General features: G+C 36.8%; 11 protein-coding genes across 19 annotated transcripts; 6 read left to right on the top strand and 5 right to left on the bottom strand.

Annotated features, from left to right (window-relative positions):
• The first annotated feature begins 9,208 nt into the window (after positions 1-9,208).
• fhl5 (four and a half LIM domains 5) lies at positions 9,209-14,792 on the top strand. The gene is made up of 6 exons (XM_026926059.3): positions 9,209-9,361; positions 9,542-9,702; positions 10,066-10,240; positions 10,953-11,122; positions 12,481-12,667; positions 13,407-14,792. Exons 2-6 carry the CDS (start codon positions 9,544-9,546, stop codon positions 13,556-13,558), a joined length of 843 nt encoding a protein of 280 aa, XP_026781860.1. The 5' UTR covers positions 9,209-9,361; positions 9,542-9,543; the 3' UTR covers positions 13,559-14,792.
• Positions 14,793-15,285: 493 nt separating this feature from the next.
• Positions 15,286-29,492, top strand: si:ch211-266g18.9 (transforming growth factor-beta receptor-associated protein 1). The gene is made up of 11 exons (XM_053237852.1): positions 15,286-16,479; positions 16,886-17,080; positions 18,058-18,212; positions 21,478-21,560; positions 21,654-21,998; positions 22,084-22,141; positions 23,409-23,547; positions 23,791-23,933; positions 26,127-26,286; positions 27,281-27,702; positions 28,545-29,492. Exons 1-11 carry the CDS (start codon positions 15,807-15,809, stop codon positions 28,689-28,691), a joined length of 2,520 nt encoding a protein of 839 aa, XP_053093827.1. The 5' UTR covers positions 15,286-15,806; the 3' UTR covers positions 28,692-29,492.
• Positions 29,493-56,565: 27,073 nt separating this feature from the next.
• Positions 56,566-61,813, top strand: col10a1a (collagen, type X, alpha 1a). The gene is made up of 3 exons (XM_026926529.3): positions 56,566-56,705; positions 57,018-57,147; positions 59,441-61,813. The coding sequence occupies exons 2-3, from the start codon at positions 57,033-57,035 to the stop codon at positions 61,279-61,281; spliced, it is 1,956 nt and encodes a 651-aa protein (XP_026782330.3). The 5' UTR covers positions 56,566-56,705; positions 57,018-57,032; the 3' UTR covers positions 61,282-61,813.
• Positions 61,814-66,817: 5,004 nt separating this feature from the next.
• On the bottom strand, positions 66,818-70,481 carry marcksb (myristoylated alanine-rich protein kinase C substrate b). Of its 2 annotated transcripts, XM_034307768.2 has the most exons (3): positions 70,102-70,481; positions 67,695-68,304; positions 66,818-67,298 (listed from the first exon to the last, which is right to left on the bottom strand). In XM_034307768.2, the coding sequence occupies exons 1-2, from the start codon at positions 70,165-70,167 to the stop codon at positions 67,708-67,710; spliced, it is 663 nt and encodes a 220-aa protein (XP_034163659.1). In that variant the 5' UTR covers positions 70,168-70,481; the 3' UTR covers positions 66,818-67,298; positions 67,695-67,707. The 2 variants fall into 2 exon arrangements, with proteins under 2 accessions (XP_034163659.1, XP_026781861.2); XM_026926060.3 differs by lacking the exon at positions 66,818-67,298 and having other exon boundaries at positions 67,607-68,304; positions 70,102-70,480.
• A 4,780-nt stretch (positions 70,482-75,261) lies between these two features.
• Positions 75,262-91,642, top strand: fyna (FYN proto-oncogene, Src family tyrosine kinase a). Its single transcript, XM_026926010.3, has 13 exons — positions 75,262-75,458; positions 80,011-80,107; positions 82,025-82,284; positions 83,040-83,136; positions 83,797-83,895; positions 84,212-84,315; positions 85,890-86,039; positions 86,206-86,370; positions 86,626-86,805; positions 87,789-87,865; positions 87,970-88,123; positions 89,943-90,074; positions 90,340-91,642. The coding sequence occupies exons 3-13, from the start codon at positions 82,035-82,037 to the stop codon at positions 90,546-90,548; spliced, it is 1,617 nt and encodes a 538-aa protein (XP_026781811.2). The 5' UTR covers positions 75,262-75,458; positions 80,011-80,107; positions 82,025-82,034; the 3' UTR covers positions 90,549-91,642.
• A 2,203-nt stretch (positions 91,643-93,845) lies between these two features.
• si:ch211-266g18.10 (titin) lies at positions 93,846-130,540 on the top strand. Of its 5 annotated transcripts, none has more exons than XM_053237347.1 (40): positions 93,846-94,184; positions 98,330-98,527; positions 98,623-98,727; positions 98,811-98,897; positions 99,061-99,165; positions 99,928-100,047; positions 101,063-101,182; positions 101,288-101,407; positions 101,511-101,540; positions 102,145-102,171; positions 104,512-105,921; positions 107,565-107,630; positions 107,741-107,890; positions 109,047-109,088; positions 109,217-109,264; positions 109,757-109,804; positions 109,920-109,967; positions 110,073-110,120; positions 110,988-111,032; positions 111,178-111,222; positions 111,828-111,875; positions 111,960-112,007; positions 112,105-112,152; positions 112,584-118,112; positions 119,581-119,619; positions 119,741-119,785; positions 120,068-120,115; positions 121,346-121,387; positions 121,495-121,536; positions 121,776-121,829; positions 122,152-122,304; positions 122,921-122,968; positions 123,741-123,788; positions 123,885-123,932; positions 124,014-124,058; positions 124,760-124,804; positions 124,960-125,007; positions 125,149-125,193; positions 125,304-125,345; positions 126,288-130,540. In XM_053237347.1, the coding sequence occupies exons 1-40, from the start codon at positions 94,166-94,168 to the stop codon at positions 126,371-126,373; spliced, it is 9,432 nt and encodes a 3,143-aa protein (XP_053093322.1). In that variant the 5' UTR covers positions 93,846-94,165; the 3' UTR covers positions 126,374-130,540. The 5 variants fall into 5 exon arrangements, with proteins under 5 accessions (XP_053093322.1, XP_053093321.1, XP_053093320.1 ...); XM_053237346.1 differs by having other exon boundaries at positions 93,847-94,184; positions 110,991-111,032; positions 121,343-121,387; XM_053237345.1 differs by having other exon boundaries at positions 93,847-94,184; positions 121,343-121,387.
• Positions 130,541-142,205: 11,665 nt separating this feature from the next.
• fabp7a (fatty acid binding protein 7, brain, a) lies at positions 142,206-144,236 on the bottom strand. Its single transcript, XM_026925940.3, has 4 exons — positions 144,082-144,236; positions 143,629-143,801; positions 143,253-143,354; positions 142,206-142,465 (listed from the first exon to the last, which is right to left on the bottom strand). Exons 1-4 carry the CDS (start codon positions 144,152-144,154, stop codon positions 142,415-142,417), a joined length of 399 nt encoding a protein of 132 aa, XP_026781741.1. The 5' UTR covers positions 144,155-144,236; the 3' UTR covers positions 142,206-142,414.
• A 5,999-nt stretch (positions 144,237-150,235) lies between these two features.
• gja1a (gap junction protein alpha 1a) lies at positions 150,236-158,457 on the bottom strand. Its single transcript, XM_026926904.3, has 2 exons — positions 158,226-158,457; positions 150,236-158,010 (listed from the first exon to the last, which is right to left on the bottom strand). Exon 2 carries the CDS (start codon positions 157,894-157,896, stop codon positions 156,820-156,822), a length of 1,077 nt encoding a protein of 358 aa, XP_026782705.3. The 5' UTR covers positions 157,897-158,010; positions 158,226-158,457; the 3' UTR covers positions 150,236-156,819.
• Positions 158,458-159,567: 1,110 nt separating this feature from the next.
• On the bottom strand, positions 159,568-179,264 carry si:ch211-266g18.6 (synaptotagmin-like protein 2). Of its 2 annotated transcripts, none has more exons than XM_026926856.3 (17): positions 178,910-179,264; positions 177,288-177,345; positions 174,996-175,341; positions 173,748-173,893; positions 172,991-173,063; positions 170,804-170,849; positions 170,672-170,711; positions 168,161-169,762; positions 167,730-167,803; positions 166,413-166,520; positions 165,338-165,510; positions 164,022-164,118; positions 163,713-163,874; positions 163,304-163,382; positions 162,544-162,649; positions 160,973-161,178; positions 159,568-160,176 (listed from the first exon to the last, which is right to left on the bottom strand). In XM_026926856.3, the coding sequence occupies exons 3-17, from the start codon at positions 175,121-175,123 to the stop codon at positions 160,037-160,039; spliced, it is 3,180 nt and encodes a 1,059-aa protein (XP_026782657.3). In that variant the 5' UTR covers positions 175,124-175,341; positions 177,288-177,345; positions 178,910-179,264; the 3' UTR covers positions 159,568-160,036. The 2 variants fall into 2 exon arrangements, with proteins under 2 accessions (XP_026782657.3, XP_053093761.1); XM_053237786.1 differs by lacking the exon at positions 178,910-179,264 and adding an exon at positions 177,794-177,812.
• An 897-nt stretch (positions 179,265-180,161) lies between these two features.
• On the top strand, positions 180,162-217,586 carry fam184aa (family with sequence similarity 184 member Aa). Of its 2 annotated transcripts, XM_034307815.2 has the most exons (18): positions 180,162-180,646; positions 181,979-182,812; positions 184,127-184,262; positions 185,245-185,426; positions 185,691-185,876; positions 186,859-186,981; positions 189,502-189,663; positions 190,881-191,002; positions 192,132-192,282; positions 198,931-199,143; positions 200,918-201,071; positions 202,190-202,317; positions 205,755-205,939; positions 209,971-210,117; positions 211,948-212,065; positions 212,141-212,245; positions 214,367-214,530; positions 216,703-217,586. In XM_034307815.2, the coding sequence occupies exons 1-18, from the start codon at positions 180,416-180,418 to the stop codon at positions 216,776-216,778; spliced, it is 3,417 nt and encodes a 1,138-aa protein (XP_034163706.2). In that variant the 5' UTR covers positions 180,162-180,415; the 3' UTR covers positions 216,779-217,586. The 2 variants fall into 2 exon arrangements, with proteins under 2 accessions (XP_034163706.2, XP_026781845.3); XM_026926044.3 differs by lacking the exon at positions 214,367-214,530.
• A 134-nt stretch (positions 217,587-217,720) lies between these two features.
• Positions 217,721-221,681, bottom strand: LOC113534148 (cardiac phospholamban-like). Of its 2 annotated transcripts, none has more exons than XM_026926767.3 (2): positions 221,571-221,681; positions 217,721-218,731 (listed from the first exon to the last, which is right to left on the bottom strand). In XM_026926767.3, the coding sequence occupies exon 2, from the start codon at positions 218,636-218,638 to the stop codon at positions 218,480-218,482; it is 159 nt and encodes a 52-aa protein (XP_026782568.1). In that variant the 5' UTR covers positions 218,639-218,731; positions 221,571-221,681; the 3' UTR covers positions 217,721-218,479. The 2 variants fall into 2 exon arrangements, with proteins under 2 accessions (XP_026782568.1, XP_026782569.1); XM_026926768.3 differs by having other exon boundaries at positions 217,721-218,727; positions 221,571-221,679.
• Between the last annotated feature and the right edge of the window lie 8,225 nt (positions 221,682-229,906).

The raw sequence follows: 229,906 nt of genomic DNA, 5'->3' as shown, positions 1-229,906 counted from the left end.
CCGACACTGAATACGCAGAACTTTCCCCATGTAATTACTGACGTAACTTTTGGACTCTCTGAATACCGTCTTATATGAATAGTACAACTAAGAGGATCCAAAAGCTGTTCAGAGGATACCTCTGACTGCTACAAAATCCTGACACTGGAGACTCCTTCCAAAAATGCAAAATAAACAAAAAACTTCACATGCTTTTAAAATCTGTTTATGTAGAGTATCCACCATATATGTTGTTACTATAGAAACAGTAACATATTAGAAACACAAATCTGTGATTTGGTACTACTCTCAGAGCTGCTGTTATAGAAAATGAATCAACACCTTCTGACCAGTCAGATTCGAGAATTCAGCAGCACTGTGGTATAAATTTAAAGTAATTGCCCACTTTACCCACTTTAGCCTACTGAAGTAGAACATAAGAATCAAAATTGATCTGAGCAATGCAGCCTCTGATGTGTTGCTTTCAGTGACCTACAGATGTCTAGAGAGGTTTAGCGCACCCTAAAAATAATTCTAAGGTTTTAATATGCAAGAGATCACAGGCGCTGAGCGTTAAACAGCACAGTCTAAAGCCTGCGATGAGCTGTGTGCTTTTTCAGCCACATTTCAGCTGGTATAAATAGCTCGACACATACACTGTAAGCTGACAAACTGCACCAAGGAGACAATATCGCCACGCTAACAGCCAAATTCTCCGGCTGTTGTTGGAGACCCGAGTAGCTGGTGATACTTTGGCATTTGAAGCTAACCAACCTCCTGCTGTTTGAACCTCTGAACCTCTTATTGAGTTTACAGAGTGAACTTTACGACCTCCATCACATCATCCAATCTGATCTTAGGATAAACTTGTAGAATTGAGTATGTTGGACACCATATAAAGTGCTAAGAACATTTGCATCACATTAACATCTAAAGTTTGGTTAAAAAAAAAAAAAAAGTACGTGTCAAATGCAGCTGTTCAGACAAGGCTTCTTTAATTTTGCACTGGATCTATGAGGTTAATGTCAGCTTCCAGTTTGTCATCATATTGTTACCCTGCAAGCATTGGCAGGCTGTAAGCCAATTAAAAGACAGTGTGCAAATTTTAAAAAATTAAAGCTAGACTAGCTAGCCAGATTTTATAATGATTTACAGTAGAGAAGTTCTGTATTAGACTCACTGTGATGTTCGGTAGCGATTAACTGTTGTGTTAAATATGTCTAAGTGCTGCTATAGCCTATACGTAACACTCAGGATAATGTGTAAGAAGCATTTTTTGCTAGATAGCCAAATACTGTATGTAGCTAGAAACATGTAAGAATTAACATGAGCTAGCTTGCTAGCTAACAAACATCCCAAGCTACTGAAACCCCAACAGCATTTAGCTAACTTAGCTAGCCAGATAACATTACCTTTCTTTAAATACTGTTGGTAATGGAGGCGGGGTTTACTTCAGTGTAGCTTACTAGGTTAGTTAATGTAAGAACAGAATAGGAAACATTTTTCTGATTACCTGTGTAGACTGTGGAAATGTCGGAAAAAAGTCATTTGTAAAATAATCACTCAAGCAGGTTTTCAGCAGACGACTTATTTACTCTTAAGTGTGTAATTTCCTTGATCACTACTTTTACTGAAGTGAATCATTACTACAGTAGCAGTACTTTTACTCAAGTCAGTGTTTTGTGTTTTCACCACCACTGGATATAGATACTACAGTTTAATTATGGTTCTGTGCTAGATAAATGTGCCTTGGGCCCTTAAACAAAACAGTTACCCCTCAACAACTCACTTGGTTTGGGTTTGGCCTCACTTTAAGGTCCAGAATTATTGGCACCCTTGATGAAAATGAGCGAAAATTAATATATATAAAACGAATGACGTGTATCATCCTGGTCAGGCTGTGAATAAATTCCTATTCCAGGAACACTGGGTGTGAGGCAGGAATACACCCTGGATAGAAAACCAGGGAACTGTAGATCACCGAGGACACACACATTTACACAATCATTCATATCTATGGGCAGTTTGGAATAGCCAATCTGCTATGTTTTTAGGAGGTGGGAGGAAACCAGAAAACCAGAAGGAAACCCATGCAGACCATGGGGAGAACATTGGTTCTGTTTTCAGTCTAGATGAATTCTCAATTGAATGTAAGTCCTTTTCATTGCAGTACTGGGTTTGATCTGTTTTTCAAGAGGTCAAAGAGATATAGAACTACACACTGTACATAAATAAAATCCTTGTTTGTGTTTGTTTTAAAGCTAGCCACCACATTACCAACCTAAACCTCTTTCCATTTGTTGGAGGTCACACACTCATCAAGGTTTATCATAGCTGTAGAAAGGAGTTGTTACCCTACGCTTGTTAATCTTCTCCTGTCACTGTCCCACAGTCTCTGTATGAGCAGCTCTGAGGGGGTCTGGATGTTTCTCTGGACTCTCTGAAGGGGTTTACAGTTCTGCAAGATCATAAGGTTTTGCGACTGTGCCTCCTTGTCTTCGTCTCTCCTGAGTGTATCCTGTTCCAGATGGCCGGCTAAAGCCATTACCTGACTCTGAGCGAGTGGATTGTGTTGGTACGGTCACCCGATCTCAAGCCAATGGCTCCACTTATGCTGTCAGCGCCTGCTTAAGCAGCTGTTGGGCATGTTAAACTGTGAAACCCCTCTCTTGTTGCACATAGTCAGTACGAAGAAGCTGATGCATTAGCGTCGCTCAATTGATTGTCATCAAAAAAAGAGGTTAATTCATCAGATTTCTTTATCCAGTCCAACGCACAGACACGTAACTCTCCGTGAAATGGAGACACAGGTAGTCATCTGACGTCTCTTGATAATTCAAATGATAATGGCCCAAGACACAAATCTTATTTTTTGAATCTCTTTTAAAACTGACCTCATTGGCACCGATTACCTCATACATTTTCTTTCAGCTAAGCCCCTAGCTGTTTAATACCGCAATCACGAAACGAGAGAACGTTAGAGAACATTTTTTTGCAACCGCTATCAGATAAGTAACTGAGCAGGAGCAGGGAGCAATTACTTATGAACAGCATTCTGTAATGTGTCACGTAATATGCATAAGGTAGTCAAAATATCTGTCTTTAAGTATTTATGAACAATCTGTATCCCAATGTATAACAAACAAAATAGAAATATAAAATAAAATGTTTTGTTTTATCATTTCTTATTATCAGTGAATATTTTCACAGTTTCACGCCATTATTAAAAGTAAAAAGACACGTTATATGTATTCGATATTCTGTGCATTCTGTTCCACTAATGAGCCAGTGTATTTTCAAATACACTCAAACATTTAAGGGTTAAAGAAGCGATTTGTATTTTTTTTATCTCCCTCTGCTGACTGTGAAAGGAATTACACCTGCAATGAAAACACTGACATTGACTCCTTCATTGAAACTACGTAGGCTTTGTGACTTTTAACACAAATTTATTGTTTTATTGTATGTATTGTATTACTGTTTTTTTTAAACGTGGGGGTGGAGCTAATTTCACACCAGAAAGAAGTAAACAACTTAAAATGAAGACACTAACAAGATCCACCACATGGCAATATTAACCTACATATAAATCTTTATTTGTTAAATAGAGGTTTTCTATATTGTAGCTATAGAATTCTTAATTCTGATTGGTCAGTTTTCTACAAGCGCAGCAATGACACTAGTTCAAATCGCAGGTTTATTCATATAAATGAATAAACTGAATAAAATTAATATTAGATTAAATCTAATCATCTAATATATTATTAGAATGATTAGAATAACAGCTTATTCACAGGGACTTGTATAAACAGATTAAAAACATGCTGCTATTTAACAGTCAAAACAATGTAATCAGTAATACAGTGAAGTTTTCTGTAAGATGTTTATTCAACTTTTATGAAAGGAGTCTCCAGTGTCAGAGCTTATAATAATCAATATGTTTTCCCGCCATGGGAAAGTCTTCAGGACAGAGGAAATGCAGTTTCTCTGTAACATGACAAGCTGCTTTTTTGGTCTTATTAATATATATATATTACATTACACTTTATCTCAATGTTTATTATGCATTATGATTCATTATAACTAGTGTTGGTAACACATTACAGCACTAATAACAAAGAAGCTTGGTTTCAGTTTGAATAGTCTATCATTCCTTTTTTATTACACTATGTCTATTAATAACTGCAGTATAGTTGTGTTTATAACCACAGTGGAATTACGGACTTGATCCAATTATAAGAAATGTAATCTTGTACATGCTCCAGGTTTAATAATCATTATTAAAATAGGTCTTACTTTACTTAGAGCTCACAAATATTACTTATAAATCATCGTACATATGTTATAGTATTCATAATAATTTATAACATTGTTGCAAATACACGCTACAATACAGTGTTTCTACAATTCAACATAATACAGTATGCAAGATGAGCACTTATAATACACTGCATATTAACCAGTGCATAATAGACACTGCTATAATGTGCAGTGCATTTTCACAAATAATTTTAAGAATATGTAAGGTACAATATTCTTATTAGCACATTCTAATATGTTATGAATGTATTTATAGACCATTATAGATACATACTGTATTTCTAACATTGTAAAGGAGGTTGTAAATCGTGAGAGAGAAAACAAGCAAGACGCAAGTAGTTTCGGCCTTTTGTTAAGAACTGGAGTTGTTGACCTGCTTGGAATCGCTGATATTTTTAGGCAGGCCGAAAGTGATATTCCCACACACACACACACACACACACACACACACACATACACAGAAGAGATACGCACAATGACACTGACAAGTACTACAGATCAGTATCAGAGATGCCTAGCAACTCTGATTGTGTACGTTTGTTTATTGTGACAGTAGCTATAATCCAGTGACACAGATTAATCAGATGACAACTGCATGACTGGCAGGAGCTAAAAGCCGCGTGATGATGGATGCAAGTGCATATACACTTTACAAACACAACAGGCCATGTTAACATTCGCGCATGCATGTGAAGATGAAAAGAAATGAGAAGCAGCCAGAAAGGGAAGAGTAGATCTAATATCTAATAGAGGCTCCTCTATCTAGAAAAATGACCTCCCCAAGTGCAGGCACGATAGATTAAGTTGTTGAATCGCTGCTCTCCCTGAGCTATTTTTGCCCCTTTCCTCATACAGATGAAAAATGATACAACTTCAAGCTCAATTATTTATATATTTTAATTAATCTTCTGAACCACATCGAAACAATGACGTGGTTCACAAAACAGCTTGTAAATGCCATAATTAGCAAAAAAAAAAAAGTCTTAATTACAGTGTAAAACGGCTCTTTTTCATGATGAATTCTTGTTTATTCAGCCCTTGCTGCAGAATCCCTGTCTCTCGGAAATCTGGCGATGGAGAATTAGTTCACAGCTCTGTTCAGCTGATGCTCAGCCAAGCTGAAGCAATGTCAGTGGATAGTAAGACGCCTGGCACGCAGTCAGCATTTGGCACCAGTTCATGCTAAGCCTTTAGTGACCGCCTACAGGCACAGACGGGCATCGAGTGTCTGAGGACACGGTGCAATCAAAATGTCAGATATTTGCAGCAAATAGAGCAGTAACTGATCGGGTTATATATTTATATGTTTACAAGCAAAAATATTGGCACGTATTGCAATACACGGGCAACATGTGTGGCACCCCGGCTGTCTCAGCAACAAGGGTGGCTGTTGTTCCAGCCACCCTGTTATCTAAGGAAAATGAAAAAATAAACATTGCAATGCTTAAAACATGGTCAGGGTGACAGCTGTGAAGCTTCTAAGCTTCTTCAGTGCCTTGTCTAAGTATTCAACCCCTTTTTGACTTTTCCACATTTTGTAATGTTCCAACCTGGAGCTGAAATGGACTTCATTAGGATTATTATATATAAAATCATAACTATAAAAATCATTATAGTTATAATAAAAAAGTAAAAGTTGTGTTGGCATGAATATTCGCATCAGTTGCTGTGAATTCCCTAAATTGGTTCTGGTGCAACCAGTTGCTAGCAGACGTCACATAATTTGTTGAATGGAGTCAATCTGTTTGCCATTAAAGTGTCACATGATCTCAATACATCTGTTCCTGGAAGGCCCCAGAGTTTGTTAGAGAACATACCTAAACACACAAAATCATTAAGACCAAGGCGTTAGCAAAAGAAGTCTGGAACAAAGTTCTGGAAAAGTGTCAATCAGCATTTGGTTATAAAAAATATTTTTAAAAAATCTATTAAAAAATCCCAAACTTTTTTTTTATTTTGATTTTTTAAAAAGAAAGACTCGGTCTAGAAGAGGCGGTCCACCAAATGGCAGTGACCAGATTAGGAGGGCATTAATCAGAGAAGCAACCACGAAGCCAGAGCTCAACTTGATGCTACCACCACCATGCTTCGGGTTATGAGTAGTGTTTGGTTTCCGCCAAACAGAGCGCATTGTGTCAAAGCCAAAATGTTGATCTTATCAGACCAAAGAATATTTTTCCATGTTGTTGACTCACCACATTTCCATAATCCCCGGTTGTCTGCTGTGTCCAGTCTATTGTTGTCCTCTGAACAGCATCTCCCATCTAAACTGTGGCTCTCTCTATCTCCTTTAGAAATATCCTTGGCCCCCTGGATGGTTCTCCATGCAGGAGAAATTGTGCATTAGAAGGTATTTGGGTGATAATATAGTTCATATTTAATTTGTGTATTCTGCTAAGGTATTAATATTTTTATATACAAAGACTGAGCCAAACGATGTACTTTGAGGTGAGAGTATTTGCGATTTAGCTAATTTATGCGAAACTGGAGGCTATAATCTTTCCTTACTATATTACCTATATTAGCCTTGTAGCTCTATTACAAATCTATATTACCTATATTAGCCTTGTAGCTCTATTACACATCTAAATAGCAAACATTGCCTATATTTTTAAGTAATATGGAAATTATGCACAGTTATTTTTGGTCTTACCATTCTTTTAAAAATACATCATAAAATGCAATGAGGTCACATGATATTCTTTGGAGCCTGGAAGTGTGAATTGGTGTGAAACTGCAGTACTTTGTATGCTAATAAGTGAAGCTGTATCAGCCATGGGAGAGTTTGTTCTCCTTCACATTCTCTGTCCAGATTTTGGACTTTGTTTTCTTTAAAGCAGTATCTCGAGTAGAGTGTTAATTTTCCTGTGTTCAGACATGTGTTTATCCCTCCTGAAAAAAAAGTCATGGAAACAACCGGAGGTTTCTATTGGATCCTGGTCGTTTTGTACTGGTTTGTAAAGGTGACTAATTGTATTTTGTGTATTCCATATTGAGATCAAAATGTAAAGGCTCCTAATCATTTTACAGCTCACCTGTGACAGACATTTTAATAGTTTTTCTAAAGGTTTTTCAAGTTCCTACAGGAGTCTGATGGTCTCTGATGGTGACCCTGAGGTAAAATTTATTTCCCTGATATCGATTGAGGCTCCCACCATAGGGATGATGATAAACTCAGCTTTCTCAGAGACCATATCTCAGAGCAAGTTAACAACTAGGCCACTATTGAAAACTGAAACACCAAAACTGAAACACCACACAAGCACAAGCACAAGCACACCACACAAGCACTCTGTTTTTGGTACAGATTTTAATGCCATTACAATTACAATTACAATTACAATTGGGCCAATTTTGGACTTACAATACACTTACTGTCGCTAAAATTACACCTAATATATGTGTAAACCTTTCCTTATTTGTCCCCAAATCCTCTGCTATCTGGGTAATTTCTTTAATAACATCTGGAACTGCAATCTGGTAATCTATATGCTGGAGCTGTATGTCTTGGAAACCATTAAATCCTGACTGAAAAATGTTTACTGGAAACCATTAGCCCACATATTGTTCTAACGTGAGCCTCATTTACTTATCTTTTAGTAAAGTCATGTGTAAATGTTTTTCAGCCAAACCAAACAAAAAAAAATTCCTGCCAGATTTACAAACGTTTCAGTAACGCTGATTTTCTTTGTACTCGTGTGCGTATGTTGATGAATGCCAATCATACGTAAATTACCACGCACATTCAAGGCAAAGCTAATTTATGTTTCGTGACGCCCACAAAACTCCATAAAAGGCAAAGCTCATACAGAGCTAAAATGGCAAAATGACAACTAAACGGTGAAAGAGCGCCTCCTAAATGTGGAATGTGTTAATCTTCCATGAATGCAGCTCAGCCATTTTAGCACTTCAGCTACCGTAGACACACACTTCCTCTTCCTTTATTTATGGGCAACCGTTACTTTTGTCCTAATATTTTTTAATTAACTGGATTTTTTTTAATGAATACAACATTTCTTGTGTAAATGCTCATTCGAACAATTTATGAAATTTTTTTCATAACCAGCTTGATAATAACAGCGTAGGTTTTCATTAAACCTTCTCTTACAAATCTGTGCATTGCTCGTTACACGACAGGACCTCATTATGCTCCTCCACTTGTTTTTTGGTGTCTCGGCTTCTGGGTGAACATGTTTTTGTCTGAAACCCACAGGAATACAGTCCAGCCTCATATGGCATGACCGTCTTGTTCCATCTGCTCTATTTCTTCCATTTCCTCTGCTTTTTGGTTTCGGTGTTCTTGGTGAAACTTTCTGTTTTGAAAAGCTTTTCTGAGATGTTTCTTTTCTGGATGGCACATTTGCAGCCCAGTGGTGTGGATTTCCACTAGAGGGTAAAAAATAAAACAAAGAAACCATATATGAAGATATGTACACATCCTACACTATTAATTTTGTGTTAAAAAAATCATAATGCATAATAATGATTGTTATAAAGTGTTGTGTATTTTCATAACCAATTATAACAATATATGTGTATATTTTGCCTCATGCTAATAACGTGATATGAATGTGTTATAGTTCATTATGGCCATCATAAAAATTGCAAATTAGCATATTTGTAATGATTTAATGCTTCATTTTCATATTGTATCAATGTTTTATTGATGAAACTTCCATTATTATATGGGTAAAGCAAGAAAACATGCTTATTAGCATGTGTTACCTGGCTCTTAATATTTAAAGCTGAATAATAAGCCATGACTGTTAATTCTACCCATCACTCCAGCCATAAACATTTGTTTTTAATAGTATTGATGATTTTGAAATGCACAGAAAGAGTCATGCATAGATGTAGGACACCCATAAAAGGGTGGGAGAACACCCATAAAAGGTGTAGACATGTGCAGCATGGTCATTCTCCCCAGAGATTTTAGCTAATAGAGGGACGGTATTTATAGAAGGTCTTTTCAATGCATCCTCTTAATCAGTTACTATCCAACCATACGCCTGGACACCACACACTCCACACAGTGCAAGAGCAACTCTGAACACTACCGAAGGTATGGTCCCATCAATATCCATTCTCTATTGTCAAATGTTTGGGGATTTCAGTGTGTTGCACTAGACAAGGCATCTACACCTAACTAACCTGCTTGCAATAGTAGGCAACTATTTAATTTCATGCACTTTGCTGAAATATTTAGTAGCAACGATTTTATTGTGCTTCTCTTCATAAACAGCAATGTCTACAGACCGATTTGACTGCCATTACTGCAAAGACTCACTGCTTGGAAAAAAATACATCCTAAAAGAAGACACGCAATACTGCACCAAGTGTTATGAGAACCTCTTTGCTAACTGTTGTGAGAGTTGCTCCTTACCAATCGGGTGCAACAACAAGGTGAGAACGGGATTTGCCGTTCTTGTTTCTTATTTCAGCTCTTTATATTTGTGAGCTAGTGCACTAGCAGTTAACTAGATTAACTAACTGCTGTGTGTTAACATTACCTAACACACAATACATTAGTTGTATAGTAACAATTAGCAGTATGAATAAATGTTGTAGTAACAATACTTCTGTAATAGCGTAACGAGAGTATAGTCGATGGAAGGGTGGGGTCAAGGCTAAAGCTGAAGGCTAAACATTCATCAATTTAGTAGCTTCTTATAAACTGAAATAAATAATTTCTGTGCAGGTGCACTGTGAGGTACATAAGACAGCACATTTCCAGTTAATCGCTAATCTTTTGTCTCTACATGGCAGGATCTCTCTTACAAGGATCGCCACTGGCATGAGAACTGTTTCAAGTGCGGAAAATGCAGCCGCTCCTTAGCGGAGAAAGCGTTTGCTGTTAAAGATGACCTTCTCCTCTGCAACGAGTGCTACTCCAACGAGTACTCAGCCAAATGCACTAACTGCAAAAAAACTATCCTGCCAGGTATGACATATAACATATATAAGTTTCCACAACATTAAATGTAACTATAAAAGGATAAAAAGTACGTCATTCTTTAATAAATGAATGATTGTGATTGTCGGCAAATTGTTGTGTTGTAAGAGGAAAAAAACACTTTTAGAAAATAATCAGTTTTATTCCTTGCTTATGAAAATGCCTTATTTATATAGTTCCATATTAAATGACATCATTCACTAAGTACGGACAATTACGTACATATTCAGGAAAATACCTTATCCAATATCTTATCCAAGCATTGCCGCATAGAGGGCATCTCCTGAAGTGGAAACGGACAAACATTTTGGATCCAAGTGGGTTAGAAAATCCTACTGAGTCAGTGGATTTTCAATGTCATGCCCACATTTGCACAGCTCATTAACTGATGCGAAAAAATTTGCAAGCCAAGATAGCACAAAGCTGACTTTACCCTGCAAATTACACTAATAGAGAATGACAATGCAAAGAATCCAATACACACAATTAAACAGATGGTATTGGTGTGAAAGGATAAATTCAATCACAATGCAGTAATCACTCGAGGCATTGTGGATAATGATACTAACTTTACAGAACAGCAGGAAGAGTATCAAAATAAACCAGAGAGCACAAAGAGAGCACAAATACTGCTGATTATAAGAAGCAAGAGTGTCCTATCTGCTGGTAAAAATATCTCTCCTGTTTGTCTTTGCATTAGGCTCGCGGAAAATGGAGCACAAGGGGAACAGCTGGCACGAGACCTGCTTTCTGTGTCAGCGCTGCCAGCAGCCGATAGGAACCAAGTCCTTTATCCCCAAAGATAACAGCTACTTCTGCGTCCCCTGTTTCGAGAAGCAGTTCGCCTATCAGTGCTGCTCCTGCAAGAAAGTGAGTGATGCAACTTTACAGATGCCGAGAGGATGAGGCTTCACTGGAATTAGATTTCAGTGGTTAAAATCAAATTACAAGACATTGTGAGGAGTGCACTTTAGATATTAGATATTCCTGGACACCACTTTCACACATTCTTCTGCTTGACAAATAATTACCTTAAAGTCCTCATTCACAACTCTAAAAAGAAAAGTTACTATTTAACAGATTATAAGCCAAAGTTCCATTGATTTTTCTTGCCTTCCCAGCGCATTCGTCACCCCATTTTGCCCCATAGAGTTATTATTGCGCCTAGGAGTCAAAAGTGGGAACTGCAGCACGCACTAATAGAGACCCATTTGGGCAGGAATCATGCTGCCCCAATGCTCACTCTATGAACATTTGCAGTAGAGGAGGATCAGCAGACAGGACAGTTGATAGCAGGGTTGCCAGGGTAACATTTTTTACACCAAATTGGGCTAGTTTAAAAGTACTACAGTGCCTTGATCTTGTTTTTCTAGCAAATAATTGGAATGAAATCTTATAAATTTCCATAAACAAAGGCAAAGTAAAGTACAGACAGTGCCCATGTCTATTGTAAGATAAGTAAGATTGGGAGAGGGAAAGGAGGATTATGGCGTGGATGATGTCCATACATCAGAAATGCATGTGCACCACCTTGTTTCCAATGCGAAGGCTGACGAAAAGGAGAAAAAAATTGTTTCCATTTTCCAATCCCCTGTTCCAAATTTTTGGGCTAGTTTCAGGTGTTTTGTGTGGTTTTTTGAGATGTAGCTGGGATGGAAATTGTGCTGAAACCTGGCAACCCCGGTTAATGATCTTACCTCGAATACAGTTGAACAAAGGTACATCTAAACGAGCCGCTACACTGTATGTTGGATGACCGTATGATCTCGACTCTCACCTGGGTTATACTAAAATAAACTAGTAGTCTACAGCATAAGTCATGTGATCTATAGTGAGGGTCTTCAATCTTATCCACACAGGGCTGGCATGGCTGCAGACTTTCATTCCCACCAAGTAGCAATCTTAAATCAGGATTGATTCCACTTGTTTAATCAGTTCATCTTGGTCTCCAATCAACTACCAAGTGTGCCTCCTGTTTGGCCAGAATGAAAGTCTGGAGCAACACTGGCCCTTTTGCAGATAAGACTGAAGACCCCTGGTCTATAGCATAAGTCATGTGCTTTATTATCAAATCCAGAAACATGACAGAATCCAAAAATGGTAACAAATGGCTCAGTATTGCAATGGTTAAAAGGGCAAGATGGTGATTCTGTGATGGTGACCTCTGCTGGTGGGGAAGTGGAAGTAATTTATGTCAAGGTAAGTTGTTTTTTTTCTGTTTTCTGAAGGCTATCACTACTGGTGGGGTGACCTACAACGAAAAGCCGTGGCACCGTGAATGTTTCACTTGCATCGGCTGTAAGAAACAGCTGGCAGGGCAACGCTTCACCTCCCGAGAGAACTACCCCTACTGTCTGGAGTGCTTCAGCAACCTGTACGCTAAGAAATGCGTCGGTTGCACCAAACCCATAACTAGTAAGTCTGAAAAATATAGTATGCATGTATGCATAGCCATCTCAGAACGGTTTATAGCTCTACAATTGTATTATTTATAGTAAAATACCTAATATATGTTTATTCTCATCTCTGTTATGAGAAAAAAAAATACAATATTGATGGAAATGGATCCGCAAAGCCCTCTTTATTTTCTATGTTCCATCATTTTTGTGTTTTCTACTTCCCATGATTTCTAGTTCCCATGTTCCTTATGTCCTACCTTCACTAGTCCCTGTGATACCTAGTTCCTGTTTCCTTATTTGTCGTTACCTAATAATTGGTTTTCTTCCCATGATCCCTAGTTTCTACCACCGTTCTTCTCAGGTTCTCTACTTCCTGTATTCCTAGCTCACAAGTTCCTAGACTCCTAGTTCCCACATTTCATGTGTTCATTTATTTCCATGTTTCCCAGGTCCCATGATTCTTCATTCTTTTCTTCTCCATAGTTCCATAGTTCCCAAGTTGTTTCGTGTTACCTCGATCCTGCGTCTCCTAGCAACCTAGTTTCCTAGGACCCATGTTTCATCATTCCTAGTTGCCAAAGTTCTGTTCTGCTCAATATAAATATCATATCAAAAGGATTTTTTTTCCACATTCTTAAGAAAGTAACCCACGAATAAGCATATAAGGGTTTATGTTGGAGAAAGCATTATGGTTAATGATGAGAGCATAGCTGTGTGTGAATTCTGTGAATAAACAGTGTGTTTATGTGTTTTAGGTTTGGCAGGAGCCAAGTATGTCTCGTTTGAGGAGCGTCAGTGGCACAGCGAGTGCTTCACATGCATGCAGTGCTCCGTGTCACTCGTGGGCCGCGGTTTCCTCACACAGCGTGACGACATTCTGTGCACCGACTGCGGACGTGAGAAGTGATGTCGTGAATGGCAAAAAAAAAAACCCAGCTTTTGATCAGTGATGTGTTCTCATATTATTCTTAACACACCTTTGTCTGCATGTCTTCATTATTTGCATAAAGTTGAATTCCATTGCCATTTTAAGCTTTAGAGAGGGTAATTAATTATTACCGGTGTATCTCCAGATATCTCATGTGGGTCATTTTTATGGACTGTGTGAAGTGACCTACAGAAATATCATGTCCTAATTTATGTTTATGTCTTTTATTCATCAACATTGACAAGTCATTTGGAAAAGATACCAAGGTTTCCAAAAATTAGGATTAGCGGAGAGAGAACGTGTTAGCATTCATACCTTTTCTCACAGTTTCTTTTGTGAAAACCAAGCACAGTAGAAATCACCCTTGCTCAATCTACTTCATAAAAATATGCATATAGTATAATGTGATCAATTCTATTACTTCATCATTTGAAGTGAAGTTCTTTAGAAAGATGTTGGATGAGAGATGAAATCAGCATCACCATCAAATCAGTGAGCGAAAAGTCCTCTGAGTCTTATACACATCTCTGAGCTCTTTTAAATTTCCTTAAATGGGAAGTAGAGCTGTTTTTAAATGTAAGCAAAGACAGTAAAATTAATGCATGTTCATATATGGCGAAGCAGAGACAGTAAATTTTTTTTAATGTTTGAGTCAGAGTGGTTATAAAGAGTGACTGCCTCAAAGCTGAACTTTGACCCTGAGCCTAAATAATGTCCGCAAATCAGTTTTAGTTTTAGTTAAAGTTCTAACAGAAATGGCTTAATAGGTTAAAAAACTTTAACGAATAGTGATATTTGATATTATTTGATAGTAAATGGAAACAGAATGTGAAAAATAGTTGACGTGTATGCCATGCACATAGAAATATTCATAGAAGCAGTTTTTTCGCTTGCATTTAGAAGGCACATAGTACTGCTCAGAAGCTTTTGGATATATTTCTACTATTGCATCATACATCACAAGTACAACCACTATGAGTATGTTCTGAAAGATCTGCGCAGTAAATAAAAATGCTTACTTGAATTGTGTGATTTCTTTGACCACTGTCAGAAACATCATTCTGGAGAAAAAAGATAAGCTATCTAAGAGAGGATGTGTTTACTGTATGTGACATTTAGAGTAATATTTAGCACTCGAAAGCAAATTTATTAATACACTGGAGTAAAGAATAAAACAGGATGAAGTGTGTTGTTATTGGCAACCGATCAATGACAGGATGGTGTGATGAGATTATTTTATTCCTCTTGAACCACAGCAAATTGCCAAAGATGTGTTTTTTTTAATTAAAGAATGAAACAACACAGAGTACATTTTTATTAATTTATAGTTAAAATTACATTCTTGCGAAAGAAATATATGAAGTAAGCAAAATGAAGTAATTCCAAGCTTGAAATTAGTCAAACTGTAAAGAATCATGCTTAATATTCTTATATTTCCTTTCTAACAATCTTCTAATGAAAAAATATTAGATAAATGTACATAAATGTCAAGATATTTTGACTTGCTAAGATCTTTTTGCAGGGTAGCTGTCGTGACACAAAGATGACAAGTAGATATGTGCAGTGATAGATAGATATTAAGATATATGTTTGAATGACAAGAGCGTTCTTTCTTTCTTTTTTTTGTCCCTCCTTTTTGGTGTAAGTGTAGAGATTTTTTTTTTTTTTGAAAAAAAGTAAAATTTGAAGAATATCATAATTAAGTACAGTAACAGAGCACCATAGTAGCTTGATGCATGCCAATGAAAATGAATCCAGCACCCAAATAATAGCTGCTCAGTGCTGGTCATATCCTTTCCACTGATGTACAAGGGTGCCAATATATTATTCTAACCAACAGACAACCGAAAATAAACTATCTTTCACTGACTGAAATCAGTGACATATAAGGACTTTTTGGTTAAACATTATATTATACAGAAGTGCAGCCTGACTTTAAAACCATTTCCTGGAGTTAATGTACACACAGTTGACTTTGGGCAGCGTTCTACTCTGAGAGCGAGTAAAGTGCTGACACTAGCTTCCTCTCAGGATGAGTCACATGGCAGGGTCAAACTACATTCACAGAAGAGTAGGACACTACTGCAGAAGTTTGAGAACTACTTATCAAATCATTCAAGCTGAAACTTTATATTTAGTGTGTTAGAAGGGATACACTGAAGAATTTTTTTTTTACTTCTGATTTCTGCATTTATCGTCTGATTTTTCTCTAAAACAATGCACAATTATGGACATCTTCAGTTCCTCACTAGTGTTTGAAAAGGTGCCAGTTGCTAAAGGCAAAGATAAATCTGTTATTCAGTGTATGGAGTGCTTCTGTGACAACTTCTACGTTGGAAGTAAAGATGGAGTCCTCCAGCATTTCACTACGAGCTCGAAGACTGGGATCGGAGAACGTCAGACACTACGAGAGATAACGAAAAGACAGATGGGCCGAGGTGGAGAAATCCGCCAGCTGAAGGCAGTCCCAGTCCTGAACCACCTTCTTGTGCTTTGGGACAACTCCATCACGGCGTTAAACATGTTTTCCCTGGAGCCCATAGCAGCCCTGAAGAAGATCCACAACGTTTCTTTGTTTCGCCTCGGCGAACCCGCAGCTCACACACAGCAGGTTTTCGTAGAGCTCTTCGTCGCCTCCACAAAACGGAGAGCAGTGAGCATATACAAGGTGTGTGTGGACAGATGGGAGTGTGTAGGGAACATGGCTCTGGCTCAGGATCCTGTGGCTTTGGCTGTGCATGAGACCTGCCTGTGCGTGGCTACAAGTGACAGATACATTCTCCATGATTACCAGACTCAGAGCGCTCTCGAGCTCTTCACACATAACCTGGGAAAGCAAAATGTTCTCGCAAAGGAAAGTGTGAAAGGAGAGTTTCTTCTAAATGGCCCAGGGAACTTGGGTGAGGCTCTGATTTCCCAGTATTCAAAATATAAATGACTAAATTTAAGTGGCCTTATTTAAAAGAAAATGCAGATTATTATTATTATTATTATTATTATTATTATTATTGTTGTTGTTGTTGTTGTTGTTGTAAATGATAATAATAATAATAATAATAATAATAATAATAATAATAATAATGAGTGAAGAAAATGAGAAGAATATTAATGAAACCTGCATCAAATCAAACTGAACCATTATGAATTAATGATATTTAATTAATTAGATGAATATTAAACACAAATTTATTTATTATAAAAAAAATCTAATATATATAATTTTAAAAAATATGAATGAATCTATTTAATTTATAATAAGTAAAATGAATTCTCTTTTCATGATTGTATGTATGTATGTGTGTGCAGGGATGTTTGTGATGAATAGTGGTATATCCCAGCGTCCTCCTGTGCCATGGCCTGATGGAGTGTTGGATGCAGTAGTGCACTTCCCCTATGTGTTGGTGCTGCAGAATAAAGCTCTCCACATCTACAGCATGTTGGACCAGCAGCTAAAACAGACCGTTCTCTTAAATAGCGGCAAATCACTCCTCTCAACCACAGGTTAAACTCTGACCTCTGACCTGATCAGATGATTAGCAACAATATAGTATAATATAATGTAATATAAGAGTTTCTGAAATCTTTCTTGGATGGTTAATGGTTCTAGCTTACTAAAGAGTTATACTATGAACATTTTGTGAAATGGAGACCCTCTAATATCAGACTCAACCTTTAAAGGTTCCACCAGAAGGACAAACCTAAGAACACTTTAAGGTGCTAAATTTAACAGGAAATAATTAAATATTAAGGAATAAAACAGTTGAAAGAGTGCTGGTGTAGGTAAATAATCGAGTGGCATGATGTGGTCTGACACATACACCACAAAGTTTAGATTAATGTGCTCGTTCAAATACATTATCATTTCTATAGTAACAGAACATCCACAGGGACTTGTATGGCAGACACTCCACATAATCTAAGTCTAATAATAAATAAATAAATACGTGTTGTTATTTAACAACAGAGTTTTCTGGAAACATTTATTTAACATTTTAGGAAGGAGTCTCCAGTGTCAGCGCTTTGTAACAGTCTAGTTTCTCTGTAACAGGACACTTTTTTGTATTAACTTTTGAAAAAAAAGGACAGTAATAGAGCAACTGTTTATAGCTGCTATAATGTAAGTGATAACATGAAGTTGTTTTGTGGACATTCCACAACATTAAATGTAACTAAAAACAGATAAAAAAAACAACAAAATCTATCATCTATCTAAACTTTATTGCAGACTTTACACTGACTATCCTTTGATCTGTTTTTCCCCCATAATTTAGTTTTTATTCTTCTAAATCTTCCAAATATCATATAATTCATTTTTACATACTATTATTTGGTTAACATGTCCTTACTTCTAGCAGTTTTTTGTTAAGCTACTGAAAATGAGATTTTCGTTTAAATATGCAATGGTGAAATGTTTCTAAATCCCTTTGTGATTTGTACAGCATGACATCTTTTCATCCTTTGCCTCTTTGTCTGTGTAGACAGCGTGTTTGTAGTCGCCGAGAGGGAGATTCACCGGCTGTCACAGAGTCCACTGGAGGCTCAAATCCGGAAGCTGCTCGGATGTGAGCGAGTGAACGAAGCGCTCACACTGCTGGATGGAGTTCAGTCTCTTCTGCCCGAAGACTCTTATAAGGTAAAAAAAAGTGATGACAGAGCCATGAACAGGGTGGCTTTAATCCTCATCCTCTTAGGATATGTAAGTCAGCTATAATCCACTGCAATGCTCATCTTCCCACATTTTCACCTGATATGACCGCAAAAGGTGTGCAGCTAAAATCTCAAATGACCAAAATCATGCAGAATATACTGTATGGTATGTTTACTGACTGACTGACTGACTAAATAAATAAATAAATAAATTTCCATCCTACAAAATGGTCACCTCGTATGACCCTAGGTGCAAGACCTTACATGACATCATCATCATCATCATCATCATCAGCAAGCAGCTAAAGCGAGGATTACCACAGACAGTCATGTAGAATATATGCTATATTTAATAGCGAACAACGTTATCCAGCTCGGCTTTTTGAGCTGCTTATAAATACTTTCTAGGAAATAGGAAATGCAGAGAATTAAGTCCCACCACGGATATGTCTTAAAGTAACAGAACAAATTTGGATTTCAGGATTACAGGACTTAGTAAATCAGCCTTCGCTTTTTGAAATCTTCTTTGACAACGTGTCACATGGACAAGGGAGCACAACGGTTAAGATCAGGGTAGGTGGCAGCTATAGCAGAATAATCAGTTGCTTAAGGCCCCCGTGTCATTGTTTCAACAAGTAAAAAGAGAGAAAGGATGAATGAATATTAATATTCTTATAGGAACATGGTTGTCAGTCATAAAACAGTCTTATAACCGTCTTTAATTAATGAAGGGATCAGATATACCTGCAGAACAAGTTACATTATTGGGTATATTATATGCCATCTCTAAAGCATAGCATTGCAAAACGGATTGTGAATGTGTTAAGTAAGGAATAAAACACTTGGGTGTGTGCTGTTACAGGACAATAATCAACGTTCGGGTGGTGTGGTGTGACCTGACGTGAAGTGGAGTCACTGTTACCCCCCGAACATTGATTATTTTCCCTTCCCATCACATCCTAAATGTTTTAATCCTCTTATAACACAGAAATTAGCCAACATTAACAATCTTTTACTTATTAAAGAAGTATACATCATACATTTTATCCATTTATAGCCTACTCTTGTATAATGTTGCAGAATGTCCTCAAAGCAAGTTAGTACCTTTTAACATGTATGTTATAGCAGCTATAAACAGTCATTCCTTCACCAGCCTCTTTTTTTTCTCTCTCTCTCTCTCTGTTTCTTGAGGACAAAAAGCCAAAGGAAATGCAGTTTAATATGTTAGCGAGAAACTGCAATGTGCTCTGAACTGAAGACTTTCCCATGTCTGAGAAATTAAAGTTACAGCTTCCATTCATCCGCTCATTAATGAAAGCCATCCATTCATTTTTGAAAGATATCTATACACTCTTTACTTGCCTGATGCAATATTGGTTGAAAGCTAGCTAGCTAGCCTTTCTGTTGCTTCTTTAAGCTAGCTAGCTACAGCACAATGCTAAATATGCCAGATTTGAAAGCTAATTTGACACACTTTACATTAATTTACACTGTATATGTGTAAGTTAATGTCTTAAACCACAAAGCATCCAATCAGCATCAATCACTGCTAACTTAAGGCTAGCTAGAAGTCAAGCTAGGCCTGAGCTATGGCCTGTGTGCTCTGGCTAAGAGACTAATGTATTAGCCACAGTTACTCTGTGTCATTTCGTTTTTCTGCAGTGTTTTAGATTAGCTGCCTCAGCAATAGCTTTCAGATAAACTTAAATTCTTTAAATCTTGTCTGTAATTTTTTTCCAAGATATAAATTAACTTATGAACTGACTGCATCAAAAGAGATGCATATTTGTTCACAACATGTAAGTGTAGCATTTTTTCCTGATATTGCTGACAATAATCCATAATTACTCCTGTCTTTTTCTGGCTCTCTCAGTGACCTGCAAAATATAATCTAGAGCAAGCCTCGATGAAGGTTCTGTGCTAGAAGGTTCAATTCACATCCCAGCAATGCTCGACCTTATTGGAATTGATTCTGACTCAGAATCTGGCAGGCATGGACTTGTTTGAGTCCAAGCGCAAGGTTTTATTGAATGGCATTGAATGGCAAATCCAAATTGGAAAACCAAAACTCAATGTATCAGGCAATTAGCAGACAGAGTTAACTAGGCTAACTCAATAAATGAAACATACCAGGTAAATAGAAATATCTGTTCACAAACAAAATGCGCAGTAACGTAATATTTTGTGCGAGATGTCACAAAGATGCCCTGAACATCCAGGCTATTTATGGGAAGTCTGAGAGAACAAGAACGAGGTAAAAGATCATGTGATGTGTTTGTGGTTAGTTGTTTGGCTGAATATTCTGAAAAATAATAGCAGTTGGTAGCTATTGTGTAATTAAGGAGGCATGAAAATGATGTTGTGTGACATTTTTGGTAACTGCTGTCCCCAAATTTGAGGGTCATATTGACACCAAGGGAGAAGCAATTATGCAACTTGATTATATTACTACAGTAGTGAACTACAGAAACATGAGCACTTAGAATAATGTGTAAAAATCTACAGTATAGTGCACATACATTTAATTTACACATGGAATGTGCAAACGTCCATTTGTAGTCTGCAAACATTTTGAAATGTCCATTTTAAAAATGAATGAAAGTTCAGTCTTCTAAGAAAATTTTTAAAAAGTCCCTAGTTTGAACACTGGATGTCGCTATCACATAAAACTGAATTAAAAAATGGACCAGCTTACGATCTTTCCATTCTTACAGTGTTAATGACTTTACTTCCATAGACCACCATTAATTTGATCAAGCTTTTAGGTAGACATTTCAGCACCAAAGAAATGGAAAAAACTGAAAATAATAAAAATCTTTGCTAAGTTAACATGTCATGGAGCAAGTTTTTATAAAAGAGAAATATTTCTGAAAGTGAAATCTGTAAAAATGTTATTTACTCAGCACTGTACATGTGTATAATAGGAAGTGCTTAAATGTACACATTTGGTCAGTTAAATTAAAAAGCAGTGTAATGGTGGCAATCAAGCAGCCTTATTATTTATTAGATTTTTTTCTTCATTTTAATCATTACAGATGTCCCAGTTTCCTCCCAGTTTGTGTAAACATGAGCCCTAAATCTGATGCATGCCTCCTTTCCAATACTTAATTATACAACCTTTTTTTAATTACATAAATGTTAAGTCTAATACAGAGAGATAACTTGAAATATTTAAATAATTAACTCAGATAATTAAATAATGAAATGTCAGAATATACTGTTTAATTTTCTTTCTAATATTTTACTTGTAGCATCTGCGTAGGTGTATTGTTTGTACCTCCGGATGGATTCATTTCTACAGAGAAGCTTTTCTCGATGCCAAAGAACTTTTCATGTAATATTGCTTTTCCCCCCCAATGATTATTTTCAGAGTTTGTAATTCATAATTTCTAAATTACTCTTAAACACGTTGCATTGTTTTTCTCAGTAAAGGTGACTTGGACCCAAGAGAACTCATTAGCCTTTACCCAGGCATGACTCTCATCAGTGAAGACTTTAAATCTCAGCCTCCTACCGTGAGCAATGCCAAAGACTTGAGGAAGCTAAATAATGAAGCCCAGCCAGAGTTTCATAAGTATCTGAGCTTCCTCTGCCTTTATTTAAGAGAGATCCGCAGGACTGATCTGGGCCAAATCTTCCTTCAGGACATCGATACTACCCTGCTTAAAGTGTACTTACGGCTTGGGTATTATGATAACCTGAACCAACTTGTGTCTTCTCGTAATGATTGTGTGCTGGATGTATGCGTGCCAGATCTGGAGCAGTATAAGAGGTCAGAATCTGAAAACGTTTCACTGGGTATAGCATCTCAGGACTAAACAAGTCTAATTAAGCGCCAGTGTGTTTTTGTGTTTCAGATTTTTCACAATCGGACTGCTCTATCAAAGCCATGGTCAACATTTCAATGCAATTCAGGTCTGTTGTTCAATAATCTGATGATTCTTAATACTGCCTTTTTGGAGTCCTAAAGAATATTTTGTATGGGTATCTCCTACCTGTGTAATTGTATTTGTATTAGCAAGGGTACACAGTGTACACCTTTTTTTGCACCCTTGCTAATATGAACATGCTTTGCAGAGGTGCGGTTTTGATTGTGAATTAGCAAGGAATGAGACGTAACTATGGCTGATTACACAGCATTCAGTATCTATTTCACAAATGATCTGAAACTACTATGTGATAATAGGTAACTTACTACTATTATTTATTAGCTAGCTAAGAACATGCAATCTCACCTTATCTAGCTCCACATCCTTACTGTTATGCTAGCTAGACCGAACATTTTGAACAAACAGCAAAATTTAACTGGAGAATTGAGGAAGAACAATGGTATACCCTTATTTCTTGACACCAGACAAAGAATAGTGCAGTGGGGGTTGGGCTAGAATAGTAGGGGTGGACCTGGCATGTGGGAAAGAGTGTAGTGGAGAAGAGTGGACCAGAGTAGGGGGGAATGGTGGGGCAGGGCAGTGGGGAAGAGTGGACCAGAGTAAGGGGGAATGGTGGGGCAGGGCAGTGGGGAAGTGTGGACCAGAGTAGGGGGGAATGGTGGGGCAGGGCAGTGGGGAAGAGTGGACCAGGATAACAGGGAAGGGGGGAACCAGGGAAGTGGGGAATGGTGAAGCAAGGCAGTGGGGAAGGTGTAACCAAAGCAGTAGGAAAATGCGGACCAGAGCAGTGGGCAAGGGTTGAACAGGGCAGTCGGCATGGGGTACAGGACCATGCAGAAGAGTGGACAAGGGTGGTGGGAAGAGGTGGGCCAGGGCAGTGGGGAGGGGTGACCATGGCAGTGGGCATGGTTGGGCCAGGGCAGTGAGGTAAGGTGGACCAGGGTAGTAAGGAAAGTTGCACTAGGGCAGTGGAAGGGGGTGGACCAAGGCAGAGCAGAGGGGTGGGCCAGGTCAGTGGTTGCATCAGCACAATGGTGTAGTGTTGAAGAGTGGATTAGGGTAGTGAAGGGGTGGACCAGGGCATTGAGGAAGAGTGGACCAGGGAAGTGGGGGTGGGCCAAGGTAGTGTGGAAGAGTAGATCAGGGCAGTGAGGGGATGGACCAGGGCAGTAGAGGAGTGGCATTTGCATAATTTACCTATAACAATGACTGGCACTGATACTACTATATCATACTAAATATAATGCAGAATATACTGAAACAAATAAAAAATAAGCCTGCCATTTTGCCAGACCTGGGTGTGGATGGTGGATGAGAGTGTGGACTCCTCCGAGCCAAATGTTCTGCTGCACATTGTAAAAACTCTCTCTCGGTTGAAAGAGAAATCTATCATCATGAAGTTTATAGACTGGGCTCTTCAAAAAGACCAAAAGGAAAGTATATTCTAACACACACAAACACATATATACAAGTTGCAATGCTGAGGGCAGTTTTAATCTGAGGTTGACTTTCATGTGCAGGCTTGACGCAAGAGAAGGATTTATATATATATATATATATATATATATATATATAAATAAGCAGTACTATAAAATTGCTGTGAAATTTTGTTAGTATAAACAAGATAAAGCACTTGTGTTGAGAATAATATTTTTATTTCTGTTTTTAATATACAGGTTGGCGTATTAATCTTTACTCAGAGAGATCCAGGAGACCAAAACACATTTGAACCACAAGAAGTGCTTTCCATTTTAACAAACTACCCAGTTGCTTTAGTTTCCTATTTGGAATTTTTGGTCAATGAACAGCAAAGTCAGGTTTGTGCATTATCTCATACACAAACTGTGAGACACATGAAGTAATACTGTGAATAGAAATTTAATGCTGCCTCAATTATTTGCATTTTTTGGGTGTGCGACGATATATTGTACTCCAATATAGATAATGACTTACCAAAAATTTGTATTAACACTACTTCTACACATATGCTACCTAAGGAATAAAACACTTAGTGGCATGCTGTTATAAGAAAATATCAACAACAGGTTGTTTTGATGCACCCTGATGCAAAATGGAATTGCTTTTACCACCCCGAAGTTGATTATTTTTTCTATAACATCATGCCTCAGAGTGGTTTATTCCTCTTATACCACAGCTGTTTGTCAATGAGTACATTCTTCTATTTATTAACGAATGCAGTGTCATGTCACATGGCAGAAAACTTAAAGTTACAGTTTTACCTCTGACTGTTACAAAGACACACAAAATAACAAAGAAAAACAAAAATAATAGCCTATTATTAGGCTTAGATTATGTATTACAATAAGTTTGCAGTAATATAAACCTGGGATTTGTCTCGAAGACGACCTACTGTCCAAGCTGCTGTTTTAGAAAATTAATCAACACCTTATGACCAATCAGAATCTATAATTCAACAGTGCTGTGGTATAAAATATTGTAGTGCTGCTTTTCTAAATAACATAGTGCTACTTTTTTTTACATAAGTGCAAATCAGCGAAAACTTTTACTACATTGTTTTGATAAAAACTGAAGGCTGTGCACAATCTTAACAATTCTTAATACCATGATGTAGCAGAAATTGTGAAGCTGAAGTGTGGTTATCACACCCTCATGTAATCATGTAAAGAATGTGCCTTTGTTTTCACTTAAGCTGTGATAGTTTCGAGCTACAGAAGGAGTTTTACACAATTATTTCTGTGCTTTGCGTGATTTCATTTAATTACACATTCAACAAACTTCCAAAGCAAAGATAAAGCCTCTCACATTATGGATTGTTACAGATTGTGTGTTACGGCAATATCTTTAATCTTACACCCAGCTGATGTGGAACATTCCTTTTCAAACAGGAAATATATCATCTAAGCACTTTGTAAAAAAAAAAAAATACACATTTTAATCTAGATTTGAAACATTATTTTTCATCTTGATTTTGTTGATTGTAGTCTTGAAGTCTAATTTCATACAATGTAATGAACTGGAGGAAGAAAACTTTGCCATTCCATATTAGACAAACAAACGTCCTGTAAATAATTATTAAATTATTAAAATATCAAGTTAATTTAACATTTTCATGCAGTTAAATAATTCCTTAAATCTTTGAACTGCTGCTAGAGTGTTACATGACAGTATTATTATTATTATTATTATTATTATTATTTCATGTTTCCTACTACAGCACATTAAGGAGCATTATTATTATTATTATTATTATTATTATTATTATTATTATTATTATTATTAATGATAATAATAATAATAATAATAATAATAACTCAATGTGCTGTAGTGTTAAAATTAAATGATTAAAAGCAATTTAGTAGAATATATAAATAAATTTAAATATAAAATTAAAAAAGAATAAAATAAATAAAATGAAATATTTTGAATAAAATAATTCAGAGATTTTAAAAATAATTAAATAAAAGTTAAATAAACTCTAGATGCCCCTGACCCAATACCCAGTATCCATATTGAGGTGATACCAGCAAAAAATGGTGGATCAGATATCGAAGAAAAAAAATATTGGCTCTTCTAACAATTGACAAAGATTGGAGTTGGATTTTATACTATTATTATATTTATTATATTTATTACATTTAAGTTGTGAGTGATTTTTTTTGTATGAATTTAACAGCTTACTAGATTTTAAAGAAAACAATAATGGATGGATATTGATATTGGCTGATACTTAAAGTTTCAGTATCGTTATCAGTATCCGAAAAGAAAAAGTGGTATTGTTCCATCCCTACAATGAACCTATGAATGCCAAAACAGAAGAAATACTTTCAATTAAATGCTGAAAATATGTTTTCAAATGCTTTTTAGCGAGTGTACGAAGCTTGACTGTATAATACAAAGTGGTATCATGTTCAAAATTGGCCTCTTTGATTTTTACAAAGACTATTTCTCTATACTTGTCTTTCTTTTTCAAAATGTAAAGTAAGCACATATTATTGCATGGTACAGCTGAAGAACTTCTCTTTGCGTAGATGGAGAAACACCACACCCTGCTGGCCAACACATACGCCACTCAGATCCTCCACACTGACCGAGAGATGCAGAATAATGATACACACATGGAGGAAATGAGGCAAAAACTGCAGCAGTTTCTGTGGCAATCCTCCATCTATGATGCTGATGCTGTATATGGTAAACAGACACCTCGAATGAACTCACCTCTGCTACACGAATGCTGAAGAAAGTCTGCTGTTCTGTTCATTATTTAGCAAGGGATGTCTCATTGAGCCAGACCATCTCTTTATATTTAAATTGTAAACGTATTTAAATGTAATTACCGATAATATACAAACAAAAATGAATAAAACACTTGGTGCATGCTGTTCTAGGAAAATAATCAGTGATGGGTTGGTGTGATGTGGCCCGATTAGAAATGGAGTGACTGTTACCACCCCAAGGTAGATTATTTTTCAGTAATGTCCAGAAGTGTTTTATTCCTCTTATACCACGGCTTTAAAGAACGAGTCAGTCAGTATGTTTTCCACCGCAGGAAAGTCTTCAGGACTGAGGACTTTCTGGTATCTTGGTAATATCACAAGCTGTGTTTTCTGTCCTACTAACATCAACAAAGATTAAAAAAAAGAGAAGCTGGTGAGGGAACAACTATTTACAGCTGCTATAATGTAAGTAAGAACAGGAACTAATGTCTCACAGACATTCCACAACATTAAACATAACTATAATTGATTAAAAAGCATGACATTTTGTTAATAATGAATTTTTAAAAATTCAATTGTGGCCCAAATGCTGTGGTATAAGAGGAATAAAACACTTCTGGACATGCTGTTATAGGAAAAGAAACAACTTTATGGTGGTAAGAGTAACTTTGCTTTGCGTCAGGCTGCACCACACTACCCCATTGTTGATTATTTTCCATATAATAGTATGCCATAAAGTATTTTATTCCTTACTTAATCAACACCTTTTGATCAATCATATTTAAGAATTCAACAACGCTAAACTAAAATAAATAGATTTTTTTTCTATGAAAAAAAAGTTTTTAGTAGAGCTCTGCTCCTAAAAAGGTAAAATGAGTCATCTAGAACTGGAACATAAAAGCTGAAAGCACATCCCTCTCCTTGCAGCTATTTACAATAAGTTATGCCTTGATGTATTAACACTGCAGCCAAAATACAGTCATCCGCTCTCCATGTTGAGAAAGCCATCCTGCTGGGGAGAGTCGGGGAACACAGAAAGGCCCTGCGGCTTCTCGTCGATGAAGAAAGAGATGAAAAAGCTGCAGAAGTCTACTGCTGGAGGACCTCTGCTGGACGAGACAGGGAATTCACGCAGCAGCTCTTCAGCTGGCTGCTCCAGTCTTACCTCGAGTCCAGGCCTCACGTGTCTGCGGCGGTGGATCTCCTGAACCAAAACGCCGTGGCTTTTAATCTGCTCAGGGTGCTGGAAGTGCTTCCTGGCTCCTGGTCCCTGCAGCTGGTGATGCGTTTCCTGTGCGAGTCACTGAGAGCGACGACGCACGACAGGAGGATGAGAGGCCTGGAGAAGAGCCTGGCCAGGATGGACAACCTCAGACAGAGACACGCCTGGGTGAGGAGAACATTAGTCCTCATTTTCTGCTCTCTATTTAGTAAGAGATGTGACACTGATTTACAGACAGTCTTTATAATTATCTCATAAATTCTGCACCTTTTTGCCTTTTATTCCTCTTATACTTCATTAATTTGCCAATGACTATAATTATTTATTAAATAACAACACTGTACTTTTTATCTGTTTATAGTTATGTTTAAAGTTGTGGGACGTCCGGAAAACAAGTTTCTGTTATCGCTTACGTTCACCGTTCCCTCACCAGCCTCATTTCTTTTTTTATCTGTCTTGAAGTAAAAAAAAAAAGAGTTCGTACTGTCACTGAACAAGCACAAAGTCTTTCCCATGTAGGAACACAAAGTTACAGCTGACTGTAGCTCTGACACTGAAGACTCCTTTCATAAAATGCTATATAAGTGACACTTCTATCTATCTATCTATCTATCTATCTACCTATCTATAGAAAGGATGAAATATTAGAAGTGCATTAATATAAACCCGTGATGCTCATTGCAGCCGGAACTACTTTCAGAGGTTTGACTACCCTAATGTGTTCACCTGTGGTGTGTTAAGCCTTGGTCTAGTTTGTCTATTTATGCGCCGTTGGTTCTGTCCCTCGCTATGAAGTCTTATCATGCACCTGTGTGTTTGAATCCAAGCCTTGTTTCCCTAGAGCACTAGTCTTCCTTGTCCCGTGTCTCTCGTTGTACTTCCTGGAATTGCAGAATTGCACATTCAACAGTTAATTATTTATTATAGCAAATCATTTTTATAAATGATTATTGTAGAACAATTTCCATCTGTTCCGCAGTCACCAACATTAATGCTTCTCACCCCTACAGATGGAAGCAACACAAGGAATGGTCAGAATGGACAGAAGCCAGGTGTGTCATTCTTGTCAGAGGCAGTTCATTGGGCCTGAATTTCTGCGCAGGTCTACGGGGGAGCTTCTTCACACACACTGCTACAGCACAAACAACAGCCAATAAACACTTTCAATTGTGTCAATTTTTATCCTTTACTAAATGTATACTGCAAATTTAGCAAAGTTCACCACATGCATATTAATGTGTACTTGGAAAAATAGTACTGTTCTTTTAAGGCTAACAAAAAAGCATTTCATAAGCAATGCATAAATCAGTTATGCTATACTGGAGGATTATGTCAAAGCAAGTATACTGTATTTCTTTGTCTTTATATGGAAGAGAGACGAAGTCCAGCAGCTAGCATTGCTGCCTCACAGCTCCAAAATCCTTGGTTTGATCCTGACCTGAGGTTTGCTCCAGGCTTTCTGTTTTTCTCCTCCCACCTCCCCAAAAACATGCTGATAGGTAAACTGGCTATGCTAAATTACCTCTAGGTGTGAATGAGTGTGTGAATTTGTTTGTCCATAGACTGGCACTCCATTCACACCCAGGGTTCCTGGGATAGGCTCCGGATCTACCGAGAACCTGGCCAGGATAAAGCGGTTACTGAAGATGAATGCGTGAATGAATGAATGACTTTTGTATCAGAAGTTATTATTTTGTCTGTACTAACAGCTCATTCCTGAAGTATTAAGAAGCCTTCTACCTGTCATCTGACCATTTGAGAGCTATAGTTACTGAATTTACTTCTTATTAGAGCATGAAATTTAATTATCTTCAACTGAATTGCTGGTGGTCCGTTCACTTTCAATACTACAACGAAGAATCATTCCAGTACTCTTTTAATTATTTATGAAGCCCATATACAGGCCAAATGAATCATTACAATGCATTTACATAGTAAAACACTATTATGAAGCTTTATGTGTACCTTCTATGTGTACTTTCTCAAAGTATCATGAATGTGCTGTAAGTAAAAATGAATGACTTGCAATATACAGTAAATCGTTGCAAATATTAAAATTCCTTCAAAGCATTATTATTAAAAGCAGTTTGAGGTTGGCACAGTGGTGAAACATCTGACCTGTGGTTGAGCGATCACATATTCGGATCTCTAATAATTCTTTCTCTGACCATTAATCCTAATAATGAAGTGACATGAGCAGGATTACTTATCACTCAATAATCATATATAATTATATGATTACATTCCAATATGGTTACCTAAATAATATGAGGTTCATTGATTTAAAACTGAGTAAAATTTTCGATTTACTTTAGAGGCACCCTGATGTAATGAATTAATGCCAAGCCAATCAGAAACAAATATTTTTCATGGTCATGGTATAAGATACAACAAATACACAGGGGATTATGGGTACCTACACAAGACACACTAATGGGATAACGTTTGATTTTAAACATTTTTAAACCCTTGATTCTTCACCGATAAATATTATTGGTGGTAGATACACATTTTTATTATTTAACCATTACATCCTGTTTGTGGCAAACTGTTCCAAAGCAGTGACACTGGAGACTCCTTCCATGAGTGCTCCTTACAGAAGACATCGCCATATCACCTTCTGACCAAAAGTATCCAGAATTTAAAAATTTGCAAGCCTAAGGCTAGGTTGGTTTGAACTGAGCATAGTAGTGTGAAGGAAACGTTCTGGAGAATACACAATACGGATGATAAACTGATGATTGTGTAGCTCTGGGCTATCTGGTGGTGGTGGCAGGATTTCCCAAGATATTGAATTTCTGGCCATTCTTCTTCAAGATAAAGTTGTACAATCGTTCCTAGGCCTTTTAAACCTATAACACTGTGAGTATCAAATCTGATACGCACATTTGGCATCCTCTCATTTCATTATCTATGCAACAGAAGTTGCTTATAAAGTGTTGTATACTCTTTAGCATGTGTATTTGCTTAATCTGAGAAATACACAGTAGGATTTCATGAATAGTTCATATTACTGATGGGAAAAAGGTTCAGTCTGCTGGATGTGTTCACTCAGATCTTAGATGGAAATGCATTTTTGTGCTCAATTTGATATGTAGCTGGAATAAACATGGAAAAATGAATGGTTAAAAAAAACCTCCTTGGAAAATCGTAAATGGGGGGAAATAACAAACCCATTTTCATTTCTATGTGTTTGTCAGGTGGCAGAGATGGCTGCAGTTGAAAAAAGAAAAAGTGGCTTTATTTAAGAAAAAAAAAATTGTGGTCAAGATAGGCAAGAGATCAGGCGATTAGCAACCAGGATAACCAGATAATAACCAGAAAAACAAAACAGAGAGACAGAAACAGATCAAAAACCAGCAACACTTCACAATGAATGAATGGCCAGGGTCTGTATATATAGGGTGTGTGGGTGAAACCAGGTGTGTATAATCAGTAATCGGGTGTGTATGAACGTGGGTGTGCCTGTTGGGATTCGTAGTCCTTGGTGGCCATGTTTGTAGGCCGAGGTGCATGAGGCTTATAAGGTTAAAATGACATGATCAGTTGTAATTTTTTTAAAAAAAAAGAGAAAAAAGCAAAAAGTGCTACGAAATATATATAAATGTAATACTGTATCTTATATAAGCACACAAGCACCAATAAATAAAAGCCCACTTGCTTCTTACCCTGGCTATACTGTATTCTCAGAGCAAGATTGGTACAAAATTAATGGGCAATATTTGTGAGTATTTGTGTATCGTTTAATGTTTTTATTGTGTTTGCTCGGTTTATATTTCTTATATTTAGATTTCTGGCTTGAGAGCTCACGCCCAGTACAAAATGCAATGTATCATGGGTCAACGTGTGTGGATAAATCTCATCCAAAACCACTCAAACGATCTGAGCCAGACTATACACTAACACACACTAACACACCTTACATGAATAATATCTCAGTTCAGATTGTGTAACTCAATGAAATGGCAAAATAAATCTCCAAATGCCACAAAAATGTCCCCCTAGGTGTGCAGTGATGTGTTACATGGACTGTGGCAATGTTAATGTTCTTTTTCTACAGAGCAATTACAGAAAGCCACATCAGCTACATTCTCTATATTCCGTATAAATCCGTCAAACTCCGCCGTCCAGGAATTTTCCACTGACCATCCGGATTCAAAAATTACACAACAACCCTCGTGTACACAAATATCAATGTAAACTGGCGGTTTTATTCCAACCCTAGTGTTTTGATTTTATTGTGTATCATCCACAGCAGTATATTAAAGGCCTAAATAAACTAAAACACAGTTTATTTTGCCAACTGGAGCGACAGCTGTTCGTTTGTTTACTGTATCCGGTCGGCAACTAAGGCCAATTATAAGCATAGAGGAATTTTTGCTGCTTATCTTTCAGATCCGTGCCATTCAGAGTTTTTTTTTTTTTTTTTCCTGTATCTGGTGTGTGTTTGTATGCAGTGTAAGGCTTCATGCTGATCTAGCTGGGGCCATGTTGATTTCTGAGTGGACGGTTGCTGGGCCTCATTTATCAACATGGATACAAACAAATTGATTCATAAATCATTCAAAGCAGCATTTACACAAGAAAAGTGCTACTCATGACAATCCAGTTAGTTCCTGTACATCATGTACGAACTCCCCTAGCTGCTTACATGTCATATTGTTTTGTCTTCATGTCATGTCCTTTTGTTTACATTGCTTTTGTTTTTGTCCTGTCTCCACCCTTGTCCTGTCATTGTTTGTCTATCCTAATGTGTTCACCTGTTGCGTGTTAAGCCTTGGTCTAGTTTGTCTGTTTATGTGCTGTTGTTTCTGTCTCTCATTGCAAAGTCTTATCATGCACCTGTATGTTTAAGTCCAAGCCTTGTTTCCCTAGATTTCCATGTTCCTTTTCCTGTCTCTCGTTGTACTTCCTGTTTTTGACCCTCGCTTGTTTTCCTATTGTTAACATTGCCTGTGCTACTAACTTCAATTATGATTTTTGGATTGCACCGAATAAATACCACACTGAGTTTACACACTTGTGTAGCACATGTTAGAGAAATCAATTCAAAAGAAATCCATAAATTTAAGACAAATAAAAATGGCGCCAAAAGTAATGGCACCATATAACAGGAGAAATAGGTGGTGTGTGTCTATGATAGACACAATGGCTGAGCTGCATTGGACACTAAACATGTCTTGGCTGATCGACCACACAGGAACACACTGTGTAAATTGTATTTTTTCTAGTCCATCCCTTTGATGTTCTCTTCACCAGGCGTGTCTCTGTCTGAGGTTGTCCATCATGGCCAGCAGGCTCTTCTCCAGGCCTCTCATTGTCCTCTTGTGTATCTTTGCTCTCACTGAGTCACACAGGAAACGCATCACTGGCTGCAGGGACCAGGAGCCAGGAAGCACTTCCAGCACCCTGAGAAAATTAAAAGCCACTGTGTTTTTGTTCAGGAGATCCACCACTGTGCTCACGTGATGCTAACATTTCTTCAGTATTGTTTATATTGTGGCTTCCAGCAATGTTTTCTATATTTATCATCACTGAGAGGAATATTTGGGATTTTAAAGGAAAAATCCACAGTGAACAACTTGCATGTTAATATTTTTAATCAATATGTGATCTTCAGTAGTGCAAGAGATTTATTCTATAAAATTGATGCTTAAATTTTGAGTTAACATTTTTTTTTTTTTTGGTATATTGGTGTATTTTGGTATATTTTCCCTTGGTCTATTTTCACACTGGTTAATGGTTCTCTACATTACCCATAATGCAGTTCGTCTACCTGCTGTCAGTGATACCAGTGTGATTTAGCCCTCACTTTTTCACTACCTAAAGAGAGTGATGCAGCAATGCTTTAGTCCTTGAGACTGTACAGCTTGCTCACTTCCTCATCTGTACACTCTGCTCAAACAGATCAGCTTCCAAAGCTTCAACTTTCATACTAATACCATCATCAACGCCATCACGCTTGCCGTCTTGTAGATTGCTAACTAGCTGTAACAAATCTCTGCCATAACTACATCGTATACATGCATTGCATTCTGGAAGTGTGAGTCCATGGGTGTGAGTGTTTTTAGGACCTAACAGAAAAACCTCACTTTATCCCTTATGTTTGAGATCACTGAAATATTTTCTCCTATTTTCTTCCACTGTAATTAATATATTTATTTGGTGCAAATTCAAAAAATGTTAGTCAAATAAACAGGCAAAGATTTAAAAAATAACAATAATAATAATTATAATAAGGAACACTGAAACTAGACTCAAAGGGACCTGTGTCTCGGACTTGCAGACATAAAGCATGATAAGACTTCACATGAAACAAAGGTACAACTGGGAATAAACAGATATAAACTAATCAAGGCTAATACAGAACAGGTGAACACAATAGGTAACAGACCAATGAAAGAATGAGGGGTGGAGACAGGACCAAAACAGAAGCGCACGGCTCTTGTCACCACGGGAAGTGCAAAGTAAAGATCTGTAACAATAACTGCACTAGCAATAACAAAAGTACAATGTCAACTAACAAGTTAGCATCAGGATTACTAAGCACATCACAAATATTTCAATATTAGCATATTTCATGTGCTTCATCGTGGACTGTTCCTTTAAAATTATTGCTATAAATTGCAAGAGACAGCTGGATAATTGCAACAGTATTGGGTGGTTAAAAGAGCCATACAGACTGAAATGTTCTTGTTCACGGGTGATTGTACACTCATACACTCCTGATTAAACCTCCTTGCCTTGTGCGACCTGCAAATCTACTCTCATCATTTCTTCAGTAAGCGATCGATGTAGATTGAACCGTTCCTCTGAATCTTTAAAGGCGTCTGCACAGATGGTCATTTTACACTCAAGGAAACGGGAAAGATGCAAAACAAGTCAAATTATGGTAGCGGAGCAGACATGCATCCTTTTTTTTATAAATATCTAAGCCACAGACAGAAGCGATGGAAAAACAAGAACATTCTCTTAGCTAAATATAAAAAGCAGACAAATTGTGAAGTGTTTACTTCTAAGCTTGTTTCAGATTTATTTTAACACGAGACGAAAAGGGTGCTGAAATGGAAATGGTTCCGTTTGCAGACCGCAGTGAGGTGCAGTACAAACAGGGGGAGATTAGTATTAGAGAAGGTTTGCATTACTGAGACGTGTGTGTGTGTGTGTGTGTGTGTGTGTGTGGAGCGTCTGCAATTCTGAGAGTAACATTTACAGAAAACATGAAAACGGATGGATGAATCTGAATGAACAATATTTATAGGTAGACAGCTCAGGAAATACACTTAGAACTAAAAAGGAAATACACTTTTCCTCGAATGTAAAATGACCATCTGTGCAGAAGCCTTTAAAGATTCAGAGAAACGGTTCAATCTACATCGATCCCTTACTGAAGTAATGATGAGAGCAGAGCTGCAGGTCACACAAGACAAGGAGGTTTAATCATGATGGTATGAGTGTGCAATCATCCGTGAACAAGAACATTTCAGTCTCAATTATTACTGTCTCAATTATCCAGCTATCTTTTACAATAATATTATATTATATTGTATAGGGGTGGACAGTTCAGTAGCCCAGACACCAGGGAAAAGCCAATTTCATGTCTGGGCTATTAGTTTTTTATTCATAAGACAAGTAGTTTTGACAACCAGAGAACAAAAATAAACCCTTACTGATTTTTGCAAAACAATTTTTTTTTTTATATGTAGCTAGGTTTAAAGTTAATGCAATTCACAGTAGTGTGATTACCTCATAGCCTCATCACAAGTGTGGTTTTATTTAAGGTAGTCCAGTTTATTTTCATAGTCAGTAGCAGGGTACCATAAATAATAATTAATAAATAAAAATTAATAATTACCATCATTCTTAAATGAAAACAGGGTCAAAAAGAGGAACCACAGAACCACAGAACACGGCTCGGACTTAATGGACAAAAAGCATGATAAGACTTGCAAAGCAAAGAAAGACAGAAACAGTAGGGTGTGAATAGACAAACATAGGCACATGGAATGAACTGAAAAGTAAGCAACGCTCGCCGTGCTTGGAAACATGACTCACAACGAGTTGCTGACTTTTTGTCGAGCGTACAAACATGATGTGCTACAATTAGAAACCTTGTTAGAAGAGGATAATAATCATATATCATTTCTCTGAGTCTATTAATCTGCTCAATTAGCTAACTAGCTTGCCATATGTTATTATATTTACATATATATTTACATATATTATATTTTTTATTATATATTACATTGCTATTTGTTACATTAGATTAGCTACCACTTTTTAGCACGCCAATTACCAAAACATGGGGATGAGCAACACTTTGGAGCTTGCTCTTGCCTGAATGTTCGGCTAATAAATTTATCATTTGTGCACTCCAAATCCAAAAAAGACATCACAAGAACACTTTGTGCTAGCATATATTTAAATCAAAGACAGTGTGGGCGTAAGACAAACACTGGCACCATATCAATCATATCACTATATAAAGATGGGCATGGGAACTATAAGATGAAGCGCATCTCATCCATTTTTAACAACCAGCCACATATGATTGCAACGTGTCTCCTATGACGCATTTTTTGGTTACACAGTGAAAAGGACAGTCTTAATTTACGACCCTTGGCTTGCGATAATGGTAAGCTAGCGGATGGGCCTTAAAGACAGAACCTACTTTAATTTCTGGTTTCCCTAAAGCAACTAATTCTATAGATGGAAAGGAATAAACACGTGCGCAAATAGCTGTGAGAATGATCAAAATGTCTATTTTTGCCTGCTAGAAGAAACACTATCATTTCCACAGCTTTCTTTACCTTCAGTTTGGGGAAAGCACACCACCAGGGGAGTGTAAGAGCGCAAACCACGGCAGACGTGAGGGGGGTGGGACGAGACCACAGGCTCCTGCAGAATAGTGTGTGGAGTAAAGCCACAGTGCGGACACACTTACTCACCAAATATACACACACAGCTGGGCTGCCTGCTTCCTGAACAGTGTGAGCAGGGTCACCCTTTCATTCACAGCAATGGCAATGAGATGTTTCCTCTCAATATCTGTTCTGTATGTGATGATTAATTTTCTATAACAGCAGCTCTGATTATAGTCGTGCCGGCTGCAAACCAAATCGGTTTATATAAATTCTTACAAGTTATCGTTTGTATAGTAACAACTTACGCAGGGACTTGTATGGCAGATGTGCCATGTTTTCTAAGGCTAATAATATACAGATTAAAAAGAAAATGTCATTATTTAACAAAGAAAAATATATTATTGTTGATACGGCAGCATTTTTCATAAGGAGAAGTTTATTTATGGAAGGAGTCTCCAGTGTCAGCGCATTGTAACTGTTAGATTTCCACAACAGGGACATACTAGTTTGCACTTTCTGGTTTCTCTGTAATATGTTTTTGTGCAAAAAGTGCAAAAGAGAGAAAAAAGAGGCTGATGAGGGAACACCTGTTTATAGCTGCTATCCTGTACAGTAAGTGATAACTGGAACTAACTTGTTTCATAACATTAAACGTAACTATAAATGGTTAAAAAGCACAATGTGTTGTTCATTAAGGAAATTAATCAATCTGGAAACTAAGATGAAATTATTGTACAAACCAACTGAGATTAACTTCAGTATTACAAAAAATTTTATATAATCGTTCATTTTCAGTATTTGCTTTATCCTGGTCAGCTGTAGTTCCAGAGCCTTTCCCTGGAACATTAGGCGCAAGGCATCATTCCATCACACTTTCACATAAGCAGTCACACCTGGGGCAGTTTAGAGTCACCAATCCACCTACTGGCATGTGTTTGCGAGTTGGGAGGAATCTGGAAAACCCACAGAAAACCCACACGGACACAGGATTGAACCGGGGACCCTGGAGGTTTGTTTTTTGCTACTATAACAATTCAAATTCCGAGAAGCGCTTTAATACAAAATATAAACATAGAAAAAAATCACAATCCAGATCAAAGTTAACCACCGTGCAAACAGGCCAGATGGTTATCCAAAGGACAAACCAGGAGAATGGACAAATTATCAAACAATACATAAACGATCAGGAGAATAACAAGGCTTGGAATGTACACAATGTTTGGCAATATCACAATGATTGGCAAGACTTCACAATGCATGTACTTTGGATGTGTATATGCCACAGATTCAGGAAGTGAACCAAAATGGAATGGCAGAGGTTTCCTTATAAATCCGGAAATCACAACCTTTGCTGGCGGGAAGGGGTCATGTCCTGGGTTGGTGTTATAGCTACATGCTACATGCTGGCGGGAAGGGGTCATGTCCTGGGTTGGTGTTATAGCTACATGCTACATGCTGGCGGGAAGGGGTCATGTCCTGGGTTGGTGTTATAGCTACATGCTACATGCTGGCGGGAAGGGGTCATGTCCTGGGTTGGTGTTATAGCTACATGCTACATGCTGGCGGGAAGGGGTCATGTCCTGGGTTGGTGTTATAGCTACATGCTACAGCAAGAATATTATTTAGTATAGTCGACGTGAAACTTACATGGCGTAGCACATCGTTATGGGTAGACTACACATTGTGTATGCGGATGTAAGGCTGAACTATTTACAGTTAACACGAATAACTTCCATCTTCATAAGCTAGTTTGTTTTTCCAGATGTGTTCTGAGGTAGACCAGAATAGGCTGGTAAGAATAGGCTGTTTCTAAGGTAACATGAAAGTTTCTAGTATAGCAAAACAAGAGCAGTAATAAAAGTCAGCTGTTCTAGTGTTAATAGGTAGGGTATGTTTGAAAGTGTCTGCAATGAATCTTTTAGCATGAGCGCGTCTACAACAAGTAGCAATAACAGCGATGATCAGCAGCTAATGAGAGTTTGAGAGGAAAGTATTGTAAGAGCAATATTATGAAACATAACATGATTCCAGGCCTCATATGGTATAAAATTAGCTAGATTTCTTCACACTATGCCACCATATTGAAATATACCTCCTTGCAAAATACACAATTATTTTTTTCCACACGTTTTTCTTATTTCTTGTTTTTCTTGTTTCTGTACAATTTCTTTCCTTAAAAAAAACTCCACCACAGCAAGTTGCTCAGGCTTAATCTTGACAGTATCACATAATAGACATCTCTTGTGTTTACTTTGGTGAGAAAGCAGGATTTGGGGATCAGGTGAACTTCGACTGGGATCTCTCCAGGTGAACGATCATGTAGTGTGTAAGGCAAGTTGTGTAGTGTGATCAGTACAGTGTGTAGTGCGCACTAGGCATTAGCAGATAAGCTAGTGATTGGAATAGTCCAAGTTTGAATCCTAACACTACACAGTGAGGGTGTTGGTGTGGATACAGGGAATCACCAAACAACCAGCCAGTATTTTTCCCCGTTTTAAGAGCCGAGGTAATCAGATGTGGGTGTTTACTAATGCTTGGTGAAAAAAAAAAAAGTTTTACAAGTTGTACTTTACCATCTGTCACAGCACAGAGACGAATATGTCATCAGAGACAACAGTTACATGCAAGACAACAGTTCTGTGGTTTTATTCCTGACTGTGTAGCTGCTCAAAGCAAGCATTTAGTTCCCATTTAATTTGTTGCAGTTGCCAGTAAAATGTTTTTTTTTCTTCCTCAGACATCACTGACTCATGGCTGTGATGTTCATTGAGCACATTTTTCAACACTAATTTTCCTATTTTAATGTTGGTTATGTATATAAACTGAATTACTTAAAAGTTTAATTACATTTCTACATACTCTCAGCCTCAGAAGCTCCGCCCACAGGCTACTGAGTATTTGCTATCTTTTGCACACATTTCTGGCCACAAGCTTCAGAATCTCGAGTGTTGAACTTTGATTGGTTCACTGCTCTACCTTGTAAACAGGTGTATACACACTTTTATGGCTATCTTCAGCAGGAAAAGAAACTTTTCAACACTTTAACATATTAACTTTTTTGGAGCATTCTATAGTTATGGAATTGAAATTAAAAAAAAAAGAATTGCATCTTCAAAAATTATTCAATAGCTTGCGTGAAGCTGTTGTGGCAAGCTACCATGCACATACACCGTCACATAGTGAGTCACACCCGGGGCAATTTAGAGACACAAGTCCATCTGCTGGCATGTGCTTGGGAGTGGGGAGAATCCGGAGAATCTGGAGGAACCCCATTTAAAGGACACTCAAATGCCACTTTAATAGGAACACCTGCTTATTCATACTATTATCCGATGGGCTAATCATGTTGCTAGACAATGTTTATACTCATATTTTTAATTAAATGCACATTAAAGCAATAAAAAGCAGCAGCTTTTAGACAATTGGTGTGGATCTTGAAATCATTTCATGTCATTTTCTCCCTTTTCACTTTCCAGGGTGAACACATTTTTTAAAAATACTATACCTTCACTTGCGGTTGAGATCCATGCACAAGAGAAACAAAGTCTGTAGTTTTCAGAACTATATAGAAATGATCAAAATTTCCCCATGTGAGGGATTTTCCCAGGCAGCAACACATACAGTATATAATTTCACGGTGCAGCACACAAGACAATGAAATAAAGCTATAAGATGATATGAATAAATGCAGAGTACATAGTAACTACACTGAACAGCTTATGTCAAGCATCCGATTGTGCTATTTCCAGTCCTCTCTAAAGAAACGATGGAAAATACAAACACCACACAGAATGTATGTGGCTCCTATGAAGGCTCTCATGAATATTTTGAGCTAACCGTGTCTGGATCCAAATATACATACTGAGGGAGCAGGTAAATTTAGATATAGGAACAGGCTGCAGTTCTGTACTTGACTTTCAGTCAACTAGGACTAGATGTTTTTCTGATACTTAAGTGTTATTAACTTAATGAACTGTTCCATAGGCACTTAGTAATGCCATATGAGGTTTAAATAACTTTAATTAGCCACCCTCTCTCTGTACCTGCTCACTTGACATTCAGCTAAGTCGAATAATCAAGGTTTAGCTTCCAAACATGGTGCATTTATATGATTTCAAACCAGATATACTAAGAATGCTGAAAATAAAATCAGCTGCACCTTGAACTTGCAGACCTGAGCGCATTATACAAGCTTTCCTTTACTACGGTTCATTCCTCGTTCCGGGAGCGAGTCCAAGCTTTGCTGCTGACTCATGAGGCCTGCAAAGTCCACACTGTGGCTTTAGTTCTGCTCTATTACAGGCACTTTGCGGTTCTTTCGGAGGTGTGTCTGTTTGAGACGGGGTAGTGCATAAGCAGCAAGTGCATGTCTTTAAATACTTCAAATGCACACGATTTCACGTTAAACCATCGCTTATTCTAGACAGATTTGTTTCAGCACTTAAACTTAGGTCTGAATCTTTTCTAAAACCCTTAAAGCTCTCACAAAGTCAGAATAACAACGTCTTTCTGTTAAAAAGAAAACTCCATTATGAGGTGAAGCTACGGTGTTTGATGTGTCTTTACCCACTTAATGCTAGTCATTCGGCGTTAGCCGCATGGCAGTAAATATGAGGATTAAAGCCATCTGGAATGTAGCATTCATGATTACAGACTTAATGCCGCCTGAGTTACAATCAAGTTCTTACAAACCTAACGTCACACATACAGTAATTAGATACTAGACGGTGCCAAACTCCACACATGCACGTGTTAAACTAGGGAATTCGTCTGTCGGCATCGCTGCAGATGGGCTTAATTTAAGACTGAAAGAACTGTGAAAGTTAGACATTTACACATATATTCTTACACCATCCATTTTACATAATACGCTCATGTAAATAGTTTAAAGGATGTTTATTTGTGCAATTTTGAATGCTGAATTTCCTCCTGATATACATTCTGTTCTAAAAATATGATCTGATAAGAAAAGTATTTTCACGTGTTTTTACAGTTCGCGTTGTAGCTTACTTGCTTAGTCAGTGTATTTCTTTATTCATTCTTATTACACTATATGTAAACTGATGTAACATTTAGCCTTGGTTTTCAAAAAAAAAAACATTGAACATTGAGCATTGCTATTAAATTGCATTATATGTTGAATTCTCGATTCTCATTGGTCAGAAGGTAGTGATTAATTTTCTATAACAGCAGCTCTGGCAGTAGTTTTGGCTGAAATTCATATCACTGGTGTATATTAATGCCTCCGTTCAAATACGTTATTGTTTCTTAGTAACAGATGCTTGTGTAATTTAAGTCTAAGAATAAATAGATTTGTTTTAAATTGTTGTGAAAAATGTTGAACAGTTGCTAAGCTTTCCTTAAGAATGTCCACATCAGCAACTTGAGCTGCTCCTTTAAGTTTTCTACCATTAGAAAATCTTCAAGATGGAGGACTCAGTAACATAGCAAGCTGCATTTTTCTTCTCTTACTTAATATTTAACCTAAAGAGAAACAGAAAAATGAGAGAGGCTAGTGAAGGAACAATTATTTATAGCTGTTATAACATTAAAGCGTTTATTCAATTCAATTCAATTGTATTTGTATAGCGCTTTTAACAATGGCCATTGTCACAAAGCAGCTTTACAGAAATATATAAATTCAGGATATAAGTTTAAACGTATACATTTATAAATTTATACCTAATGAGCAAGCTAGAGGTGACAGTGGCAAGGAAAAACTCCCTGAGAGGACATGAGGAAGAAACCTTGAGAGGAGCCAGACTCAGAAAAGAACCCATCCTCGTCTGGGTGACACCGGATAGTGCAACTATAAATAATTCTTTTCTATAACTGTGTACTTCATGGTCAAAAAGTGCAATTATGTAAACAGGAAATTCATTATACTTTTCACATGAAGTCTGTTTTGTTGAAGTTATCAACTATTCACTGATGGAGAATTGAGTGCAAAACTGTTCATGGGAATTGCAGTCCTAAAGCTATCATAGGAATTGTAGTCCTAAGCCATCGTAGCATGACGGTTCATATCAATTGCAGTCCAAAGCTATCTTCATGGTTTTCAAGTGGAACCATCCACAGTAATCTCGTTGATCTTTAGGCTGTCCATATGGGGCCAGTGATTTCCAAGTGATTACACAAACTTGTTTTATGGTCTTAATCTTATAATGTAACTATAAATGGATAAAAAAACTTGTTATTCATTCAGAGGTAAAAAAAAATGTAATTACTGAGAAATTGCAGTGGTATGAGATAAAACACTCTGATAATCCACTCTAATAAAACACTCTGAGACTTGGTGTTATTGTGTAAAAAAACAGCTCCTGCATGCTACACCACACCACTCCATTTCATTTCATTAGTCCTTACAAAATACATCATGCTTATGTAGATAACCTACTTTATTTTGGATTTTAGGCTTTTATATGACTTAGTTTCAATTTCTTACTTAATGAGATCCGAATATTACATTATTATTAATGAGATCCAAAAGCTGGATAGGATTCAGAGGCTACAATCAGTTCAAGGCTGTTATAAAGGCAAAGGCAGGTATGCAAGTTATATAAGATTATTTACATCACATTCAGAAAAGGAAAAGCAAACTTATGAACTGATGATATTTTATATATCTCACTATTAATCACTTACAAACACATGAAATGTTTGTTGCTACAACTTTCTTTGTCTTCCTCATTTTGTCCCAAGGGGATGCAAATTTTTGCAACTGACTATATATTGTTCCTTATAGACTGTTCGTACAGACACTTTGTGTTGCACACTGGCTGGGTGTAAAATTAAAGCCTGTACTTTCAGGGTCTGTGATAATCCATAATATGTTTGGATTTAGTATCTTGGCTTTGAAAGTTTCTTGATTGTGAAATTTAATTAAATCTCATAAAATACAGAAACAGTTGCATATAAATCTCTTTCTGAAGCTCAAAACTATTACAGATTAAGTGAAAGCAAAGGTACATTCATTAGATGATATGTTACACAAGAGAAGGTTAACAGTTTAGTGCACAGGCCACTATCCTAGTTTTTATTATATCACTTTATACCACAGCATTGTTGATTTCTTGATTCTGATTGGTCAGAAGGTGTTGATTAATTCTCTATAACAGCAGCTCTGGTATTAGTTCCGGCTACAAGGCAAATCACAGATTAATATTTAATACTTGAGCATTTCCAGAGTAACAACTTAAACAGGGACTTGTATGGTGGAAGTGCTACTTAAATGGAATTTTTTTAAAATGTGTTGTTGATATGGTGCAGTTTTCTGGAAGGAGATGCTTATTAAGCAGTTTTGGTCTCAGTGGAGTCTCCAGTGTCAGCAGTTTTGTAACAGTAAAGTTGTAGCTTTAAGTTTTCAGGTCTTCTCTTCATGACAAGCTGCATTTCTTTCTTGAGAAGGAAAAAGAGAGGTTGTTGAGGGAAGGACTGTTTAGGACCTTACTTATTTCTCATTAAATATAATCATAAACATAAACTCTATGACATGTTCATACATTTATAAATGTATTTTTTTGATTGGTAGCATTGTGAAATTGCTAGGGTAAGAGTAATAAAACACTTCAGGATGTGATGTTATAGGAAAATAATTCATCACAGTAACTCCACATCACACCACCCCGTCGTTGATTATTTTTCTATAACAGCGTCACCAAAAGTGTTTTATTCCTTATGTACTAAATCTATTTTAAAATTCTTTATAACGGCTCATTCATGTTGCATGAAGAGCATATTTAAAAGGAAATTAGTTGAATATCTATACAGCTGACTGGGGAAGGGGATGATGCTCAGCCAGTGTTAAAGGTTTTGCAGCATACAAGATTTCAGATGACATGCTACACAGAGGAATAATAATTTTATGCATATTTTCATGGCATTACCTTTTCCAGTATATATTAACCTTGAAAGGATAAACAGTATGTTTACAGTATAAAACTCTCATACCGATATTAATATATAAGGTTTATGAATACAGTAGACACCACCTCCTTTCAATAGTTTTAGATAATTGGTTATAGAACATGTAGCTATATTTTTTGTCTCTTATTCCAGACTTTGCTTCAGGAACATATGAGTGTAAAGCAGCTCATTGGCAATAATGAGTGCTGAGTAGGACTTTGACCTCCAGCCCAGTGATCTCATGGGTAGATCGTTGAAGAAGACTGGGCGGATGTCGGTCAAAAAAAAAAAAAAAAAAAAACACACACACACACACAGCTCATAATCTCAGGCTCCGGCACACTTCTGGCCTTTAATTTGGAAAAAGGGTGTTTTACAAAAATGTCATGGAGCCTCAAAGATAATGGAGGGTGAATGTATAGATTACAGTAGGTTTCCAAATTAAAAGAATATAATTTGGTTAATTTCATTATATTTTGCTTAATTGCATTATAATTTGCTTAATTGCAAACCCTAGGTTGGGTTAAAAAGTATATATGATGTACAGCTGGGATGAAAATCTTCAGAAAGGGTGCAATGTTTGACTTGGTTTTAAAGAACTCACTCACTGAACTAGATACAATTTGTCCTTTCCATTCATTTGTGGCTTCATCATAAGTCTTTTATTCATTCTTTTATAGCTTCACCTGAAGTATGATCCAGTAATCCAATCCAAGACAATGTTTTCATGCTTACAATTACATATTTTTTAAAAGAAAATAATATGAATTGCCACAAAACACTTTTTTTTTTAAATCTTCAGTTAATTATTCTGTTAAAAAAATGCTGGAATGTTATTTAAAATGGAGGATCGGTCTTAGACATGCTGCTTTCATTTATCCTGACCTCTTGCAACATGTTTTGTGTCATGTTTTCCATTTCACTCTAGTCTAATATTAATGTTGTAATGATAAAAACTACTTATTCCCTACACCCTCTAAAGGGTCCCTATCTATAGGGCTTTTTAAAAAATGCCAATTCAGAGTATATTTCATTGTCATTTTTCTGAAATTGATGTTCTACTGTCTAGAATTTATATCTCAAATGAATAATAACACAAACACAGTTTAAAATAGGCTATACTATGACTTTTTAAATATATCTGTGATTCTAACAAATAATTGAAACCAACCATTATGCTTATGTTAAGGTTTAAAAGATGACAGAGCATGCTGTTATAGGAAAATAATCAACAATTTTACCACCCCAAAGTTATTTACTTTTCCATAACAGTACCTCCTCCAGCCAAAGAACACAATTTTAAATTTTCTTAATGGATAATATGTCATGCTTTTTAACCATTTCTAGTAACTTTTAATGTTTTGGAGCATCCTCGAGGCAAGTTACTTCCTGCTCTGACTTGCATTATAGACGCTATAAACAGTCAAACTCTCACCAGCCTTTTTTCCCCCTCTCTCTTTCTTGAAGTTAATAATAAGAACAAATTGCAGCTTGTCATATTACTGAGAAACCAGAAATGACAAACTCCTGCATTGGAGTATTGAGTTTGAAACTATTGCAAGTGATTTCCTATTTATAAGAGGACATTTGCTATAAAATTGACTCATAGTCACTGTGATGCTGTAACATCCTAGTTTTGCTTTAGGGGATAGTTAGGAAATTCAGCTTTGCACTGCTCTCACTCCCACAATCCCACAATCCTCTGCACATGTTATTAGCTTGTCTCCACAGAAAATGAATGGGAAGCAGGATAATAAACTTTCTGCATCGTTGCAGTGTGGATGCACAATAAATATAAGTCTAATATGCCATATTTGGGAAAAAAATAAATAAAAATGGTCTAGTTGTCATCTCTTATTTGTTGAAACACTTGAATTATAAAAAAAAAGAGAGACAAAGCACAAATGGCATTGCCTGTATGTCTTTGAAAGACTGAATGTGTTCCTATGTGTATGCGGAATGATTTTCTGCCAATGATCAGATCCCAAGCTCTAAGGCTCAACCATAATGGTTTTGTAATAGTAACGCCACATGACTGATAGGTAGTAGAATATCTTTAGCTTTACCATTCAATATCAAGATCAGCGTCAGTGTATATCAGGATCCCTTCAGGAACGACTGTTTAAAAGGGCCCCAAGTAAATGTTTTTCAGTCCTAAAGACTGAAGCAAATTTACTAAAAGATGTGACAGTCCTGTCTGCCAAACCCTCTCCACAGGCTTCACTTATTTTGTTTTTGGGCTCCAGTGTAGATTATCTTATCTCAGTATATCGTCACACCTTTAATCTTATATAAAAAAAGAATCAAAATGATGTGTTTCCTATGGCTTTTCCCTCAGAGAGGGCCACAAGACCTATTCATAGCACAACACTTTATGATAACACATACTAACTGAAGATCCCAACGCTGATCCACAAAATCTATATCGTGATTGATTTGTGGTTTCAATGTGGCTGACATGTTTTCAAAGTAACTTAAACACAAGAGCGGTTTAATTCTCTTAAGTGGTCACGAGGGAGACAGAAATCTAAACTTGTTGAAGGTGTTTGGAATGAAGCCCTTTGGTTTGGCCTGTGAACGGATAAACACAAAGAATTCTCTGTTAGTGCAAGGCTGTATTTTTGGCCCGAAAGTTTTGAGGTGCCGAAAACGAAACAGAGCGAGAAAATGTTTTAAAGACGATTTGTCTGCAATTGTCTGTTTTAAATTGGAATGTCCATAGCAGAGGAAGTCTGGAGTTTTATTTCTACCACCAATTGTTGAATAAATACCAAACATAACTAAAAAAAATAAAAAGACAGGGGGTCAAAACTGCTGGGAGGAATATTTATCTGCAGGAAATTGTCTGAGTTTCCTTATTTACCCACCATTTACCCACAAAACCCCTACATTTAGCCACAAAATGGCCTCCTTTGAATTTATAAACACATCGGTACAAATAGCTGAGGTACCGCCAAAAACCAGAGATGCTTCTCATGTATGTCTACAAAATCCTAAATTTGTCTGACTCATACATATAGGATGGCAACAGAAAAACAAGAAGAAGATCATTCATAAGACAGTTTGGTAAAAAAAAAAAAAATGATGAAAAATAGGATGATTTGGTATGTTGGTTTTGTGCATCCTCAAAAATGAATGCTACATGTGCATGTGATGCCTTACATAAGTATTCAACCTACTTGAACACAGTGTTACAACCTGAGACTGAAGCATGCATAACTGGGATTATATGTCATGAATATAACATATAATGGGGTGGGGGATGGGGGGGTGTTGCTTGGATCAATACAGCTTACTTATGTATTCCACGTCTCCATTGCAGTGAAACTCTAATTTAGACCGAAATATATTTTTGTCCTTTCCTTTTTTTTTCTTTCTTGCAAATAAGAATGGACAGAAAAATATCAGCATCCAGATGTGCAAAATTGACAGAGACTCACAGCTGTAATTGCACCTTCACGTGTTTGACATATTCTGTAAATCAAATGATAAAAAAAATCCCCATGAATACTTATGCAAGACACTGTAAACAGTGGGATCAATATAGTATGACATAAGAAACATAAGAAGCAGACTGAAACTACTACTATGTCTCATATTGTGTACTTAGTATATACTATTCTATACTATTTTAAGTATAAAAATGGCTTGTGTTTTAATTTTAAAAAATCATGTAGCCTATGAAGCTACCTAAAAATATGTTCTACGTACACATTTTCAAACCGTCTACAGTTTTAACTTAAAAAAAAAAAAAAATTCTGTAAGGTCCGCCTAATGTAAATGTAAATCTAAACAACCAAGACAGTGGAAAGTTATCTATCTATCTATCTATCTATCTATCTACAAATTGCTGCTCATGCTATGTCACAGGGCAGCCGAAAGGAATGTGCTAACTGCCATCTTCCGCATACAAGAGCTTACAGAAGCCCATGATTGGTTAGTGTTGCTCTGATTGACAGAGGAGACATTAATGCCATCCCTCCGACCCCGACTTTGACTGATCTCTTGGACTCCCTGTGGCTGTGACAATGTGGGATTCAAACTCGCAATCTCCCAATAATAGAGTCAATGCTTTTCTGTCGTGCCTGTACAAAGTCCCTTATTTGTTAAAAAAAAAGATTAGCCTTGGTAGCTCCAGAGCAATACTAAAAAAGCTTGGTATTTGGACTATTGCCTTGCTATATAAACTAAAATAAATGCGCAACTGTCATTTGTCGTCCAAACAACCCCTTTAACAGAATCAGTGATTTGTTGACTTTTAGATCTAAAACTGCTGAGACTACTGTTATAGTAATTAAATCCTTCCACGGCTAAAATAGATGCATGCAATAGTATATCAAATCCAAGGTCAAATCCAAAAATGGATTATTGAGATTTACCATAACCATAACTGCTATCACTGCTATAGAAGAGAGCGAAAGCTCAGAAATGACGTTCTAATGATCATGTGCAGAGAAAGGGAAAGTCTTAATTGTGGATCCGAACGGCGAACACATATTCAGCTGTGGTTACTGAAGTGCAACACTAGCACAAAATGAAATTACAGAGATAACTCTTTTGCATTGGATTTTATAATGCCAAGCTCCCAGATTAGCACAATCTATGACCATCTTTTCTTGCGCTCAGTATTAACTCACTACCTATTCCAACAACCTGTCAGGGTAAGTCTGACTTCTGGATATGCAAATGTCATTACCAAAGAGAAACATAGTTTGTAATAATGGGGCAATTGTACTCACTGAATATGGACAACTGTCTGGACAGTTCTCTGGTGTGAATTTGTTTTTTGTTATTTGGTCAAATGTAGATTCACTGGAGGTGGCGGAAAGAGGAACGACCATGAGATCTATCTATCTATCTATCTATCTATCTATCTATCATAGCAGGTTTAAATATTTCGATCCTAAAATATTTTTAAGTATTTAAATTGACTTCACACATCATTCACTGGCCAGAGCTCATTGTTATAGCCACTTTTGTCTTTTAAAAGAAAGTCCACAGATGTTTTCAAGCCACAAAGTATTTGCTTTGCCTTTACTGAAGGTTAAAACTGTAGCATACTGCACTGTTAAACACCCCACTGCATTACTTAAATTAAAGGCATGCATTTCTACCAGGGTTGCCAGATTGCCAGATTGTGTCTTACACATTTGGAAATTTTTAATCCAACTGAAATGGAAAGTAGCTTTGTGCTGATGGAGATACAGTTATATCTATCTATCTATCTATCTATCTATCTATCTATCTGGACTTGTATCTGTCAGAAGATTTTGCAGATGACTTTCACACAGCAAGCTTCATACTGCTCAAGGTCCTACAGTCAGCAAACAACATTAGCAGATCTTCGACATTCACATCACACTTAGGAATCTCACTAACCAGCTCCAAAAGCTGACGGTTTACATTTCAGTAGTGGTGGGGCCTGGTGCCTCCAGCCTTGGAGCAATTAAGAACAACCATCATTTTCACCAAATTTGACCTTCACTGTGTGGGAAATGACATTCAGCACAAACTCAGGCCCATATGAATACTTGGTAATGCCATATGGACTGGTCAATGCCCCCTCTGTTTCTTTCAGCTAATTGTTAATAAAGACTTTAGGGTAATCTAGGATTGTTTCCATTGATGATATTTTAATATACTCCCCAGATTCCCCAGAGCACACACTGTTTTAAAGAGATTAAGGCAAAATAATCTTTTCTTCAAAGCAGAGAAACATGAATGTCATGTATCTCCAGGAGCTTTTCTGGGTTATATTATCAGTAAATGTATCCAAGGTGTTCTTATGGATAATGCTAAAGTCTAAACAGTTATAGATTGGTCCACTCCCCATAGTGGCAAAGATTTACAGTGATTCATGGGGTTTAACTTCTAGCAATGATTACTTTAGTTTGATATACCTCTCACATCATTCACGTCAGGGTGAATGTAAGAAACTTGTGTGGATCAGGCCTTTGCCACCCTGAAACAAGCCTTCACCACAGGACCTATCGTGAAGCATCCAGAACCCATACTGCCCTTTAAAGTTCAGGTAAATTAAAGTTGAGGAGCGAGTTATTATCCTAAGCCAGGGATTGGTGGTTAAAGTGGGCAGTGTTGGCTAAGGGGTTAAGGCTGTAGGTTACTGATCAGAAGGTTGGGGGTTCAAGCCACTGCTGCTTTTGGGCCCTTAACACTCTCTGCTGCAATGGCGCTGTATAATGGCTGACCCTAAATTCTTAACAAGCTAGGCACTGCAAAGAAAAAAAATTCCACTGTACGGTAGGTTTATTTAGTTTAGATTTCTTTAAATGGTCTGTCATTTCGTCATAAAATGGAGGATGAATCACAGCAAAAAGCTGTTTACTAAAGAACAGACACATGGTCTATAAAGAAAGTACCTTATAATAGTTGACACCTCCAGAATAATATGAGATCTTGCAAAGTATCATATCTAGGCACACCTTTGTTAATAGAAGGTTTTAAAACGATCTTTCTTTTCACAGTTGCCTCATTAACATCAGTCTGCCTGTTTGCTCAGCAATTCTCTTTTTGTTCATGATTGCTTCTGTGTTTTGGTTCTTCAGCTTTCAACCAAACAGTCATTACTGAGTTAATGACTACATGCACGGTGAGTGTGTGAGTTAGTACACATCCCGAGCGTCACCATACGTTCCATGGCTATCAATTTACCCATGATGCATGACTAAATGTAATGAGGGGTACATTAGGGGATACACATCCTCTGCTAATGAATACCACCCCTTAGACAGGCTTCACTTCCGGATACATTTCTAGATATGACCCTGTAATTTCCCCAACAATCAGTTTGAGAGGGGCCCATGCACCCTTCCATTCATAAAACTCAAACCGGCTCTTAGTGGTGGAGTAAGTTTATTGAAAGCTTAAATTTGTTTCCCAATCTAGATGAGATATCTTTAGCACAAACTCTCTGTGCCTGCTGCGTCTTACATTAACCAGCAATTACAACTTGTTCTCTTCTTGGGTGTGGGAGATCACTGCTTACCGGCAGGCAAAAACCAGAAATATCTATGCTTGGGTCCTGAATTAGCATGACTGATCTGGTTTTCCAGGCATTCCTCAAATCATACACTGGTCAGGAAAGAAATACACCATTTATATAATGCATTTCCCGAGTTTAAATATATAGCACTAACGTGAATTGTCAGTGGTCCTGACCCAGCAATCCCATTACTAAATTAATTATTGCTGCAATCACGAGAGGTTCGGTACAACAATGTACACTGTCACCCAACAGTGTTTTTATTTCTGTTGCTTGGAACACAGTTGACAAGAAAGAAACCCTGACTGTAGTGATAATTTTCAGGATTCTGTGGAATGAATGCAGATGAATGAGTGCCTTCTGTAAACATGAGGCAGCTTCTTAGCACTTGGACTTTAGGGTCATCCTTGACACACCTTAGCTCTTAGACTTTAGGGTCCTTGACACATTTCTGTTGATTTATTTATTTCTTTTGTTAAATGGCTTTTTTTTTAATGGAATAATTAGCTGGGCAGCTTTGATTTGATCTTCAATCTTAGATATAGTTTCACTGTTGTTAAACTATGTTTTAGTGTATAGCTTTTCTGAAGAATTGTAATTTAACTTTAATTGTAATTGTAATTGAATTGTAATTGTAATTGTAATTGAAGCTTTAATTGTAGCTTAGCTAATTACATTTTTAAAGTAGCTTGCACAGCACAGAAGCTCTAAACAAGTCTTTAATTTAAGACTATTTTGTGGGGTATTTCAGGGATTTAATTAAATTCCTACTATATTAGATTGAACAGAATTTGTGCACAAATTAGCAATAGATATTCTAGGAATGAATCATCAACCAAGGTCTTGGGCATGCTATCCAGTTGTGTCATGTATTTGGGTAAAGCTTCTGACATTTTCATGGCACGCAACACTAGATATGCATCAGTAGTGCAAGTACTAAATGATTTGGTTATGTAGAATTAAGGGGAGTAAAAAACATTCTGATGTTGCCTGTTTTGAATGTTATTGAAAACTCAACACACATAGCACAAAGTTAATGGTGTAAGATTTCTGGATAACGTATGATATCAGACCATATATGTTTTTGTGTACACTTTTCACGGGTTCTTTAAAGGTTTTTGGATGGTTAAGAGTTCTTAGCTTCCCAAAAGGCTTTTACTTGGAACCCTTCCTGAGAGGAAACATGTTCGGAAATTCAGAAAATCTGAATTCTGGCCACTTTTGGCCCACAACACACTTGGTTTTTACCACAAATTACTTTTATGGGCCCCGAAATCTAGAACCTTTAACCATTTAACTGAATCTTTGTTGTAGGGTTCTACATAGAACCTTTAAGGGCTTCCTTAAATACACAACCAGAAAACCCTTAAAGGTTTTAGATTCATGGCCATATAATATAATAGACTGAATGTATTGTGGGATAAAAGTGGCCAGATTTAAGGTTTAATGTACATAAGGGTCAGCTGAGTTAATGGTAAGTGTATTGTGGACCTTGATGAGAAAGTATTTCACACAGTCCATGTACCAAAATTTACAGTTGTGCCCAATTGAAATACTGTAGAAGCATTAGATATGGCTGGGTGCATTTGGGAATTTTTGGTGTCAGGTTACAAGTTCCACAGAAACCTTAAATCTTTTGTCCCATGATACTTTGGCATTACCAAAGCTGACCCTAATGTGCCCACTAATCTAAAACCTTTAACCATTTAATGGTTTTCCTGCTGTGTTTTTGGGAGAAGCCTTCCTGATAAAACTTCCTGAACAACTCAGTTGTAGGGTTCTACATAGAACCTTTATGAAAACTTTATGCACTAGAATCCTTTATGAACTAGAAAACATTTGGTGTTGCCACAACTGACCATTATGTGCTCACAAATCTACAACTTTTAATGGTTCCCTTAGATAGACAACCAGAAAACCCGTTAAGGTTGTAGATTCATGGGCACATAATGGTCAGTTGTGGCAACATCACATGTATTGCAGACCAAAAGTGGCCAGATTTAAGGTTAAAGGTACATAAGGGTCAGTTGAGGTAATGTATTGTGGACCTTGAAGCCTCGGATATGGTTGGTTGTCTTTGGACATTTTTTGGGCTCAGGTTATAAATTCCAGAAAAACCTTAAATTTGACCTCTTTCAGCCCACAATACACTTGATATTACCACAACAGGTGCCCTTATGTGCCCATGAATCTAGAACCTTTAACTGTTTTATGATTGTTTGGCTGCAGGAAACCCTTCCTGATAGGGAAACACTCTACATACAAATTTTAAGTGTTCCCTCAGACAGACAAATTCATGATTCATGGGCCCATAAGAGTCTGTTGTCACAATACCAATTTTATTGTGAGCCAGCAGAGTTAAGGTTCCTGTGGAATTTGTACCTTAAGCCAAAAAACTCCCAAATGCAGCCAACCATATCTAATGATGCTGCAGCATTTTAATTTTGGGGCAAAAGTGTCCCAACTGCAAATTTTGGTACATAACATGCGGAAATATGGTCTCATCAAGGTTAAGTTCGGATAAGCTCATTGCTGTCATTCCACGGAGGTATGTGGGCTGGTAATAACCCAGCACTCATATGTTATCTGGGTTCTTTATCACGATAACTCATACCAACATACCATCCTGTTCCAAACTGCAGCATTTTGGCACTTTTTAACCCAGCCATTTCTTTTAAATAACTAAACATATGCAATGTTACTTCATACTGGTGCCTGACTCACATTTATGGCCCTGATGTGATAACTTTAGATAGTATGCAGTAAAATCACACATCTATGCTGACAATTACTGTGACCTCTAATGGTTATTATAAAAGAGGACAGCAACCACAACAAAGAACTTGAGAGCAGTAATGACTTCAGCACATCCACATATGGCACTCCTAACTACACATTTCGCTTATTTATGCATCTAGGGTCAAACTGTAAGGCACTCAGAATATCTACTCATTTTTTTCACCAATAACTAAATGCATTAAATTTGATTTTGCATGTCATTTTATTTAAGTAAAAAAAAAAAAACGTGATAGCATGCTTGATAAAAATGTGATGCTCCACATTTTCCATCTGCTCTGTGCCAGAGAAAGTATGTTAATTAATTTTGCTTACAGGAAAACAAGCTGTTTACTGCTGCTTTCATTTCACAGTTTTTATGCAAAATGAAGACAGAAATGAAGCAACAAACATTAAAAAAAAAAAAAAAAAAGCCAGACTCCACCCGGTCCTGCTCTATCATTAAACTAAATGTTAGTAGCATTTTGAGTCTCAAACCTCCGTTGTGGGTTGTAAACACAAAGATATTTGAAAAGAAGCAGGTTTGCAGGCAGAGATGGCACAGGCAATGCACAATAGATGATTCACACGCGAGAGGAAAGTGAAAAAAAAAAAAAAAAGTCTCATATTGGCAGAAATCAGGCACTGACAGTGAGAGTTGTAATCATGCACTCGATGCAGCTACTATTCCAGTCTTTTACACAATTTGATTCCAGGCCTGTCTCCATAAAAAACGTGTCTCATTATCAAGCGGTGCTACGGTGTGCAAATAAAGTCCGCGAGCTCATTGCACAGGCAGAGCAAGCTCGAACAATGCTTATGAGTCTATTTATATTACATAACTACACAGTATGTTGAGACGGCGCTTTGGAAAATTACACTTGATTGAGTCTAATTCTGAAAATTGTGGATGCTGAAACAAGTTTCATGTCTAGGGGGGTGGTTAATAATACCCTGTGTGACAGAAATTCTCCATCATCTGAAGAACAGGGAACTTCCACACACCCTGTGGAAGATCTTTCCACTTCATCACCCGGGACGCAAAAAGACACACAGACAGTATAGACACAGATGAAGTTTCAACCTCACAATTCTTTACAGGTGTCATTATATGTGGCAAGATTTACAGTCTACTTGTCATGATCATTTTGTGTGCTATTGATGTGTGTGTGTGTGTGTGTTCCACATAGTTTCAAAAGGTTAATAAGATTAAAGGCGCTCCAGAGAACATGCATCAAGTCAAGCGTGGGCGTGAAATGTGATAAAATATAATTGATTTATGGAATAAATCATAAAAGCAGCATAAAAATGCCTGCAAAAGACCCCCGACGATGAATATGCTGACAGATTCGAAGCTCTTTCACGCTCTTAACGTGTGCCCCCTGGTGGATATCTGTGATACAACCTCATCACACAGCAGTCAAAGGCAGATGTATGTTCCAGACAATCTGTTTATATCTTTTACTAGCTGCTTCTAGGGAGAAGTACTTTTAAAAATACACAAGCACAGCAATATAAACTACTAGGCCTAAAATAGTCGATTTAATGAAGGCCTCACTATACCTCATACACACAAACCGAGCAAAGTGTCGTCCAAGAAGGAAAGGAAAGAAAGCTATGTGTGTTGACTGATGGTCAGCAAGTTTATTAGGTTTAATCGTGATTGTTGCAAAGGGAAACGAAAGGAAAAGTCAGACGCCGCTTCTGCCAGCGCAAAACCTTCGTATTTTTATTTGCTTTCTTGTGGGAGGGGAAATGAAGTGGACCAGACAGTCAATAAAGGTGAAAAGATTATTTAGAAGACAACCAGATGAGGATGAAATTGGAAATGTTGGGATTATATATGGCTGTCAACACCTTTTTTTTTTACACACTCCCATTCAGATATAATCAGCAAAAATAAGCTTCCAAAATATTTAATGTAAATATGTTTACAGAAACATTTATATCCACTAACAAAACATGCAAATTATAAGTATAGTTTTAGATACATGGAAATTCCTGAGTAACTGCAAAATGCACAAATGCACACAAAGTTGTATGCACTAAAATACTTTTTGGTGGTCAATATCTATGTTTTCAAACATCAAGACGTAAATTCACACTCTCATCTTTATATGTGATTGCAGTTGTCTTTTATAATTATTTTCTTTATATCTATCTCTTGTATTTGTGACTCTTCTTAATTATGAATAAGTTTGATGTCAATATTGTTCTATATATTGTAAGCGAAATAAAAAAAACTTGTGAAGAATAACAGTTACACATAAAATACAGATTTTATGAACTTTATACACGCTAGGTAACCTTCTCAACAAATATTTCATACTAGAATCCTTTTTAGTAATGAGTGGAAACTAATCATGGGTCTTAGAAGCAAACAGGAATCATGAAGTGCCATGCTGAGATTGGGCAGATCTGACTCTTAATTACAGTGGAGCTGGGAGGAGGAGGGACTCATGTGGTGGGTGCTTTTTAATGAGACATGGGCCACATACAGTATAAAAACCCTGATCATCGTGCCAGAGAGCAGCAGATGCTCTAAGGTGCTCGAACCAAGAGGATATACAGCAGTGGGAGCTGCAGTGGTGCTGACTTTATTTATTTGGAACCCAAGCATGCCAGTATGTATCCTGTATCTCTCTCTCTCTCTCTCTCTCTCTCTCATTGTGCTTAACTGGGCCTGACTTTAAGAAACTGATGGCAGGTTTTGGACAATGCCACTATTTTAGTCTATACTTTGAAAATAGTTTGAAATATTCTTGGATTTTAAATATTTGCTTTCGAAGCCATCATTTCTGAAACTGTTATCTGGCAGTTCCCTTTTTTTAGAGGAATATTTTTTCAAAATATTCATCATTATATTATTTGCTTGAAAGAATTTCACTGTTATGTATAATCTCCTTCTAACTCGACTCTATTCCATCAACACACAGATTTAACCTCAGAAAATGGACCTACGAGTAGCAAGCATTCTCCTTCTCCTGGTGGCTCTGGTTGCTGGCCATGGCGAGAGATATATGGTGAAGAAAGTGGTGAAGGCTCCTTATGCCGTGAAAAGTCATGGTAAGTTCCTATTCTAGGCTTTTATCAATTTAATTTATTAAAACACATCTACATTCAGCTTAAAAATGCAGTCAGCTAAAAAAGAAACAAGCATGGCACATTTTTTGAGTTCAAGTTGTGAGTGCATTGCAGCGATTGGTTACAGCGATGCACAGATTCGTCCAATGACGAGAACTGTCTTGCCTCCTGTTTATAATATTGGCACAGGTTTAATATTGTAAGCATTGCACTCATTAGAATTAACTTATACTCAAGTATCACAAAGGGCGATTTTTTTCAAACAACTTAATATTGCAAATTTTTTTTTTTTTTTTTTTTTGCAAACAAAATGACATTCGGACCAACAAACTTGTGCATTATCCATGCTATTCATGAAGGATCTATGCACAGTTTTGTACATTTTCATGCTCTAACAATTGAATTCAGAGCAATAATTAACACTATGAAACCTTTTTCTCTCTTTTTTTTTTTTGCATATTTTTTGGCATAGTTTTACAGGTTTTTTTGTTGCATATTCTCTGTTAGACCTTTAACTGGCTTTGCAACAGGATTCATAGAATATCTGACATACATAGAATACACTCCCATAATAATAATAATAATAATAATAATAATAATAATAATAATAATAATAATGTATTCCATTCATATAGCATCTTTCTAACACTATAGGTTGCTGAACAAATTAAATAAATAAAGATATATTTGCATTATTTTTGCAACAAGTTATCACTGTACAAGCTTTACAAATGTGATCACCAACCTGGACATGTTCCTGGAGATCTACCTTCCTAAAGAAAGTTATTCCTGCTGTAAATTAATGAAGCCGGACCATTAACTAGGCTAATTACCTGAAGCAGGTGTCTTGCATTCATTCAGATTGGATCTGATCTCTAGGAACAGGATGACTGCATTAGAGGATGAAGACACAATCTGGAAATTAGATGCTAGAGTATTAGATTTGTGGTGAATAAAATGCAAATGGTGTGTTAGAGAGTTAGTACAGTGGATTAGCAACAAAGTGTAACTTTAAGGCTATATGAATACCTTGCACTCTACAGTAACTCACTTTGGACATGTTGTAAAGTGATTTGTCAGGGTGTGTCATAGTCAAGACCTCACACAGCTGTTTTGGTCAGAATGACACAGGGACTAATGCAGTTTACACACCAGTGGATGTGACCACATCAAGGTGCCCATAAAGCATGAGCCCACAATTTCATCATACTGTAATATAAATACAGTCTAATATATTTCAGTGAACCAAGTATATCCTGGAATTATTTCAGGGTGTAAGGAAAAGTCATTGTAATATGTTTGAAATTCCAGTGTGAGATGCTACTGGTGCAAGTTGTAGAGTTATACACAAAAAAGTGGTGCTTGAAGATTTGAAATTATAAAACAGCAATAAAACAAGCATTGTTGGTTACTATTGAAGCTGTAGGAGAGGAAAGCAGTTGATATCTGAAATAAATTTTCATACTTATTTTATCATGTATTAGGCTTCAGTGGGATCATACAACCTTTCCATCAATTTAGCAGTGCAAATGCAATTAGAAGCACCTTCCAGTGCATATTAAGCCTGATAATACATAATTTCCAAGTTTTTTTTTTTTTTTTTTGGTATATTCAGTGTCTCCCCATATATCATACATACTCGAACCTGAATCCCAGTCAATCCCAGTTAGTGTATCTCTAAACGGAAATGCTGGATCTTAACTTAAAACATTACTCAAAGTCTTACTTATCTTATCCACAAAATCGCATTATAATTACAAAATCAAGCTGAAAGATAGACACAAATAAATATTCAAACATTATTTAAGAGAGTTCTTCCACTGCCTATTTGTTAAAAGGTTTCTTTACACCAGTGCCTAAGGGGATACTAATTAGTCTCTCATTTTAAACAAAAGTCCACATATTCCCAGCCCTGGTCCTGGAGTACCCCTATCCCTGCACAATTTAGTGTTTTCCCTGCTCTCTGATTCAAATTAGCTGATTAATTGAATCAGGTGTATTGGGAGCAGGGAAAGGGAAAACACTAAGTGTTGTGCAAGACAGGGGGTACTCCAGTACCAGGATTGGAATCCTGTGCACTATTGTGTTTAACCTGGTTCAAACACTACAGTATACTGATTTAAAATAGAATACACTTAGGTATTTCTTCTCCACAATTGTTGAAATGATTGGGACTGTTGCACTAAGATATAAAATCTCAATTGTCTTGTTATTGTTGCTTGTTGCTGGGAGTGTCCATTTGATACATACTGAGATACCTTTATTTTTCTTACAGTGGTTTCTGTGCCTGGAGAGCCAGGTCCCCCAGGTGAGCCAGGTGAACCTGGACCTCCTGGACCTCCCGGACCCCCTGGTGAGAGTGCTGAAGGACTGCCTGGGCCTCAGGGACCACCTGGCCCACCTGGACCTGCTGGCTACTCAGCACCTGGAAAGCCAGGCACTCCAGGTGGACCAGGCAAACCAGGTGCAAATGGTGCACCTGGACCTAAAGGAGATTCTGGTTCACCTGGTCCTCAGGGACCAAGGGGTGCTCCTGGACCTGCTGGCAGCCCTGGGCCTTCCGGTCTATCTGCCACTGGCAAACCTGGACCAGCTGGTTTGCCTGGATCAATGGGACCAAGAGGAGAGCCAGGTGTTAAGGGACATCCAGGTATTCCTGGTGCACCAGGACAAAAAGGAGACAGAGGTATTGGCATTCAAGGGCCACCAGGTGAGCCTGGTGCATCTGGACCAATGGGACCTGTAGGCGCACCTGGTCAGCCTGGTGTTGGTAAACCTGGTAAACCTGGCTACCCTGGTGAGCCAGGTAAGGGAGGTTCACCTGGTCGTGATGGGGCACCTGGTCCTATGGGACCAACTGGACCAAAAGGCCACACTGGATCTCCTGGAGTTGGAATACCAGGTAAACCAGGTGAAAATGGGGCTCCAGGATTGCCAGGTCCTACAGGACCTAAAGGTCCTCAGGGAGCAACAGGAGCACCTGGTGCTCCTGGTAGTCCAGGTTATGGTAAGCCAGGTGCTCCTGGTTCAAAAGGTGATACAGGTCCAGTAGGTAGCCCTGGTGCAACAGGTCAGAAAGGTGAGCCAGGTGCAAGGGGGCCAACAGGATACACAGGTGCAACTGGCCCAGTGGGTCCAGGCGGTCCTCAAGGTCCAAGAGGTTTCCCAGGTGAGAAGGGAGCTACAGGTGAAAAGGGTGAAACAGGTCCAATGGGGCCTCAAGGCTTTAAGGGACATAAGGGAGATCAGGGGCCACAGGGAGCTGAGGGCAAACCAGGCTACCCAGGTGCAACAGGCCCACAAGGCCCAAGGGGAGCTACAGGTGCTCCAGGTAGCAAAGGAGATACTGGCGAGACAGGTGCAACTGGTGCTCCTGGAGCAACTGGACCTATTGGACCTAAGGGTAATACAGGAAATCCTGGATCACCTGGTGAAACAGGGCCTTCAGGTGCCCCAGGGGCAAGAGGAGCTACTGGTCCTTCTGGTCCACCAGGTGCACCAGGAGCTAAAGGTCACCCTGGTCTTCCTGGCGCACCTGGTCCTGCAGGTCTTGCTGCTAAAGGAATTCCTGGACCACAAGGTCCACCAGGACTTCCTGGATCAGATGGTGCCCCTGGTGAAAGTGGACAACCTGGACCTCCTGGCCCACCTGGTCCTCCTGGTGAGGTTATTATTGCAGAAACTAAGGGAACTTTTGTCAAGGAACCTTTTGTCAAGACCCCAATGTCTGCCTTTACCGCCTTAACTACAACACCTTATCCTCCAGCTGGTAGCCCTATTAAGTTTGAACAAATTGTCTACAATGCTGAGAATCACTATGATCCTGAGACAGGTATCTTTACCTGCCAGATTCCTGGAGTGTATTACTTCTCATACAGCATGCATGTGAATGGAGCTAATGCTCTGGTGGCACTGTACAAAAATGAAGACCCAGTTATGTTCACGTATGATGAGTACAACAAGGGCTTCCTGGACCAGATTTCTGGTAGTGCAGTCCTTCAGCTTAATGAGCAGGACACCGTTTATGTCCAGATCCCTGATGATGAGGCAAACGGTGTCTTTGCTGCTGATAATGTCCACTGCTCTTTCAGTGGTTTCCTGATTGCTTCTACGTGATGCAGTCATCCAACCATACCATAACTTCTAAACATTCTTACTATTTCTCAAACAACAAAAATGTCCAAACAGGTTGTTCTTTGGTTTTGAGAAATAGAAGTATCTTGACTTGAAAATCCCAAGCAGTGGGTGCCAAAAAGAAGGACATAATTTATGTAACAGGCTATCAGGGACATAAAGGCAGTTAAATGCATAAACAGTCATCTTTATTTGCTTTTAGGGTGGAGAAAGCATGTGAAGTTTAATAATTATTACATGTCCTGACAATTTTATATGTTCTTTTTTTTATTGTTTTCTAATTCGAAAGGGTGATTTCCATTTTTTTATCTCTTTTTTTTAAACCTTGTTTCCTTATCAATTATACAAAAAGAATGCTGTTCCTGACAATTTGCTTCTGATTTAAATAGGGCGAAATGGTCATACTGATTATTACAAAACGTACAAGACATCCAAAACAATTCCAAATGTTATGCATTAAAATGTAACTGTACTTTGTAAACCATAATGATGAAAATAAACTGTCTTAAAGATATTTGGTTTGTTGTGTTTGTGATTTGGCTTGCAGTCATAACCAAAAATAAGATGATGCAGCACATTCAGCTAAGAAGATATTCTATTCAGAAAAAATACAGTAATCAAGCAGCAAATATTTATAGTTTGTCAAATTCTGTGGTGGTGGTGGCACGGTGGTGCAGCACCTAAACCTTTAAGATATTGGATCAAGGTAGCGTAGCCACTTCACAGATTCAGGGTTCATGTGAGTTTCCTCTGGGTTCTCCGGTTTCTTCCAACCTCCCAAAAATGCCAATAGGTGGATTGGCTACTCTAAATTGCCCCTAGGTGTGAATGTGTGTGTGCATGGTGCCCTGTGATGGACTGATTTCCTATCTAGGGTGTATTCCTTCCTCATGCCCAGGGTTCCTCTGATAGGCCCCAGATCCACTGTGACCCTGAAAGCATTTTTCCTGAAGATGAATGAATAAGTAAAAAAAAAAATCAGACCTAATATTTATACCTACAATTGCCCAGTCAGCTGTTTATTCTTGTTGTATGTATAAACCAATGTTTTGAACAATTTTATATTAGGTTTTAACATTAACCAGAACCTTTAAGAACTCAAATGCCTGGTTAACTGTGTGTTGGTGTAGGCCATAAAGATACCACACAGTATATTTCTTGCTCTGGGTTGAGTGTATGTAAATAGTCTAAATATTTGGGAAGGTGTGGGGAGTGTCCCTTGGTAAGCATGTTAAAAAAAAAAGTTATTGGTCAGTCAGGCAGTCAAATAGAAGCTGCTGGGTGGAGTTTAACCAAGCAAGTGGCAGCCACAAGCCACAGGAACCTTAAGGCACTGCCATCATGTGGCTGAGTTGAAGGACCCCAGGGTGGGAGGAATTTAAAGGTAGAGGTGTTCCCATCTAGAGCAACCAAGGATTTTCATCCTTGTAAGAGTACTGGCCAACCAGGCAAGTGAAAGCCACAAGCATGGGATGACCCTAGGTTAGCATCCAGAAGGCACGTTTAGTGCAACTCAGAACAGGAATATTGGGTGAAAACACACCCTTCTTGTGGTCTCCAACTGAGATGTAGGGTTAATCTGGGAGTGTAGAAATGGCATGGTATAAAAAATGTCTTTAACTGCTGCGGGAAGACTAAAAACATCCCAGTGGTGTCTGTTGTCATCGCATTTATACTTAGAAAGAACTTGGGTTAAGACATGGGTTTTGTACAGGAAAAAGACTATTCTGGTAATATATCAGCACATCAGTTTGAATTATGGCTAAAACGTTTGTATTATGGACTCCAGATGTAAACCCTAAATTACCTCAGTAAGGAACAGTTTAATAAGGAAATAAGGGAAGAAAAAGTCAACCAACAGGGGTCATAAACTTCAGTCCGAGATGACCCGTGGACTATGCAGTATTCTGTTTTCCTTCCTCACAGGAAAACACAGGATTTGCCAGAGACAAAAAAAAATCACTTAATTATCTGGTTGAACTGGGTGTGTTAAAGCAAAGGAAAACACCGAACAATAAAACACTGAACCATCTAGGGTTACCATTTGAGAACACTCAAATAGTCAGAATATTTAAATATTTATATGGAAAAAAAAAAACACTAGCCATATGGAAATATCATAAAAATATATTAAATATGTTGTTTAATATGTTGCTCTATAACAGCAGATGCAAATCACAGGTTTATCTTAATGCGCTCATTCTATCGTTTCTATAGTAACAGCTTATTCACAGGGACTTGTATTGTAGAATTTCCACATGATCTAAGTCTAATTTAGTTTTAGACTTTAGAGTAAAACAACCCTTGTTATTAATAATATGTAATTGTTAATGTGGTGAGGTTTTCTGTATGGAGAAGTTTATTTAACATTTATGGAAGGAGTCTTCATAAAGAATACATTTATTTTTAGTTTGAACATCTTTCATCAACGTGTTGGTCTATGTTCACTTTGGTTAAAGGTTCCATACATTACCCACAATGCCATTCGACGACCTGCTGGGTCATAAGTTTACGTACACCTTGCAGAATCTGCAAAATGTTAATAATAATAAATCTTTTTTTTTTTAAAAAATGAGAGATCATAAAAATTGCATTTTGTTTTTTATTTAGTCCTGCCCTGAATAATCTATTTCACATAACAGATGTTTCCATATAGTCCACAAGACACAATAATAACTGAATTTACACAAATGAACGAGTTCAAAAGCTTACATGCAAACATTTACTGATTCTCAAGAAGGCAACATGATACATTAAGAGCCAGGGGGGTGTAAACTTTTGAACAAGACGATCAGTGTAAATTGTTATTATATTGTCTTCTGGGAAACATGCAAATATCTTATGTAGCTTCTGAAGGGCAGTACTAAATGAAAAAAAGATCTTTAAACAAAATAACAATTTACACTGATCATCCTGTTCGAAAGTTTACACCCCCCTGGCTCTTAATGTAATGTGTTGCCTTCTTGAGAATCAATGAATGTTTGCACTTTTTGTAATAGCTGTGAACGAGTTCCTCAGTTGTCCTAAATGTGAAAAGATGAATCTCAAAATCAGTACTAAATGCCATTTTTTGTGATTATTTTTTTTTTTTTTAATTATTACATTATGCATATGTAAACTTATGACCCCAACTGTACTCAATATGTCCCATGTTGCTCAAAATATACAGGATTTACTCCAACCTGCATGTTTCGTTCTGGCTCTTTTTGGTCTCTTGGTGAAAACAAATCTTTCTATCTATTAATTCAATTTTTTCAGACACAAGCATCCACCAAATGAATAAATGGAAATGGAAATGTGTGTTAATGGCCATTATTCACTCTGGCTGTTGGTGGTGTGTCTGCAGTGGCTTTGATTATAACATCTTAAATGCTATTTGAAAAGCTTTCCCTGTCCTTAGACATTTAATGGCTTCTAGAAATAGTTGCTGAATATGCATCCAGGATCTGAGTATGTCTTAATGCTGGGTGTAGATGCACTGTGTTGGCTCATTTAGCAACACCACATGGTGGAGCTGCAGTGCATAGATAGGGCTAGATGTCCAGATTGTATTTACAAAATGTCCAAGGTTTGTGTGCATCTTGAATTAAGTCAAACACATATTCAGTTGTAGTTCATTTAGTTGTGGGAAGCAAAACCATTTCTATGTAAGGAATAAACCACTTCTGGATGTGCTGTTATAGGAAAATAATCAACGACAGGCTGCTGTGATGTGGCCCGTTGTGATGCGGAGTTACTGTTACCACCCTGAAAGTTAATTTTTTTCCAAAATAACAGCATGCCTCGAATTATTGTAGTACTCATATACCACGGTAATTTGCCAATGATTACATTTTTATTTATTCAAGAACACCACATTGTATTTTTTTACCCATTTAATATTGTAGTTACATTTAATATTGTGGAACGACTCTGAAACAGATTAGCTCCTGTTATCACTGATGTTATAGCAGGAGTCATTCCCTCATCAGTGTCCTTTTTTTTTTAACTTTACTTTTTAGTTGTTAAGACAAAAAAAAATGCAGCTTGTTAATAAGAAACTTCAAAACATGACATCCTCCATCCATAGATTTTCCCATGGAGGAAACAAAGTTAGAGCTTTGCCTCTGAATGTTTCATAGTGCTGACACTCGAGACTTTTGGAGTTTTTAATCCATTTATTATTAGTCTTAGATTATGTGGAGCATTCACCATACACGTCCCTGTGAAAGAGTTGTTGCTATAGAAACGTATTCGAATGAGCGCATTAATTGTAATAAACTTGTGATTTGATTACAGGTGGCTTTATTGTCAGAGCTGCTGTTATAGAAAATTAATCAATACCTTCATTAGTCATAATTTCCATTTATTCCTGTATCAGTCCTTAACAGAAAGAGAACTTCATGGTCCAGGGACAGATGGTTTCAATCAGTACTATCAAAAACTGCATAATTTAAGACACGCCCACATTATATACTTTCTAAAATATAAATGTAGTGCAATGTACTCCTGCCTTCAAGGGGTTTACGCTTTTTTTTAAAAAAATCCCCAAAATATATTGTGTTAGAATCGTCACAATTTTGCATTTATTAAAAAATGTAACAATACAGATTTCTTTCTTCTTATGAACTCTTTTAAAGATAGTGAAAGTTTAAACTGGGATTAAAAAGGATTTTTACTAGTGACTCAAAACTGGCATCAGAGTTTAGTCCAGGATTTGAATTAAATCATTTTGATTTATCATGCCCTTTAGTCGATCACAGCCGCATCCATTATCCTGTTCTGTTCCCAACTTACCAATATTACACCCCAAAACCCCATGTTAGCTGCGTATAATTTAAGAAATACAGCAGTAGCATTGATTTGAGAGATGGAAAATGGAAGAAATGAGAAATAATCTGAATCCAGCTTTTAGTTTCATGCCTACTTTTTGATACCTAGGGTTAACAGTCAATAAAATGCCACCATTTCAGCATTCCTGCCAGCACAGATAGGACTAATGATGCACACAAACCTGTTGCTGAATGATCAGACTTATGATTGGTGTAGAGACTGAATAACAAAATGGGAAGATTGCTCAAGAGGTCTTGTTTAAAAAATTAAAAAGAAAAAAAAAAACCTTTGCAGAACACTAGTTTATATTATTATTATTATCATCATCTCCAAAAAAATTCTACAAAAATCACTTAATACTAAAAGTGTAAATATTATTATTTCTTCATAAACCATGGATTTCTGTGACATGATGTAAAGTCTCTAGGCAAAAAAATATTCCTAAATTATGAAACAGTGTTATGTAAAATATGATTTTTCAGGTGTGGGTGCCATTACTGACTATTAAGGTTTACCAAAACTGTATCATTTTTTTAATCACTTTATTTTATCTTGTTATTGAGGACAAAATGAGCTGCGATACTATACACTTATACATAATTCTTTAAAATTAAAAAAAATTTGTATTGTTCCACACATTTAGTACAACTTATATATAATACTGACCTAAAGAGAACACATGAATTGGTGAAATCCACACAGACACTTTGTTCTTTTTAATCCTTTATTTGTGTTTTTTTGTGCCCGTTGAAGTTGAATTCATACTTCTGTACGCAAAGTTACATTCCGTTTAAAAACCAGGTAGTGTCAGACCTTGAGTATTTACAGCAAACTGTAATCTATTTGATTGCACTGGCAACTTTTATATATACTTGCACAGCATTGTAGGAAAAAAAAAAAAAAAACTAACTGTATTAGTCATCACAGGTCAACAAGTTGGATCTACAGCAGGGTTAGAAGAGGGTCGGACTTTACCTATAGGACTGAAAAAAGTTTAAAAAGATTAAAGACATGACGAAGCCTATACAAGCACACAGTGCTGCCGGATTTGAGCGGTGCTGCTGGTGTAATATCTGAGCACCCATTCTGAACGCTTCATGTGACGTGTAAAAACAGACCTTAATCTGATCTGGGTCTCATCTACACGCCTCGTTCGCTTGTTGGTAGCACCGTTTTCCTAGCACGCACTGGAAAAAAAAAAAAAAACTAAATCATATGGCACCAAATACTTCAACTAACATTGCAATTTCCTAAAAAGGTTTACAGGTATGAAAGTTGAAAAAAAAAAAAAAAAAAATACTGCATCACACACAAGCACACATCACACACACACACGCAATACTGTAACAAACACAGTTGTTGGAATTGAAGCACGGTGCCTTTCATGCTACAATCAATCAGAGATCCTTCCTTGGAGCACCACAGAGACGCATCGGATGGAGGAGAAATGGACGAAATTATGGCCGGGATTAAGACAACTTCGAAAGGTCATTGGTTGTTTTTTTTTTTGTTTGTTTGTTTTTTTTGTACAAAAAGCCTCCGTGGTTCAGCTCCTTATTACTTCATTAAAAAGCCGTCATCACCTGGTGAACCGTGTTACTCTTCAGCAGCAGCGGGTTGAGCATCTGAGCTCTCGGCTGGTGCCGGGGCTGGCGCTGGCTCTTCAGCTGCAGCTTCGGCCGGTTTCTCTTCTGCAGGCGTCTCGGGCTTCTGCTCTTCGCTTGTTTTTTTCTCCTCATCTGCGCTCGGCTGATCGGCTTTGGCCCCCTCGGCTGCTTCCTCTTTCTCTTTCTCTTCTCCAGATGCCTCTGGCTTGGCCTCCTCGGATTCGGCTTTATCTTTGCCTTCCTCGGCTGGAGCGGCCGCCTCCTCTGTCTCGGCTTCCTTCTTGGTGCTCTTCTTAAAGGAGAAGCCGCTGAGTTTGAACGGCTTTTTAAAGGAAAATCGCTTCTTCTGCTTGGCAGGCTCGCCGCTTCCAGACGCAGAGCCGTTCTCTTCTGGTTTGCTCGAGTCCTCGCCGTTGGCTACCGGAGCACTTTCAGCGGCGCCGCCTTCCTCCGTCGCCTTCTCGGCTGCTCCATCTTCAGCCTTCACCTCGCCGTCGGCGGAGTGTTTGCCGTTGGCCTGGACCTCCTCGGCGGCTCCGTCTGCTGTAGGGGAGGCATTGCCGTTTGTCTTAGCATGCCCATTTTCCTAGAAAGGAAGGGAGAAGATAATCCATAAGATGACATCCATAAGATGTTTTCACATGTATACAGTAGGTGGACTATAAACCAATCCAATCAAAGCTTGAGGGCTTAATCTTCCTGGCTGGAAGCTCACTTGTGCTCCTGAACCTTCCTGATTCAGTACAATTTTGTGCTTTCCCTGCCCACACACAGTTCATCTCATCAGCTCATGACCAAGTTTAGTAGCCATGTTCTAGCTGAGAAATCAAACTGTCCTGTGCACTCTAAAAACAGATTTCTGACAAATCTTCAGAATGAAGATTTCTCCCCTGGAGCTGCTAAAACTCCTCCTGAAGCCATGTTGCAACATAAAATGGTTGCTAAAAAGAACCAAAAAATTCCACCATTTTTTTTTTTTTTTTTTTTAAAAGAGTGAGACAGAGGAGGACAATCTGCCTTGCTTCACTGTACTGAAGCAATGATGAATGCATTCAGTGTACCTCCTACGTCGTGTAGAATTCTGGATTGCAAAAAAAAAAAAAAATTCTTGGAAGATCTTTTACAAGATCTTTGAAATGCTCCTCCACTGGAGCTCCTAAGATTCCTTCAGGAACAATGTTGCAACACAACTGATTGCTCCAAGAACCCTAATTTTATTTATTTTTCCTAAGTGAGACACAGGAGGACTGGCAGAAGCAACTGAGGCAATGATAACCGTACCCAGCCTACTTGCCGTGTAGCTTAGACTCGTAGTAAACCGATTCAGAAACACAAAATGAGTCAGATTGGAGCCAAATAAACAAGATTCCCGGAAGATATCTCCACCGGTAGTCATGTAGTCACGCTGCAACCCAAATGGTTGCTAAAAGAACCCTGATTTTAACAACAACCCCCCCAAAGGACCCTCCATGTTTAAACTGTGAGCCACAGGAGGACAGATGTGCTTGCTCCTGTATAATGAATCAACTGATAATGATTCATGCATTCATTAGACTTCATGTACAGCTTAAAATTTTAGTACATTTTCCAAATGGAGTGTGATTGCAATGGATTTGCAGTGGATTTGCTCGCCACGTGGGTGAAGCACAGTGTCTGGATGGAAGCTCCTGCTGTCTGGATTGGGAAGGCAAGATGGAGGGTTCAAACCACAGCAACGACACTTCACCAAATTCATTGTGCTGGAATGATCCGAGTCGCAATCCAGCACAAACCTGTGGCATAAACAGGCTATAAATGCCACTTTGCTCAAAGATGAGATACCCTTTCATTTTGCAGATGGGGTTCATTCCTAAATTAAATCAAGGCGTGGTGCTTTCATGGCTCTGCACGCGCGACGCCAAACAGCCTTAACAAAAGCAACAGAGCTGCTCCTTCTTTCTTCTTCTTTTTTTTTTCCCTCCCTCTCCTACAATCATGCTCAGATCTAAGTAGGGCTTGTTTGATCCAAAATAGAAAAGATGCATGATTTGATAGTACAGACAGCCTACGTTTGTGCATGAGATGAATTAAAAAAAAAAAAAAAAAGAGCTACAACAATGCAAGTTGGAATTTATGGGCTACAAAAAAATAATAATAATAATAATAAAATGCATGCACGCGCGTGGACAATTTCTTGTCCAAATCTCCTAAACCATGCTTCAAATGCTTTTTTCTTTCAACTAATAACGTTTAAAGGCTGCTTTTCTGAACCACTGAGTCTTCATTGTTCATTTTCATTACAGTCTTGGAGGGATGCTGCTTCCCTCCCATCGCCCACACAGTTTTAAGATCTACACATTAGCACATATTAGTGTTTTTTTTTTTTTTTCTGAGTGTTTGTTACCTGTCCGTTTGCTTTTTCTGCACCGATTTCCTCTTTTGCACCGTTTTTAGCCACTTGAGCTCCCATGCTTTCACCAGAATTCACGCGCAACAAAGAAACCCCGAATGAATGAATGAACAAAGAGCGACGGACCGCGCGAGCGCCTTCTCCTCCTTCTTCTACCGCTCCTCTTCTTCTTCTTCACCGCCTTTTCAACAAATAAAACAACCGCCGAGACCAAAACCCGGGCTGAAAGTTCACACGCGGAGGAAAAATAACAATAAATGTTTTCTGGAAGTAATTACAGAGGAGAGATATAGAGATATAAAAAAAAAAGCTAATGAAATTGCTTCTTTTGTTAATGAGATGCGATGTACAACGCCCGAAATTTCGTCACCGCATAGAAAAGCGGTCTCAGCCAATCAAAAGTCGTATTTTTAAAGAGGGCGGGGTTTCAGAGTGAAATGGGCGGAGGAGACTCCAGACAGCAACTAGTGATAGGTTTTTAGCTTTTTATAAGAAATTATATATATATATAAATTCTATTATCTTATTGTTGTATTATATTATAATTTCTCTCTCTCTCTCTCTCTCTCTCTCTCTCGCTCTCTGTACATATATACATACATACATACATATATATATATATATATATATATATATATATATATATATATATATATATATATACAGAGAGAGAGAGAAATAATAATATAATACAATAATAAGATTGCTAACACACACACACACACACACACACATATATATATATATATATATATATATATATATATATAGAGAGAGAGAGAGAGAGAGAGAGAGAGAGATAAGACAATAATATAATAATGAGTCTTAGAGCTGTTTATATATATATAGACAGAAATAATAAAATAATATAATAATGATCCTTACAGTTGTTTATTTTACACTGTAATATTCACATTACTTACAACACTGTTAATTGTTACTTATTTAACATTAGTTATATGATGTTGGTTCAGCAATTAGCATCTCACATCTACAGGTTCCTTGGTTCTTCTGTAGATCCTGTAGACTTTCTGCAACAGTTCTCCACATTTCCACCACTAGGTTCTCTGGATTTGGATTTGCAAAGTTGAGAATGTGTGTGCATAGTACCCTGTGATGGTCTGGACTGGTATATATTCAGTCTCTCTGGAATTTTTTTTTTTTTTTTGTATATGTACATTTTCTACACATATTACCCACAACACTATTTTGTTTTTCAAGTTTGATTTTAATAGGTCATCGAGAAGGATTTAGCACTCAAAAACCTAAATCTGGTGACCAAAATCAAAATTTTTTTAAGGTCGAAGTAATCAATTTATCCAGTAATCTCACACTGGGATATAATGAAAATAAAGCACCAACCAGAAACACCTCTGCACCAACCTCTAAACACATCATAAATCTTTCATTAAATGTAACATTTAATGTGTTTCAGGGTGGAGACTTCCTTTTAAAAGTCACCTCAATCATTATGAGATGTCTATGAGATTAGTATCAGTTATCCCTTGATACCGAGATGTTTGATATCAAAATGTTTTTAACAAAAATGGAAGAATGGGATTGGGACATGATTAATTCATGTCAATATGGAAGTCAGGAACAGGATCAAGGATTACCCTGTGCATGGTTAGCCATCGTAAACTAACTACAAGTGCAATTTTTCATTAAGTAAGGAATAAAAGACTTGGAGGTGTGAAAATAATCCACAAAAGGGTGGTGTGATGGCTAGACGTGAAGCGGAGTCACCGCAAAATTTGAATATTTTCCTATAACAGTGTGCAACAAAGTGCTTTATTCCTCTTATACAGCAGTATTGTTAATTAGCTAATGAAAGACACATCACACTTTTTCAAACACTGATAGTTGTACAATGTGTAGACACAGTGTGGAGTAGTGTAATGTTGCGGAATGTCTGCGAGACAAGTTAGTTCCTGTTATCACATACATTATAGCAGCTATAAACAGTGGTTCCCTCACCAGCCTCTTTTTTCTCTCTTGAAGTTAATAAAAAAAAATGCAGCTTGTCATGGTACAGAGAAAACAGAAAAGCATGGAAAAGTCCACTGTCCTGAGAACATAAGAGCACAGTGACACCTGAAACTCCTTCCATAAAGGTCTCCTGATAAAAATAACTGCATGTTTTTTTTTTTTATCAATTTATTGAAGTCCCTATAGAAACGATAACACATTAGTAGAAGTGCGTTAATATGAACCTACTGTTTGAATGTTGTCAAAGCTGCTGTGATTAAGGAATAACACACGACAGACTGATTATATGTGAAAATAATGCACGCTGGGCGGGAATGATGTGGCACAACATGCCAGCGGAGTGCCACTAACCCCCCAAAGTGCTTTATTTTCATATATAATCTGTCTTTCTTGTGTTATTCCGCTTATACCACAGTGATTTGCCAACAACTGCAATGTTTAACTTACTGATGTATGAAATGTCATACATTTTACCGGTTTATAGTTAGATTTAATGTTGTGGAACATCCAGGAGACAAGTCCTTGTACTCACTTATGTTATAGCCTTGCTCCTCTCTCTCTCTCTCTCTCTCTCTCTCTCTCTCTGTCCTAAAGACTTTCCTGTGCTGATGTTGCAAAGTGCTTACACCCAAGACACCTTCCATAAATGTTAAATAAATGTCTCCTAACAAAAAAACATCACCACATCAATGATTATATGTTTTACTTTGTTAAACATGTTTTTTATTTTTTTTAATCCATTTATTATTCTTTAGTCTTTGATACTATAGAAACGATAATGTATTAGTACGAGCGCTTTAATAATAACCTGTCATTCATGTTACAGTCAGAACTACCCATGCTGTTATACAAAACTAATGCCCACCTTCTGACCAATCAGATTCAAGCATTGAACCACACTGTGGTATAATAGAAAATTAATCAACAACTTCTGACTTGTCAGTATTGAGAATTAAACAGTACTGTGTGTATAGAAGGGACATTGTGTGGGACATTAGAGTACCAGTGATGCTTCAATAGGCTTTGCTTGGGTTGCTTGGTTGTTTGGTGACAGGGTTGAAGATCCAGGCTAATATTAACCATTATTCAGTAACGGATACTAACTTTGGAACCATGTGTCAGTTTCAACATCGTGACTAACACATTTTTTTATAATAAATAAAGAAATTCTTTAAATTAATATCCTTTGTAGCTATAATATTAGTAACAGATTTGAGTTGTTGAGCTGGACAAAGTCATATAATGCTGACAATATTTGAAAAATATCATAAAAATATCATAAACTTTTCTCTTGGTCATGCTCTTAGAAAAGGTCTTGATGATCAAACATCCTGTTTGTCATGTGATTTATTATTTTTACTCTTCCTTTAACCAGTGAAATGGGTTTCAGTAACAGGGTTGCACATACATTGTGAGATATGGCTTACATGTGGCTTAAAAAGACCACATTGAAAATATGGGATTTTTTTTTATTGAAAACTGGAAATAAACAGAAAGTTTTAGAATTTTGAAAATTCTAAAACAAAAAAAAGGAAATGTGCAACATCTTTACTATTACTATTTACTATATTTTACTATCTTTACTATTACTATTTCTATTTCTAGGTCACTATTTAAATATAAGCTAATTTGTGATATTGACTGTGTTAACGGTTAACTTTCTATATTAATTTTTTTTCCAGATTTTCCGCAAATCTTATCCCTTCCATTGAAGCGTGTGTTCAGACGACACGCCGATGGATTTGATCTAACATGGACCATCAGGTTTTACACAAACCTGTGGAGTCGTGGAGTCGGAGCTCGAGTGCACACTGTCATTAAAGCAAATAGGGGACGGAGCAAATACTAAGAAACTCTGAAATTCATGTAAATATTTCTAAGATTCCACTTTTCACAAGTTGTTGCCGATAACATCATTTGCAATGAAGACCTTTGTATTAAATTGAAAAAGAATGCCAAACAAAAGCATTGTCACTAGTCCTCTCAGACATTTGGACCCCACTGTATAATTAGTATTATTCAAAATAAGTTGATAAAAATGAAATGATTTAAATGATAAATAACTATTTGACCATACTAAAACAAAATTAAACAGAATTTTTTATTTTCATTATATTTGGCATGCAAATTTAAATGATTGTCAACAAGGTGGGACAAGAGAAAACAGCCTACAGGAACACTAAGGTTATTCCATCCATCCATCCATCCATACATCCATTTTCTGCACTGCTTATCCTACACAGGTTCACGGAGAGCCTGGAGTCTATCCCAGGGGACTCGGGGCACAAGGTGGGGGACACCCTGGACAGGGCGCTAATCCATTGCAGGGCACAATCACACACACACACACACACACACACACACACACCCATTCACACACTACGGACAGTTTAGAGATGCCAGTCAGCCTACATCGCATGTCTTTGGACTGGGGGAGGAAACCAGAGTACTTGGAGGAAACCCCTGGGAGATCATGCGAACTCCATGGACTTAGAGAGGCGGTGGGAATCGAACCCTCAACCCTGGAGGTTATTGGTGTTTTTTTAAAAAATATTTATATTTTATATAGTCAGTGCATGCATTGTGGGACAAAAAAAGAAGGTACTGTATTAGTGAAATGTCCCTTAAGCATTTCTAATCCAAAAAACCAAAAAAATAAAAATCTGAAAAATCTTTTCACTCTGATCAGCAGTGACATGGAGGCCATTGCTTTGTTTATGAGTGAATATCTTTAGGAATATAATGACTTGATGATAAAACACTACTCTGCCATGTTATTCAGTGCGCTAGTATGCAGGGATGGACCGTAGCCATGGCGACCAATGGCGGCTTTCTATTTTGATACTATTTTACACACAGAGCTAAAGAGGGTATTTTTCCAGAGAGCAGCTTTAACCTAACACTGAGCAGTTTACTACTACTCAAAATGGCGACATTAGGAGTGTATGCGTGTGTGTGCGTGTGTGTTGTTGTTGTTTTTTTGTTTTTTTTTTTAAAGGCAAGACAAAACAAGACAAGCCGAGCGTTGTGTGTTTTTCTACCACACTTCATCGTGACTCCGGCATTAGCATGCGTAATAGCAGGGAGGGCGGGACCAACAGGAGAGGCGGGGGGGTGGAGTCCAAGCGGGGCGCATGCAGCCTCGAGATCTGATTGGCTGCCTCGGGTGTCAATCACAGCCTGGTTGCCTCGCCGACGTCTGTTCCATTTCAGCGACGGGAGCAGCCCAAAGCGGTTGTTATTTTTCACCGATGGAAATAATCACGCTTTAAACCACCATCAGTAACAACAACAACAACAACAAGAGTACAGTCTGAACCCGGTGTTGATTCTGCGCAGCAGGGAAAGAGCTCTTTGTCCTGGTAAGCGTGTATTTCGTGCGTTTTTCCATGCACTGGGTGCAGGGAATTGGTGTCCCATTGAAAAGATTGAATTAAAACCCGCATCGTGATGGAGATCGGTTTTAGGGATAAGGATCGCAATGCACTCCAGCTCGTCTAGAAGCCGGAATCGGGGTTAGATGAAGGGAAATGGTGCTTGGTAAAGGACGCTGAGATGCTTGATCCTCTAGCACAGATTGATGCGCAGCAGAAATGGCCTCATGTGTCAGACAATCGAGAAGAAAAAGGCCTCTGTCCCCGACTGCATGGCACTGAGCGACTGTTCTGGACATACAAAAGCCTTAGAAATCCAGAGAATGTCTCTTTTTTACCAGTGCAAGCCTTTTATATATATGTATATATATATATATATATATATATATATGCAGATATAAGCATATCTATGTATTATACTGCTTTGTGTGTGTGTGTGTGTGTGTGTGTGTGTGTGTGTGTGCATGCATTGTATATATGTGTGTATGTGTGATGATGATGATGATGATGGTGATGATGATGATGACAGGTTACTTGGTGTCTACATGGGAACAGGCTGTGCTCCTGAAGTGGCCTATTGAAGCACAGTACAGGACAGCTCCATCCCTACACCACTGATCCTTTCCCTTCCATCTGATTGAATGTTTTGTTGTGATTCTGTATTGTGTTGCATAATTGAAAGGCCTAGTAGTGCTGGTGCAACAGCAAAACATTGATGCATATGAATCCTTTTCCAAGCTTTTTCTTGGAAACACACTCGGAGAGAACGGTGTACTAAGCTGTAGGAGTGGGCGATACGTCAGAAATGTTGTATCGCGATTCTCGAAGGGATTTCTACGATGCACGATAAATTTATATGATATGATATGATGTGATATGATACCACGATATGTTGGTTTGCTCACCAACTGCCAGCAATGCTGTTGTGTTTCATGAAGAAAAACTATTTCATGATTTAGGTAATGATTACAAAAATGAAGGTGTTTTTTTTTTAATATTAATTTTATTATTTAACAATTTTAAAGATTAAGTATGAGATTTCAGCATCAAGTCAGCTGTCAGTTTGTAAATAAATTTATAAAAAAAACTAACATTTTTTTAAAAAAAAGATGTTATTAAAAGATTTCTTATCGCTTGTGTACCTTCAGTATGTATCTTTCATGATGAAATGTGGATATAGTGTACTGTACGTTTAAAAACGATATGAGGCACATAAAGACAAAAAAATCACACATCGTAAAAGAATTCTGTTGTGAGTTGAGATCGTTGGTCTAAGAATGAATAATGTGATGCTACTTAGTGCCAATATGATGCTGTTTAGTCCCAAAGTGACACTATTTAGTACCAACATGACGCTGTTTAGTGCCAATATGATGCTATTTAGTACCAACATGACGCTATTTAGTACCAATGTGACACTATTTAGTACCAACATGACGCTGTTTAGTGCCAATATGACTCTGTTTAGTACCAACATGACTCTGTTTAGTGCCAATATGACTCTGTTTAGTACCAATGTGACGCTATTGAGTACCAACATGACTCTGTTTAGTACCACTGTGACGCTATTTAGTACCAACATGACTGTTTAGTACCAATGTGACGCTATTTAGTACCAGTATGACGCTGTATAGTGCAAGTATGACGCTATTTAGTACCAGTATGACGCTGTATAGTACCAGTATGACGCTATTTAGTACCAGTATGACGCTGTATAGTGCCAGTATGACGCTATTTAGTACCAGTATGACGCTGTATAGTGCCAGTATGACGCTATTTAGTACCAGTATGACGCTGTATAGTACCAGTATGACGCTATTTAGTACCAGTATGACGCTGTTTAGTGCCAGTATGACGCTGTTTAGTGCCAGTATGATGCTGTTTAGTGCCAACATGACTATTTAGTATCAATATGACACTATTTAGTGCCACTGTTACCAACAAAAGACCTGGCAGTGTTCAAAATTTTGATTAAAATCTCGCCGTGTGAGCACTGCTACGACGCTCATCTAAAAAGCCACCAATAGATGGATGACATAAAATTACACAAACTTCAAGTGACAGCTAAGTATATAGTAGAGGAGATGGCAAAATGTAAACGAAAAGACAGAAAAAAGATCCTTATTACCTCAAGCTCACTTGTTTGTGTTTCTGCGAGCCTGTTTTCTGCACGAGCCCAGATCACGCTGACTGATGACGTGAGCGGAACGTAAACATTTTAATCACAGATCTATCGGTAGAGGATCTTCATTGTGTACTCTGACATGGACAACACGTTAACACACAGTCAGGCGAGATTTTGTTCTCTCTCATAATAACAGTAATAATAATAATAAGTAATACTCATAATAAGGAATAATCTTGATAGTCCGCTGAAATTAATCACAGATTAAAACCGATTTAATGCTTTAAAGGTACGCAATATACACCTTTGTAAGTAAAAGATACACAAAATACAAAGGTACCAACCGAGCGACAAGGAATGGTACAGTTTAGTACCCTTCTTTCTGAGAGTGTATAGGAGTTATAAGCAAACAAGAAAAGAAAAAGATTGTTACCATTTTTACAGCCAAATTAAAAAGTGTCTTTTTATGAGATGAAAAAGTATGTCAGAGAGCCGGTTATTTAGTCCTGTGGAGTGCAAATTAAAGTTTTGATTTACACGCTGTAATTTTGTACTTTCACTTACAAGCACAGAGAACATCTTGCACTCACATCACGGCCCGTGCCGTTATACCATACAGCGAAAGCTTTAAATTTAGCCCCTCGTTATTCCTACCTAACCTCATGAACCATAAACTATTTTTAGATTCTCATTTGAAAGAAGCACAAAATCTAGTAATACAGACACTAAATTATATCTGACATATGACAAAAGTGGGAAAAATAGAAATTCTTGTTTTTTTTTAGAAAATGGAAGTGGACCTGGAAAAACAAATTAATTCAATTGTAATAAGATTTCTGAAGTTAGATAGTTTTATTATTATTTTTTTTTTTTATCTGAAATAACCACACAGGCTTTTGTGAAGCACACTTGACAATAACCTATGTGTTTAAAATGTCTTAAATCTTTTTTGGAAAAAATCTTGAATAATACTTTTTTTGTAATTACTACTACTACTACTACTACTAATAATAATAATTTTAATGATTACATTTCAAGGTAACGTGTAGTTGTAGTGGACTAGGATGTTCAAAAATAGGTGAAATTATTGAAAAATTTCTCTTTTTTTGTAAGTGGTACTGAAAAAATAAATCCTTGTACAATAACAATTATTATCAGCAAGTTTTCGTCCACATTTCACATAAATGTTGTGTAATGTGACATCACATGTCACCTATAGTTCACATTGTGAACCATGTGTATATGGATATTTTAAAAAAATGTAGATTTTACCTCTACATTGTAAAAAGGGGGAAAAAATGTCCACATGAACGGCCTTTTCAATCTCGGAAATATCTCTGTCCATACAAAAATGTAAAAACTTTGAAAATTTGAAAAATCCAATAGGTGTTGATAGTACAGTATGTTGAAAAGCTCAGGAATAACGTTAAGAGAATGAGTATTGAGCTATAGAGAAGGCGAAATATGCGGAAAAACACCAAAAATGTACAATAACAAACACAACGATTCTCACGTGTTTTGACTAAAGATGACGTGAAACTACTACTTAAGGTTACACTTGAATACAAACTGTTCACCGAGGTCTCATGCCCAAAAATCTCTGTTCTCGGTGCGGTTTGTAGCACCAGATTCAGTAGCACTACAGCGAGTATCATATTCTGAGTGTGTAATAATAAAACAAAGCGAAATTAATCTGCAAACACGTTGTCAAATAAGAAATGACAGACCACACAGTCACAACCTGATCGTCAGCCATGATAAATGGAGTCCCAGCACATTCATAGCACACGCAAAAGCACAGCTGGCATGCGCACGTTGACGTTGTTGACGCCAGCGTTTTCAAAAACGTACGTTTTTCACGTCCATACGCGAAAACTATTTTCCGATTTCTCCGCCTTTTCCGAAAAGCTTTGTTTTCACTCACCGAAAGCGTCATTTTCTTGCGAACAGGAGACTGAAACACAGAGAAAAATAATGTTACGTCTGGACGGCGCTTAAAAATACAAACACTGCGTCTGTATTTTCATTACCGAATCATCACATTAGCATGACAGATCTTAGGATTATTATTTGGCACTGTATATACATGTAAGTGTAGATTGCAATATGATATTAATATTACAATTATCTGCTTGAATATGAATATCTTGGGTGTCGTTAATATGTTTATAACACTGTCCTATGTCACAGTGTGTAATTAGACATTAAAATCATTACAAGATATGTAGCTTTTTTTTAAACTTTGTTTAATAATCAGTGAAATGTGGCTGTTTTGCTGATAATTTTGAGCAAACCATAAATATATAACGAGATACAATCTTTGTTAATTGAAAATGTCCGAGTATATTAAGATATAATATTTTGCCATATGTGCATGAAGAATAAATATGCCCACTCTTTTATTCTCCCTCTCAGGCCTGGTTTTCAGAGGAGCCAATCGTAGATGTTCCTACTCCATCTTTAATTGAATGGAATGCAAATACTCGGCTGTGGTGCCCCAGTGCTCGCCGCGGTATGTCTAATAGACATCTGTTTGCGTTTTCTTGCTGTGTGTGTATGTGTCACTTTTCCAGCCTTCAGTGCCATCAGTGCCGCCCCGGAGTCTAAGCGACGGCGCCTTTAAGTGCAACGCTACAATAGTAGCACTGGAGTAGTAGCAAAGCCTGCTATTGTGTGCTAAATTCATAACTTGGATCTGTTCTGAAAGAACGTGACAGAGTTACGTTGTTGCCAGCCTCGCCCATGTGGTTTATTCATACAGGAACCAAAAGTAGAAGAGCGCAGCCATTTATTTGGTTTGCTAAGATGGAGGATGGACCAAGACTTCTGTTACATTTACAGTAAAAAAAAAATTCTTTAGTCTGTTTGGGAGTCTTATTGCTGTACCCGGAACACTAGATCTGTATCAGATTTTATTTTACACTCCGATCCACTGAGATAAACTGTCGTAAAGCATGCTGCCGATATGCCTGTGAGGTTCAGCATAACGTCCGGAGAGCAGGCTCTGTTATTGTGAAGCATGTCATTATTGTGGATGGATATAGTGATGCTCATTGCCAGAAATGAACTTACTAAAAGTGAATTTAATGCTTTAAACCACCAAAAGCTTTGAAAGTCTATTTACATTCCTTACTCCTGAAACGACATACAGTTCCTGTTAGCTTTACTTCAGTTACTGCATGCTATAAGATGAATAACTGAATAATAATTAATATATTTGGTAGCATCAGATAATAGAGAAAATCGCAGTAAAGGTGCCATTATTTCTGTATGAACTTTAGGCATTAGTAATGAAAATTAAAACATACAGCTTCCTGGGAAAACCCATCGGATTTATTGGGTTTTTCTGCCTATGCCATATTTTGACACCATTTAAGAAAACAAATATATTTCACAAACGTATGTAGAAATGTTAAACATATTTAAAAATTTGCCTGGACGTTCTGAAAAAATTACGTTAGGTAAATTAGGAGCCAATTTAACTACATCAAACATGGCTGTAGGTTATGAATTAAGATATATATAGTTTTAATGTTTACATTTTATTTATTATTAATTAATACATAGTGGTTGCTTTTAGACAATCAGTGTGTAGGTGTCTTTCAGCGGAATTGGAATGAAATGTTTAAATTAGATTTTCTCACTTTTTAGAGAGATTTTGAAATGCTAGAACTTTATTTTGATTGAGATACACGCAACAAAGAAACATCTTTCAGTTCAGGAAAATTGGTATCTTTCCTTAATTGTTAGCTCAGTATTTGTGTTTGCAATAGAAATAAACCACATGGGACTTCGTTTATCTAAATTATATATATATTATATAAACCCTGAAACTAGCCTAGGAGACAAATTTTTCTTCCTTTTTTTAGCCTATGCATGGTAAACAAGTTCACTGTGGTGCACACGCATTTCTAATTTGCTAGTCGGATCTGCAAATACACCTTTTTATCATCGAATTTTACAACCATTATCTGTTCCATACTTCCTGTTTTCCTCTCACAATCTTTGCAATATATCTTATAACAGAAATGGTTAGTAGCCTGTGTTTGTGGAAATTGATTAGATTTAATTTCTGATTATTTGCTTTAAAACAAGATCTTGCTTGGCATCTGCGGACTATTTAAAAAAAAAAAAAAAAAAAAAGTCACCCATGAACTTGCTTTTTCCACCTACTAGACCAATTCCAAAACTGGAACAATTTTGAATAAAAAAAAAAACATGACCCTATGTGCTGGTGTGTTGGCAAATTGTGGCAATGATGTGATAAAAATAAATTTTTATTGTGTGATAAAAATAAAAATGATCATTTAGGTCAAATTATTGCAATGTGTAGCGTTGTGTATAATCACAGCATGCTTTTTTTGTGCATAGTCATTTATACAGTAGCTCATAACATAAATTATAGTTCATGTTGCTCTCCTCCAATCAGAATCTAGATAATGGGCTGTGTACAATGTAAGGATAAAGAGGCAACCAAACTGACAGATGAGAGAGAGACGAGTGTTTCCCAGCACACTGGGTACCGCTATGGGGCCAACCCGACTCCCCAACACTACCCCAGCTTTGGGGTCACCGCCATTCCCAACTACAACAACTTCCACGCGCCCGTCAGTCAGGGGACTGTGACGGTGTTCGGAGGAGTGAACAGCTCGTCACACTCGGGAACGCTGCGCTCACGTGGTGGAACAGGTGACGTTTATTATAATCATCTTCTCACCGTAATACGCTTCTGATTTCTCAAATTGTTGATTCTGCTCACGAAGAGATACAGGTGTAATTTTCACGTCACGTAGTTGCCTGACATTTCATCATATGCATATTATCATGAATTTTTTTTTGTTGTTGTTGTTGTTGTAGAAAATTTATGCTAATAAATGCAATGTGTTATTGCCTCCTCTGAGAAGGACACACCATTCCTTCTCCTTTAAATAAAGGACCTTTATACCACAGCGCTGAAGAATTCTGAAATCTGATTGGTTAGAAGTTGTTGATTGATTTTCTATAAAGGCAGCTCGTACAATGGTGCAATCGTACAACTCAAATCCCAGGTTTGTATTAATGCGCTAGTTCTTTATTGACCGTTACAAAGAGCTGACACTGGAGACTCCTTCCATACATGTTAAATAAACATCTCCTATGGAAAACTTCACCATATCAGTGATTATATGTTTTTTGTTAAATAACAACATATGTTTATTATTAGTATTAGATTATATGGAGTATCGGCAATAGTAGTCCTTGCGAAAGAGTTACTACAGAAATGATAACGTGAGAACTAGGGCATTAACGTAGACGTTGGCTTATCTTTGAGCTGCTGTTACAGAAAATTAATCAACACCACCAATCAACAGTGCTGTGCTGTAATAATACAATAATGCACCTTTTCAATGTCATTTCTGTTTCTGTGTTTTTAATATCATGCATTCTCTCATTGACGTCTGCAGGAGTTACACTCTTTGTAGCACTTTATGATTACGAGGCAAGGACGGAAGATGATCTCAGTTTTAGGAAAGGAGAAAAATTCCAAATTCTCAACAGCACGTGAGTATAACTCCATTCCAGCAATGTGTTTTTGTCATCAAGTATTAATGTTTTTTTTTTTAATTATTATTATTATTATTATTATTCCACAATTGAAAAAAAAATGCCACGTAATACCTCTACGACAGATGTGATTTACATCTGTGGGAGGGGCAAAGGAGATAAATAGAGCCTTTTGAATTCATATTCAAGAATGAAATATGGCTTGAACAGCTTTGTTTACACCGTCTGTGTTTCAAGGTGAAATGAGAAGCCGTCGTATTTTGGTTTATGAGAGGTGAAGTTGTTGTTGTTTGAAACATGTGATGGAAATTGCCTAAAAAAATGCACATAGCCAGAGTCAATGTAAAATCCTAGCATATGATTTTATCACTACTGCTTATTTTAATAAGGAAGACTTCACATTTAGCCAGTGTAAGAATCTAATTTAGATATTCTGCTCTTGGTTTGGGCTACTAGATGAGAAATCCTGTCAGAAGGATAGCTAGCATAGATTATATGTAGCATAGACACACACCCTCAACAGAAGCAGTTTCATGTCTGCTGTCCTGCTCAGTAGATCTAAGCAGACATTCCGAGTCTCGTGACTGTGTATCATGCCATCTTTTTGATATCCAGTTTATTTATACTGTAATTTGTATTTCTATTGCTGTCCTACAGGGAAGGAGACTGGTGGGAGGCTCGCTCCCTCACTACAGGTGGAACAGGATACATACCCAGCAATTACGTGGCTCCAGTAGATTCGATCCAGGCCGAAGAGTGAGTTCAATTTGTGTGCTCTGAAAAAACCCAAACCACTTGTTCACAATATAGTGTGCTATTTTGAGAATCTGCCTTTTTTCTAGTCTAGTCAGGAATTCCACTACAGTGCATTCCACTAGCATCCAAAATGGGTACAGAATACCCATAATGCACTGTGATATGCAACCTATATAGCGAACTGAGTCTAGTTTCAGATCTGTTCTGGATAAATAGTAAAACCTGTATAGACATTTATGTCATTTCCCAAGGTAATAGTCTGTTCCATTGATTACTGCTTCATCATTAATGTGATTCGTTTCTGTACTTCTTGCAGCTGGTACTTTGGGAAACTCGGCCGTAAGGATGCAGAAAGGCAGCTGCTGTCTAATGGAAATCCTCGGGGCACTTTTCTGATCAGGGAAAGTGAAACCACTAAAGGTAACTAGCCTGCCTAAATAGTCAAAATGTATTGAATTCTGAATGGCACTGTATGTATGTAGGACTACATACTGTATATGGGTATGAATAATGGTGGTGGTGCTGGAAGATGCCTTGGGAACAAGGCTTTGGAGTCTGGCAATTACAGCAGTATGTTTCTGTACATTTTATTTGAAGGTAAGGGGTTAAAGAGTACAAAATGTTTATGGTAAGGGCCCTGGGGGGGAGACCTTGCTAATGTTTTTAGCTGTTTTCCATTTCCGCTGTCGAATCCTGCAATACCAATACCTGTGAGACATGTGCTTAGGATGCTTGTTATAGTCCTTGTGTAAAATCTATTGAAGAAGTTGTTTTTCTCTCCTCAGCCTCCACAGAAAAATGAGCAAATGCTGTTCAGGGTGTAGGCGATGTCCTCTGCAATATGCATGAATATGGACAAAATCTTTTGCTTGATCCAAATTAAGAGACAGATCCTTGAGCTGCTGTACCTTCCCTCTGTATGCTGACATTCACTGTTACTCATGAGGCCACGAATGAAGTGTCATCAGGGAAATCGATGATGTATTTCGAGCGGTGCTTTGCAGCACAGTCATGAGTCAGCAGAGTGACAGCAGCGGAATGAACACACAGCCCTGAGGGGTACCGTGTGATAAGGGGGTAGTACTGGAAGTACTGTCTATCTGGACTGGTGTAATTGTCTTGGATTTTCTGTGCGTAGGAGCGCTTTGATTCCTTGATGGCCTAGGACAGGATAGCTCATACTGTCTTGAAGACTGCCTCCTCATCTGATCTCAAGGGTTTTCAGTAGCGCATTTACATCCACGGCATACCTGGTTTGTGAAGTGACATGTTGTTTACTCCTCTACATTGGTGGAGTCACCAGATAGCAGCCATCCTGAACATGTTCCAGGTTGGCGTGCTCAAAACAGTGCCTTCAGGCTGGGTTCCCACCGGTTTCAGAACCAGTTCGGCACGTTTTTAGCAGTGGTCTGTATTACAGAATTAGCATAACAGAGACATTGTGTAGGTAGCCAAGGTGGGGGTTGGGTGCAGCCTTGTAGACAGCATACATGTTGATGTAAACAGATCCAATGTGTTCAACTGACAACTTGCAAAATCAGCCTGGTTGTGGAAGTTATCTTTGACAGTTGCTGATTTGACTCACACTTTTATCCAAGACATACAACTGGGCAGTTAAGCATTAAGGGTCTTGCGCAAGGAGACAATCATGGCAGCTTGGCAGTGCTGGGATTTGCACACACAATCTTCCGGTCGGTAGCTCAAAGCTTTAGCCACCATCACTCAGTTGAGTTCCCTTGAGTGTTTTTGGTGTTGATGGTGTTGGACGTGTCTATGGCGGAATACCTGGTACTAACATTGTTACTGATGCGTTCCTATTTTAGAATTTTAGATCACAAATTCATTTTTTAATTACTTAAGTACACATATTTACTGTCAATAAAATGGAAAATACCACCAGGCCATAAAGGAAAAAAAAATCCGAGTAGACTTTATTTCTCCTTCCTACCTAATCTTATGTCCTATTCTGTCCTCTCTCTCTCTTTCGCTTTCAGGAGCGTATTCCTTATCCATACAGGACTGGGATGACGTTAAGGGTGATCACGTGAAACACTATAAGATCCGTAAGCTTGACAATGGAGGCTACTACATCACCACCCGGGCTCAGTTTGAGACTCTGCAACAGCTTGTTCATCATTATTCTGGTAAATCAGAGTCAACTGACCAAACACAATATTTAATTATCCATGACTTAATGAATGGTGTGTGAGAAAATGAATGACTGCCAGTTTGAGACAGAGCAGCCATTATCGTCTATATCTTTCTAACAGCACACCATCGTTTTGTTTGTGTGTGTGTGTGTGTGTGCAGCGAGGGCTGCGGGGCTATGCTGTCGATTGATAGTCCCCTGCCACAAAGGCATGCCTCGCCTTGCCGATCTGTCCGTCAAAACCAAAGACGTGTGGGAAATCCCGCGAGAGTCGCTTCAGCTCATCAAGCGCTTGGGGAACGGCCAGTTCGGAGAAGTCTGGATGGGTGCGTATTAATTATTTCCGACAGGTTCAAGCCAGGCTGAGAAAGATTCATCAGTGGATAATCTCTGCTGACTGGATTAATCCAGGATTCAGGTTAATCTTTGAAGCCTGTGTCCATTTTAAATACCGTTGATGCGAATTACAGGTGATTTATTCACAGCCATTTTAATGCATTAGGCCAGAAGAGGATTTTCATCCCTGTGTGTTAGGCAGTGGGTTATTTCTCAGATTCTGCAATCTTCCCAAAAAATTGCAGGTACTTGGAACGGCACCACGAAAGTGGCAGTGAAGACCTTGAAACCAGGCACCATGTCCCCTGAGTCATTCCTGGAGGAAGCTCAGATCATGAAGAAACTGAGACATGACAAGCTAGTGCAGCTATACGCTGTCGTCTCTGAAGAGCCTATTTACATCGTCACAGAATATATGGGCAAAGGTAATAAAAAAAAAACTTACCTACAGTATTATTTATAATTACAATTATAAAATTTGCTTCAGATTTGCTTGATGGATTTGAAAGCATCTCTTCAAATTGAAAGTCAATTTACCATAAGTTTCCATATTTCTCTGGACGATATGATGCATTAGAAAAAAAAAGCAGACAACTAGTCAAAAAATAGTCTTAAAAACCCAAATTAATTGATGAGTAATCTTCCACAACAGCAACTCTGATAGTAGTTCTGGTTGCAAGGTTTATATGAATGCATTCATTCTAATATGTTATCATTTCTATAGTAACAATTTGCATGGCAGACATATCTCATTCTTCCATAAGATTTTGACAAATATATGTATTAATCATATTTTTTATTATTAAAGTATCTGATAATGGTTGATATGCTGAAGTTTTCTGTGAGGAGATCTTTATTTGGCAGTTGGAAGGAGTCTCCAGTGTCAGCTTTTATCTTATTAACTTCAAGAAAGAGAAAAAAAGTGAGGCTGGTGAGAAAATGGCCAGGTTTATAGCTGCTATAATGTAAATGATTACAGAAAAGAACTTTTTTTGCAGACGTTCCACAACATATCTATAAATGTAAAAAAAAAAAAAAAAAAAAGTATGACATCTTTCCTTAATAAATAAGAAATTGTTAGCGTTTGACAAATTGCTGAGATATAAGAGAAATGAAACACTTCCGAATCAGGCGTTATTGGAAATGAATCAACTTTTTGGGTGGTAACAATAATTCCAACCTGTTGTTGATTATTTTCCTGTAGTAGCACATCCCTGTAAGTGCTGACCATTTTACAAGTTTCCGTATCTCATGATTAAATTGTGGCTATTATATGATAGCAATGGTAATCTAAAGAACTTGTGAACATTTGTGGTTCTACGCTGTTTTTTTTTTTTTTAAAAATAAACTTGAATACATTTCTGATTGCATTCACATATGATTGACATCCCATACAATCAATTTTCAGGGAGCTTGCTGGACTTTTTAAAGGACGGTGAAGGACGGAGCCTGAAATTGCCAAACCTTGTAGACATGGCAGCTCAGGTAAGAAAATCTGTAACGTTGCTCACATTACACACGCTGAACTCTGCCTTCAGTGAAAAACGAATCAGTGATACTGAAAACCAAGCGTGTGCGGTGTCTTTCAGGTGGCTGCAGGCATGGCTTACATCGAGAGAATGAACTACATCCACAGAGATCTGAGATCGGCCAACATCCTCGTGGGCGACAGTTTAGTATGCAAGATCGCGGACTTTGGCCTGGCCAGGCTGATAGAGGATAATGAATACACAGCTAGACAAGGTGAGTGAATGGAGGAAAAGGACTTAGATAGTGTTATTACTGTATTTTTAGAAGAATTTGCCCTCCAGCAGGTGCTGGACTTTCCACAGCCAAACAACAGATGTGTTAATCCTTTGCATTAGTCTGATGTTGCCATCTGTCATCCACTTGATACATTAAGTGAAACAAGTGAAACAACGTTAGTACTTATCTCACTAGTGAACAAAGCACGGCTGTCATGGTGAGCAGAAATCACAATATTGTAGCCCAACAGAAACGTCTACAGCAAGCAGTCTCTTTTAGTTTGTTATTAGTACACATAGTACACTTAAAATAATCATATACATTTGTATGAACTACTCAATTATGTGAACTCACACACTTCAGTGACTGGTGTGGATTATTATTGGATGATAAATATTGGAAGCCTGTTAATACACAACAGTATTACAATCTGACCTTAAAAAGGTTTTAGCCTCGCTGTTTTATCTGATAATAGCAACGTTATTTTATCAAATCTGCATTATTTTTAATACTTCAAGTCAAATGCAACAACCACAACAAAATGAATGGCTGTATTAAAAGAGATAACATATAACTTATACCATGTTGCCTACTTTAGCCTACTTTAGAAAAGTGTGACATTATTATTATTATTATTACTAGTAGTAGTAGTAGTAGTAGTAATAGCAGTAGCAGTAGTATTAGTAGTAGTAGTAATAGTACTCGTAGAATAGTAGTGGGAAATTTAACAGTTTCCCTCACGGGATCAATAAAGTATATCTATCTATCTATCTATCTATCTATCTATCTATCTATCTAGAAGTAGTAGTAGTAGTAGTAATAGCAGTAGTAGTAGTAGTAGTAATACAAGGAGTAGTAGTAGTAATACTAGTGGTAGTAGTAGTAATAGGAGTAGTAGTACTAATATTAGTAATAGCAGTAGTAGTAGTAATAGGAGTAGTAATATTAGTAGTAGCAGTAGTAATAGTAGTAGCATTAACAGCAGAAATAATAGCAGTAGTAGTGGTAATAGGAGTAGTAGTAATAGTAGTAGTATTAACAGCAGTAATAGTAACAGCAGTAGTGGTAATAGGAGTAGTAGTAGTAGTAGTAACAGTAGTCGTATTAACAGCAGTAATAATAGGAGTAGTAGTAGTAATAGGAGTAGTAGTATTAGTAACAGCAGTAGTAGTAGCAGTAGTAATAGTAGTAGTATTAACAGCAGTAATAGTAGCAGTAGTAGTGGTAATAGGAGTAGTAGTAGTAGTAATAGGAGTAGTAATATTAGTAACAGTAGTAGTAGTAGTAATAGTAGTAATAGTAGTAGTAATAATAGCAGTAGTAGTGGTAATAGGAGTAGTAGTAGTAGTAACAGTAGTCGTATTAACAGCAGTAATAATAGCAGTAGTAGTGGTAATAGGAGTAGTAGTAGTATTAAGAGTAGTAATGTTAGTAACAGCAGTAATAATAGCAGTAATAATAGGAGTAGTAGTAGTAATAGGAGTAGTAATGTTAGTAACAGCAGTAGTAATAGCAGTAATAATAGGAGTAGTAGTATTACTAAGTGTACTGAGTCAGTATCAGTTGTTAGTCATTATGAGAAAACACTTTGTGTTAAGAGTGCATGTGTGTGGTGGTCTTGGAAAACCCATTGGATGTCGCTGTGGCTAAATTAAAAATCGTCTGGTCGCTAAACAGGATATTAAATTAGATTTCACCTTCATATGAGGACTTCAACATTTCACCATATTCTTGGTCATGGGCTGTAATATTACCCTCCAGCCTGAGAGTTACAATATTTAGTCTCGGCCAATCATAAACCTGCGTTCTGTTTTAGGTGCCAAGTTCCCGATTAAATGGACAGCCCCCGAAGCCGCGCTCTACGGACGGTTCACCATTAAATCAGACGTGTGGTCATTTGGAATACTGCTGACGGAGCTGGTGACCAAAGGACGTGTGCCATATCCAGGTGAGATATAAAATATTTCTATTAGTATTTCTATGCAGGACTGTGGATATGGCGTTTACGACAAAAAGGTCCGAAGAGAACTGACTCATGTACAGGACATGAGTATGTAGATAAGCCTGGAAATGAGGGTTAAAAAGCAAGAAACGTTTTTCTTTTGTGTATTTGAGTTATCTTCTGTTTTTAAATGTGTTTTGCACATATGTTCTACTATTTAAAATTAAACCCAGCTCATTACTGTGTTTTTTTTTGTTTTTTTTTTTTTTAGGGATGAATAACCGGGAGGTTTTAGAGCAGGTGGAGCGTGGATACAGGATGCCGTGCCCTCAGGACTGCCCGATCTCTCTGCACGAGCTCATGCTGCAGTGCTGGAAGCGAGATCCCGAGGAGAGACCCACGTTCGAGTACCTGCAGGCGTTTTTGGAGGACTACTTCACTGCCACGGAGCCCCAGTACCAACCAGGAGACAACCTCTAAGCCGCAAACAAACAAGAGTCTGAGAGTTAAAGCGAGTGGATTTGTGCTTTAATCTCGCAGATTATAACACAAGTCCAGTCACTTTGACTTTTAAATGCTATTAGACATTGAAAATCCACCTGGACGACTGAAAACCTCCGTAGAACTCAAGAGCCAGAGGAAAACGCATCGCTACGACACACACTGACCTGAACAACGATACGATGCACGTATGATGATTAAAGCTTCCAGATTCGTTGCCATTTCAATCCAGTATTCGACTTGTTACTCATCTTCCATTAAAAGGACGTGCCACATTAAATGTGTTCACTAAAGCCAAACCATATTTTGGGGACATCATGCGAGTGTTTGAAAAAGAATTAAGGATAACGGATGGCCTGTTTGTATGTAGTGTAAATATGATTGTGTTTACTTACCCACGTTTTAGGCTTTATTACTTTTTATAATGCTTTTTATTTTAGTTTAGTTGATTTTTTGTTCGTATCCAGTCATTGCTCAGAGAAAAAGTATGAATATCGAGGCTGAAACAAGACGACTAATTCTTGAAACAGCCTCTTTTAAAACGTCCGGGACTCTTTTGATTATTTATTCCAGTAAAGACATACCCTCTTTGTTTAACTTTGAGAAATCCTGCAGCACATAGCTAGCTTTCCTGACACTAAACATTGTGACTTTTTCACTGAAGGAAAATTGTGTATGTGCACTGGTGACTCTGCTCAGCTTTATTATTTGCTCCTGCTTTTAGCAAAAGCTCAGTGTCTCCATTTTTCTTTTGTTTGTTTCTCTTGCTAGTGCATTTTCTATTTAGTCACTTTGGATTAACGATAGAAGAAGTATGCATCGATATAGTAATCAGGCTGTGTGGGCATTATGCTTGACTATACCTGCATCTCTCTCTAGCGAAGATGATCAAATAAAATAAATGGCTAACATCATTATTGTTGTAAGAAGCATAAAAGCAAATCATTTAAATGCATTACAATGTGCTATGATTTAACATAACTAAGTAGAAAAAAATAACATTAACTCCACTGAGCTTGTCTCGCTTCTCTCTGGCCCTGATTTCTGTCCCTGATATAAAAACGATTTCAAAACGTCATGTCTGGACCGTATTTAACCTCAATCGATATGTTAAAATGTCACAGCCTGTGTCTATCAGGCAGAATTAGCAGGGCCATTTTCACCTCGTTTCCATTCCAGCTTTCACTTGAATATCTAGTGAAGGTTTTTCTATAGAATAGTGCGCACTATAGTAAGCCGTATGAACACGGACTCCGACTCCGACCTCATGATTTTCACTCGTTTCTCTCTTCTTTTTTTTTTTTTTTATTTTTTTTTTTTTTAAGTCATCCATTCGGATTAATTCATAGATATTGTGTTTTTATTTAATTGTTTTGTTTCATTTATGCACAAACATTTGTAGAATAAAGACTCATACCCAAGCCCATTTCTTTGGATTTTATGTTTCTCTTCTGAAATTAAGTTGCCTTTGTAATTTATCTTTGTCTTTCTTATACCACAGTGCTTGGATTCTCAAATCTGATTGGTCAGAAGCTGTTGATTAAACAGCTGCAAGGCAAATGACACGTTTACGTTAATGCGCTTGTTCGAATACGTTATCATTTCAAGTACCGGCTCAAACACAGTGTCTCGTATGACGGACACTTAAGTCTGATATTAAAACGTGTCGTTATTTAACAAAGAAAGATATCGTTGATATGGTGAAGTTTTCTGTAAGGAGATGTTTATTGATGTAACATTTATGGAAGGAGTCTCCATTGTCAGTGTAAGTTTTCCACACAGGAAGGTCTTCAGGTCTTTGCGCTTTCTGGTTTCTCTGTGACAATCTGCATTTATTCCCCCCGTATTAACATCAAGAGTGTGGAAAAGAGGTGAGGTGAGGAAACAGCTGTTTATAGCTGCTGTAACATTAGTGATAATGTGAACTAACTTGTTTAAATGTAACCAGAAATGGATAAAAAGTATATCGTGAAATTTTAATATTAATATGAGCAAATTACTGTGGTATAAGAGGAATAAAAGAGTTCGAGACATGCTGTTATTGGAAAATAATCAACTTCATGGCCACATCACACCATCCCTGTTGTTTATTTTCCTACAAAATGCCGTCCCAGAGTTTTTTTTTTTTTCATTGCATAAGTTGGTTTTGTTTAAAGGTTTATAATATTTGATTAAAATTTCCTTTAGCACGAACAGAGGTGCCGCACTTTCACAATCACTAGTCTGCTACAGTCAATGCAACGATTATGATCGATCACAGATAATATTGAATCATAAATATCATCTATGTCAATATTTATAATAATATGATCAGTGGAGAAAACCATCTTTGTTAAATTTGTTTAAAGCGTTCATATTTTATTTTATTTTAAGACAAAAAAAAGGGGGAAAGGCTGGTATAAATCTGTCGTTCAGAGAAAAAACAGACATCAATATACGTAAGGTATAATCCATTACTCAACCATAATAGTGTCATTGTTGAGCTACTGCTAGATATTAGAAATTTGAACCATCCTATCTAATATCACAACCTGGACAAAAGCAACAGCAAATCAGCATTAACAGGAACAGATTGTCTTTTAGTGTCAATCCATTATTTTTGCTAGTTTCTGACCCTGATCCTGAAGCAGTATTACTAAAATATCTTTAGTAATACTGTCAATGGCCAGAGGAGGGCTGTTATATACTATATGCTCAAAAATGCTTCCCTAATAAATCTTGTTTAAATAAATCTTGTTGATCTTGTATTGAATCAAGCATTCAATACAAACAGAATGGCCTTCTGGTGCGTGCAACATTATTTCATATTTTTCTACTTTCTGTAACATGACTTTTTTACATTTTTTTTTTTTTTTAACCAGATGAGGGCTATTACATATTGCTCCATTCTCGGCTTCTAGTTTGCTGGTTATAAATAAGTGGATCAGTTCTCTGAAATCCCAGATGAAAATATATCCTCTGAGATTTGATTCAAGCCTGTTTTTAAAAAGGATATGAGATCTAAGTGCTAAAGCAATGCATCAGTTTGTCCGAGTCAGTCTGAAAGAAAGTCAAAGCAAGGCGTGAGTATTTTTAATAAACATACATATGACAGTGAATGGAGAATGGAAAACTAATGATCCAGTTCATATCAACACATCATTATGGCTGACGAGGTCAGACCCCCCGTCCCCCCTGCAGCCTAAAAAGGCAAGGCCGTGAACAGCTGGTGGAAGGAACACAGGCTAAGAATAACCAGTGGCTGTGGTGGATAAGGTTACCTTGAAACTCTTGTGCATTTTTTCTTGTGCCATGGCCATGTGAGGCACCAATTACGCCGGTGAAATTATTAGCAAGCGTGTTTGCTGCCTCCCCTGTTTATCCGTAGAGCCTTAGTGCCTCTTTGGAGTTCCCCCACACCATCTTGCCACACTGCCCTTCACCATGCTCACTGAATATACTTTGGAAAATTAGATTTTTTTGGACTCAGTTAACAAGGTTCCACCTGTGGATTGTATGGGGGGACTAACAAGCCGGGCAGCGTTAACATCAAACAGGTGGAACCACTGCAACGGGACAGGACAAGATCAGCTGAAGCTTCCACAGCAAGTCACACTATGACTAATGAAACTGAAGGTATTGCATTATTTATTTATAGACTTTATAAGTTAGTTGAAAGATTGCATATAATATATACGCTGTGTGTTTTTTAATGATGTAATACCAGATTTGATAGCACACAGATTAAATATCTACATTTTTTTGTTTAGTTGGATATAGCACATGGCAGCAGCAACAACACTTATTATCAGAAGTGTTTTTTTTTTTAAAGACAAATCAATCGATTTCTGTGATTATCCAATGAAATTAAAGGTTCAGCAAAAAAAAAAAATTGATCAGTCTTTGCATACAAGGCTTCTATCTCTATCATGCCACACAAAGCTTTCTCTAAGGGGAGGTTGTTGTAACATTTTTGGAAGGAGTCTCCAGTATCAGAGCTTTGTAACAGAAAAAGGTAAAGCTATAACTTTAATTTTCCCACCACAAGATAGTCTTCATGACGAAGGGCTTAACATGTAGTAACATGACAAGCTGCAAAACAAATTATTAATAACAAAAGTGGTTTCACAATGAATGTACCTATAAATGGATAAAAAAGTGTCATGCTTATAATCTACTGAATTAAAACGTGTAATTATTGGCAATTTGCTGTGGTATAAGAGGAATAAAACACTTCAGGATGGGATGTGCCTTTAAAGTAAAGCAAATCCACAACATTTGTGTGTTTAGATGATGTTTTTTTATCCAAATTGAGTTACAATTGAGATAAGATGCAGATGAGGGTTAAGGATCTTGACCAAGGACTCACCCATGGCAGCTTGGTGGTGCTGGGATTTGAACTCACAACCTTCCAATCAGTAGCCCAATGCTGTAACCATTGAGCCACCACTACATCCTGTTATGGTTTATTGCTGACTTATTACATTAACTATAATCAAACTGTATAAAATTATAAAACTATAATAGTTTTAAAGCTTATGTAATGACATTTAGCACTAAACGATGTGTTTATCACTGAAGACTGTGCCATATCCACTGTCCAATGACAGTAGAGTAATATAACACTTATGTAATTCATACAGCCTTGCTGTATCATGTTACTGTTTTGACCCAAGGTTTAACAAGGAGCTCTGTGCAGTTCGGCGTTTATTTTCTCTACTAAGTCTTGGCGCAAAAAAATTATTTACACAAGTTCATTTACATTTAGAAAGATTGCGATATCCTGATATGCAGTACACCAAAGATAGCTTCTGGACTGCACATATGAGAAGTGTGAAATATTTGGCCTACAGCAAGAGTCAGCTCCTGTCGAGTCAAGTCATTTGAAATAAATAGACTAGTACATGTAGGAAAGAGAATTTCTGATGAGTCATTTCAACAATTAGTCGCTTGCTTTGACATTTAAGATGGTGTCTTTTATTCCTCCTCTATTGCAATTTTAACTTATTTAAGAGTAACACTTTTTTATCCTTTTATAGTTACATTTAATATTGTGAAATGTCACGAAACACATTAGTTCTGTTATCGCTCATTTCCTCACCAACCTCTCGTTTTTCCCTTTTGTTCTCCATCATGAAGACTTTCCCATGACTGTTACAAAGTGCTGACACTAGAGACTCCTTCCATAAATGCTCGATAAATGCCTCCTAACAGAAAACATCCCCATTTCAATAATTAGACATTTTTCTTTGTTAAACAGCAACACGTTTTTTTTTAAACCAGTTAATAATTAGGTTTAGATGATGTATCTTTTGCCTTAGAAGTCTCTATGAATGAGCTGTTACTACAGAAGAGATAACCTGCGATTTGAATTACAGCTGCACCATTGTCAGAGCTGCTGTTATAGAAAATTAATCAACACCTCCTGTCTAAACAGATTGGAGAATTCAACAGTGCTTACTACTGACAACAATATTAGGATGTTTCTAAATGCACTGTATTAGCACCATGGGTAATCTGTACTGGCTGGAGTACATTTGGTCACTGTGCTTTACACTGAGGGATTTTATGAGAGCTCTAGACAATCTCTGTGAATATTAACCTATAATCTGTTCAGCCTGTAACGCCGTGTACTAGCCCTGAGAGCGACTAAACTCAGAGTTCTCACTGAAATATCTAAAAGATCATCTCACCCTGCTTCTGTGTCTCCTACATTGCTATCAAAAGCCTGTAATGGCTTTGCTGTCTTGCTTGTTCTTACCCTGCAGAGCCCCTCAAACACTTTGGTATTCTGGCACTGAGTGTCCCAGGTTTAGTTTGTCCTCTACAGAAGTCAGGCCATTTAGTGACTCAATGCATTTAAGGTTTCTAAGACTTCTGAGTCTCTTCTTTTCCTCTTTAATGCTGAGCTGAAATCGGAAAATGCATGTAATGTGGGTGTCTGTACTTTCTGTAAAGTGTTCACTAGGGGTTGTTAGGTGCTAAAAATGAACTAATAATTAACTTTTGGTGTGACAATGAGAAAATCTGAAATGTAATGTCAAAATATTAAAAAATACTATAAAGAAAGGTAAACAGTAAACAACTAAATCAATGTGATATTTGGTGTGGCAATCCTTTGCCTTGATAACTATCAGTTCTCTTAGATATACTGTTATGCAGGTTTATAAGACTTGGATATTTTTTTAGTGATCTAGTGATTTTTTTTTTCTTAAATGAAAATTCGCTGCAGTTCTTTTGCAGAGTGCTGTTTCAAATTCCTCTGTAGGTTGTGGACAGCTGTGGTGATGATTTAATCTGAAAAATGTGTTGCTTTCTTTAATTAACATTACTGGTACACTAACTGTTTTGGTCACTTTCTCCTAATTTAGCCAATGGCAATTTCCACCCACTAACTACACTAGGTTTCTTATATCTCAAATCAGCTACCAGTCTGGCCAAAGGTTAACATGGAAGCAGCACATCTCTAACAGCTCAATGTTCTTGGAGGAGAGCACTAACTGCTCTCTTCTGTATGACTCAACAGAGATCTGTGATTTTCTAATATGAGTCTGAATGACAGGCCTCTCAGACACTAGGGCCATTTATGATTTCCTGAACTCCTGGCCATGAATAGCCATGGAATTGTTAGGATTCAAACCCACAAACTCTCAACAATATAGCAAAAGCTTAGAAAGCTGTCCCACTCAAGATCCCCATGACATGTCCTACTTGTAATAACAGTTGTACATAATATTGATTGTCTGTAACATGCAAGTCTTGGGAGATGGTTGAGGGTAAACATGCAGGAGGGTCAAAAAAATCTTGCATTGGTAGCAAGGACTAAACACGGAGAGACATGACACTGCCTATAGTAAACAATCGGCAAAGCAAGTGTGCCTTGAAAACACAGTAATGGCACAGAGTGAACATTACTTGGATTGGCAAGACTTCGCAAAGTTGTATGTTGCAATGACTGGGGTTGCTTCTTATTTATTTAATTGTGCCTCCTCCTCCTCATTTCCTTTCCCCGCTTCTTAACTCTTCCCTTCAAGGAAGTGAAGAAAGCATGCAAGAAAAGGAAACAAGAACAGAAGGAATTACCAAATGAGACGTCCTTGCTCACTAAAGCTTCAATTTAAAGTGACTTTAATGAATGCACTTATTAATTAAAACATAATTGCATGTGTACATCACACACTTAAATATCGATGTCTCAGCCTAAACAAGATTCTACTCATCCTCTGACTTCTCTGTTTTTAAAGCAAGGCATATTAATTGACTTTAATTTGTATTTTAATTTGTACTCATTGTATTTATTTAAGATTATTCATTTTGGATTTGTGGTGTCATTTATTATGATTTGGGTTTTGGAGGGGAGTTTGAGCATTTATACCCTAGGCTTACAACACGTGTTAGTATAAAAAATACTTCTGTGTAGAAAGCACCTGTGTGTCCTTGATCCAAAAGCCTCCTCTCTTCTTGTTCCTTGATTCATCTGAGCACATTTTAAGAATTGGTATTGCTTTAAAGATGGTGGAATTCTATTAATTTCCAGGTCACAGGTATTAAGATGTAAGTTCAAGGACTCAATGAGGCATCAGTTAGGTTTTTGGGCCTTATATACTCTAAAAACAGGAAGTAACCTGGAAGTGGTAAGCTAGAACACAGGGGAGGGAGACCTCTGTTGGCAGGGAGGTGTAATATCTTAAGATGGTGTGACTAAAAGAAATGTATGAGCGCAATTACTGAAATGCATTTTGTAATTACGTCCCTGTTATTCCCGTCCTATTGTACTGTAGATTCTGGAGCAGAGCCCGTCAGTATGGACGTCCAAAATCAGGAAGCCGTGCACTTGACACCTCGTGAGGTGATAAACCACGGCTTCATGAGGGTCTTAAAGCGTCCTGCACAGTGGCTGATCATCATTTCTCTTCTAATCTCCTGGTCAGCAGCTGGAATTTTTATGTTTGACTTTGTGAGTGACGAGCAGCTGACAAGTAAGTGACTTTATCTGATATGTCAGATGATCATGGGGCTCTGAAATGGTCACCAGAAATGAGAAATCATGCGTTCTCATGTTTTATCTTTATAGATTTACAACACATAAGTTCAGATCCCATGACAGTGGTGAATGAAGCTGTTGAGGGATTTACAGACAAAATGAGCCACTTAAATGACATTTTTAATAATGCACATGGTAAGTTTAATTACTTCAGATGCAGGTTTTATAGGTGTGAATAAATAAATTTAAAAATATTAACACTTTTTTCTGACTCACAGAGTACGTTCCTACTGTAATCACTGATCCAATGGCTGCCGTTAACCAGTGGGCAGATGCCTCGACGTCGTTTCTGATAGGAATACATGGTGATGTACTTGGAGTTCATATTTTTCAATTTAAACTTTAAAATCTAGCTTGCCTTTATCATCATTTTAGTCCAATGTGATTTATTTTCCCAAACAATATTTATACCTGTCACCACTTTGTTCAATGTAATGATTTCTTCTCTTTCATTTTGTTTCCCCACAGAAAGTGAAGGAGTCACTTATTTCCTTAAACCTGGCCGTGATGTATTAGATGAAATGAATGATTGGGTTAGGAGCCTGGCAGGATATTTATTCCACATGTTCGAAGGTAACTCAGCATTACAACTCAAGGTTGCGCATTGATTATTGCAGGAAAAAAACCTCAATCCCTTGGCCACAAAGAAAAAAATGCCATGACCACTGAAAACTAAGGAATCTCAAGAAATCTTGTTAGAATAAAATCAATACATTCTTAAATTACTTAATGTTCTAATAAGGTCATCCTTGTTCACAGACATTTATCATGAATTTCTCATTAGATCATTTTGAACCGTGTGAAGAATGCAACTGACCTTTTAGCTTTAGTAAGAAGAAAGAGATCAACCCTGGTTTAATGCAGTATAATGGGGCAAAGTTCATCCTGATCATGACCTGTCATGGGTCTAGTAAAACAAGTTGTGATTCCCTGTAAAAATGAGCAAATTTTAATTTTTTTTTTAAATCACATAAGAATTTGGGATTAAAAACCTGTCTTCAGCAGGTCCAGTCTTACATTCCTTACTCTTCTAACTACTACGTTCTGATTAGTTGCATAGTAGCTACTGAACAATTCATAGTAGTTGCTGAATAATGTGCTCTAAAGTGAGTAACTATAAAACAAATGAGATAACAAATGTCCAATTAGGCCTGGGATTAATGCCAAATCTTAACAGTGAGCTAAGAAGAAAATTGATACAGAACTTCACAGAGCTGCCAGCTTATTAACAACTCATTCAATATACCTAATAAACTGGCAAATGTATGTTCAGTTTGAATGGTATACAAGTTGTATACTTTTCTCCAAAATATATTTCCACTCTGTCCTACTTAGATCTGTTGGATGCAGTAATTGTTAATCCTCTGGAAAAGGTCGCTGAAGCGGCTGCAAATATTTCAGACACAGTCATGGTCACCTTGAGCTCTTTCACAGGAATGTTCAAGGGCGTTGAAGGTACGTGAAAACACACAATCATGTTCTGTTTGAAATTCAAACCGTCTGTGTGTCTGTCAAGTGGTAAAGGCTCGATAAGAAACACAATATCACTATAACATTAATTACATAATCACCACAAAAAAACAGTACATTACAAACATTAGTAAACAGACATGAAACAGAAATACAATCAATCAATCAATCAATCAATCTCCAACAAGTTATTTAGCAATGGAGTAGCAATTTGCAGTGGAAACTCAAAAAAGTTGATTACTGCCTGAAATTGCCAAGATAAACACACCTGATATCAGTCAAGTGTGGTGCATATGATAAACATGAAATATTTGCATTAATTTTAACTTCATACAGCATGATATAGTATACTCCTGCTATGAAATTTATTATAAAGAAAGTTTTTGGTTTCTATTTACCTTGTAATTTGTCTTGTTGTTAACATGTTAGAGAAATGCAAGAGAGAACAAGAGGGTGCAAGAGTGAGGCACTGAATGCCTCTAGGCAGACAAAAAATGTTTAAAGTATATGAAAAAGCCGTCAGATATTGTTCATGATACTGTTAATGAACGTATGTAGAAGCACTGGGAATGCAGTAATAAGGGTGGAAGCCATATTGTTAAATTAAACCCAATTTGCAGTGATAAATGTGATCATTACAAGTAGGACTATTCATGCAGCAATATACTGGTAATATACTAGACTCCTATTAGCTTTATTTCAATGCTTACCATCTTTTCATTCATATGTCATCATATTAGTTATTTTTTATTTTTTTTTTAAATGGTCGCTTGCTTTTGTGTTACATCATATAACGTTTGACTGCGATAAAGCAACAACAGCAACAACAACAATGCTCTATGCTTCTTTAGTCCGCATTTTCTATCCCCTGATTTTTTGGGGGGGCTTGAAGACAAATGCTTGAGTTTAAAGGCAGTAGTCTAGAGGCTATTAAAAAATCCTGTACATTAGTATTGAACTGAAAATATACAATGAGGTGAATTAATCTTATCTTTCTTAGTTTGGATTCCTAAAACAAGCACAAGTCCCATGGAATTGGCCAGCGATGTTCTCGAAGGAGCACAAAACCTCAAAAACAACATCGTCACACACGTGTCCAACCTGTTCTCTGGGGACGAGGGTATGACAACGACAAAGCATTTGTACATTTAAAATAAATACGACAGCTAATAGATATTTTGATTTACTTTCTATTTCTATTTTATTTCTGTTTTTATTTTCCCAGGTGGTGTTTCTGACATTAACTTTGATCCCATGAAAGTTGTCACAGACACAGTTGAGGAATTCTCTGACAGAAGGGACATGTTTTTAGCATATCTCTCTAATATCTTAATGGAGGATAAAGGTATGTACACAGGTTTCGTGAATCGTATGATACATTTAATATATGTTTCAATGCTGCATCAAAGTTTCGTTGTGTTTATTTGATACGCTGCTTTTGCGTTTAGATGACACGCCACATGTGATCAGGAGAAAAGGTTAGTATAAATCGAAAGATGTTCGATAACTGATAATTCAGGGGTTGCATAGAGCTTAGTTTAAACAAATTCTTGTAAATAAAACCATGACCAGTGCTGGAGTATCATCCAAAGCATCCTTTGACACTGCTGTACACATTGCATACTCTGTCCAAGGAAGGCTGCACATTGAGCTATAAGTAGAGCTCTGTTGAAGGACATGAGCTTCCATGCTGCGCATTCTCAGTTCCAGAATCAATTATTTCAGCTGAGCCACCATCTCATCCTTAAATAGTGTAAAATGCTACACATAGTTATTACTGTGCACATTTTAATGTTAATTTACTTATTTTCATTGTTAACCATGTAACCTAAACATGCATCGCTTTATCTGCATTTAACTGCACTAATAAAATAACCTATAAATAGTGATGTCATGACTATAGTTGACTAGTAATCTACTTTTTTTTTTTGTTGTGCAACCCCTATTACCAACACAAAGCTGAATGTTTATATTTCCTGTGTTAAACTGGATAAAGTTGCAATTCTGTGTTATTTACATTTCCTGTGCTAACTTTATTAAATTGTATTTTTCATGCCATAATTCAACATGAAATATCCACAGGAGAATTTCTGCCACCTAAGGAAAAAGGTTAGTAACATTTAACTACAAATTACAATATTTATTAAAATCGACCGTAATTGGGAGAACAAACCAAAATGCTTGACAAAATTGCTAAACTCGGACTGCACTGACAAAAAAAAGAGCATGAATAACAGGTGCATGACCACAGTCTACATTTTCTTAAATCGATAGTTTCTGTCTATGGACCTAGTGTGCTACTACCATGCAGGGACAGAATAGATGAAAGGAAAAGCTTTAAAAAAAAAAATCTATTTTAAATCATGAATCTTAATGGTGCATGGAAAAAATGAAAACGTTCTTGTATTAACAGAGTGTGTTACGTTTTGATTGTGATTTCATCTCTGCATTGTCAAACCTTTCTGTACTTTATATACAGTATTTTGGAAAAAAAAATTGATTTTATATGAAACCTTTCAATCTTGTCTAATATTCATTTGGAATGGTTGTGCATGAAAAAAAAAATCCCAGATACAAAATAAACATGTCCATGTGAAATGCCTTGCCCTCTGATTTCCTTTTGTGGTTTCCACTTTTTTACACTCAAGTTTGACAGAATTACCAACTCGGTCTCACAACTGCAAATTTGTAAGAATTCAGATGAGGCAATTGAGGTGGAAAGTTGGGGTGAGAGACAGAATTAGCACTCAAAATTTTTCTTAAAGGAAATTTTTTCTTAAAGGAAAAGTTTGGTGAAAAAAAATTATTTATTTGTTCCACAATTTCTTATAACTGTTACTATAGCACTGGCATTACTGAGCCAAACAATGTCTTTTGAGCTGAGTGCATGATGATATAGGCATGCTGTTAATACAGCAATGCTAAATTGGAGGCTATAAGCTTCATGTCACTATAAACTACTTCATCAAGCGTATCTTAACTGATCAACTACATTCAAAGTAAAAAAAAAATTGAAAAATGTAAGTTTTGGCCAAAATGTAGGTGAGATTGAGTTGGAATTGGGTTTAAGTGTACATACTGGTAGTGTTTAACCCTCTTAAGTCCATTCTTATAACATTCGTCTTGTCACTTTTACTTCAGTAAGGAATAAATCACAAAGGAGCGTGCTGTTAAAGGAAAATAATCAACGATGGGGTGGAGTTAAGTTAATGATTTGCCAGTAACAGTACATCCCAAAGTCTTTTATTCCTCTTATACCACAGCAATTTGCCAATGCTAACAACAACATGTATTTTTTTATCCCTTTATAGTTACAGTTGATGTTGTGGAATATTCAGAAAACATGTTAAAACAAGATTTTTCTCTCTCTTGAAGCTACTAAGGGAAAAAAAAATGCAGGTTGTTGTGTTACCAAGAAAAGGCAAAATCTTCTGTCCTGAAAACTTTCCTGTATCTGAAAACCTAATGTGACTGTTACTACGTTCTGACACTAGAGACTCCTTCCAGAAATGTTAAATAAACATCTCCTTATAGAAAGCCTCACTGTATCAACAACCATGCAGAATTCAATAGTGCTGTGGTATAATTACATTTAATTAGGTTATTTATTAAATACACCAGCTGTTACATCTAGATTGTGTATATTATATATTTTAAATTGTTGAAAGTAGAATTTTTAAATTCATTTAGCAATGTAGATTAATTACTGAGTTGTGTAGAATATGTATTTACATTATATATTATTTTTATTCATGCTACATATACATATACATTTATTCATTCATGAGAGCGTTTTAGTTCAAGTTGAAATGCTAAATATGTACACTGCTGAGATCTTCCCTGTGTTGCCATTCAAACATTTCCTCTTCTCTGCATGTTAAGTAAAGAATAAAACACTTTGGGGTGTGTCATTATAGGAAAAAAGTTAATAATAGAGTGGTATACAAACTTGATTCTTTTCCAATAATAGCATGTCCCAAGGTGTTTTATTCCTTTTATACCGCAACGATTTTCCAACACTAACAATTTTAACTTATTAATTAAAGACACGTTGTACATTACATCCTTTTAATGTTGTGGTACGTATGCAAAACATGTTAGTTTCCCATAATTCACTTACGTTATAACAGATATAAACTGTTGTTTACTCACTCAGCCTCGTTTTTTTTTTCATCAACACATTCAGAATCGAGAATTCAACAGCGCTATTGTATAATTCATTTTATCATATCCGAACTTATCTGTGATTTTACCTGTACAGTATCATGATTCACACAAGCATTATGAAAAGAGGTTTAACATGGGGGGTGGAGTTATTTATAATTTTATTTGTCTAAATTCAATTCAGCCGATTTGTTTGCTTGCTTGCTGAACGTCCTACAAATTTTGCATGAGACTGGGTCATCAAATTATAAATTTGTAACCACACAAAATGGCTTCATGAAACAGTTGCAGAGATGCTGGGCAGGAAAAAGAATGCTGCCTATCTTAGTCTGAAACGCAAGCTTTTGAAGGCGGATATTGCTAATTGGGACACGGAAGACATTGGGACTACAGATGTGAAGGACCAAACGAAGGCATCTGAAGAGGAGGATGATGATTTCAGCTTGGCAGAGTCGTTGGATGTAGTGAGTGAAAAAGATCCAGCCAAAGCAATGGAAGATGTTGCTGATGTCTTGGATGACAAGGAAGTATCTGGACTAAAAGAACAAGTCCTACATCAGGGAACTGACTCACATGAAGTTGAATTGGGTAAAGTCATTGAAGATACTTCTGATGCTATTGGTGAAGTGGTAATGGAGTCGATCCATGAGATGGCAGATGAGGACACAGTTGAAACTGTCAGTGTTTCTCGCAATAATGAAGAAGACGAAAATGAGAAGGTGGATGAACACAAGACTCAAACATATGACACTTCCTCAGAGGTTGCAGTTGAGGAGAAAGTTAATATTTATAATGCTGTTGATGAGGAGGAGCCAATAAAATCAACATCAACAGTGGACCCCAAAGACCAAACCAATGTTGATGGTTCTGATGTCATTGGTGAAGAGGAACCAGTAAAATTACTGAATAGTGCAACCAACGACACTGATGAAGACCAAACGAAAACTGGTGACTCTTTCTCAGAGGCCACTATTAAGGAGGAATCTGTTGAACCCACAGTTTTGAATGTTGAGGAGAAAACATTAAAAACTTCCATGAAAAAAGAACAAGATGAAACTGTTTCTGGCGTCGGTGGTGATGAGGAACCAGTAAAATTACCTGATACTGTGACAAACAAGAGTGATGAAGACCAAACTAAGACTAAAACTGGTGACACATTCTCAGATGCCACAATTAAGGAGGAATCTTTTGTTTCAAATGATGAAGAGTTAAATCCACTTGCAACCAAAAGCACTGAGGAAGACCAATCCAAAACAAGTGTAACTTTGTCTGAGACCCTGTTGAAAATGGAATCAGATGATGGTTCTTTTGTTGTTGATGAAGAGAAACCAATAAACTCAACACAAATTCCTACAAAAGACAATGACGAAGAAGAAACTAAAACGGATGCTTATATTGAGACAGTTGTTCAGGAGTTAGCAACTACTGAATCATCTCTTGGTGCTCATGATGGAGTCAAGGATAAAGTGGAAGAAAAAGTAAAGGAAGAAGAGATTAAGGAAGTAAAGGAGGATCAGGTTGAGAATGCAACAAAGAAAGATAATGGCGAAGATGATTTTATTCAGAGTGATGATGAAAATAACAACAACAATGATAGAAAGAGACAACCAGTCAAAAGATATCATGTAAGACATGGAGAAACGACCAAGGAAACCAATGATCAAGAAAATGAGCTTCATGAAGAGGATGAAAAAGGTATAAAAAAAATTTATTTCATCATATGAAATCTTGAACCAGTTCTTTCATTTATTGCTAAGAAACAGGAGGTCATATGAGTCTCAAAACTGACTATATTTAGATGGATGTTCCTTCTTTATCTTTAATATGTATTGATCTGGGGTGTGTTTCCCGAAAGGTTCAAATCTTCAGAATGCTACAAGCGTTTCCCAAAATCCTTCTTAACTGAAGTAGTACATAAACTCATTCATAAACTAACGACCAACATGAGCAATTCATTATTCACTAAGTACTTATTTACTTTGTCCTTGCATGCAGTTGTACCTCAAAAAGAATAATTTTTGTATCATCACTGATGCATTTGACCAAACTGAGATTCATTATTATCTGTTTTAGTCACTGAACCATGTACAGATTTAACCCCTGGGCTGTGAATCGATTGTTTTAGTGTCGACTTGTGCTGCTATTTGCTAGACTAGGTTGAAGATATATATATATATATATATATATATATATATATATATATATATATATATATATATATGTATATATATATATATATATATATATATATATATATATACATAACATAACATATGTCCTCCGTGAAATTGTTTGATACTCACTAGAGTTTTCTGGAAACACACCCCTATACTGTCAAACATGAACAGAAAATGTAAACCATATGTTCCTGCATTTTGGTGTTTCAAACAAATGCTCATTAGTTTTCATGTTTTCTTGCACCATTAGCAGATATATTAATGAATATATTAATGCATTGCAACAGTATGGAGTATAAGTAATAATATAGAGTTATGAATAGTGGAGCTCATATTCATATCTCGTTATCATGTTCTCGATTTGTTTAGAAATGAAAATTTGGTAACATTGATTTGTAACTGCAATAATGCCTCAGAAATGTTTGAAAAAGTGCTGTAATTAATTCCTTGATGAAACAAGGTGGGTGTCACTATTGTTCAAAATCAGAATTGGCCAAATGAGAGTCCCTGCCAATGTGCGACACAAGCACTGTAATAATGCAAAGAATTTGGATAGATAGATAGATAGATAGATAGATCATACATACATACATACATACATACATAGCTCTATTACATAATTTTAGAATATAAAGTTGAAATTCTCTTTATGTGTCAGTGCCATTTTTTCCCCAATTTTTGTCCTCAATTTTTCATTATTTCATTATTTTTCGTGGTCAGAAATTAAAGGACCAGCTCTGACACTGATAGAGGTCACATGCAGTAATTATTCTTTTTAACCAAAAGTATTCAAAGTCCTGTCCCATTTTCTATAGTATAGTTTTGTGAATGTTCACTATTAATTTCAGTCACAATTAATAATAACTATTAATACAGCAGTTTATACTTTACAGTTTTCTCTATGCATCTCTACACAGTTAAATACCACTACTTAAATACTGATGCAAATTTTTTCGAGTCACTATAAAAATGCAGTAAGAATAAGCATCTTTGCAATAAAGTGCATAAATACCACAAAATATATAATAGTATGTTCTTACATCATATTTTTTGGGTATTTTTTCCACTTTACAGCAGTTCTGATGCCTGATTATTAAGTGACTATATATATATATAATTTAAAAATGTCTCTCTCATGTAACCTACGTGTATGAATTTTAGTTCTGGAGCAAGAAAGAATTGCCAAGGAGAAAAGAGCTCGGGAAGAAGTCTACAAAGCCATTCAAGGTGATTCCTTTACTTTAACTCTGTGCACATACACTGTGGGATAAACCTCTGATATATCGACTGCAAAGATTCTGCATTTTAAGAGGACTGCAACTTGTGCATTCTTCCAGAAATGCGAGCCGAAAAGGCTGCAGAAGAAACAGAGAAACAAATTGAGAAGGATAAAGAAAAAGAGAAGAAGAAAGAAGAGTTAAGGAAGGAAATGGTGAAACTAAAAGAAAAGCCTAAAGAGGACATAAGCAAGATTGCAGAAACTAAAGGTGAGAATCGGAATCCTAAATCTAATACTAAATCTTAAAATACCTAAGATTCATGTCAGATTTATATGACCAAAGTGTAAAGTACAGGACGTACATGCATCCAAAAAAGGTCACAAAACTGAACTAAACAACGTGCCTTTGAGTGGTTAGCTATGTAGTATGTCCTTTGGTCAGTATTTAATTTAGCACTATGTATATAATTTGTGAACACTAAGCAGGTTGGAGCAGCTCAGTTCATTGACCCCACACACACTCCCCAGTCTGAGAAACAAATGTGCAGTAACATAAAATACATAAAGTCATAAGTCAGCCTCTACCAGATCCCAACACTGTACAACAGGGATTGTTATAGGAACCATTAATCCACACTTTAGCTTTTATTAAATAAGTAATAAAACACTTAGGTACATGCTGTTATAGGAAAATTAATCAATAATGGTGTGGTGTTATGTTACCAGCTAGAAGTTGATTATTTCCTAAGAACAGCATGTCCCAAGTGTTTTATTACTTACTGAAACCAGCATGAAACCAAAGTGAGCAAATGAAAATTATTTCCATCTTACACTAGTCATATGTTCTTTCACAGTACTAATCCAAAGAATACACTTCCATCAGTGTTGATGCATTCCCAAATCAAAGTTCAAACTTTGAGCTCTACATGCCAAAATGCACTAATTTCCAGAGTCACATTTTTATTGATAAAAAAACATGATATATTGATATATCTGTGTAACCTAGGACTTTCTGAAATACTGAATATGAATATTATAGAATATATATATATAAAGCCACCAGTAAATACAACTCAAGTGAACTATGTTAAATTGTATTAAATTGACAGGATATTGTAATAGAAGAAGCCTTTTTCCAACCCTTCAAGGTCAATTATAAAACAATATGACTCTATCAATTCAATATAATACTATTCAGGTGCCAGTTGGGAATCTAATCATCTGAATTATAGACTAGATCAGATGGACTAAATGTAGAAGTTATTCACTGGTGGACGTCATCATAAAGAAACACAAGGTCACATAAAGTCACATACTTTAAATCATATACACATGCTGAAATCATGCTGTTAATTCATTATAAAATTCCACTCCAGGAAAGTACTATCAAAATTTCTCACAGACTTTGTTCTCCTTTCATACAGAGCATGAAGATTTGGATAAGATGGTTAATGTTACAATTAAAGGTATGAAAACACAGTCTTTTCTGGCTTCCTCATGCCATATTATTGCTTGTCTATTCAAGCAAAACTCTCGGTCCTATTGTTCATTATAAGATATACTGAAACTTTTTCCCCTCTTTTATGTGTTGCAGCTGTAATGATCACCACAGAGAAAGCTCCCCCACCCGTTATAAAGAAAGGTATTAATGCATTTAAAATACACATTTAATAAAATGTTTGCTATTTGGAGATTGTAAGTTGCATAGAAGATGCAAATTTGCTCGAGTATGACTTCCTGTAAACTATAAACATGAACTCTGAACACTGCAACATCATATGGACATCCATCTTGGACAATCACGCCTCCATCCTGAAAACTTTCCCATGTTGGGAAACATAAAGTTACAGCTTTACCTGTGGCTGTCCAATGCTGACACTGGAGACTCCTTCCAAAAAGGCTAAATAAACATCTCCTCATAGAAAAATTTATATCAACCATACATTCATATCAATCATATCAACAATTATACTCATTTTTAATCTGTTAATATGAAACTTAATAATATTTGCAAGAGTACATTTGTCTCGTAGCCGGAACTACTGTCATAGCAGCTGTTACAGAAAATTAATATTCCTTAATCTTTCTTGAATTGAGAATTCACAAATTAATAATGTTTTTGTGTCCATTATAGAGGTCAAAGCTAAAGAAGAGAAAGCTAAGCCAACTCATATTAAGAAAGGTATGTGAGCATGTTTTGGATATTATTTGATATCTTTGATTTGGGTTAAAGAAAGTTATGTAATAATTCATAAGCTGGATCTGTAATTTAATAATTTATACTAATTAAATTACAGAGCCTGAGGTTAAGAAGGAGAAGATCAAAGCTGCTCCTCTAAAGAGAGGTATACAGTTGTACTATATTTATTTATTTTTAAGTCCTTTTCTACACATATTTGCTTATTGCTATTTCTAAACCAGTTATATTTTTAATTCATTTTCTTTTTCAGAAGCTAAAGATGTTAAGGAGAAAATAAAACCAGCTCGTGAAAGGAAAGGTAGGTTTTAGGAAAGGTTGGTCTGAAGTTGACAGGTGTAATTAATTAAATTAAATTAATAATAGAGAATGTCCACTGCTACCACTATTTCTGCTGCTATTATCATTAATACTAATGCTACATTTATTACTACCACTAATACTACAGCAACTAAAACTACTTTTACTTATATGATTACTACTACTTCTTATTTTACTACTATTACTAATATTAGAATTGTTACTAATACTACTAATATTAGTTGTGCTATCTTTATTATTACTAATACTAGAATTAGTATTAGTACTTCTAGTGCTTATTTTACTACTACTATTATTGTGATTCCACTGTTGTATTATTACTAAACTTGGAATTACTACCACTGCTACTAATTCAGTGATTACTACTTCTTCTTCTGCTGTTACTCTTATTACCATTTCTACAAATACTACTACTACTAATATTAGTACTGCTACTACTACTACTCCATCTTCTACTTCTATCTTACTAATACTAGAATTGCTGCTACTAACTACTATTACTACTACTACTACTAATAATAATAATGCAATTACTACTTCTTGTATTACCACTATTATTACTAGTACTAATACTACAAATACTACTACTACTACTACTACAACTTCCTCTACTACTGCCACCTCTTCTACTACTAATACTAGTATTACTAATATTAGAATTACTACCAATGCTACTAACATTACTACTAATACTATGGTTACTACTTATTCTTCTACTATTACTACCAATACTACTACTATTAATGCTACTACTACTTCTTCTTCTTCTTCTTCTTCTTTGTCTTCTACTACTACTACTACTACTAGTAATAATAATAATAGTTTTTCTGTGTGTCCATTTTCTTAGCAGAAGCTGAAAAGGTGAAAGCACAGCCAGCTTTGCAGAAGAAAGGTATAGTAGTTTTTCTATGGTAGTATTTGATACCTATTATACATGACCAACATTTTGTCTTTGAATTAATTCAAAGTATTTTGACAAAGGAAGACTCGTAAAGCGCTGCTTATTTCCAAACTATTTTTGACTTTACTTTGTTTAGAGGCTGAAGTTAAGGAAAAGGAAAAACCAACAGCTGTAAAGAAAGGTAACGTGTATCACAAAACTGGTGTAAACATGCTTAGTAGCCTCTGAAACTCGATAATTTTATATATATAATGTTGATTTTTTTTTTAGTCATGATTGCTTTACGCGAAACTTGAAAGTCAAGATTCTGTGGATGCCCACTAAAGTTGGGAAGCGATCATCCATAGGGGACACAACATTCAAATAACTGTTTCTTAGGAAACAGACATCAAACTGACCTGAAATTTGATTTACTGCTTTGTTTTGAAGTTTGAAATTTGATCTTTGTCCAAATCTGTAAGTGGATTTCTAATGATGACTCGATTACTTGAAAAACATGGCAGACATTGGCTAATCTGAATTCAGCAGGCATTTGACAGTGTTAGCATTAAACTATCATCATGAAACTTTAAAGTTTTTTTCATTTATGGTCTCTTTGGTGTTCTGTGTAACTTGGTAAGAACTGGCCACAGTGGGTGCTACTTACAATGGGTGATAGGTACCCGCAGAATGCCACTTCACGCTATAGTATTTTTATATCTTGAAATAAATCTGTTTTTGTGGATTTTTTTTACATGAAAAACATAATTGGGCAGTTTCTTTGGGCATTTTCTTTACTGTTTTTAGAGGACAAAGGTGCCAAAGAAAAGCTGAAACCAGCTCCACCAAAGAAAGGTACATATCTTTCCAAGTAAAAAAAAAAAAAAATTCTTTTTTTTGCCACAGCTTTTTTCAATGTTTCATTTTGAACCATTTCAGAGGCTGAGGCAATCAAAGCAAAGCCCAAAGCAGCCCCTGTGACGAAAGGTACATATTTATGTAAAAGACAAGTGAATATTTATGCCAAATTGTTAAAACACATGAATGCTTTGCATAACTTTTGTTGATATGTGATATGTTGTAGAGCCTGAAATTTCCAAAGAAAAGGTCCAAAGAGCACCAGCAAAGAAAGGTACTTTTCCCCCCAAATACATAGTACCAAATGCCTAATGCCTAATGTAATAATATGATATACTGCAAAATTGCTCTGGGTCTATGGATACCACCACTGAGTGCACATTTTCTCATCACATTTTTTGAAGATGTAATACAAATTTCAAATCCACTTTAGCAAGCTAACTTAAAGTTATCTCTGGCTATGGTATTCAATCAAGTATTCAAACTGCAAAAAAGTGGTATAGGCATTTCTCTAATATATTTCTTTAAGAGATTTCTAGAAAAGAAATATGACATTATTATGCATATTTTATTCATTTACTAATTTTGAATTTGATCTTTTCATTTTACAAGTTAGGAACTAGATGATCAACAGATGAAAAAAGCTAATAACCATGTAAACAAACTGAGTTAAATGACTGATTAAATAGTGTAAATATTTTGCAGAAGGTGAAGCTGCTCCAAAAGAAAAGGCCAAACCAGAACCTGCACTAAAAGAGAAGGCAAAGCTCAAACCTGCTCCAAAAGATAAGGCAAAACCAGTACCTCCTCGAGAAGAAAAGGCAAAACCTGAACCTGTTCCAAAAGAGACAGTAAAACCAGAACCTTCTCCAAAAAGAGAGGCAAAACCTGAACCTGCTCCAAAAGTGAAGGCAAAACCTGAAGCTGTTCCGGAAGAGAAGGCCAAACCTGAACGTTCTCCAAAAGAGAAGGTAATGACTGAACCTGCTCCAAAAGAGAAAGCAAAACCAGAACCAGCTCCAAAACAGAAGGTAACATCTGAACCTGCTCCAAAAGAGAAGGCAAAACCAGAACCTGCTCCAAAAGAGAAGGCAAAACCTGAACCTGCTCCAAAAGAGAAGCTACAAACAGAACCTACTCCAAAAGAAGTGGCAAAACCTGAACCTGCTCCAAAAGAAGTGGCAAAACCTGAACCTGCTGTAAAAGAAAAGGTAAAGCCTGAACCTATTCCAAAAGAGAAGGCCAAACCTGAACTTGCTCCAAAAGTGAAGGCAAAACCTGAACCTGCTCCAAAAGAGAAGCTACAAACAGAACCTATTCCAAAAGAAGTGGCAAAACCGGAACCTGCTCCAAAAGAAAAGGCAAAACCTGAACCTGTTCTAAAAGAAAAGGTAAAGCCTGAACCTATTCCAAAAGAGAAGGCCAAACCTGAACTTGCTCCAAAAGAGAAGGTAAAACCTGAAGCTGTTCCGGAAGAGAAGGCCAAACCTGAACGTTCTCCAAAAGAGAAGGTAATGACTGAACCTGCTCCAAAAGAGAAAGCAAAACCAGAACCAGCTCCAAAACAGAAGGTAACATCTGAACCTGCTCCAAAAGAGAAGGCAAAACCAGAACCTGCTCCAAAAGAGAAGGCAAAACCTGAACCTGCTCCAACAGAGAAGGCCAAACCTGAACCTGCGCGAAAGGAGAAGGTAATGGCTGAACCTGCTCCAAAAGATAAGGCAAAACCTGAACCTGTTCTAAAAGAGAAAGTAAAACCTGAACCTGCTCCAAAGGAGAAGGTAACACCAGAACCAGCCCCAAAAGAAAAAGCCAAAGCTGAAACTGTTTCAAAAGATAAGGCAAAACCTGAACCTGCTGCAAAAGAGAAGGCAAAACCTGAAGCTGTTCCAAAAGAGAAGGCAAAACCTGAAGCTGTTCCAAAAGAGAAGGTAAAACCAGAACTTTCTCCAAAAGAGAAGGCAAAAACTGAACCTGCTCCAAAAGAGAAGGCAAAACCTGAAGCTTTTCCGAAAGAGAGGGCCAAACCTGAACCTTCTCCAAAAGAGAAGGTAATGCCTGAACCTGCTCCAAAAGAGAAGGCAAAACCTGAAGCTTTTCAGAAAGAGAAGGCCAAACCTGAACCTTCTCCAAAAGAGAAGGTAATGCCTGAACCTGCTCCAAAAGAGAAAGCAAAACCAGAACTTGCTCCAAAAGAGAAGGCCAAACCTGAACCTTCTCCAAAAGAGAAAGCAGAACCAGAACCTGCTCGAAAAGAGAAGGTAAAATCTGAACCTGCTCCAAAAGAAAAGGTAAAACCAGAATTTCTTCCAAAAGAGAAGGCAAAACCTGAACTTGCTCCAAAAGAAGAAGCAAAACCCAAACCCACTCCAAAAGAAAAGGTTAAATCTGACTCTGTTCTAAGAGAGAGGATAAAGCCTGAATCTGTTCCAAAAGAGAAGGCAAAACCTGAACCTGTTCCAGAAGACAAGGTAAAGCCTGAAACTGTTCCAAAAGAGAAGGTCAAAGCAGAACTTCCTCCAAAAGAGAAGGCAAAACCTGAACCTGCTCCAAAAGAGAAGGCCAAACCTGAACCTTCTCCAAAAGAGAAGGTAATGCCTGAACCTGCTCCAAAAGAGAAAGCAAAACCAGAACCTGCTCCAAAAGAGAAAGTAACATCTGAACCTGCTCCAAAAGAGAAGGCAAAACCTGAAACTTTTCTGAAAGAGAAGGTAAAACCTGAACCTGCTCCAAAAGAGAAGGCCAAACCTGAACCTTCTCCAAAAGAGAAGGTAATGCCTGAACCTGCTCCAACAGAGAAAGCAAAACCAGAACCTGCTCCAAAAGAGAAGGCCAAACCTGAAACTGCTCCAAAAGAGAAGGTAATGCCTGAACCTGCTTCAAAAGAGAAAGCAAAACCAGAACCTGCTCCAAAAGAGAAGGCCAAACCTGAACCTTCTCCAAAAGAGAAGGTAATGCCTGAACCTGCTCCAAAAGAGAAAGCAAAACCTGAACCTGCTCCAAAAGAGAAGGCCAAACCTGAACCTGCTCCAAAAGAGAAGGTAATGCCTGAACCTGCTTCAAAAGAGAAAGCAAAACCAGAACCTGCTCCAAAAGAGAAGGCCAAACCTGAACCTGCTCCAAAAGAGAAGCTAATGCCTGAACCTGTTCCAAAAGAGAAAGCAAAACCAGAACCTGCTCCAAAAGAGAAGGTAATGCCTGAACCTGCTCCAAAAGAGAAAGCAAAACCAGAACCTGCTCCAAAAGAGAAGGTCAAACCTGAACCTTCTCCAAAAGAGAAGGTAATGCCTGAACCTGCTCGAAAAGAGAAAGCAAAACCAGAACCTGCTCCAAAAGAGAAGGCCAAAGCTGAAACTCTTCCAAAAGAGAAGGCAAAACCTGAACTTGCTCCAAAAGAAGAGGCAAAACCAAAACCTACTCCAAAAGAAAAGGCTAAACCTGACTCTGTACTAAAAGAGAAGGTAAAGCCTGAATCTGTTCCAAAGGTGAAGGCCAAACCTGAACCTGTTCCAGAAGACAAGGTAAAGCCTGAAGCTGTTCCAAAAGAGAAGGTCAAACCTAAACTTTATCCAGAAGAGAAGGCAAAACCTGAACCTGCTCCAAAAGAAAAGGCTAAACCTGAGCCTGTTCTAAAAGAAAAGGCAAAACCTGAACCTGTTCCAAAAGAAAAGGTAAAACCTAAAGCTGTTCTGAAAGAGAAGGCCAAACCTGAACCTTCTCAGAAAGAAAAAGTAAAACCTGAAGTTGTGCCGAAAGAGAAGGCCAAACCTGAACCTTCTCCAAAAAAGATAATGCCTGAACCTGCTCCAAAAGAGAAGGCCAAAGCTGAACCTGCTCCAAAAGAAAAGGTAAAGCCTGAAGCTGTTCTGAAAGAGAAGGCCAAACCTGAACCTTCTCTAAAAGAGAAGATAATGCCTGAACCTGCTCCAAAAGAGAAGGTAAAACCAGAACTTGCTCCAAAAGAGAAGGCCAAACCTGAACCTTCTCTAAAAGAAAAGGTAAAGCCTGAAGCTGTTCTGAAAGAGAAGGCCAAACCAGAACCTTCTCCAAAAGAAGAGGCCAAACCTGAACCCGCTCCAAAAGAGAAGGCCAAACCTGAACCTGCTCCAAAAGAAAAGGCTAAACCCGAGCCTGCTCCAAAAGAAAAGGTAAAGCCAGAACCTGCTCCAAAAGAAGAAGCCAAACCCAAACCTACTCCAAAAGAGAAGGCCAAACCAAAACCTTCTCCAAAAGAAGAGGCAAAACCTGAACCTGCTCCAGAAGAGAAGGCAAAACCTGAACCTGCTCCAAAGGTGAAGGTAAAACCTGAACCTGCTCTAAAAGCGAAGGCAAAACCTGAACCTGCTCTAAAAGAAAAGGCAAAACCTAAACCTGCTCTAAAAGAAAAGGCAAAACCTGAACCAACTCCAAAAGAGAAGGCTAAATCTGAAGCTGCTCTAAAAGAAAAGGCCAAAATTGAACCTATTCCAAAAGAGAAGGTAAAATCAGAACCAGCTCCAAAAGTAAAGGCAAAACCTGAACCTGCTCCAAAAGAAGCGTCAAAACCCAAACCTGCTCCAAAAGAAAAGGCTAAACCTGAGGTTGCTCCAAAAGAAAAGTCCAAAGCTGAACCTGTTCCAAAAGAAAAGGCAAAACCAGAACCTGCTCTGAAAGAGAAGGCAAAACCCGAAGCTGCTCCAAAAGAGAAGGTAAAACCAGAAGTTGCTCCAAAAGAGCAGACTAAACCTGAACCCACTCCAAAAGAGAAGGCAATGCCTGAACCTGCTCCAAAAGAGAAAGCCAAACCTGAACCTGGTCCAGAAGAAAAGGCTAAACCTGAACCAGTTTCAAAAGAGAAGGCCAAACCCAAACCTGCTCCAAAAGAGAAGGCTGAACCTGCTCCAAAAGAGAAAGCAAAACCAGAACCTGCTCCAAAACAGAAGGTACAACCTGAACCTGTTCCAAAAGAGAAGGCAAAACCAGAACCTGTTCCAAAAGAGAAGGCAAAACCAGAACCTACTCCAAAAGAGAAGATAAAACCAGAAGTTGCTCCAAAAGAGAAGGCCAAACCTGAACCTGCTCCAAAAGAAAAGGCTAAACCCGAGCCTGCTCCAAAAGTGAAGGCCAAACCCAAACTTGCTCCAAAAGAGAAGGCCGAACCTGCTCCTAAAGAGAAGGCCAAACCTCAACCTGCTCCAAAACAGAAGGCACAACCTGAACATGTTCCAAAAGAGAAAGTAACACCAGAACCTGTTCCAAAAGAGAGGGCAAAACCCGAACCTGCTCCAAAAGAGAGGGCAAAACCCGAACCTGCTCCAAAAGAGAAAGTAAAACCTGAACCTGCGCCAAAAGAAAAGGCTAAACCCGAGCCTGCTCCAAAAGAGAAGGCCGAACCTGCTCCAAAAGAGAAGGCCAAACCTCAGCCTGCTCCAAAACAGAAGTTACAACCTGAACCTGTTCCAAAAGAGAAAGTAACACCTGAACCTGTTCCAAAAGAGAAGGTAAAACCTGAATCTGCTGCAAAAGAGAAGGCAAAACCAGAATCTGCTTCAAAAGAGAAGGCCAAACCTGAACCTGCTCCAAAAGAGAAGGCCAAACCTGAACCTGCTCCAAAAGAAAAGGCTAAACCTGCTCCAAAAGAGAAGGCCGAACCTGCTCCAAAAGAGAAGGCCAAACCTCAACCTGCTCCAAAACAGAAGGCACAACCTGAACCTGTTCCAAAAGAGAAAGTAACACCTGAACCTGTTCCAAAAGAGAAGGTAAAACCTGAATCTGCTGCAAAAGAGAAGATAACACCTGAACCTGCTCTAAAAGAGAAGGCAAAACCAGAAGTTGCTCCAAAAGAGAAGGCCAAACCAGAAGTTGCCACAAAAGAAAAGGCCAAACCCAAACCTGCTCCAAAAGAGAAGCTCGAACCTGCTCCAAAAGAGAAGCTAAAACCTGAACCTGCTCCAAAAGAGAAAGTAAAACCAGAACTTCCTCCAAAAGAAAAGGCCAAACCCAAACCTGCTCCAAAAGAGAAGCTCGAAGCTGCTGCAAAAGAGAAGGCCAAACCCGAACCTGCTCCAAAAGAGAAGGCCAAACCCGAACCTCCTCCAAAAGAGAAGCCCAAACCCGAACCTACTCCAAAAGAGAAGGTAACACACAAACCTGCTCAAGAAGAGAAGACAAAACCCGCACCTGTTCCAAAAGAGAAGGCCAAACCCGAACCTGCTCCAAAAGAAAAGGCCAAACCCATACCTTCTCCTAAGAAAGGTATTTTTGTTTTTCTATAATATTCCTTCTTGCTGAGCACCAAGATAACAACTAAGTTACCAGTTAGAACCTAGCAATAAACAGAACTGCCTCTGAAAGAAAAGGGAAAATCTGAACCATCCCCCAAGAAAGATATTTCTGGTTCCACAATGAGTTTTTATCAGTTTTGTCAAAGAAGTTGCAGATTAACAACAAACACGTTAACAATCAACTTAACAAATTCACAACCAAATTAACAATCAAGACTTTAAATAAGAACCCTCTTTCTAATGCCCCAGATTTTAAAGCATAATCATCAATGTTGTGTAGAAGCTGAACCTACTCCAGATTAAGAGGATTGTTTGGTTTATGCATAGGGTAGTTTCAAAGGTAGATTGTATTGTACAAATGACCTTTCTAAAACACTGATGTTTCAGCAGCCTTAGAGAATGTGTTAAAAACATTATATGGCCAAATGTTAATGGACACCTGACCATCACACCCATACAGTATGTGCTTTTTGAACATACCATTCCAGATTTATTTTCGCAGTCAGCATTCCAGTTCATCTCAAAGTTCAGTGTTCAGTGGGGTTAGGGCTCTGTGCAGGCCACTCGAGTTCTTCCACTCCAAACTTGGCAAACTATGCCTTCATGGTGCTTGCTTTGTTCACAGGAGCCTCTTAGTTCCACTGAAGGAAATCTGTAATACTATAGCATACAAAGCACCCTATACAATTGTGTGCTTCCAACTTTGTGGCAACAGTTTGGCGAAAGCCTACATATGGATGTGATTATCAGATGTACACAAACCTTTGACTATGTAGTGTATACTATGTTATTTTTTATTATGCTAATTTTCTAATTTGCTAATACATTCAGTACATGGTTCATGCATTACACCCAGTTATCTGAAAGAGTAGATGGAGGTCAGTTGCAGAGCCCAGGGTTTGCGTTCTGGTTCAGTACTGATGCTTCACAAGCTTATTTTAATATCCCACTCCCCTTTCCATTTTACTGCAGCAGAAACTCTGTGTGCAAAAATCATGTGCACTAATAAAGGAATCAGACCTCTGAAAAAGGACTTACTGGATGGAACAGTGTGTACATTTGCCCATATAGCTGACAATTTTTAACAAAGGCAGCAGGATACAGGATACAGCTGAGCAGTTGAGGGTTAATAGTCTTGCCCAAGAACCCAATTATGGCAGCTAGCAAGTGCTGGGTTTTGAACACCTTTGAAACCTTCTGATCAGTCGCCCAAAGCCTTAACCACTGAGTCAGCACTTTTGCAGTGTTGTGACTAGATCATTGCATAGATCACCTGGATTTGTAAAATCATGATCAGGGTTTTGACCCTTGTTGGAGCATTATGCCTTCAGATCCTTGGATCCTTGGCTGATGTGGGATTAGTGTGCCACCTGCTCAGGGTCCTCATGCTTAGTTTTGCAAAGTTGTTCATTCCAAAATATGTTTTTTTAATGTTTTAGAAGCTGAAGTGGCCAAGGAGGAGATCCCAGTAAAGAAAGGTACCACTGAAATATCACATTTATCATATTTTCCTTTTTGTTTCCATGACATTTAAAATGTAATTTGACAGAATGCAAAGAATTTACAAAGCAATAACAGCCTTAATTATTTATTTGTCAGAGCCTGAAGTTGCCAAAAAGGTTACACCAATCACAGTGAAGAAAGGTATGACCATATATTAAAGAAACCTTTACACATGGATGTACTATGACGAAAGGAAAGTGAAATATGATAGACTTCACTATAGATATTACTTTATAACATGTAACACTAATTAACAGTTTACACAAAATGGTTGTGAAATAAATGTTTACGTCTAATGTTAAAGTGCTTAATGGTGAGAATTTGTTATAGATGTCAAAGAAAAGGCATAACCTGAATCTTCACCAAAGAAAGGTATTATTTGGGTGTTTTCTTTCTTATTAAAGCATTCTTTTAATGTTTCAGAGGTTGAAGTTGCCAAAGAGAAGGCTAAACCAGAACCTGTAAAGAAAGGTATGAGTGTATAATGAGGGCCTCCATTTATACAGATAAACTATTTATATTTTCATAGACAATGCAAACTAAATTAAACTCATTTGTAGAACTTGAAGCACAGGAGAAATTTCAAAAAAGAAGGGTACTTCTGTTTGTTCTCTTCCATTTCTTTGGCGCTCCCTTGAAAAACTTTATGTATGGAATAAAACATTTTGGGGCTGTCATAGGAAATTTATTTATTTATTTATTTATTTTCAGAAAACATATAATGAGAATCAGTCTTAGTTAAGAAGCTTTTTCCCTGTTGACCTTACTGGGTTAGATTTTTTTGGTGGCTAGTTTGCTTTCAGTTGTTAGGTTAGCTTCTTCTCACTAGTTTGCCTTCGCTTACTAGCTTAGCTTTTGGTGGCTAGGTTGTTTTCACCTGATAGGATAGCTTTTGTTTGCTAGTTTGATTTCAGTTGTTAGGTTCGCTTTTGCTCTCTGCCTTATTTTGCTAGCTTAACTTTTGCTCTATAGATGACTCATTTGCCAGGTTAGCTTTTGCTATGTAGTTTGCATTCACTTTGTAGGTTAGCATTCGCTCAGACTGGCATTCATGTGAGAAGCCGTACTTTTGATAAAGTTTTTCCACAGCTTACAGAGTACTGCCACTGGGCCATAAATACGGCCTCAATTACTTTGATTGCATTCTCTTTCAGCTGTAAGTCATTTTGCATAAATAAAATAGGACAATATTCTTGAGGTTAATTCCAGCTAAATTAAAATCTACAGTAGACTCCTCCTATAACTCAACTAGTCTCCTAATTTTTATTTTTAATCTAGAAATGTTGAATGGTGGTCAATTTTTTTGCTATTTAAAAGAGAAATGAGTCCTAATATATAATTCTGGTCTCTAATTGGGCGGGTACACCGAGGTCCACTAGAGGGCTGTGTAATTCTAATTTCTTAGAAAAAAAATGAAACAATGGAAATGGTGCCTCAAAAAGCTGTATCTGGGAAGCATATAGTCTTAATTAACAAAGGCACAAAATATAGCCTTAATATATTTATTTTAAAACATAAGCAATGAAGAAAAAAGCTGTACATTTCTGAATTCATATGAAATTATGTAATTTGCATTTACATATTACAAAAGAATTACAGAATAAATGTTTTAACTTTCGATCTGCATTCTAGGTTCTGTAATGCATAAAAACAGAAGGTGTACTTTCTCTATTATCTATAATAACTTTTTTCATACAGCAGTTGAAGCTGCAAAAGAAAAGGCAGAACTTCCTTCCAAGAGAGGTATTTACACACACAAAAATCTAGACAGCCAAACCCTGACTGTATTCAACGAGTCATATTTTTCCAAGAATTACTGCAAATGATTTCATTTTTCATTTGTAATCCAGAAGCAAAAGTAGCAAAGGAGAAAGTCAAGCCAGTTAAAAAAGGTATTATTGTGTTTTTTTTTAGAACTTACTTTGAAAAAAGGAGTAATTTTAACACACTTACACTTCTGTCTAGATTTTGGACCGGGTTTAATTTAGTTTAATATTAATTCAAGTTGTCATATAATATTTTGATTTCTTCCCACAATTAAAGAAGACAAGATAATTAACACATAATTAATATAAAAAGAGCCCTGTAGCAGCAGGTCAAGTTAAGACTTCTAATATTTTCTCTCTGACAGAGCCAGAAGTCGCTAAAGAAACACCGATCCCTGTGGTGTATCCCAGTGCCAAAGGTACCCTTGTGTGGTTTTAACTTTCTGAGCATCACTCATTTATTAGTTTATTTATTATTATTAGTTTGTGTTCCGCTGAGATGCTGAGTGCTGGGTGCTGAGAATTCACATCTGTTAAAACAGGTTAAGAATCAGACCAGTTGTAGACAATATTTAAATAAACTCATTATTAACACAATATACATATTTTGACGATGCAGTAAATGCATACAATATGGAGTTCAAATACTCAGATATGAGTTCAGACACATATGACCATTATAAAACGTTTGATGAATAGATTTATGGTGAATTTGTTAAAATGTCTTGTCTATGCACACAGATATTGCAATGGAAGTGGAGCTCCTGAAAGCCATCAACCAAAAACTGTCCATTCTGGATTTATTGAGGAAAGACATCGGTGAAATAAGAACTGATCTGGAGGTCACTCAAAGCCAAATCGATCAATTAAGGATGGACAATCGGACGCTCCAAGGTTTTTATTTTAATATTCACAAAAAATATTCTTACATTCGGCATTAAATATACATTAATATTTCTAAATGCTTATAAAGGATTTGAATGAATTCCAAATATGACCAAATAGTTTGTTTCTGTAGTTTTATTTATCTGTTTGTTTATTTATTTATAACAACTACTTATGCACATTTTTACTGTTAAGGACTGATGCTCATCTTTTTCCATGAAAAGAGATTTTTGGTTAGTGGACTTTTTCTCAACCCAGCAGTGACTTTAGGGTGTTTAAAACCTCACCAATACTGCTGTACCTGATACACTCGTATCCCGGCAACACATACTGTAAACTACCATGTCACTGTCACTGATCTACAACCCACTTAATATCTGCCCAGTGGTGGTCTTACTGTGCTCCCCTTTATTTATAATAGATTAGATAAACTGCATAAAAAAAATCATTCTACAGTCAGTAACTATACACATGTAATTTGTACTTGTATGTACTGGTGCATCTAATAAATGTCTGACAAGGGTAGCTATGTGTTATAGTTATATGTCCATGTATGAAACAATTAATTCTAGAATTTCGTTATTTTTGTGAAAACAAAAATATATATATATTTTTTCTGTTACAGAGCCCAAGGAATTCAAGGAGAAAGCAAAACCTGCAGTGATGAAGAAAGGTTTGCATTACAAAATAAAAAAATAAGAAAAAAAAAACACAAAAGACACAATGTTCTTTAAAATTAATGAACAACAGAATTAATATTTTCTGAATACAGCACATACCACAGAGTATGTGCCATTTACAGATGATTACATGTTATCATTAGTTAAAGAATTACATACTTTTTATACATTTATAGATATATTTAATGTTATTTAATGTTGTGGAACATCACTGTAACAAAAGTAAAGCTGTTCCTTGAAGTTGTCCGTCACAGGAAAGTCTTCAGGACAGAGACGTTTGTGTTTTGTGGTTTCTTGGTAACACTAAATGTTACTATAAATGGATAAAAGTACCATATGTCATTCATTCATTTATATTAAAAAACATAATAATTGTTAGCAAATTGCTGTGGTCTAAGAGGAATATAACATTTCTTTTTGGTTTGTTTGTGCTGTTTTGGGATAACTTGATTATTTTCCCGTAATAGCACACCATGCAATGTTTTATTCATTACTTATAAAGTATATGAACTGAAAATGTAAACTGAAAGATAAGATCAGGGAAAAGAGTAGTGAACTGTAACATACCATGCTGCCAATATATGGCATAATTATGCCTTTGAAATGTGTCCTAAACATATTTTGTGTGTATTGGCTTGCTTTTCAAGGCTATATACTATGTAATAATACATTTACATCGTAATATGATTTTTCTTTTAATAGTAAGTCCTGCAACTAAGATCCTTGCATTCTCTCAAATCTAATAAATCTATATTTTCCTGACAGGACATAGACCCTTCAAAGAGAAGCTTAAAATATCGACTGTGGTTAAAGGTACTCTCTAATCTCAAGACAACAATCAACATGCAACACTGTATTCGTTTTCTTTGTACTTCTTTAACTGATCGTGAATTGATTTTCCTCTTTCAGGACGCGAGGCTCTGAAAAACATCACTAAAGCAGCCACTGTGAAGAAAGGTATGGATAATAAAATGAGATTAAAGGCATCCTGGTGAATTGTAGCTTGTAAAAACTGATCAGACGTTTTTCTCCATTCAGAGCGGGTGCTAAAGAACATCACTAAAGCAGCGTTTGGAAAGAAAGGTAGCTGTGGTATTTACACTCTCTGGGAACTTGATTTAAAGATGTAAAGCAAGTGATGTACTACAGATAGATTTAATACAGTAATCTTTGGAGTTCATTGCATTTAACAATTAGAAGAAGACACACTGATGGACGTAAGTGATGGATCTCTTTTTTCTCTACGTTATGAGTTTTCCTGCTATTACTGTAGATCCTAATCTCTGAATTTGATTACACATGCAGCTGATTAGCAGGGTATAAATGTCACTTCAGGAATGTTGATTTTGTGTGCAAATGAATAGATCAGAAGGGCAGGTATTAATATAAAAGCATGATATATGATAAATCACGTCAGGAATGGTGATCAGAAGATCAGAAGGGCAGGTATTCAATTTGTATGAGCCTCTTTCTGCAGCCACAACCACTACACAATTATTCTTTGTGATTCACCTGCAACAAATCTTAGCAAATCAGGGCCTTAGTTCATTTTATTCTTTTTTTTTGCTCTCACATGTTGTAAAGTGGCCTAAAGTGTGACAAAGGCGATGTATAACATAAGTATTAAATTATTAATAGTAGGATAGCTATGGCCAAAACGTACCAGAAATGACCAAAATACAAAAGATTAAAAAACTGAATAGCAGCTGAGAATTTTAGTACAGAAAAACATTCAAATTAAGGAGTCTGTCATTAAGTCATTAACCCTCTCTTTGCTCTAAAAGAACAAGCTCCAAAAGAAAGAGTCAGGCTTGAGCATAAAAAGAAAGGTAAATTTATCCATTATTTCTAACAAATAAAAATATAAAGTCATTCTAAAACATATTTTAATTCACCTTCTTCCTGTTCCAATTCCACTTACTTCCTGTTTTTGATTTAGGATATATGTGAATTTATATTTATGTAAATCTTTTTCTTATAAAAGAAATTCCTAAAGAGAAAATCACCCCAGTGGAGAAGCTTCCAGAAAAAGGTACAATGTCTTTTCCTGTATTTAATTTCAGTGCTATTATACACTAGCTCAATAAGGTGAATAACAATAATAATAATAATAATAATAATAATAATGTTATATTTAATAGATTTTCAGTATAATTTCTCTTTTCTATTGTAGAAAAACTTACTGAGATGACATTGCCTGAGGAGAAGAAAACAAAAGGTAAATCACATCAAGGTTCTATGCATAATTTATTGAATGAGGGTTTAATTAATTATATTTTACTGAGGTTATTAGTCACTAATTTGTTCCATTCATAATTTTTAAATTAGATGAGCCTGAGGTGACCAAGGGTCCTGAACCAGCAGAAGAGGGTATTTATTTATTTATTTATTCATTCATTCATTTATTTATTTATACCATTACCAAATGGTCCAATCTCACTTGCAGAACAAAATCAGTTCTTTTAGCTGTTGTGTTTTAAATGATAAAAATCCAGTCTAGCATTTTGTTCTTAACACACGTGCTAGCCTTTGACAGAAGAGTTTATAGTAGAATTCATTTCATTCTAGGTTTACATAGAGCATTATAAATCTGTGTCCTGCGAACTAGCTGGCTAGCTAATCGTCTGGCAGATATTAGGCTAATTAGCACGATAAATCTTCACGTTTAGCTAAAGCCTCACAGGGGACACAGAGAAACTATGACCTTTAGCTATATGTTACAGGTAACAAGCCTAACTATTTGACTAAAACTTACTGGGTAATACCAAAAGTCATTTGGGCACTGAGCCAAAAGATGAACATTCAAAATAGCAACTTTCAAGAAGGGTTGCTTGAATCTACACATTCTAGTGCTTAGAACGCATTAAATAGACTGTAAGTCTAGGATTCGTGACTGAGCCCTAGATTAATTAATTTCCAGATGTTTTGGGATCTGAAATCTACAGGGGTGGACAAATCATTAATTCATTGACTAGCCCATCGAGTAGATAAAAGCTGTAGTGTCCTTCCCAGTTCCATGTTTTGGTTGCCTTTAAACTGACTAGGCTAAAACGTGGTGTGCTAGTTAACTAATTAAGTGGATTAATAGAGACTAAGGGAAATGAATGAGTATATAGATGGGATGAACATGCAGCCATAGTCCATTATCCTGTCCTGATAAATTTACTTAAACTTACTGGTCCTGGGCTGCCGATTTTTCCACCCCTGAGACCTGGCTGGACATTTGGAATACTTTCTCATCAGGAAACTGCTCAATGTTTTCTTTAAGTCAACATGATCACTAAAAAAGCTCCATGTTGTTTCCTTATTCAGAAGAAGTCCCCTACTTCCAGTGTTTCTACGTGGATGAATATGATATCCAGTATCCCTTCTTCCCCTTTTCACCACCTTTCTTATGAGGGTCACCTGCATCAGGTTGCGTGAAATGTCGACATCTGTGATACATACAATAACCTTGAAAGGTTACTGATACACGGTTGGTCCTCAGTGTCGAAATCAAGGAGGTCGAGGACAATTACTTTTAATGAGCTAGATGAGCTTTCAAAAACGGGACAATACAGGCAATTCCATTTACTGTCTAGTTGTGTGTCTTGTTCTAGATATGTTTATGTTGCTGTAGATTTAGATTTCAAGTTCAGCTAGTTCAGTTGTGTCAATAATATGAAATGTCAATTGCATACTGTGGAAGCAGTTCAAGTTAAACAGCATTGTGCTACCTGTTTCGTGTTTTTACACTGAATGTAAGTCTTAAAAGGAATGGCAGAACTGTGTGTCCGTGAAAGCTCTGACAGACGACGACGGAAAAAGCACTCGTCTGATCACAGAAAACTTTGCACTGTGTTAAAAGACGAGGTTTTAATAACTGAAAATACATTGGTACTCGTGCCTCATTTTGATAGAGTGCTGATTCAAAGCATTCCACTACCTTCAATCAAAATGATGGATGAAATATATTTCCTTTGATTATGTAACAAAAACCTCACAGTAATCGATGTTAATGCAGCCACTGAAGGTACAGTCAGTATACAGTATCTTAAAGATGGATTTGTGGACTGTGAAGTTTGCTGAACATATTTCGTATCCACTGAACTATTTGAGAAGGTACAACGGTGTCAGCAATCGTACAGGACTTGGTGTAAATTTATATCTTTAAATTCTATAAATACTGACTTCCCCAACCTAATCTTTGTAGCTGGATTTCATGTTATTTAAGTAACCAAAGCTACAAGCACTCACCCCATCACCCCTCACCCTATTCTTAGCTATTCACAACTGTACAACTTAGTAAATTCTTACAGATATGCGCTTATGGGACCTTGATGTTGGATTATTCCTTCATCTTTTAAGGAAAGATAATGAATTTATGAGCTCCAGTGGCATCATTATTTATTGATTAAACACTGTAAAAACTGACATCTTAACAAGTGAAAATATCTTGAATATAGTCAAATGTGTCTAGTATTTCCCATTATAAGATTACAATAAATCAAATATAAGACTATTAAATATATTTTCAGACATTTTTACTTATTACATTTTCATATTCTATTGGCAGATCATTTTGCTTCATTCTAGAAATAAATGCTTACAATGAGCAAATTATCTGCCAATAGAATAAGACTATTTAAATTATTAAAAAAAAGGTTATAGAAAATCTTATAATTGGTTTATGGTAATCTTATAATAGGAAATACTAGTTAAGTGTGACTATATTTAAGATATTTTCACTTGCTGAGATGTCTTTTTTTTTTTTTTTTTTTTTTTGCAGTGAATGATTTAATCACAAAGCTGTAATTTGAGGAAAATCCTAGTAACCAATGTTTACACAAATATTAAAATATGATGCATTACACTATAAATATGTCAGCTGATATGGGACTGCATATCACAACATTAACGTTAAGGAGTAAAACAGGACGAAGCATGCTGTTACAGTAAAATAATCAATGATGGAGTGTTGTGATGCAGCCCAACACAAAGCAGCATTAGTTACCAACATAAAGTTGATTATTTTCCTATAACAGCATGTCAGCAAGTGTTGTATTCATTTTGTATGACAGATTTCTTTTAATTTATTAACAGCATGTAGTACTTTTTATTTGTTTGTAGTTACATTTAATGTTGTGGAACGACCATGAAACAAGTTAGTTCCTGTTATCTCTTACATTATAGCAGCTATAAACATTTGTTTCCTTCTTCTCTAAAGAAGATGCTGCTTGACATGTTACTGAGAAACTAAAAAGTTCCTCCACCCTGAGGACTTTCCTGTGGTGGAAAACTTAAAGTTGAGATTTTACCTCTAATTTGTTACTATAGAAATAATAATGTATTAGAATGAGTTGATATGTTGATATAAACTTGGCTTGCAGCCAGAATTATAGTCAGAACTGCTGTTATAGAAAATTAATCAACACCTTCTGACCAATCAGAATTGAGAATTCAACAGTGCTGTGGTGTAAATACAATTTCGACTCCAGCCATTACTCTTGTTTTTGTGTTTTGAAACATAGTCCTGGCTTATCCTGTCTGGTGCATTGAATAGATCTGTAAATCTTTGCTAATTCACTATTTCCAAGAATATCTACAGACATATTATCTGTAAACGTCTGTAGATGCCTGTGCACCGAGTTTGATACTCACAGGTATAAGATTGGTTATAAGCTGTCCTTTTGTATTTGCATTTTATTGCACAAAAGAACAACCTACAACAGTTTAACCGACCAAAAACAATCATTACTGACACAATTGCGTGGACAATTTTGAGCATTTTTGGCCAATATTTCCATGTATCCTTGTGTTGATGAATACTGGTGCTGATAACCAGTATTTCAGATCATAATTTGGTCCAAATCGACCAGAAGCTAAAGATGATGTCATGTGTTCAGCCTGGAATGAGTCAATGTATCTTAAACACAGACTAATTTCAAAATGTCACACAATTTTTTGAGAAATATTCCTTTAATTGCATACATTTTTTCAATTTATTTAATATCCTAGCACAATCACAGGCTGATTATAACAAATCGGACACTTACATCATTATGACTCACAGATTTTACTCTAGAAGTAAAGACTGTTGAGAGGTAGGTCGTAGAAGATCCAGGAATTTCACAGAATATGATAATGACTGATTATGATCTCAGATCATTATTAAATGACTAATAAAAGGCTATCTTTTGTCAAAATCTTTTTGGTATACAATTACAACAACAGAAATCGTATAAAGATACATATTTCCTAAAAAAAAAAAAAAAAAAAAAAAAAGTGTCTTGGTGTAACTGTATTTTTAAATACAGTGCATTTTGACTAAATATGTTGGTCTTATCTACTTTAATGTAAAAGTGTTTGATTCAGATGAAAACATTTTTAAACTGAATATAACCTGACATTTACTAAGACATTTTATTTTTCATTTTTGTCATTTTACTGTTTTCTTGAGAAAAAAATGTCACATATCATGGCTTAACAGATTATTTTTGCTGATTTTTTTTTTTGTTGTTGTCTTTTTTAAATAACTTCCTAAACAGAAAATGGTGTAACAGAAAGCCACGTTTTGGAGAACTCTGTGTTAAAGGAAAGATGCTCAATATATAATATACTTGTTTTGTAAGTTGTTGGTTGTTTTATGAGACACTGAAGTCTAAAAAGGGGCATACTGGTGTTGTGCAGAGAAGACATACAGTGCATGATTGAAGGCATGGAGCTCATGACCAGCTTCGTTTAAATTATTGAAATTCTCTGTATTGTATACTGTGTAACAAGTGGCATCTGTATTTCTATTTCTTTATTGCTCAGATTCTCAACAGAAATGCATGAGGTGTGTTTTCTGCTTTGTGTAAAACTGCAGGTTAGAACTGATCTAAAATCCTGGCTGATAAAATGAACTAGTATGTGAGTGAATGAAAGAGGTCATATTGTAAGTAGTATAATTTTTCAACTGCAGTTTCTTCTTTGCTGTTGGATTATATAAGCCCAGTGGTTCTTAAAGTGGTGTCTGGGGACCCACAGGGAGCCTGTGATTTTTTATTTTTTTTTAGTTACAGTGGTGGAAATCACAACACATCATTGTCAAAGTTAGGTTTATTATTGAGTTCATATAGCCATTTGACTGTTTGACTGGTCACGTAAAAAATTTAAGCGTTTAATCCAAAACTCAACAACTAAAAGTACAAGTAGGTCTATAAATAAGTTGAACTTTGACCTAATGTTATTTTCAGTGGTAAGTTCAGGAATAAAAAGCTATATGGCTCTAATAAATAGACAAAATATTATTGTATTATTTAAGTTTAAACAATGTTCTGGAAATACAGTATGTACTGATAGGGTCTGTGGAATTTATTTTACAGTTCAAGGGGTCCCTGAGTACAAAAAGCTAATTAGCTATGAATTTTACTAGATAATTAAAAATGGAATGAACTTACTGTTTGGTAACCTAAAACAACGTATCTGCATTTATAATGTCATTATTTTCAGCACAAGTTCTGTATATAAGAGCAAAACCTGTAAGAAATTCACAATTCTGCTTGACATCTTACCTTCAATAAATATTTATGAATACTCTGATATATCTTGAGTCATGATTTCTATAAATGCAAAATGAAACACTGTGCTTCATGATCCACATGGTTGTAAGTCGTACGGACAGAATTATGCACATTTTGTAGGATTTTTTAATTTAAATTACATATCTGAATGGAGCTGTTTGGTCATGCACAGTGTCCTGTTTGGCAAAAACAAAAACACGCCATACCAACTTTTTGATAGTCCTAGTAGTCTAGATAAAAAAAAGAAATACTAAAGAAAAACTGAAAGACTGAAAAGCCCCAAGTATCTACTTTCATATAAGCCATTAATCACTAGTGTGGAGTGTGACACCACAAATAAATTCAATGCTGAACACAGGCACCTCAAAACAGGAGGAAATTTCATTTTTTGGCCTCTGGTAAAAAGAGTTAAAGGCAAAAAAATGCAGCATCTGTGACACTATATTATTCAAACTCAGTGTGTCATTACAATAAGAGAAACATGGAAGCATAAAGCCCTTTACATACAAATGCTGACACTGGAGACTTCTTCCATAAATGATAGAAGTTCATAATACTCTCTGCCCAACGAGATTCAAGAATAAAATAAAATACCACTATGATAAATAATGTACGATAATGTATGATAATGATAAAAAATGTTAAAGTGAATCATTTGAACAAGTCACTCAACGTATAATTAATATATGTATTTAATTATTTCACTGTAACTGGCCCATGTTGAACAATCACTTGTAATTATCATTAATCACTGGAAATTTGGTTTAATTTAACAATATGGCTTCCACGCTCATTACTTAGTAGCTTATAAAATAGCACTTGATCCAGCATTTCCTATTAATTTGCATTTTATTTTTTATATTGTACTCCGATAGTTACTTGTGCACACGAATGTAGTCATGAGGTACTAAATCAAGGTCATGAAATCGTAATGTTTCTGTGGGATGTAGGCTATTTTATTTTATAATACATTCAATTCACTATTTTAACTTAAAAAAATTTGTTAACTTAATAAAATAAAGCCAGTGTTTTTGTTTGTTGTGCTCTCCTGTAAAGGAAAGTTCACACTTTGTGCTCTGTTAATCAATTTGAAATGATGCACATAGTTCTCTAGTGACAAGATTCTGAAGAAATATGTCATATTTCAGCAAACAAATTCCTTTGTGACACAAAAACACTTGATAGACTCTGGGTAAAGTTTGTTTTAGTTGGTACTGCAATTGCTCTTTCAGTTCCTCATATTCACAGAACAGGTTTCATTAAGAGGACATCATTAAGAACTCATTATTGGACATCATCAAGGACTTTTTTTTTTTAAACCTGGCATTGTTTAAAGAATCAGTATATTTTTCTGCTCAGGTTTGCAACAGCAGGTTACAAAGGAGTGATTTCAAATAAGGTGGCTGTTCATACAAAATGGTTCTGCTTTCATTAAGAATGCTATTAGTGAACTAATGAATCTGAATTTATTACTGGAGGCCTGCTTAATGAATATTGATGATGAGTTTGGGGGGAAAGTTTCAGACTTTAAAGCATTTGACGTATATTTTATAATGCATATAAATAAGCATTTATAAGGGTGATAATAAGGATGACGCAGTCTGTATTTGTCCTTTACCCAGTCCTTCACTTTGCTTTGTTAAAGCTTTGTAAAAGATATTTTCCGAACCTAGCTTGGAATTTTGGTCACTATATGAAATATTTAATGTAATTCATTCAGCTTTATTGGCATAACAGTTATAGCAGCTATAGTATGACAAAAGCATTGAAATAGCAAGGCAAGTTTATACAAATATAAAAATGTGAAGAGTGTCATGTTGTATTTAACATTTATATTACATAATGCATATTATAATCACTTTCCAAGTGGTAGAGGACAATCTAATGTTGTTTATTCAGTTCAGAGTTCACACTGATACATCTGAAATAAGAAATTTTCAACCATTCTTTATAAACCAAAGAGATTGATGTGTGTAAAAATCCTGAGAGATCAGCAGTTTCTGAAATACTCACTCCAGCAGCAACCATTCCACAGTCAAAATCACTGAGATCTCTTTCTCCATTTTTATGTTTGATTTGAACATTAGCTGACTGCATGATTGTATGCATTGAGCTGCTGCTACCACATGATTGGCTGATTGGATAATTACTTGACTGAGCAATTGTACAGGTGTTCCTACTAACGTGATCAGTGGGTGTATGTTTATTTCAATGCTTGCCATCTTCTTTTCTTTTTAGTCTTTTGCTTTTAGGTTACATCGTATTACATTTGACAGCAAAAGGTAGATGATTTGCATAATCTGAATTGAGTGCTCAGAAAATCAACTTAAGTACCTGCATAACCCGACTCTGAATACGAGGAACTTTCCCTGTTTGAATATTGATATAACTTTTGGACTTACTTTGAATACGGCCCGGGGAAAAGCCACTTTTAAAAAAGCAACATAGATTTATGTATTGTATATAGATATCTATATTTGTATGTAGATATAAGCTGTGTTTATAAAGAAGCAGCCACTGGGGGCATGAATGTAACATACAGCATTTTCAGACTAAACTGTTTCACCAGAGGATGGCGATATTGCAGCGCTTATCTACAGAGAGCACAGCATGGATTTCAAACACATGCTCTGCTTCCAGCTTAACAGAAATGTGAAACCTGTGCTGCAAAAATTTCAAGAGCTAATATGTGCACTATTCATAATTTATCATTAATTCACTCACTTATATTGAAGTAGGGCATGCATATTTAGACTACTACTGTGAGTGATCCCAACAAAATGATGTAAATATTAATATAAATGAGATATTTACATTTATATTTAAATTACAGATTTGTATACCTTATGATAGTTTCCATCCTATTTGCAGACCAACTTGTAACAAACTCGTGTCACCAGCAGGTGATGAGATTACATAGCATTCATATATGCACAAAGCGTGCTGTACATATACATGCTGCATGCTTGAAAAAGAAAAATAATAGCACTTATAAAATGTATTTACACTTTTAAAATAAAATACAGGATAAAAGGGATACTTTTTCAATTCACTGTTCATTGTTGGTGGCTCAAGAATAATAATAACTTTAAAAAAAAACTGTATACTGAGGTATTTGATCCAGTCAATTGGTATGCATTACAGGATGCTTCATGAGAAAAAGGATTAGCATGCTAAGCACTTCCACACATCTTGGTGAAAAGCTCTGGCAGCAGCAGTACCTGACTGAAACTGTCCCTTGATTTGGTGTTGATTTGGTGTCTAGGTTTATTTAGTTTCATACAGAGCTAAAATTTATTAAAACATGTAAAATGACATGTTTCTGGCCATAAAAACCTCTGACTTCCTTCGAACCATTTTCTCTGTTGCATTGTTCTCCGTCATTTTGTTTTATAAATGTGCTTCATAACATAGACTAAACTATTTTTATTATCAAATTTAATAGATTTTGTTGATTACACAGCAGCAGCCCACAGGAGATATACCACCGGCCACTTTAATAGGAACCCCTGTACCCCTGCTTATTCATCCAATCAGCCAAACATGTGGCAACAGCTCAGGGTATAAACTTATGCAGACACACATCAACCGCTTCAGTTAATGTTCACCTGAAATATCAGAATGATGAAAAAATGTGATCTCAATGACTTTGACCATGGCATCGTTGTTGATTCCAGGCGTGCTGGTTTGAGTATTTCAGAAACTGCTGATCTCCTGGGATTTTCATGTGCAACATTCACACACAGAATGGTGTGAAAGACAAAAAACACCCTGTGAGCAGTAGTTCTGCAGGTGGAAACACCTCATTGATGGGAAAGATCATAAGAGAATGGCTGAACTGGTTCAAAATGACCGAAAGGGTACGATAACCACTCTTTACAACCATGGTGAGCAGAAAGGCATCTCAGAATGAACATCATGTTAAACAACAGCAGAAACACATCAGGGTCAATTTCTGTCAGCTAAGAACTGGTATCTGAGGCTATAGTTGGCACAGGCTCACCAAAACTAAATATTAGATGACAAGACAAGGTGATTTTTTTTTTTTTCCAATCTTCAACTGTCGGTGAGCCTGTGCCCACTGTGTTCCTAGATGTATTCCTAATAATGTGGCCATTGAGTGTGCATACACATACATACTGGACTGTGCAAAAGTATTAGGTGCATGCAAAGTATATAAATGAAACACTTCTACATATAAAAAAATGACTATAAATAGGACTAAACAGTAAAAAAGCAAAATTAATAAAGTATTTGGTGTGACTTTTTGTCTTTAAAACTGTTCTCTGAGGTAGGCCTGTTTTTCCTGCACAGTTCTTCTGGAGATTTCTCCTCTCACATTTGCTTTCTGTTTGTGCTGGTGACACCAGACAGTCTCCATGTTTCTATCTGCAATGAAATGACTCAATATCTTGCTTTCTTTAGCAACATACGAAATGTAATTTTTTAGTTATTGCTTGTGATAATCACTGTTTTTATCAGCGATAGTAAATATCAGTTGTTCTGTGCTGCAATATCTTGTCTCTAACCTCATTATCAGTCTCATCAATCACTGCAGGCTTGGGTGTAATAATAAGTGCCACTACACTAAAGACTTTCCCATTGCAGACACACACATTCTGGTGCTGGAACGACGGACCGACTACAATCTGTCCATTGTCAGCTGAAAATAGTTTTTCTTCCCTCTTGGTAGTTCCCATGGCAAACATGGAGCAGCTCTAGGCTTTCCCAGACCTCCACTGACTCCTTTCTTTTCAGAAAGAATAAAAGGGGCTCGTTCCTTTCATGCCACTTGGCGAGAGCATCATCTGACAGTGATGTCACGCTCATGCTTAAAGCTTATTGGCTACAAGTGAACGGGCTACTCTCAGTCCATGAAGAGGAGGCAAAATCGGCTTAAAGTTAGAGCAGCGGGATGCAAGGAGAAAAAAAAAAGATAAAGGCAAGCATTTCTGATGGCTGCAACAGAAGCAAAAGTTTGTAGAGTAAAGTTTGCAGTGGAAAGACTTCAGCAGATGTTTGTTAATAATTGATTGGTTATATGATATGCTTGTGATATTCAACACACACGATATTATCATAAACAATTCAGTAGTATCATTATCGTGCTCTGGGAAAAACCCTTCCCATGGGGAAATTTTCTACTATATAGTATGATCTACTATGTAGTTCTGAAAACTATACATTTTCTGAACTCTTGATTCCAAGTAAATTATATCTCACTTACACTTTAATGTCTGGTTTCCCCTTAGAAATAAAAAGAAAATTTCATTTGAAGATTTCATACCAATTCTAGGGGGGCATAGTGGGTCAGTGTTTAGCACTGTTGCCTCGCACCCCTGGGGTCGGGGGTTCAATTCTCCCCTCTGCCCTGTGTGCACAGAGTTTGCGTGGTCCCCCCATGCTTTGGGTTTTTTTCCAGGTACTCCATTTTCCTCCCCCAGTCCCAAGACATGCATTGTAGGCTGACTGGCATTTCCAAACTGTTCGTAGTGTGTGAGTGTGTGTGCGATTGCCCCCTGCAATGGACTGGCCCCCCATCCAGAGAGTCCCCTGCTTCATGCCCCGAGTTCCCTGGAATAGGCTCCAGGCTACCCCATGACCCTGTGTAGGATAAGTGGTATAGAAAATGGATGGATGGATACCCATTCTATTAATATAAGTAAGAGAACACTGCAAACCCGCCTAAAGGAAGCTGGGTTATTCAAAGTAAAAATCACTCCTTGTCAGAAAAAGTGCAATTTGTTTTTTGTGTGTTAGCCATACAGCGTGTCCAATCATCTACGATCATGTGATATTCAATAAGAACCTTCCCTTTCCATTTTGAGTTTTTGCTGTTGTGTTTTGTTGTGTGGTTGCTGCATTTTTTAATATGCTGTTGCATTTTTGGTTTGTGAATGTGTTTTGCACATTCAGGCAACTGTAAAAACTTGAAGGTTTCTGACACAGAATTTGGTGTCACAAAAGTGTGAATGAATTTTCAGAAAATAGGGATAAAGCACTTCCTACTGAGCATTAGCATGCAGAGAGACAAACCTGAAGTCTTTGGGGCCGAGCTGACAGATATTCAACCCACATCAGACCACTAGCAAGCAATCCAAATAATAAAGATGTGCACTCATTTGGCATTGCTTCAAAAGCATGCCAGTGTGTTACAACCAATCATGTCCTCGCTAATCCTACTGACAAGTTCATATTAAGGTTAACAGATGGATCATTTAAAGTGTGTTATTATGGGGAGTAAGCCACTCACTGTCTGCTGTGTTCAACGGCCTACATTTGGGCTGAATGGAGAAAACCACGGCCGATTAGCTTCCAGTCCAATTACGCTGCTTTTGTGATTGAATTAGCAGCCTGCTGTGAGATAACAGCACATTAGTTACATTCCGTGGTGCATAGAGTAACAGGTTTTGGAAAAAGAAAACAGTACCACACAATATTAGATTACAATCATGATCTGATATTAGCAAGCACAGTATTTTTTTTTTCTTCAAGGCAAGACACTACAATTAGAAATGAGCAGAATTTGGGACAAATTCTGATACTATAACAAGTCTTCTCTTAGACCGTAGGCATAAAAATATCAAAACCTGAACAGCAACATGTTTATTGTACTGTTTTTCTCCACTCATTGCCACCGCACTATCCAAAACTTAGCAGCACTGGTGGTTTGAAGCTCTGCCCACTTGGCACAATCCTGTCATGACATATATCCTTGAAAAGCTTGTTGATATACATGTCAATTTCTATTATAAACCTTATAAACAATGCTAGAGTGGAAACACATTGTATTAATCTCTCTAGTTTCTATGACCTGCATTCATGAAATTGTATTCATGAAAATATTCATTCCAATATCTAATTAGAAGGATTACTGAGGAATTTCTCAAAATGTTGATTACTGTTGGATTCATGTTAGATTTTATACTGAAAAATGGCATAAAATAGTTTTTATAAGTGTATGGTATATAATCAGTGCATGGTATACGTCATCCAAAGCTTTCTTGTTTTATTACATATGCAGATTTACACATATTTACTTCTTAATTAGCTTTATTTGCATAAATAATGTGCATTTTTGAAAAGTTTCTAATACAGAAGTACTTGTAAGAATTTCAGCAATCAGCAGGCAGAAATTGATTGTGATATCCATTATTTTTAAAAAAAACCCTCCCAATTCACCTTGCCTTAAATATCCATTTTTTTCATTTAGAATTTTATAGGCGGGGTCTGAACCACGCTGGCCAAATCAATCGAATGACACTGCTATGTAATGACGCTAGGGAGATTATGTGATTACCTCCAAGCCAAGATGAGTCGCCTCATGCCAAGCAAAGGTTACTACAGGTCATTCCCCTTGAACCGAGTACACACCATAAGCAAAAACCCAGTTTATATTCACAGATGTCAAGTGAAGACGCATTAAACAGAGGCCAGATTGTCCTCTCCCAGACTGCCCTTTTCAGCGCACTCAATAGTTGATAAAGTTGGCTAACCCTAAATGGTCATGGAGTTTTGTTGGTTTTTTTTCTTCTTAAATTAGTTGCCAATGTGCAAAAGAAAAGCCTAAGTCCAGAGTTTAAGCTGGTTTCAAAGCATGATTGAAGAACTGGAAAAGAAATGCAAATTTAGTTGCCAGTGTAAAAAAAATAGAAAGAAAAGGAAAAAAAAAGAAGGAAAAAACACCCAAACAAAGTAATGCATACCAAATTGCAAATAGAAAAGGAGAAAAAGTTTTGTTTAGCACACAGCTTGTAAAAATAATTATACATGCTGAATGTCATAGGAGTGTAGTGGGTCACCTCAAATGTAGATACGGCTGAACATCTACAATCACCGACCACTTTAATAGGAACACCTGTACCCCTGCTCATTCATGCAATTAGCCAATTAGCCAATCATGTGGCAGCAGTGCAATGCATACTATCATGCAAATACAGGTCAATATTTACCTCAAACATCAGAATAGGGGAAATAATAATAATAATAATAATAATAATAATAATAATAATAATAACCATCATCATCATCATCATCATCTGTTGTATTTTTTATTATTATCCAGCCACAAATTTCTGTTGGAATTCTAATGACATCTTTGGATTTAATAAGAATAAGGACATTGCAATAATAATAACAATAATAACATTAAAAATTCATAACATAACATAACATAACATATAACAAAAGATGGTATTTTCCTCACTTCGAATGAATCCTTCTAAGTTTCTTTCAACCCGGTGTTGCAGCTTCACTATTTTATCACTCCATTTCCACATAAACGGGCTTCTTCACTCAAATACTGACTAGACAAAAACAGACTTAACTATTTTATCTGTGACAAATAAGAACAATAAAGGCCAATTCATAAAGGCTTTATGATGCGCCTTTTAGTTGTGCATGAGCTTCTGATTTAACTAGTGTTTAAGTCCACACCAGCTGTCAGATGCACCATAAAAAGCGATGTGTAAAGAGCATAGAAAAAAAGGCATATTTATTTATTTATTTATTTATACATTTCAATACACACATGTTCAATGATCAGGACTCCATCACTCACACGTTTCATATAAAAAGCAGTTAAAAAAAAACATGTCCCATGACTTAAAATGGGACAGTCTAGGTTTATACTGAGAAAAAATAATGCTGCTCGGACATTGTCAAGTTGCCAGGAGTAGACTGAAGCATCCTTGAGTTGTGTCATTACGCCTTTTCATATGTGCGAACGGCCTGGACACCCTCGAAGGTCAAAGTCTGTGAAGGACAAACGAAAGGCGAGTGATGATGCTATTAGGGGTGTTGTGTGTAATAAATCCACCAGTCATGTCACTTATTTACCTTCATAACACTCACGACAAATATAACTATGACATGAAATATCTTCAATTCAAGTTACGTACTATACTATGCTATATTACCATACTGTGCTATACTATAATATACTAAAAATATATCTATACATTATTCAGAATGAACAGATAATATGTTCTAAACAGAAACAAATTCAGATATGAATAGGAAGCTCACTTTTTTTTTTTTTTTTTTTTTTTTTTTTTTTTTTAGAAATCTTGTAAGAATTGTTTATAGGACATCTGATTGAGACTACACAACAAAATATTGTGTGAGTGAGAGGGTTTGACTTTCATACATGAAGTTCGCGGACAAAGAAAGTCCACATTCGTGTACATGCATCTACAGCATTACATTCATTCAGCCTTAGTAACTGCCTTGTCAGGGTCGATGATTATTTAAATCAGGCCACTAGTTTTGTTTATATTTGAGAAATAGATCCGACTTAGTTTGTTAGAACATATTATGGGCAGGAATGAACAAAAAAAGAATAAACAGTCCTGCACATCTGTAGTTGAGAGCAATTATGAATGATGTAGCTGAGGTTGAAGAACTGTCAGAGCCAGAATTCATACACCGTGCTCACAGTGCTGACATTTCCACCTCGGAGTTTCTTTCCCAGTATTTTCCAGTGTTTCCATGGGCATAATGGTTCATGGGTTCATATTTAATTTTTAAAAAAAAGAACGTCCTATTTAGGCTACACTCACTTTGGGTTTAAATCTGAATACAGATACAGAGACGGATATTTGGAGCACTAAACAGATACAGATACAGATACAGATACGCCCCTACTCCCATACTACACACACTCTACAATCTGTATATACTATATACACTATACAGTATACTATCACTTTCTATCATTTTAGCATTTTTGCAGCATTATGTTGCTTTTTGTTACTGAGCATGTGTGTAGCTTTATACTGCCTTAATACTGTAGACACTCACCACTTTAAATGACCAAGTTACCATCCCAACATCCAAAATATAACTCTGCTACTCTGCAATTCATCTTAATATTGTGGCCCTCGCCACTCGTGTAGATAATTATGTTCATGTTTATTGTAATGGTGCAGAACAGCATGCAAGTCAGAATCTCACTGCATACTGTACACCATACTCGACAAAGAAAACGTGAACTTTAACTGAGTGAAAAAGTATCCATTTTATTCATGTCAATGAAGAGAAGTGTTTCTTTTCTATTTTCCCATGATCATTTTGCCATCCTTGATTTCTCGAACAAACTTAGTTTCTTTTCCGTCCCACTTCTGCACATGCACAAGGTCACTGTGGACTGTTAGGACAGATAAATATATACAGTGTGAATTATTAGTTACTTTTTCGACAGTAAAGTAACAGTTTCTCAAATACACATTATTATTATGTGCCCATAAGATAACATTTGTGATTTTATTTTGGATTTTGTGTTTCATATCGGATTCTTGCATTGACAGAGAATAAAGTAGAATTAGCTAAATGCTGTAAAAGTACAAGCATGATGATTTTTGTGCATAGATTTATCAACATTTATCACCAATACCTTGATCTTAAAGATTAAAATTGATGGATGATTTGAACATCTGAGTGTCTCCACGCATGAGCCTTTACATTGATGTCATCAGCATGAGCTTTTTTATTTATTTATTACAACTTTCACAATCTCATTTGTGTGGCTTTCTTTTCATGCTTATTTTGTGAAGCTGTTCAGGCTGGATTAATCACAGAAAAGTGTGGAAAAATAATAAGAAGAATAAAACATATGACAAATAACAGTAGTGCTTTGCAATCAATGTAATAAACAAATTCCGACAACTTGCTTTTCTTCTTCTTATGATCATCAGGAAATTTGAATGATACAACTTGAATGTTCTTGAACTAAAAATGTACGTTTTTTATAATCTATAATGCACGACTCACGGAAAAGAACGTTTCAAGCATGAGATGTAATATGTATTCATACATTAATGCAAAAATAATATTATTAATAGTATTTTGATTATACTGATTGATTATGTTTCATAATAATAACTGTAGTTATAGTGAATTGGGACAGGAACAAATGCTGTGGAGATTTTTTTTTTCTCATGTTTTAAGTGATTTATCTGAAACATTCATATAGATTATTGTAAAGGACACTTTATTTGTTTTTAAAATTTATTCTACTTTTAATTTTCATACATATTTTTTAAATGTTATATCAGTGGAACACAAATGGCACCCCAACTATGAAATCACCTATCTATTATGTGTAGAGATACACCAGTTTTATATTAAAACATCTTTTTTGATACTGATATCATAAGCTCTGGCAGACTTAAACCAATATCAAGCAATACTAAGACTCAATACTGGATCAGTGAATCCCTAATTATATGTATGTGTGTGTGTGGTCACATAATATTAAGCTATTATTTTTTTAAGATAGTATTTGTGTTAGTATGATACATTTTTAAAATTCACACGTCAGAACACTTAGAAGTCGATCACACACATTGAAGTCGATCTTTCAAGCCAACTTGTAAATCATATTGCAAATTGCATGCATTTTATAGACATAATTAAAATGTTATTGCAACTCCTTTAGGCTATCTATCTATCCTGTATCTCTGTACAGCAACAGTGCATATATCTCGCAGTCTCAATGTTAATAAGTAGTTAAGTAGCTTTAACAAGTAGCTAAGTAGCTTTAAGAGATGCGAGTAATAATGTGGATTCGTATCTATTCAACAGTCTGATTGCTCATTATACTGTCAGGGTGACTTCGCAGCCAGGCGAGACTTTAAAACACAACATGTAGTGTTTGTGAAAACGAGAAAGATGCAGAAACTCAGGATCTTGTCAAGTTTATATTTGAGTCAGCTTTACACACATGTTCAATGATCAGGACTCCATCACTCACACGTTTCATATAAAAAGCAGTTAAAAAAAAACATGTCCCATGACTTAAAATGGGACAGTCTAGGTTTATACTGAGAAAAAATAATGCTGCTCGGACATTGTCAAGTTGCCAGGAGTAGACTGAAGCATCCTTGAGTTGTGTCATTACGCCTTTTCATATGTGCGAACGGCCTGGACACCCTCGAAGGTCAAAGTCTGTGAAGGACAAACGAAAGGCGAGTGATGATATTATTAGAGGTGTAATAAATCCACCAGTCATGTCACTTATTTACCTTTATAACACTCACAACAAATATAACTATGATATGAAATATTTTCAATTCAAGTTATATACTATACTATACTGTGCTATATTTATTATTATATTATGCTATAATACTATAATATACTATATATCATTCAGAATGAACAGATAATGTTTCCATGGGCATAGTGGTAGGGTTCATATTTAATTTTAAAAACAAAAAACAAACAAACAAAAAAAAACGTTCCTATTCAGGCCACGCCCACTTTGGGAATAAATCTGAATACAGATACAGAGACAGAAAATGTGGGGCACTAAACAGATACAGATACAGTTAGGCCCCTATTCCCATACTGTACATACTCTACAATCTGTATATACTATATACACTATACAGTATACTATCACTTTCTATCATTTTAGCAGCCTTATGTTGCTTTTTGTTACTGAGTATTTTTGTATCTTTATACTCTGCCTTAATACTGCAGACACTCACCACATTAAACGACCAAGTTACCATCCCAACATCCAAAATATAACTCTGCAACTCTGCAATTTATCTTAATATTGTGGCCCTCGCCACTCGTGTGGATAATTATGTTCATGTTTATTGTAACGGTGCAGAACAGCATGCAAGTCAGAATTTCATTCACTCTACTTGACAAAAAAACATGAACTTTGAGTGTAAAAGTATCCATTTTAATTGATATCAATGGAAAGAAGTGTTTTTTCTTTTACCATGATCATTTTGCCGTCCTTGATTTCTCGGACAAACTTGGTTTCTTTTCCATCCCACTTCTGCACATGCACAAGTTTGTCTTCGTCCAAGGTCACTGCGGACTGTTAGGACAGATAAATGTATATAGTGTAAATTATTGGTTACTTTCTTGACAGTAAAGTAACACTTTCTCAAATACAATTTATTATTATATATTGCACATAAGATAACATTTGTGAATTTATTTTGTGTTTCCTATTGGATTCTTGCACTGACAGTACAAGTATGTAAAAGTACAAATATGATCATTTTTGTTCAACATTTATCACAATAACATGATCTTAAAGATTAAAATGGATGGATTAATTGAACATCTGAGTCTCTCCATGCACGAACCTTTACATTCCTGTCATCTGCAGTGGTTTCGTCAAACTCCTCTCCCAGTTTGAAGGAGATCTCAGTGTTCTTGAAAGTGCTCAGCGTTTTAATGATGACCTTGTCTCCTTCTTGGCTGATGACGATTGTGGGTTTGGTGACATTTCCCACTTGCCTTGTGGCAAAGCCAACACCTGGCAAAATTAATAAATTAACACAGCACTGATGATTCACAGCAATTTAACCTCAACCTATGGACACACAGGCTCAGATTTCAACTAGATTTCAAACTAGTTAATGTGTATATTATTAATAAGTGTAACAAATGTAGTTCATATTATTAATCCATCCTGGTCCTGTTTATCCATGGTTCAAAACATGATGAGTTACAGAAAATAAAAATAAAATAAAACATTTCTTTTATTTTGGTTGGGTTTATTATCATTAAAAATAAGTAGAACCATTTTAACTTACCCAGTGCTTTCATGTATTCATCAAAGTTCTGGCTATCTATGAGTTTCCAGGTCGCACAGAAAGCATCAACCATGTTGAGAGTTCACGTGTGAGTCCACCAGCACACAAAAAATGGCTCAGAGACAGGAGACTGACTACAAACTGTAAAAGTCCAGTGTAATTAATACTACACAGGAGGCAGGGCCACAGCTCTCTGCTCCTGATTGGATGGTTTTAGGAATTCCATGAGCAGTGATTGGCTCAGATAAATGGCAAGAACCCACACTGATAATAATCCAATAAGTGTGTCACAACAGCCCGTTTAACCCATTTAAGGTTAACTACATATTAATTATTTGTTGCATGTTTAAAAAATATAACAAGAAAAAAAATAATTGATTTAATTTGATTTGCATGTTAATGTAGTTCAGTAAAAAAAAATAATTAAAAAGAAAATAAAAAAAATAAATAAATAAATAAAAAAAGAGTGGCTCAATCCTAAATAACTCCCTACTCTTTGTTTAAGTGCACTATGGAATAATGACTTCTACACCCTATGTAGTGCACTAGATTTCCATTAAGTAGTCATTTAAGAATTGGATGTGAGAGTGTGTGAGACTATGAGTTTATATATATGAAGTTATAATTACATACATACATACATATATATATATATATATATATATATATATATATATATATAATTATAACTTCATGCTCTTGTTGTTTTTGACACTGAATAAGTTTAAATAGTTTTGAAGTTATGCTTTAACTTATAAAGTTCTTTCATGTATTAGGCTTAAAATCAACCCAAATTAAGTCCATCCATGCCAGAGATCTACATACAGTATATTGCAGAGGTGAGTGTCGCCCCCTGGTGGTAAAAAGAGTCTGTACATGCAGAGAGCAAAATGTGTAGTGTTGAATTATCACCTGCAGTGTTTAAATTACTCCTGCAGTCTTTAGGGGCACAAAAAGAGTAAAATAATAAGCAAAATTTATTCTCCTAGTCTCACAAGCATGATATAATGGGTTTATAATGGGTAGTATGACATACAGAGAGAAAATAAAGTTGGGGTCATACGTTTATGTACGCCTTGCAAAATCTGCAAAATGTTAATAATGTTAAAAAAAAAAAAAGGGGAGCATAAAAATTGCATTTTTTATTTAGTACTTCCCTGAATAAGCTATTTCACATAACAGATGTTTACATATAGTCCACAAGACACAATAATAACTGAATTTACACAAATGAACCAGTTCCAAAGTTTACATACATTTGATTCTTAATACTGTATGTTGTTACCTGGATGATTAACGATTGTTTTTATGTTTTGTGATAGTTGTTCATGAGTCCCTTGTTTGTCCTGTGCAGTTAAACTGCCTGCTGTTCTTCAGAAAAATCCTCCAGGTCCTGCACATTCTTTGCTTTCCCAGCATCTTCTGCATCTTTGACCCCTTTCCAACAGCGGCTATATGATGTTAAGATTCATCTTTTCACATTTAGGACAACCGAGGGACTCATACACAACTATTACAAAAGATGCAAACATTCACTGATTCTCAAGAAGGCAACATGATACATTAAGAGTTAGGGGGATGTAAACTTTTGAACAGGAAGATCAGTGTAAATTGTTATTATTTTGTCTAAATATCTTTTTTTTTTCAGAACTTACATAAATTATTTACATGTTTCCCAGAAGACAAATTAACTAGACTAGAATCCCACTGAAAATTTATGGAGCATTTTGAAATTGAGAGACAATCAGAAGGACGCTAATAAACTTGGGGGAGTGAAGATGATTTTCCAAAATTGAACCACAATGCTGCAAAAAGCTACTTCTTACCATAGATGTCTGAAAGCTGTAAATGCCAAAAACAGTTTTGCTGGTTAGTACTTTGGTTCAATTTTCAACTTTAAACATATGTTTGTTTATACTAATAAATATGAACAAAAAAGTATGTACTTTTTTAGTCAAAAGACATTGTGTGTGTAAATTTGAAGTGGATATACTCACTGGAAGTATATTAAATAACAAAAAAAGTGTCTGAATACTTATTTCCCACTGTAACACATACATTTTTGACTGTCAATATGCTTGAAATGCAATTATTTGCATCCCACATGGTTTCTGGGCGAAAAATGGAAAATGTCTCTGTATTGTACAGTTTATCTACAAAAAATCAAGAGGATCCAAAACATAATAAAGTCAACCGAAGGACTATTATGTTTAACTCAATACTACTACTACTACTACTACTACTACTACTACTAATAATAATAATAATAATAATAATGATAATAAAATCAGTTTTTGTGGGGTTTTTTTTACTCTTTGTCCATTTTGTATAATCAACTGTACATAGCATGTAAAATCCACTAGATGTCAGTCTTATCTCAGAAAGACTATTCAGGACACCCTGCTTGATATCATCTCAGGAATTAAAAAATGTGTTGATAAAAAGATCACTCACAGAGCTGTCAAATTCATTTCATAGCACAGATTATAATCTGCCTCTTTGATTTAGTTAAGCAGGGATCAGGATGGAGGGAAGTTTTTTCTCATATATGGTGAGGAATTCGGTGTGGAAGATGCAGTTAGATAAAGGAGTGTTGAGACTGATGAGGAAGAACACACTGTATTTCCACTGAGTCACTCTGTAACAGAGGATAAAACACAATCACCATTTATACTCACACACTACTGTATGAGCAAGTGAAGTACACTTTCTCTCTGATGGAGAAAACGGAAGGGGGAGAAGAAAAGGAATTTGGATGTGACAATTCGAGGGTGACCCTAAACGACTTCAGGGTCCAGGGTTCAATCCTGAACTCTGGTTAACATCCGTGCATGTTCAATATATGTGTGTTATCATCACTCAATCTCTTTCTCTCTCTCTCTCTCTCTCTCTCCTCTTTCTGTATATCTCTGTGTATTATCTCTCTGTCCCACTTTTCCCCATCTTCCATCTCTCTCCCTGTGACTTTTCTCACTCTGCCTTACTCTTTCACCTATCTGTAATATTTAGATTAGAACCTATAGCTTATATTTTGGATGACATTTTTTAATGTAAAGCCCATTAAATTCAATTTAAATTTAACCTGGCACTTCCTGTATTAAAGGAAGGATTTATTGAAATATCTAACATGTGCATATCTTCCTCTTACCTTAAATATAGTCGAGCAGCTGAGACGTGCTATGCGTCTGACATTTGTTTCTTTTCTCCAATTTGGTATCATTCTTCATTCTAGCTTCCTCATTCTAGATGGTCAGAAATAGATAAACCAGACTCTTGCGCTATAAATGGAATAAAATGCTTCAGGGTGTGATGTTATAGAAAAATAATCAACTTCATGTTGGTAACAGTAAATCTGCTACGCATCAAGTGACATCACACCACCTTGTTGTTGATTTCTTCCTAAAATTTCCAAAATTACAGAATATATGTATATATACAGTTGGCCTTTTACCTGTTAGCTTCACAAGCCTGCTAGCTCCAGTGCAAAACATACATACATACATACATACATACATAAATAAATAAATTTCATCCATTTTCCATACCACTTAACCTACACAGGTCGCAGGGAGCCTGGAGCCTATCCCAGGGGACTTGGGGCACAAGGCGGGGACACTGTGATGGGGTGCCTGTCCATCACGGGGCACAATCACACACACACTCACACACTATGGACAATTTGAAAATGCCAGTCAGCTTACAACACATGTTTTTGGACTGGGGGAGGAAACCGGAGTACCCGGAGGAAAACCCCCAAAGCACAGGGAGAACATGCAAACCCCCAACCCTGGAGGTGCGAAGCGACAGTATATGCCCCTAAATAAATAAATAAATAAATAAATATTACTTCAAATACTAAAATTGTCTTGAACGAACAACTGTCTTCTGGGTTAGAAATACATTATGCAAAACTGTACATTTTATTTAAAGGTCCATTACTCAAAATTAATCAAGACTGAAACTCTTGTGGTTAAGAAAGTGAAGTAAAACAACTTTGGAGAAATTTTCTTTTCCTTGAACCCACCTCCAATTCCTCCAAAACACAAAGCAAGAGCCCAGAATCTTCTATGGCTAGTGAATGTGTTAGCATTTTAGCCTGACCTGTGGTTTTGCCCATAAGGTCATTCAACTGCTTAAAAGCTATAAGCTATAAGTTATAATACTATAAACACGTGAAATTCGGCTTATGCTGATTTCCTGGTCAAGGATTTCCTTTGCAGTCCTGTTTTTTGTTTGTAATTATTCACCTTGATTTTTTCATCCGACTGTCACTACTGGTGTTAGCTAGGTACCATCTTTAGCTTCATTACATACATTTAGCTAGCATTACCTACATTTCTCTGAAGATGGTTCATTCAAAACATTGCCAAGGCTCTCTGAGTGATGAAAATCGATCTATTTAATCTATCTACTTCATTATATAAATACAGCTTGTGTTTACTTTCATGTCCAGGAGCAACATTGCTAATTTCATGTCCAACTTCACGCCTTTCATGAGTAATAAAATTGTTCATCTTTGAGAAGTGCTACCACTGTTTATTCTCATTTCACCACGTTTCTTTAGGTTTTTCGAAGCACGGCAGGTTTTTTTTGCACATAGTAAAAGTATCTGGCTGCATTGGGCTCTTACCAAATTTACCAGACTGACAGGAGACCCATGTAAACACAGCAGTTCGACTCGGACCAGTTACCCAAACACGTATTCTCAGCCACATAAAACTCTTGTGCTGATGCCACTGCTTAAGCAATAAATTTTTTTGTCATGTGCTATATATTGTCCAGGTTATTTATATGAGTAAGAAAAAATAACTATTGCACCAGCAATATTAAAAGTCAAGGGTAAGACTAAGTTCACTTTAACCATGCTATAATCCACATCCCTGACGTCTTCCATGCTTTGAACAGAGTCATGTGATTTTACTAAATGCCGGAATGAGTTGTCCCGAGCTGAACCTCAGAACCAAAAGCCACAAGGCAGCGGAGTAAGTGTGCTTTTGTCAGTGTTGACAGAAAGACTGCAAAAAACTTCTGCAAATCAGGTTACAATACAAACTGCAAGTATTTAATGTGTTAGAATGACATTTTGGCCCATTGATGTTTATTTTCCTTGCACATATACATACAGTAAGTATTCATTCAGGACCCACACTACTCAGCAGTAATTTATAGACACATCAGTGTGGTCATTAATGTACCCAGAATTACATATGGGCCATTTAGCTATGTTTGACACAGTCCAATCCCCCTTATTTACGTGCTTGTTCAATGTTAAGTGTAAGCATGCTCATGCAGAAGCAGACTGTGCTGTTTCCAATTAGGCTTCTAGTCAGAATGGCATGTCCGGCTGGCTGTGATTTACATGCTGCCAAAAAGAAAAAGACAAAGAGACTGGCTACGATTAAACAGCAATGTTACAGTTTGGAAATGAGGTTACCATTAAAATAATCCTGCTTTTGGGAGTGTCGAATCTCTGCTCATGTAGCTAAAAAGGATAACAAAAGGAAAGACTTTCTGACTTTCACTTTAAACCATTAACCCTGCACTCTTCAGTGACGACTGGTTGTATTAGATGGGAGGACTGAAATCTAATATCAATCAGTTGCTCGACAATGAAAATATAAGGGTAGAGCAATGCCTCACAATGTCTAATCCCTGGAATAATAAAGGCAAACAGGTGGCTGCATTCATGATTTCTAATTTGTTTTAAATGTTTCGAGCCTGTAATGGCTTTCTGGCTTGGTGCCGTGTTTCTACTGAACACCATACATGGTAAACTGAAAAGTTGTAACCCTTTCTGCATGTGCTATGCAGCAATCAGAGAGAATTAAGAGCAGCTGAGAGAAAGTAGAGAAAATCTAAACTGCTGATCTCCTCTTGTACTGGTCTTTTCTGTCAAAGTTCTCCTCTGATGTGATTGCTGGAAGCATCAGCATCCACACAAAAGCTCTATTATTTTTATTTTTTTTGCTTCTCAACCCTACCCATCTTCCTTCACCCTCCTTCCTAACTGATGACTTTGCCACCTTTTTTGTTAAGAACATTAACAAAATCTGCCAGCCTTTCCTATACAAAACAACCCCTCGTCCCCTTCTATCTCCTTAACACATTTTTCTCCTCTTTGTACAGAAAAGATCCTGCAAATTCTCTCCAGCAATCCTACCACCTGCCCACTGGATTCCATCCCTTCTACAATGATCCAGACCATCTGGAAAGACCTCCTCCCCTTCATCACTCCCATCATAAAAATCCATAACATCTCATCATGTACCGACTGTCATCAAGACAGCAGCAGTTATTCCCATCCTGAAGTAGATCTCACTAGATACCCCAGACATCAGCAGCTCCCGACCTGTATGACTTCTCTCCTTTCTTTCTAAAATTTTTGAACATGCTCTATACAATTAGTTGTATCTATCTTGCCCAGAATGATCTCCAAGATTCTAACAAGTCTGGCTTCAAGGCAGCACAGTTCACAGAAACTGCCCTTCTGGCTGTTACAGAGAAGCTTCATAGCACTAGATCAGCCAAACTGTCACAAGAATCACAACACTCTCCTGTCCATCCTCAGGAGTCATGGAATTAGTGGTAAGGTATAGTGGTGGGTTGCTTCTTAGCTGGAGGATTGGCCATACCAGGTGGCATAGAGGGGATGTACATCTGCTCTCTACTGGTGTCCCACAAGGCCATACCCGCTCTGTCAGTGAGGTCATATCCTCACATGGATTTTCATGCCACTGCTGTCCTGATGGCACTCAGCTTATAATCTCTTTTCCTCCCTCAGGCACTCATGTATCTGCATGGATCTACATGTCTGGAAATCTCAGCGTAACTGAGCTGCTGTATATCACTGGAGATGCATCACCATTTCAAGATCTTGTGATCCCCTTGGACAACTCTCAGATCACACCATGTGCATCTGTCACTGCACACAATCTTGGGGAAGTGCTGGACAGCCAAATATCCTTTTCTCCTCACATTAGTAACCTGACGGAGTAATGCAGATTTCTCCTTATAACATCAGGAGGATCCAGCCATTTCTATCCACAAAGGCCACTCAGGTGCTTGTTCCTTTGTCAACTCGGCATTGGGCTGCTGCAACTTACTCCTGGAAAGCCTGCCCTTGTACGGTAAAATATACACCAGAACACCAGATAGCACTTCAAGAGAAATGCACATAACTGGAAACCATAGTAATGATGCATGCTGTTGCCAACACTCCAGCAATCATGCCACATCTCCCCTACTGGGTGGGTACCATCATAATGCACACACCTGCAGGGTATTTATCTGCCCTTATATCACGTAGCTGAGTACTTTTTCCAAGCCAATTACCCAATCCAGAACCAGTGGGAGGGTATTAAGCAGGAAAAAGCCTGTAAGGGAAAGTCCACATCATGAGACCTGCATGCCATCCCACCCTTGCAACTGATGAATGCAGCTGTAAGACTTATTTTAAACTTCCCCAAGTTCTCCCACACCGTGCCATCGCTGCATTCCCTCTATTGGCTTAATGCAGCTGCTCACATCTGATTCAGTAATGATCAAACCCCACTCTGCACCATGATCCATTCAAGCCTCTAAAATGAGTCAACTGGACCCAACATACCTCAAGGTTCAAGAAGAAGGGTCTTCTCTGTCCTGGCAGCCAGGTTGTGAAAAGCAATTAGCAGATGCCCTGTGTGCTTAGTCTACCTATGTTCTCAACAACTCCTGATGACATGTTACGGATGTTTCAGTGACACAAGCTGAAAAATCAGTCCAAATTGAGATCAAATCTAGGCAGCATTTCACTCTATGAAACATCAGACATGACACAAATCTACAGTCTGGGCTAGAAAGAAATCAGCCCCAGCTTTGCTTCTTCAAGGCATTGTGTCTACTTTTCCTACAACCATTGATGGAGCTGTGACAGAGGGCTTAGCCTTGCTAGTCCATCTACACCAGCCACTACTAATAGTTTTTAAAGGGTAATTTGGGTAATTTGCGTCAGTGAAATACATGTTGTCTGGCTACAAGACTAATGTAGCTAACACAATCAGTTCTCTCTGTAGAGTACCACTGAATATGACAACGTTTTGTCCCAGTTCTACAAATGCACACTTATCTCAAGTCATTATAATGTTGATAAGGTGTGTTAGAACTGGTTTCTGGGGTGAGAAAAACAACTTCAAGATTGTAGCTACATCAGTCCAAATTACTAGTAGTTAAAGTGAATGTGTTTTTTTAATAGAAGATTTCTTTCAGATTACAAAAGGAGCTCACAAATCTTAGATTTACTGCCACTAGTCATTGAAGTAAATTGTGATTGATTGTATAAAAATTAAATTAAACTAAATACTTCTGGGCGGATTATCAAAGAAATGTCCCTCTATCAGTTTTGGCTATCTGCACAGACCTCAATTGAGCTCTTATTCAGGTTTTGCAAGTCCTAAATGTTGCATTCATGAAGAAAGAACTAAACTGAAGAACTCTCTCTGAACTCCGAGTCCAAATGCAGCATTCCATCCAAACACAAATCTTTCCTTAGCAATTTTTTTGGTTTGTTTTTTTTCCCCCATCTAGCCGGTTCTAGTGCAGCTCAGACTTCTTCCTAACTTCAGCCAAACATCCCTACAGTCTCAAAGCAGATTACAAGAGCAAAGGTCCCACAAAAAAGGCAACATGAAAAAAAGAATATTCAACATAATTAATTCAATATTCCACGTCACTTTTGAATTCACAAATCTGATTGATCAGATGGTATTCATTAAGTTCCAGGTACAAGACAAATCACAGGTTTATATTATTACATTCATTCTTATCTTTTCTGTAGTAACAACTTACAGGTAAAAGCTGTAACTTTAAGTGTTCTGTCACAGGAAAGTCTTCAGGAGAGTGGGCATTGTGGTTTCTGCTTTTTTTTGTCTTATCAACTTCAAAAGAAAGAAAAAAGAGAGAGGCTGGTGAGACAATGAACTGTTTATACAGTAAGTGCTATAATGTAAATGATTGTAAATGAAATAACATAAATGATTGTAAATGAAACAGGAAGTAACTTGTTTTTGCAGATGTTCCACAACATTAAAGATAACTATAAATGGACAAAAAGTATGGCATCATTATTTAATAATTTTTTTTTTTAAAACATGTAATTGTTGCCAAGTAAACACATTTTGGTGCTGTTATAGGAAAATAATCAACTTTGAGTTGGTAACAGTATGTAATTCTGCTTTATCACAATATCCCGTTGTTGATTTTATTCCTATAGCTGCATACCTCAAGTGATTTGTTTTTTCTTACTTAAATTACTTAAAGTAAATTAATTACTGTTATATAAATAACATCAGAAGGCAGCTAATGTTTTAGCTTTAATTATTCAGGCAATGATTGTGCTAGCTAAGCTTGTACCAATCTTGCTCAGGACCAGTCTCGTATTTAAAAAAGAAAAAAAAAAATCCAGACATGTCTTGGTCCACATAGAGACATATTTAAAGGGAGAATTATTTTAAAGTATGTTAGTCCTAGCTAAAGTGTTTGATTGTTTAGTTAACTTTTAAATTGAGTTGTTTCATGTCACATAAGTACATGATGCAATTTTTTGACAGAGATTTTGCTAGAACATTTGTATGTACTGCTGAATGAATTCTAAACACATAGTTCAAATGCCTATTTTTTCCCCCCTTGGAACAAGCCCCATGTGGAGCTTTGTTCACACATGTTTCTGTTTAGCTGCATGGATAAATAGGAAACTCTGAGTATTGGGGAAACTTTTTGACCTTTTCATTTCAGATTTCTATTTTGGATTCACAAGAGATCCTTTTGTCAGTTAAGAAATGTTCACACTAGACAAGAGACATTACTGAACTGTTGAAACAGTCCTATGATACTCACGTTACACGCCACTGGCACTGAACTGCAGCAAAAGGAGTCGGGTGGACATTTTTATCCACTGGCTTCGAGGAGAAAATCTGGCTGCTTTCCCTCAGTGGAAAAACATTTTTTTATAAAAAAAAAAAAGGCTTATAGCTTTACGAAAGATTCTTTGTGTCTGATGGTTGAATATGTTAAATTTCAGACCCAACATAAGGTTGAAATTGTACACGTATTTACAACACTTGCATATTTCACATATACAAAATATTTGCACACATCACATATGATTCATATCAACTAGACTGGAGTGTTGTAATACAGCTATATTTAAAATATGTTCCTTCAAATTCTTTAAACATTTTAGCAGTTTCCTGCATTTTAGAATATATTTTAGGATGAATTTTTGCTTTACAATGTCTTGCCTTTATCTTTCTTAGCAAAACTTAAACTGAGAACTTCTAACAAGGAGATTAAAAGTATTTTCTTTAAGTATGTTTCATTATATTAAACCATTTTAATTTCCTTTTCTTACTTCTTATTTATTGTAACATTGTATTTACATTGTATTAAAAAAATCACAGAACATACAAAAATATTTGAAATACATATAAAGTGAAACTTGTTTCTAAATAGACATGAAATTAACCTGAATGACTGAAAAATCTGACATGAGACAAACACATTGTACTGTGTTGAAATTGCACAACACAGTACAAACAATTGGCACTTACACAATATTACCAATTCCATTATTAAGACTTCATCAATTCATAGTGCAAACTGGGCTGAACTAAGTTAATAGAAAATCCAGGAACCTGTAATAGTTCATGATAATATTAAAAGTAGTATTTTTTTTTTTTAAATTGAATTTTACTTTCTGTAAAAATGGTAATACTCTGGCAGAAATGAACCTCAGTACTATATATTAATAAAACAAATGGTAGAAATAGTAGCACTTTACATTAAAGTCCAGTTGGCTAACATTATTTACTGCGTCATGCAACATAGTAAAATGTTAAACTTTAATAAATGCATTAATAAAATCATAAGTAGTGCTAAAATAACAAAGCTAACACATGTATTAATTGATAATTGTTTAAATGTTAACTAAATACACCTGCATTTACTAAAAGTTGTTCATGTAAATTAGCTAAAATTAAATTATAGTATGTTACTGAATGTTGAAAACTTACTGAGCTATAGTCTCCAGGTGTAAATATTAAAAAATACTTTTTAGCCTCAGTTGAAATTTGGTCACTTTTACCACAACTGCAAATGTTATGATTATTTAACCCTTTTGTTTTAAGCGTTAGTTATTTTGTAAAAGTTACTTATGGTGTATTAATGCTGAAGTTGCTGAAGTATGTATTCAATAATGTCAGGACTATGAACCTTAATGTAAAGTATATCCAAAGAAATATTAAATAAAAATATGAAAATGTCACTCATTATCTTTTAATAAAGATATGTGTGTGGAACAGCAAAGTATTTTTCGAACAGTACATGTTAAAGCTCCCATTAAAAATAAACACAAACTTGGGCAATTCCAGTGTTATAGATGTGACAGCTGAACTCATGTAGACTTACTATGCATAAGTGCAGCATCACCATGGGATAAAGCATCATGTAGAAAACTTGGATTTAGGAGAGAACACGTTTTCTACAGACGCTGCATTTTAAAGATCGAAACACCATGACTTGATTAGAAATATACAGTGATGGCTGAAAGCCGATCTCTATCAATATCTTAACAGTGAAACCATTAGGGTTGAGTAATGCTCTATATCACAAGGTTTCAGGAACAGGATGATAAGAATCATGTGGGAAAACTATTACTATTACACACGCATACTTAAAGGCAGATCGGCAGCTGGATTCCTGATTACTGAATTGGTTTAAATGTTTCGAATCCGTAATGCTCTTCTAGGTTCATGCTGTGTTGCTTTCACATACCAAACACGATAAACACAGAAGCTGTAACCCTTTCATTCAAACCAAAAAGCACCAAACTTACAGTTCGGTCATATATCCTTTCATGTAATTTGTACTTTTGATTGAATATTATGTACTTAGGCTGTCTACTTTTTGGAAAAAAAAAAAAAAGGATGATTTGAGTAAATAATTCACACCATTCGTGCCCATTACACCCGTGACAGTATTTCACATGTACCTTCTCAATCATTGCTTATGAATGTGAAAATATCAACCCAAATGAAAAAATCTAGGGCACATGTCACTTTGTGTCATCACCTGATACGGCTGTCACTGATAGGCTGCATGAATCTACAGTCTGGGCTAGAAAGAAATCAGCCCCAGGTTCACCCCTCACTACTTCTTATTATCCTGTGTGTACTTCATACGTCCATTAATGGTGCTGTTGCGGTCAGTTCCACAAAAATCCTGAATATTCCACTTTAAGACATTTGTTAAGAGCAAATATTCGGATGTGGATGCCAAAAATTAAACCTTATACTGATGTTCTGCTTATTCCTGATAACCCAGTTATACCAAAAAAAATCATTTCAAAATCCTTTGTTTGATTTGGTTTATACATTACTTTCAAAAATCTAGCATTATAGATCCTTCATAGACTTGAGATCACAGCTATTGTATGAAACAATTGAAGAACAGACTAATAATGCGCATAATGAAGAAGCAATGTAAATGTTATATTAAATTGCTTATATGGAAAAAAATACAGTACATTTGCATAAAATTGCCCAGATGCAGTTCTTTTCAATTGAATCAATTCAGAGCGGAATCTCTTGTTAAAGCATCAATTCGTCCTTGTAGCTAGACTGAGGACTGAGTAGCTCACAGTATTTAGAGCACATCAATGAGAACATTTAGCATAAATTGATATTCACAGGCTAAAAGTCTAAACCCCTAGATGTCCAGGTCATCAGGCCGGGCACGACTGCTAGAGCGACTCTGGGGTCGAGGGTCGAGCTGTTTAAGAAGCATGAGGTCTTTACCCAGAGGCATTTTCTGTGGATACACAAACGTCTGAGACGGGCAATAATCTCTCTGGCCGAGCTGATTTTGCTCCGTGCTGTAGTTAGTCCAGTTCTGCTCATTGGCTTGTTTGTCAAAATTATCCGAGGAGTTGGATTTATCTGCTGTGTCTAAATTGTAGCCTAGGTTAGAGACAGGAGCCGAGCAGTGGTACCCGTAGCTGGACATGTCTTCTCCAGGACACCGCCTGATCGTGCTCTCCATGACCAGCAGCTTCTCAGCTTCTTTGAAGTGATCCTTCATCCTCTTGAAGATGGCATAGAAAAACTCGAAGACGTTAAGAGCCAGCGAGATTAATGACACCACCAGCATGAACATGATGAACACGGTTTTCTCCGTAGGACGAGACAGGAAGCAGTCCACTTTATGCGGGCAAGGGAACCTCTCGCACGTGTAAACCGCTGATAAACGGAATCCATAAAGGTACCACTGTATGAGCAAGAACGCCACCTCGAATACAGATTTCAACACCACGCTTATGATGTAGGTATAAAACAAGGCTCCTCTCATTTTGATCGTTCCAGGTTCTTCCAAACCGTACTTGAACTTCTTGGCCTGGATTTTGTGAAGGCAAGCGTGGACGTTGCTCCCTTCCCTCTCGGCTTTCCTCAGCCTCTCCTCCTTCTTCTTCAGCTTCTCGTCCTTGTGCATGAGGAAGAGCACATGGCCGAGGTAGAGGAGCGTCGGCACCGAGACAAAGATGATCTGCAGAACCCAGAAGCGCACGTGTGAGATGGGGAAGGATTTGTCGTAGCAGACGTTTTCACAGCCCGGCTGCTGCGTGTTGCACTCGAACGCTGACTGCTCGTCGCCCCACGCCGACTCCACGGCCGTTCCCAACACCAGGATGCGGAAGATGAAGAGGACGGAGAGCCAGAGCTTACCTCCAGCCGTCGAGTACACCTGCACCTTATCGAGAAGCTTCGCCAAGGTGCTCCAGTCACCCATGATTTAAACAAGGACGTGAGGATCTCGTCCAAATCAGCACCACTTCATCAATTTGTCAGTTCTAACAAAGTTTTTTTTTTAAATGTTTAATATTTTCCTTTCTTCCTCTTTGTCCTGTCAAATAATAAAGTTCTCTTTAAAAAAATAATAGGGCATTCATTCCACTATTTATAGTAAAAAACCAAAACCTTTAATCCAGTAGAATAAAGAGTCTAGCAGACAGTTTCAACCTCAACTAAACTTTACCACATTCTTTGAACACTGAAGCGTCTTCCACTCATCTGGCTTTAAAGAAAAAGCTCTGTGTTTTTAAAGGTTTGTAGTCTTACCTGAGCTTTCTTCTGCGTCTGTGAAAGGGAAAAAAGTCTTCAAATCATGATAAAAACAGATCCCGAGGGATGAGTGTGTGTTAGACAAAGCTTTTTGATGGACTGCAGGCCTAAATGTGGCACTTTCCATCCATTCGGAAGATTTGAGGCGCAATGGAAAAAGTTTGTGGTCATCTGACACACATGCGCGCTCACACACACACACACTCACTCCAGCTCCGTTAACAGAATGGGTAGCTGTACATGTGTTCAGACTGCCAGAGTTTTTAGCTTTTTTTTTTTTTTTTTTTTTTTGGGAGAAAGGTCTAAGAGCTGAGAATGGAGCACCATCTGGAGGATAGAGAGGAGACACAATGAAAACAGAAATAGTGGAGAGGAGGAGAGGAACAAGGAAGAACTTTAAAAAAAAAAAGAAAGAAAGAAAAAGAAAAAAGAAATCAATAGAGGAAAGAAAATAAATAGAATTTCAAAATAAAATATGAAGAAAAGACAGCTGTAAAAAGGACATAAATGTAAAAAAAAAGGACATCAAATACAGTAAAGAAACCAAGTATAAATATATAAAGACAAATAAATAAAAACAAATAAAAGACCATGAAGACAAGAAAAGAAAATTCAGACCATAAAACAAGAGTATAATTTAAAAAAAAAAAAAAAAAAAGGATCATGAAGGAAAGAAACAAAGTAAATAAAACAAAAGTTTATGATTGAAAAAATAAAAAACAAAAAGAAAATAAAGTAATAAAAAAATATATAATTTTCAAATATCAATAACAATGAAGAGAAGAAAATTTAAAAATAAACAAAAAGTATATAAAAGAATGTAATTTGAATGTAAAGGACCATGAAAAAAGTAACAAAATACAGTAAAGTATATAAATATAAAATATAACTTAAAGAAAAATATAATTTAAAATAAAGGCCATAAAGAAAGGTTTAAAAATGAAAAAGGACTAAGAATAAAAGAAGAGAACAAAAGTCAAGAAAAACAAATAAAAAAGGGGGAAAAAAAACAAAGAAACCAAACCAAAGAACAATTTATCAATAAAAGGTCAGAAACAAAAGAAAAGTAAAATAAAAATGGGGAAAACGTGTGATTGTTTAACCTAATAATATTTATCTCCCGTTCACAGTTACACTAGTTTAATGTAGTTTTCTATAATCAGATTAATTACAGTTGCTTAACACCAGTTAATCCAACAGTAAATTTGAAAAATCTGATTAAAATCAAAGCACTACACATTAAATCTGGATTCAGCTTGTGAAAGCAGGCTAATGCACTCTCTCACAGACAATTAATGATTAACGTGGCACTTGTAAATCATTCAGCTAGACAGAGACACACCTTATACCACTTTATTCATGAATGCATTCAAGGACACTGTTTACTGAGAAAGAAAAAAATCTCAAAACAAAATATTTAATTTGGAATAATTCCTATCATAGCATTTGATTCAATATGAGCTGTATTGAAGTAACACTAGTGGAAATAGTTACAGCAATTTGCAAATATTTACAAATCCAATGTCACGTTAATGTATTTCACGTCCACATTTAGCAGTACATTTAATCATTTTGCACACAGTTGTATCTACATCCACTTAAATGTGAGCAGTTGATGGTTAAGGAACTTGCCCACATGGGTGGTTCGGGTGGTTCTGTGTTAGTCCTTGGATTTAAACTCAAAACCAGAAATGAAATCTCTCCTCAGATAATTCCATTCTCCAGAAAATCACACCATGTACAAAGCTAATTAGCAGGGAAGTAATAATTAAAGTTCACACAGTTGCCGCTGGTCTTTAGTATCAGGCTCACTTCCTGGGAGTCATTGAAGACCTGAGCGGAAGTTCCGCCTCAACCCAGCTGTTTGGAGTAGCTATCATTTTTTTCCAGATTTCCACTTCCTCGTTCTCTGAATCCATCCAGTCAACTTTCTTTCCATAACTCTGGCCTGAGGGTGGAGAGAGAAGAGCGAGAATGTCAGTAATGACCAACGATAAATTGCTGTGAGGTCATTCATGCATGAATAGTTCATGAAAGTCTCCAAAAGGGGGAGCACTTTCTCACTTTTTGTGTGCGTGTGATTACACATTATTACATACAGTATAACTTGAATTATGTAATACTTTCGAAAATAAAACGTTTTGTCATCTGTGTAGCACCATTCGATTATTTTCCCACAAAAGCATATCCTGAAGTGTTGTATTCCTCTTATCACAGCAATTTACCAACAATTACAGTTTGTAATTTATTAAAGAATGACACTTTGCAGTTTTTATCCATTTACAGTTGCATTTTATGTCGTGAAACAAGTCAGTTTGTTATCATTCATGCTATAACAGATATTAAACTCGACATTCCCTGATCAGCCTCAGTTTTCTCCTCTCTCTTGTCGTTGATAAGACAAAAAAAATGTAGCTTATATTACCAAAAAATAAAAACTTTTCGTCCTGAAGACTTTCCCCATGGAGGAAAACGTACTGACTGTTACAGAGCACTGACATTGGAGACTCATTCCATAAATGATAATTAAAAAAGCTAACAAAAATTAGATTTAGATGTTGATCCTCAGCCAGACCTTTATGATAATGTATTACAACGAGTGCATTACTATAACCCTGTGATCAGAGCTGTTGTTGTAGAAGATTAATCAACCAATCAGATTTGAGAATTCCCGCGTGTTGTGGTATAATCAGTAATACTACATGAAAAGAAAGAAGGAAAGGAGTCTGAGTGTGTGTGTTAACCTGTGCCGAGGCTGAGACGCACTCCTCCAAGGAACTGATTGGAGAGTTTGTTGTTGTCCCACACGGTGAGTTCACAGCAGGCCTCAGACACCTCGCCTGTTCTGAACCCGTCATACACCATGGTGTGGTTATACACAGGGTCCTGCGTCTTCTTCACCACGCGAGTCTTCTGGCGACTCTTCTTACTCGTGTCTGGTAACATGTAGCTAAATAAAGCAGATTAGTTTTACAATCTGGCCTACCCACTCCCACACCCTGTTTTACACTCCAAATCAAACATGCCATTGCAATTATATGGGTCATTCTCGAAATACGGTGACGTTCTGACCAGCAAAATGTAAAAATTTTGAATTATGACACGAATAACCAATATTTGTTATCTTTAATGTGGTGCCATTACTTTAAGTCACTAGAGTGATTAACTGTCATTGTTGTCATAAGCACAAGCCATTACACCAGTGACAAATTTCCGTTAAAGATGTATTTTCCAAGATGGCGTCAACAGCATCTCAAAGCACACATCATTAATCGCCAGCATCAAAAAATTGTTCTATGAAATCCTTCTTTTTTTAATAAAAAATATTCTACAGGACGATTGAATGGTGTAACCCCAATGATGTATCTAAATTATCTAAGTAAATTTATAACTTAAGTGCGCAAGTGTGTGAGGAAATTACACCGGTGCTAGCTAAAATGGCTGCTCATTCTTGAATGACTCTGGAAGAACATTTTTTGTGATTTCAAAATTTTTAAAATAGCTAACAGCAATGACATGAAATGCAGGTTCCTGTCAAATTGTTTATTAAAAACTTATTTTATTCTGCTAATTTAAATATTTGTCAGACCTCATTCTTATGTTCAGCTTGGGACATTAAAATGAATAAAAAAACAATAAAAACAATAAATTAACATTTAAATGGAAGGGGGGATGTAAAAATGTTAACATTTTTAATATTAAAGGTCAAGTAAAAAAAAAGATTAAATTAAATATTAAATAAGTTGCTTCCAGTCAGTTTGCAATTAAAAAGTGTTTGTCCCATCATGAGTTAGAACTCTGACAATGCCACAGCCATCTACTGCCAGGAGTCCAAGACAGCTAAACTGACCGTGCTCTCTGGGTGGGAGAGATGGTATACTCTCTCCCCTGTCAATCAGAGTGACACTAACCAATCATGGGAGTCTGTAAGCTAATGTATGTGGAAGGGGTATATAGTGCATAGGGAATTCACATGTCTAATGTCTTTCACATGTCATATTGTGACAATTTATCACAAAATACGCTCTACATGGATTCAACCTTGTATTTTTTTCTATGCATTCAATATGCAAAAGATTATAACACCACTGTACAAACAGGCCACCAGCCCACTCCATTCTGATTCCTTTCAGTTGTGCTTCTGCCAGAATGAACATGAATGATTTTATGTCATGGCCTAATGTCAGTGTTTGCATTTGCCCTTTAAACAAACACCTTATGCAGTTTCTTTCCGTCACGGGCGTGACAAATGATGCATTGAAACCAAACTCAAATCATGACTGTTTAATAGAGACGGAAGTAGTTTTTCACTTACCACTTCACGAAGGAGTCGACTCCTTGGGCCTTCAGACGACGCAGATGTCTCGCGTCACGCAGCCAGATGTGAATCTCTCCCATAGGCCGGCTGAGTCTAGAACCACCTACAGAGATGCCATGCAAACATACAATTACTGTATCAAGCTATTACAAACACAGGATTTTAAAGTGTGAAATTAAATTCTAAAAGAAATTAAATGCTACCAATAATATTGTTATGTTTTTATATTTTTGTTAAAAAGGTAAAAATATATATTTACTTCTAATAAATATTTTTTAAATAAATTCAGATAAAAGAAAATAGACATTACATTGTTTTTGCAGTAAACATGTATAATTAATGACACCCTGTAATTATATTTCATTTGTGTGTTTTAAAATATCTTAATGATTAGATACATACTGAATTCAAGTCATTTAGACATATTTCAGTGTGTGATTATGTTTCAATTGCATTTTAAATTATTAGGGGTCCAAGCACTAAAGGATCATTATTATTATTATTCAATTAGGTCAATCATTTAGCGTAACATTGTGTGATCAGATAATATCAAGTCTGATTTTTTTGTACTGAAGTTGTGTTATTTAAAAAAAAAATATGTAGTCATGTAAAAGATAGTAAATGATAGAAACTATGTAAATTGAAAAATAGGAAAGTGTAAATACATTAAAAAAAAGATTATTGTTAAGAGCTTTTAATTCATCATATATCAAAAGCTGATGTATAAGGTAAATTTAAAGAAGTGGTTTTGAACTACCAGTGGCTTCTGGAGGTACATATTTCAGCGAGACGGATAAAACACCACGGTATTCCTGAGATTCCTGGTTATCTGCGCTCTGTAATGAGGAAAAGGATATTATTAATAGAAAAGCTTTAAATTAAAAAAAAGAAGGCAGAAAATATACTAGTATAGAGATGATTTCTGTTAGCAATCAGTGAATTGATGTATGTTGATGGAGTTTTCTGAAAATTAGATGTGTGTGTATTGAAGTTCCATTATGAAGTGTGTGAAAAGTAAAAAGAGACAGAATAAGGACTGCGAAGACTTTTAAATAGGGTTTTAAATGAGCCTACAATAGCAGCCAAATACTAAAGATATGCAAATTAAAGAATAAATGTGGTTCTTTTTCATTTTTCCTATAGTTTTTTTTTCCACATTTCCATACCTTTGGTTGGAGGTTGTACCATGTGAGTGCTTCATGTTTCCAGTCCCAGTCCTTCAGATTAATCTCAACCTGACCCAAAAAGGAATTTCTGCCTCGAGAGTCATTGTGCCATACAGATAAATTCAGAGTTTTTCCATGCAATTCTTCACGTTTTACTTTGTACTGTGTACAGAATACAAATGAATGGAAAAAAAGAAAAATGAATAGTGGTGTGGCAATGCAACTATATACAAGAAAATAAAAAAAAATAAAAAAAACTCATCTGGAAAATGAGGTATACTTAAAAAATAATGCCCTAAAGGACCGTACTCTCAAAGATTCCACAAAGACTGGGTTCACTGTACGTTTCTTGATGGAAGTTTTCCTCTTGCTCCTCTTGTCTGGATAGAGGTACGTCTTCACGTATCTAACACAAAAGTACAGCGATCACACAAAGTGTCAGCCTTTTCTATGAAGACTACATTTACAAAGCTTTAGAAACAAGCTACTAATTGTTTATAGTTTGGCAAATGCCTTTTAATAAAATGGAATTATGCTTCAGAAAGCTGCAAAAATGTATTATTTGTAGACTGTTAAATATTTTGGGCCATATTCACATTTGGTGATGTAAGTCTAATAATAATACCAATACTTATGTGGGGAAAGTTTCTCATATTCAGAGTCAGGTTATGCACATGCTTAAGTTGATTTTCTGGGCTCCCCATTCAGATTATTAACATTACCTGTGTGTAAGTGTCACCTCAATCACTACAAATGTGGAGTAATTTAACAATAAGGCATCCACCTTCATTATTCAGCAGCCTATAAAATAGCACTTGATCCAGCACATCCTATTATTTTTAATTTATTTTGGATATATTGGGTGCCACACTTAATTATAACTTAATGTAGTCACTAGATTGAGGTCAAATCATAATCATAATGTGTGCATGGGATTTAGGCTAATTTATCATGCATTTTGCTATTTTGAGTCAAATTAATAAAATATTGCCACTGCTCTCCTATAAAGAAAACATGCCGTTTGTTTGAAGGAGAAGCTGACCTAGCACTCATCTGCTACACTCACAGCTCACTTGTCAGTGCAGTCCATAATCTTTTAAATGGGCTTAGTTTTACAGTCTAACCCACCTGCTATTCAAGTCATTTAGACATATTTCAAAGTGTGTTTATGTTTCAAATGGAGATTGACTAAATCTGAGATATTAGCAGTATTTTAAATGATTAGGGGTCCAAGCACTAGATAATCATCTTCTTCTCCTTATAATTTGAATTCAGTTGTGTCAGACAATCATTTAAAGTAACACTTAGAGACCTACCCACTAAAAAGAAAGTACTATCAGTTAATTGTGTCATATTTATGCATGTAATATTGACACACCCAGAAAATCAACTTAAGCAGCTACGTAACCTGTCTCTGAATACGCATAACTTTCCTCACCTAAATATTGACATAATTTGTGGACTCAGGTCAATGACTTAACTCACTAACTCTGTATACAGCCCAAATAAATAACGAAGTAAAAGAAAACAGAAGTTGATGAACAGGTTCAGTCTATAAATGGGTTGTTGACTGTCAAAATAAAGCGTTAGTTATAATCTCGTAAAGGTTGCTTTGATGGACTCACGGGTCTGTGCGTTGTTTCCGTGGATTTGCGATGGCCAGATCCTGACACTGCTCCACCATAATGACGAGCTCTCCAAGAGGACTGTACATTATAGCGAACTCCACCGATCCCTGCACCGTCACGTTCCCGAAGTCACCGGCATCGCTGTACACACTCAGCAAACTGGCAGTGCGCTAAGAAAACCAGTACAACATGCTTAACTTACAATACTGAATACTACACACATACAAAGTGAAATCTGAAAACTACTATATCAGGAAGTAACACAATTTTACTTAAAAGTTACTTGAATTATACTATATCTATTAATCTTCACTAACGTAAATCCAAATGAGATGTTCTTAATGATTGAAAGCAGTAAGGATGAGAAGTCTCAGAGGAATTAATTACCGGAAGTTGTAAAATTTCTGTTATTTCTGGTTATTAATTGCTCTGAGAGTTGAAAATTTTCAAATTAAAGTAGAAAGGTTAAACTCAGCTTAAACAAATCATCAAATCAAATTATATACTGATTTCAGTTACTGACTGTAAATGAATGCCTCTTTCACCAAGGAACGTGGGAAAACATTAGCTAAGGCTAACTAACAACAGCTTTCTTGCTAATCTGTGGAATGTTAGCTAGCATGATGACAACTCAGACCAAACAAACTAGCTGTCCCAATACAAACTGCCTTTTATTAGTAGTATTTAGTAGGCTATTATTTAGTATTTAGTACTAGATCTCATTCTTCCTATCACCTTTGTTTAAGTTTAGATTTGTTATGACTTCTTGAAGCCGTTTAATGCTAAAATGTCACTATGACTTTACAAATATATGACTATAGAGAACGTTTGAAAACTTAGTCAGTAGAAATTAGAGATTTTTTCTTAAAAACAAAGAAAAACTGACTTAAGTACAGTAACAGAGTAATTGTACTTTGTTACTTCAGACAATTGTAAATAACGGCGTCAATGTCAGGTAACAAAAATGAACACTGTGTTTAGAGTGTATTTGTTACTAATTAAATAAATAAGACATCGTAACAATTTGAAACAAAAAAAATAAGACTTAAACACTTGGCTGTAAGCGTCTCACCTCTGCAACTGAAAGCGTACTGGCAGAAACCTTGTCCCTTTTTCCTGACAAATCCGAGTCGTGGCTGGATGCTGAGCTGCTGTCCTCATCCGAGTCCACTCCTTCATCCTGAAAAGTGGTTTTAATGAAGAAAAAAAAACTTCAATCATTTATAACATTAGCCATAGCGTATGCGCTCACTTTGCTCAACAAAGACTCAGTAAAAGCTCAAAAAATTAAATAAATAAACTATGTACTATGAAGTTACAATCGCAAGGGATGACCTTCTTATATTATCTTTTTATTTGATCTGTTTATGTCCCATCAGTAAATGTCCCATAACAGTTTTCATAGTTTATAGCATCCTAATTTTCTGACTTGCTGTTAACACACTTCTGATAACCCTAATAATCCTACTGAATTCTCTAATCTGAAGGTGCTGATTAATTTTCTACACCAGCAGCTCTGACAATAGTGACAACAATAATTCAGATCACAGGTTTATTAATCACAGTCTATTAATGTGCTCACTGTACTGTATTATCGTTTCTATAGTAACAGCTTACACACACGGACTTGTCTGGTGGATGCTCCACATAAAGTAAGGCTAATAACATTTTATTTAAGATTTATGGAAGGAGTCTCCAGTGTCAGCGCAGAGTCAGGGTAAAGCTGCACTTTTTTTTCTTTCCACAGGAAAATCATCCGGACTTTCTCAGGAACTAGTCAAGTTGTGCGTTTTATTGACTTATTAACATCAGAAAAAAAAAAACATTGCTGCCGTATAAGAGGAATAAATCACTATAGAACATGCTGTTCTAGGAAAATAATCAACTTCAGAGTGGCAACAGTACCGCGGCTCCATGTCAGGCTGCATCACACCACCCTGTCGTTGATTACTTTCCTATAATGGCATGCGTAATATGTTTCCATTTTTTTACATAAAGCACTTAAAATGATGATATTTGCTATTAATACTATTATATTATCATAAATAGTGCAGTACACATTACTCTTTATGTACAATGTATATGGTTTACTAATATGTAGGTCTATAGCATATCTTTTATTTTATGCATTTTATATATTTTTTATTTTTAGGATTTAAAAATAATTGCGTGTGTGTGCATGTGTCCGATTCTCGTGAGCGTGATCTAGAACAAATGGTTGAATGTTTGTAGGATTCGTATGGAAAATATCATTGTAATCAGCAGAGGAACTGATTAGATTTTGAAATTGATCCAAACAGCGTGTCAAGTTATATCCATATTATAAATGTGTTTTTAATTCCATACTTTTCATATTACCGTATGCTACAGTGTGTGAAATAAAACGAACCTCCCATATATCTGTGCCAGGTTTTGCCTCAACCTCAACAAGTGCTTCAGGGGCAGGCGTCTCATTCTTCACACCTGAGAAAGCAAAACAAATGACATATTTAATGGTGTTCTTCATTTAAAGAGGTATGGTATGAGGAAAGGGGTTTAACGTAATATCGGGTGTGTCAGTGCCAAGAGCACTGAGGCTTCTACTGGATTGTCAGGAGCTATACAGTAATTTAACCCCAAAGAGCTTGTGCATGGGTGGGAAATGTGATATAGTGGATATAAACAAAGAATGCATGCTCTTGGGGAGGGAAACGGTATACAACATTACAAGAAAAGAAGAAAGAGACAGACACAGAGAGAGAGAGAGAAGGAGAGAGAGAGAGAGAGAGAGAGAGAATTTGCTGTATTTTCCTCTGAAATAATGCACTTGTGAGCACTTACGCTCCATTTCTGTCGGCTCCTCGGATTCGGACGGCACAATCACTATAGTCGGAATCACATCTACAGTCTTTTGCATTGGGTCTTTTGCGAAAGGTGTTTTCGACACGCCTGATTTGGGCCTAGTGGCGCGCGCATACACGCTGGCGAGAATACCGCTTTCAGAGATTCCACTTTCATCTTCCCTGTCTTGAAAACTACCTTCTTGTTCCGTTTCACTGATTTCTTCAATCTCCTTCGATACCTTTTGATTAGTGCTTTCAAGCTTCCTCAATTCCACATCAAAGTCACTTTTTCCTCCAGCAGCTTCATTTTTTTTATTTTTCACCACTGATTCTGGGAGCTCGTCTCTGTTCATGTCTGCTGATCTATTCTCATCTTTATGGACGTCTGTGTGAACTGGTCCGGTCTTTAAATCCTCAACAATATCCGGATTTGCTTCTACATTTAAATCAACACTTAATTCTTTTGTCCTTGTTGGAGATCTTCGTTTAAAGTCTGTGACTATGATTTCCTCAACAGCTTGCTCCTTTCCTTTCTGTACTGGATCGAAACTCTTTTGGTCCCAGTTAACACGTTTTGCCGTGTTTACATTATTAACTGGGCCTTCAAGAAGATCTGGATCCTTTTCTACATCTAAATCAACACTTACTTCTTTTGTCCTTGTTGGAGATCTTCGTTTGAAGTCAGCAACTATGATTTCTTCAACAACTCTTTCCTTTCCTTTCTGTACTGGATCTAAACTCTGGTCCACATTAACACGTTGTGTCGTGTTTACACTATTAAATGGACCTTCAAGAATATCAGAATTCCTTTTCACGTCTAAATCTACACTTAATTCCTCCGTCCTTGTTGGAGATCTTTGTTTGAAGTCAGCGACTATGATTTCTTCAACAACTCTTTCCTTTCCTTTCTGTACTGGATCTAAAGTCTTTTGTTCTGAATTAATACACTCTGGTGTGTTTACATTATTAACTGGACCTATTTTCAGATTCCCAAGAATACCTGGATCTTCTTTTACGTTTAAATCGACGCTTAACTCCTCCGTCCTTGTTGGAGTTGTTCGCTTGTTGGTGATGTTCATGACTCTGATTCCTTCATTAGATCTTTTCTTTGGTATCGGAGTCTGAATTTTTTCTTTGACTCCAAATCCAGAATTCATCAGTACTTCAGGTGTCGCATTATTCTGCTTGTTTGTCACTTCTGTTTCTGTACTGTTGTTAGAGTTTATTACAACCTCAACGTTTGACTGGGGCTTATTTGACTCATCATCGCTGCCAAGTTGATGTATTTCCCAATTTGTTGTTTCCTGTGCTTTGCTAAAAGATCGTATCTTGAAATTTCTAGGCATGCTTCCATCTCTCTGTTTCGGTCTGGTATCCAAACTGGTCTCCACTCCCCTGTCTTCTTTCAGTGCTGTTCTTCCAGGATCTGATATCTCTGTGTTGATTTCTTTTGTAATGGTGGCTTTTGTCTTCGACTCCTGCACAGGCTCTAGTTTCAGAGACTCGACACGAGGTGTTTGGTCTTGGAGTTTTGCTCCTGATTGACGTCCTGCTTCAATAACTTTAAGGACTGGAGTATTTAATTTAGCTCCGGAGGACTCTAGAAAAATATTATATTAATAGTTAGAGACAAAGAAGTCAAAAAATAAGTGCATTTTTGCATTTTATACCACAGCGATGTTGAATTCTCGATTCTGATTGGCCTTTTTTATTTAAGGAGACTTAATTTACTTAAAAGTTATGGAAGGAGTCTCCAGTGTTAACATTTTGTAACAATTAGACGTAAGGATTTAACTTTAAGTTTTCTGACACATGAAAGGTTTCCCAGTAACCATTCAAGCTGAGTGTTTTTTTGTTTGTTTGTTTTTTTTGCCTTCCTAACTTCAAGAGACAAAAAGACAGGTTGGTGAGGAAATGACTATGTTTGTATGTTTATAGCTACTATAATGTAAGTGATAATAGGAACTAAATTGCTTTGTGGATGTTCAAAAACAATAAATGTAACTATAAATGGATAAAATGGGTGATGTCATTCTTTAATTAATAAGAAAAATGTAATTATTGATGAACTACTGTAGTATAAGAAGAAAAAACATCTATTGTGTATATGTTGTGATTGATACATATTCACAGCTGAATATGTTCGAACTTTGCTTGGATGTTACAAGCCTAGAAAAAAAGGCTTAATCTAGAACCCTTAAGGGTATTTTGTTGTCAACAAATCAACAACAATCAGAACCGCTTTTGGAAAGTTTACTTTATTCTTTAAAATAAAAAAAGACCCTTATTTAAGGGATCTTTAAGGGGTAATTGGTTAATTAAATGTTCTCAGTTTCTACAAAAGGAAATTTACCAAGTGTGTATCCAAATAACCTGAGAATGAACCTTTTATTCTGGATCAGTGTCTAAAAGTGTCTGTCAATTGAATAACTGTGAAATAAAAATGACTGTGTAACCATGTAAAGCTGATTACTGTAAGTAGGACATCATATTTCCAACTGTAACTCACCTTCTAAAATGACAGCTTCATCTTTGTTTTCCTGCTGCACCTGTAGCCAGTAGTCATTGCGTTGAGAAAAGAAAATTGCAGAGAAAATGTTGAGAATGTGCAGAAAAAAAAAATAAATGAAGCGTGACAAACCTGTACACTGAGAGCTGGGTGAATCGATCGGGGGTCAGCAGATACACTTTTACACATACAAAAAAAAGAGACAGAGAAAGAGACATAACATTTTTCATTTTCAGTATCTTAATATTTGATAACAGTATTCTTTTCCTGTAATGAAAGCATAATGGACAGTCAAGACTGCCTAACCTTAGGCGATATTGTAAGTTATGAGAAGTCAGGAGATAATAATGAGTAGGGCTAATGGTTAAGCAGTCATTTGGATCATCCGGACATGCAAATACTGTATTTTAAATGCTAAATGCTACTGAGTTCACAAAGACGTGCAGTAAAAGCCTAAACTATAATGAAGCATCTCATTAAATTTTTTTTGATGCTGCATTAACATATTAAGATTATACTGTACGTTTCTGACAGTAGAACTATTGCACATATCTTTACATGCACCTGGAGTTGATTGTAGCTGATCATTTTATTAAATAAATTAATTATTGCTAGCACTTAACATTGAGGTTGCCTTAACTAATTATTTATTAACAAACCATGAACTTCAGCATTGGTACATCATACCATTTTAACAAAGGAAAAAAAGTAAGTATTAATTGCCGTGGGTTTAAATGTTAACTTAATACACCTGCAATGACTAATGCTTACTCAATCCGTGACTACAAATAAGTCCACATAAATGAACAAAACAGAAATTGCATCATGTTTCTAAAATGTTCCTGGACATGTGTATTAAGTTGTTCTTCATGTTACCTGTTGTGGACTTGAATTTTACTTGATAATATGGGTTAGACATTGGTTAATACAGGCATTGACTATTCTGCTTATTTGGTTTATTGTTTAAAAAAAATGTCAATCAGTACAAGTGTTAACTTTAACATTCCTTGTTGTGTATTAATTATGAAGTATGTGGTTTGTTAATGTTAACTAATGTCTTAAATAATGTCAGTTACTTTAAGAGAAAAATTATTATAATTAGTAGCAGTAGTAGTACTACTAGCAGTTGTTGTAGTAGTAGTAGTCATTGTTGCAGTAGTACTAGTAGTAATTGTAGTAGTAGGAGTAGTAGTAATCGTAGTAATATTAGCAGTAGTAATAGTAGTAGTTGTAGTAATAGTAGTAGTGATCATCTTACCGAGTTACAATAAACAACCATAATTGAAAATACTGTTCAAGTCTCATAAGAGTAGCTCAATGCTAACCATGTCAAATGTCTGCTGAAATCTGATTGGCTGATGCCAGCCATGTTTTTCAAGCAATGCAGTCGTCATTACAAACATAATTTCATGTTAGCACAATGATGCAGTACACCAAATTTCAGATCAATTGAACTAACAGTTCCTGAGAAACTATGAATGCCCATGCCCCAAACTTTTTCAACTTTTCATATTACAGCTGGCTGTAGCAGGCTTCAAATCATATAACTGACAAGTTACTTTAATTTTATATAAGGAGAAATATTCCACAAATTTAGTGGAAATTTTGTGAAACAAAAGAAGAACAAAAGGCGTTGAGTTAGTGTGTGTCTATGGTAGATGACATGCTGCAATGGTTTCACCGTTTAATCGCCATTTTTTCAGTTTCAACTCTGAGTTTTGCTTTTATGAAGTTTTGTGGGTGTCAGCTTGCTAAATGTAACAAATGTATTCACATGCGAGTATGAAGAAAATCAGTGTTACAGAAACTATAAATCGAAGTGGGCGGAGATTAATGGTCCTGATTGCAAATTTTTTGCACTCGGTCAAGAATTTGGCTCCCTAATTTTAATTTAGTAACACTTCACATTAAGATTCTCTTAACTTACATTACTTACCACATAAACAAACACACCATGAACAGCAGGAACAATGAGTAACAGTTTACATTGCTCCATATCTGAATTATTGTTCTCCACACACAAGATGTCCAGGGAATTTCTCTTGGTATAGGTATTAACATACATATTAACATATATTATAATAAACAATAATTATGCACTACAATTAGGCAGGTGTTGTCTATACAGGTATGTTAGAAATACAAGAGAAATTATATCATATTAAATATCTATATACTTCAGCACTAGAGGCCTGTGTGTTGAGTTTCAGTGTAAATGATTAATACAGCACACACCCTGTGTGTTTACAGTGGGTGGTGCGTTTCAGTGTTTCTCTGTCTTCCTTTGCAGTGTACAAGGTCAAAAATATCTCGCCTTACTCTGGGCAAGGCTTGTTCTTCTCTACATCTTTATCCTCGGGCACAGCCTTTAGGAAGGGATTCGGTTTATGGCCTGTAACGACAAACAAAAAAAAAAAAAGACTTTTGTTTGACTTTTGTTTGCGTGCATTCATTTAGCAGATTGCTTAGAAATGAGCAACTGTGGGCTATGGATATTTTCAATATTATTATTATTATTATAATTAACGATCATAATTAAAAGCTGAAGGGTTTTGACAAACCAGTGTCCCATCATTCATAAAAGTTCAGGTGAAAAATTAGTCTATTTTTGGTGTTTTTATGACCTGGTTAATTATGTTTAATTAAAATAACATATATTCAATATTCAAGTAATTGGATTAAGCTTTATACACGTAAAACATAGCAGAATTAGATTTTTATTATAGAAATAAAAATCAGGATGTGCAAAACTGTCGTTCAGCTTCAAAGTTAGAAAGAAATTATGTAAAAAAAATTTGAGAAAAACTAAAAATGTAAAACAAGCGTAACACAATAGAACAAAGAATTTAGAAAGATTTTCTCTCTTTTAATAATGTTCTATACAAGTGAACTGTAACATTATTAAATAATAAATTATTTACTGTGGATTATTGTAGTTAATTTGACACAATATGTGCAAATTTAAATATTTTATTGCATGCCCAAAGCATAAAACCCTTAGCTCTGTCTAGTTTTAACCCTATCAGTGCCAGTGCTACATGTTGAGCATTAATCTTGTTAAGAGAATCTCAAATACCTGCTGATTTCTTCCATCTCATGGAGGAGCGGACTATGGCTGAGGCGTGCGGCTGGCGGCCATACCGCTTTGACTTGAGATCCTCGAACCATTCACCTGATAAAACCTTCAGTTCCTTCGAGTCTGGGACCGTCTCCCTCAGCTTCCTGGGATAAACAGTCATACAGCTGGATTAACTGCATTTAGTGTGACTACGGTTATGAATAAAACCCACTTCAAGTTAAAGGGAGAAAACCTTACCTTATTTAATTCCAGTTGTGATAGACATGGAGGTCAAATTGGACAAGCTCTATATTTTCTACATTTATATGTAATTAAACATTTTATATGTTCTAGCATTTGGATTTTAACAAAATGGCTGACTTTCTAGTAAGAAAAATTGTGGCATCAAGTTGTTTCAGGATCATAATCACCATAAGCATGTTTATTCTTCAGAAAAAAATTGAAATTGAAAATGAACTCTAGTATTCAGGCCGAATTTGTCCCACCTCTCATTGTTTTCAAGTCTTCCAGGATTATTTGACTTACTTTTCCTAGTTTCTAGTTCTTCTGTTTCCTATATTCGAATTAATTTCCGGTTCTGACCTTCACTTATTTGTTTGGAGAATGATTACGGATGCTCTGTGTACAATCTTTGACCACAGCTATGCATGTTAAGATTTGTAGATTAGCCAAAATAAACAGTTTGCACATACATCCTAGAGCTTCTAGCTCTAAATCTAGAAGTCTTGAATATTTCTAAAGTAACTGGGTATATTAAGAATAAAGAAAACAATAGAAGCAAATTGGTTTAAGCAACAAAATTAGATTTTTAGGACTCTAAAAGATTGATATTTATCATTACACATTTGACTACATGGCACAGTGGTGTGAAATGGAGATATATATTAGATAATATTCCTGCAAATGTTAAAGTAATGTGCTACTCAATACTATAACTAGCCATGTTTTCTCTCTTTATTCCGTCCACAGTTTGAGACAAATTACACCATTTTTGGACTTCAATCAACTTGAAGTGTGTTCAGGCATACTGGTAAAATTCCTACTGATGCATGTCATAACATGAATGTTGCCATTTTAACAGAAAATTTCCATACTGAGAAATCAAGCACGAAACTTCAAAAGTAACCAAAAAAAAAAAAAAACATAACCCAAATCAAATCTAATCCCAAATCAAATCCAAATCCATGTCATTCATTCATTTAATTCATTTTGGCACTGAAACCAGAGCTGTATACGGCTACTCACCTTACACGTCCAATCTCATTCTTTTTCAAATCCTCGTCTCTGAGAAGCACATTCTGAATAATCGCTTCCTCCTCAGGAGAAAGAAAGCTCAGGTCAATAAATATGGTGGTGTCTCTAGATGCTTTCATCTTGGATTGGATCTTTTAGGACAAAACGTGCTAGTAGATATGTGCTGCTGTTCCTTGTAGGGGTTCTCGGAGTGCTCGACTTGGCCAGGGAGAGGAGGTTGTGTGTGTGTTCCTGCACGTTTGCCACGCCTCTGCTAGTTCTCCAGTCACATATTAACACCAAAAGGCCCATGCAACTCCTCTGACATCATATCAGTGGTGTGGAAAGTAAACTGCACCTGGGGGAAAAGTAAAACTCGCCTGATATCATATTACTCGGTGAAAAAGTGAAAGCCTGGTATCCAAGATAAAACGCAAGAAAGGGTGCTTTCTTATATAGTCCTTATTCAGACTTGTTCAGTTAGAGGACCTGAAAGGGAACTAGCTACAAACAACCTGAGTGAATTTGGTGTTCACTTCACAGTATACATGGAGTTAAAAAGGGGAATTAGTTCTCTTTCTGGATTTTTAGTGTTAATGAGATCTCAGACCTCTTGTTCAACACCATAACTCCTTTATCACTGTAACAGCTGTATAACACTGAATTATTAATAGTGTCGTTCAAAAGGGTTGCTATTATTAGTTGCTATTACTAGTGCCACATGTTGCTAGAACCTCAAGAACCTCAACATTGTTGTTACATTATGCTTTGTAAGGAATAACACGTAACTGGACCCATTACCACATTAATGTTAATTATATATATCACACATATATACATGTAAATGTACTGATATTGGAGACTCCTTCCATGAATGTTAAATGTCCCCTGACAGAATAATTAACTATATTAATGATTATCCACACAATTTTATTATTATTAGCCTTACATGATGTAGAGCATCTGCCATACAAGTCCCTTTGAATGACCTGGTACTACTGAAATGATAATGTATTATAAGCGAGCATATTCATCTAAACCTGTGATTTGTGTTACAGCCAACACTACTGTCGAAAGAGTTCGAAAATAGAAAATTCCCCTTTAAACAATATTCTAAAGACACACAGTATATGAAGTGGTAAGAGTTCTACAAAGAAATACTCAGACCTGCCAGTTTATCAGGTACTAGTTAGATGTAGCTAGTGTTAAACTAACTAAATTATTTATACCAAGTACAGAAATGGAGTGCAGTCTGTTAACATGTTGATTAAAAATGGTGAAATGTTGGATTAACAGGTTTAGTCCTGTAGAAGAGAGCTCCAAAAATCTGATAAAAGACGTACATTGTTCATGTTCATGCTGAAACCTGTTCAACATAGTCAAATTATTCAGCCTGAAATGATTACAAAAATAGGAACACAGAGTGAGAGAGAGAGCGAGTGAGAGATTTTATCTGTCATCCTTAAACGTCTTTTTCCTGCCTTTTCCTGTGTATATGATACACTGCAGTAATGAGATTTTTTTTTTTTCCCAGCAAAACTACATGAAATCAGGGCTATGATCTAAGATTTTCCTCATCATGAATTAGAGCTGAGCAAAAGGCTGAATTTTGTAGTTTGGGGTGGTTTAACTTATGTCATAGATTATGACTTAATGTCAAATATCCACCCAAAAAATTCAGCAAAATTCAGCAAAAACCTGGGATCAGGGTTGCCAGGGTTGTCAGAATAAAAAAATACCAATTTCCACAAACATATGGGCTATGGCTAACAAAGGGAAACAGTTTATCTACGATGTATCTATGATGGGGGAGGAAAGGGGGATTATGGTGTAGATACTGTCTGTACCATGCAATGCTGTACCATGGCGATGATTAAAAAGACAATAATACTGCAATCAGAAATGCGTGCGCACAATGGTGAACTTATTTCCCAAGCATAGCCTGACAAAAAGAAGAAAAATATATCTCCCTTTTCCAATGCCTCAGGTTTTAGGGCTAGTTTGTGCAGGTTTTGAGCTGTAATTGGGATGGAAAATTTACCGAGACCTGGCAACCCTATCTGAAATTTGCTGGATATGTATTACTAAAAGACATACAAGACACATGACGAGGACTGTATGCACATGTCCTAGACTTACATATACATATAGTACATGCACATAATTATTTAAATACATATTTGCCATATATTATATGCAAGTATGCCTTTATAGCTTTCCTTAAAATAGGATTTCAGCTTTTTCTTATAGTGCGATGAAGAAAAAGGCAAAGAAAAGGAACTTTTGAAAAGACATTTGACTCACTTTGATGAAGTATACCCTCTGGCAAATTCTTTCGATTCAGTGTTGAGCGGAACTGTGTCTGAAATAAAAAGAAAGACATTTACGTTATAGCGTAAACAGGCAAAATGGTCAAATATGTGAACTGGACTCATAAGAGCTGTCAAGTCTTAAAGAATAAAGTCACATATCAAAAACAGAGAAAGCTTTTTTTAAAATTATATTGTTTTTAATATATAATTTTGAAGCATATAGCATTTTTTATTATTAAAATACAAATATACACAAAATAATATATTTAATATGAGTCTAAACTTCTCCTGAGCCTCTGCTGTTAAAGTATACAGTATATTACGTAATTACAAGTGGTCCTGAGTGATACACTATTTGTTATTGGAATAAAAAAAAAAAGTCATTCTTCTTTTATACGAAAGCTGTAGAAGCAATTTCCTCTCTTTTTCTTCTGTGCTGTGAATGAATGAGCAAAAGTCCAGTCACTTCGATTTATTATATACTACATGCTACTTAACCTCAAAATGACCTGGATGACTTGTATGAAAAAGACTTCCTGCGATGTTTTGAGTGACTGAAAATATAAAACCCGTCCTCCTTTGGCACTTGATAGCAGTGTTATTGTTCACTACTGTATCTAGTGAACTACTGCACCACACCCTGTAAGTAAATGAAGAGTGTGTTACAGCAAGCAAATGGGACCGTCGTGAAATCATGTCATTATGATGAACTATGGAGGTATAGCAGAAAAGTTCTCAATCTTGTAAAAATGTTTATTTTTTTTAAATATACTGCATGACAAAAGATGTATTTTATATCATATAACCAGAGAAATCATGGATAGAGTTAAAGTAGAAGATTACTGGCCTCATAACAAATGGAGCATGTCCTAGGCTGAATGCTGGAGCATCAGAGATGATATTGATGGCTTGATTTTAAAAAGTACCAGTAGGTGGCATTCATCACCAAAAAAAGTGTCTTGTACAGTATATAAATACTGAAAAATAGATCTGTGTGTGTTAAATAATTACAAATCCTGTTTGCTATATGCAACACACAACTCGTGAACTTTTGAGATCAGAGTAGAGTCATTAGATCATTTTGATCCAAGAGAAAAGATAAAACCCCCCAAGGAACGAGCAAGATTTCCTAAGACTTCAGTCTGAGCTCAAGCCAAAGAGATCCACAACCATAAAGAGTATAGTTCATGTGTAGATTGTGTAGGATTAAGAGTATTTTTTGGCAAGGAATTAGCAATTATCCAGTCAGCTAATCATGTGGTAGCAGCACATTGCATAAAATCATGCAGATATAGGACAAAAGCTTAAGGGAATGTTCACATCAAACATCAGAATGGGGAAAAATTGATTTCAGTGGCTTTGATCGCGGCGTGGTTGCTGCTGCCAGATATGCTGGGGTGAGTGTTTTGAAAATTGCTGATCTCCTGGGATTTCCACACACAATAGTCTATACAGAATGGTGCAAAAAAAACATCCAGTGAGCATCAGTTCTGGGGTAGAAATACCAGAGGAGAAGGATCAGACTGGTTCACGCTGACAGGAAGGCTGCAGTAATTCGAATAGCCACTCTTTAAAACCGTGCTGAGCAGAAAAGCATGTCAGAATGCACAATACCTTGAGGCAGATGGGCTACAACAGCAGAAGACCACATTGGGTTCCACTCCTGTCAGCCAAGAACAGGAATCTGAGGGTGTAGTGTGCCTAGGCTGTGGGCATGTCTTAAACATTACACTGTGTTAATTTTTTCAGTCAGCGATACACACTTCTGACATCGAGGAAGCATCAGACATTTTAGTTCATATTGCTCAAAGTTAATGTCAGAATGGCAGCAGTGGTGGATGCAGACAATAACTGTTAAACAGACAAACAATTCCAAACACAAATCCAAAATCAAGGTAGTTAAACAGGTACAAGTCAACAGATACAACAGGTACAAACAACAGAGTCTTAACCATGAGAAACAGCATCATCAGGACTTAAATAACACAACTAATCAAAGTGAAACGGAAAACAGGTGCATAATAGGACAAGGCAGTGGCGGTGGCTGCTGGGAAATGGAGTCCAAGGTGGCCATTTTGGGGGGCTGCAATGCATCTTGGGAAAGTGAGTTATTATCAAATTTATTGTAAAATTATTTTCTCACTCTTGCCAGATTATTTGCATTTCCTCTGCATTAATTGTTAAATTGAATGTTGATGATGATTATTATTATTATTATTATTATTATTATTAACCCAGCATGTAGCATTGGCTCACAGTTTCAGGGTACCCGGTTCAACTCTGAGCTTGGGTTGGTGTCTGGAGTTTGACATGCCGCCAGTCAACCCCACCCCCACCCACCCCCCGGGGCCATGTGGGTTTCCTCTGGGTTCTCTGGTTTCCTCCAACCTCCCAAAAACCTGCCTGTAGGTTGACTGGCTACACTGTGTGAATATGGGTGTGCGTGATGCCCTGTGATGGACAGGTATCACACCCAGGGTGTATCCACGCCTCACTCCCAGTGTTCCCGGGACAGGCTCTGGATCCACTGCAACCCTGTCCGGAATAAACCAAAGCGGTTTACTGAAAATGAACGAATGTATAAAGCAGAAATATCATTTAAGGATATCTCTTCTGTGAAAGAAATGATAAATCTATTCTCTTTTAAATGATAAGCCTGGAGGAACTAGGAATCAGGGATGTGTTAGGAATCAGGAGTTTGTTTTGTGCTTATGTTTGGGTTAGGAATGAAAAGTTTTATGACCAGCTCACGCGTCAAAACGCAGCAGCATGTTCGGAACAATATGACGTCATGAAACAGCCCTCAGCGCCGTCACGTGACTTGTGTCTTTTTTTTTTTTTTTTTTTTTTTTTTTGTAGAGCAAGTTTCTGAGCGAGGTCGAGTAGAAAGAGACGCTGCGCCTCGCACGAGCAGGAGGTGGTGATGATCTGCGCGCTTCACGCATCACACGCATTCAGCCCGCATCTGCCGCGCGCACAGACCACCGCATGACGCCTCTGGATGCGGCTTAATGCACGCTCTGCGCTGGCACTAGAGGGGGTCAGGATGCCTTTGTGTGCCTTTGGGTGCAGCATCCTTCGCAGAGGAGCTTCTATAATGCTGTGAACGGGGACGTGAAGATGGCGACGGGAGCAGGACGGCAGCAGCAGCATCAGCAGCAGCAGCATCAGCAGCAGCATCCTCCTCCTCCTCCACCTCCTCCAGGAAACCCTGCTGCTCCTGCCTCCTGTGCATCAGGAACCAGTCCGTCCTCAACATCATGCAAGCTGCTTTACGAATCAGGGCTCGCGATGGAGTACTCACACGAGCTGCACCTGAAGATGAGCAAGAAGATAGCCCAGCTCACCAAGGTCTGAATTCTCGATTATGCACGATGATCATTGCACACTGCTCACATTCTCATCACATATTGCTTGCATGCTGTGTATTTTCGACGTCAAGCCACACTATGACCTCATCATTAGCTTACTGCAATCAATGAACTTTTTTTTTTTTTTTGCATGCATACATGCATTGCATCATAGTATAGATTTTAACATTCTAACATGTTGCCTATGTGTATATATGAATATTCTGTGTATATGAATATTCTGTGTATCTGAGACCTTAAGGCAGGAAAGCAATCTATATAATGTTAGAATATACAACTCACTGCATGGTTTTCTTGTGTAGTGCAACTCAGAGTCCCAAACTGATAATGAGCTCATTGGCAACACTAAAAAAAATTCACCAGAAGTTTTTTTTTTGTTTTTTTTTCAAAGCGGATGTTTTGATGCTCATAGCCTGGCAACATTAAAAGGCATAATGAATTGAACAGTTTACAGTATGCTAATTAGACAGGATGAGAAAGAGTGTGGGATGAATTAAAGATGAAAAGGAGAATCATTCTTCACCGCAGTAAGAAACCCCCGAAGCAGCAGGAAGCAAGCAGTTACTGAGTTGGAGGGAAAAAAAATGAAGCAAAGTTTTCCCAAATATACCGTAATGTAAGCAATAAAACAACTACGTGCCGTTTTCCTACAAGTGTTTTAATTCCTCTTATAACATAGCAGTTTATAGTTACATTTAATGTCGTGGAACGTCTGCAAAACAGTTACTTCCTGTTATCACTTATGTTATAGCAGCTATAAACAGTCATTCCCTCACTCTCTTTTTCCTTTCTCTTGAAGTTATAAGACCGAAACCAATCAGCGTGTCATGTTACCAAGAAATGCCAAAGTGCAAATCTTTTATCCTGAAGACTTCCCATGGTGGAAAACCTCTGAAACTAGAGACTCCTTCCAAAAATGCAAAATAAACATACACAGAAAATGTCACCACATCAACAATTACATCTTTTTTTAATCTGTATTTGTGGAATGTTTACAATACACGTCCCTGTGTAAGTTGTTACTATAGAAACTATAACATATTTAAATGAGGTCATTAATATAAACCTGTGATTTGAAATACAGCTGGAACGACTGTCAGAGCTGCTGTAATAGAAAATGAATGCACACCTTTTGACCAATCAGAACTGAGAATTATTTAATTCCAGTTGTTTTAGTCACAAGTCTGTATTAGCATCCAGTATGTTTTTATAATATATCAAGTATAAAAAAACAATAAAGTTTTGTCAAATTATATTTCTTGAAAATGAGTTTTTTTAGATAACGGCTCTCTTTTTCGCTGAACTTGCGCAGGTCATTTATGCACTCAACACCAAAAACGATGAGCACGAAGAGGCCATCCGATCCCTGAAGGATGCTCATGACGACGAGCTCGAGCATGTCCTGAGCGAGACGCGTGAGAAGATCCTGCAGTACCGGAGCAGGATGGGTGCCGAAGCCGAGTTGAAGCGCCGACTCCATGCTCTGGAGGAATCTCTGGAGCTGCACGAGCAGCTGAAACATGAGGCGCTCACTGAGTTCGAGCTGTACCGGCGTCATGTGGAGGAGATGCGCCTCAGCTCGGAGGAGCAGCACTCACAGCGTGTCACTTCCATGCAGCATGAAGCCGAGGAGCTCCGCTGCGACTTCGAGGAGAAGCTGCGCTCCTTCAGCCAGCTGGAAGCCCGAATCGAGCAGGAGAAGCAGCGAGCGATGGATGAGCTCAAATCCATCCATCATCACGAGCTGCAGGAGCTGATGGAGAACCATCAGCAGAGCCAGAGCGCCTCGACGTGCGTAGATCAGGAGGAGCTGATCGAGCTAGAGGAGCTTATAGAGGAGCTGAAGCAGGAAAAGGAGAACCTGGAGGAGGAGTATGAGGCAAAGCTGGACGATTTGCGTGCATTCTACGAGCGCGAGCTTGAGGCTATGAGGCGCACGCAGCAACTCACAACCGAGAACCTGTTAGCCTGGAAGAGGAGTGAAGTGGAGCTCAGGAAGGATTTTCAGTTGCAGGAGGCCGCGCTGCAAAGGACGCTGTGTAAACTCCGCTCTGACCTGCACCGTGCACAGGAGGAGGCGCGCGAGAGCCGGGACAAGACCAACAGGCTCCAGGCGTCTCTCAATAACGCCGAGGTCACCATTCAGGTCATGATCCATATTCAGCTAGTAAATATAATACAGTCAGATCTAATGGATTAGGATTTTATAAGAGTGGTAAATCAAGGCAACTAGAATTCGAGTATCATCTTCATGACGCTCTGCTGATTAAAGTGAGAAATCTTAATAGAACATAATAGAAATCTTTCAAATATTCAACTCCTTGTTGAAATAAGTGCAATAATATTCTGGCTATTTATCGGAGTCAAAGAAAGAGCTTTTTATTCCTGAAGCAAGCGTTTAACCCATATGCAAATGATCAATTAAAATGACTAGTAAAATAATTTATTAACTATAAGAACCTCCTGGCTTTGCTTCATGGACCCCCGGGCATCTCCATGGACCTTCTCTTTAAGAACCACTGTCTTAAATAATAAATAAGTGTTCAAGATTTCAGCAGAAGTCTATTCATCTTCATACACTAGGCCTACTATAATACATGACATGACTAAAAAACTTTCACAGACTTAAAGTTAAAATTATAGTCATTAAATTAATTTTTTTAATGGTGTTTCCTAAAATAAAATTATTATACACTAATGTGTTCCTTCACAACACAAAAAATTCAAATTGTGTAAATATGCAGATTGAAAAATGCTCCGCCCACTGCTCATGGTAAACAGGTGTCACATGGTTTGTATTTACATACTGAATCATGATTGGCTGTTATATTTTCTGATGCACTAATGCTCACTTTTTCAATTTGCACCTTTCATTGCAGTATTTTTTTTTTTAAATCTTAAACATAAAACCCTGCTGGTGGTGTAAAACAGAAGGGAAAAAATATTAATAGAATAATTAAATATTAAACCTCCTGTTTTACATTTTCCTTAAAAGTATAACATTTAACATTAATATTACAATAATGATATGAAAAGTAATGTGCCAGTAAAATCAATGATAAAATAATCTAATATCTAATATCTAAATATAATTGAAATGAAAATAAGTACATTAGATTTATATTATAGTAATCATTATATTATATTGTAAAAAAAAAAAAGATTTATGTTTGGAGCTGAAAGTAGCAATGTGAAATATTGTTATAATATCTAAAGAGAAGGCTTGGGCCAAAGAGACAGAAGAGAAGAGTAAGCAGTTCCAGAATTATTGGCACCCTTAGTAAAAAAAAAAAATTATGAAAAATGTTTTCTGAAAGTATGAGACATATTTAACTTTAAATTTCAGTAAACATATTAAAAGAAATTTAAAGAATAAAGAAATATTTAAAAGAAATTAAAAAACAAATTGGTGCTGAATTAAAGGCATGATATTAAAATAGTGTTTTTTTTCTCTGAACAGGAGTTACATAAGCAGCTGGAGGAGGCCATACAGGACGGAGAGATTTGGGTGATGCAGCTGAAGGATACAGAGTACGAGTTAGAGGGTAGCAGAGATCGAGTGCAGCAGCAGGCCACGGAAATCCTCCACAAAGCCAGTAAATGAATTGCCTCTGGGACGCAATTACAGTCCCCCACAAACACACACACACACACACACACACTCACACACTCAGTCTCACAGAGACAAGATGGATGGCACAGAATCCTCTCACCTCGTTCTGCTTATTAATTGCTGTTTGGTTATCTCACTGTTATGCCTGATTAAGAATTCAGGGATTTTAACTTCAGAGATTTCAGTGGAGTCACTTCATTACATTTATATTACAATTACATTTACATTACATTTACATTTACATTTACATTACAATTACATTTACATTTCAATTATGTTTACATCACTTTAAAATTAATTTACAATTACATTTACATTTTTACATTGTGTTTATTTTCTGGCTTGTGTCTATCTATCTATCTATCTATCTATCTATCTATCTATCTATCTGTCTGTCTGTCTGTCTGTCTATCTGAGTCATCTGTCTGCCTGTTTGAGTCATCTGTCTGTCTGTCTGTCTGTCTGTCTGTCTGTCTGTCTCTCTTAGTCATCTATCTATCTATCTGTCTATCTATCTATCTATCTATCTATCTATCTATCTATCTATCTGTCTGTCTGTCTGTCTGTCTGTCTATCTGAGTCATCTGTCTGCCTGTTTGAGTCATCTGTCTGTCTGTCTGTCTGTCTGTCTCTCTTAGTCATCTATCTATCTATCTATCTATCTATCTATCTATCTATCTATCTATCTATCTATCTATCTGTCTGTCTTTCTGTCTGTTTATCTGAGTCATCTGTCTGCCTGTTTGAGTCATCTGTCTGTCTGTCTGTCTGTCTGTCTCTCTTAGTCATCTATCTATCTATCTATCTATCTATCTATCTGTATATCTGTCTGTCTCTTATAGTAGATTATATGAGAATATTTTTTCTTTATTCATTTCTGCTTTTCAGTGAATGTTTATTTAAGCCAATTATTCTTCTCACTTTCTTATGTGTATCTGACAGCGTGTCTTTGTTTTCTGTCTCAGGTCAGATCGGCACTCTGCAGGCCACTCAGATGAGTCACGAGGCCACGATTAAGGACCTGCAGCAGGAGCAGGGTCGTCTGAGAGAGAAGATCGTCCAGCTGGAGGAAGAGAAGGACAGACTGCAGAGTCAGAGCCAGGCTTTAGACGAACAGCAGCGCCTGCAGATCCTCAACCTGGAAAAAGTGGGTCATTTTGTTCTTCTCCTGTCCTAGCTCTTTTTATAGATATCATTGGATCTATTACTACTGAACCACTAGTCTATCCTCAGCTTTAACCTTAGATATACCGGTAATAATAATAATAGGAAGTACTGCATAATTACAGATTGCATATTATTATAAATAATTACAGATAACAACGCTTAGCGGAAGTTATGAAATCATCACTTCTCTGTGATTGTGGCCACTTTCCTGGTGCATTAAAGCCCGTCTGTGCTTCGTTCACAGTCCCTGTGTGAGCAGAAGCAAACATACGAGCTGGATTTGGCTGAGGCTCGGGCTAAATACGAAGAGGAGGCCACTCATGTGAAAGAAAATGAAGCCAAGGCTCTTGAGGAGGTCATGGAGAAGCACAGACTGCAGCTAGAGAGCGCATACAGCGCAGCAGAGAGAGAGAAAAACCAGCTCATTAACGTAGGTGCTCATATTATTAGGAAGCAAATGTTTTGATGATCATAGAGAAAAGACTGAAGGCATAGTGGATGGTTTATAGTATGCTAATTACAAGAAGATGAGAAGATAAGATATATGGCTGCTCAGGATGGCTCGGCTGGATGCTGTTATCCATGTATTGATTTTTAAAATTTGCTATCAGAATAAGTTTGGTCCTAATGCCTGAGTGCATTTATTTTATCAGCTGGAGCAAAGATGCTGCGTGTGACGCATTAGCCTCGTTTACACTTTATCTTGACTTCAGCAGTGCTAAATGATACTGCATTGCAGTTTAAAATGTTCTTGTTTATCTAGTCAGTGTGTCGATTCATTTTTTAGAAAAGCAGCTCTGACAAAAGTGCCAGCTGCACAGTTTAATATTAATGCTCTCGTTCTGAAACGTTATTGTTACCTAGTGCATGGCGGATGCTTTACATAAACGGATTTGAAAAATGCTTGTAATCTTTGATATGGTGAAGTTTTCTGTGTGGAGATGTTTATTTAGGATTTATGACAGGAGTCTCCAGTGTGATCGCTTTGTAACAGTCAGAGGTAAAGCTGTAACTTGTAAACTAAAGAAGGATGTTTTTGCAGTAATTAATGCCGTGTGTGTGCCAAGACAGTAATATCAGTATCATGTTTAAAAAAAAAAAAAAAAAGAAAAGAAAACACATGACTTCTAATCTGACCATTCTCATTAGGTACCCATGTATCCGATCAGTGACCACAAAGTGGTTCAAGTCTGATTTGAAAAGATTTTTATGTTCACAAAGGTCTGAAAATGTCTGTCACATTTAGGAGAAAATAAACCGGTTTCTCTCAAAGCAAATTGCAGGAAATTCCTTCCTTCGACAATTCATTAGGGTCTTAAACCTGTTCAGTCATCAACACATACCAATCCTGTGTGTTTCGCTCTTGCTATTTTTTATGCAGTCATCATGTTTACACTTTTCTTTGGTTTCAGGAAATGAAACAGCAGTATGAGATTCGGCGGCTCTCGCTGGAGGAACAGAAGAGCCGCATGCAGCAGCAGCTGGACACTTTCCGCGAGGAGCTCACTGCCAAACTCAACATTGCCAACCAAGAGGTACGAAAACACACACTACTCTACAGCAAGCATGGTGCTTAACAATAATTTGAAGAAGATAATGAATCAAACAATTTGTACAGTCATAACAACTCGCACAGACTAAATCAAGTCAGAGCACAGATTCTCGACTGACCTATCATAACTATCATAATATACTATTACCATAATACCAGTCATGATATTGTAACATGATGTAGGTGTGCACTCAAAGTGTGGGTATTAGTGGTTTTACAGTAATTGTAATCCACTGATGGGGTCAAAATAAAAAGTTATCAAGAGCATGACCATAATAAAAACAAGAAACTAGGAAAATAGAAGGAGCTATAGGACAAGGCCAGACTTAGAAACACACCTTTTACACATACAATACTTCATGAACATACAATGAAACTAAGATGGAGTACATACACAGAGTAATGAGGCAACAGTTGAGACTAATTCTAACTGCAAGAACAGGAAACTATGACCATACAAGGAAAGTGGAACCAAACTAGAGCGAATGTGGAATATGTGGGTCAGCACAGACAGAATCAGGATCTGGATGCTGTGCCTTGTAGACATTGAAGCAGTTAAAATGAGTAAAATTAGTGGTATTTTACTCATTTTATTTTACATTGTGGTAAAATAATGGTTGACCTGTAGCATATTTTAACTAGCTATATCTCAGGTTTACTAAATGTGATATTCAAGGCTTGGAGTTAGGTGATATGATCTTGAATTTAACAACAAGTTGGCTCAAATTATAAGCCAAGATACTGAGTCTGACAGTACAATATTCTGTATAAGGCGGGGTTAATACAATAAACAACAATAGCCCATTTTCTTTCAGGAAACTTGAAAGTGTAAGGGTACGACCCCCATTTCGGTGTTAACCTTGTGGGTCTGACTTTTTTAAACAATAATACATTTGATTTGGTGTAAATATCTAAAAATTATTTTATACAACATATATTTATACATTTATACATAACAACAGACTCGTGTCTTAAACTGGCTTTGATCAATAGTCATCATAATAAAGTTGCCTGGGAAGCTGTCTGCCTTTGGGTGAATGCCAAATGTCTCTATCATTACAGAGAAACCATTTCCTTGCCTTAGTGGTGCACTTGTATAGCGAAGATAATAGGTAAAGACATAACTTCTACTACTAAATAGAGAATCTTGTGCCTGGCCAAACCTCCCAGATCTGAGCTATCAATGTGCTGGCACTACTGCCCTGGATGTATGCCCAGTTTTGACAGTGGGTCTGCCAACCATTACACCACCAAATGAAATGCTGTCAGTTAGAAGGTTGTAGTAAGGCCCACCTGAGGGAAAATCATGCATGGCAAAAAACAGCTCACCCTTTGTGCATACATAACTGACCGTCAACAATGGTTGAACAGACCAGAACACAGCAATATCTGAGAACTGTCAAGAAAGACTTAAGCCCAGGTGGACCGCCTCTCAACTCCTGCTGGTTGATAGATATTACACTGTAGGGCCACTAGTCCTCAGTATCCCTGTAACACCAGATATTCCCCCAGCTTGTGAGGGAAGCATTTGTGGTGATTATCTCTCTCCGGCAGGGAACAGCCGACAACCGCACTCATTCTGCCCTGCACTGCCAGCTGGCCAATAATTGGGCTTCCTCTACTAAGACAGGAACATTTAAGTCCATGATGATTGGGGTCCAGTTGCAGGCCAATGATCCATCCCAGGAATGCCCTTCCATCCCAGAAAGTTCTGTCAATCCTTTGGGAATTACAGTGCAGATGCTGTCATCAATCCAAGCATTCTCTACAAAAGCCTATACCACAGGCTGGGCCCCGGCTAAACCTCATTGGCAAGCATGATAATATCTGCCACAATGGGGTGGAGCATTCTTAGTGATGTCCTGCTTCATGCTGAGGAATAATGGAATCTGCTTTGGTAATGGAGACATAAAAATAAGAATCACATAGGTCCATGGATGTGACCCAGTCCTGTGGCTCTTAGCATATGAAATGAGAGGACCTTCAGGAAACAGTTCAATCCTTCCAAATTTAACGAAACCTGGATGAATACCTGCTATGCTTATTTGAAACAAGAAAATGTGTTGATTATTTAATCAGAATAGTACCCTGTTTAGAAGTGTGTGCTCCACTTCTCTACCTTTCTACTTTTCTTGAGACACAGACCAGGCAAGGTCAAGCAACAGAGCACACGAGGGATAACAAACAACTCAGGGCTATCAGTGCTACAGTGCTCAACAACACTTTAAAATGATGCTTTTAATATCAGAAGTGAGGATACACTCACCAATGTAGAATGGGGGCTCACCCATAGGGGCACCATATATATCAGCCAATCAACAAATGTCAATCTTCATAAGGTCCTGGGAATTTCAGGGGTTAGGGGAGGTGGTGGAGAAATAAGCAGAGAAAGGAGTGTATATTGTTCTGAAATAAATAAAGATGTTATGAAAAAAAGAAAAAATATATCTAGGCAAGTTTTGTTTCTGTGATGATTAAGTGATTTTGCTTGCCCTCTTTTTAGGTGTCTCATCTGAAGGAGCTGGTGAGGGAGGGTAAGGCAAACCTGGATTCAGCTGAGAATCATATCTCTCGTCTAAAAGAGAACCAGGAGAAGCTGCTCGTCGAGCTGGATGCTGCCAGAGCCAGAGTGCGAGAGACCAGTCACGTTCTCACTGATCTACAGGTAGGTTTTATAATCCAGAAAAAAATAAAACCTATTCGCTCATCTTTGGCATGAAGTGATATGCCGAATTTTGATATATCACGATATAGTCCGGTGGTAGTCCGGTGTTTCAAATAGTGCTATGTCTGCTACTAATGGTCTCCACAAAATAAACAGAACTTGAGCAAACTGTCAAGAATAATGGGCAAAATTATCAGGATCCAGATGTGCAAAGCTGATAGAGACATCTGCCAGTAGAGCGATAATTGCAGCCAAAGGTTGGTAGAACTAACCTTTGCATAAAAGCCAGTTACAGTTCACTTCAGTATGATGACAGTGTGTATGTAAACACACATTCCAAGGGCACATCATACAACAGTGACTAGTTCTAGTTCGTTCAATTTTCTTACTCTAGTTCCTAGTAGAATACTTGTTTTTGGCTTTGACCTACCAGCCTGTCCCTGGATATTGTTAATAGATCTGCCTGCAGCCACACCATCTGCTCATCTTCATCAACCCCTGCTATGAATGTTGATTAGAATTCTCATAATTCACAGATTCTCTCTAATAAATGCATGTTGAGTATGCACTTGTGTCACCTCTATCCTTCAACTGCACACTACATGTTCAGAGAAGACCCTACGCATGGACATTTATGAATTGGCATTTACATTTATTAAACGCTTTTATCCAAAATAACATCCAATATTGATCAACATCTGAGCTTTATTCAGTCTAAGAGAGCCGTTAAAGAAGCTGACTGATGCAGTTGCTACACGAATACGTTTCCAGACAGAACAAGAGTATGATACATATTTCAAAAAATAGAATATATCACTCAGAAGTGCTGCATACATTAATCACACAGCAGTCAGTCAAACTATAAATAATTTGGTGTTTCATGATGAAAAACATGATATGAATACATAGTGCTTCATTTGTGGAAAAAAATGATGTCACAAGTGAGGCAATATGTATGCATAATAACTTCACAGCACAGCTGGGCATCACACCATTGTGAGGTGAATTGCTGTGTTTAAAAAGCAATATTAAGCCCTATTCAGTTGTGAGTGTAGCCCATGATGCTAATTTCCTTCAATATGCCTAGGCTTAGCATGCAGAAAACAAAGGTTTCTAATGATTCCTGTGTGCAATCAACTGTAATCACTCTGTCTTTAGCAATAATGATCCATTATACACACACACACACACACACACACGGCTGTTGCTTTTCACAGGAAGAGATCGAAAGCCAGAAGCAGCAGCATGAGGCCAGGATCATCGCCATCAAAGCTGAGGAGAAGCAGAAAATGGATAAAATTACCAAGGAGCTCGATCAGAAGTGGACAGACGCTCTGAGGTAGTGTAACCAGGATCCACATTGCAGAAATGTCGAAGATAATACACTATATGGCCAAAGGTTTGTGGACACCTGACCATCACGCCCATACCAACAAACTTTTGGCACAAAGTTGGAAGCACACAATTGTGTAGAATGTCTTTGAATGCTGTAGCATTATAGTTTCCTAAGGGATCCAAACCTGTTCCAGCATGACGATGTCCCTGTGCACAAAGCGAGCTCCATGAAAGACATGGCTTACCAAGGTTGGAGTGGAAGAACTCGAATATCCTGCACAGAGCCCTGACCTCAACCCCATTGAACACCTTTGAGATGTACTGGAACACCGACTACAATCCAGGCCTCCTCGTCTCACATCAGTGCCTGAGGACTAATGTTCTTGTGGCTGAATGGGCAAATTCCCACAGCCATGTTCCAAAATCTAGTGGAAAGCCTTCCCAGAAGAGTCAGGTTAGGTGTCCACAAAACCTTGGCTGCATATTGTTGCCTATATATTGATTGCTGATTTTCAATCTCCATCATGTTCTTCTTACATTCATACATAAATTGCTCTGGTTTCAGTTAGACCAGTTAGTTTTTTAGTGTACAAGACAGCATAGGTTGATTTGAGGCTCCAAAAATGAAAAATTCACAATGTCTTTTCTGAAGTTTGCTTTTACTCCGTTGTGACCTTACAGCATCAGGGCCCCTGGTTCAATCCTGATCTCGAATTACTGTCTCTGTGGAGTTTTCTGTTTTCCCAGTGTGGGTTTCCTCTGGGTTCTCTGGTTTCCTCTCACCTCCCAAAAACATGCCTGTAGGTTGACTGGCTATGCTAAATTGCTTAGATAGGCTCTGAATCTAGCATGACTCTGACCTGGATCATTTCTTACAAGCCAAGAAAGATACAAGCCAAAATTAATCGGAAGTAATTATTTTTTTGCTGACTGGTCCCTCTAACACTTACACGCTAACGCTTTGTTGATCACTATAAAGAAAAGGTAAAAGAATTTCTGTTGGACACTGATGTTAAGGTTAAGGTTATGGTTAGCGTTTGAGTTATTTATCTACAGAAGAACCCCACAAAGATAGTAATGTGTGGTGACAAGATTGTGTGTGTTTGTGTGTGTGTGTGTGTGTGTGTGTGCAGAGCTGAGCTGAAGACGCTAAGAGAGGAGGTGACAGATGAATATGAGGCTGATAAACAGGCGGCACTCAGCCAGCTATCTCAGCAGAGAGATGTGGAGATCATGGCAGCCAGAGAGAGCTGGCAGAGGAGGGTGGAGGATCTCCTGGAGCAGGTAGCGCCCTCTCACAGTTCTCACCTTGAGAAATGTTTGTCATTTGTCTTAATTTGTCTCAATTTGCGTCACTTTGTCACTATGTGGTTTGACATCTATGTGAAAGAGCAGCATTAAAACGCATCTGCGGTGATGAGGCACTGCTTGCTATAAATAAGTGAGATTAATATTGCGAAGCAGCCGTTATATATCTGTGTATAACCCAATCACCATGACGTATATGACAATTTCTGTACACGGCGACAAATAGTCACGTTCAGTAGGCAGTTACAGAGAATGTAAGTGATAACGCCAGAGAAAGTGTTATCAGAAAATAATGAAGAAAAACACAAACCAGGGACTGTTATTGTCTCATATCAGAGTACTTACTGACATCCCGGACGGCATTATCTCACCATGTTCTAATCATTTTTTAATTAATTACATTTTCATGCACTGCAACACATAAATCAATCCTTTCTCTGTAAAGCCAACTCTTTCCTTTCCTTTTCTTTTTAATTTTGGGGCAATAATTAAGTTGATATGTCCCAATATATTTTAAAACAGACTACCATCCAGTTAGAAATTAGTATGAATATTTTTATGGCAATGGTATACTGTAAACCACAATTAGTAAGTTATAATTAGTTATAGTTCCTATAACAGCACCACCTGAAGTCTTTTATTCCCCTTATACCACAGCAATTTGCCAATGATTACAATTTGAATTATTAATGAACACTTTATTTCTTGTATTTTACAATGATTTCTCTCGCTACTGGAAACCTGGCTAGTGTTCTAGCATTTATTTCATTAGACTTGTTCATAGAAGGGTTATTGTTTTTAAATATTCCTATCTAAGTCTAATGTGGTATTATGCCAAATTAATTGAAAAAGCAATAGCAATAAAAGCAATGAAGCAATAAGGTCAGTTAATTTTTTAAACAATATTGTTATACAGTGTGGTTATAATATTGTTTAGTATCTCGAAAGCTGCTCTACAGCAGGGCTCTTCAATCTTATCCACAAAACCTGGACGAACGTGGCTGCAGGCTTTCTTCCCAACCAAACAGGAGTCATACCTGATTCCAACAGTTTAATTAATTCATTTGGTCTCCAATCAACTATTAAGTGTGCTTCGTATTTGGTTGGAATGAAAGCCTGCAGCTACACTGGCCCTTTACTGATAAGATTGAAGACCCCTGCTCTACAGCTTTCTGTGGCCGGGAGCCAAGGAAGCAAAATTGGCTGTGCTCTCTGGCTCGGAGGGATGGCATTACTCTCTCTCTCTCTCTCTCTCTCTCTCTCTCTCTCATCTGTGAATCACAGAAGAACTTAGAGACTCACATCTGTGAGCTCATGTAGGCGGAAGAGTTGGAAAGGTGGAAGAGTTTGCATTTGGTTGGCTTCATGTCTCTCTGAGCAAGCATATGTCAGCCTTCACCCTCACAGTTTGGTAACTGTCCTATAATACGGATGAGCAAATTTTATTCATTTTTATCACATGCTTTTTTCCGGAATATAGAGCTGATCAGAAGGATAAGAGCCTTGCTCTGGACCCAGCACCAGCTCAATTCTTTTATAGACTATCCTCTGACGTCTCCAAAAATAGTCCACTCTAATTTTTAATCCGAGTCTCGAAGAAATTCTGATCAATCCCACCCACTCTTGCAGTGGCGTTTGTTTATGCAGTAATGTGCAAAAGTCTTAGGCACATGCAAAGAAATGCCGTAGAGCAAAGCTGCCTTCAAAAATAATGAAGTTAAATGTTTCTACATTTAAAAAATTCTCTAAAGAGCAGTAAACAGTAATCAATGAAACCAAGTCAGTATTTGGTGTGATGACCATTTGCTTTTTAATTGCAGTTTTATAAGGAAATGAGCTGTAAGTGTTACTGAGCATCTTGCAGAAGCAGCCACAGTTCTTCTGGAGACTTTGACTGTCGACTCGCTTCTTATTTTTGCAGCAAAACCCAGCAGCCTTCATTATGTTTTTATCTGAAAAGTGTCTCTTATGTAATCTGCTGCTTTCTTTACTGACATACAAACATTTTTCTGTAATATTTAGTTTTGTGCTGGAAAACTAATGTTTGGAATCTAAAATGTTTTTGTAGTGACTCAATAATGTAGAAGTCATAAAATAAAAACCTATAAGAAGGTTTGTACTAAAAACTAGGGTGCCTATAGGGTGCCTAAGGCTTTTGCACAGTACTGTACATGCCGAAAATATTTTCTAATAAACCAAATTTGCCAAAATATAAGTCATTTAAACCAGATCCAAGTCAATGAGTGTGGTAAACACGTCTAATATGCTCCCACGTTAATCAGCGTGGCCTCACGAGCTTGATATCTGTCTGGCCACTCCCATTTGCATGAAAAAAAACTTTTTTTATTGAGTCTTAATGAACACCTCTACCTTGTGATATTCATTGTAATGTCAGTACATTTTAGTATTTTGCATAATAGAAAAGCCTTATAATGTCTCTTAATACAACATAATCTTTCCTCTCCTATACTGACTTGTTCCAGGTGAGTCTCTTCTCATGGAAACTTCTTTCACCTTCTTTCAGTTTTCTATTTGCAGCTCGACTCATGAGCAAAGTGTAGAGTGTGCGTGTTTCAGCGCTCAGTGCTCAGTGCTCGCACAACAGAACTGCTCTCTTGTACATTCTTTCACACTTTCTATTAAAGACAAATTAAATAGATTTAAATCAGTGTTGCTTGTTTTGTAGTAAGGTGCTGTGATCGCTCCTAGATGTTCTCTCAGAGCTACAAATTGCTGTCTGCATTGCGTTAATCGGAAATTGTGTCCAGGTGTCACATCGTCTGTTGTTGTTAGCTAAACAACTTACACTAGGCTTACGTCACATAGTGTCACATGGTATCGGCTGATGGTCCGATATCCAATCAGAGTAAAAATACAAGTGGGAGTAAAAATTGTAACAATTATTTTTTTTTAAAAAAGAGGAAAGATTTCCTGAGAGCATAAACGAGATTCGTCGATATTTTTAAGACACCTGTTGAGTATATACTGAGATTACCATGCTGCAGTTTACATAAGGTAAAATGGTGTTCGACTGTATCAGGTGTTTTTTCTATTTCTATTACTTATTTAATACACTTAACCAGCTACACTATAGTGACTAAACCAACAAGATGAACAGCTAATGCATTCTCAGTGCATATCTCGTGTGTGTAAATTTACGAGCTGCTGTTGTTCTGAGTTAGCATGAAAATTAACTTGACAATTAGCAAGCTAAGTAACAATTATTTGAGCTACTTAGCTATAGGACAATCTGCACACACACACACACACATGAATAGCACAAGTTTGTGCTGTTTTCAAAAGAAACAAATGTGTAAAATTTGGTGTATGACATACGTGATGTTATGTGTGTGAAACAGTCTGCAGTGTGTGTTTTGTCCTCTGTAATTTCTCCGTCCCACATTTCAAGCAGACGCCTGTATTAAGTGCCTGCTGGCAGACAACATGCTGTAATTCAGCCCTCACTTAGACATTAATCCTAAATGAAGTTCTATTTGGAGCTCAGATGTTGTCAGGGATTAGCTGGTATTTTGTCAGGATACGCCAACAACCCAATGAACGAGTGTGGGGTAAAATAAATATAATTTAAGCCAAATATTTCATTGGGTGGCACAAATCTCAAAGCAGTCAGCGGTGTATGTTTTCCATTCCCGGTGCGTTCATCTCACAAAGTAACATGAGGGAATATGACAGCTTGTCCACTGCACTATCTCGGTCTGTCATTTAGGAGAAGAAAAAAGCTGCTGGCTCAAATATCTGTCGATAGCTCTGCTGTCGTCTTTGAGATTGCATTCAGTTTTTTGGGGTATTTTTCTTTATTACACTAGAAGTACAATTCTTTGATGTGTTTTTTTTTTCTTTTTCAAATAATAAAAAAAATCCAATTTTTTTTCCTGCTCAGTCCTTAATGGTCTACTACTAATTACATTCTTAAACTTTTTACATTCTCAAATTCTCAAACTTTAATAAAAAAAAATTTAAAAATTTTTTTTTCAGTAGTCTATAGTGCAAAACATTGTCGATTGACAACACAATTATTAGTGCGTGACAAGATAGAATACAAAAAGTATTTTTGAAAGCCAGTTAAGTAAGGAATAATACATGACAGAAATAATCAACAAAGGAGTGGTGTACTTTTTATCCGTTTATCGTTACTGGCTTGTCGGTGAAACAAGTTTCTGTTATCTCTTACGTTATAGCAGATACAAACAGTCATTTCCTCACCAGCTCCTTTTTCTTTTCTCTCTTGAAGTTTAAGTCAATAAGACAAAATAAATGGAGTACTCAAATTCCTCTATCCCTTGTCAAGAAGTGTAGAGACTACTATACAGTGCTGATACTGGAGACTCCTTACATTAATGTTAAATAAATGTCTCCTTACAGACAGAGGTGATTCTATAGTTGGCACTTTTTTCCTCTTTATTGCCATTATGTACCTAGATGTGTCAACTATAGGATGACTGTCGAAATGAAAAGAACTGACTGATGAAAATGTTAGCCTTATATAGTGTTATATTCAGCATGCAGTTCTAGATCAAGATTCCCAATTAGATAAACCATCATTACATCACTACGACAAAACACCTTTGGTAAAATGTTGGCTTTTATATTCTCTATAAACTTTACGAATACGAATTCTACCAAGAAAGTTGCTAAATAATTAAAAATACATGCTCCAGACAAAGTGCCAACTCTTAAATAGCTGCTTATCTGCTAAAATGATGTTAGGCTAGCATTACATAACTTCATGTCTTAGCCTAAAGCTGTAGAACCTTCATTATTTTTGTTATTAGATCATCTCCATGACTTACCACAGTTCTTGTTCGTCTTTTCCTCTTCTTCTTGTTTTATCATTCTTTTCTGGCTTCAAGATAGGTAAGCCATCTTCATTTTGAAATGGGCAGCAATTCAAAATAAACTTGCGCAAGTCCCACATGCTAGCGAGATGAGATTACTTTTAAATGGGGTTCCTGGTGTAGAGCTGTTCATTACCCCGGGCCCCAAGCAACTGTCCTGTAGCTATGCATCTGTATTTTCTAACATATTTAGCTATGGTTTTTTTTCATAGGTTTCTAGATGACAAACAAATATTGCTTGGTGTGTGCCTTTTATGTCCAATAGAGATCCTTCTCAAGCCATACACAGATTTGGGTAACCACATTATGCCATTTTTTGCCCCACCCTAGATTGCCACCCCAGTAAAACCATTGGATCTAACCTGGCCACACCATTGTAAAAAAGTCTGCACCCTTCTCAACACCGGCTCTCTGGTGGGTCTGGGATGTAAAATTTTTAGTTGCTTTAGTCACAACATAATCACTGAGCTAGCAGTGCCAAGATTAAATTATTTAAATCCACATTTAGATGATGATTTGCTGGCTCCACAGGCATGATGTGATTTCCTGAAACTGATCTACAGAAGATGAAGCTGCAAAGAAATCTGATTTTTGTTGGCCTTCCCATGGATCCGGATATTGCATCTTGGTTCTTGCAGGATGTAATTTAGTACTGTGTTATTAACAAGATGTAGTCGCAGGCCGTAATCCCGTTTTTATCTCTGAGGATCTCTGGTTTTTCAGGTGGCCCTGCAGATATTACATAAATGCCTACAGCTATTTTAAGGCATCTGAGTGCATCTTGGTGTTTTAGAAAGAATGAAGTGAATATTTTATAAGATCAGTGCACTTGCTGTCTTTACTTTTGAATTTCGTCTTACATAAGGGTTCATGTAAAATAATGTATTGATTTCTACAAGGACAGAAATGATGCTGTGATCCGTTGGTCATGTCTGGCGTTATGAGTCATGTTGTAAACTGCATTATGTAAACCACTCGGAGTTTCATCTCTGTAAATGCCTTCTAATGAAAAAAAAAATCCTATTACCTAGAGGAAATAAAAAATTACATTTCTTTAAATTGCATAACAATTTTAAAGATACAGCCAATATATCCTATCTGTCAGGCACAGACACACTTTGGAAGCAAGTATATGGTTTTATTGACCAAAGCAGACAAATCCAAAAGGGCAAACCAAAACAAAGTCAGTAGACAGGTAGAATGTGAGGTAATCAGTAGAAAGATGAAATTAAGCTAGACAGAAAATCAATCAACAATACAGACCGGGATAATACCGAAAAAGCATATACACAAACAAAAAGTTCAGTAACGTCACAAGTAGAATGAGAGTGGCAAGACTTCGCAAAAACTACTGTTGTTATGCTGTGTACCAGAGCTTCAAAGTGTGTATTGAGAAATTAGGGTACTTCTAGTTATTACTGATAAGTCAATGGTCCAGGGAACTAGAATGTGGTAGGAGATCATGTGATGAGTCACGTAACCGGGTTTGTAGTTTGTTATTTTGGGAAATCTGGGAGTTCGTGTTGGTGGAGCAGACACTTTTTTTAAAACATTTTTTAAGGGAAATGAGAGCTAATTTAATTGGATAGTGTAGAGGCATGCCTAACCACACTTCTTCATAATGTATTCCTCTTGTCTCCACCCCTTTTTACACTTACACTGCCCTGGGCTTCAGTTCTTTATTGCGATTGTTGTTAAGTAGCGTTTGTTCATTTGCTTTGATATTACTGACAGTGTTTGTGTGTGTGTGTGTGTGTGTGTATGTTAGATCTCCTTACTGAAGCAAAGTCTGGAGCTGCAGCTCTCACAGTCGAACAGCGCTCTGCAGCAGTTACAGTCTCAGTTCACTCAGGAGCGACAGCACTTGGCACAGGAGCTGCATGAGTTAGCGCTGGAGCATCAACAACGAGAGTGCCACCTGCAGGACGCCCACTGCTGCACCATGCAGGAACTGGAGGAGGAGCGCCAGCTTGAGCTTAGGGTAAGCACACACAACACACACACGTGTCTGTATGTTGACTGAGCTAAAGCAAATACTTTCTAACTCATTTAAAGACAAGAAGTGCTGCTATGTTTACAGTTCATGCCTTGAGCAGCCATGTTGATTTGACGTCACGTGCTGAACTCGGGGTTGAGACCTTTCCGAGTTCCCAAGTAGGAATTCTGAGTTGAACAGGTTTTCCTGTTACCTAGAGGAAATTAAAATGAAATGAGCCCCCCTTCAGTGGCCCTCTGACCCAGGTTATTTCTTTAAATTATATAGCAGATACATCCAATACATCCTAACTGGGAGGCACAGACACGGTTTGGAAACAAGTGTATGGTTTTATCGACTGAAGCAGGCAAATCCAAAAGGGCAAAACAAAACAAAGTCACTAGACAGGCAGAGTATGAGGTAAGCATCAGACAGATGTAAATATGCTTGACAGAAATACCAAATGATAATAATAGCAAAAAAAGCGTACACAAACAAATGACTCAGTAACATGACTAGTGGAACGAGAGTGGCAAGACTTCGCAAAAACTACTGATGTCATGCTGTGTACTGGAGCTTCAAAGTGTGAAAAATTGAGAAAGTAGGGTACTTCTAGCTCAAGTAGGAATTCTGAGCTGAACAAGCATTTTCTTTGGTTTTTATTCTTTGGTCGGATGTCAAAAATTACAAGTTACAAATTTAGCAAATGCAGCACAGGTTGAATTTTTCCTTTGCTGTATTTTTCCATGCTGTAATAGTTTGCATCATGGTTCCAGTAGCACCCTGCTAATACTGAACAGGAACTCATCCAGGAACTGGATGAAATCAGGTATTAGTTCCTCGAGCTGGACAGAAAATTTTCTATTGTGTTCTCAGTCCAGAGTGTTTAGCCTTAGTCACTTAGATGTAGCTAGTATGCTGATCTAGGCCTCAGGAAGGTAGGAGAGATTTCTGGAGTGTTCTGTCACCTTGCGAAAGGTTGAATGTTATTAAAACTGTGCGGGTGTAGTTGATGATGTAATGAGACTAGAACAAGCAGAAAGCATCATGCAGAGCCTAAGAGCTTTTTTCTCAAGCTGGTGGTCGAGAGAGTCCTTTTTATAAGCTGCTTTTGGCTTGGATTACCAAAAAAATAAATAAATAATGCAGAATGGTAGCTTTCATCTCATAACACTTGTGTATATAATGATGCAGGCTTCGGATGGCCTGTTTTGGGGCTTTTGTGGGTGGACTGTGGGATGCGCTTGGTTAAAATAGAGCAGCTACTCAGCAGGCATTTGGTAAAAGTGTGAGAAACGGATTTGTCACGATTTGTTGCATAATGAAAAGTAGGAATAGCTTTTGTGTAATGTTGTGTATCTGCGTGTTTGTCTGCTATAAGGCAAATCACAGGTTTATACTAACATTCTAATTTGTTATCGTTTCTATAGTAACAGCTACTTCACAAGGCTAATAATGAACGAATTAAACATGTTATTTAACAAAGTAAAACGAATAGCCGTCTGTGAGTCGATGTTTATTTAATTTTATGGAAGCCGTCTTTGTAACAGTGAAAGTTTCTGTTGTTGATTATTTTGCCATAACAGCACACCCAAAAGTGTTTTATTTCTTGCATAAATTTTAACATGGACATTGTTATTGTAGTGTTAACTTTGCTAGAATTCAATCAAGGATTTAGGCGACTTGGTCCAAACTAGAGTTAATACAATTAATACTGATGGCGTAACACCTATGGTTGTGCTCGGTGTGTGTGTGTGTGTGTGTGTGTGTGTGTGTGTAGGAGCTGGAGGACCGGCTGAAGCAGGAGCAGCGTGAGGAGCTTCATGCGTTGAGAGAAGCCCACAGACAGACGCTGGAGATCTTGCAGCAACAGTCTGATCAGGAGCTGCAGACTCTGCGCTTCGAGCTCGAAGATGAGGGAAAGGCCATGCTGGGTATGATTTAACACACACACACACAAACACACACACTATTACCACACTAGTCCACCATTCAGTAATCATCATAAGTGTTACGCTGAAACATACCAGGATGTGATTCACAAGTGAGCTTTGAATCAGTTACGGTTGTGTGTACAGGACAAATGTTTCACCTTTTTGAGTTTTGTATGCCATTCATTTGATTGAATATCTCTCTGTGAAAAGTATAATAAATATAATGGGAACATGTGTTTTTGTTTTTAATTAATTTAACAAGAACAGATTTTTCAGTCCTGTATTACTCTCCTGTCCTAACAGCCCTAAAATGAATTCATTTCTTCAACAATTTTAGCTGTTTTCAGATTCATTGAGCAGCAGATGGTGTCTATTATCTGTTGTATGGTGAAAGTGGCAAGACTTCGCAAAAACTGCTGATGTTATATTGGGTACCAGAGCTTCAAAGTGTTTATCGAAAAACTAGGGTACTTCTAGGTGACGCTTTGTATCAATACATCAGTACTCCAGGAAACTAGAACAAGGTAGCAAATCATGTGATGGGTCATGTGACTGGGTTGGTAGTTGTAATATTAAGGCACTCGTTTTAATATGTTATTGTTTTTATAGTAACAGCTTATACACAGGGACTTGTACAGAGGACACTGCACATAATCTAAGACTAATAATAAACACATTTTTAAAAAAACATGCTGTTAAGTAAAGTGATTAATCACTGTGTATACAAAAATAATGCACATAATGGGGGAGTAGCAGTACTCCGCTGTGCATTGTGTCACATTAGACCCTCCAGGCGTGCATTATTTTCATACAACAGCACAGTGATGTTGGAGTGAGCTATTCATCACATAGAATAAAAAGTATTTTGTTAATAAGTGTTATCAGTGGTAATGCTGGCAAATAGTTGTGGTATAAGAGGAATAAAACACTCTGGAATGTTGATTTTGGAAAATAACTTCTAGGTAGTAACAGTGAAATCACCAAACTGGGATAGACTCTGGATATATATATATTCCGGTTTGTACTAACTCTATATAAATTCCTGTATTAGTGTGTTTCACATGTATGCTTGTGTGTTTGTGTGTGTGTGTGTGTGTGTGTGTGTGTGTGTGCTGTAGCCTCTCTGCGATCCGAGCTGAATCACCTGCATGCTACAGCTATTGAGCACCTGAGACAGAAACACCTGCAAGAAAAAACAGTGGCCAAAAGAGAGGTGGACAAAACAGTGGAGTGCTGCAAACAGCATGTAAGTGACACCCACACACACACACACACACACACACACCCACACACACACACACACACACACACCTCTATACCTACTCATTCACTTTACACACATTGACTGCACTACAGACTGCAGAGCTCTAATCAAATCTGCTAGAAACTGAAAATAAATATAGTTCATTACACCACAGTGCCACTGAATTCTCAATTCTGATTGGTCAGAAGGTGTTGATTAATTTTCTGTAACATCAGCCTTGAGAGTAGCTCCAGCTGGGTTTATATCAATGAGCATATTCTAACAAGCTGTCTTAATAACTTCAAGAGAAAGTGAAGGATTGAGTGTTTATATCCGCTGTAATGTAAGCGAGAACTAGTTGATGGTCCACACCATTAAATGTAACTATAAATGGATAAAAAAAAAGTACGTTTTGTTGAAATAATAAAATTGTTAATGTTGGCAGATGTTGGCAAAGAGCAATAAAACACTTCAGGACATGCTGTTATAGGAAAATAACCAACTTCAGGGTGTTGAATTCAGTAATTGTGTTTATTCCTTACATTGAATCCAGACCTGATCGACGCACCATCTTACTCATTTAAGTTTACAAAATTCATTGTCCTTCGATCCAAACTGTTTATTGTCAATTATGTCAAAATGTCTTAAACACTACTGATTATGTCTCTCAGTTTGGTAGCAGTTCTCCTTCTTTAATTACTGTAATATATTTAAGGCTCTCATATTCTCAAAAACACAAGAGTCATAACTTATACAATAGTTGGCCAAGTTTCAGTGGATTCTGGGTTTCAGTCTGTGTCCTGGTCAACCCTTCATTCAGGGCAAGAATATGTTTAAAACTGCACACTACAATCTTGTTCCTAACTCTGAATAAAGCCTCAGAACTCAAACATACTCTCTGGGAAATGTTTTATTACCACTGACATCTCTGGCTTGCTCATTCGAGGTCTAGATCTGCATGTGGATTTCTGTAAAATGAATATAAACATAACATGGCTAACTCAGATAAATGAACTTGACAAGATATTTTAGAAAAGCACTCATGCAACAGTTAGATCTGTTCCACTAATTTGATTGGACAAGCAGCATTCCAAGAGTTTGTATCACTCCGCTTGTCTGAATTTTCTGTGTAAAATTCCAATTTTATAGCACTAGTCAGTTACTGAAACTGTTACTATAGTAAAGTTAGCAAAATCATCAGCAGACATGGAGGATGATACATTTTTTATGAATATAACTTTTGACCTAAAATATGAACGCTTGTCAGACGAAGATGAAAAGGAGGAAGGGAAGCCAATTTCAACCATACCAACCAAATTTCAAACAAACAACATATCGGAAGATTTAGACATTCTGGTGAAAAGCCAAAATGAATCTAATACTGCAAGTCAAAAATTATGATTTAACTTTAAAATCATCAAAAAGTAAGAGTTAAGGGACCTTTATGGATCCATTCAGACCAGTAAGGGAGAGTGCTGACACTGGAGACTCCTTCCAAAAATGGCTAAATTAGCAAATATTGCCGTGTATCTTTTTTTTTAAAGTTTGTTTATGTGAAGCATTTATGTGAACCTTTTGACCAATCATAATTAAGAATTAGACACACCCACCAGCACAATAATGTAAAAAGCCAAATAGTACACATGGTTTGCACAAATTTTAGCAAAGAAACAAAAATAGGTTTTGGTACTCAGTTTTGGAGCTGACTTTATAATATTTCATGAAAGATGACAGGAATTTATAAATCATATAAAGAGATGATGTTTAATGGTTTACAGGGAGCGAGTGAAGACATGCATGCTGACTCTGTTCCAGTTTTACTTTGTAGACAGAAAGATAGATACGCAAATAGAGAAAGAAACAGAAACACAGAGAGATGATGAATCTTCCTAGCTGGATTTATTAAAAAGCAGAGGATGCGACGCATCTGTGCCTCTCCCTGAGTTAAGCACGGAAATAAACGAGGCTGTCACGAACAGATAGCAGCTACAGGAGCCTGAGCTCGCTCGTGACAGTGATGAATTTGCTTCAGGATAAGCCCCACTTTACTGGAAAGTGAACAATGAAAATGAAGAATAGGAGAAGTTAGTGTCCTTCGCACATTTCCATTTTCACATTAATCTTACATTCTCTCTTATTCTTTCTGTCCTTCCTTGTGGGGAAGCTATAATATTAATAATACAGCACAGTGCTTAGCTGTTTCGCATGACATACCTGTTTAATATTTTGCATATGCAGTTTCTAAAAAATTCAGTCGAATCTGTGATGAGTAGTGCACTGTGCTTTTTTTAATGTAAGCTGAATTTAGATTTTCAGGTTGTGCTTCAATTCTATTTTTAACGCCCTCATTATCTTCCTCAATCTGGCTATAGACTTCAGGAAATGTAGTGTAATGTACCTTCTATTTTTTTTTACTGTAAAAAAAATAGCAGGCAAGGCTGTTTAAAGATGTAAACAAGGGCAATAAAATACTTTTTTTTTTTTTAAATGTGCTAGATTCAAATCAGATTTTATGAATTTTGTGTAGCCAATTAATCAGATATTACTCATTACTTTATATTTTGACTTAATTTCAAGCCAAACAGCATTCAACATGTTCAGAAAAAAAGTAAAGTTAAACTAAAAAATGAAGAATAATCTACAAACGACACATAGAAACGAACAGCTTCGAAAAGTTCGGCCATTTTGTTTTTAGCCAGTAGCTGCACTGGAACGAACATTAAAGACTATTAAAGAACATTAAAAACATTAAAACTGAAAGATAGACGCTTTAGAGAGTAGATGTACACACAGCGTCTTTTTAGTTCTGCATTTTCAAACCATTTCAACAATCTCAAGCTAATGTAATAATAGTCAGGGTTTGCTATTAGCGTCTAAAAACAAAAGTGCAAGAACTTCTTTTCTGACTCGCCATTTTCCAGGGATTTTATATGAATGAGAATGTAAGAAATAGTAGAGATGTTGATGCAAACAAATTTCACTCAAAGTTCCAGACAATACGAGGCATTTGCTCTTCGTTACAGAGAATCGGCAGAGAATGAGCTGAGCCGCAGAGAATCGGCTCAGCTAGCTAGCAAGCTAGAAGATGACTAGCATAACTAAAGGACTAAAGGACTAAAGTGCTGCCGCTTCGTTCCCACTATCAGCATGTAGTTAAACGGCATTGTGGGTAACATCAGTGTCAACCGTCAATGTCAATGAAAGAAGGTTAAATTAAAAACTCAGAATTGTATTATTAAATAAATCACGGTGGATTTTTCCTTTAAGTTGCTATAAGTGCTAAAGAAACATTTCATTAACGTTTCCAGAGTATATAAACGCTATGAACTTGGCAAAATCAGATATGAACACTTGAGTATGCAGTCATCATCCAGTCTGTGTTGAGACTCGGACACTTTGTTTGCTTTTAATTCTGTGATTTTTGCTCGTGTGTATTTCAGGAGCAGGATCTGCTGACTCGGTTCTCAGACCTGCAGCAGGAGGCGAACTGCAGGAAGAACCGTGTCACTGATTTGGACCATGAGATTCATTCTCTGAACGAAACCATTAGCACGTTGACCAAAGAGCTGGAGCTGAAGGGGAAAGAAGTTCTGCGTGTCCGCAGCGAAGCCAATCTGCAGATCAGGTCTGTTTACTGAGCATTAATCCAACACACACTTACATATAAACAACACTATGGCTCTTGAACACAGCAGTTTTTTTTTTATGATTTTGGATTTTTTTCTTGCATAACGCTTAGCTCTTTGATGAGTAATGATGAGCTGCTTTATTTGCTAATTGAACAATGATACGTGCATGTATCTGATGCATTGTATCAGCATCGAGAATAGGTTAACAATATATAGGCACACACATGTGCATAGCGAGTCAAAGCAATTGTTGGATGAAAGTCTATCTTAATAAACAAGGTCTATTCATTAAGCATCCCTGGAACAAATGTTTTGAGCAAGACAGCACATGTACTCATGACAAATGTTTTCCTTCTCAGAACAAGTGAATCATTTAAAAATTTGCTCACAGCTTTCCAACATCGTTTTTCCTTTTTTTTTTATAGACCCGCTAAGTTGTGTCGCTTCAGATGCATCCGTGAGGTCATTTGGTACAACATTTATGGTCATTGGTGACAGTGAATAAGTGAAATTCTTGTAAACGATTCTTAAATAATGACTGTAATATTGACATAAATCAATTTATTTAATAACATAGTGTGTCAAAATATTGTCAAAAACTGCATGAAGCTAGATCCAACCAAGGAAAAAAAGCGCCTGGCTAAATCTCTTTGCTCTTTTTTTTTCACCTACACTGATGTTAGGAAATTGTTTTAAAAATTGGTTACGGTTCAAGAGATCACCCACGAATGTTAGAGTATTGTTTATAGATAAATTTCAACTTATTAGTATAAACCTTGGCTTAAGTTTTATAATCTATTGTTAAAATCTATTGGGTTTTTTTTCTTAATAAAGTATCTTCTCAGGTTTACAGATTAAGGGATATAATTCCCTCTCAGCAGTCAATACATTCTTAGTTCATATAAAATAACAAGTTTTTATCGATTCATCAAAATTGAATCTAAATTTCTATGGTCCGTTCATTTTCCATTTTTTTCCATTTTTGAATTGAAATTTTTTCTTGATTTTATAGTCAAACAAGAGTCATGTAGATTTTTATAATAACAGAAGTATAACATTGTATTTTATTGTCTGCAAACATAAAGACAAACACAAAACGATGTTACATAGTTAAATAGTGCAGGGTGTTTATGGTGAACTATTTATGGAAGAGCTAAAAATGCACTCGTTCTTTCCCCCTTCCCCAAAAGCAGCTCTTTTCATTTCAGATACTCTTTATAAGACATATTAGCTTTGGATATCAAGCCATTGGTTTTACTAAAGAGATTTTACCTAACACTAAAAGCCTTTTAGCTTCTCTTAGCAGCAATGTATCTCACTTTATATTGAAAATACTCACATTTTTGTCTAGTGTTATTGCTAGAAATTTCCTTAATTAGCTCTGTAATCCTTTCATTGAAACCATACAGTATTTCAGGAGAGTGTCGTTAAACATCTACCCAACTTTAAAAAAAAAAAAATTGCTTGTGATCTAACAAGGGTGCCAGTAGTGAGCCAGTGAGAGACATCTTCAACAAGATGGAGGGATGAAGTGAGGACTAAAAAAAGGTCTTGTGCAGCAGCTGCTCGGATGTTACACATTCCAGCCAGGACATTGTACACTAGAACACAACACATTCACATTCACAGCAGCCATTTGTGAAAAACATTCTTCTCAGCGGTCATTATTAAAGGGACCAACTGATGGCTCCTGAGATTCACTGCAGTGTTATTAGTCTGAAAAGAAAACACTTCATGTTACAGTTCGCAGCTTGTCATTCGCTAACATTATATAAGTAATTTAAGCAAAGGCTACTAATTACTTGATAAATCGTGCAACTTGCAAGTGATGAATAAGAGTTGAGTATAAAAATCTTTAACGTAGGTAGACAGAGTAAACATAGGAATATCTATATTTGCAAGACATGAGTAAATACAAGAAATATGAAGTAGGAAACTAGAAAAATGAGGCTTAGTAATGCACGAATACAATTGAAAAGACTTGGCAGTGATATATTGAATAAACAAGGTATCAGTAGCCAAACTAACCAGAGCTAAACACGGAAGAGGTGAACACAATCAGGCAACAAACCATTGACAGGGCAGGGAAAAGTTAAAGTTACAGCTTTATAAAACGCTGACAGTGGAGACTCTTTTCACAAATGTTAACTAAACATTTTTAATGCTACAGCACAAATCAGCACAAACTAATAGCTATACTATGATACATACAGTATGATACTAGTTCAATGCTAATCTGGTTGTATTTCAGAAACTTGTTTTGGAGGGAATTTTTTTTAGCACCACAAAAAGGAAGAAAAGAAAAATGGAATAAATTGTGTTCGTCGTCCTTTTCCATTTCAATTACAGTTCAGAAAACGAAAGTGTCATACAACGGATATGCCACAAGTGAAATGAAATGTTTTTATCGTATGCTGGCGAAGGGAAGCACAAATTTGCAAGTCTAGTGTGTGTGTGTGTGTGTGTGTGTGTGTGTGTTTGTGTGTGTGTGTGTGTGTGTGTGTGTGTGTGTGTGGTGTAATTTAGTTGAAGGGCTATTTTTCTTGATAAAAAAAAGCCTCTCCAGCAGTGCAGCCATAAAGGTTAATTCAGCAGGCATTAAGAGGGCAGAGGAAGTGATTTTCTCTGGCAGGCCCGAGGCGGAGTGAAGCGGTATCTCTCTCTCTCTCTCTCTCTCTCTCTCTCTCTCTCTCTCTGCAGCTGATTTTACTCACAGCACTCAGTCTGTTCTCAGGAATAAACCACACAGCAGACACCAATAAACACATTTCCTCCACACATCTATTGACCAAATGAGGAGGTATTATGTAAGGTTTTCTTTATAATCCTAAAGTGAAATTCGGAAATTGTGGAAATTCGCCGCCTGGAATGAATGCACCAGCTTTAATAGTGTATATCAGGTAAAAGTCTGAGCGTACACACACACACACACACACACACGCACACACACACACACACACACACATACTCACACACAATTCTTTTTACTACCAGTTTTTATTATTTAGAAATGGTTTTCCTTTAGCACTGTGAATTTCTTTCTTTCTCGCTCTCTCTCTCCTTCTGTGCCCACAATTTTATTAGAGTCTCGCTCCATTTATTAAAATTGAATTACAAGACTGCACTGCATTGTGTTACCTTTAACCAGCTCTAAATTGTATTATATTGAATTCTTAAGTGCATTAAATGAATCCTTTAGACATCAGAACATCTCTCAGTCCCGGAAATAAAAACACACACAAACACACACAAACACACACACACACACACACCTAGTTGATTGCCAACTTTCTTTTTTTCATGCATTTTCATTGTATTGTCCTACCTATAGATTTAAATTTTTTTAATCCTATGTTGTGTTTTGAGCCATTTAAAAATAACATTTCTAATTTCAGAAATTTCCATTTTTTTCTCAGTTTTCTTTCTTGTTTGACTGCTTCCAAATTTATTCTTACCCAATTAAAAAAAAAAACGGTACTAAACGGTACCATTCCTCGGCACTGGGGTTGTACCTCAAGTCTACTTTTTGTACCTTTATTTTTAGTATGCATCTTTTACCTAGAAAGGGGTATATAGTATACGTTTAAAGCTTTACTCTAAAAGATAATTACTGTCCAAATATGTTCCTTAAATCTAAAGGGACACCATATATACCAGGTGAAAAATAAACATTGTGGGTTTAAAAGATAAGGGGACCACACCAGCACCATGGAAAGTGTAGTACAGTGTAGTACTATTTATTTATGGCATTAAACAGGGACATTAGTATGACAAAGAAGTATGTTTTTGGGAGGTGGGAGGAAACTGGAGAACCCAGAGGAACCGCACATGGACACGAGGAGAAGATGTGAAACCAACTTGAGCTTGAGATCGGGATCGAAGTTGGGATCCTGAAGCTGTGAGGCGGCAATGCTAACCGCTGATCTAATAAACGTTGAGAATTATGATGTTGAGTGGATTAACATATTTACACTTTGCTTCATGTTCTGAATGCTAATTGTGAGTTACTCATGAATTGTGTTTGCAGGGCTCATGAGCAAGATCTGTCTAAGAGGCATGAGAGGGAGATAGGCGAGCTCAACTCAAGCCACAACAGAGAAACACAGATCATGTTGTCTGATTTTAACAAAGCTCAGGAGCTGCTGAAGGACAAGATCTCCGCTCTGCAAATCCTGTAAGTTCAACAAAATCGCATCTTTTTTTATTACGCTTTACAATATTATCATGATATTGAAGCCGTTTTGGAATTTTTAATTCACTACTTCATTTCACTTGTAAAGCGCTAAATAAAGTAATGGCTTTTTCCACAAGAGTTGAATTTAATTGGAGTTTAATCATCAATTGTTGCTGGGTAGAAAAGTTAACATTTCCACCTGTCTGTAGATGTTACGTTAGCTAGCTGGAGAGAAGCATGCGGATGAACACTGCCAATCTACAAACACAAATATGACAGTTTAACTTGCATTAGTTAATTTCTATTTTTCATGAGAATTTGTCGGAAGACAGCTGGCCTTATGGCCTTACAAACAGAACAGCTATTAGCTTGGGAGAACAAACACTGCTCAGAAATACACACACCTCAGGGGGAGGGAGGGAGGGAGGGAGAGACAGAGAGAGAGAAATATATGTGGGAAAACAAGGTTCAGGTGTGCCACATCAGCTATTACCCATCTCGCACATACACCTGTGCAGTCTCACGCTAACCACCTGCTACCTGCTACCTCCATACTAACAGTTTTGTGTGGTTGAATATTATGATATATTACGATATATAACTATTTATCAGCACCTGCCTACTTAATACCCAGGCTGCAGCTAACACTAGCTACTAGCTACTACTAGCAAAGTAATAAATTTTAAAAATAAATATTTAAAAGACTTTTGGTTTTCCACCACGGGAATGTCTCAGGACAGAGTACATTGTGTTTTTCAGTTTTTTGGCAACAAGCTGCATTTTTTTTTATTTGTGTGTTTTATTATCTCCAAGAGAAAGTGAGGGAATGAGTCATTCATTAATAAATAAAAATTGCAGTCTGGGAGATTGCTGTGCTCTAAGAGGAGTAAAACCCAGAAAAACAGGAAACAGCACACTCCATTAGGTTTTATTCCTTACCAATGAATTTATATTTGGGTGGAGGCTGTAACAGGAATTCAAAAGTGAAGCCAAAATGTCTCTGAGGTCCTCTAGTGGCTGGCTTTCAGTACAATTTTTAACCCCGCCCATTCCCTTGTTAGTGAAAGGGATAGGACCCAAAGTTACATTTTAAGTTCCATATCTACAAATTATTTTTGGGAATAATGTGGTGTCAGTTGACCGTAATATCTTCCTTTGAAGATGGATGGAAAATAACACAAAACAGATTGAGATTAAATTACTGGTGCTTATTATTAGTGCGTCTTTCTACATTCGAAAAGGAAGATCAATGTAAATTATGAAAGTAATTCAGAACCATCCAATGACGTTTGTGTACGCAGCTGCATATGGCAAATTATATAAACAATTTGAAATTATGCATGTTTAATTCATATTCTTTCTGTTTGATTTAGTTTACCCCTATGTGTTAATTAACACATTAACTAACAAACATTACACTAATGTACTTAAGGTGGTCGTTATTCACTCAGGAATTCATAAGACTCACGTCGTAGTTAAGGTTAGATCTTCATTAGTTCATGATTAGTTCATACCTTAACTCATCATTAGTTCCTATTTAAGTAAGTATTAATTCAGGTATTAGTACATGATTGTTCATCTACTGTTATTGTAAAGTGTCACCAAGTTACTTATCACTGAATGAGATGAAATTAGCAGACACGTTTTCATTTTATTTACTGTAGGAGTCTAATTCCCTTTTTTTTGTCTCCCTTCCAGCTCAACATTTGTTCTTTAAGGAAATTAAAACTGATATTAAGAACTGAATGTAAGAATTAAATGATTTCTATTCTGTAGTTCACAGTGCATTTGAATGCTTGTGTGTGTGTGTGTGTGTGTGTGTGTGTGTAGGCTGGAGGGCACGGAGGAGAAGTTTCGGAACCGTGAGAGCAGACCAGAAGATCTGAAAGCGATCGCTGAGCTCAGAGAGATGGTGGCTGAAAGAGAGTCTCTGGTCAAAAAGTTGGTGGTGAGTGTGCGCTCACTGCTGTGCGCCCTTACACACCTTCTCACACACGGTTTCACACTGTCTCCTTCGTTTCAGGATGATAAGAAGTTCTACCAGCTGGAGTTGGTGAATCGAGATACGAGCTTCAATAAAGTGTTTAACACCAGCCCCAATGTGGGGGTCATTAATCCACTTATAAAGGTAATAACGTCACTCTGTATTAATCACAAACTCAGAACGGTGTTACAGATGAAATCTGTGCCTTTTAACCCTTAGAACCCAATCATTACCATTTGCTGGTATTTTTTCCTCTTAAAATACACTCCTTTTTTTATTATTATAGTGAAATGAGAAAGTTTTAAATCCCTTAGATTTCTGGGTAAAAAAAGAGCAATGTATTTCTATTTTACAGTTTATCAACAAACATAAATTCCATATTCAATGAATGTGTTTCTTATTAAATTCCTAATTACAGCATACAGCATAAATATTACAGCAGCTCTGTCTGAGTGAACAGTTATTAAGTGTTATTTAAAGCATGAAAAAATTAAACAGGCATTCTCAAGCAGTTTGCTGCGAAAAATAAAAGTTAATGGTCAACAGGAAAAGTAGGCAATTATCATATAATCCAAAACTGAAAATATTCACAGAACTGATGATTGAACTAAATATTAAACTGTTTAGACCAACAGCAACAGTGAACATTGTTTAGAAAGGGAAGAAACATAAACACGAAGTTATGACCAATCCGCCAATAACACTTTTTATTTATTAAAGAATGACACAGTACTTTTTATCAGTTTATAGTTACATTTAATGTTCCATAGAGTTCCATGGAGTTCCCCGTGTAGTTATCAGTTACGTTATAGTACCTATAAACAGTTGTTTCCTCATGTTAAGTGAAAGACTTTCTCCTGATGGAAAACATACTGACTACTACAGAGTTGACACTGGAGACTCCTTCCATAAAAGTTAGATATTTTTTGTCCATAATTAACAAGACCCTGTAAATTAATTAAGTAGAATTAACTTTTAAATCAGGGGTTCTAAAACTTTTTGTAGCCTTTAAATGTTAAATGAATTCCACAGACCCCCCTCAGTATAAATTTATTTCATTACTGAAATATGTACAACATATTTTGGCTATGCTTTGGAAGCAGAGATTATTTTATTCCTGAACGTTAATTATAAACTATTTTTAGGCCTTGAGTTTTGATATTAAACCCATTCAATCCAAGGGGCCAGACACGTAAGCTAAAAACTATAAAAACCAAATAAATTTGATTATTTTCATAATAGTGGGCTGTGATTTCCACCACTGTTTCTAAATTGAAACATATAGACCCCCTGTATATAATTCACAGACCCTCGGACCTCACATTGAGACCCAGGGATATAAACCTGTGCCAGACTACTTATAGAAAATGAATCAACAGTTTCTGACCAATCAGAAACAAGAATTGAACAGCGCTGGTGTCATGGTATTTTTAAATTTATAGTAACATGAATTACTATATATATATATATATATATATATATATATATATATATATATATATATATATATATATATAAAAGAACTCAAACTTGTTGTGCTTGTAGCCGTCAATGTTTCGAGGTATATTTGTGCTGAAAATTCTAGATGTGTAAGATTTATTGCCCCAAATCACAAAAGTAGAAGGTAGAACCTGTTAGCTGTTAAAGAACATCCGAGAACACACACACATGCTTCTCTTACCATCACTATATAACATTTACACAATATACACAATTTTATATATATATAGTTAGCTCAGGATGCCATGAAGCTTAATAATAATGCTGCGGTTCTAAGGGTACTAAGGAGTTCATGTCCCTTTGTCATAAATAATATGTATATTTCAAATGCACAGCCATTTTTTTTGCATTAACACCCTGATGATTTTTTTATTTATTTATTTATTTTGCATTAAGGCAAATGCTGACTCCTGAAATACTGATGCATCCCATCCAATAAAATTTAGGAATGGGTTATTGTGCATGAACAATTTTTTTTTTTTTTTTTTAACTTTTTTGCCTTTTAGCTGTCTAACTCTCATTGCCATGACGTGTCCATGTGATCTCCTTTGTCAGCATCTAATTTTAGCCATGTTGCCACATCGATCTCTCCTTTTGCTTTCCAAGCCATTCTCTCGTCATTTATCTCGTCCAGAGTGGTGTCTTCATTCTTTCAGCTCACCAAGCTGGAAGATAAAAGCTAGCCCTATATTAGTAATTGAATAATCCCAGAAAAAAAAAAAAAAAAAAAAAAAAAAACGTTCTGTTTGTGTCCTTTCGATATAGCATAAGAGTAGAAAAGCTGCAATCCGATTCGTCAGCTCTCCAAACCTAAGTGTTGTGGAAGTGGAAGGGAGAGGGGCGGGGCCTACCAGCCTAGAGTCTGTCCCAAGTTCCCCCAATCAGCATGCAGAGCACAAAGCTCCGTCCCTGACCCTGCCCACGCGGAGGTGAGCCCCGCCTCTTCGTCCAGCGTCCGTCCTCTCTCACACACGCTCACCATAACGAGAGGCGTATTTGCCATTGGTTTGATCACACAGCCATAACTGTGTTTGCTTTTAATTTTTTTTTTCTCATTTTTTTTCCACTCTTCAATGCATCTTGTTGACACGATGCACATAAAGAGTGTTTGTGTTGCGTACTGATTTGAAGCATGGACATTCCTGGACATTTATATCACTGTCATGTATGAGCAGAGAGTGTAGCACGTTCACTGAATTCCACCTAGCGATTGGCGTACGCATACACACTGTGTGATCGTTAAAAAAAAATGGCATTGGAATGGAAAAGCGAGCATGCCGTAGTGTGGACGTTCTCCTTTTCTTGTGTCCATTGTTTTGTTTTTTTTAGGATTTGCATGTTTCAATATGTGGATGTGATGCATAGCAACACCAGTGTGAGTGTATCTGTTTCTTTTCATCTTTCTTTCATGTCTTTGGTGTTTCTGCCTTTAATTTTTAAAAGGAGGTTTTGCTAAATGTGTAAAGTTGGGGCTTTTGTTATTATAGGACCATGTTCAGACTTGGAGACTTAATTTAAACTTAAGTTACATCAATATTTACACTGGAAAGTTCCTGGTATTCAGAGTCGGGTTATGCGGGTACTTCAGTTGATTTTCCCCAATCAGATAATTACAGAAAATGTATTATCTCTTCATTACATTCACTTAATTTAATTCACTTAATGCTGAATATAGTCCGTAGGGTCCAGAGGTTAATCCACTAATTAGTTTTTCATCAGTTTCATCAGTTCTTCATCCAAAATTTAGTCAAATTATATTTCTCAAAAAAAGATTCCATGTTTGTTAACAAATATTCACAAAATGTGTTAGATTTTGTATATAAATGAACCCCTTTATTGGTGGTAGAGTCAGAACTTTGTGGTCCAACTAACTATTTTAATCAAATTTATCCTTTTTAAGCCAGTTAGCACCTCATTCTTGTATGGTCTAATTAAATTTTCTGGATCCAACCCCGTATTATTGCATACACAGGAATATTTTAAACATTAACCTTTATGTCCTCCAGGAGAGCAAAATCAGCCATGCTCTGTGGGTCGAAAGGATGGCATTACTCTGTCCGCTGTCAATCAGACTGACAATAACAGTATGTGGGTGTCTGCGAGCTCGTGTATGTAGAAGAGGGCTGTTAGCGCTTTCCTCTCAGTGTGTTCAGCTGCCCCGTGATGCAGCATGAGTAGCAGTTGGTAGCTGTTGTACAACAGATTTTTTTTTAAATCTTTCTCACTGTCATTGTGCCTTTTCTCTTCAGAACTCATTGTTTTCACCTTCATTATGAACAATTATTGTAGGGTGTGTAGCTGCTTGATCAGTAGGTCACATGACCATAGCATGTATATAGGTTATACCTGTGCTGAGATTCTGTCCTTTTAAGCATTCTTTCTTTTCTTTTTTTTTTTTTTTTGCTCTGTGTTTTAAACCCAGCCAATACTTGTTTTCTGGAGTGTCTGTATACTGGTCATTTTACAGAAGGGAAAATATGGTATTATCTTTCCAGAAGCATGCACATGAAGTTTGTATTATTGATATATTAGATTCAGATGGGACTAAAATCCCAGAAATATTCCAGTAATAATTACATTACCCCGCCTCCAAATGTAAAAGGAATCCAATCAGAATTGACTTTAGGATTATATTTATGAGCTTCTGTCTCTATCTCTCTCTTTTTCCCCCATTTTATCCACAATTTCCTGCCAATTCCTACCCATTATCCATCTCACCCTTATCACAACTGCCAACTGAGGAGTGTGAAGTATAACACATGCTTCCTCTGAGACACGTGAGTCACAGAACACTTGTAGGAAAGCGCTATCTACCCTCTTCCACATACGCGAGCTCACAGTCTCGCGCAATAAGCTAGTGTGGCTGTAATTGACAGGGAAGAGAGTATGCCACCCCAGACTGAGAACATAGTCTCCGTATTTTGCTCTCTAAGACTCCTGGCGAAGTACGTCTGTGGCGTTGTCGAGATTCGAACCCGCGATCGTCTGAACGCTTTTCTGTTCTACCACTCAGGTTTATGCTTTGGGTTGCTTATCTCCTCACTAAATTCTGTAATCGGATGTTTCCTGCTTAACCCCAGTGTGTTCTGTGTGTCTGGCAGCCCTCGTGAGAGCGACGATCCGACAGTAGCACCAGAAGAGCCGCAGGAACTCTCATCTCAATACTTCTCGTTCTGACACTTTCCACAAGAAGAGCATGTGAAACAGCACTTTTCAGTCGTCCATTAGTCTGTGTTATGCACTTCACTGTGAATTTCACTTCCTGTTTTTATTTCAATAATAATAATAATAATAATAATAATAATAATAATAATAATAATATACCTTTGACTTGGGCATTAATTCAGTATGACAGGTATGTCCAATTTAGTCATATGCACAGATTAGATCATCTCTTCTTGAAGGACCGAAACTGTTGGAATAACACTGTCTTGCCAGTTCTGAAAATTAATTTACAATTAATTGCACAATTAATTGTTTATATTTGTATTATATTGTCTTGTTACGAACAATAAACCATCAATTATAAAATGATGTTTGCATCTTCAAATTCAAATGTCTATATAATTATTGTTAATGGGAAATTAGTGTGGAACTGTATTTAATGCATTAAATTATATTCATAATTATAATATGGCCTGTATTTGTAAACCTTCAGTTAGAGCAGTAATAATATTTATTTATTTATTTATTTATTTATTTATTTATTTTAGAAAGAAGGTTAAGATAGTATACTATTCTTGTAGCTGCTATAACGGAAGTGATAACAGGAACGAACTTGTTTCATGGACATTCCACTACATAAAATGTAACTATAAATGGATAAAAAAAAGTGAAGTGTCTTTCATTAATAAATTTAAAAATGTAATTGTTGGCATGTTGCTGTGGCATAAGAGGAATAAAATACTCCAGACCATGCTATTATAGGAAAATAATCAACTTCAGAGTCCCTGGTCAGGGTTGTGGTGGATCCAGAGCCAAACCCAGGAAATAATTAATTATGTTAGTCATAATTAATCAATTAACGATCAATTATTACTAATTATTATGATTTTAGATTTAAATGGTTACTACAGAAAAGGCTAATTAGTGACATTACACAAGCAATACATCTTTACATATTTTTTACATACTTTATTTACAAAGTAGGAAACAAAAGTAAAACAGGAGACTTTTTTTTTTTTTTTTGGGAAACCAGAATGTTTGATTTTGTGTGTAAAAATAATTTTTTGTGATGTTTAGCATCCTCTGCTGGCTAAGAAGAGATTACAAAAACATGATTAAAACATTAACCGGCCTTGTCTTTCTCCTCATCCTCTCTGACTGCACACATGCTTCATGGGTTGGGTTTTAAGCAGCTCTTTGGTGAGGTTGATGGTAATTTCTGGGCCAGAAAAATGTAAACAGAAGCCAGAAACAAATAATGTAGTGAGATCCATTGCATATCAATATTGTGAATATTGAATATTGCAGGAGTCTTCGATAATATATAATTGATATAAATTTAGAAAAGCTTTTAAAAATTACAAACTGCACCTTTAATTTTATTTACTTGGCCCTATTACTTCTGAGACAGTATGTATGCTAAATACCTTCAAGTTTGCTTTTCTTGGATAATAATGTGTATTTATGAAATATAATCATATAGACATCTGATTTAGTGACAGGTGTAGGGTAATGTACAGTAAGTATCGTTGACTGTAGTGCATATGGTAAGAAATGGAGAGAAATGAAAATATCTAGAAAAATCCAGCATCCTAATTTCTAAATATGATCACACCATGTAATAAAAGCCAGCAATAATGTGGGGAAAGTCCTGTTCTTGTCCCAAGCTCCATCCAGGCCTCGGGTTCCTTCGGCCACGCATGTCTTCCATCCTCACAACAGCAGGACGATGATGTAGATGAGGAGCAGGCAGATGAGGATGAGCGAGAAGTTGACGAAGAGCTCCTGCAGGTTGCGTTTGGTCTGCGGGTTCACCTCGATGACGGAGGCCCTGCGTATGGCTGAGCGGGTGATGTGTTGAACTCTCTCCATCGCGCCGGAGGATCAGGGACGAGAGACAGGAGGTGAAGTGACCGCCCAGGGGACTGAGCCGCAGTACTGTCAGCTGCTAGCGCTTACTCCTGTCTTTCATCAAAGCAGAAAAGAGAGAGAGGATGATCGAGCTATTCCGAGCAGGTGTGAAAGGAGGCTTAAACCACAACGTGATGACAAGACGTCATACTTGTGGGTATTTATAGTAAATCGAGATTATGTGGTGAGGTAAGGGGGCACATCATGTTGATCATTTTAAAAAGTAACACAACGTTAAAGAAAAACGCCACCCTTAAGCACATTAAAAATGTTTATAAGAAAATATTTGTGATTTTCGTGCTCGTTTGTCAGTTGGTGCTGTTAAGGACTAAAGCGCTGCTGCATCGAGATGAAGTTATCCCACTGGCACTGCTATCAGCCGGTAGCCAAAAGGCATTGTGGGTTATGTAGGAAATCATTAACTGTAGTGTGAATAAACAAACATGATGAAGTTTAAATTAAAAAAAAAAAAGTCAATTCAGTTTCATTACAAGATAATATGCCATTTTAGATCAGACGTTCTTTCCCTCAGGCTGTATTTTTTCCTTTAAATCTATATAGCTACAATGTTTAGATGTTAAGGCCAGAAGTAAAGTAAAAAAAATACAAATTTACAGTTTTCCAGTCAAGTCATATTTCGCGTTTGACGTTTGTTCTTAGTTTTTCACCTTAGTTATGAGGCTAATATTGCTAAGTAAGAGAATTTGTTAGCTAAGAGTTTAGCATTGTCAAAACATCGTGACTAAAGCATCGCACATTCACCTCAAATGGCTTTTTTGAGTTGTTTAGTATCTCAAACAGATGTACAGTACAGTATGTGGACACGTTATGATGCACTGTTATCTATAAAAATAGAGAAAAATACCGTGTATAGCTAAAAAAAAAAGTGCAAGCGGCCATTTTGAAGCTGAAACGTGCCTTGGGCTTCAGATTTCCAACGTTTGTAGGCAAAATTGTGTATTAAACATGATTTAATTATTAAATTACATACTTATTTCTGCTATTATGAAACTTCTTATGTACAAATGTTATTACTGAGAAAAACTGTGAGGTTAGTGTGATAATGTAGACAAGTTTGCATGATGCTAAACAAAACAACTTGATTGCATTTTGTAAAAGAGGAAAAGGAAATGAAATAACTGTTTCATATTGACCGAACTGTCCCGTTAGTGCAGAAACAAGTGTCATCCTTAAGATTTTATGATTATTGTTAAAATGATATTGTGATGCTGAACATCTTGGATATTTTCATAGTATAAAATCTGTGTATCAAAAAAATACATGGTAAAACCAACTGGCTTATTTTATCCATCCCATTTGGATTAATATAACATTAATTAGACTACTGCATTGGTAGGTAACTACCTCATTCACATGGGTTTTTACTGCAAAGCTATGTCTTGTGGTAAAAGTAATAGGTCTCTATTCACACTCACTTTTTTTTTTTTTTACAATTTGACCACAGCTTTCTTTTTTTCTTTCTTTTTCTTTTTTTTTTCCCCAAGGACTATAGTTCAGGTCTGTCAGGATGTGGATTGCTCAGGAAGCTTATCATTCAATGTTTTCAAATTTTCCTGGCAGGAATTCCTAGATATCAAGCATATCTTGGTAATGTGATTTATATGTGAATGTGAATATTATATCCATTGGGCTACTTCCAGAAGATTCCTTGAATCTGATATTGTCTAAGCCAGTATTCACCAACTTTGTTTACCTTCTTACAGTTCTTTCTACAATCCAACATTGCTGAAGTCAGTTTCTCCTATTTCAAATTTCTCCAAATGTTTTGATTAATTTTTCTGTAAATTCAAAAACCACAGGTTTATGTAAATATCCTTGATAAAACGTTATTGTAAATGCAGTAGTTTACACAAGAACGTGTATGGCAGATGCTCTACCATATCAGCACTTTTATCAAATATGTGCTGTTGATGTGGTGAAGTTTTCTGTGAGGAGACGTTTAGTTGACACTTATGGAAGGAGTCTCCAGTGGCAGCGCTTGGTATCAGTCCTAAATTTCCCATCTTGGGAAAGTTTTCAAGACAGATGACTTTGTGGTTTCTCAGTAACAAGACAATCTGAACTTCAAGAAGGCGAAAAAGAAAGACTGATGAGGGATTGACTGTTTATAGCTGCTATAATATAAGGGATAACAGGAACTAACTTGTCTCGTGGATGTTTCTTAACGTTAAACGTAACACTAAAGGGATAACAATACAACGTGCTATTCTTTAATGAATGAAAATTGTTAGAGTTAGAATGTTGCTGCAGTATAAGAGGAATGAAATACTTTGCGATGCGCTGTTATAGAAAAAATAATCAGGTTTTATTCCTTCAGGTTCAGTTCTAATAGATTTCAGTGTTACGATTTCTTATGATTTTTGCTTTTGTTTATAGATTTATCTTTTCAACATAAAAATAGTGAACATTGTCTCTTTCTGTGTCAATAACTGGCATGTTTATCACTAATGTTATATTATATTACTGTATGTTACATAATACAGTATAACAGTACACATTCTTTGTACTTAAACTCCCTATATTTACAAAGCCTCACTTTGTGAGGTATAGTCATTTGAATAAAGACAAATTCACCAGAGGCGGTTTATTACGACATGCAAATGTGTTGTGGTGTTCATATGTGTTTTTCCTTATCATTCTGTGACTTTTCATTTTTATAGGCTTTCTTATAAAAGAATGTTTTTCACTACTAGTGTGTTCAGTAGTTCACCAATGTGCAGTTAGTTATGCAAATCAGAAAGCTGATCAGCAGAGCTATCAGATAAATTTAAGAAATCTGCAATCTGTTTGTCATCAATTTTTAAAAGTATCCTACCGTGTCCTACACAGTGACATAAGAAGAGTACAAATGACATAACGTAGGTTTTCTTACCGTTAGAAGGGGAGAAAGGTGCTAAAGGTGAATAGAAGTGATTAAAATAGAAGCACTTCCAAGCTTGAGCTAGAGAGCAGAACAGAACAGTTCTGCATCTGTGTTCATGGTAGTATGTTTATAGGAGGAACAGAAGGGGTGGGGAAAAGTCACAGCGTGATCAGGAAGAGGGTGACAGACACCATTTCTGCCTTTGTGAAACTGAATATACACTGAACACTTACATAAATAGCTCCTAAAAGCACCAGCCTGCATTACTCACCTTTACCTGATGCAGGCTTTATTCTCTTTCTCCTTCAAGCTATTTACTGTAAATGAAACTCACAAGTATAAAGCAGCATTATAAGAATTATTTTGTATGGGATGCAGTAACTTAGCCAATTTTGTGCTTAGGTATTGACAGATTGTTTCATTAATTACATATACACTGAATAACATATTGGCTTATGTGTATGCATGATCGAAACTATGTTTATCTATTAATCTTTAAGTATATTTGGTATTTGTTGCATACACATACAGGTGTTTTTATTCATGTTTTACCAGCATACCTGCTGCCTTTTTGGCTAATATATTGGTGACATAAGATATATGGCTTATTGGCACACTCACTGATTTACATTTTCTAGTTTTGTAGCACATACTGGTTATTTTTATTAATGAGAATAAATTAAGAGAGTAATCCAGCAAAAAGTCTCACTTGAAATGTAGTTATGTTTGTTTACATATATACTATTTTACTTTTACACTAGTTTCGATCCATACAAGCCCAAATCTTGTCAAACAATATGTCTAAGCTATTTAATATCATCTTTAAATAAACCATTTTTTAAAATAGAAGGAATAGTACAGGCTCCTGAATGGCGCAACTGAATAGCATTCACCTTTTTTAAGTTGTTCTAAAAACATTATGAAACCAAGTGTTATTACAGCAAATGTTTTTGGAACATTGCAAGAATATTATATTTGTAGCATGACAGCTGAACGTTAAAATTCTGAATGTTCTAATATCGTTCTCTATCCAGGCCTACACTGGTTACACTATATTTCATCACAATGTAAATATATATATGGGATGGCAATGAAGCAGGCATTACTTGCCTCAAAATACAGCACCCTGGTATGCAAAGAACTTTTGGCTTTGGCTAGTACAAAAAAAAAGCGTATTCCGTATTAGGGGAGGTCATCATGATGAAGAAGGGTGGAGCCTGAGGTTTTTTTTTTTCTCTGGAAACAACATGATTGCTTTTTAGGGCTTTAAGGTCTCGTGCTATTCCAAATGAAGTGAGGGAAGGAGAGAATTCTGGGAGATTAACTGCATAGCTGTGGCCACTCTGAGACCATAGGAAGCTTTTATTATCACTGAGAAGAGCGTCTGTATATAATCAATATAAACAGGGTTTTCTTTAGATATTTACTGTACTATATATAAAATAATTTGATTACTCTGGAGTGTAAAGGAAGTTTGGTTATACTGTTTCTATGACATCTTCTTCAGCGGACCCCTTAGACAAAATAAAATGTTACACAAGGGGCTACCAAGCTGTCCTGTCAACACATGTGCATTCGGTTGGATGAGTGGGTCCAAGCAACACTGTCGGGTCAGGAAAGGTGCAACTTTTCCATGCACTAAGTGGGACATGATCACCTGATGTTCTAAAAACAAGACATCCGATGCACTGTGCAAGACAAGAGCAGCTAATCAGTGTCAAAGTATCTTCCTATTTGCGGTTTTGGCTCACTCCTGCTCTGATCCCGCCTTTTCCATTCCCCTGTCCAATACTGTCAGCTCTGTGGAGCTGGTCTCCCCTGCAACTTGCTCTGCTGTCCTCCGAGTCTGTTTTGTATACAGTATATGTCTATGTTTGTGTGAGGTTTTGCAAGTGTATATGGTCATGTACCTTGTGATTTGACAGTCCAATAATCCCCTGGGTGTCTAGGAAAAGAAACCCTTTAGAAAGCTAAAATCATTAACTACTATTGTGTTCCTAGGGCCAATTTTTACTATATGTGACTATACTGTATAATACATCTAAGCTAAGATCTTACTTTCTTTACACCTGGCTGGAAATTCTCCCAGTCCACTGATTTCCTACTCTCCTAGTCACTTGAGTACTTGGTCTAGAGGTGCGAATCAGGACTGGGATCCTGTGGGACCCAACAGAAAAATTGAGGGAGCAGGCAGTTTTTACTCTTATGCAGGTAGGAGTCAATGTTTTGCTGCTGGGACAAAGAAAAAATATGTTCTACTGCATTCATTAATTCATCTTTAGTAACTCGTTTATCCTGGTCAGGGTTGTTGTGGTTTAAATTTGTTCATATATTGGGAAAGTATGAGGCAGGTGCAAACAAAAATAATAACTGTGGGAGTGGCCGGGATGGATCAAGAGGATATGCAGGAGTGGGCAGGATTGGTCCAAATTACTGCAGGACTACGCTGAATTGGTCAAGCGTGTCTGTCGGAGTGGGCTGGATTGGTCAACTTTTCCGCTGGAGCAGGAGGGATTGGACAACTTTTCTTGGGGACAGGGTAGGATTCGATAAGAGCATTTGTGGGAAAAGGTGGGACTGGTCAAGACTGTCTGTGGAAGCAGGTGGGATTGACCAAGTGTGTCTTCGAGAATGGCTAAGGGAACAGGTGGGAAGATCAAAATTGTCTGTGTGTGTGTTTGGGATTTGGCCAAGGTGTCTGTGGGAGTGGCCAGGATTTGGTTGAGGGGGTCTGTGTGAGCAGGTGATATTGGTCCAGAGTGTTTGCAAGAGTGGAATGTGGGAGCGGGCTGGACTAGTCAACCTTTCTGTGGGAGTGAGAAGGATTGGTCAAGGCTGATTGCGAGAGCGGGTGGGATTGGTCAAGAGTGCCTGCAAAGTAGAGAGGGATTTAAGAGTGTTTGCAGGAGTAGGTGAGATTGGTCCAGAGTGTTTGTGGGAGCAGGCAGGATTGGACAAACTTTCTACAGAAACATGCAGGATTGGTCAAGCATGTCTGCGGGAGTGTGTGGTATTGGGCAAATGTATCTGCAGGAGAGGATGTGACTGCTCAAGAGTTTATCTGGGAGTGGGTGGGATTGGAAAAACCTTAGCCACGATTGTTAAAAAAAAAAAATTCCTAGTCTTAAAGTCTCTTGGGTTTCTAGTCTTCTAGTCCTATGGTTTCCTACAAGTCCCCTGTGTATGCATAATAATTAGTTGGCATTACCAATGCAATGCCAGTCAAAGCCTCCTATATGAAAGTGTGCATGATTCTTTTATTCTGTCAGTTAAATCCACTGTAACTCACTACATTGGAATAAAAATCATAACTGCTGAACCATTGTACTTTTATTCAGCAGAGATTTTGCTCCAAATTTCTGTCTCTGGCTGTCCAGTCTTCTAGTGTCTGTTTCCCTGTTCTCCTAGTCTGCTAGGTCACTGATATCCTAGATTCCTAGTCATCTGGTTTCTTAATCTTATTCCCTACTGTCTTTAAGTCATGTTTCATCTGTCATCTGATTGTGTCCCTACTCTGCCTCTTTGAATAATGATAATGGATCTCCCTTTAGGGTTAACCCAATTTGCCTGTAAGCCGACCCAAATATATGGATTAAATTCATTCTGCCTCACAAACGTTAGCTAGTTAGTATCTGAATATACAGTAAGAGGAACTGCCTTTTTGTTGTAAAGTTACTTTTTACATATGAATTGCTTACATATGTCCTATAAGCAATTGACTTCAATTGTCAAATAAACCAACACATGTCACACAGCTTTTGATACAAGAAGAGTAAAAGAGTAGAAGAAAGTGAAACTAATAGTAAATAGTGTTTATTAGAGCGTGGCCTTGATGGAAGAGGAAGATGTGTCTTACTGACACTTGTTTTCTACATCGCTTCAATCATATTAGTGTCAATTTGAAATAGCTACCAAGCTGCTCTCAGCATGCTTTTGTGTGTGCGTGTGTGTGTGTGCCTCAATTCCCTCAATTCCCCTGAGAGTCTCCCAAAATAAATTTTCTTTGTTCACACAAATCCACCTCACGCTAAATAAAACCTGCTTCGCATAGTTGGGAATGACTGACCCACTGAGAGCAGTCTACAAGTTTTCCTGCTGTTCTCAAATCTGTATCACATTTAAAATCCCAAATCCCAATGCAAACACTCTTGTCCTTTTACATTGCTGTGTGTATTTGGGATTTTCAGCACTTTCAAGATATATGACCTCATCCTGTGAGGAGTCTCAGTTATGAAAGATCCAGGCAAAATGATCTTCCTATAAAAAGTGATGAGGTCTTCTAACCTGACAATCATTGAGTATGAGATCATTTCATGTCCAGCAGCTTCAGAAATATCTGTCTGATTCATCGAGCATGGAACTATTGCTGTGGCTTTGTGGAAATCCATATACTCTTCATTTAAAAAGACCCAGACTGGATGGTGCTGCTATGCTTAATGGATATACCCATATAGACACATACCATACAGTATGTTCATCATCCATGTTAGGTCTACACTCATTAATACTTCAGCAGGAAGAAATGGCAGTTGTATTTATAATTTGCTTTTACAGACTGGAGGCTTGCCAGCCATAATGGAGAACATGGCCAATTATATCTATGCCGAGAACTGATTGTCTTGTATTGTACTGTTCACTATATTATTATACCATGCACTGTGTACTTTACTTGTATCCAGTACTGGATTTTTGTAGGGTAGCAACATTGCCAACATTCTACAGTAAATAGAAATAACAAATTGTCATGCAGTACCTCATGTTAACTATTCAGAAAGATTCAAACTAAAATTTATGAAGGTCCAGGTACATAAAATAAGCAACCAACATAACTGAATGGAGACAAAAGTTACCTTTTAATGCTTAACCATTTTTGATTCCTTTATAGCTATAAATAAGGCATGTTTTGTGCCACTTTCTATGTTAACACTCTCGACTCAGAACAGATGAGATGTCTGTTTAGAAAATAGAATGCATATTTCCTTGTTCAGTTGGCTTTAAACCTCAATTTTTTTAAAGACCATGTCAAAATAATGGAAGTCTATGAAAACTCTTTTCTTTCTCAGTGATGTGCTTCCAGGTGAATAATTTGCTTAAGTGCAAGTGACTGGTCGCAAGAGGGGATCTACTACAGACACCAAGATGATTCACATTTAGAAAACACATTTAGAGTCACATGTATGATTTGTAAAAAACAAGAAAACATCCATGAGTGGTTCTGTAAGATCACATTTTTTTTCCTATTCTGATGTTTAATGAATGATACAGGTGTTCCTATTAAACTGGCTTGCAAGAGTATTGCTATGCAGTTGATGAACAAATATATTTGTATGGATTGGTGTAGGTTTTAAATTGCTAGAGTGCTCAATAATGGCTCTCTGGCTTTCCTCAGATTTGAACTTCCATGTACTATCTTATTATGCTTATGTCTGTGATGATAATCCAGTCAAGGATACAGCGAAGTCCTTTAGTAAATGGTTTTTTTTTTTCTTTTCACAAATAGCCAGACAAGCCATTTTGAAATGTGCTATCAATGCAATGTTCATCCATTATGTCATGGTGATCTAACATCCTGGCATCTTGGTTTAGCTTGGAAATGAGACAACTTGGACAAAACCTTTCTGCTATTTATCAGATCAGATTTTGGCTTCATCCACAATAACCTTCAAGTTTATAGCCTCATTATGAGGTATTTTGTGGATTAAATGTCTCAGCTTGGCAATATTTACAGCTTGTTGGCTGACGAGAGGCATAATGGCGATGCCATTATAAATTTAATATCATGCATCTAGTAATGAAAGCTTTCCCCTGTTTGACGAGAGCACTTCCTATTCCAGCACAGCACACTAAACAAGCCCTCACCTTAAAGGTCACTCGCTGTTTCTAACCGCACAAAATGCAAATGAGCAAAAACACTCTCGCTGGTTTTATCAGCAGCGAAAAGAAGAAATGAGCTCCGAGGAAGGTCGCTTATTTGCATAAACCATGTAAGCAAAATGTGTTGACATTGTATTCACTATGCACCATAAACACATGCACCACTCACACTGGAAATGTCAGACTACTCAGAAATAAAAGCGCTCTTGTCACTTGTTTGGTTAAAAATGCTCCACTTTACTGCTATGAAATCTAGGGGCCTAGTTTGAGGAGGCATGAAATTTTGCACATCACTCATATGTAACAAATCTGTCTTTGGAAACTTGAGAATTTACCTAGTTATCTGCTCATTCCAGTTATAATTACAGAAAATGATGATTAATGAACATAATTGTATAAATCCAAAGTCTATTATGTAACATGACCTTATCAGCATGTTTACCAACCTGTACTTATAACATTTATATCTTATCATGCTTTAGAATATGCATTTTATACACTTAATATGCATAAATATCAGATATTCAGGCTTCAGTAGCAGCGCTGACTGTTAAAAATGGGTTGCAAACTTGCACACATGCAATCAATCACACTCAGATGTGAAAACAGTCACCAAAATCTTGCTTTGTATCACCTCCTAGGGGATATTGGAAGTAATGCTTTTTCTCAAGCTCATATTCATACAGCATTTTGTAACCCACAATACACCTCTCAATTCCAATAAAGCATTATAGTTATTTTTATATCTTGTTTTTTTTTTCCACTATGAACAGGTTATGAATGTGTGTTTTCCCTGAGAGGTACAGATTCTGTAATTAGTTAAGACGTAATATCCACTTTTTACTACTTTAAAGATACTTTATCCAGTGCCAAGTAATAAATGCACTCGCAGGACGGAGTCACCCCTGTCTTTCACAGATAAACAGACATTTTTGTTTCATTTTTGGCATCCACATCAGATTAGGTGTCATATCTTAAAGTGATTATTTTGGATTTTTATGCAAGCAAGTGCAACAGCACCACCAGTGGTCGTAAGGAAAATACACAGAATGGTATGAAGAAGCAAGGCTGGGACTGATTCTTTCTAGCCCAGACTATAGACAGAAAAAAATGTAAATTATGAATGCAGCTGCCTATCTGTCTTTAAGCGTGTATGTAATATTTTTCCCCATCAACAAAACCTTGTGATATAATGCATTCCCTAACCCTAATCGTTTTATTTTCAAGTTATTATTAGCCTCCTGTCTGGTATCACGACCATCATGTTATTTTCAGTCTTTTTTCCCTGAATGTCTATGAAACACATCTCAGATTTTACTCAATATATTTTAAATAAATTGTTGTAGGTGTTTTTCTGCCTCTCTCTTTTCCCATGATACGACCCGCAAATGTAAACATTCATAAATCAGATCTTCATTGTTCATTAGTTGAAAAGCAGCAATGACAAATGTCATGTTTTGACCAAGCTGTTGGTCACATGCTGTAGTGGAATGGACACAAATCTAATAGCCTCTAGGAAAAAGTCATTATATTAATCAGCAAGTATTTAAGTATTTAAGGACCAATATAAGAGTAAATACTTTAGCAATCAAGACAAGAGTGATGATCAGAATACTATGAGTGACATTTACCTGATGTTAAACAATGGATGATGCTTATGATGAAAATCATTAGCCTATTCATTTTCCATCATAGAGGTATCATAAACATCACCTTATTGTAACCAATCATCTTCGATAAATTGTCACTAATGTTGTTTTTCCATAAGTTTTTCCATTGGGTTACAAATGGAAACGTTAGGAGGGACATTTGCTTCCTGTAGTGTATATATCCCAGCTAAGGATAATATTAAATCAAGTTAAGATAAATCAATGCTAAGATTGACAACAGATTTATTAAGGACTCTAAATATAATGTAAATCTAGTGAATTCGAATAACGCAATAACCCAATAATTAATATAGCATATTAATCTGTTTAGGAAAAGTAGAAAATATCCCATTTTCACCATGTAAAAATGTTTTCCCAGGTTGCAATGCAAATATCAATATGCTTTTAGCTACAATTTCTATTGTGACAGATATTAACATGTTTGCAAGCTAGTTTGCATTTTATTGTCATACTAGCAAACACTGGAGAGATTAGAGATCGTTAGATATTGTTAGCTAGCTTTAGTTTAGTGAGGCAAAAAACTATGTGTGATTCTTTCTCATGTTTAATTGTACCTTAATAATTTAAGTCAACTTACGTCTTCTTTTCTGAGGACCATGGAGTCTTTGTTAAGAATAAGATTTACATACAAATTTATTCTATACTTATATATATATATATTAGCTTTTGGAGTAGTAGGAATTTGTATTTTTTAGTTTCTAACTTGTTACTACGTAATTCCAGATGCACTGGAATACAATACATTCAACCAAACATTGGGCTGTATAGCATAATGGTAACTGTGTAACTATTTCAGATTAC

Source organism: Pangasianodon hypophthalmus, chromosome 10, assembly GCF_027358585.1.
Source record: "Pangasianodon hypophthalmus isolate fPanHyp1 chromosome 10, fPanHyp1.pri, whole genome shotgun sequence".
Taxonomy (NCBI): domain Eukaryota; kingdom Metazoa; phylum Chordata; class Actinopteri; order Siluriformes; family Pangasiidae; genus Pangasianodon; species Pangasianodon hypophthalmus.
This window is presented reverse-complemented; position numbering and strand designations above follow the sequence as displayed.

Bases quoted from the DNA above. Each gene is read 5' to 3' on its own strand.
- fyna (XM_026926010.3), top strand. From the start codon at position 82,035: ATGGGCTGTGTACAATGTAAGGATAAAGAGGCAACCAAACTGACAGAT. The intron at 82,285-83,039 runs GTGACGTTTATT...TGACGTCTGCAG, and splicing joins GCGCTCACGTGGTGGAACAG to GAGTTACACTCTTTGTAGCA. The intron at 86,806-87,788 runs GTAATAAAAAAA...ATCAATTTTCAG, and splicing joins CACAGAATATATGGGCAAAG to GGAGCTTGCTGGACTTTTTA.
- fam184aa (XM_034307815.2), top strand. From the start codon at position 180,416: ATGGCGACGGGAGCAGGACGGCAGCAGCAGCATCAGCAGCAGCAGCAT. The intron at 191,003-192,131 runs GTAGTGTAACCA...GTGTGTGTGCAG, and splicing joins AAGTGGACAGACGCTCTGAG to AGCTGAGCTGAAGACGCTAA. The intron at 205,940-209,970 runs GTCTGTTTACTG...TTGTGTTTGCAG, and splicing joins GAAGCCAATCTGCAGATCAG to GGCTCATGAGCAAGATCTGT.
- si:ch211-266g18.10 (XM_053237345.1), top strand. The intron at 100,048-101,062 runs GTACGTGAAAAC...TATCTTTCTTAG, and splicing joins AATGTTCAAGGGCGTTGAAG to TTTGGATTCCTAAAACAAGC. The intron at 112,008-112,104 runs GTACATATTTAT...GATATGTTGTAG, and splicing joins AGCAGCCCCTGTGACGAAAG to AGCCTGAAATTTCCAAAGAA.
- gja1a (XM_026926904.3), bottom strand. From the start codon at position 157,896: ATGGGTGACTGGAGCACCTTGGCGAAGCTTCTCGATAAGGTGCAGGTG.
- si:ch211-266g18.6 (XM_026926856.3), bottom strand. From the start codon at position 175,123: ATGAAAGCATCTAGAGACACCACCATATTTATTGACCTGAGCTTTCTT. The intron at 173,064-173,747 runs GTATTTGAGATT...TTGTCGTTACAG, and splicing joins GAGATGGAAGAAATCAGCAG to GCCATAAACCGAATCCCTTC. The intron at 161,179-162,543 runs GTAAGTGAAAAA...TGCTTTATTTAG, and splicing joins GTCGACTCCTTCGTGAAGTG to CTACATGTTACCAGACACGA.
- col10a1a (XM_026926529.3), top strand. From the start codon at position 57,033: ATGGACCTACGAGTAGCAAGCATTCTCCTTCTCCTGGTGGCTCTGGTT. The intron at 57,148-59,440 runs GTAAGTTCCTAT...TTTTTCTTACAG, and splicing joins TTATGCCGTGAAAAGTCATG to TGGTTTCTGTGCCTGGAGAG.
- fabp7a (XM_026925940.3), bottom strand. From the start codon at position 144,154: ATGGTTGATGCTTTCTGTGCGACCTGGAAACTCATAGATAGCCAGAAC. The intron at 143,802-144,081 runs GTAAGTTAAAAT...TAATTTTGCCAG, and splicing joins TGAATACATGAAAGCACTGG to GTGTTGGCTTTGCCACAAGG. The intron at 143,355-143,628 runs GTTCGTGCATGG...CTGTCCTAACAG, and splicing joins CAGATGACAGGAATGTAAAG to TCCGCAGTGACCTTGGACGA.
- marcksb (XM_034307768.2), bottom strand. From the start codon at position 70,167: ATGGGAGCTCAAGTGGCTAAAAACGGTGCAAAAGAGGAAATCGGTGCA. The intron at 68,305-70,101 runs GTAACAAACACT...CTTCCTTTCTAG, and splicing joins CAGAAAAAGCAAACGGACAG to GAAAATGGGCATGCTAAGAC.
- LOC113534148 (XM_026926767.3), bottom strand. From the start codon at position 218,638: ATGGAGAGAGTTCAACACATCACCCGCTCAGCCATACGCAGGGCCTCC.
- fhl5 (XM_026926059.3), top strand. From the start codon at position 9,544: ATGTCTACAGACCGATTTGACTGCCATTACTGCAAAGACTCACTGCTT. The intron at 9,703-10,065 runs GTGAGAACGGGA...TCTACATGGCAG, and splicing joins CAATCGGGTGCAACAACAAG to GATCTCTCTTACAAGGATCG. The intron at 12,668-13,406 runs GTAAGTCTGAAA...TATGTGTTTTAG, and splicing joins TTGCACCAAACCCATAACTA to GTTTGGCAGGAGCCAAGTAT.
- si:ch211-266g18.9 (XM_053237852.1), top strand. From the start codon at position 15,807: ATGGACATCTTCAGTTCCTCACTAGTGTTTGAAAAGGTGCCAGTTGCT. The intron at 21,561-21,653 runs GTAATATTGCTT...TGTTTTTCTCAG, and splicing joins GATGCCAAAGAACTTTTCAT to TAAAGGTGACTTGGACCCAA. The intron at 22,142-23,408 runs GTCTGTTGTTCA...CCATTTTGCCAG, and splicing joins AACATTTCAATGCAATTCAG to ACCTGGGTGTGGATGGTGGA.